This window comes from Hemiscyllium ocellatum, chromosome 3, assembly GCF_020745735.1.
Source record: "Hemiscyllium ocellatum isolate sHemOce1 chromosome 3, sHemOce1.pat.X.cur, whole genome shotgun sequence".
NCBI lineage: Eukaryota > Metazoa > Chordata > Chondrichthyes > Orectolobiformes > Hemiscylliidae > Hemiscyllium > Hemiscyllium ocellatum.
In genome coordinates this window covers 1,149,632-1,437,989 of record NC_083403.1, presented here as the reverse complement: position 1 = coordinate 1,437,989, position 288,358 = coordinate 1,149,632, and the positions used below count along the sequence as shown (strand labels likewise).

The following is a 288,358-nucleotide window of genomic DNA, read 5'->3' as shown; positions in this document are numbered from 1 at the left end:
AACTGCGGTACTCCCCACCTCCTGTATAATCTAACTGCGGTACTCTCCCCCTCCTGTATAATCTAACTGCGGTATTCCCCACCTCCTGTATATTCTAACTGCGGTACTCCCCACCTCCTGTATAATCTAACTGCGGTACTCCCCACCTCCTGAATAATCTAACTGCGGTAATCTCCACCACCTGTATAATCTAACTGCGGTACTCCCCACCTCCTGTATAATCTAACTGCGGTACTCTCCACCTCCTGTATAATCTAACTGCGGTAATCACCCCCTCCTGTATAATCTGACTGCGGTACTCCCCACCTCCTGTATAATCTGACTGTGGTACTCCCCACCTCCTGTATAATCTAACTGCGGTAATCTCCCCCTCCTGTATAATCTAACTGCGGTACTCTCCCCCTCCTGTATAATCTAACTGCGGTACGCCCCACCTCCTGTATAATCTAACTGCGGTACTCTCCACCTCCTGTATAATCTAACTGCGGCACACCCCACCTCCTGTATAATCTAACTGCGGTACTCCCCACCTCCTGTATAATCTAACTGCGGCACACCCCACCTCCTGTATAATCTAACTGCGGTACTCTCCCCCTCCTGTATAATCTAACTGCGGTACTCCCCACCTCCTGTATAATCTAACTGCGGTACTCTCCACTCCTGTATAATCTAACTGCGGTACTCCCCACCTCCTGTATAATCTAACTGCGGCACACCCCACCTCCTGTATAATCTAATTGCGGTACTCCCCACCTCCTGTATAATCTAACTGCGGTACTCTCCACCTCCTGTATAAACTAACTGCGGAACTCCCCACCTCCTGTATAATCTAACTGCGGGACTCTCCACCTCCTGTATAATCTAACTGCGGTATTCTCCCCCTCCTGTATAATCTAACTGCGGTACTCTCCACCTCCTGTATAATCTAATTGCGGTACTCTCCCCCTCCTGTATAATCTAACTGCGGGACCCTCCACCTCCTGTATAATCTATCTGCGGTATTCTCCACCTCCTGTATAATCTAACTGCGGTAATTTCCCCCTCCTGTATAATCTAACTGCGGTACTCTCCCCACCTCCTGTATAATCTAACTGCGGTACTCCCCACCTCCTGTATAATCTAACTGCGGTACTCTCCCCCTCCTGTATAATCTAACTGCGGTACTCCCCACCTCCTGTATAATCTAACTGCGGTACCCTCCACCTCCTGTATAATCTAACTGCGGTACGCTCCACCTCCTGTATAATCTAACTGCGGTACTCTCCACCTCCTGTATAATCTAATTGCGGTACGCTCCACCTCCTGTATAATCTAACCGCGGTACTCCCCACCTCCTGTATAATCTAACTGCGGTACTCTCCACCTCCTGTATAATCTAACTGTGGTACACCCAACCTCCTGTATAATCTAACTGCGGTACACCCAACCTACTGTATAATCTAACAGCGGTACTCCCCACCTCCTGTAGAATCTAACTGCTGTACTCCCCACCTCCTGTATAATCTAACTGCGGTACTCCCCACCTCCTGTATAATCTAACTGCGGTACGCTCCCCCTCCTGTATAATCTAACTGCGGTACTCCCCACCTCCTGTATAATCTAACTGCGGTACTCCCCACCTCCTGAATAATCTAACTGCGATACTCCCCACCTCCTGAATAATCTAACTGCGATACTCCCCACCTCCTGTATAATCTAACTGCGGTACTCTCCCCACCTCCTGTATAATCTAACTGCGGTACTCCCCACCTCCTGTATAATCTAACTGCGGTACTCACCACCTCCTGTATAATCTAACTGCGGTACGCTCCACCTCCTGTATAATCTAACTGCGGTACGCTCCACCTCCTGTATAATCTAACCGCGGTACTCCCAACCTCCTGTATAATCTAACTGCGGTACTACCCACATCCTGTATTATCTAACTGCGGTACTCTCCCCCTCCTGTATAATCTAAATGCGGTACTCCCCACCTCCTGTATAATCTAACTGCGGTAATCTCCACATCCTGTATAATCTAACTGCGGTACGCCCCACCTCCTGTATAATCTAACTGCGGTACTCCCCACCTCCTGTATAATCTAACTGCGGTACTCTCCACCTCCTGTATAATCTAACTGCGGTACTCCCCACCTCCTGAATAATCTAACAGCGGTACTCCACACCTCCTGTATAATCTAACTGCGGTACTCCCCACATCCTGTATAATCTAACTGCGGTACTCTCCCCCTCCTGTATAATCTAACTGCGGTACTCCCCACCTCCTGTATAATCTAACTGCTGTACTCCCCACCTCCTGTATAATCTAACTGCGGAACTCCCCACCTCCTGTATAATCTAAATGCGGTACTCTCCCCCTCCTGTATAATCTAACTGCGGTACTCCCCAACTACTGTATAATCTAACTGCGGTACTCTCCCCCTCCTGTATAATCTAACTGCGGAACTCCCCAACTCCTGTATAATCTAACTGCGGTACTCTCCACCTCCTGTATAATCTAACTGCGGTACTCCCCACCTCCTGTATAATCTAACTGCCGTACTCTCCACCTCCTGTATAATCTAACTGCCGTACTCTCCCCCTCCTGTATAATCTAACTGCGGTACTCCCCACCTCCTGTATAATCTAACTGCAGTACTCCCCACCTCCTGTATAATCTAACTGCAGTACTCCCCACCTCCTGTATAATCTAACAGCGGTACTCCCCACCTCCTGTATAATCTAACTGCAGTACTCCCCACCTCCTGAATAATCTAACAGCGGTACTCCCCACCTCCTGTATAATCTAACTGCGGTACGCTCCACCTCCTGTATAATCTAACTGCGGTACTCCCCACCTCCTGTATAATCTAACTGCGGTACACTCCACCTCCTGTATAATTTAACTGCGGTACTCCCCACCTCCTGTATAATCTAACTGCGGTACTCCCCACCTCCTGTATAATCTAACTGCAGTACTCCCCACCTCCTGAATAATCTAACAGCGGTACTCCCCACCTCCTGTATAATCTAACTGCGGTACGCTCCACCTCCTGTATAATCTAACTGCGGTACTCTCCACCTCCTGTATAATCTAACTGCGGTACACGCCACCTCCTGTATAATTTAACTGCGGTACTCCCCACCTCCTGTATAATCTAACTGCGGTACACTCCACCTCCTGTATAATTTAACTGCGGTACTCCCCACCTCCTGTATAATTTAACTGCGGTACTCCCCACCTCCTGTATAATCTAACTGCGGTACTCTCGACCTCCTGTATAATCTAAATGCGGTACTCCCCACCTCCTGTATAATTTAACTGCGGTACTCCCCACATCCTGTATAATCTAACTGCGGTGCTCTCCCCCTCCTGTATAATCTAACTGCGGTACTCCCCACCTCCTGTATAATCTAACTGCGGTACTCTCCATCTCCTGTATAATCTAACTGCGGTACTCCCCACCTCCTGAATAATCTAACTGCAGTACTCTCCACCTCCTGTATAATCTAACTGCAGTACTCCCCACCACCTGTATAATCTAACTGCGGTACTCTCCACCTCCGGTATAATCTAACTGCAGTACTCCCCACCTCCTGTATAATCTAAGTGCGGTACTCTCCACCTCCTGAATAATCTAACTGCCGTACTCCCCACCTCCTGTATAATCTAACCGCGGTAATTTCCACCTCCTGTATAATCTAACTGCGGTACTCCCCACCTCCTGTATAATCTAACTGCGGTACGCTCCACCTCCTGTATAATCTAACTGCGGTACTCCCCACCTCCTGTATAATCTAACTGCGGTACGCTCCACCTCCTGTATAATCTAACTGCGGTACTCTCCACCTCCTGTATAATCTAACTGCGGTACTCCCCACCTCTGTATAATCTAAATGCGGTACGCTCCACCTCCTGTATAATCTAACTGCGGTACTCTCCACCTCCTGTATAATCTAACTGCGGTACTCCCCACCTCCTGTATAATCTAACTGCGGTACTCTCCACCTCCTGTATAATCTAACTGCGGTACTCCCCACCTCCTGTATAATGTAAATGCGGTACGCTCCACCTCCTGTATAATCTAACTGCGGTACTCTCCACCTCCTGTATAATCTAACTGCGGTACTCCCCACCTCCTGTATAATCTAACTGCGGTACTCTCCACCTCCTGTATAATCTAACTGCGGTACGCTCCACCTCCTGTATAATCTAACTGCGGTACTCTCCACCTCCTGTATAATCTAACTGCTGTACTCCCCACCTCCTGTATAATCTAACTGCGGTACTCTTCACCTCCTGTATAATCTAACGGCTGTACTCTCCACCTCCTGTATAATCTAACTGCGGTACTCCCCACATCCTGTATAATCTAACTGCGGTACTCTCCCCCTCCTGTATAATCTAACTGCGGAACTCTCCACCTCCTGTATAATCTAACTGCGGTACTCCCAACCTCCTGTATAATCTAACTGCGGTACTCCCCACCTCCTGAATAATCTAACAGCGGTACTCCCCACCTCCTGTATAATCTAACTGCCGTACTCTCCACCTCCTGTATAATCTAACTGCGGTACACTCCACCTCCTGTATAATTTAACTGCGGTACTCCCCACCTCCTGTATAATCTACCTGCGGTACTCTCCACCTCCTGTATAATCTAAATGCGGTACTCTCCCCCACCTGTATAATCTAACTGCGATACTCTCCCCCTCCTGTATAATCTAACTGCGGTACTCCCCACCTCCTGTATAATCTAACTGCGGTTCGCTCCACCTCCTGTATAATCTAACTGCGGTACGCTCCACCTCCTGTATAATCTAACTGCGGTACTCCCCACCACCTGTATAATCTAACTGCGGTACTCCCCACCTCCTGTATAATCTAACTGTGGTACTCTCCACCACCTGTATAATCTAACTGCGGTAGTCCCCACCTCCTGTATAATCTAACTGCGGTACTCTCCACCTCCGGTATAATCTAACTGCAGTACTCCCCACCTCCTGTATAATCTAACTGCGGTACTCTCCACCTCCTGTATAATCTAACTGCGGCACACCCCACCTCCTGTATAATCTAACTGCGGTACTCTCCCCCTCCTGTATAATCTAACTGCGGTACTCCCCACCTCCTGTATAATCTAACTGCGGTACTCTCCACTCCTGTATAATCTAACTGCGGTACTCCCCACCTCCTGTATAATCTAACTGCGGCACACCCCACCTCCTGTATAATCTAACTGCGGTACTCCCCACCTCCTGTATAATCTAACTGCGGTACTCTCCCCCTCCTGTATAATCTAACTGCGGTACTCCCCACCTCCTGTATAATCTAACTGCGGAACTCCCCACCTCCTGTATAATCTAACTGCGGGACCCTCCACCTCCTGTATAATCTAACTGCGGTATTCTCCCCCTCCTGTATAATCTAACTGCGGTACTCTCCACCTCCTGTATAATCTAATTGCGGTACTCTCCCCCTCCTGTATAATCTAACTGCGGTACTCTCCACCTCCTGTATAATCTAATTGCGGTACTCTCCCCCTCCTGTATAATCTAACTGCGGGACCCTCCACCTCCTGTATAATCTATCTGCGGTATTCTCCACCTCCTGTATAATCTAACTGCGGTACTCTCCCCCTCCTGTATAATCTAACTGCGGTACTCCCCACCTCCTGTATAATCTAACTGCGGAACTCCCCACCTCCTGTATAATCTAACTGCGGGACCCTCCACCTCCTGTATAATCTAACTGCGGTATTCTCCCCCTCCTGTATAATCTAACTGCGGTACTCTCCACCTCCTGTATAATCTAATTGCGGTACGCTCCACCTCCTGTATAATCTAACCGCGGTACTCCCCACCTCCTGTATAATCTAACTGCGGTACTCTCCACCTCCTGTATAATCTAACTGCGGTACACCCAACCTCCTGTATAATCTAACTGCGGTACACCCAACCTACTGTATAATCTAACAGCGGTACTCCCCACCTCCTGTATAATCTAACTGCTGTACTCCCCACCTCCTGTATAATCTAACTGCGGTACTCCCCACCTCCTGTATAATCTAACTGCGGTACGCTCCCCCTCCTGTATAATCTAACTGCGGTACTCCCCACCTCCTGTATAATCTAACTGCGGTACTCCCCACCTCCTGAATAATCTAACTGCGATACTCCCCACCTCCTGTATAATGTAACTGCGGTACTCTCCACCTCCTGTATAATCTAACTGCGGTACGCTCCACCTCCTGTATAATCTAACTGCGGTACTCTCCACCTCCTGTATAATCTAACTGCGGTACTCTCCACCTCCTGTATAATCTAACTGCTGTACTCCCCACCTCCTGTATAATCTAACTGCGGTACTCTTCACCTCCTGTATAATCTAACCGCTGTACTCTCCACCTCCTGTATAATCTAACTGCGGTACTCCCCACATCCTGTATAATCTAACTGCGGTACTCTCCCCCTCCTGTATAATCTAACTGCGGAACTCTCCACCTCCTGTATAATCTAACTGCGGTACTCCCCACCTCCTGTTTCATATAACTGCAGTACTCCCCACCTCCTGTATAATCTAACTGCGGTACTCCCAACCTCCTGTATAATCTAACTGCGGTACTCCCCACCTCCTGAATAATCTAACAGCGGTACTCCCCACCTCCTGTATAATCTAACTGCGGTACGCTCCACCTCCTGTATAATCTAACTGCGGTACTCTCCACCTCCTGTATAATCTAACTGCCGTACTCTCCACCTCCTGTATAATCTAACTGCGGTACACTCCACCTCCTGTATAATTTAACTGCGGTACTCCCCACCTCCTGTATAATCTACCTGCGGTACTCTCCACCTCCTGTATAATCTAAATGCGGTACTCTCCCCCACCTGTATAATCTAACTGCGATACTCTCCCCCTCCTGTATAATCTAACTGCGGTACTCCCCACCTCCTGTATAATCTAACTGCGGTTCGCTCCACCTCCTGTATAATCTAACTGCGGTACGCTCCACCTCCTGTATAATCTAACTGCGGTACTCCCCACCACCTGTATAATCTAACTGCTGTACTCCCCACCTCCTGTATAATCTAACTGTGGTACTCTCCACCACCTGTATAATCTAACTGCGGTAGTCCCCACCTCCTGTATAATCTAACTGCGGTACTCTCCACCTCCGGTATAATCTAACTGCAGTACTCCCCACCTCCTGTATAATCTAACTGCGGTACTCTCCACCTCCTGTATAATCTAACTGCGGTACTCCCCACCTCCTGTATAATCTAACCGCGGTAATTTCCACCTCCTGTATAATCTAACTGCGGTACTCTCCACCTCCTGTATAATCTAACTGCGGTACTCTCCTCCTCCTGTATAATCTAACTGCGGTACTCCCCACCTCCTGTATAATCTAACTGCGGTACGCTCCCCATCCTGTATAATCTAACTGCGGTACTCCCCACCTCCTGTATAATCCAACTGCGATACTCTCCACCTCCTGTATAATCTAATTGCGGTACTCTCCCCCTCCTGTATAATCTAACTGCGGTACTCTCCACCTCCTGTATAATCTAATTGCGGTACTCTCCCCCTCCTGTATAATCTAACTGCGGGACCCTCCACCTCCTGTATAATCTATCTGCGGTATTCTCCACCTCCTGTATAATCTAACTGCGGTAATTTCCCCCTCCTGTATAATCTAACTGCGGTACTCTCCCCCTCCTGTATAATCTAACTGCGGTACTCCCCACCTCCTGTATAATCTAACTGCGGTACTCCCCACCTCCTGTATAATCTAACTGCGGTACTCTCCCCCTCCTGTATAATCCAACTGCGGTACTCCCCACCTCCTGTATAATCTAACTGCGGTACCCTCCACCTCCTGTATAATCTAACTGCGGTACGCTCCACCTCCTGTATAATCTAACTGCGGTACTCTCCACCTCCTGTATAATCTAATTGCGGTACGCTCCACCTCCTGTATAATCTAACTGCGGTACTCCCCACCTCCTGTATAATCTAACTGCGGTACTCTCCACCTCCTGTATAATCTAACTGCGGTACACCCAACCTCCTGTATAATCTAACTGCGGTACACCCAACCTACTGTATAATCTAACAGCGGTACTCCCCACCTCCTGTATAATCTAACTGCTGTACTCCCCACCTCCTGTATAATCTAACTGCGGTACTCCCCACCTCCTGTATAATCTAACTGCGGTACGCTCCCCCTCCTGTATAATCTAACTGCGGTACTCCCCACCTCCTGTATAATCTAACTGCGGTACTCCCCACCTCCTGAATAATCTAACTGCGGTACTCCCCACCTCCTGAATAATCTAACTGCGATACTCCCCACCTCCTGTATAATGTAACTGCGGTACTCTCCACCTCCTGTATAATCTAACTGCGGTACGCTCCACCTCCTGTATAATCTAACTGCGGTACTCTCCACCTCCTGTATAATCTAACTGCGGTACTCTCCACCTCCTGTATAATCTAACTGCTGTACTCCCCACCTCCTGTATAATCTAACTGCGGTACTCTTCACCTCCTGTATAATCTAACCGCTGTACTCTCCACCTCCTGTATAATCTAACTGCGGTACTCCCCACATCCTGTATAATCTAACTGCGGTACTCTCCCCCTCCTGTATAATCTAACTGCGGAACTCTCCACCTCCTGTATAATCTAACTGCGGTACTCCCCACCTCCTGTATCATCTAACTGCAGTACTCCCCACCTCCTGTATAATCTAACTGCGGTACTCCCAACCTCCTGTATAATCTAACTGCGGTACTCCCCACCTCCTGTATAATCTAACAGCGGTACTCCCCACCTCCTGTATAATCTAACTGCGGTACGCTCCACCTCCTGTATAATCTAACTGCGGTACTCTCCACCTCCTGTATAATCTAACTGCCGTACTCTCCACCTCCTGTATAATCTAACTGCGGTACACTCCACCTCCTGTATAATTTAACTGCGGTACTCCCCACCTCCTGTATAATCTACCTGCGGTACTCTCCACCTCCTGTATAATCTAAATGCGGTACTCTCCCCCACCTGTATAATCTAACTGCGATACTCTCCCCCTCCTGTATAATCTAACTGCGGTACTCCCCACCTCCTGTATAATCTAACTGCGGTTCGCTCCACCTCCTGTATAATCTAACTGCGGTACTCCCCACCACCTGTATAATCTAACTGCGGTACTCCCCACCTCCTGTATAATCTAACTGCGGTACTCTCCACCACCTGTATAATCTAACTGCGGTAGTCCCCACCTCCTGTATAATCTAACTGCGGTACTCTCCACCTCCGGTATAATCTAACTGCAGTACTCCCCACCTCCTGTATAATCTAACTGCGGTACTCTCCACCTCCTGTATAATCTAACTGCGGTACTCCCCACCTCCTGTATAATCTAACCGCGGTAATTTCCACCTCCTGTATAATCTAACTGCGGTACTCTCCACCTCCTGTATAATCTAACTGCGGTACTCTCCTCCTCCTGTATAATCTAACTGCGGTACTCCCCACCTCCTGTATAATCTAACTGCGGTACGCTCCCCATCCTGTATAATCTAACTGCGGTACTCCCCACCTCCTGTATAATCCAACTGCGATACTCCCCACCTCCTGTATAATCCAACTGCGGTACTCTTCCCCCTCCTGTATAATCTAACTGCGGTACTCTCCACCTCCTGTATAATCTAACTGCGGTACTCTCCACCTCCTGTATAATCTAACTGCGGTACTCCCCACCTCCTGTATAATCTAACTGCGGTACTCTCCACCTCCTGTATAATCTAACTGCAGTTCTCTCCACCTCCTGTATAATCTAACTGCGGTACTCCCCACCTCCTGTATAATCTAACTGCGGTACTCTCTCCCTCCTGTATAATCTAACTGCGGTACTCTCCCCTTCCTGTATAATCTAACTGCGGTTCCCCCCACCTCCTGTATAATCTAACTGCGGTACTCCCCACCTCCTGTATAATCTAACTGCGGTACTCCCCACTTCCTGTATAATCTAACTGTGGTACGCTTCACCTCCTGTATAATCTAACTGCAGTACTCTCCACCTCCGGTATAATCTAACTGCGGTACGCTCCACCTCCTTTATAATCTAACTGCGGTACTCTCCCCCTCCTGTATAATCTAACTGCGGTACTCTCCACCCCTTGTATAATCTAACTGCGGTACTCTCCACCCCCTGTATAATCTAACTGCGGTACTCCCCAACTCCTGTATAATCTAACTGCGGTACTCTCCACCCCTTGTATAATCTAACTGCGGTACTGTCCACCCCCTGTATAATCTAACTGCGGTACTCTCCACCCCTTGTATAATCTAATTGCGGTACTCCCCACCTCCTGTATAATCTAACTGCGGAACTCTCCCCCTCCTGTATAATCTAACTGCGGTACTCTCCACCTCCTGTATAATCTAACTGCGGAACTCTCCACCTCCTGTATAATCTAACTGCGGTACTCCCCACCTCCTGTATAATCTAACTGCAGTACTCCCCACCACCTGTATAATCTAACTGCGGTACTCCCCACCTCCTGTATAATCTAACTGCGGTACTCTCCACCTCCGGTATAATCTAACTGCAGTACTCCCCACCTCCTGTATAATCTAAGTGCGGTACTCTCCACCTCCTGTATAATCTAACTGCCGTACTCCCCACCTCCTGTATAATCTAACCGCGGTAATTTCCACCTCCTGTATAATCTAACTGCGGTACTCCCCACCTCCTGTATAATCTAACTGCGGTACGCTCCACCTCCTGTATAATCTAACTGCGGTACTCCCCACCTCCTGTATAATCTAACTGCGGTACGCTCCACCTCCTGTATAATCTAACTGCGGTACTCTCCACCTCCTGTATAATCTAACTGCGGTACTCCCCACCTCTGTATAATCTAAATGCGGTACGCTCCACCTCCTGTATAATCTAACTGCGGTACTCTCCACCTCCTGTATAATCTAACTGCGGTACTCCCCACCTCGTGTATAATCTAACTGCGGTACTCTCCACCTCCTGTATAATCTAACTGCGGTACTCCCAACCTCCTGTATAATCTAAATGCGGTACGCTCCACCTCCTGTATAATCTAACTGCGGTACTCTCCACCTCCTGTATACTCTAACTGCGGTACTCCCCACCTCCTGTATAATCTAACTGCGGTACTCTCCACCTCCTGTATAATCTTACTGCGGTACTCTCCACCTCCTGTATAATCTAACTGCTGTACTCCCCACCTCCTGTATAATCTAACTGCGGTACTCTTCACCTCCTGTATAATCTAACCGCTGTACTCTCCACCTCCTGTATAATCTAACTGCGGTACTCCCCACATCCTGTATAATCTAACTGCGGTACTCTCCCCCTCCTGTATAATCTAACTGCGGAACTCTCCACCTCCTGTATAATCTAACTGCGGTACTCCCCACCTCCTGTATCATCTAACTGCGGTACTCCCCACCTCCTGTATAATCTAACTGCGGTACTCCCAACCTCCTGTATAATCTAACTGCGGTACTCCCCACCTCCTGTATAATCTAACAGCGGTACTCCCCACCTCCTGTATAATCTAACTGCGGTACGCTCCACCTCCTGTATAATCTAACTGCGGTACTCTCCACCTCCTGTATAATCTAACTGCGGTACTCCCCACCTCCTGTATAATCTAACTGCCGTACTCTCCACCTCCTGTATAATCTAACTGCGGTACACTCCACCTCCTGTATAATTTAACTGCGGTACTCCCCACCTCCTGTATAATCTACCTGCGGTACTCTCCACCTCCTGTATAATCTAAATGCGGTACTCTCCCCCACCTGTATAATCTAACTGCGATACTCTCCCCCTCCTGTATAATCTAACTGCGGTACTCCCCACCTCCTGTATAATCTAACTGCGGTTCGCTCCACCTCCTGTATAATCTAACTGCGGTACACTCCACCTCCTGTATAATCTAACTGCGGTACTCCCCACCACCTGTATAATCTAACTGCGGTACTCCCCACCTCCTGTATAATCTAACTGCGGTACTCTCCACCACCTGTATAATCTAACTGCGGTAGTCCCCACCTCCTGTATAATCTAACTGCGGTACTCTCCACCTCCGGTATAATCTAACTGCGGTACTCCCCACCTCCTGTATAATCTAACTGCGGTACTCTCCACCTCCTGTATAATCTAACTGCGGTACTCCCCACCTCCTGTATAATCTAACCGCGGTAATTTCCACCTCCTGTATAATCTAACTGCGGTACTCTCCACCTCCTGTATAATCTAACTGCGGTACTCTCCTCCTCCTGTATAATCTAACTGCGGTACTCCCCACCTCCTGTATAATCTAACTGCGGTACGCTCCCCCTCCTGTATAATCTAACTGCCGTACTCTCCACCTCCTGTATAATCTAACTGCGGTACTCGCAACCTCCTGTATAATCGAACTGCGGTACTCTCCACCTCCTGTATAATCTAACTGCGGTACTCCCCACCTCCTGTATAATCCAACTGCGGTACTCCCCACCTCCTGTATAATCCAACTGCGGTACTCTTCCCCCTCCTGTATAATCTAACTGCGGTACTCTCCACCTCCTGTATAATCTAACTGCGGTACTCCCCACCTCCTGTATAATCTAACTGCGGTACTCCCCACCTCCTGTATAATCTAACTGCGGTACTCTCCCCCTCCTGTATAATCTAACTGCGGTACTCTCCCCCTCCTGTATAATCTAACTGCGGTTCCCCCCACCTCCTGTATAATCTAACTGCGGTACTCCCCACCTCCTGTATAATCGAACTGCGGTACTCCCCACTTCCTGTATACTCTAACTGTGGTACGCTCCACCTCCTGTATAATCTAACTGCAGTACTCTCCACCTCCGGTATAATCTAACTGCGGTACTCTCCACCCCTTGTATAATCTAACTGCGGTACTCTCCACCCCCTGTATAATCTAACTGCGGTACTCCCCACCTCCTGTATAATCGAACTGCGGTACTCCCCACTTCCTGTATACTCTAACTGTGGTACGCTCCACCTCCTGTATAATCTAACTGCGGTACTCTCCACCTCCGGTATAATCTAACTGCGGTACGCTCCACCTCCTTTATAATCTAACTGCGGTACTCTCCCCCTCCTGTATAATCTAACTGCGGTACTCTCCACCCCTTGTATAATCTAACTGCGGTACTCTCCACCCCCTGTATAATCTAACTGCGGTACTCCCCAACTCCTGTATAATCTAACTGCGGTACTCTCCACCCCTTGTATAATCTAACTGCGGTACTGTCCACCCCCTGTATAATCTAACTGTGGTACCCTCCACCCCTTGTATAATCTAATTGCGGTACTCCCCACCTCCTGTATAATCTAACTGCAGAACTCTCCCCCTCCTGTATAATCTAACTGCGGTACTCTCCACCTCCTGTATAATCTAACTGCGGAACTCTCCACCTCCTGTACAATCTAACTGCGGTACTCCCCACCTCCTGTATAATCTAACTGCGGTACTCCCCGCCTCCTGTATAATCTAACTGCAGTACTCCCGACCTCCTGTATAATCTAACTGCGGTACTCTCCACCTCCTGTATAATCTAACTGCGGTACTCCCCACCTCCTGTATAATCTAACTGCGGTAATTTCCACCTCCTGTATAATCTAACTGCGGTACTGACCACCTCCTGTATAATCTAACTGCGGTACTCCCCACCTCCTGTATAATCTAACAGCGGTACTCCCCACCTCCTGAATAATCTAACTGCGGTACTCCCCACCTCCTGTATAATCTAACTGCGGTACTCTCCACCTCCTGTATAATCTAACTGCGGTAATTTCCAACTCCTGTATAATCTAACTGCGGTACTCTCCACCTCCTGTATAATCTAACTGCGGTAATTTCCACCTCTTGTATAATTTAACTGCGGTACTCTCCATCTCGTGTATAATCTAACTGCGGTACTCCCCACCTCCTGTATAATCTAACAGCGGTACTCCCCACCTCCTGTATAATCTAACTGCGGAACTCTCCACCTCCTGTATAATCTAACTGCGGTACTCTCCCCTCCTGTATAATCTAACTGCGGTACTCCCCACCTCCTGTATAATCTAACTGCGGTACTCTCCACCTCCTGTATAATCTAACTGCGGAACTCTCCACCTCCTGTATAATCTAACTGTGGTACTCCCCACCTCCTGTATAATCTAACAGCAGTACTCCCCACCTCCTGTATAATCTAACAGCGGTACTCCCCACCTCCTGTATAATCTAACTGCGGAACTCTCCACCTCCTGTATAATCTAACTGCGGTACTCCCACCTCCTGTATAATCTAACTGCGGTACTCCCCACCTCCTGTATAATCTAACAGCGGTACTCCCCACCTCCTGTATAATCTAACTGCGGTACTCTCCACCTCCTGTATAATCTAACTGCGGTACTCTCCACCTCCTGTATAATCTAACTGCGGTACTCCCCACCTCCTGTATAATCTAACTGCCGTACTCTCCACCTCCTGTATAATCTAACTGCGGTACTCTCCACCTCCTGTATAATCTAACTGCGGTACTCCCCACCTCCTGTATAATCTACCTGCGGTACTCTCCACCTCCTGTATAATCTAAATGCGGTACTCTCCCCCTCCTGTATAATCTAACTGCGGTACTCTCCCCCTCCTGTATAATCTAACTGCGGTACTCCCCACCTCCTGTATAATCTAACTGCGGTTCGCTCCACCTCCTGTATAATCTAACTGCGGTACTCTCCACCTCCTGTATAATCTAACTGCGGAACTCTCCACCTCCTGTATAATCTAACTGTGGTACTCCCCACCTCCTGTATAATCTAACAGCAGTACTCCCCACCTCCTGTATAATCTAACAGCGGTACTCCCCACCTCCTGTATAATCTAACTGCGGAACTCTCCACCTCCTGTATAATCTAACTGCGGTACTCCCAACCTCCTGTATAATCTAACTGCGGTACTCCCCACCTCCTGTATAATCTAACAGCGGTACTCCCCACCTCCTGTATAATCTAACAGCGGTACTCTCCACCTCCTGTATAATCTAACTGCGGTACTCTCCACCTCCTGTATAATCTAACTGCGGTACTCCCCACCTCCTGTATAATCTAACTGCCGTACTCTCCACCTCCTGTATAATCTAACTGCGGTACTCTCCACCTCCTGTATAATCTAACTGCGGTACTCCCCACCTCCTGTATAATCTACCTGCGGTACTCTCCACCTCCTGTATAATCTAAATGCGGTACTCTCCCCCTCCTGTATAATCTAACTGCGGTACTCTCCCCCTCCTGTATAATCTAACTGCGGTACTCCCCACCTCCTGTATAATCTAACTGCGGTTCGCTCCACCTCCTGTATAATCTAACTGCGGTACTCTCCACCTCCTGTATAATCTAACTGCGGTACTCCCCACCACCTGTATAATCTAACTGCGGTACTCCCCACCTCCTGTATAATCTAACTGCGGTACTCTCCACCACCTGTATAATCTAACTGCGGTAGTCCCCACCTCCTGTATAATCTAACTGCGGTACTCTCCACCTCCGGTATAATCTAACTGCGGTACTCCCCACCTCCTGTATAATCTAACTGCGGTACTCTCCACCTCCTGTATAATCTAACTGCGGTACACCCCACCTCCTGTATAATCTAACTGCGGTACTCTCCCCCTCCTGTATAATCTAACTGCGGTACTCCCCACCTCCTGTATAATCTAACTGCGGTACTGTCCACTCCTGTATAATCTAACTGCGGTACTCCCCACCTCCTGTATAATCTAACTGCGGTACACCCCACCTCCTGTATAATCTAACTGCGGTACTCCCCACCTCCTGTATAATCTAACTGCGGTACTCTCCCCTCCTGTATAATCTAACTGCGGTACTCCCCACCTCCTGTATAATCTAACTGCGGAACTCCCCACCTCCTGTATAATCTAACTGCGGGACCCTCCACCTCCTGTATAATCTAACTGCGGTATTCTCCCCCTCCTGTATAATCTAACTGCGGTACTCTCCACCTCCTGTATAATCTAATTGCGGTACTCTCCCCCTCCTGTATAATCTAACTGCGGTACTCTCCACCTCCTGTATAATCTAATTGCGGTACTCTCCCCCTCCTGTATAATCTAACTGCGGGACCCTCCACCTCCTGTATAATCTATCTGCGGTACTCTCCACCTCCTGTATAATCTAACTGCGGTAATTTCCCCCTCCTGTATAATCTAACTGCGGTACTCTCCCCCTCCTGTATAATCTAACTGCGGTACTCCCCACCTCCTGTATAATCTAACTGCGGTACTCCCCACCTCCTGTATAATCTAACTGCGGTACTCTCCCCCTCCTGTATAATCCAACTGCGGTACTCCCCACCTCCTGTATAATCTAACTGCGGTACCCTCCACCTCCTGTATAATCTAACTGCGGTACGCTCCACCTCCTGTATAATCTAACTGCGGTACTCTCCACCTCCTGTATAATCTAATTGCGGTACTCTCCACCTCCTGTATAATCTAACTGCGGTACTCCCCACCTCCTGTATAATCTAACTGCGGTACTCTCCACCTCCTGTATAATCTAACTGCGGTACACCCAACCTCCTGTATAATCTAACAGCGGTACTCCCCACCTCCTGTATAATCTAACTGCTGTACTCCCCACCTCCTGTATAATCTAACTGCGGTACTCCCCACCTCCTGTATAATCTAACTGCGGTACGCTCCCCCTCCTGTATAATCTAACTGCGGTACTCCCCACCTCCTGTATAATCTAACTGCGGTACTCCCCACCTCCTGAATAATCTAACTGCGGTACTCCCCACCTCCTGAATAATCTAACTGCGGTACTCCCCACCTCCTGTATAATCTAACTGCGGTACTCTCCACCTCCTGTATAATCTAACTGCGGTACGCTCCACCTCCTGTATAATCTAACTGCGGTACTCTCCACCTCCTGTATAATCTAACTGCTGTACTCCCCACCTCCTGTAAAATCTAACTGCGGTACTCTTCACCTCCTGTATAATCTAACCGCTGTACTCTCCACCTCCTGTATAATCTAACTGCGGTACTCCCCACATCCTGTATAATCTAACTGCGGTACTCTCCCCCTCCTGTATAATCTAACTGCGGAACTCTCCACCTCCTGTATAATCTAACTGCGGTACTCCCCACCTCCTGTATCATCTAACTGCGGTACTCCCCACCTCCTGTATAATCTAACTGCGGTACTCCCACCTCCTGTATAATCTAACTGCGGTACTCCCCACCTCCTGTATAATCTAACAGCGGTACTCCCCACCTCCTGTATAATCTAACTGCGGTACTCTCCACCTCCTGTATAATCTAACTGCGGTACTCTCCACCTCCTGTATAATCTAACTGCCGTACTCTCCACCTCCTGTATAATCTAACTGCGGTACACTCCACCTCCTGTATAATCTAACTGCGGTACTCCCCACCTCCTGTATAATCTACCTGCGGTACTCTCCACCTCCTGTATAATCTAAATGCGGTACTCTCCCCCACCTGTATAATCTAACTGCGATACTCTCCCCCTCCTGTATAATCTAACTGCGGTACTCCCCACCTCCTGTATAATCTAACTGCGGTTCGCTCCACCTCCTGTATAATCTAACTGCGGTACTCTCCACCTCCTGTATAATCTAACTGCGGTACTCCCCACCACCTGTATAATCTAACTGCGGTACTCCCCACCTCCTGTATAATCTAACTGCGGTAGTCCCCACCTCCTGTATAATCTAACTGCGGTACTCTCCACCTCCGGTATAATCTAACTGCGGTACTCCCCACCTCCTGTATAATCTAACTGCGGTACTCTCCACCTCCTGTATAATCTAACTGCGGTACTCCCCACCTCCTGTATAATCTAACCGCGGTAATTTCCACCTCCTGTATAATCTAACTGCGGTACTCTCCACCTCCTGTATAATCTAACTGCGGTACTCTCCTCCTCCTGTATAATCTAACTGCGGTACTCCCCACCTCCTGTATAATCTAACTGCGGTACGCTCCCCATCCTGTATAATCTAACTGCGGTACTCCCCACCTCCTGTATAATCCAACTGCGATACTCCCCACCTCCTGTATAATCCAACTGCGGTACTCTTCCCCCTCCTGTATAATCTAACTGCGGTACTCTCCACCTCCTGTATAATCTAACTGCGGTACTCTCCACCTCCTGTATAATCTAACTGCGGTACTCCCCACCTCCTGTATAATCTAACTGCGGTTCTCTCCACCTCCTGTATAATCTAACTGCGGTACTCCCCACCTCCTGTATAATCTAACTGCGGTACTCTCTCCCTCCTGTATAATCTAACTGCGGTACTCTCCCCTCCTGTATAATCTAACTGCGGTTCCCCCCACCTCCTGTATAATCTAACTGCGGTACTCCCCACCTCCTGTATAATCTAACTGCGGTACTCCCCACTTCCTGTATAATCTAACTGTGGTACGCTTCACCTCCTGTATAATCTAACTGCAGTACTCTCCACCTCCGGTATAATCTAACTGCGGTACGCTCCACCTCCTTTATAATCTAACTGCGGTACTCTCCCCCTCCTGTATAATCTAACTGCGGTACTCTCCACCCCTTGTATAATCTAACTGCGGTACTCTCCACCCCCTGTATAATCTAACTGCGGTACTCCCCAACTCCTGTATAATCTAACTGCGGTACTCTCCACCCCTTGTATAATCTAACTGCGGTACTGTCCACCCCCTGTATAATCTAACTGCGGTACTCTCCACCCCTTGTATAATCTAATTGCGGTACTCCCCACCTCCTGTATAATCTAACTGCGGAACTCTCCCCCTCCTGTATAATCTAACTGCGGTACTCTCCACCTCCTGTATAATCTAACTGCGGAACTCTCCACCTCCTGTATAATCTAACTGCGGTACTCCCCACCTCCTGTATAATCTAACTGCGGTACTCCCCACCACCTGTATAATCTAACTGCGGTACTCCCCACCTCCTGTATAATCTAACTGCGGTACTCTCCACCTCCGGTATAATCTAACTGCAGTACTCCCCACCTCCTGTATAATCTAAGTGCGGTACTCTCCACCTCCTGTATAATCTAACTGCCGTACTCCCCACCTCCTGTATAATCTAACCGCGGTAATTTCCACCTCCTGTATAATCTAACTGCGGTACTCCCCACCTCCTGTATAATCTAACTGCGGTACGCTCCACCTCCTGTATAATCTAACTGCGGTACTCCCCACCTCCTGTATAATCTAACTGCGGTACGCTCCACCTCCTGTATAATCTAACTGCGGTACTCTCCACCTCCTGTATAATCTAACTGCGGTACTCCCCACCTCCTGTATAATCTAAATGCGGTACGCTCCACCTCCTGTATAATCTAACTGCGGTACTCTCCACCTCCTGTATAATCTAACTGCGGTACTCCCCACCTCGTGTATAATCTAACTGCGGTACTCTCCACCTCCTGTATAATCTAACTGCGGTACTCCCAACCTCCTGTATAATCTAAATGCGGTACTCTCCACCTCCTGTATAATCTAACTGCGGTACTCTCCACCTCCTGTATAATCTAACTGCGGTACTCCCCACCTCCTGTATAATCTAACTGCGGTACTCTCCACCTCCTGTATAATCTTACTGCGGTACTCTCCACCTCCTGTATAATCTAACTGCTGTACTCCCCACCTCCTGTATAATCTAACTGCGGTACTCTTCACCTCCTGTATAATCTAACCGCTGTACTCTCCACCTCCTGTATAATCTAACTGCGGTACTCCCCACATCCTGTATAATCTAACTGCGGTACTCTCCCCCTCCTGTATAATCTAACTGCGGAACTCTCCACCTCCTGTATAATCTAACTGCGGTACTCCCCACCTCCTGTATCATCTAACTGCGGTACTCCCCACCTCCTGTATAATCTAACTGCGGTACTCCCAACCTCCTGTATAATCTAACTGCGGTACGCTCCACCTCCTGTATAATCTAACTGCGGTACTCCCCACCTCCTGTATAATCTAACAGCGGTACTCCCCACCTCCTGTATAATCTAACTGCGGTATGCTCCACCTCCTGTATAATCTAACTGCGGTACTCTCCACCTCCTGTATAATCTAACTGCGGTACTCCCCACCTCCTGTATAATCTAACTGCCGTACTCTCCACCTCCTGTATAATCTAACTGCGGTACACTCCACCTCCTGTATAATCTAACTGCGGTACTCCCCACCTCCTGTATAATCTACCTGCGGTACTCTCCACCTCCTGTATAATCTAAATGCGGTACTCTCCCCCACCTGTATAATCTAACTGCGGTACTCTCCCCCTCCTGTATAATCTAACTGCGGTACTCCCCACCTCCTGTATAATCTAACTGCGGTTCGCTCCACCTCCTGTATAATCTAACTGCGGTACTCTCCACCTCCTGTATAATCTAACTGCGGTACTCCCCACCACCTGTATAATCTAACTGCGGTACTCCCCACCTCCTGTATAATCTAACTGCGGTACTCTCCACCACCTGTATAATCTAACTGCGGTAGTCCCCACCTCCTGTATAATCTAACTGCGGTACTCTCCACCTCCGGTATAATCTAACTGCGGTACTCCCCACCTCCTGTATAATCTAACTGCGGTACTCTCCACCTCCTGTATAATCTAACTGCGGTACTCCCCACCTCCTGTATAATCTAACCGCGGTAATTTCCACCTCCTGTATAATCTAACTGCGGTACTCTCCACCTCCTGTATAATCTAACTGCGGTACTCTCCTCCTCCTGTATAATCTAACTGCGGTACTCCCCACCTCCTGTATAATCTAACTGCGGTACGCTCCCCCTCCTGTATAATCTAACTGCCGTACTCTCCACCTCCTGTATAATCTAACTGCGGTACTCCCACCTCCTGTATAATCGAACTGCGGTACTCTCCACCTCCTGTATAATCTAACTGCGGTACTCCCCACCTCCTGTATAATCCAACTGCGATACTCCCCACCTCCTGTATAATCCAACTGCGGTACTCTTCCCCCTCCTGTATAATCTAACTGCGGTACTCTCCACCTCCTGTATAATCTAACTGCGGTACTCCCCACCTCCTGTATAATCTAACTGCGGTACTCTCCACCTCCTGTATAATCTAACTGCGGTTCTCTCCACCTCCTGTATAATCTAACTGCGGTACTCCCCACCTCCTGTATAATCTAACTGCGGTACTCTCCCCCTCCTGTATAATCTAACTGCGGTACTCTCCCCCTCCTGTATAATCTAACTGCGGTTCCCCCCACCTCCTGTATACTCTAACTGTGGTACGCTCCACCTCCTGTATAATCTAACTGCAGTACTCTCCACCTCCGGTATAATCTAACTGCGGTACTCTCCACCCCTTGTATAATCTAACTGCGGTACTCTCCACCCCCTGTATAATCTAACTGCGGTACTCCCCACCTCCTGTATAATCGAACTGCGGTACTCCCCACTTCCTGTATACTCTAACTGTGGTACGCTCCACCTCCTGTATAATCTAACTGCAGTACTCTCCACCTCCGGTATAATCTAACTGCGGTACTCTCCACCTCCTTTATAATCTAACTGCGGTACTCTCCCCCTCCTGTATAATCTAACTGCGGTACTCTCCACCCCTTGTATAATCTAACTGCGGTACTCTCCACCCCCTGTATAATCTAACTGCGGTACTCCCCAACTCCTGTATAATCTAACTGCGGTACTCTCCACCCCTTGTATAATCTAACTGCGGTACTGTCCACCCCCTGTATAATCTAACTGCGGTACTCTCCACCTCCTGTATAATCTAACTGCGGTACTCCCCACCTCCTGTATAATCTAACTGCGGTACTCTCCACCTCCTGTATAATCTAACTGCGGTTCTCTCCACCTCCTGTATAATCTAACTGCGGTACTCCCCACCTCCTGTATAATCTAACTGCGGTACTCTCCCCCTCCTGTATAATCTAACTGCGGTTCCCCCCACCTCCTGTATACTCTAACTGTGGTACGCTCCACCTCCTGTATAATCTAACTGCAGTACTCTCCACCTCCGGTATAATCTAACTGCGGTACTCTCCACCCCTTGTATAATCTAACTGCGGTACTCTCCACCCCCTGTATAATCTAACTGCGGTACTCCCCACCTCCTGTATAATCGAACTGCGGTACTCCCCACTTCCTGTATACTCTAACTGTGGTACGCTCCACCTCCTGTATAATCTAACTGCAGTACTCTCCACCTCCGGTATAATCTAACTGCGGTACTCTCCACCTCCTTTATAATCTAACTGCGGTACTCTCCCCCTCCTGTATAATCTAACTGCGGTACTCTCCACCCCTTGTATAATCTAACTGCGGTACTCTCCACCTCCTGTATAATCTAACTGCGGTACTCCCCAACTCCTGTATAATCTAACTGCGGTACTCTCCACCCCTTGTATAATCTAACTGCGGTACTCTCCACCCCCTGTATAATCTAACTGTGGTACCCTCCACCCCTTGTATAATCTAATTGCGGTACTCCCCACCTCCTGTATAATCTAACTGCAGAACTCTCCCCCTCCTGTATAATCTAACTGCGGTACTCTCCACCTCCTGTATAATCTAACTGCGGAACTCTCCACCTCCTGTATAATCTAACTGCGGTACTCCCCACCTCCTGTATAATCTAACTGCGGTACTCCCCGCCTCCTGTATAATCTAACTGCAGTACTCCCGACCTCCTGTATAATCTAACTGCGGTACTCTCCACCTCCTGTATAATCTAACTGCGGTACTCCCCACCTCCTGTATAATCTAACTGCGGTAATCTCCACCTCCTGTATAATCTAACTGCGGTACTCACCACCTCCTGTATAATCTAACAGCGGTACTCCCCACCTCCTGTATAATCTAACTGCGGTACTCTCCACCTCCTGTATAATCTAACAGCGGTACTCCCCACCTCCTGTATAATCTAACTGCGGTAATCTCCACCTCCTGTATAATCTAACTGCGGTACTCCCCACCTCCTGTATAATCTAACAGCGGTACTCCCCACCTCCTGAATAATCTAACTGCGGTACTCCCCACCTCCTGTATAATCTAACTGCGGTACTCTCCACCTCCTGTATAATCTAACTGCGGTAATTTCCAACTCCTGTATAATCTAACTGCGGTACTCTCCACCTCCTGTATAATCTAACTGCGGTAATTTCCACCTCTTGTATAATCTAACTGCGGTACTCTCCATCTCGTGTATAATCTAACTGCGGTACTCCCCACCTCCTGTATAATCTAACAGCGGTACTCCCCACCTCCTGTATAATCTAACTGCGGAACTCTCCACCTCCTGTATAATCTAACTGCGGTACTCTCCCCCTCCTGTATAATCTAACTGCGGTACTCCCCACCTCCTGTATAATCTAACTGCGGTACTCTCCACCTCCTGTATAATCTAACTGCGGAACTCTCCACCTCCTGTATAATCTAACTGTGGTACTCCCCACCTCCTGTATAATCTAACTGCGGTACTCTCCACCTCCTGTATAATCTAACTGCGGAACTCTCCACCTCCTGTATAATCTAACTGTGGTACTCCCCACCTCCTGTATAATCTAACAGCAGTACTCCCCACCTCCTGTATAATCTAACAGCGGTACTCCCCACCTCCTGTATAATCTAACTGCGGAACTCTCCACCTCCTGTATAATCTAACTGCGGTACTCCCCACCTCCTGTATAATCTAACTGCGGTACTCTCCCCCTCCTGAATAATCTAACAGCGGTACTCCCCACCTCCTGTATAATCTAACTGCGGTACTCTCCACCTCCTGTATAACCTAACTGCGGTACTCCCCACCTCCTGTATAATCTAGCTGCGGTACTCCCCACCACCTGTATAATCTAACTGCGGTACTCTCCCCCTCCTGTATAATCTAACTGCGGTACTCTCCCCCTCCTGTATAATCAAACTGCGGTACTCTCCACCTCCTGTATAATCTAACTGCGGTACTCTCCACCACCTGTATAATCTAACTGCGGTACTCTCCCCCTCCTGTATAATCTAACTGCGGTACTCCCCACCTCCTGTATAATCTAACTGCGGTACTCTCCACCACCTGTATAATCTAACTGCGGTACTCTCCCCCTCCTGTATAATCTAACTGCGGTACTCCCCACCTCCTGTATAATCTAACTGCGGTACTCTCCACCTCCTGTATAATCTAACTGCAGTACTCCCCACCTCCTGTATAATCTAACTGCGGTACTCTCCACCTCCTGTATAATCTAACTGCAGTACTCTCCCCCTCCTGTATAATCTGACTGCGGTACTCTCCCCCTCCTGTATAATCTAACTGCGGTACTCCCCACCTCCTGTATAATCTAACTGCGGTACTCCCCACCTCCTGTATAATCTAACTGCGGTACTCTACCCCTCCTGTATAATCTAACTGCGGTACTCCCCACCTCCTGTATAATCTAACTGCGGTACTCTCCACCTCCTGTATAATCTAACTGCGGTACTCTCCCCCTCCTGTATCATCTAACTGCGGTACTCCCCACCTCCTGTATAATCTAACTGCGGTACTCTTCACCTCCTGTATAATCTAACTGCGGTACTCCCCACCTCCTGTATAATCTAACTGCGGTACTCTTCACCTCCTGTATAATCTAACTGCGGTACTCTCCACCTCCTGTATAATCTAACTGCGGTACTCTTCACCTCCTGTATAATCTAACTGCGGTACTCTCCACCTCCTGTATAATCTAACTGCTGTACTCTCCACCTCCTGTATAATCTAACTGCGGTACTCTCCACCTCCTGTATAATCTAACTGCGGTACTCCCCACCTCCTGTATAATCTAACTGCGGTACTCTCCACCTCCTGTATAATCTAACTGCGGTACTCTCCACCCCTTGTATAATCTAACTGCGGTACTCTCCACCTCCTGTATAATCTAACTGCGGTACTCTCCACCCCTTGTATAATCTAACTGCGGTCCTCTCCACCTCTTGTATAATCTAACTGCGGTACTCTCCACCTCCTGTATAATCTAACTGCGGTACTCTCCACCCCTTGTATAATCTAACTGCGGTACTCTCCACCTCCTGTATAATCTAACTGCGGTACTCTCCACCCCTTGTATAATCTAACTGCGGTACTCTCCACCTCCTGTATAATCTAACAGCGGTACTCCCCACCTCCTGTATAATCTAACTGCGGTACTCCCCACCTCCTGTATAATCTAACTGCGGTACTCTCCACCTCCTGTATAATCTAACTGCGGTACTCCCCACCTCCTCTATAATCTAACTGGGGTACTCTCCACCTCCTGTATAATCTAACTGCGGAACTCTCCACCTCCTGTATAATCTAACTGCGGTACTCCGCACCTCCTGTATAATCTAACTGCGGTACTCTCCCCCTCCTGTATAATCTAACAGCGGTACTCCCCACCTCCTGTATAATCTAACTGCGGTACTCTCCACCTCCTGTATAATCTAACTGCGGTACTCTCCACCTCCTGTATAATCTAACTGTGGTACTCCCCACCTCCTGTATAATCTAACAGCGGTACTCCCCACCTCCTGTATAATCTAACAGCGGTACTCCCCACCTCCTGTATAATCTAACTGCGGAACTCTCCACCTCCTGTATAATCTAACTGCGGTACTCCCCACCTCCTGTATAATCTAACAGCGGTACTCTCCCCCTCCTGTATAATCTAACAGCGGTACTCCCCACCTCCTGTATAATCTAACTGCGGTACTCCCCACCTCCTGTATAATCTAACTGCGGTACTCTCCCCCTCCTGTATAATCTAACAGCGGTACTCCCCACCTCCTGTATAATCTAACAGCGGTACTCCCCACCTCCTGTATAATCTAACTGCGGTACTCCCCACCTCCTGTATAATCTAACTGCGGTACTCACCACCTCCTGTATAATCTAACTGCGGTACTCTCCACCCCTTGTATAATCTAACTGCGGTACTCTCCACCTCCTGTATAATCTAACTGCGGTACTCCCCACCTCCTGTATAATCTAACTGCAGTACTCTCCCCCTCCTGTATAATCTAACTGCGGTACTCTCCCCCTCCTGTATAATCTAACTGCTGTACTCCCCACCTCCTGTATAATCTAACTGCGGTACTCCCCACCACCTGTATAATCTAACTGCGGTACTCTCCCCCTCCTCTATAATCTAACTGCGGTACTCTCCCCCTCCTGTATAATCTAACTGCGGTTCTCTCCACCTCCTGTATAATCTAACTGCGGTACTCTCCACCACCTGTATAATCTAACTGCGGTACTCTCCCCCTCCTGTATAATCTAACTGCGGTACTCCCCACCTCCTGTATAATCTAACTGCGGTACTCTCCACCACCTGTATAATCTAACTGCGGTACTCTCCCCCTCCTGTATAATCTAACTGCGGTACTCCCCACCTCCTGTATAATCTAACTGCGGTACTCTCCACCTCCTGTATAATCTAACTGCAGTACTCCCCACCTCCTGTATAATCTAACTGCGGTACTCTCCACCTCCTGTATAATCTAACTGCAGTACTCTCCCCCTCCTGTATAATCTGACTGCGGTACTCTCCCCCTCCTGTATAATCTAACTGCGGTACTCCCCACCTCCTGTATAATCTAACTGCGGTACTCCCCACCTCCTGTATAATCTAACTGCGGTACTCTCCCCCTCCTGTATAATCTAACTGCGGTACTCCCCACCTCCTGTATAATCTAACTGCGGTACTCTCCACCTCCTGTATAATCTAACTGCGGTACTCTCCCCCTCCTGTATCATCTAACTGCGGTACTCCCCACCTCCTGTATAATCTAACTGCGGTACTCTTCACCTCCTGTATAATCTAACTGCGGTACTCCCCACCTCCTGTATAATCTAACTGCGGTACTCTTCACCTCCTGTATAATCTAACTGCGGTACTCTTCACCTCCTGTATAATCTAACTGCGGTACTCTCCACCTCCTGTATAATCTAACTGCTGTACTCCCCACCTCCTGTATAATCTAACTGCGGTACTCTCCACCTCCTGTATAATCTAACTGCGGTACTCCCCACCTCCTGTATAATCTAACTGCGGTACTCTCCACCTCCTGTATAATCTAACTGCGGTACTCTCCACCCCTTGTATAATCTAACTGCGGTACTCTCCACCTCCTGTATAATCTAACTGCGGTACTCTCCACCCCTTGTATAATCTAACTGCGGTACTCTCCACCTCTTGTATAATCTAACTGCGGTACTCTCCACCTCCTGTATAATCTAACTGCGGTACTCTCCACCCCATGTATAATCTAACTGCGGTACTCTCCACCTCCTGTATCATCTAACTGCGGTACTCTCCACCCCTTGTATAATCTAACTGCGGTACTCTCCACCTCCTGTATAATCTAACAGCGGTACTCACCACCTCCTGTATAATCTAACTGCGGTACTCCCCACCTCCTGTATAATCTAACTGCGGTACTCTCCACCTCCTGTATAATCTAACTGCGGTACTCTCCACCTCCTGTATAATCTAACTGCGGTACTCCCCACCTCCTCTATAATCTAACTGGGGTACTCTCCACCTCCTGTATAATCTAACTGCGGAACTCTCCACCTCCTGTATAATCTAACTGCGGTACTCCGCACCTCCTGTATAATCTAACTGCGGTACACTCCCCCTCCTGTATAATCTAACAGCGGTACTCCCCACCTCCTGTATAATCTAACTGCGGTACTCCCCACCTCCTGTATAATCTAACTGCGGTACTCTCCACCTCCTGTATAATCTAACTGCGGTAATTTCCACCTCCTGTATAATCTAACTGCAGTACTCCCCACCTCCTGTATAATCTAAATGCGGTACTCCCCACCTCCTGTATAATCTACCTGCGGTACTCTCCCCCTCCTGTATAATCTAACTGCGGAACTCTCCACCTCCTGTATAATCTAACTGCGGTACTCTCCACCTCCTGTATAATCTAACTGCGGAACTCTCCACCTCCTGTATAATCTAACTGCGGTACTCCTCACCTCCTGTATAATCTAACAGCGGTACTCTCCACCTCCTGTATAATCTAAGTGCGGTACTCCCCACCTCCTGTATAATCTAACTGCGGTACTCTCCCCGTCCTGTATAATCTAACTGCGGTACTCTCCCCCTCCTGTATAATCTAACTGCGGTACTCTCCACCTCCTGTATAATCTAACTGCGGTTCTCTCCACCTCCTGTATAATCTAACTGCGGTACTCCCCACCTCCTGTATAATCTAACTGCGGTACTCTCCCCCTCCTGTATAATCTAACTGCGGTACGCTCCACCTCCTGTATAATCTAACTGCGGTACTCCCCACCTCCTGTATAATCTAACTGCGGTACTCCCCACCTCCTGTATAATCTAACTGCGGGACTCTCCCCCTCCTGTATAATCTAACTGCGGGACTCTCCCCCTCCTGTATAATCTAACTGCGGTACTCCCCACCTCCTGTATAATCTAACAGCGGTACTCCCCACCTCCTGTATAATCTAACTGCGGTACTCTACACCTCCTGTATAATCTAACTGCGGTACTCCCCACCTCCTGTATAATCTAACTGCGGTACTCCCCACCTCCTGTATAATCTAACTGCGGTACGCTCCACCTCCTGTATAATCTAACTGCGGTACTCCCCACCTCCTGTATAATCTAACTGCGGTACTCTCCACCCCTTGTAAAGTCTAACTGCGGTACTCTCCACCCCTTGTATAATCTAACTGCGGTACTCTCCACCTCCTGTATAATCTAACTGCGGTACTCCCCACCTCCTGTATAATCTAACTGCGGTACTCCCCACCTCCTGTATAATCTAACTGCGGTACTCTCCACCTCCGGTATAATCTAACTGCGGTACTCCCCACCTCCTGTATAATCTAACTGCGGTACTCTCCACCTCCGGTATAATCTAACTGCGGTACTCCCACCTCCTGTATAATCTAACTGAGGTACTCTCCACCTCCTGTATAATCTAACAGCGGTACTCCCCACCTCCTGTATAATCTAACAGCGGTACTCCCCACCTCCTGTATAATCTAACTGTGGTACTCTCCACCTCCTGTATAATCTAACAGCGGTACTCCCCACCTCCTGTATAATCTAACTGGGGTACTCTCCACCTCCTGTATAATCTAACTGCGGTACTCCCCACCTCCTGTATAATCTAACTGCGGTACTCTCCACCTCCTGTATAATCTAACTGCGGTAGGCTCCACCTCCTGTATAATCTAACTACGGTACTCCCCACCTCCTGTATAATCTAACTGCCTTACTCTCCACCTCCTGTATAATCTAACTGCGGTACTCACCCCCTCCTGTATAATCTAACTGCGGTACTCTCCCCCTCCTGTATAATCTAACTGCGGTACTCCCCACCTCCTGTATAATCTAACTGCGGTACTCACCACCTCCTGTATAATCTAACTGCGGTACACCCCACCTCCTGTATAATCTAACTGCGGTACTCCCCACCTCCTGTATAATCTAACCGCGGTAATTTCCACCTCCTGTATAATCTAACTGCGGTACTCCCCACCTCCTGTATAATCTAACTGCGGTACTCCCCAGCTCCTGTATAATCTAACTGCGGTACTCTCCACCCACTGTATAATCTAACTGCGGTACTCCCCACCTCCTGTATAATCTAACTGCGGTACTCCCCAGCTCCTGTATAATCTAACTGCGGTACTCTCCCCCTCCTGTATAATCTAACTGCGGTAATCTCCACCTCCTGTATAATCTAACTGCGGTACTCCCCACCTCCTGTATAATCTAACTGCGGTACTCCCCACCTACTCTATAATCTAACTGCGGTACTCCCCACCTCCTGTATAATCTAACTGCGGTACTCTCCCCCTCCTGTATAATCTAACTGTGGTACTCTCCCCCTCCTGTATAATCTAACTGCAGTACTCTCCCCCTCCTGTATAATCTAACTGCGGAACTCCCCACCTCCTGTATAATCTAACTGCGGTACTCTCCACCTCCTGTATAATCTAACTGCGGTACTCCCCACCTACTCTATAATCTAACTGCGGTACTCCCCACCTCCTGTATAATCTAACTGCAGTACTCTCCCCTCCTGTATAATCTAACTGCGGTACTCCCAACCTCCTGTATAATCTAACTGCGGTACTCTCCACCTCCTGTATAATCTAACTGCGGTACTCCCCACCTACTCTATAATCTAACTGCGGTACTCCCCACCTCCTGTATAATCTAACTGCGGTACTCCCCACCTCCTGTATAATCTAACTGCAGTACTCCCCACTTCCTGTATAATCTAACTGCGGTACTCCCCACCTCCTGTATAATCTAACTGCGGTACTCCCCACTTCCTGTATAATCTAACTGCGGTACTCCCCACCTCCTGTATAATCTAACTGCAGTACTCCCCACTTCCTGTATAATCTAACTGCAGTACTCCCCACTTCCTGTATAATCTAACTGCGGTACTCTCCCCCTCCTGTATAATCTAACTGCGGTGCTCCCCACCTCCTCTATAATCTAACTGCGGTAATCTCCCCCTCCTGTATAATCTAACTGCGGTACTCCCCACCTACTCTATAATCTAACTGCGGTACTCCCCACCTCCTGTATAATCTAACTGCGGTACTCCCCACCTCCTGTATAATCTAACTGCGGTTCTCTCCCCCTCCTGTATAATCTAACTGCAGTACTCCCCACCTCCCGTATAATCTAACTGCGGTACTCCCCACCTCCTGTATAATCTAACTGCGGTACTCTCCACCTCCTGTATAATCTAACTGCGGTACTCCCCACCTCCTGTATAATCTAACTGCGGTACTCTCCACCTCCTGTATAATCTAACTGCGGGACTCCCCACCTCCTGTATAATCTAACTGCGGTACTCCCCACCTCCTGTATAATCTAACTGCAGTACTCCCCACCTCCTGTATAATCTAACTGCGGTACTCCCCACCTCCTGTATAATCTAAATGCGGTACTCTCCACCTCCTGTATAATCTAACTGCGGTACTCCCCACCTCCTGTATAATCTAACTGCGGTACTCCCCACCTCCTGTATAATCTAACTGCGGTACTCTCCCCCTCCTGTATAATCTAAATGCGGTACTCCCCACCTCCTGTATAATCTAACTGCGGTACTCTCCACCTCCTGTATAATCTAACTGCGGTACTCTCCACCTCCTGTGTAATCTAACTGCGGTACTCTCCCCCTCCTGTATAATCTAACTGCGGTGCTCCCCACCTCCTCTATAATCTAACTGCGGTAATCTCCACCTCCTGTATAATCTAACTGCGGTACACCCCAACTCCTGTATAATCTAACTGCGGTACTCTCCCCCTCCTGTATAATCTAACTGCGGTACTCTCCCCCCTCCTGTATAATCTAACTGCGGTACTCCCCACCTCCTGTATAATCTAGCTGCGGTACTCCCCACCTCCTGTATAATCTAACTGCGGTACTCCCCACCTACTCTATAATCTAACTGCGGTACTCCCCACCTCCTGTATAATCTAACTGCGGTACTCCCCACCTCCTGTATAATCTAACTGCGGTTCTCTCCCCCTCCTGTATAATCTAACTGCAGTACTCCCCACCTCCCGTATAATCTAACTGCGGTACTCCCCACCTCCTGTATAATCTAACTGCGGTACTCTCCCCCTCCTGTATAATCTAACTGCGGTACTCCCCAACTCCTGTATAATCTAACTGCGGTACTCCCCACCTCCTGTATACTCTAACTGCGGTACTCCCCACCTCCAGTATAATCTAACTGCGGTACTCCCCACCTCCTGTATAATCTAACTGCGGTACTCTTCACCTCCTGTATAATCTAACTGCGGTACTCCCCACCTCCTGTATAATCTAACTGCGGTACTCTCCACCTCCTGTATAATCTAACTGCGGTACTCTTCACCTCCTGTATAATCTAACTGCGGTACTCTCCACCTCCTGTATAATCTAACTGCGGTACTCCCCACCTCCTGTATAATCTAACTGCGGTACTCTCCACCCCTTGTATAATCTAACTGCGGTACTCTCCACCTCCTGTATAATCTAACTGCGGTACTCTCCACCTCCTGTATAATCTAACTGCGGTACTCTCCACCCCTTGTATAATCTAACTGCGGTACTCTCCCCCTCCTGTATAATCTAACTGCGGTACTCCCCACCTCCTGTATAATCTAACTGCGGTACTCTCCACCTCCTGTATAATCTAACTGCGGTACTCTCCCCCTCCTGTATAATCTAACTGCGGTACTCTCCACCCCTTGTATAATCTAACTGCGGAACTCTCCACCTCCTGTATAATCTAACTGCGGAACTCCCCACCTCCTGTATAATCTAACTGCGGAACTCTCCACCTCCTGTATAATCTAACTGCGGTACTCTCCACCTCCTGTATAATCTAACTGCGGTACTCCCCACCTCCTGTATAATCTAACTGCGGTACTCTCCACCCCTTGTATAATCTAACTGCGGTACGCTCCACCTCTTGTATAATCTAACTGCGGTACTCTCCACCTCCTGTATAATCTAACTGCGGTACTCTCCACCCCTTGTATAATCTAACTGCGGTACTCTCCACCCCTTGTATAATCTAACTGCGGAACTCTCCACCTCCTGTATAATCTAACTGCGGAACTCTCCACCTCCTGTATAATCTAACTGCGGTACTCCCACCTCCTGTATAATCTAACTGCGGTACTCCCCGCCTCCTGTATAATCTAACTGCAGTACTCCCCACCTCCTGTATAATCTAACTGCGGTACTCCGGGACTCTCCACCTCCTGTATAATCTAACTGCAGTACTCCCCACCTCCTGTATAATCTAACTGCGGTACTCTCCACCTCCGGTATAATCTAACTGCGGTACTGCCCACCTCCTGTATAATCTAAATGCGGTACTCTCCACCTCCTGTATAATCTAACTGCTGTACTCCCCACCTCCTGTATAATCTAACTGCGGTACTCCCCACCTCCTGTATAATCTAACTGCGGTACTCTCCACCTCCTGTATAATCTAACAGCGGTACTCTCCACCTCCTGTATAATCTAACTGCGGTACTCCCCACCTCCTGAATAATCTAACTGCGGTACTCCCCACCTCCTGTATAATCTAACTGCGGTACTCTCCACCTCCTGTATAATCTAACTGCGGTACTCCCCACCTCCTCTATAATCTAACTGGGGTACTCTCCACCTCCTGTATAATCTAACTGCGGAACTCTCCACCTCCTGTATAATCTAACTGCGGTACTCCCCACCTCCTGTATAATCTAACTGCGGTACTCTCCCCCTCCTGTATAATCTAACAGCGGTACTCCCCACCTCCTGTATAATCTAACTGCGGTACTCTCCCCCTCCTGTATAATCTAACTGCGGTACTCCCCACCTCCTGTATAATCTAACTGCGGTACTCTCCACCTCCTGTATAATCTAACTGCGGTAATCTCCACCTCCTGTATAATCTAACTGCAGTACTCCCCACCTCCTGTATAATCTAACTGTGGTACTCCCCACCTCCTGTATAATCTAACTGCGGTACTCCCCACCTCCTGTATAATCTAACTGCGGTACTCTCCCCCTCCTCTATAATCTAACTGCGGTAATTTCCACCTCCTGTATAATCTAACTGCGGTACTCCCCACCTCCTGTATAATCTCACTGCGGTACTCCCCACCTCCTGTATAATCTAACTGCGGTACTCTCCACCTCCTGTATAATCTAACTGCGGTACTCCCCACCTCCTGTATAATCTAACTGCGGTACTCACCACCTCCTGTATAATCTAACTGCGGTACTCTCCACCTCCTGTATAATCTAACTGCGGTACTCCCCACCTCCTGTATAATCTAACTGCGGTACTCCTCACCTCCTGTATAATCTAACAGCGGTACTCCCCACCTCCTGTATAATCTAACTGCGGTACTCCCCACCTCCTGTATAATCTAACTGCGGTACTCTCCACCTCCTGTATAATCTAACTGCGGTACTACCCACCTCCTGTATAATCTAACTGCGGTACTCCCCACCTCCTGTATAATCTAACTGCGATACTCTCCACCTCCTGTATAATCTAACTGCGGTACTCCCCACCTCCTGTATAATCTAACTGCGGTACTCTCCACCTCCTGTATAATCTAACTGCGGTACTCCCCACCTCCTGTATAATCTAACTGCGGTACTCTCCACCTCCTGTATAATCTAACTGCGGTACTCCCCACCTCCTGTATAATCTAACTGCGGTACTCTCCACCTCCTGTATAATTTAACTGCGGTACTCCCCACCTCCTGTATAATCTAACTGCGGTACTCTCCACCTCCTGTATTATCTAACTGCGGTACTCCCCACCTCCTGTATAATCTAACTGCGGTACTCCCCACCTCCTGTATAATCTAACTGCGGTACTCTCCCCTCCTGTATAATCTAACTGCGGTAATCCCCACCTCCTGTATAATCTAACTGCGGTCCTCACCACCTCCTGTATAATCTAACTGCGGTACTCCCCACCTCCTGTGTAATCTAACTGCGGTACTCCACACTTCCTGTATAATCTAACTGCGGTACTCTCCCCCTCCTGTATAATCTAAATGCGGTACTCCCCACCTCCTGTATAATCTAACTGCGGTACTCCCCACCTCCTGTATAATCTAACTGCAGAACTCCCCACCTCCTGTATAATCTAACTGCGATACGCTCCCCCACCTGTATAATCTAACTGCGGTACTCCCCACCTCCTGTATAATCTAACTGCGGCACTCTCCCCCTCCTGTATAATCTAACTGCGGTACTCTCCACCTCCTGTATAATCTAACTGCGGTACTCTCCACCTCCTGTATAATCTAACTACGGTACTCTCCACCTCCTGTATAATCTAACTGCGGTACTCTCCACCTCCTGTATAATCTAACTGCGGTCCTCCCCACCTCCTGTATAATCTAACTGCGGTACTCTCCACCTCCTGTATAATCTAACTGCGGTACTCTCCCACCTCCTGTATAATCTAACTGCGGTACTCTCCACCTCCTGTATAATCTAACTGCAGTACTCCCCACCTCCTGTATAATCTAATTGCGGTACTCTCCACCTCCTGTATAATCTAACTGCGGTACTCCCCACCTCCTGTATAATCTAACTGCGGTGTGCTCCACCTCCTGTATAATCTAACTGCAGTACTCCCCACCTCCTGTATAATCTAACTGCGGTGTGCTCCACCTCCTGTATAATCTAACTGCGGTACTCCCCACCTCCTGTATAATCTAACTGCGGTACTCTCCACCTCCTGTATAATCTAACTGCGGTACTCCCCACCTACTGTATAATCTAACTGCGGTACTCACCACCTCCTGTATAATCTAACTGCGGTACTCCCCACCTCCTGAATAATCTAACTGCGGTACTCTCCACCTCCTGTATAATCTAACTGCGGTACTCTCCACCTCCTGTATAATCTAACTGCGGTACTCCCCACCTCCTGAATAATCTAACTGCGGTACTCCCACCTCCTGTATAATCTAACTGCGGTACTCTCCACCTCCTGTATAATCTAACTGCGGTAATCCTCACCTCCTGTATAATCTAACTACGGTACTCCCCACCTCCTGTATAATCTAACTGCGGTACTCTCCACCTACTGTATAATCTAACTGCGGTACTCCCCACCTCCTGTATAATCTAACTGCGGTACTCTCCCCCTCCTGTATAATCTAACTGCGGTACGCTCCCCCTCCTGTATAATCTAACTGCGGTACTCCCCACCTCCTGTATAATCTAACTGCAGTACTCCCCACCTCCTGTATAATCTAACTGCAGTACTCCCCACCTCCTGTATAATCTAACTGCGGTACTCCCCACCTCCTGTATAATCTAACTGCGGTACTGCCCACCTCCTGTATAATCTAACTGCGGTACTCTCCCCCTCCTGTATAATCTAACTGCGGTAATCCCCACCTCCTGTATAATCTAACTGCGGTACTCCCCACCTCCTGTATAATCTAACTGCAGTACTCTCCCCCTCCTGTATAATTTAACTGCGGTACTCCCCACCTCCTGTATAATCTAACTGCGGTACTCCCACCTCCTGTATAATCTAACTGCGGTACTCCCCACCTCCTGTATAATCTAACTGCGGTACGCTCCACCTCCTGTATAATCTAACTGCGGTACTCCCCACCTCCTGTATAATCTAACTGCGGTACTCCCACCTCCTGTATAATCTAACTGCGGTACTCTACCCCTCCTGTAAAATCTAACTGCAGTACTCCCCACCTCCTGTATAATCTAAGTGCGGTACTCCCCACCTCCTGTATAATCGAACTGCGGTACTCCCCGCCTCCTGTATAATCTAACTGCGGTACTCCCACCTCCTGTATAATCTAACTGCGGTACTCTCCACCTCCTGTATAATCTAACTGCGGTACTCCCCACCTCCTGTATAATCTAACTGCGGTACTCCCCACCTCCTGTATAATCTAACTGCGGTACTCTCCACCTCCTGTATAATCTAACTGCGGTACTCCCCACCTCCTGTATAATCTAACTGCGGTACTCCCCACCTCCTGTATAATCAAACTGCGGTACTCCCCACCTCCTGTATAATCTAACTGCGGTACTCTCCTCCTCCTGTATAATCTAACTGCGGTACTCCCCACCTCCTGTATAATCTAACTGCGGTACTCTCCAACTCCTGTATAATCTAACTGCGGTACACCCCACCTCCTGTATAATCTAACTGCGGTACTCCCCACCTCCTGTATAATCTAACTGCGGTACTCTCCACCTCCTGTATAATCTAACTGCGGTACTCCCCACCTCCTGTATAATCTAACTGCGGTACGCTCCCCCACCTGTATAATCTAACTGAGGTACTCCCCACCTCCTGTATAATCTAACTGCGGAACTCTCCCCCTCCTGTATAATCTAACTGCGGTAAGCTCCACCTCCTGTATAATCTCACTGCGGTACTCCCCACCTCCTGTATAATCTAACTGCGGTACTCTCCACCTCCTGTATTATCTAACTGCGGTACTCCCCACCTCCTGTATAATCTAACTGCGGTACTCTTCACCTCCTGTATAATCTAACTGCGGTACTCCCCACCTCCTGTATAATCTAACTGCGGTACTCTCCACCTCCTGTATAATCTAACTGCGGTACTCTCCACATCCTGTATAATCTAACTGCGGTACTCCCCACCTCCTGTATAATCTAACTGCGGTACTCCCCACCTCCTGTATAATCTAACTGCGATACTCTCCACCTCCTGTATAATCTAACTGCGGTACTCTCCACCTCCTGTATAATCTAACTGCGGTACTCTCCACCCCTGTATAATCTAACTGCGGTACTCCCACCTCCTGTATAATCTAACTGCGGTACTCTCCACCTCCTGTATAATCTAACTGCGGTACTCTCCACCTACTGTATAATCTAACTGCGGTACTCCCCACCTCCTGTATAATCTAACTGCGGTACTCCCCACCTCCTGTATAATCTAACTGCAGTACTCCCCACCTCCTGTATAATCTAACTGCGGTACTCTCCACCTACTGTATAATCTAACTGCGGTACTCCCCACCTCCTGTATAATCTAACTGCGGTACTCTCCCCCTCCTGTATAATCTAACTGCGGTACTCTCCACATCCTGTATAATCTAACTGCGGTACTCCCCACCTCCTGTATAATCTAACTGCGGTACTCCCCACCTCCTGTATAATCTAACTGCGATACTCTCCACCTCCTGTATAATCTAACTGCGGTACTCTCCACCTCCTGTATAATCTAACTGCGGTACTCTCCACCCCAAGTATAATCTAACTGCAGTACTACCCACCCCCTGTATAATCTAACTGCGGTACTCTCCACCTCCTGTATAATCTAACTGCGGTACTCTCCACCTACTGTATAATCTAACTGCGGTACTCCCCACCTCCTGTATAATCTAACTGCGGTACTCCCCACCTCCTGTATAATCTAACTGCAGTACTCCCCACCTCCTGTATAATCTAACTGCGGTACTCTCCACCTACTGTATAATCTAACTGCGGTACTCCCCACCTCCTGTATAATCTAACTGCGGTACTCTCCCCCTCCTGTATAATCTAACTGCGGTACGCTCCCCCTCCTGTATAATCTAACTGCGGTACTCCCCACCTCCTGTATAATCTAACTGCAGTACTCCCCACCTCCTGTATAATCTAACTGCAGTACTCCCCACCTCCTGTATAATCTAACTGCGGTACTCCCCACCTCCTGTATAATCTAACTGCGGTACTCCCACCTCCTGTATAATCTAACTGCGGTACTCTCCCCTCCTGTATAATCTAACTGCGGTAATCCCCACCTCCTGTATAATCTAACTGCGGTACTCCCCACCTCCTGTATAATCTAACTGCAGTACTCTCCCCCTCCTGTATAATTTAACTGCGGTACTCCCCACCTCCTGTATAATCTAACTGCAGTACTCCCCACCTCTTGTATAATCTAACTGCGGTACTCCCCACCTCCTGTATAATCTAACTGCGGTACTCCCCACCTCCTGTATAATCTAACTGCGGTACTCCTGACCTCCTGTATAATCTAACTGCGGTACTCTACCCCTCCTGTATAATCTAACTGCAGTACGCCCCACCTCCTGTATAATCTAAGTGCGGTACTCCCCACCTCCTGTATAATCGAACTGCGGTACTCCCCGCCTCCTGTATAATCTAACTGCGGTACTCCCACCTCCTGTATAATCTAACTGCGGTACTCTCCACCTCCTGTATAATCTAACTGCGGTACTCCCCACCTCCTGTATAATCTAACTGCGGTACTCCCCACCTCCTGTATAATCTAACTGCGGTACTCTCCACCTCCTGTATAATCTAACTGCGGTACTCCCCACCTCCTGTATAATCTAACTGCGGTACTCCCCACCTCCTGTATAATCAAACTGCGGTACTCCCCACCTCCTGTATAATCTAACTGCGGTACTCTCCTCCTCCTGTATAATCTAACTGCGGTACTCCCACCTCCTGTATAATCTAACTGCGGTACTCTCCACCTCCTGTATAATCTAACTGCGGTACACCCCACCTCCTGTATAATCTAACTGCGGTACTCCCCACCTCCTGTATAATCTAACTGCGGTACTCTCCACCTCCTGTATAATCTAACTGCGGTACTCCCCACCTCCTGTATAATCTAACTGCGGTACGCTCCCCCACCTGTATAATCTAACTGAGGTACTCCCCACCTCCTGTATAATCTAACTGCGGAACTCTCCCCCTCCTGTATAATCTAACTGCGGTACTCTCCACCTCCTGTATAATCTCACTGCGGTACTCCCCACCTCCTGTATAATCTAACTGCGGTACTCTCCACCTCCTGTATTATCTAACTGCGGTACTCCCCACCTCCTGTATAATCTAACTGCGGTACTCCCCACCTCCTGTATAATCTAACTGCGGTACTCTCCACCTCCTGTATAATCTAACTGCGGTACTCTCCACCTCCTGTATTATCTAACTGCGGTACTCCCCACCTCCTGTATAATCTAACTGCGGTACTCTCCACATCCTGTATAATCTAACTGCGGTACTCCCACCTCCTGTATAATCTAACTGCGGTACTCCCCACCTCCTGTATAATCTAACTGCGATACTCTCCACCTCCTGTACAATCTAACTGCGGTACTCTCCACCTCCTGTATAATCTAACTGCGGTACTCTCCACCCCTGTATAATCTAACTGCAGTACTACCCACCCCCTGTATAATCTAACTGCGGTACTCTCCACCTCCTGTATAATCTAACTGCGGTACTCCCCACCTCCTGTATAATCTAACTGCGGTTCTCTCCACCTCCTGTATAATCTAACTGCGGTACTCCCCACCTCCTGTATAATCTAACTGCGGTACGCTCCTCCTCCTGTATAATCTAACTGCGGTACTCTCCACCTCCTGTATAATCTAACTGCGGTACTCTCCACCTCCTTTATAATCTAACTGCGGTACTCCCCACCTCCTGTATAATCTAACTGCTGTACTCTCCACCTCCTGTATAATCTAACTGCGGTACTCCCCACCTCCTGTATAATCTAACTGCGGTACTCTCCACCTCCTGTATAATCTAACTGCGGTACTCTCCACCTCCTTTATAATCTAACTGCGGTACTCTCCACCTCCTGTATAATCTAACTGCGGTACTCCCCACCTCCTGTATAATCTAACTGCGGTACTCTCCACCCCCTGTATAATCTAACTGCGGTACTCTCCACCCCTTGTATAATCTAACTGCGGTACTCTCCACCTCCTGTATAATCTAACTGTGGTACTCCCCACCTCCTGTATAATCTAACTGCGGTACTCCCCACCCCTTGTATAATCTAACTGCGGTACTCTCCACCTCCTGTATAATCTAACTGCGGTACTCCGGTACTCTCCACCTCCTGTATAATCTAACTGCGGTACTCCCCACCCCTTGTATAATCTAACTGCGGTACTCCCCACCTCCTGTATAATCTAACTGCAGTACTCCCCACCTCCTGTATAATCTAACTGCGGTACTCTCCACCTCCTGTATAATCTAACTGCAGTACTCCCCACCTCCTGTATAATCTAACTGCGGTACTCCCACCTCCTGTATAATCTAACTGCGGTACTCTCCACCTCCTGTATAATCTAACTGCGGCACTCTCCACCTCCTGTATAATCTAACTGCGGTAATCCCCACCTCCTGTATAATCTAACTGCGGTACTCCCACCTCCTGTATAATCTAACTGCGGTACTCCCCACCTCCTGTATAATCTAACAGCGGTACTCCCCACCTCCTGTATAATCTAACTGCGGTACTCCCCCCTCCTGTATAATCTAACTGCGGTACTCTCCACCTCCTGTATAATCTAACTGCGGTAGTTTCCACCTCCTGTATAATCTAACTGCGGTACTCCCCACCTCCTCTATAATCTAACTGGGGTACTCTCCACCTCCTGTATAATCTAACTGCGGTACTCCCCACCTCCTGTATAATCTAACTGCGGTACTCCCCACCTTCTGTATAATCTAACTGCGGTACTCTCCCCCTCCTGTATAATCTAACAGCGGTACTCCCCACCTCCTGTATAATCTAACTGCGGTACTCTCCCCACCTCCTGTATAATCTAACTGCGGTACTCCCCACCTCCTGTATAATCTAACTGCGGTACTCTCCACCTCCTGTATTATCTAACTGCGGTACTCCCCACCTCCTGTATAATCAAACTGCGGTACTCCCCACCTCCTGTATAATCTAACTGCGGTACTCTCCCCCTCCTGTATAATCTAACTGCGGTAATCCCCACCTCCTGTATAATCTAACTGCGGTCCTCACCACCTCCTGTATAATCTAACTGCGGTACTCCCCACCTCCTGTGTAATCTAACTGCGGTACTCCACACCTCCTGTATAATCTAACTGCGGTACTCTCCCCCTCCTGTATAATCTAAATGCGGTACTCCCCACCTCCTGTATAATCTAACTGCGGTACTCCCCACCTCCTGTATAATCTAACTGCAGAACTCCCCACCTCCTGTATAATCTAACTGCGATACGCTCCCCCACCTGTATAATCTAACTGCGGTACTCCCCACCTCCTGTATAATCTAACTGCGGCACTCTCCCCCTCCTGTATAATCTAACTGCGGTACTCTCCACCTCCTGTATAATCTAACTGCGGTACTCTCCACCTCCTGTATAATCTAACTACGGTACTCTCCACCTCCTGTATAATCTAACTGCGGTACTCTCCACCTCCTGTATAATCTAACTGCGGTCCTCCCCACCTCCTGTATAATCTAACTGCGGTACGCTCCACCTCCTGTATAATCTAACTGCGGTACTCTCCCCACCTCCTGTATAATCTAACTGCGGTACTCTCCACCTCCTGTATAATCTAACTGCAGTACTCCCCACCTCCTGTATAATCTAATTGCGGTACTCTCCACCTCCTGTATAATCTAACTGCGGTACTCCCCACCTCCTGTATAATCTAACTGCGGTACTCCCCACCTCCTGTATAATCTAACTGCGGTGTGCTCCACCTCCTGTATAATCTAACTGCAGTACTCCCCACCTCCTGTATAATCTAACTGCGGTACTCTCCACCTCCTGTATAATCTAACTGCGGTACTCCCCACCTCCTGTATAATCTAACTGCGGTACTCTCCACCTCCTGTATAATCTAACTGCGGTACTCCCCACCTACTGTATAATCTAACTGCGGTACTCACCACCTCCTGTATAATCTAACTGCGGTACTCCCCACCTCCTGAATAATCTAACTGCGGTACTCTCCACCTCCTGTATAATCTAACTGCGGTACTCTCCACCTCCTGTATAATCTAACTGCGGTACTCCCCACCTCCTGAATAATCTAACTGCGGTACTCCCACCTCCTGTATAATCTAACTGCGGTACTCTCCACCTCCTGTATAATCTAACTGCGGTAATCCTCACCTCCTGTATAATCTAACTACGGTACTCCCCACCTCCTGTATAATCTAACTGCGGTACTCTCCACCTACTGTATAATCTAACTGCGGTACTCCCCACCTCCTGTATAATCTAACTGCGGTACTCTCCCCCTCCTGTATAATCTAACTGCGGTACTCTCCCCCTCCTGTATAATCTAACTGCGGTACTCCCACCTCCTGTATAATCTAACTGCAGTACTCCCCACCTCCTGTATAATCTAACTGCAGTACTCCCCACCTCCTGTATAATCTAACTGCGGTACTCCCCACCTCCTGTATAATCTAACTGCGGTACTCCCACCTCCTGTATAATCTAACTGCGGTACTCTCCCCCTCCTGTATAATCTAACTGCGGTAATCCCCACCTCCTGTATAATCTAACTGCGGTACTCCCCACCTCCTGTATAATCTAACTGCAGTACTCTCCCCCTCCTGTATAATTTAACTGCGGTACTCCCCACCTCCTGTATAATCTAACTGCAGTACTCCCCACCTCTTGTATAATCTAACTGCGGTACTCCCCACCTCCTGTATAATCTAACTGCGGTACGCTCCACCTCCTGTATAATCTAACTGCGGTACTCCCCACCTCCTGTATAATCTAACTGCGGTACTCCCACCTCCTGTATAATCTAACTGCGGTACTCTACCCCTCCTGTATAATCTAACTGCAGTACTCCCCACCTCCTGTATAATCTAAGTGCGGTACTCCCCACCTCCTGTATAATCGAACTGCGGTACTCCCCGCCTCCTGTATAATCTAACTGTGGTACTCCCAACCTCCTGTATAATCTAACTGCGGTACTCTCCACCTCCTGTATAATCTAACTGCGGTACTCCCCACCTCCTGTATAATCTAACTGCGGTACTCCCCACCTCCTGTATAATCTAACTGCGGTACTCTCCACCTCCTGTATAATCTAACTGCGGTACTCCCCACCTCCTGTATAATCTAACTGCGGTACTCCCCACCTCCTGTATAATCAAACTGCGGTACTCCCCACCTCCTGTATAATCTAACTGCGGTACTCTCCTCCTCCTGTATAATCTAACTGCGGTACTCCCCACCTCCTGTATAATCTAACTGCGGTACTCTCCACCTCCTGTATAATCTAACTGCGGTACACCCCACCTCCTGTATAATCTAACTGCGGAACTCTCCCCCTCCTGTATAATCTAACTGCGGTAAGCTCCACCTCCTGTATAATCTCACTGCGGTACTCCCCACCTCCTGTATAATCTAACTGCGGTACTCTCCACCTCCTGTATTATCTAACTGCGGTACTCCCCACCTCCTGTATAATCTAACTGCGGTACTCTTCACCTCCTGTATAATCTAACTGCGGTACTCCCCACCTCCTGTATAATCTAACTGCGGTACTCTCCACCTCCTGTATAATCTAACTGCGGTACTCCCCACCTCCTGTATAATCTAACTGCGGTACGCTCCCCCTCCTGTATAATCTAACTGAGGTACTCCCCACCTCCTGTATAATCTAACTGCGGAACTCTCCCCCTCCTGTATAATCTAACTGCGGTACTCTCCACCTCCTGTATAATCTCACTGCGGTACTCCCCACCTCCTGTATAATCTAACTGCGGTACTCTCCACCTCCTGTATTATCTAACTGCGGTACTCCCCACCTCCTGTATAATCTAACTGCGGTACTCTTCACCTCCTGTATAATCTAACTGCGGTACTCCCCACCTCCTGTATAATCTAACTGCGGTACTCTCCACCTCCTGTATAATCTAACTGCGGTACTCTCCACATCCTGTATAATCTAACTGCGGTACTCCCCACCTCCTGTATAATCTAACTGCGGTACTCCCCACCTCCTGTATAATCTAACTGCGATACTCTCCACCTCCTGTATAATCTAACTGCGGTACTCTCCACCTCCTGTATAATCTAACTGCGGTACTCTCCACCCCAAGTATAATCTAACTGCAGTACTACCCACCCCCTGTATAATCTAACTGCGGTACTCTCCACCTCCTGTATAATCTAACTGCGGTACTCCCCACCTCCTGTATAATCTAACTGCGGTTCTCTCCACCTCCTGTATAATCTAACTGCGGTACTCCCCACCTCCTGTATAATCTAACTGCGGTACGCTCCTCCTCCTGTATAATCTAACTGCGGTACTCTCCACCTCCTGTATAATCTAACTGCGGTACTCTCCACCTCCTTTATAATCTAACTGCGGTACTCCCCACCTCCTGTATAATCTAACTGCTGTACTCTCCACCTCCTGTATAATCTAACTGCGGTACTCCCCACCTCCTGTATAATCTAACTGCGGTACTCTCCACCTCCTGTATAATCTAACTGCGGTACTCTCCACCTCCTTTATAATCTAACTGCGGTACTCTCCACCTCCTGTATAATCTAACTGCGGTACTCCCCACCTCCTGTATAATCTAACTGCGGTACTCTCCACCCCCTGTATAATCTAACTGCGGTACTCTCCACCCCTTGTATAATCTAACTGCGGTACTCTCCACCTCCTGTATAATCTAACTGTGGTACTCCCCACCTCCTGTATAATCTAACTGCGGTACTCCCCACCCCTTGTATAATCTAACTGCGGTACTCTCCACCTCCTGTATAATCTAACTGCGGTACTCCGGTACTCTCCACCTCCTGTATAATCTAACTGCGGTACTCCCCACCCCTTGTATAATCTAACTGCGGTACTCCCCACCTCCTGTATAATCTAACTGCAGTACTCCCCACCTCCTGTATAATCTAACTGCGGTACTCTCCACCTCCTGTATAATCTAACAACAGCACTCCCCACCTCCTGTATAATCTAACTGCGGTACTACCCACCTCCTGTATAATCTAACTGCGGTACTCTCCACCTCCTGTATAATCTAACTGCGGCACTCTCCACCTCCTGTATAATCTAACTGCGGTAATCCCCACCTCCTGTATAATCTAACTGCGGTACTCCCACCTCCTGTATAATCTAACTGCGGTACTCCCCACCTCCTGTATAATCTAACAGCGGTACTCCCCACCTCCTGTATAATCTAACTGCGGTACTGTCCCCCTCCTGTATAATCTAACTGCGGTACTCTCCACCTCCTGTATAATCTAACTGCGGTAGTTTCCACCTCCTGTATAATCTAACTGCGGTACTCCCCACCTCCTCTATAATCTAACTGGGGTACTCTCCACCTCCTGTATAATCTAACTGCGGAACTCTCCACCTCCTGTATAATCTAACTGCGGTACTCCCCACCTTCTGTATAATCTAACTGCGGTACTCTCCCCCTCCTGTATAATCTAACAGCGGTACTCCCCACCTCCTGTATAATCTAACTGCGGTACTCTCCCCACCTCCTGTATAATCTAACTGCGGTACTCTCCACCTCCTGTATAATCTAACTGCGGTAATCTCCACCTCCTGTATAATCTAACTGCGGTACTCCCCACCTCCAGTATAATCTAACTGCGGTACTCTCCCCCTCCTGTATAATCTAACTGCGGTACTCTCCACCTCCAGTATAATCTAACTGCGGTACTCTCCACCTCCTGTATAATCTAACTGCAGTACTCTCCACCTCCTGTATAATCTAACTGAAGTACTCCCCACCTCCTGTATAATCTAACTGCGGTACTCTCCCCCTCCTGTATAATCTAACTGCGGTACTCCCCACCTCCTGTATAATCTAACTGCAGTACTCTCCACCTCCTGTATAATCTATCTGCGGTACTCCCCACCTCCTGTATAATCTAACTGCGGTACTCCCCACCTCCTGTATAATCTAACTGCCGTACTCTCCACCTCCTGTATAATCTAACTGCGGTACGCTCCACCTCCTGTATAATCTAACTGCGATACTCTCCACCTCCTGTATAATCTAACTGCGGTACTCTCCCCCCTCCTGTATAATCTAACTGCGGTACTCTCCACCTCCTGTATAATCTAACTGCGGTACTCTCCACCTCCTGTTTAATCTAACTGCGGTACTCTCCACCTCCTGTATAATCTAACTGCGGTACTCCCCACCTCCTGTATAATCTAACTGCGGTACTCTCCACCCCCTGTATAATCTAACTGCAGTACTCCCCACCTCCTGTTTAATCTAACTGCGGTACTCTGCACCTCCTGTATAATCTAACTGCGGTACTCCCCACCTCCTGTATAATCTAACTGCGGTACTCCCCACCTCCTGTATAATCTAACTGCGGTACGCTCCTCCTCCTGTATAATCTAACTGCGGTACTCTCCACCTCCTGTATAATCTAACTGCGGTACTCCCCACCTCCTGTATAATCTAACTGCTGTACTCTCCACCTCCTGTATAATCTAACTGCGGTACTCTCCACCCCTTGTATAATCTAACTGCGGTACTCTCCACCTCCTGTATAATCTAACTGCGGTACTCCGGTACTCTCCACCTCCTGTATAATCTAACTGCAGTACTCCCCACCTCCTGTATAATCTAACTGCGGTACTCTCCACCTCCGGTATAATCTAACTGCGGTACTCCCCACCTCCTGTATAATCTAACTGCGGTACTCTCCACCTCCTGTATAATCTAACTGCGGTACTCCCCACCTCCTGTATAATCTAACTGCGGTACTCCCCACCTCCTGTATAATCTAACTGCGGTACTCTCCACCTCCTGTATAATCTAACAGCGGTACTCCCCACCTCCCGTATAATCTAACTGCGGTACTCCCCAACTCCTGTATAATCTAACTGCGGTACTCCCACCTCCTGTATAATCTAACTGCGGTACTCTCCCCCTCCTGTATAATCTAACTGCGGTACTCCCCACCTCCTGTATAATCTAACAGCGGTACTCCCCACCTCCTGTATAATCTAACTGTGGTACTCTCCACCTCCTGTATAATCTAACTGAGGTAATTTCCAACTCCTGTATAATCTAACTGCGGTACTCTCCACCTCCTGTATAATCTAACTGCGGTAATTTCCACCTCCTGTATAATCTAACTGCGGTACTCCCCACCTCCTCTATAATCTAACTGGGGTACTCTCCACCTCCTGTATAATCTAACTGCGGAACTCTCCACCTCCTGTATAATCTAACTGCGGTACTCCCCACCTCCTGTATAATCTAACTGCGGTACTCTCCCCCTCCTGTATAATCTAACAGCGGTACTCCCCACCTCCTGTATAATCTAACTGCGGTACTCCCCACCTCCTGAATAATCTAACTGCGGTACTCTCCACCTCCTGTATAATCTAACTGCGGTAATCTCCACCTCCTGTATAATCTAACTGCGGTACTCCCCACCTCCTGAATAATCTAACTGCGGTACTCGCCACCTCCTGTATAATCTAACTGCGGTACTCCCCACCTCCTGTATAATCTAACTGCGGTACTCTCCCCCTCCTGTATAATCTAACTGCGGTACTCTCCCCACCTCCTGTATAATCTAACTGCGGTACTCCCCACCTCCTGTATAATCTAACTGCGGTACTCTCCACCTCCTGTATAATCTAACTGCGGTACTAACCACCTCCTGTATAATCTAACTGCGGTACTCTCCACCTCCTGTATCATCTAACTGCGGTACTCCCCACCTCCTGTATAATCTAACTGCGGTACTCTCCACCTCCTGTATAATCTAACTGCGGTACTCCCCACCTCCAGTATAATCTAACTGCGGTACTCTCCCCCTCCTGTATAATCTAACTGCGGTACTCTCCACCTCCTGTATAATCTAACTGCGGTGCTCTCCACCTCCTGTATAATCTAACTGCGGTACTCTCCACCTCCTGTATAATCTAACTGCAGTACTCTCCACCTCCTGTATAATCTAACTGCGGTACTCCCCACCTCCTGTATAATCGAACTGCGGTACTCCCCACCTCCTGTATAATCTAACTGCGGTACTCTCCCCCTCCTGTATAATCTAACTGCGGTACTCCCCACCTCCTGTATAATCTAACTGCAGTACTCCCCACCTCCTGTATAATCTAACTGCGGTACACCCCACCTCCTGTATAATCTAACTGCGGTACTCTCCACCTCCTGTATAATCTAACTGCGGTACTCCCCACCTCCTGTATAATCTAACTGCGGTACTCTCCACCTCCTGTATAATCTAACTGCGATACTCTCCACCTCCTGTATAATCTAACTGCGGTACTCTCCACCTCCTGTATAATCTAACTGCGGTACTCCCCACCTCCTGTATAATCTAACTGCGGTACTCCCCACCCCCTGTATAATCTAACTGCGGTACTCCCCACCCCCTGTATAATCTAACTGCTGTACTCTCCACCTCCTGTATTATCTAACTGCGGTACTCCCCACCTCCTGTATAATCTAACTGCGGTAATCTCCACCTCCTGTATAATCTAACTGCGGTACTCCCCACCTCCTGTATAATCTAACTGCGGTACTCCCCACCTCCTGTATAATCAAACTGCGGTACTCCCCACCTCCTGTATAATCTAACTGCGGTACTCTCCACCTCCTGTATAATCTAACTGCGGTACTCCCTACCTCCTGTATAATCTAACTGCGGTACTCACCACCTCCTGTATAATCTCACTGCGGTACTCCACACTTCCTGTATAATCTAACTGCGGTACTCTCCCCCTCCTGTATAATCTAACTGCGGTACTCCCCACCTCCTGTATAATCTAACTGCGGTACTATCCACCTCCTGTATAATCTAACTGCAGTACTCCCCACCTCCTGTATAATCTAAATGCGGTACTCCCCACCTCCAGTATAATCTAACTGCGGTACTCCCCACCTCCTGTATAATCTAACTGCGGTACTCTCCCCCTCCTCTATAATCTAACTGCGGTAATCTCCACCTCCTGTATAATCTAACTGCGGTACTCCCCACCTCCTGTATAATCTAACTGCGGTACTCCCACCTCCTGTATAATCTAACTGCGGTACTCTCCACCTCCTGTATTATCTAACTGCGGTACTCCCCACCTCCTGTATAATCTAACTGCGGTACTCTTCACCTCCTGTATAATCTAACTGCGGTACTCCCCACCTCCTGTATAATCTAACTGCGGTACTCTCCACCTCCTGTATAATCTAACTGCGGTACTCTCCACATCCTGTATAATCTAACTGCGGTACTCCCCACCTCCTGTATAATCTAACTGCGGTACTCCCCACCTCCTGTATAATCTAACTGCGATACTCTCCACCTCCTGTATAATCTAACTGCGGTACTCTCCACCTCCTGTATAATCTAACTGCGGTACTCTCCACCCCTGTATAATCTAACTGCAGTACTACCCACCCCCTGTATAATCTAACTGCGGTACTCTCCACCTCCTGTATAATCTAACTGCGGTACTCCCCACCTCCTGTATAATCTAACTGCGGTTCTCTCCACCTCCTGTATAATCTAACTGCGGTACTCCCCACCTCCTGTATAATCTAACTGCGGTACGCTCCTCCTCCTGTATAATCTAACTGCGGTACTCTCCACCTCCTGTATAATCTAACTGCGGTACTCTCCACCTCCTTTATAATCTAACTGCGGTACTCCCCACCTCCTGTATAATCTAACTGCTGTACTCTCCACCTCCTGTATAATCTAACTGCGGTACTCCCCACCTCCTGTATAATCTAACTGCGGTACTCTCCACCTCCTGTATAATCTAACTGCGGTACGCTCCACATCCTTTATAATCTAACTGCGGTACTCTCCACCTCCTGTATAATCTAACTGCGGTACTCCCCACCTCCTGTATAATCTAACTGCGGTACTCTCCACCCCCTGTATAATCTAACTGCGGTACTCTCCACCCCTTGTATAATCTAACTGCGGTACTCTCCACCTCCTGTATAATCTAACTGTGGTACTCCCCACCTCCTGTATAATCTAACTGCGGTACTCCCCACCCCTTGTATAATCTAACTGCGGTACTCTCCACCTCCTGTATAATCTAACTGCGGTACTCCGGTACTCTCCACCTCCTGTATAATCTAACTGCGGTACTCCCCACCCCTTGTATAATCTAACTGCGGTACTCCCCACCTCCTGTATAATCTAACTGCAGTACTCCCCACCTCCTGTATAATCTAACTGCGGTACTCTCCACCTCCTGTATAATCTAACAACAGCACTCCCCACCTCCTGTATAATCTAACTGCGGTACTACCCACCTCCTGTATAATCTAACTGCGGTACTCTCCACCTCCTGTATAATCTAACTGCGGCACTCTCCACCTCCTGTATAATCTAACTGCGGTAATCCCCACCTCCTGTATAATCTAACTGCGGTACTCCCACCTCCTGTATAATCTAACTGCGGTACTCCCCACCTCCTGTATAATCTAACAGCGGTACTCCCCACCTCCTGTATAATCTAACTGCGGTACTGTCCCCCTCCTGTATAATCTAACTGCGGTACTCTCCACCTCCTGTATAATCTAACTGCGGTAGTTTCCACCTCCTGTATAATCTAACTGCGGTACTCCCCACCTCCTCTATAATCTAACTGGGGTACTCTCCACCTCCTGTATAATCTAACTGCGGAACTCTCCACCTCCTGTATAATCTAACTGCGGTACTCCCCACCTTCTGTATAATCTAACTGCGGTACTCTCCCCCTCCTGTATAATCTAACAGCGGTACTCCCCACCTCCTGTATAATCTAACTGCGGTACTCTCCCCACCTCCTGTATAATCTAACTGCGGTACTCCCCACCCCCTGTATAATCTAACTGCGGTACTCTCCAACTCCTGTATTATCTAACTGCGGTACTCCCCACCTCCTGTATAATCAAACTGCGGTACTCCCCACCTCCTGTATAATCTAACTGCGGTACTCTCCCCCTCCTGTATAATCTAACTGCGGTAATCCCCACCTCCTGTATAATCTAACTGCGGTACTCACCACCTCCTGTATAATCTAACTGCGGTACTCCCCACCTCCTGTGTAATCTAACTGCGGTACTCCACACTTCCTGTATAATCTAACTGCGGTACTCTCCCCCTCCTGTATAATCTAAATGCGGTACTCCCCACCTCCTGTATAATCTAACTGCGGTACTCCCCACCTCCTGTATAATCTAACTGCGGAACTCCCCACCTCCTGTATAATCTAACTGCGATACGCTCCCCCACCTGTATAATCTAACTGCGGTACTCCCCACCTCCTGTATAATCTAACTGCGGCACTCTCCCCCTCCTGTATAATCTAACTGCGGTACGCTCCACCTCCTGTATAATCTAACTGCGGTACGCTCCACCTCCTGTATAATCTAACTACGGTACTCTCCACCTCCTGTATAATCTAACTGCGGTACTCTCCACCTCCTGTATAATCTAACTGCGGTCCTCCCCACCTCCTGTATAATCTAACTGCGGTACGCTCCACCTCCTGTATAATCTAACTGCGGTACTCTCCCCACCTCCTGTATAATCTAACTGCGGTACTCTCCACCTCCTGTATAATCTAACTGCAGTACTCCCCACCTCCTGTATAATCTAATTGCGGTACTCTCCACCTCCTGTATAATCTAACTGCGGTACTCCCCACCTCCTGTATAATCTAACTGCGGTACTCCCCACCTCCTGTATAATCTAACTGCGGTGTGCTCCACCTCGTGTATAATCTAACTGCAGTACTCCCCACCTCCTGCATAATCTAACTGCGGTGTGCTCCACCTCCTGTATAATCTAACTGCAGTACTCCCCACCTCCTGTATAATCTAACTGCGGTACTCTCCACCTCCTGTATAATCTAACTGCGGTACTCCCCACCTACTGTATAATCTAACTGCGGTACTCACCACCTCCTGTATAATCTAACTGCGGTACTCCCCACCTCCTGTATAATCTAACTGCGGTACTCTCCACCTCCTGTATAATCTAACTGCGGTACTCTCCACCTCCTGTATAATCTAACTGCGGTACTCCCCACCTCCTGAATAATCTAACTGCGGTACTCCCACCTCCTGTATAATCTAACTGCGGTACTCTCCACCTCCTGTATAATCTAACTGCGGTAATCCTCACCTCCTGTATAATCTAACTACGGTACTCCCCACCTCCTGTATAATCTAACTGCGGTACTCTCCACCTACTGTATAATCTAACTGCGGTACTCCCCACCTCCTGTATAATCTAACTGCGGTACTCTCCCCCTCCTGTATAATCTAACTGCGGTACGCTCCCCCTCCTGTATAATCTAACTGCGGTACTCCCCACCTCCTGTATAATCTAACTGCAGTACTCCCCACCTCCTGTATAATCTAACTGCAGTACTCCCCACCTCCTGTATAATCTAACTGCGGTACTCCCCACCTCCTGTATAATCTAACTGCGGTACTGCCCACCTCCTGTATAATCTAACTGCGGTACTCTCCCCCTCCTGTATAATCTAACTGCGGTAATCCCCACCTCCTGTATAATCTAACTGCGGTACTCCCCACCTCCTGTATAATCTAACTGCAGTACTCTCCCCCTCCTGTATAATTTAACTGCGGTACTCCCCACCTCCTGTATAATCTAACTGCAGTAGGCCCCACCTCTTGTATAATCTAACTGCGGTACTCCCCACCTCCTGTATAATCTAACTGCGGTACGCTCCACCTCCTGTATAATCTAACTGCGGTACTCCCCACCTCCTGTATAATCTAACTGCGGTACTCCTGACCTCCTGTATAATCTAACTGCGGTACTCTACCCCTCCTGTAAAATCTAACTGCAGTACGCCCCACCTCCTGTATAATCTAAGTGCGGTACTCCCCACCTCCTGTATAATCGAACTGCGGTACTCCCCGCCTCCTGTATAATCTAACTGTGGTACACCCAACCTCCTGTATAATCTAACTGCAGTACTCTCCACCTCCTGTATAATCTAACTGCGGTACGCCCCACCTCCTGTATAATCTAACTGCGGTACTCCCCACCTCCTGTATAATCTAACTGCGGTACTCTCCACCTCCTGTATAATCTAACTGCGGTACTCCCCACCTCCTGTATAATCTAACTGCGGTACTCCCCACCTCCTGTATAATCAAACTGCGGTACTCCCCACCTCCTGTATAATCTAACTGCGGTACTCTCCTCCTCCTGTATAATCTAACTGCGGTACTCCCCACCTCCTGTATAATCTAACTGCGGTACTCTCCACCTCCTGTATAATCTAACTGCGGTACACCCCACCTCCTGTATAATCTAACTGCGGAACTCTCCCCCTCCTGTATAATCTAACTGCGGTAAGCTCCACCTCCTGTATAATCTCACTGCGGTACTCCCCACATCCTGTATAATCTAACTGCGGTACTCTCCACCTCCTGTATTATCTAACTGCGGTACTCCCCACCTCCTGTATAATCTAACTGCGGTACTCTTCACCTCCTGTATAATCTAACTGCGGTACTCCCCACCTCCTGTATAATCTAACTGCGGTACTCTCCACCTCCTGTATAATCTAACTGCGGTACTCCCCACCTCCTGTATAATCTAACTGCGGTACTCTCCCCCACCTGTATAATCTAACTGAGGTACTCCCCACCTCCTGTATAATCTAACTGCGGAACTCTCCCCCTCCTGTATAATCTAACTGCGGTAAGCTCCACCTCCTGTATAATCTCACTGCGGTACACTCCACCTCCTGTATAATCTAACTGCGGTACTCTCCACCTCCTGTATTATCTAACTGCGGTACTCCCCACCTCCTGTATAATCTAACTGCGGTAAGCTCCACCTCCTGTATAATCTAACTGCGGTACTCCCCACATCCTGTATAATCTAACTGCGGTACTCTCCACCTCCTGTATTATCTAACTGCGGTACTCCCCACCTCCTGTATAATCTAACTGCGGTACTCTTCACCTCCTGTATAATCTAACTGCGGTACTCCCCACCTCCTGTATAATCTAACTGCGGTACTCTCCACCTCCTGTATAATCTAACTGCGGTACTCTCCACATCCTGTATAATCTAACTGCGGTACTCCCCACCTCCTGTATAATCTAACTGCGGCACTCCCCACCTCCTGTATAATCTAACTGCGATACTCTCCACCTCCTGTACAATCTAACTGCGGTACTCTCCACCTCCTGTATAATCTAACTGCGGTACTCTCCACCCCAAGTATAATCTAACTGCAGTACTACCCACCCCCTGTATAATCTAACTGCGGTACTCTCCACCTCCTGTATAATCTAACTGCGGTACTCCCCACCTCCTGTATAATCTAACTGCAGTTCTCTCCACCTCCTGTATAATCTAACTGCGGTACTCCCCACCTCCTGTATAATCTAACTGCGGTACGCTCCTCCTCCTGTATAATCTAACTGCGGTACTCTCCACCTCCTGTATAATCTAACTGCGGTACGCTCCACATCCTTTATAATCTAACTGCGGTACTCCCCACCTCCTGTATAATCTAACTGCTGTACTCTCCACCTCCTGTATAATCTAACTGCGGTACTCCCCACCTCCTGTATAATCTAACTGCGGTACTCTCCACCTCCTGTATAATCTAACTGCGGTACGCTCCACATCCTTTATAATCTAACTGCGGTACTCTCCACCTCCTGTATAATCTAACTGCGGTACTCCCCACCTCCTGTATAATCTAACTGCGGTACTCTCCACCCCCTGTATAATCTAACTGCGGTACTCTCCACCCCTTGTATAATCTAACTGCGGTACTCTCCACCTCCTGTATAATCTAACTGTGGTACTCCCCACCTCCTGTATAATCTAACTGCGGTACTCCCCACCCCTTGTATAATCTAACTGCGGTACTCTCCACCTCCTGTATAATCTAACTGCGGTACTCCGGTACTCTCCACCTCCTGTATAATCTAACTGCGGTACTCCCCACCCCTTGTATAATCTAACTCCGGTACTCCCCACCTCCTGTATAATCTAACTGCAGTACTCCCCACCTCCTGTATAATCTAACTGCGGTACTCTCCACCTCCTGTATAATCTAACAACAGCACTCCCCACCTCCTGTATAATCTAACTGCGGTACTACCCACCTCCTGTATAATCTAACTGCGGTACTCTCCACCTCCTGTATAATCTAACTGCGGCACTCTCCACCTCCTGTATAATCTAACTGCGGTAATCCCCACCTCCTGTATAATCTAACTGCAGTACTCCCGACCTCCTGTATAATCTAACTGCGGTACTCCCCACCTCCTGTATAATCTAACAGCGGTACTCCCCACCTCCTGTATAATCTAACTGCGGTACTGTCCCCCTCCTGTATAATCTAACTGCGGTACTCTCCACCTCCTGTATAATCTAACTGCGGTAGTTTCCACCTCCTGTATAATCTAACTGCGGTACTCCCCACCTCCTCTATAATCTAACTGGGGTACTCTCCACCTCCTGTATAATCTAACTGCGGAACTCTCCACCTCCTGTATAATCTAACTGCGGTACTCCCCACCTTCTGTATAATCTAACTGCAGTACTCTCCCCCTCCTGCATAATCTAACAGCAGTACTCCCCACCTCCTGTATAATCTAACTGCGGTACTCTCCCCACCTCCTGTATAATCTAACTGCGGTACTCTCCACCTCCTGTATAATCTAACTGCGGTAATTTCCACCTCTTGTATAATCTAACTGCGGTACTCCCCACCTCCAGTATAATCTAACTGCGGTACTCTCCCCCTCCTGTATAATCTAACTGCGGTACTCTCCACCTCCAGTATAATCTAACTGCGGTACTCTCCACCTCCTGTATAATCTAACTGCAGTACTCTCTACCTCCTGTATAATCTAACTGAAGTACTCCCCACCTCCTGTATAATCTAACTGCGGTACTCTCCCCCTCCTGTATAATCTAACTGCGGTACTCCCCACCTCCTGTATAATCTAACTGCAGTACTCTCCACCTCCTGTATATTCTATCTGCGGTACTCCCCACCTCCTGTATAATCTAACTGCGGTACTCCCCACCCCCTGTATAATCTAACTGCCGTACTCTCCACCTCCTGTATAATCTAACTGCGGTACGCTCCACCTCCTGTATAATCTAACTGCGATACTCTCCACCTCCTGTATAATCTAACTGCGATACTCTCCCCCTCCTGTATAATCTAACTGCCGTACTCTCCACCTCCTGTATAATCTAACTGCGGTACACTCCACCTCCTGTTTAATCTAACTGCGATACTCTCCACCTCCTGTATAATCTAACTGCGGTACTCCCCACCTCCTGTATAATCTAACTGCGGTACTCTCCACCCCCTGTATAATCTAACTGCAGTACTCCCCACGCCCTGTTTAATTTAACTGCGGTACTCTGCACCTCCTGTATAATCTAACTGCGGTACTCCCCACCTCCTGTATAATCTAACTGCGGTACTCCCCACCTCCTGTATAATCTAACTGCGGTACGCTCCTCCTCCTGTATAATCTAACTGCGGTACTCTCCACCTCCTGTATAATCTAACTGCGGTACTCCCCACCTCCTGTATAATCTAGCTGCTGTACTCTCCACCTCCTGTATAATCTAACTGCGTTACTCTCCACCCCTTGTATAATCTAACTGCGGTACTCTCCACCTCCTGTATAATCTAACTGCGGTACTCCGGTACTCTCCACCTCCTGTATAATCTAACTGCAGTACTCCCCACCTCCTGTATAATCTAACTGCGGTACTCTCCACCTCCGGTATAATCTAACTGCAGTACTCCCCACCTCCTGTATAATCTAACTGCGGTACTCTCCACCTCCTGTATAATCTAACTGCGGTACTCCCCACCTCCTGTATAATCTAACTGCGGTACTCCCCACCTCCTGTATAATCTAACTGCGGTACTCTCCACCTACTGTATAATCTAACAGCAGTACTCCCCACCTCCCGTATAATCTAACTGCGGGAATCCCCAACTCCTGTATATTCTAACTGCAGTACTCCCGACCTCCTGTATAATCTAACTGCGGTACTCTCCCCCTCCTGTATAATCTAACTGCGGTACTCCCCACCTCCTGTATAATCTAACAGCGGTACTCCCCACCTCCTGTATAATCTAACTGTGGTACTCTCCACCTCCTGTATAATCTAACTGAGGTAATTTCCAACTCCTGTATAATCTAACTGCGGTACTCTCCACCTCCTGTATAATCTAACTGCGGTAATTTCCACCTCCAGTATAATCTAACTGCGGTACTCCCCACCTCCTCTATAATCTAACTGGGGTACTCTCCACCTCCTGTATAATCTAACTGCGGAACTCTCCACCTCCTGTATAATCTAACTGCGGTACTCCCCACCTCCTGTATAATCTAACTGCGGTACTCTCCCCCTCCTGTATAATCTAACAGCAGTACTCCCCACCTCCTGTATAATCTAACTGCGGTACTCCCCACCTCCTGAATAATCTAACTGCGGTACTCTCCACCTCCTGTATAATCTAACTGCGGTAATTTCCACCTCTTGTATAATCTAACTGCGGTACTCCCCACCTCCTGAATAATCTAACTGCGGTACTCGCCAGCTCCTGAATAATCTAACTGCGGTACTCCCCACCTCCTCCATAATCTAACTGCAGTACTCTCCCCCTCCTGTATAATCTAACTGCGGTACTCTCCCCACCTCCTGTATAATCTAACTGCGGTACTCCACACCTCCTGTATAATCTAACTGCGGTACTCTCCACCTCCTGTATAATCTAACTGCGGTACTAACCACCTCCTGTATAATCTAACTGCGGTACTCTCCACCTCCTGTATCATCTAACTGCGGTACACCCCACCTCCTGTATAATCTAACTGCGGTACTCTTCACCTCCTGTATAATCTAACTGCGGTACTCCCCACCTCCAGTATAATCTAACTGCGGTACTCTCCCCCTCCTGTATAATCTAACTGCGGTACTCTCCACCTCCTGTATAATCTAACTGCGGTGCTCTCCACCTCCTGTATAATCTAACTGCGGTACTCTCCACCTCCTGTATAATCTAACTGCAGTACTCTCCACCTCCTGTATAATCTAACTGCGGTACTCCCCACCTCCTGTATAATCGAACTGCGGCACTCCCCACCTCCTGTATAATCTAACTGCGGTACTCTCCCCCTCCTGTATAATCTAACTGCGGTACTCCCCACCTCCTGTATAATCTAACTGCAGTACTCCCCACCTCCTGTATAATCTAACTGCGGTACACCCCACCTTCTGTATAATCTAACTGCAGTACTCTCCACCTCCTGTATAATCTAACTGCGGTACTCCCCACCTCCTGTATAATCTAACTGCGGTACGCTCCACCTCCTGTATAATCTAACTGCGATACTCTCCACCTCCTGTATAATCTAACTGCGGTACTCTCCACCTCCTGTATAATCTAACTGCGGTACTCCCCACCTCCTGTATAATCTAACTGCGGTACTCCCCACCCCCTGTATAATCTAACTGCGGTACTCCCCTCCCCCTGTATAATCTAACTGCTGTACTCTCCACCTCCTCTATTATCTAACTGTGGTACTCCCCAACTCCTGTATAATCTAACTGCGGTAATCTCCACCTCCTGTATAATCTAACTGCGGTACTCCCCACCTCCTGTATAATCTAACTGCGGTACTCCCCACCTCCTGTATAATCAAACTGCGGTACTCCCCACCTCCTGTATAATCTAACTGCGGTACTCTCCACCTCCTGTATAATCTAACTGCGGTACTCCCTACCTCCTGTATAATCTAACTGCGGTACTCACCACCTCCTGTATAATCTCACTGCGGTACTCCACACTTCCTGTATAATCTAACTGCGGTACTCTCCCCCTCCTGTATAATCTAACTGCGGTACTCCCCACCTCCTGTATAATCTAACTGCGATACTATCCACCTCCTGTATAATCTAACTGCAGTACTCCCCAACTCCTGAATAATCTAAATGTGGTACTCCCCAGCTCCAGTATAATCTAACTGCGGTACTCCCCACCTCCTGTATAATCTAACTGCGGTACTCTCCCCCTCCTCTATAATCTAACTGCGGTAATTTCCACCTCCTGTATAATCTAACTGCGGTACTCCCCACCTCCTGTATAATCTAACTGCAGTACTCCCCACCTCCTGTATAATCTAACTGCGGTACTCTCCACCCCCTGTATAATCTAACTGCGGTACTCCCCACCCCCTGTATAATCTAACTGCGGTACTCACCACCTCCTGTATAATCTAACTGCGGTACTCTCCACCTCCTGTATAATCTAACTGCGGTACTCCCCACCTCCTGTATAATCTAACTGCGGTACTCCTCACCTCCTGTATAATCTAACAGCGGTACTCCCCACCTCCTGTATAATCTAACTGCGGTACTCCCCACCTCCTGTATAATCTAACTGCGGTACTCTCCACCTCCTGTATAATCTAACTGCGGTACTCCCCACCTCCTGTATAATCTAACTGCGATACTCTCCACCTCCTGTATAATCTAACTGCGGTACTCCCCACCTCCTGTATAATCTAACTGCGGTACTCTCCACCTCCTGTATAATCTAACTGCGGTACTCTCCACCTCCTGTATAATCTAACTGCGGTACTCCCCACCTCCTGTATAATCTAACTGCGGTACTCTCCACCCCCTGTATAATCTAACTGCGGTACTCCCCACCCCCTGTATAATCTAACTGCGGTACACTCCAACTCCTGTATTATCTAACTGCGGTACTCCCCACCTCCTGTATAATCAAACTGCGGTACTCCCCACCTCCTGTATAATCTAACTGCGGTACTCCCCACCTCCTGTATAATCTGGCTGCAGAACTCCCCACCTCCTGTATAATCTAACTGCGATACGCTCCCCCACCTGTATAATCTAACTGCGGTACTCCCCACCTCCTGTATAATCTAACTGCGGCACTCTCCCCCTCCTGTATAATCTAACTGCGGTACGCTCCACCTCCTGTATAATCTAACTGCGGTACGCTCCACCTCCTGTATAATCTAACTACGGTACTCTCCACCTCCTGTATAATCTAACTGCGGTACTCTCCACCTCCTGTATAATCTAACTGCGGTCCTCCCCACCTCCTGTATAATCTAACTGCGGTACGCTCCACCTCCTGTATAATCTAACTGCGGTACTCTCCCCACCTCCTGTATAATCTAACTGCGGTACTCTCCACCTCCTGTATAATCTAACTGCAGTACTCCCCACCTCCTGTGTAATCTAATTGCGGTACGCTCCACCTCCTGTATAATCTAACTGCGGTACTCCCCACCTCCTGTATAATCTAACTGCGGTACTCCCCACCTCCTGTATAATCTAACTGCGGTGTGCTCCACCTCGTGTATAATCTAACTGCAGTACTCCCCACCTCCTGTATAATCTAACTGCGGTGTGCTCCACCTCCTGTATAATCTAACTGCAGTACTCCCCACCTCCTGTATAATCTAACTGCGGTACTCTCCCCCTCCTGTATAATCTAACTGCGGTACTCCCCACCTACTGTATAATCTAACTGCGGTACTCACCACCTACTGTATAATCTAACTGCGGTACTCCCCACCTCCTGAATAATCTAACTGCGGTACTCTCCACCTCCTGTATAATCTAACTGCGGTACTCTCCACCTCCTGTATAATCTAACTGCGGTACTCCCCACCTCCTGAATAATCTAACTGCGGTACTCCCAACCTCCTGCATAATCTAACTGCGGTACTCTCCACCTCCTGTATAATCAAACTGCGGTAATCCCCACCTCCTGTATAATCTAACTGCGGTACTCCCCACCTCCTGTATAATCTAACTGCGGTACTCTCCACCTACTGTATAATCTAACTGCGGTACTCCCCACCTCCTGTATAATCTAACTGCGGTACTCTCCCCCTCCTGTATAATCTAACTGCGGTACGCTCCCCCTCCTGTATAATCTAACTGCGGTACTCCCCACCTCCTGTATAATCTAACTGCAGTACTCCCCACCTCCTGTATAATCTAACTGCAGTACTCCCCACCTCCTGTATAATCTAACTGCGGTACTCCCCACCTCCTGTATAATCTAACTGCGGTACTCTCCCCCTCCTGTATAATCTAACTGCGGTAATCCCCACCTCCTGTATAATCTAACTGCGGTACTCCCCACCTCCTGTATAATCTAACTGCAGTACTCTCCCCCTCCTGTATAATTTAACTGCGGTACTCCCCACCTCCTGTATAATCTAACTGCAGTAGGCCCCACCTCTTGTATAATCTAACTGCGGTACTCCCCACCTCCTGTATAATCTAACTGCGGTACGCTCCACCTCCTGTATAATCTAACTGCGGTACTCCCCACCTCCTGTATAATCTAACTGCAGTACTCCTGACCTCCTGTATAATCTAACTGCGGTACTCTACCCCTCCTGTAAAATCTAACTGCAGTACGCCCCACCTCCTGTATAATCTAAGTGCGGTACTCCCCACCTACTGTAGAATCTAACTGCGGTACTCCCCACCTCCTGTATAATCTAACTGCGGTACACCCAACCTCCTGTATAATCTAACTGCAGTACTCTCCACCTCCTGTATAATCTAACTGCGGTACGCCCCACCTCCTGTATAATCTAACTGCGGTACTCCCCACCTCCTGTATAATCTAACTGCGGTACTCTCCACCTGCTGTATAATCTAACTGCGGTACTCCCCACCTCCTGTATAATCTAACTGCGGTACTCCCCACCTCCTGTATAATCAAACTGCGGTACTCCCCACCTCCTGTATAATCTAACTGCGGTACTCTCCTCCTCCTGTATAATCTAACTGCGGTACTCCCCACCTCCTGTATAATCTAACTGCGGTACACCCCACCTCCTGTATAATCTAACTGCGGTACTCCCCACCTCCTGTATAATCTAACTGCGGTACTCTCCACCTCCTGTATAATCTAACTGCGGTACGCTCCCCCACCTGTATAATCTAACTGCGGTACTCCCCACCTCCTGTATAATCTAACTGCGGTACTCTCCCCCTCCTGTATAATCTAACTGCGGAACTCTCCCCCTCCTGTATAATCTAACTGCGGTAAGCTCCACCTCCTGTATAATCTAACTGCGGTACTCTCCACCTCCTGTATAATCTAACTGCGGTACTCTCCACATCCTGTATAATCAAACTGCGGTACTCCCCACCTCCTGTATAATCTAACTGCGGCACTCCCCACCTCCTGTATAATCTAACTGCGATACTCTCCACCTCCTGTACAATCTAACTGCGGTACTCTCCACCTCCTGTATTATCTAACTGCGGTACTCCCCACCTCCTGTATAATCTAACTGCGGTACTCTTCACCTCCTGTATAATCTAACTGCGGTACTCCCCACCTCCTGTATAATCTAACTGCGGTACTCCCCACCTCCTGTATAATCTAACTGCGGTACTCTCCACATCCTGTATAATCAAACTGCGGTACTCCCCACCTCCTGTATAATCTAACTGCGGCACTCCCCACCTCCTGTATAATCTAACTGCGATACTCTCCACCTCCTGTGCAATCTAACTGCGGTACTCTCCACCTCCTGTATAATCTAACTGCGGTACTCTCCACCCCCTGTATAATCTAACTGCAGTACTACCCACCCCCTGTATAATCTAACTGCGGTACTCTCCACCTCCTGTATAATCTAACTGCGGTACTCCCCACCTCCTGTATAATCTAACTGCGGTTCTCTCCACCTCCTGTATAATCTAACTGCGGTACGCTCCTCCTCCTGTATAATCTAACTGCGGTACTCTCCACCTCCTGTATAATCTAACTGCGGTACGCTCCACATCCTTTATAATCTAACTGCGGTACTCCCCACCTCCTGTATAATCTAACTGGTGTACTCTCCACCTCCTGTATAATCTAACTGCGGTACTCCCCACCTCCTGTATAATCTAACTGCGGTACTCTCCACCTCCTGTATAATCTAACTGCGGTACGCTCCACATCCTTTATAATCTAACTGCGGTACTCTCCACCTCCTGTATAATCTAACTGCGGTACTCTCCCCCTCCTGTATAATCTAACTGCAGTACTCCCCACCTCCTGCATAATCTAACTGCGGTACACTCCCCCTCCTGTATAATCTAACTGCAGTACTCCCCACCTCCTGTATAATCTAACTGCGGTACTCTCCACCTTCTGTATAATCTAACTGCGGTACTCTCCCCCTCCTGTATAATCTAACTGCAGTACTCCCCACCTCCTGTATAATCTAACTGCGGTACTCCCCACCTCCTGTATAATCTAACTGCGGTACTCTCCCCCTCCTGTATAATCTAACTGTGTTAATCTTCCCCTCCTGTATAATCTAACTGCGGTACTCTCCCCCTCCTGTATAATCTAACTGCGGTACTCTCCACCTCCTGTATAATCTAACTGCGGTACTCCCCACCTCCTGTATAATCTAACTGCGGTACTCTCCACCTCCTGTATAATCTAACTGCGGTACTCTCCCCCTCCTGTATAATCTAACTGCGGTACTCCCCACCTCCTGTATAATCTAACTGCGGTACTCTCCCCCTCCTGTATAATCTAACTGCGGTACTGCCCACCTCCTGTATAATCTAACTGCGGTACTCCCCACCTCCTGTATAATCTAACTGCGGTACTCTCCACCTCCTGTATAATCTAACTGCGGTACTCCCCACCTCCGGTATAATCTAACTGCGGTACTCTCCCCCTCCTGTATAATCTAACTGCGGTACTCCCCACCTCCTGTACAATCTAACTGCGGTACTCTCCCCCTCCTGTATAATCTAACTGCGGTACTCCCCACCTCCTGTATAATCTAACTGCGGTACTCTCCCCCTCCTGTATAATCTAACTGCGGTACTCCCCACCTCCTGTACAATCTAACTGCGGTACTCTCCCCCTCCTGTATAATCTAACTGCGGTACTCCCCACCTCCTGTATAATCTAACTGCGGTACTCTCCACCTCCTGTACAATCTAACTGCGGTACTCTCCCCCTCCTGTATAATCTAACTGCGGTACTCCCCACCTCCTGTATAATCTAACTGCAGTACTCCCCACCTCCTGCGTAATCTAACTGCGGTACTCCCCACCTCCTGCATAATCTAACTGCGGTACTCTCCACCTCCTGTATAATCTAACTGCGGCACTCCCCACCTCCTGTATAATCTAACTGCGGTACTCCCCCTCCTGTATAATCTAACTGCGTTACTCTCCACCTCCTGTATAATCTAACTGCGGTACGCTCCACCTCCTGTATAATCTAACTGCGGCACTCCCCACCTCCTGTATAATCTAACTGCGGTACTCTCCCCCTCCTGTATAATCTAACTGCGGTACGCTCACCCTCCTGTATAATCTAACTGCGGTACTCTCCACCTCCTGTATAATCTAACTGCGGTACTCTCCCCACCTCCTGTATAATCTAACTGCGGTGCCCCCCACCTCCTGTATAATCTAACTGCGGTACTCTCCCCCTCCTGTATAATCTAACTGCGGTACTCTCCACCTCGTGTATAATCTAACTGCGGTACTATCCCCCTCCTGTATAATCTAACTGCGGTACTCCCCACCTCCTGTATAATCTAACTGCGGCACTCCCCACTTCCTGTATAATCTAACTGCGGTACTCTCCCCCTCCTGTATCATCTAACTGGGGTACTCCCCACCTCCTGTATAATCTAACTGCGGTACACTCCACCTCCTGTATAATCTAACTGCGGTACTCTCCACCTCCTGTATAATCTAACTGCGGTACTCCCCACCTCCTGTATAATCTAACTGCGGCACTCCCCACCTCCTGTATAATCTAACTGCGGTACTCTCCACCTCCTGTATAATCTAACTGGGGTACTCCCCACCTCCTGTATAATCTAACTGCGGTACTCCCCACCTCCTGTATAATCTAACTGCGGTACACTCCACCTCCTGTATAATCTAACTGCGGTACTCCCCACCTCCTGTATAATCTGACTGCGGTACTCCCCACCTCCTGTGTAATGTAACTGCGGTACTCTCCACCTCCTGTATAATCTAACTGCGGTACTCTCCCCCTCCTGTATAATCTAACTGCGGTACTCCCCACCTCCTGTATAATCTAACTGCGGTACGCTCCACCTCCTGTATAATCTAACTGCGGTACTCCCCACCCCCTTTATAATCTAACTGCGGTACTCTCCCCCTCCTGTATAATCTAACTGCGGTACTCTCCCCCTCCTGTATAATCTAACTGCGGTACTCCCCACCTCCTGTATAATCTAACTGCGGCACTCCCCACCTCCTGTATAATCTAACTGCGGTACTCTCCCCCTCCTGTATAATCTAACTGGGCTACTCCCCACCTCCTGTATAATCTAACTGCGGTACTCCGTACCTCCTGTATAATCTAACTGCGGTACTCCCCACCTCCTGCATAATCTAACTGCGGTACTCTCCACCTCCTGTATAATCTAACTGCGGTACTCTCCCCCTCCTGTATCATCTAACTGGGGTACTCCCCACCTCCTGTATAATCTAACTGCGGTACACTCCACCTCCTGTATAATCTAACTGCGGTACACTCCACCTCCTGTATAATCTAACTGCGGCACTCCCCACCTCCTGTATAATCTAACTGCGGTACTCTCCACCTCCTGTATAATCTAACTGGGGTACACTCCACCTCCTGTATAATCTAACTGCGGTACTCCCCACCTCCTGTATAATCTAACTGCGGTACTCCCCACCTCCTGTATAATGTAACTGCGGTACTCTCCACCTCCTGTATAATCTAACTGCGGTACTCTCCCCATCCTGTATAATCTAACTGCGGTACTCCCCACCTCCTGTATAATCTAACTGCGGTACGCTCCACCTCCTGTATAATCTAACCGCGGTACTCCCCACCCCCTTTATAATCTAACTGCGGTACTCTCCCCCTCCTGTATAATCTAACTGCGGTACTCTCCCCCTCCTGTATAATCTAACTGCGGTACTCCCCACCTCCTGTATAATCTAACTGCGGTACTCTCCCCCTCCTGTATAATCTAACTGCGGTACTCTCCCCCTCCTGTATAATCTAACTGCGGTACTCCCCACCTCCTGTATAATCTAACTGCGGTACTCACCACCTCCTGTATAATCTAACTGCGGTACTCTCCCCCTCCTGTATAATCTAACTGCGGTACTCCCCACCTCCTGTACAATCTAACTGCGGTACTCTCCCCCTCCTGTATAATCTAACTGCGGTACACTCCACCTCCTGTATAATTTAACTGGGGTACTCCCCACCTCCTGTATAATCTAACTGCGGTACTCCCCACCTCCTGTATAATCTAACTGCGGTACACTCCACCTCCTGTATAATCTAACTGCGGTACTCCCCACCTCCTGTATAATCTAACTGCGGTACTCTCCCCACCTCCTGTATAATCTAACTGCGGTACTCTCCCCCTCCTGTATAATCTAACTGCGGTACTCCCCACCTCCTGTATAATCTAACTGCGGTACGCTCCACCTCCTGTATAATCTAACTGCGGTACTCCCCACCTCCTGTATAATCTAACTGCGGTACACTCCACCTCCTGTATAATCTAACTGCGGTACTCCCCACCTCCTGTATAATCTAACTGCGGTACTCTCCCCCTCCTGTATAATCTAACTGCGGTACTCCCCACCTCCTGTATAATCTAACTGCGGTACTCTCCCCCTCCTGTATAATCTAACTGCGGTACTCCCCACCTCCTGAATAATCTAACTGCGGTACTCCCCACCTCCTGTATAATGTAACTGCGGTACTCTCCACCTCCTGTATAATCTAACTGCGGTACTCTCCCCATCCTGTATAATCTAACTGCGGTACTCCCCACCTCCTGTATAATCTAACTGCGGTACGCTCCACCTCCTGTATAATCTAACCGCGGTACTCCCCACCCCCTTTATAATCTAACTGCGGTACTCTCCCCCTCCTGTATAATCTAACTGCGGTACTCTCCCCCTCCTGTATAATCTAACTGCGGTACTCCCCACCTCCTGTATAATCTAACTGCGGTACTCTCCCCCTCCTGCATAATCTAACTGCAGGACTCCCCACCTCCTGCATAATCTAACTGCGGTACTCTCCCCCTCCTGTATAATCTAACTGCGGTACTCCCCACCTCCTGTATAATCTAACTGCGGTACTCTCCCCCTCCTGTATAATCTAACTGCGGTACTCTCCCCCTCCTGTATAATCTAACTGCGGTACTCCCCACCTCCTGTATAATCTAACTGCGGTACTCTCCACCTCCTGTATAATCTAACTGCGGTACTCTCCCCCTCCTGTATAATCTAACTGCGGTACTCCCCACCTCCTGTACAATCTAACTGCGGTACTCTCCCCCTCCTGTATAATCTAACTGCGGTACACTCCACCTCCTGTATAATTTAACTGGGGTACTCCCCACCTCCTGTATAATCTAACTGCGGTACTCCCCACCTCCTGTATAATCTAACTGCGGTACACTCCACCTCCTGTATAATCTAACTGCGGTACTCCCCACCTCCTGTATAATCTAACTGCGGTACTCTCCCCACCTCCTGTATAATCTAACTGCGGTACTCTCCCCCTCCTGTATAATCTAACTGCGGTACTACCCACCTCCTGTATAATCTAACTGCGGTACGCTCCACCTCCTGTATAATCTAACTGCGGTACTCCCCACCTCCTGTATAATCGAACTGCGGTACACTCCACCTCCTGTATAATCTAACTGCGGTACTCCCCACCTCCTGTATAATCTAACTGCGGTACTCTCCCCCTCCTGTATAATCTAACTGCGGTACTCTCCCCCTCCTGTATAATCTAACTGCGGTACTCCCCACCTCCTGTATAATCTAACTGCGGTACTCTCCCCCTCCTGTATAGTCTAACTGCGGTACTCCCCACCTCCTGAATAATCTAACTGCGGTACTCCCCACCTCCTGTATAATCTAACTGCGGTACTCCCCACCTCCTGCATAATCTAACTGCGGTACTCTCCCCCTCCTGTATAATCTAACTGCGGTACTCTCCACCTCCTGTATAATCTAACTGCGGTACTCTCCCCCTCCTGTATAATCTAACTGCAGTACTCCCCACCTCCTGCATAATCTAACTGCGGTACTCTCCCCCTCCTGTATAATCTAACTGCAGTACTCCCCACCTCCTGTATAATCTAACTGCGGTACTCTCCACCTTCTGTATAATCTAACTGCGGTACTCTCCCCCTCCTGTATAATCTAACTGCAGTACTCCCCACCTCCTGTATAATCTAACTGCGGTACTCCCCACCTCCTGTATAATCTAACTGCGGTACTCTCCCCCTCCTGTATAATCTAACTGTGTTAATCTTCCCCTCCTGTATAATCTAACTGCGGTACTCTCCCCCTCCTGTATAATCTAACTGCGGTACTCTCCACCTCCTGTATAATCTAACTGCGGTACTCCCCACCTCCTGTATAATCTAACTGCGGTACTCTCCACCTCCTGTATAATCTAACTGCGGTACTCTCCCCCTCCTGTATAATCTAACTGCGGTACTCCCCACCTCCTGTATAATCTAACTGCGGTACTCTCCCCCTCCTGTATAATCTAACTGCGGTACTGCCCACCTCCTGTATAATCTAACTGCGGTACTCCCCACCTCCTGTATAATCTAACTGCGGTACTCTCCACCTCCTGTATAATCTAACTGCGGTACTCCCCACCTCCGGTATAATCTAACTGCGGTACTCTCCCCCTCCTGTATAATCTAACTGCGGTACTCCCCACCTCCTGTACAATCTAACTGCGGTACTCTCCCCCTCCTGTATAATCTAACTGCGGTACTCCCCACCTCCTGTATAATCTAACTGCGGTACTCTCCCCCTCCTGTATAATCTAACTGCGGTACTCCCCACCTCCTGTACAATCTAACTGCGGTACTCTCCCCCTCCTGTATAATCTAACTGCGGTACTCCCCACCTCCTGTATAATCTAACTGCGGTACTCTCCACCTCCTGTACAATCTAACTGCGGTACTCTCCCCCTCCTGTATAATCTAACTGCGGTACTCCCCACCTCCTGTATAATCTAACTGCAGTACTCCCCACCTCCTGCGTAATCTAACTGCGGTACTCTCCCCCTCCTGTATAATCTAACTGCGGTACTCCCCACCTCCTGTATAATCTAACTGCGGTACTCCCCACCTCCTGTATAATGTAACTGCGGTACTCTCCCCCTCCTGTATAATCTTACTGCGGTACTCCCCACCTCCTGTATAATCTAACTGCGGTACTCTCCCCCTCCTGTATAATCTAACTGCGGTACGCTCCACCTCCTGTATAATCTAACTGCGGTACTCCCCACCTCCTGTATAATCTAACTGCAGTACTCTCCCCCTCCTGTATAATCTAACTGCGGTACTCTCCACCTCCTGTATAATCTAACTGCGGTACGCTCCACCTCCTGTATAATCTAACTGCGGTACTCCCCACCTCCTGTATAATCTAACTGCAGTTCTCACCACCTCGTGTATAATCTAACTGCGGTACTCCCCACCTCCTGTATAATCTAACTGCGGTACTCCCCACCTCCTGTATAATCTAACTGCAGTACTCACCACCTCCTGTATAATCTAACTGCGGTACTCCCCACCTCCTGTTTAATCTAACTGCAGTACTCACCACCTCGTGTATAATCTAACTGCGGTACTCCCCACCTCCTGTATAATCTAACTGCGGTACTCCCCACCTCCTGTACAATCTAACTGCGGTACTCCCCACCTCCTGTATAATCTAACTGCGGTACTCCTCACCTCCTGTATAATCTAACTGCGGTACTCTCCCCCTCCTGTATAATCTAACTGCGGTACGCTCCACCTCCTGTATAATCTAACTGCGGTACTCTCCACCTCCTGTATAATCTAACTGCGGTACGCTCCACCTCCTGTATAATCTAACTGCGGTACTCCCCACCTCCTGTATAATCTAACTGCGGTACGCTCCACCTCCTGTATAATCTAACTGCGGTACTCTCCCCCTCCTGTATAATCTAACTGCGGTACGCTCCACCTCCTGTATAATCTAACTGCGGTACTCTCCCCCTCCTGTATAATCTAACTGCGGTACTCCTCACCTCCTGTATAATCTAACTGCGGTACTCTCCCCCTCCTGTATAATCTAACTGCGGTACTCCCCACCTCCTGTATAATCTAACTGCGGTACTCTCCCCCTCCTGTATAATCTAACTGCGGTACTCCCCACCTCCTGTATAATCTTACTGCGGTACTCTCCCCCTCCTGTATAATCTAACTGCGGTACTCCCCACCTCCTGTATAATCTAACTGCGGTACTCTCCACCTCCTGTATAATCTAACTGCAGTACTCTCCCCCTCCTGTATAATCTAACTGCGGTACTCTCCCCCTCCTGTATAATCTAACTGCAGTACTCTCCCCCTCCTGTATAATCTAACTGCGGTACTCTCCCCCTCCTGTATAATCTAACTGCGGTACTCCCCACCCCCTGTATAATCTAACTGCGGTACTCCCCACCTCCTGTATAATCTAACTGCGGTACCCCCCACCTCCTGTATAATCTAACTGCAGTACTCCCCACCTCCTGTATAATCTAACTGCGGTACTCTACACCTCCTGTATAATCTAACTGCGGTACTCCCCACCTCCTGTATAATCTAACTGCGGTATTATCCACCTCCTGTATAATCTAACTGCGGTACTCCCCACCTCCTGTATAATCTAACTGCGGTACTCCCCACCTCCGGTATAATCTAACTGCGGTACTCCCCACCTCCTGTATAATCTGACTGTGGTACTCCCCACCTCCTGTATAATCTAACTGCGGTACTCTCCACCTCCTGTATAATCTAACTGCGGTATTCCCCACCTCCTGTATAATCTAACTGCGGTACTCCCCACCTCCTGTATAATCTAACTGCGGTACTCTCCACCTCCTGTATAATCTAACTGCGGTACTCCCCACCTCCTGTATAATCTAACTGCGGTACTCCCCACCTGCTGTATAATCTAACTGCGGTACTCCCCACCTCCTGTATAATCTGACTACAATTTCAGTTCCCATCCCTCTGCTGAATTAGTTTAAATGTTCCCGAAGAGCCGCGGCAAATGTTGCCCACCGACCCTACCCCCAGGATAGTGGTCCCCCTCTGGTTCAGGTGAAGACCATCCTGTTTGTAGAGGTCCCACCTCCCACAGAAACAGCCCCAGATATCCAGGAATCCGAATTATTCCCCCCTGCATCATTATGGTTCAGCTCATGGCAATGAGTCCCGGGAAGGAGGTGCTTTTAGAGACAAGGTTCAGGTGGAGAGGTTGGGTGTGTGCTCCTTCGCTCAAATCCAATGGGATGGGAAATATCAACAAGAGATTCTGGATATTGGCAGGTTTAGATCATGGAGGACAAGTCACGCTCTTCCCATTGGATGATGTGGTATGGACCAGGAGACATGGAGTTAGGGATTGGACAGTGATGTGAGGCGATACGGGGTTAGGGATTGGACAGTGATGTTAGGGGATACGGGGTTAGGGATTGGACAGTGATGTGAGGCGATACGGGGTTAGGGATTGGACAGTGATGTGAGGGGATATGGGGTTAGGGATTGGACAGTGATGTGAGGCGATATGGGGTTCGGGATTGGACAGTGATGTGAGGGGATACGGGGTTAGGGAGTGGACAGTGCTGTGAGGGGATATGGGGTTAGGGATTGGACAGTGATGTGAGGGGATATGGGGTTAGGGATTGGACAGTGATGTGAGGGGATATGGGGTTCGGGATTGGACAGTGATGTGAGGGGATATGGAGTTAGGGATTGGACAGTGATGTGAGGGGATATGGAGTTAGGGATTGGACAGTGATGTGAGGGGATATGGGGTTCGGGAGTGGACAGTGATGTGAGGGGATATGGGGCTAGGGATTGGACAGTGATGTGAGGGGATATGGGGTTAGGGATTGGACAGTGATGTGAGGGGATACGGGGTTAGGGATTGGACAGTGATGTGAGGCGATATGGGGTTAGGGATTGGACAGTGATGTGAGGGGATATGGGGTTAGGGATTGGACAGTGATGTGAGGGGATATGGGGTTCGGGATTGGACAGTGATGTGAGGGGATATGGAGTTAGGGATTGGACAGTGATGTGAGGGGATATGGAGTTAGGGATTGGACAGTGATGTGAGGGGATATGGGGTTCGGGAGTGGACAGTGCTGTGAGGGGATATGGGGCTAGGGATTGGACAGTGATGTGAGGGGATATGGGGTTAGGGATTGGACAGTGATGTGAGGGGATACGGGGTTAGGGATTGGACAGTGATGTGAGGGGATACGGGGTTAGGGATTGGACAGTGATGTGAGGCGATACGGGGTTAGGGATTGGACAGTGATGTGAGGGGATATGGGGTTAGGGATTGGACAGTGATGTGAGGGGATATGGGGTTCGGGAGTGGACAGTGATGTGAGGGGATATGGGGCTAGGGATTGGACAGTGATGTGAGGGGATATGGAGTTAGGGATTGGACAGTGATGTGAGGGGATATGGGGCTAGGGATTGGACAGTGATGTGAGGCGATATGGGGTTCGGGATTGGACAGTGATGTGAGGGGATATGGAGTTAGGGATTGGACAGTGATGTGAGGGGATATGGAGTTAGGGATTGGACAGTGATGTGAGGGGATATGGGGTTCGGGAGTGGACAGTGATGTGAGGGGATATGGGGTTAGGGATTGGACAGTGATGTGAGGGGATACGGGGTTAGGGATTGGACAGTGATGTGAGGGGATATGGGGTTAGGGATTGGACAGTGATGTGAGGGGATACGGGGTTAGGGATTGGACAGTGATGTGAGGGGATACGGGGTTAGGGATTGGACAGTGATGTGAGGCGATATGGGGTTAGGGATTGGACAGTGATGTGAGGGGATAGGGGGTTCGGGATTGGACAGTGATGTGAGGGGATATGGAGTTAGGGATTGGACAGTGACGTGAGGGGATATGGAGTTAGGGATTGGACAGTGATGTGAGGGGATATGGGGTTCGGGAGTGGACAGTGATGTGAGGGGATACGGGGTTAGGGATTGGACAGTGATGTGAGGGGATACGGGGTTAGGGATTGGACAGTGATGTGAGGCGATACGGGGTTAGGGAGTGGACAGTGATGTGAGGGGATATGGGGTTAGGGATTGGACAGTGATGTGAGGCGATATGGGGTTAGGGAGTGGACAGTGATGTGAGGGGATATGGGGTTAGGGATTGGACAGTGATGTGAGGGGATATGGGGTTAGGGAGTGGACAGTGATGTGAGGGGATATGGGGTTAGGGATTGGACAGTGATGTGAGGGGATATGGGGTTAGGGATTGGACAGTGATGTGAGGGGATACGGGGTTAGGGATTGGACAGTGATGTGAGGCGATATGGGGTTCGGGATTGGACAGTGATGTGAGGGGATATGGGGTTCGGGATTGGACAGTGATGTGAGGGGATATGGAGTTAGGGATTGGACAGTGATGTGAGGGGATATGGGGTTAGGGATTGGACAGTGATGTGAGGGGATATGGGGTTCGGGATTGGACAGTGATGTGAGGGGATATGGGGTTAGGGATTGGACAGTGATGTGAGGGGATATGGAGTTAGGGATTGGACAGTGATGTGAGGCGATATGGGGTTAGGGATTGGACAGTGATGTGAGGGGATATGGGGTTAGGGATTGGACAGTGATGTGAGGGGATATGGAGTTAGGGATTGGACAGTGATGTGAGGGGATATGGAGTTAGGGATTGGACAGTGATGTGAGGGGATATGGGGTTCGGGAGTGGACAGTGCTGTGAGGGGATATGGGGTTAGGGATTGGACAGTGATGTGAGGGGATATGGGGTTAGGGATTGGACAGTGATGTGAGGGGATATGGGGTTAGGGATTGGACAGTGATGTGAGGGGATACGGGGTTAGGGATTGGACAGTGATGTGAGGGGATACGGGGTTAGGGATTGGACAGTGATGTGAGGGGATATGGGGTTAGGGATTGGACAGTGATGTGAGGGGATATGGGGTTAGGGATTGGACAGTGATGTGAGGTGATATGGAGTTAGGGAGTGGACAGTGATGTGAGGGGATATGGGGTTAGGGATTGGACAGTGATGTGAGGGGATACGGGGTTAGGGATTGGACAGTGACGTGAGGGGATATGGGGTTAGGGATTGGACAGTGACGTGAGGGGATATGGGGTTAGGGATTGGACAGTGACGTGAGGGGATACGGGGTTAGGGATTGGACAGTGACGTGAGGGGATATGGGGTTAGGGATTGGACAGTGATGTGAGGGGATATGGGGTTAGGGATTGGACAGTGATGTGAGGGGATATGGGGTTAGGGATTGGACAGTGATGTGAGGGGATATGGGGTTAGGGAGTGGACAGTGATGTGAGGATGGAGGTGGGTCTGTCAGGTGTAGGACATGTTTTTCACCATAAGCGGGAATTACATGGAACTTAATGACTATGAACAGCTGCAGAGACAAAGAATTATTTCAAAATGAGTCCGTATGGAAATCGATGTAGCAGCAGAATGGGGTTGAAGAGATTGCTGTTCTTACAGTTAGCAGAGTTGTGATGGGCTAAATGACTTCCTTCTGCTGTTATGACGTCCAATGAACAATACTCCCTGGTTCCCTGAGAAATTCTCCTACTTTTTTTCTACAATGACTATTCTTCAGGACTTGTTTCATTCTCATTGAATGATTTGTTGACTGGCCGATGTATGAGACACGCTCCCTGTCAGTTCTGGCTTCACCCGCTCCTCATTCCACCATCACCATCGGTCATTCCTCAGAGACCACTGTTCCTGGCTGTTCCTGCTCCATAGCTGTGTTCATCAGGTCGGGAGTCACACTGAGCCCAATCCAACATTAAACCTGGGAGAGCTTCATGTGGGTCATGGTGTGCAAATTCATAAGGATGTGGACAGGTTGGTGAGTGGGCAGATAGGTAGCAGATGAGACTCAACGTAGAGCAGTGAGAGGATGTACATAGAGTCATAGAGATGTCCAGCTCAGAAACAGACCCTTCAGTCCAACCCGTCCACACCAACCAGATATCCCCACCCAATCTAGTCGCACCTGCCAGCACCCGGCCCATATCCCTCCAAACCCTTCCTATTCATATACCCATCCAAATGTCTCTTAATTGTTGCAATTGTACCAGCCTCCACCTCATCCTCTGGCAGCTCATTCCATATATGTACCACCCTCTGCGTAAAAAAGTTGCTCCATAGGTCTCTTTTATATCTTTCCCCTCTCCCCCTAAACCTATGCCCTCTAGCTCTGGACTCCCCCGACCCCAGGGAAAAGACTTTGCCTATTTATCCTATCCATGCCCCTCATAATGTTATAAACCTCTATAAGGTCACCCCTCAGCCTCCGACGCTCCAGGGAAAACAGCTTGTTCAGCCTCTCCCTGTAGCTCAGATCCTCCAACCCTGGCAACATCCTTGTAAATCTTTTCTGAACCCTTTCAAGTTTCACAACATATTTCCGATAGGAAGGAGACCAGAATTGCACACAATTTTCCAACAGTGGCCTGACCAATATCCTGTACAGCCACAACTTGACCTCCCAACTCCTGTACTCAATACTCTGACCAATAACGGAAAGCATACCAAACGCCGCCTTCACTATCCTATCTACCTGCGACTCCACTTTCAAGGAGCTATGAACCTGCACTCCAAGGTCTTTTGTTTAGCAACACTCCCTAGGACCTTACCATTAAGTGGATAAGTTCTGCTAAGATTTGGTCCAGATCTGGTCCAGATCCTGTTGTAATCTGAGGAAACCCTCTTTGCTGTCCACGACACCTCCAATTTTGGTGTCATCTGCAAACTTACTAACTGTCCCTCTTATGCTCACATCCAAACCACTTATGTAAATGACAGAACATCGAGGACCCAGCACCGATCCTTGTGGCGCTCCACTGGTCACAGGCCTCCAGTCTGAAAAAAATAAGATTGGATCGGGGATGCAGTGGTGGGGAGAGCTGGATATGTAAATGCAGAGCTGATTAAACAGGGCCGGGCAGGTGAGGGCAGGTGGAGATAGAGAAAGAGGATTGTGAGGAAAGCATGCAGAATTAAAGGCTTTACAGATGGGAACAGAGGGTACAATACGCAGGGTGATTAGGATCAATGTTTTGGAAAGGAAGTCACAAAGCATTTATACGACAGTAGATGCAGTTTATCTGGATTTCAGCGCGGCCTTAACACGGTCCCACAGGGAAAGCTGATGGGATCCAGAAATGGCTGAGTGTCGGGAGACAGAGGGTGGGAGTAGGAGGCTGTGTGTGTGACTGGAGCCCAGTGTGTGGTGGGGTCCCACAGGGATCTGTGCTGGGTCCCTTACTGTGTGTGTGACTGGAGCCCAGTGTGCGGTGGGGTCCCACAGGGATCTGGGATGGGGGCTGGCGGGGCGGGTTTGGGGGTGTGGGTTGGGGGTGGGTGTTGGGGGGAGGGGATGTGGGGGAGGGGATGTGGGGTGATAATTAAGTTTCTGGGTGACGAAGACTGGTCGGGTGGTTCACACTGAGGAAGATGAGCTCGGGTTCCAGGGGGATCTAACCCGATTGGTCAGACGGACAGACCCGGAGCAGGTGGAGTTTATCCCTGATCACTGTGAGGTGATGCACTTTGGAAAAAGGGACAAGCCAAAGGGATACTCAGTGAGTGTCAGGACCTGAGGAAGCTGACAGGAACAGAGGGGGTTTGGGGGGGTCTGTCCACAGGCCCCTGTAGGTGGGGGAATACGGGACACCCCGTTATCAGTCGGTGCAGAGATTGTGGGAGCTGGGAGGGGATGTTGGAGCTGGACAGGCCTCTGGTTAGGGCCACAGCTGGAGGCCTGTGGGCAGTTCCCATCCCCACACTATCGGAGGGATGGGATTGTCCTGGAGGGGGTGCAGAGGGAGATCCCCCTGGATACTCCCTGGGGTGGAGTGTCTCCGTGATGGAGAGAGGCTGGATAAGCTCAGGCTGGTTTCTTCAGAGCAGAGACGGCTGAGGGGGGGGGGTGATCGAGGTGTGTCAGATAGTGAGGGGCATGGACAGGGTGGGGAGAGACCAGCTGCCCCCCTCCGAGTTAAAGGGTCAATAATAAGGGGTGTAATTTTACACTGAAAGGCAGGAGGTTCCGAGGGGATTTGGGGTAATGATTTTCACCCAGCGGGGGGGGGGGCTTCTGCAATGCACTGCCAGTGGAGGTGAGGCGGGAAACTACACAACCTTGAGAAAGTAATTGGATGAGCTCGAGGTGTGTCATAACATTGAAGACTATGGGCCTTGTGTGGGAAAGTGGGACTAGTACAATGAGTGGTACGGATGGGCTGAAGGGCCTCTTTTGTATTATATGATTCTATGATTCCAGGAGGCATCAAGTTTAGAAAGGGTAGGGGAAGTGGCTTCATTGAACATAACACACCAACAGGAGGACGCAAGTTTAACGGTGTGCAGAGAGTGGCTTCATTCTGTATATAGGACCGAGAAGAGGGGAAGGTAGGAATTCCTTGTGTTCCTCTCTCTCACTAGAACCTGTGATCCCCAATGTTATAGATTCATAGAGATGTTCAGCACAGAAACAGACCCTTCAGTCCAACCCGTCCATGCCAACCAGATATCCCAACCCAATCTAGTCCCACCTGCCAGCACCCGGCCCATATCCCTCCAAACCCTTCCTATTCATATATCCATCTTAAATGTTGTAATTGTACCAGCCTCCACCACATCCTCTGGCAGCTCATTCCATACACGTACCACCCTCTGCGTGAAAAAGTTTCCCCTTAGGTCTCTTTTATATCTTTTCCCTCTCACCCTAAACCTATGCCCTCTCGTTCTAGACTCTCCGCCCCCAGGGAAAAGACTTTGCCTATTTATCCTATCCATGCTCCTCATAATTTTGTAATATTCCAACAGTGACCTAACCAATGTCCTGTACAGCCGCGACATGACCTCCCAACTCCTGTACTCAATACTCTGACCAGTAAAGGAAAGCATACCATTCTTCACTATCCTATCTACCTGCGACTCCAAGAAGCTATGAACCTGCACTCCAAGGTCTCTTTGTTCAGCAACACTCCCTAGGACCGTACCATTAAGTGTATAAGTCCTGCTAAGATTTGTTTTTGGGACATTATTTGCATCTTTCTTTTCAAGGACAGAACCAAATATCAGTGTAATTGGTCTGCCATCTCTTTACTCCCTGTTATAACTTCCCCTGTTTCTGATTGTAAGTGACCTATATTTATCTTCATAATCTTTTGCTACTCATGTACTGATAAAGAAATTTAAGTCAGTTTGATTGTTCCCTGCAAGTTTACCCTCATATTCCTTTTTTTAGCAACCCCTTTGCTGGAATCTAAACTATTCCTAATCCTCAGATTTGCTAAGATTTTGGCCAATTTGTCTGCCCTTCCTTGGATTTAATACTATCCCTAATGCCCCTTGTTAAACCCAGCTGCGTCACCTTCCCCATTTTGTTTTTGTGTCAGACGGGAATGACTAATTGTTGCGATTCCTTCACCATTGTAACCTCTGGGTTAGTCCCAATGTAGGAATAGACAGAACATTCTGAAACCTGGTACTAATGCTGAACAGGCCACAGGTACCTCCTGCAAATGTATTAGCCCAGTTGCCAGAAGTATTTAAGATTTCCCACATGCTGCAGGACATGAACAGATGAAGAGTCGGGGACAGAGAGAAGGCTTTAGATTCTTAATCAAGGAGTTCAATTCTTGGAAAAGTGGGACCTGAACTAACCTGATAGGTTGCTCCTGAGTCAACACATCTTTGCAGGAGTGGGTTGGTCATGCTGTTGTTCGAGTTTAAATGGAGTTGGGGTGCAGCGTGGAGTACAATAGGGGTGATACACAGACAGGGAAATGGGAGAACTAAGTCAGTCTAGAAGACAATGAAAATACAGTCAAGTTAAAGGCACAAGCTGAGGCTGAATGTTATTTATTTTAGTGTAGGATCCTTCAAGAAAGGCAGGTGATTTGAGGGTGTTAATGAATGTATGGAGATATGATGGCATTGTTATCAGAGAGAGAGATGGTAAAGGTAAATAGCAGAAATAATTTACAGATTAAAAACTAAACAGCCCACAGGAAATTTAAATAAAAAATGAAGAACTAAGTCACTCCAGATGCAGGGTCGGGTGAAATGTTGCAGCTGTATGATGTAGGAGCATCTGCAGCATGTCTGGATTGTTTGAGACACTCTGGCTCAGAGTTTAAGAGCTGAATTCTGAGCTTTAAACATTGCAACACATCAGGGAAGGGTCAGTTACCTGGATGCTGGGTTTCAGGAGGCAGCCAATCTGTGGTCAGAGTTTGGTGGATGTGATGATGAGTGAGGCAGGTAGAGGGATCCAGGAGGAATTGTTGAAGGAACCTAAACCCTTCAGCCTGTGAAACAGCTTTGAGATTCTTGCTCCCCATGTGGATGACAGCAGGGGCTGGAGGAGGATGAGCCAACTGACCGTAGCATCAAAGTACAGGGAGCTATTGAAGAGTGGGGAGGGACAGACAAATGTAGCTGTAAGTGGGGACAATGTAGTCAGGGGAATAGACACTGTCCGCTGTGACCAGGACCGAGAATCCCGAAGGGCGTGTTGTCTACCTGGTGCCCAGGTTCAGGATCTCTCATCTGGGCTGCAGAGGAACCTGGGAGTGGGAGGGGAAAGATTCAGTTGTCATGGTCTGTGTAGGTACCAATGATATTGGAAGGGAAAGGAAAGAGGTTCTGCTGAGGGAATATGAGCAGTGAGGGACTAAATTAAAAATACAAGTAATCTCCATGTCAACAAAGGCCACAGAGGTTAAGGTGTAATTCAAAGCTGGGAGTGGGAGAACGGGTTCAAACTTATGGAACATTAGAGCAGTACTGGGAAGGAGCTGTACTGATGGGGTAAGCTCCATTTAAATGACAGTAAATAAAAGGGACAGAATTTGTGAATGTCATATCACAACAAAGGAAACACAAACATGTCGGGAGATTTGATAATACAACAACCTTAAAGGCTTTGTATTTTAATGATTGAAGCATTCAGAATAAGGTAAATGAATTGGTGCAAATCGAGTTAAATGAATATGATTTCATAACCATCATGAAAACGTGGTTAGGAGGAATACTTTAGGGACAGTTTCTAAGAGCAATGCATCATGGAACCAAGCAGGAAGCAGACTATCCTGGATCTGGTCAAAGGTCATGAGGCATCTTTAATAACGGCCTTCAGTGCAAAAGAGCCCCCACAAAATCTGAAACACGAAACGATCAAATTTAACATTCAGTTTGAAAGTGAGAAACTTCGGTTGGAAACAATTGGGTTTAACTTAAATAAAGGGAATTACAACTAAACAAGGTTAAAATCAACTAGGAGAAAGGGAGGGACGCAAATGCAGGAGATAATATCAGCGGAAAGATAAATGACAGGAAGCAAGCAGTGGCCGACATTAAAGGAGATAATCCACAACTCCCAGGAAGGAGGGAAGATTCTCAGAGAGGGTGAAGCAGGAAGTTAAGGAGAATAATCATATAGTGAGGGAAAAGTCAGTGATCGTCAGAAAACGGAGCTCAACTCAGAATTCAGTAGAGGCAGCCTAAAAAGATAATAGTGAGCAACAAAATAAATCATGAGGGTGAACTAGTGAGGAATATAAAAGCTGCTAATGAGGATTTCTTTAAGCATGTAAAAAAGGAACAGGGAGGGTCAAGTGAACTTAAACCCCTTAGAACATAGAAAAGTACAGCACAGAACAGGCCCTTCGGCCCACCATGTTGTGCCGAGATTTAATCCTCATGTAAAATATAGTAACTTAACCTACACACCCCTCAACTCACTGCTATCCATGTGAATATCCAGCAGTCGCTTAAATGTCCCCAATGACTCTGCTTCCACCACCACCGCTGGTAACGCATTCCATGCATTCACAACTCTCTGCATAAAGAACCTATCTCTGATGTCTCCTTTATACCTTCCTCCTAATATCTTCAAACTATGACTCCTCGTCCCAGTCAATCCTGCCCTGGGGAAAAGTCTCTGGCTATTGATTCTATCTAGTCCTCTCATTCAAAGTCTGGGAGAAGATTTGTAGCTCGGGTGCTCGTTGTTGTGGTTCTGTTCGCCGAGCTGGGAATTTATGTTGCAGACGTTTCGTCCCCTGTCTAGGTGACATCCTCAGTGCTTGGGAGCCTCCTGTGAAGCGCTTCTGTGATGTTTCCTCCGGCATTTATAGTGGTTTGAATCTGCCACTTCCGGTTGTCAGTTCCAGCTGTCTGCTGCAGTGGTCGGTATATTGGGTCCAGGTCGATGTGCTCATTGATTGAATCTGTGGATGAGTGCCATGCCTCTAGGAATTCCCTGGCTGTTCTCTGTTTGGCTTGTCCTGTAATAGTAGTGTTGTCCCAGTCGAATTCATGTTGCTTGTCATCTGTGTGTGTGGCTACTAAGGATAGCTGGTCGTGTCGTTTCGTGGCTAGTTGGTGTTCATGGATGCGGGTCGTTAGCTGTCTTCCTGTTTGTCCTATGTAGTGTTTTGTGCAGTCCTTGCATGGGATTTTGTACATGACATTTAGTTTTGCTCATGCTGGGTATCGGGTCCTTCGTTCTGTGAGTTGTTGTCTGAGAGTGGCTGTTGGTTTGTGTGCTGTTATGAGTCCTAGTGGTCGCAGTAGTCTGGCTGTCAGTTCAGAAATGCTCCTGATGTATGGGAGTGTGGCTAGTCCTTTGGGTTGTGGCATGTCCTCGTTCCATTGTCTTTCCCTTAGGCATCTGTTGATGAAATTGCGCGGGTATCCGTTTTTGGCGAATACATTGTAGAGATGTTCCTCTTCCTCTTTTTGCTGTTCTGGTGTGCTGCAGTGTGTTGTGGCCCTTTGGAACAGTGTCTTGATGCAACTTCTTTTGTGTGTGTTGGGTTGGTTGCTTTCGTAGTTCAGGACTTGGTCTGTGTGTGTGGCTTTCCTGTATACCTTTGTGGTGAATTCTCCATTCGGTATTCTCTGTACCATCACATCTAGGAATGGGAGTTGGTTGTCCTTTTCTTCCTCTCGACAAATCTTCTCCCAAACTTTGAACACCTACGGGCGAGAGACGCTAAGACAAGCCAGGAAATGGGAATCCTGTGCTAACCGCCTAAGCGTCACATACGAACAACTCCGGTTCCTGCATCAACGCCGAAAGAATTGAACCCTTCCACCATGTGTCAGATACAGACCACCAGTCAACAATCCACTAGCCAGGGACACAGCCAGACAGAACGAACTCAGGATGATCCAGGTAATGATGACAGACACACACAACAGACTACACAAATACAGACAAGAAATTGCGCACCAAAAATCGTTAATTTCAAAAACCACCAATCAGGAACGGACCCGGACCATAGAACAGGCCGTCATCATAGCACAGAACAGGACCACACAACGCAAAAAAACAGCACTAAAAAAGTGGCCAAACTAACACACAACAGAGAGGACACCACAATACACACCTGGGTTAGAAACCTCTCCCACAGACAGCTCACAGACACAGAAAGAACAATACTGGCCGAGGGACTCAAATACAACTACAGGGACACCAAGACAGCAGACTTCCCAGCAGCACTAGAATGCACACTCAGGAACAATGGACTGACAGAAGAGACACAACAAACAGTGAGACAAAGTATCGTACCCCTGATAACAAGGAAAAGACAAACACATAACCTCAACACCAAGGAGAGGGAAGCACTAAAATCACTAAGAAACGATAAGAACATAATCATACTCCCAGCAGACAAAGGCAGAATGACGGTCATACTGGACAAAGCAGACTACATCCAAAAAGCACAACAACTACTTGCAGATACCAACACCTACCAAGAGAGAGAGTCTGACCCCACCCCACAGCTCACCAATAGGATAAACAACACACTGAGGAACCTGCAAAAAAACGGACAGATAACCAGGCCTGACCTACAAAGAATGAAACCGGAAAGCAACACCACCCCCAGATTCTATGGACTACCTAAAGTACACAAACCAGACATCCCACTCAGACCCATAGTATCACTACCAGGGACACCATCACACAAACTGGCTAGAGAGCTACAGCAGAAACTGAAACACCTGATCAGCGGATCCAGACACTCTATACAGTCAACACAGGAATTCTTGGACACCATCAGAAATATACACATAGACAAGGAAGAAACTATGGTCTCATCCGCCGACATTTCCGCCACCTCCAAAAAGACCCCACCACCAGGGATATATTTCCCTCCCCACCCCTTTCCGCCTTCTGCAAAGACCGTTCCCTCCGTGACTACCTGGTCAGGTCCATGCCCTTCCCCCCCACCCCTACAACCCACCCTCCCATCCTGGCACCTTCCCCTGCCACCGCAGGAACTGTAAAACCTGTGCCCACACCTCCTCCCTCACCTCTATCCAAGGCCCTAAAGGAGCCTTCCACATCCATCAGAGTTTTACCTGCACATCCACTAATATCGTTTATTGTATCCGTTACTCCCGATGCGGTCTCCTCTACATTGGGGAGACTGGGCGCCTCCTAGCAGAGCGCGTTAGGGAACATCTCTGGGACACCCGCACCAATCAACCACACCGCCCCGTGGCTCAACATTTCAACTCCCCCTCCCACTCTGCCGAGGACATGGAGGTCCTGGGCCTCCTTCACCGCCGCTCCTTCACCACCAGACGCCTGGAGGAAGAAATGTCTCATCTTCCACCTCAGAACACTTCAACCCCAGGGCATCAATGTGGACTTCAACAGTTTCCTCATTTCCCCTTCCCCCACCTCACCCTAGTTCCAAACTTCCAGCTCAGCACTGTCCCCATGACTTGTCCGGACTTGTCCTACCGGCCTATCTCCTTTTCCACCTATCCACTCCACCCTCTCCTCCCTGACCTATCACCTTCATCCCCTCCCCCACCCACCTACTGTACTCTATGCTACTCTCTCCCCACCCCCACCCTCCTCTAGCTTATCTCTCCACCCTTCAGGCTCTCTGCCTTTATTCCTGATGAAGGGCTTTTGCCCGAAACGTCGATTTCGCTGCTCGTTAGATGCTGCCTGAACTGCTGTGCTCTTCCAGCACCACGGATCCAGAATCTGGTTTCCAGCATCTGCAGTCACTGTTTTTACCTTGTCCTGGATGGTGTCAAGTTTCAACTGCTGTTAGAGCTGCACCCATCCAGGAAAGTGGGGAGTACTTCATCACATTCCTAACTTGTGCCATGTTGGTGATGAACAGGCTTTGGGGAGTCAAGCAGTGAGTTACTTGCTGTAATATTCCTCGGCTCTGACCTGCTCTTGTGGCCACTGTTTATGTAGCGAGTCCGGCTGAGTTTCTGGTTTATGATAACCGTGGGAGATTCAGTGATGGTAACACCATTGAATGTTAAGGGTACTGTGGCTAGATTGTCTCTTATGGATGATGGTCATAGCCTTGTGTTTGTGTTATGCAAATGTTACTTACCACCTCCAAGCCTGGATCTTGTTCTTGTTGCATTGGACACGGACTGCTTCAGTATCTGAGGAGTCACGGGTGGCCCTGAACATAGATGTTTGCATAATGAACATCCCCACTTTGGAAAATGGAAGAAATGCATATGCTGTAAATCAGAAACCAAAACAAAAATTGCTGGAAAAGCTCAGCAGGTCGGATAGTATCTTAGGTAAGAAATCAGAGTTAATGTTTTGGATCCAGTAACCCTTCCTCAGAAACGTTCATTCTGATTTCTCTTCACAGATGCTGCCAGCTCTGCTGAGCTTTTCCAGCAATTTCTGTTTTTGATCCCCATGTTTGACCCCATGAAGGAGGGAAGGTCATTGGGCCTAGGACATTATTGAGGTTTACAAAATCCTGAAGGGTATAGACAGGGTGGATAGAGACAAACTTTTCCCCAGCGTAAAGGAATCAATAACGAGAGGTCACGCTTTCAAAGTGAGAGGTGGAAAGTTTAAGGGAGATACACGCGGCAAGTACTTCACACAGAGGGTGGTGGGTGTCTGGAACACGTTGCCAGCAGAGGAGGTAGAGGCAGGCACGGTAGATTCATTTAAGACGCATGAGTAGGTGGGGAGCAGAGGGATACAGATGCTTAGGAATGGACTGTCAGGTTTAGACAATACATATGGATCGGCTCAGGCTTGGAGGGCTGAAGGGCCTGTTCCTGGGCTGTAAATGTTCTTTATTTTTTTGTTTATTACCCTGAGGGACTCCTGCAGAGGTGTCCTGGAGCTGAGATGACTGACCCTCCAACAACCACAACCATCTTCCTCTCTGCCAGGTATGACTCTAACCAGGGGAGAGTTTGCCCCCAATGCCCATCGATTCCAGTTTTGCCCGGGCTCCTTGATGCCACACTCAGTCGAATGCAGCCTTGATACCAAGGGCTGTCCCTCTCCCCTCCCCTCTGGAATCCAGCTCCTTTTGTCCATGTTTGACCCAAGGCTGGAATGAGGTCAGGAGCTGGGTGACCCTGGGGGACCCCAAACTGGGGGTGTCACTGAGCAGGTTATTGCTGAGCAGGTGCTGCTTGGTAGCGCTGTTACTGACCCCTTCCATCACTTTACTGAGGGTCGAGGGGAGACTGATGGGGGGGTAATTGGCCGGGTTGGATCTGTCCTGCTTTTTATGTAGAGGCCATACCTGGGCAATGTTCCACATTGTCGGGGAGATGCCGGTGTTGTAACTGTACTGGAACAGCTTGCCTCAGGGAGTGGCATGTTCTGGAGCACAGGTCTTCAGTCCCATTGCTGGAATGTTGTCAGGGCCCCTAGCCTTTACAGTATCCAGTGTCTCCAACCGTTTCTTAATATCACGTGGAGTGACCCGAGTTGGCTGGAGCCTGGTCTCTGTGACACTGGGGGAGGCTGAGGTGGATCATGCTCTCGACCCTTCTGACTGAAGATTGCTATGAAAGTTCCAGCCTTCTCCTTTACCCTGATGTGCTGAGCTCCTCCATCATTGAGGAGGGGGAGATTTGTGGAGCCTCCCCCCCCCCCCCCCAGTGAGCTGTTTAACTGCCCCCCCCCCTCCCCATTCACAGCTGGATGTGGCAGGACTGCAGAGCTGAGGTTGGGTCTGTTGGGTGTGGGATCCCTTCGCTCTGTCTCCCACTTGCAGCTTATGCTGTTTGGTAAGTAATCCTGTTTGGTCCCTTCACCAGGTTGGCACCTCATCCTCAGGTCTGCCTGATGCTGCCCCCAGCATGCCCCCCTGCCCCCCCCCCCCCCACTGACCCAGCGTTGATGCCCTGGCTGAGTGGTAATGGGTGAGGAGGGGGATATGCTGGGCCATGAGGTTACAGACTGTGCTGGGGGACAGTCCTGCTGCTGCTGGTCGCCCAGTGACACCGAATTGCCTAGGTGGTCAATGATATACTAGTTAGTATTGGCTGACAAATGTCACATGATATGATGGAACACATTTTGATTAGATTAGATTCCCTACAGTGTGGAAACAGGCCCTTCAGCCCAACAAGTCCACACCGACCCTCAGAAGAGTAATCCACCCAGACTCATTTCCCCTGACTAATGCACCTAACATTACGGGCAATTTAGCGTGGCCAATTCACCCTGACCTGCACATTTTTGGACTGTGGGAGGAAACCGGAGCACCCGGAGGAAACCCACGCAGACACGGGGAGAATGTGCAAACTCCACACAGACAGTCGCCTGAGGCGGGAATTGAACCCGGGTCTCTGGCGCTGTGAGGCAGCAGTGCTAACCAGTGAGCCACCGTGCTACCCCATGAGTGCAAAGATGGAATCTTGTCTCCATATGGACTGTGTGGTGGTCACTCCTATCAATACCACATGGAATAATCAGAGAATATTTTCAAAAACGGCAAGATGCAAGGTAGACTGTATAGTCTCCTGCATCGTGCTCATCTAGGTTCAGTTGTGCAGTTCTGAAACATGCAGACACGTTGATGCTGATAATCTCACAGCAGAGAGACACAACGACCTTGGCTCCAGTACAAAAACATTACATTTCAACGAGATAAATGATGCAAACTCCTCTTCATGTTTTTTTTATTAGGATAAACCCACTGAATAGACAAGAAATACTTTTTTAATTTGCTACTCTATCTCAGAACTTGCAAGTGAACGTAGTGCTATTTGAATGAATGTAGCGGTGAGTTATTTTAGCAAGTTCAATATGGTGACAGTACATAAACTCAGGACAGAACACGTCTGCGATACCCGTGCCCTTGTCTCAGCACTGACTCGGTTGGAATTCAAATAATTTCCAAGAGCTCATATTTCACAATGACCCCAAAGTTCAATGGGAAGATCTGGTACTCTTTACAAAACATAAATACACTTCCTAGACTAGCACAGGAGCCAAACTATCCTGAACAATAACATTGACATCATGTGCAGTCATGCCTCATTAGCAGTTATTCATCGAAATGACACATCAATCAGCGTCTTAAATTAAACCCACCCAAATTCAACAATTCAGAAGAAAGTAACTCATTGTCAGCCAGATCCCAACTTGTCTTGATTGGGTCTGTAACACAAATCCAATTCCCAACATTTAACTGGGTTAAAATTGGAGCTGGTCTGACAGTGTGCTTGGTAAATGAGTGAGACTGGGAAAAGGTAAACTCTTGAAGGATTTCGGCAGCAGTGTCTGAATTTCCCATAATCAGCGAGGTACACTTGCAAGTTAGTCCTCAGGCTCATTCTTGCTGTAACCATTAGTCCATCTCTGTAAGACTGGGTCGATTGAATTCTCCATTGATGCAGTCTGTGGAATCTTTCCCCTTTGACACTGCAAGGCTACAGGAGAAACACACACTGAACGGAGATGGAATCTGTTTCAGTCTCTGCAGTACTTTGTTAAATCTCTGACAATGTAAACTTCATCACTGAGAGCAGGACTCTCAATCCTTTTCCTCCAACTCACTGGATGGTTGATCTCGACACGACAATTTGTACTGCACTGATTACACATGGTGCAGGAAATGGTTTGAACAGACACATGTTCATCAGAGAGGCAGGGCTGACCAATGTTGCTTGCAGTACAAATGGGTAAAAACAGGGCTGTACCTTGATTGGAACCAGTCTCAATGTACTTCAGGTGATGATCAAAAATGATTCGGGCCATCCATTCTCTGACCTCAGTGGCTACACTGCATTCTGTCGCTTGGGTTGGGGACAGAGTGAGTTGGTGTCCCAGATCGATGTCCTGCTTCAGCACTTGCTCCTGATGGGTCTGCACTTGCTTCCTGCTGGACACTCCTTTCTGCTGGACACTCAAAGTGCACACAATGGAATACCTGGAGTGGGGGAGGACGGTCAGAACTGTAACTCTATTCCTGCCTCACTTACTCCTGAAGAAAGAGTCTGGATGTTTTAACTAACACCTTAAACCAGTAAACAAAGAAATGTGCCTAATTATCAGATTTATCAATGCAGACTTTCCAAAACTGTATCCCCCAGTTGTCTACAGTAGGAGGAAAGTCCACACAGATGATACGACAGCACAGGGTTCCAGTGTCACACACGCTCTTTGACATTATCAATCACTTTACTTTGGCCATATCAGCTTTTATGGGAAAAATTATTGAATGCCACTTCCCTTCCTCACACTGCTTTTATTTACCTCTTTTTCATTAATTATGTGGCAGGTCTTTGGCGATTGGCAAATCAAATGAGCCATGATTTTATTGGATGGTGGAGAAGACTCAAGATGCTGGATGGCCTCTTCCTCCGCCACTGCCTTTCCTGAAATAATGAGCAGGATCCTGGTGTGCAGGGGATAATGTTAACGTTCACAGAAAACACTAAATGTGGAAGAAATGTGAACTGTGAGCAGCTCAGTGTGAAACTCCAAGTGGACACTGACAAGTTGGTGGAGTGAGTGGAGAGGTGACAGATGGGGTTCACTCAAGACAAATTAGAAGTGAAGCACTTTGGTTGGAAGAACATTCAAAGCCAAAATAACGTAAGTGATGCAATTCTAAAGGAACAGTGGGACTTGGGTAAATATGTGCACAAATCATTGAAGAAAGGAGGGAAATATGGAGAGCAGTTAATCAAGCATACAATGCCTTCGGCTTTATGAGTAGAGACAAGGGCAAGGAGGAGATGTTGAACTTGTATCAGCCATTTGTTAGACTCCAACTGGAGTATCAGGAGAAAGTGAGGACTGCAGTTGCTGGAGATCAGAGTTAAGATGTGTGGTGTCGGAAACGTACATCCAGCAGGCAGCAACCGTGGAGCAGGATTCCTGATGAACAGTTTATATTCAAACATCGACTCTCCTGCTCCTTGGATGCTGCCAGACTGGCTGTGCTTTTCCAGCACCACCCTTGTTAGGCTCCAGTTGGAGAACTGAGTACAGAAAAGTTGTGAAGCACTGAGAAAAGTTTAAGCCAATCAAATAGAGTCACCGTGAATTTGTGAAAGGGAAATCACGTTTAACAAACTTCCAAGAGTTCCATCAGGATATAACATGGAGAGTTGATACAGGGGAACCAGTAGATATAACGTATTTGGATTTTCAGAAGGGTGAGGTCCCGGACGACTGGAGGGTAGCGAATTTCAAGAAGGGCTGCAAAGAAAAACCTGGGAACGATAGCCCAGTAAGCCCATCTGTGGGAGGTACGTTACTGGAGAAGATTCTGAGGGACAAGACATGCATGTGGAAAGACAGGGTTTAATTAGGACCAGTCAGCATGGACTTGTGCATGGGAGATCATGCCTCAAAAATTTGTTAGAGTTCTTTGATGAAGTGACCAGGAGGGTTGACGAGGGCAGGGTGGTAGATGTAGTCTATATGGATTTCAGTAAGGCCTCTGATAAGGTTCCACATGGTAAGGTGCTCTGGAAGGTTAGATTGCATGGAATCTGGGGGAGTTGGCAAACTGGATACAAAATTGGTTTGATGATAGGACGCAGAGGGTAATAGTGGAAGGCTGCTTGTCAGACTGGAGGCTTGTGAGTAGTGGAGTACCTCAGGGGTCAGTGTTGAGTCCATTGCTGTTTGTTACCTATATCAATGATTTGGATAAGAATGTCCAAGGCATTCATTAATTTGCTGTTGGCACTAAACTAGGCAGCATTGTGGACAGTGAGGAAAGTTATCAGAAATTGCAGCAAGACCTTGACCAGCTGGGGAGTTTATGGATAAGTGTGTGGTCTTGCATTTTCGAAAGTCAAATCAAGGTAGGAATTCATGGTGAATGGTAGGGCCGTAAGGAGTGTCATGGAACAGAGGGACCTTGGAGTTCAGGTTCACAGTTCTCTGAAAGTTGTGTCCCAGGTAGACAGGGCAATGATGAAGGCTTTTGGCACACTGGCCCTCATCAGTCAGGTCATTGAGTATAGAAGTTGGGAAGTTATGTTGCTATTATCCAGGATGTTGGTGAGACCACACTTGAGTATTTTGGTCACCTTATTGTAGGAAGGACGTTACTAATCTAGAAAGAATGCAGAAGACATTTCCCTAGAACACAGAATGTTACTGCGCAGTACATATCCTTCGGCCCTCGATGCTGCACCCAATCAGTGACATTAATCTGATGTCCATCTAGCATGTGTCAGATGGATCAGTTTGTGTCCAATGTGTACAGGAGGGTTTCCTGACAGTGTGTCGAAGGGCTGACAAGAGGGGAGGCCCCACTGGGTCTGGAGCTTGGTAATGAACCAGGCCGGGTGTTTGATTTAGTGGAAGGTGAGCACTTTGGAGAGAGTGACCATAATTCAGTTACGTTTAGTTTAGCGATGGAAAGGGATCGGTACATGCCACAGGTCAGGAGTTATCGATGGGGCAAGGGTAATTATGATGCGATTAGGCAAGAATTAGGATGCATAGAATGGGGGAGCAAAATGCAGGGGATGGGGACAATGGAAATGTGGAGCTGGTTTAAGGAACAGGTATTGCATGTCCTTGATAGGTATGTCCCTGTCAGGCAGGGAGGAAGTGATAAGGTAAGGGAACCGTGGTTTACTACAGAAATCACATCTCTTGTTACGAAGAAGAAGGAGGCTTATGTGTTGATGAGGCAAGATGGTTCAGATGAGGCAATGGAGAGTTACAGATCAGCTGGGAAGGATTTAAAGAGAGAGTTAAGAAGAGCAAAGAGAGGACATGAGCAGTCTTTAGCAAATAGAATAAAGGAGAACCCTAAAGCTTTCTATAGGTATGTGAGGAATAGGGCCAGTCAAAGATAGAAGTGGGAAGTTGTGTGTGGACCCTGTGGAGATCGGAGAGGGGATAAATGAATATTTCTCATCTATTTTCACACAGGAAAAGGAGAATATTGTAGATGAGAAGACTGAGATACGGGCTATGAGACTTGAAAGGATTGAGGTTAGTAAGGAGGAGGTGTTAGCAATTTTAGAAGGTGTGAAAGTAGATAAGTCTCCTGGGCCGGATGGAATTTTACTGAGAATTTTCCAGGAAGCTAGGAAGGAGATGGTGGAGCCTTTAGCCTTGATCTTTAAGCCATCATTGTCTTCAGGTTTAGTACAGAGGACTGGAGGATTGCAAATGTTGTGTCCTTGTTCAAGAAGGGCAGTAGAGATGACCCAGGTAACTATGGACTAGTCAGCCTTACTTCTGTTGTAGGAAAGGTTTTGGAAAGGATTATAAGAGATAAGATTTATAATCATATAGCAAGCAACAATTTGATTTCAGATCGTTAACATGGTTTTGTCAAGGGCAGGTCATGTCTCATAAACCTCACTGAGTTTTTTGAGAAGGTGACCAAGCAGGTAGATGAGGGTAGGGCAGTTGACGTGGTATATATGAACTTCAGTAAAGCCTTTGATAAGGTTCCACATGGTAGGCTGTTGGAGAATATGCAGAGGCATGGGATTGAGGGTGATTTAGCAGTTTGGCTTAGAAACTGGCTTTCTGAAAGGAGGCAGCGAGTGGTGGTTGATGGAAAATATTCAGCCTGGAGTCCGGTTACTAGTGGTGTGCCACAAGGGTCTGTTTTGGGACCACTGCTGTTTGTCATTTTTATAAATGACTTGGATGCAGGCATAGGTGGATGGGTTATCAAGTCTGCAGATAACACTAAAGTCGGTGCAGTAGTGGTCAGTGTGGAAGAATGTTACAGGTTGCAGGGGGACTTGGATAAACTGCAGAATCGGGCTGAGAGGTGGCAAATGGAGTTCAATGCAGCTAAATGTGAGGTGATGCCTTTGGGAAGAATAACAGGAAGGCAAAGTACTGGGTCAATGGAAAGATTCTTGGTACAAAACACTAATGGGGCCTCACTCGGAATATTGTGTACAGTTCTGCTCCCCATATTTTGGGAAGGATGTGGAAGCATTGGAAAAGATGCAGAGGAAATTTACCAGGATGTTGCCTGGTCTGGAGGGAAGGTCTTATGAGGAAAGGCTGAGAGACTTGGGTCTGTTCTCATTGGAGAGAAGAAGGTTAAGAGGGGATTTGATAGAGACATACAAGATGGTCAGGGGGATTAGATAGGGGAGACAGGGAGAGTCTTTTTCCTAGGATGATGACATCAGCGTGTACGAGGGGGTCATAGCTACAAATTGAGGGGTGATAGATTTAAGACAGATGTCAGAGGCAGGGTCTTTACACAGAGAGTGGTAAGGGGGTGGAATGCCCTACCTGCTAATGTAGTCAACTCAGCCACATTAGGGAGATTTAAACAATCCTTAGATAAGCACATGGATAATGATGGGATAGTGTAGGGGGATGGGCTTAGATTTGTTCACAGGTTGGCATAACATCGAGGGCCGAAGGGCCTGTTCTGTGCTGTATTGTTCTATGTTTTAACCCACACTGTCCCATTACTACCCACATGTATGTCCAATGTCCATTTAAATGCCTATAATTTCGGTGGGTCTCCTACTGTTGCAGGCAGGCTGTTCCACACCCTTACTACTCTCTGAGTAAAGAAACTACTGCTGATATCTGTCCTAAATGTTTCATCCCTCAGTTTAAAGCTACATCCCTTTGTGTTAGCCTTCACCATCCAAGGAAAAAGGCTCTCCCTGTCCACCCTATCTAACCCTCTGATTATCTTGTATGTCTCTATTAAGTCAGCTCTCAACCTTCTTCTCTCTATTGAAAAGAGCCTCCGTTCCCTCAGCCTTTCCCAGTAAGACCTTCCCTCCACACCAGGCAACATCCTGGTAAATCTCCTCTGAACCCTTTCCAAAGCTTCCACATCCTTCCTATAATGCAGTGACCAGAACTGTACACAATACTCCAGGTGTGGCTGCACTAGAGTTTTGTACAGCTGCAGCATAACCTCATGGCTCCGAAACTCAATCCCCCTATCAATAAACACCAACATACCATATGCCTTCTTTACAACCCTATCAACATGGGTGGCAACTTCAGGGATTTATGCACCTGGACACTGAGATATCTCTGTTCATTCACACTGCCAAGAACCTTACCATTAGCCCAGGACTCTGCATTCCTGTTACTTCTTCCAAAGTGAACCACCTTACATTTCCACATTAAACTCCGTTCGCCACCTCTCAGCCCAGCTCTGCAGTTTATCGACGTCCCTCTGTGACCCACAACATCCTTCGGCACTATCCACAACTCTGCCTGCCATCCTTCGTCACCCACATCCGGATCATTTATAAAAATGGCTAACAGCAGTGGTCCCAAAACAGATCCTTGTGGCACACCACTAGTAACTGAGCTCCAGAACGAACATTTCCCATCAGCCACCACCCTCTGACTTCTTTCAGCTAACTTCTTTCGATGTTAACCTCAATCCCATCTAATCTAGTCACCTGTATCTCCATATTCTCACTAACATTACCCCTTTCCAATGTGAATACTGACAAAAAGTATTCATTAAGGACTTCCCCTATGTCCTCAGATTCCATACATAACTTCCCACTACTGTCCTTGATTGGCCCTAATCTTACTCTAGTCATTCTTTTATTCCTGATATATCTGTAGAAAGCCTTAGGGTTTTCCTTGATCCTATCCACCAACAACTTCTCATGTCCCCTCCTGGCTCTTCTTAGCCCTCTCTTTAGGTCTTTTCTGGCTAATTTATAACTCTCCAGCCCCCTAACTGAGCCTTCATGCCTCATCTTCACGTAAGCCTTCTGCTTTCTCTTGACAAGAACTTCAACTTCTTTAGTAAACCACGGCTCCCACACTTGACCACTTCCTCCCTGCCTGATAGGTACATACTTACCAAGGACACGCAGTAGATGGCCCTTGAATAGGCTCCACATTTCAATTGTGCCCATCCCCAGCAGTTTCCTTGCACCACCACCCCCCCACCACCACCCAGGCAATATTGGGAAAGTTAAAGTCCCCCAAAACAATTACCCTATTACTCTCGTTCCGATCGAGACAACATCGAAGTCCCAGGTCCTAACCCTTGCTGCAAGTTCACCCACCTTATTCCGAATGCTCCTGGCATTGAAGTACACACATGTCAAACCAACATTCTGATTGCTGGTGCCCTCTCATCACCTTGTAAACCTATCCCTGACCTCACTGCCCTCCCCCTGTTCCCATCCTCCTGCGACATTAGTTTAAACCCTCCCCACAGAGCTTTAGCAAATCTCCCCCCTCAGGATACTGGGACCCATCTGGTTCAGGTGAAGACCATCCTGTTTGTAAATAGAACATAGAACATAGAACATAGAAGGATACAGCGCAGTACAGGCCCTTCGGCCCTCGATGTTGCGCCGACCGAGTCCTACCTAACCTATACTAGCCCAATAACTTCCAAATGCCTATCCAATGCCCGCTTAAATGAACATAAAGAAGGAGAGTTCACCACTGATACGGGCAGGGCATTCCATGAACTCACAACCCGCTGTGTGAAGAATCTACCCCTAACATCTGTCCTATACCTACCACCCCTTAATTTAAAGCTATGTCCCCTAGTAACACCTGACTCCATTAGCGGTAAAAGGTTCTTAGTATCTACCCTATCTAAACCCCTAATCATCTTATACACTTCTATCAGATCTCCCCTAAACCTTCTCTTCTCCAATGAGAACAGCCCCAAGTGCCTCAGCCTTTCCTCATACGATCTTCCTACCATTCCAGGCAACATCCTGGTAAACCTCCTCTGCACTCGTTCTAAAGCTTCCACATCCTTCCTATAGTATGGCGACCAAAACTGCACACAATACTCCAGATGAGGCCTCACCAGAGTCTTATACAACTGCAACATGACCTCAGGACTCCGGAACTCAATTCCTCTGCCAATAAAGCCCAGTACACCATATGCCTTCCTCACAGCACTATTTACCTGGGTGGCAACTTTCAGAGATCTGTGTACATAGACACCAAGATCCCTCTGCTCATCCACACTACCAAGTAGCCTACCATTAGCCCAGTAATCCATCATCTTGTTATTCCTACCAAAGTGAACGACTTCGCACTTAGCTACATTGAATTCCATTTGCCACATTTCCGCCCAGCTCTGCAACTTATCTATATCCCGCTGTAACCTACCACTTCCTTCCTCACTATCCACAACTCCACCGACTTTTGTGTCATCCGCAAACTTGCTTACCCAGCTTTCAAGTCCTTCCTCTAGATCATTTATAAAGATAACAAAAAGCAATGGTCCCAAAACAGATCCTTGTGGTACACCGCTAGTAACTGCGCTCCAAGATGAACATAATCCATCAACTACTACCCTCTGTCTCCTTCCAGCCAGCCAATTCCTAATCCAAACCTCTAATGTATCCTCAATGCCATACCTCCGAAGTTTTAGCATTAGCCTACCATGGGGAACCTTATCGAACGCCTTACTAAAATCCATATACACAACATCTACTGCTTTACCCTCATCCACTTCCTTAGTCACCTTCTCAAAGAACTCAATAAGGTTTGTGAGGCACGACCTGCCCTTCACAAAACCATGCTGGCTATCCCTGATCACGTTATTCCTACCCAGATGTTCATAAATCTTATCCCTTACCATTCTCTCTAAGACTTTGCCCACCACTGAAGTCAGACTCACTGGCCTATAGTTACTAGGGCTATCCCTACTCCCTTTCTTGAACAATGGGACCACATTCGCTATCCTCCAGTCCTCTGGTACTATTCCCGTTGACAATGACGACATAAAAATCCAGGCCAATGGCTCTGCTATCTCCTCCCTAGCTTCCCATAGGATCCTGGGGTAAATGCCATCAGGCCCAGGAGACTTATCTATATTCATCCTTTCCAATATTCCCAAAACCTCTTCCCTGCATATTTCCAGGGCATCCATTCTAATTATTTGTGATTCCATATTTACATCAGCAACAGTGTCCTGTTCCTGAGTGAATACTGATGAAAAGTACTGATTTAATGTCTCTCCAATCTCCTCCGCCTCCACACACAACTTCCCACTACTATCCTTGACTGGACCGATACCTACCCTAGTCATCCTTTAATTCTTGACATAGACATAAATGGTAAAGGTCCCATTTACCCCAGAAAGAGCCCTAATTATCCAAGAATCCAAAACCCTCCCTCCTGCACCATCCCTGTAGCCATGTGTTCAGCTCCCCTCTCTCCTTATCCCTCACCTCACTGGCACGTGGCACGGGCAGCAGACCAGAGACAACAACTCTGTCCATCCTAGCTCTAAGCTTCCATCCTAGCTCCCTGAATTTCTGCCTTAAATCCCCATCTCTCTTCCTACCTATGTCGTTGGTGCCTGTGTGGACCACAACTTGGGGCTGATCCCCCTCCCCCTTAAGGATCCCAATAACACAATCAGAGACATCACAAACCCTGGCACCTGGGAGGCAACACACCAACCGTGAGTCTCTCTCGTTCCCACACAACCTCCTAACTGTCCCCTGAACTATGGCGCCCCCAATGACTTATGCTCTGCTCCCCTTCCCCTTTCCTTTCTGAACAGAGATAGACTCTGTGCCAGAGCCCTGCACCCCATTGCTTACCCCTGGTAAGATGTCCCCCCCAACAGTATCCAAAACAGTATACATATTTTTGAGGGGAACCACCCCAAGAGATCCCTGTACTGCCTACAGGTTCCCTTTCCTATCCCTGACGGTAACCCATCCACCATCCTCACACGGCTGTGGGTAACTACCTCCCTGTAACCCCTCTCAATAAATTTACAAGGGTGTGGCTTGGAGACAACAGTCTGAGCTGTAGGGAGAGGCTGGACAAGTTAGGACGTTTTCTTGAGAGCGTAGGAGACTGAGGGGGCCCTTCTAGATGTGTATAAGATCATGAGAGGCACGGACAGGGTGAATGCACTCAGTCTGTTTCCCAGGGTTAGGGAATCGAGGACGAGCGGGCGTCAGGTTAAGGTTAGAAGGGGAAAGGACAAGAGGGAACCTGAGGGGCAATATTTTTCCACAGAGGGTGGTACACAGATAGAATGAGCTGCCAGTGGAAGTGGCTGAGGGGGGTACATTAACAACATTTAAAAGGCATTTGGACAAATATACGGATAGGAAAGATTAAGAAGGATAAGTGCAGGGAAATGAGGTTAGAGTCATAGAGCCGTACAGCACAGAGACAGGCCCTTTGGCCCAATCTGGTCCATGCAGACCCAATGTCCATCAACACTAATCCCATTTCCCGGAACATTACCGGCCTGAGAAAAGGAGCAGTGCTCTGAAAGCTAGTATTTCCAAATAAAACTATTGGACTATAACCTAATGTTGTTGATTTTTAACTTTGTCCACCCCGGTCCAACACCGGCATCTCCACATTGTATATTTCTAAGCCTTTCCTATTCATGTATTTAATAGCAGCATAAACTCCTTACAATGTGGAAACAGATCATTCGGCCCAACAAGTCCCCTCCAACTCTCCTAGGAGTATCCCACCCAGACCCACTCCTCCTACCCTACACTTACCCCTGACTAAAGCACCTAACCGACACATCCCTGAAGGCTGTGGGCAATTCAGCCTGACGGACTCACTTAAGCTGGCCATCTTTGGGATGTGGGAGGAAACCAGAGCAAAGCCACGCAGACACGGGGAGAATGTACAAACTCCACACAGGGACAATTGCCCGAGGCTGGAATCGAAACCGGGTCCCTGGCACTGTCAGGCAGCAGTGCTAACCACTGAGCCATCGTGCCATCTTTTAAATGTTGTTAATGTACCGGCCGCAACCACTTCCGCTGGCAGCTCATTCCATATGCGTACCACCCTCTGGGTAAAAAAGCTGCCTCTCAAACTAACTCACTTTTAAAGGCCTCTCTCAATTGCAAGGTCCCTTTGCCGGTAAACCATCTACTCCATCCAATCCCTGCACGCTCCTGTGTAACTCCACCATCTACTCCAACCAATCCCTGCACGCTCCTGTGTAACTCCATCAACTTCTCCAACCAATCCCTGCACGCTCCTGTGTAACTCCACCAACTACTCCAACCAATCCCTGCACGCCCCTGTGTAACTCCATCAACTATTCCAACAAATCCCTGCACGCGCCTGTGCAACTCCACCAACTACTCCAACCAATCCCTGCACGCTCCTGTGTAACTCCATCATCTACTCCAACCAATCACTGCACGCTCCTGTGTAACTCCATCATCTACTCCAACCAATCCCTGCACGCTCCTGTGTAACTCCATCATCTACTCCAACCAATCCCTGCACGCTCCTGTGTAACTCCATCATCTACTCCAACCAATCCCAGCACGCTCCTGTGTAACTCCATTATCTACTCCAACCAATCCCTGCACGCTCCTGTGTAACTCCACCAACTACTCCAACCAATCACTGCACGCTCCTGTGTAACTCCATCATCTACTCCAACCAATCCCTGCACGCTCCTGTGTAACTCCACCAACTACTCCAACCAATCCCTGCACGCTCCTGTGTAACTCCATCATCTACTCCAACCAATCCCAGCACGCTCCTGTGTAACTCCACCATCTACTCCAACCAATCCCTGCACGCTCCAGTGTAACTCCATCATCTACTCCAACCAATCCCTGCACGCTCCTGTGTAACTCCACCATCTACTCCAACCAATCCCTGCACGCTCCTGTGTAACTCCACCAACTACTCCAACCAATCCCTGCACGCTCCTGTGTAACTCCACCAACTACTCCAACCAATCCCTGCACGCTCCTGTGTAACTCCATCAACTTCTCCAACCAATCCCTGCACGCTCCTGTGTAACTCCATCAACTATTCCAACCAATCCCTGCACGCGCCTGTGCAACTCCACCAACTACTCCAACCAATCCCAGCACGCTCCTGTGTAACTCCATCATTCGATTAGATTAGATTACTTACAGTGTGGAAACAGGCCCTTCAGCCCAACAAGTCCACACCGACCCGCCGAAGCGCAACCCACCCATACCCCTACATTTACCCCTTACCTAACACTACGGGCAATTTAGCATGGCCAATTCGCCTGACCTGCACATCTTTGGACTGTGGGAGGAAACCGGAGCACCCGGAGGAAACCCACGCAGACACAGGGAAAACGTGCAAACTCCACACAGTCTGTCACCTGAGTCGGGAATTGAACCCGGGTCTCAGGCGCTGTGAGGCAGCAGTGCTAACCACTGTGCCACCGTGCCGCCCTACTCCATCATCTACTCCAACCAATCACTGCACGCTCCTGTGTAACTCCATCATCTACTCCAACCAATCACTGCACGCTCCTGTGTAACTCCATCATCTACTCCAACCAATCCCTGCACGCTCCTGTGTAACTCCACCAACTACTCCAACCAATCCCTGCACGATCCTGTGTAACTCCATCATCTACTCCAACCAATCCCTGCACGCTCCTGTGTAACTCCATCATCTACTCCAACCAATCCCAGCACGCTCCTGTGTAACTCCATCATCTACTCCAACCAATCCCTACACGCTCCTGTGTAACTCCACCAACTACTCCATCCAATCCCTGCACGCTCCTGTGTAAATCCATCATCTACTCAAACGAATCCCTGCACGCTCCTGTGTAACTCCATCATCGACTCCATCCAATCCCTGCACGCTCCTGTGTAACTCCATCAACTACTCCAACCAATCCCTGCACGCTCCTGTGTAACTCCACCATCTACCCCATCCAATACCTGCACGCTCCTGTGTGACTCCACCAACTACTCCAACCAATCCCTGCACGCTCCTGTGTAACTCCATAATCTACTCCAACCAATCCCTGTACGCTCCTGTGTAACTCCACCAACTATTCCAACCAATCCCTGCACGCTCCTGTGTAACTCCATCATCTACTCCAACCAATCCCTGCACGCTCCTGTGTAACTCCACCATCTACTCCATCCAATCCCTGCACGCTCCTGTGTGACTCCACCAACTACTCCAACCAATCCCTGCACGCTCCTGTGTAACTCCATAATCTACTCCAACCAATCCCTGCACGCTCCTGTGTAACTCCACCAACTATTCCAACCAATCCCTGCACGCTCCTGTGTAACTCCACCATCTACTGCAACCAATCCCTGCACGCTCCTGTGTAACTCCACCATCTACACCAACCAATCCCTGCACGCTCCTGTGTAACTCCACCATCTACACCAACCAATCCCTGCACGCTCCTGTGTAACTCCACCAACTACTCCAACCAATCACTGCACGCTCCTGTGTAACTCCACCATCTACTCCAACCAATCCCTGCACGCTCCTGTGTAACTCCACCAACTACTCCAACCAATCACTGCACGCTCCTGTGTAACTCCATCATCTACTCCAACCAATCCCAGCACGCTCCTGTGTAACTCCACCATCTACTCCAACCAATCCCTGCACGCTCCTGTGTAACTCCACCAACTACTCCAACCAATCCCAGCACGATCCTGTGTAACTCCATCATCTACTCCAACCAATCCCTGCACGCTCCTGTGTAACTCCACCAACTACTCCAACCAATCACTGCACGCTCCTGTGTAACTCCATCATCTACTCCAACCAATCCCAGCACGCTCCTGTGTAACTCCACCATCTACTCCAACCAATCCCTGCACGCTCCAGTGTAACTCCATCATCTACTCCAACCAATCCCTGCACGCTCCTGTGTAACTCCACCATCTACTCCAACCAATCCCTGCATGCTCCTGTGTAACTCCACCATCTACTCCAACCAATCCCTGCACGCTCCTGTGTAACTCCATCAACTTCTCCAACCAGTCCCTGCACGCTCCTGTGTAACTCCACCAACTACTCCAACCAATCCCTGCACGCTCCTGTGTAACTCCATCAACTATTCCAACCAATCCCTGCACGCGCCTGTGCAACTCCACCAACTACTCCAACCAATCCCAGCACGCTCCTGTGTAACTCCATCATTCGATTAGATTAGATTACTTACAGTGTGGAAACAGGCCCTTCAGCCCAACAAGTCCACACCGACCCGCCGAAGCGCAACCCACCCATACCCCTACATTTACCCCTTACCTAACACTACGGGCAATTTAGCATGGCCAATTCGCCTGACCTGCACATCTTTGGACTGTGGGAGGAAACCGGAGCACCCGGAGGAAACCCACGCAGACACAGGGAAAACGTGCAAACTCCACACAGTCTGTCACCTGAGTCGGGAATTGAACCCGGGTCTCAGGCGCTGTGAGGCAGCAGTGCTAACCACTGTGCCACCGTGCCACCCTACTCCATCATCTACTCCAACCAATCACTGCACGCTCCTGTGTAACTCCATCATCTACTCCAACCAATCACTGCACGCTCCTGTGTAACTCCATCATCTACTCCAACCAATCCCTGCACGCTCCTGTGTAACTCCACCAACTACTCCAACCAATCCCTGCACGATCCTGTGTAACTCCATCATCTACTCCAACCAATCCCTGCACGCTCCTGTGTAACTCCATCATCTACTCCAACCAATCCCAGCACGCTCCTGTGTAACTCCATCATCTACTCCAACCAATCCCTGCACGCTCCTGTGTAACTCCACCAACTACTCCATCCAATCCCTGCACGCTCCTGTGTAAATCCATCATCTACTCAAACGAATCCCTGCACGCTCCTGTGTAACTCCATCATCGACTCCATCCAATCCCTGCACGCTCCTGTGTAACTCCATCAACTACTCCAACCAATCCCTGCACGCTCCTGTGTAACTCCACCATCTACCCCATCCAATACCTGCACGCTCCTGTGTGACTCCACCAACTACTCCAACCAATCCCTGCACGCTCCTGTGTAACTCCATAATCTACTCCAACCAATCCCTGTACGCTCCTGTGTAACTCCACCAACTATTCCAACCAATCCCTGCACGCTCCTGTGTAACTCCATCATCTACTCCAACCAATCCCTGCACGCTCCTGTGTAACTCCACCATCTACTCCATCCAATCCCTGCACGCTCCTGTGTGACTCCACCAACTACTCCAACCAATCCCTGCACGCTCCTGTGTAACTCCATAATCTACTCCAACCAATCCCTGCACGCTCCTGTGTAACTCCACCAACTATTCCAACCAATCCCTGCACGCTCCTGTGTAACTCCACCATCTACTCCAACCAATCCCTGCACGCTCCTGTGTAACTCCACCATCTACACCAACCAATCCCTGCACGCTCCTGTGTAACTCCACCATCTACACCAACCAATCCCTGCACGCTCCTGTGTAACTCCACCAACTACTCCAACCAATCACTGCACGCTCCTGTGTAACTCCACCATCTACTCCAACCAATCCCTGCACGCTCCTGTGTAACTCCACCAACTACTCCAACCAATCCCTGCACGCTCCTGTGTAGCTCCACCAAATACTCCAACCAATCCCTGCACGCTCCTGTGTAACTCCATCATCTACTCCAACCAATCCCTGCACGCTTCTGTGTAACTCCATCATCTACTCCAACCAATCCCTGCACGCTCCTGTGTAACTCCACCATCTACTCCATCCAATCCCTGCCCGCTCCTGTGTAACTCCATCATCTACTCCAACCAATCCCTGCCCGCTCCTGTGTAACTCCACCATCTACTCCATCCAATCCCTGCCCGCTCCTGTGTAACTCCACCATCTACTCCATCCAATCCCTGCACGCTCCTGTGTAACTCCATCATCTACTCAAACCAATCCCTGCACACTCCTGTGTAACTCCACCAACTACTCCAACCAATCCCTGCACGCTCCTGTGTAACTCCACCATCTACTCCATCCAATCCCTGCACGCTCCTGTGTAACTCCACCATCGACTCCATCCAATCCCTGCCCGCTCCTGTGTAACTCCATCATCTACTCAAACCAATCCCTGCACGCTCCTGTGTAACTCCACCATCTACTCCAACCAATCCCTGCACGCTCCTGTGTAACTCCACCAACTACTCCATCCAATCCCTGCCCGCTCCTGTGTAACAATGGATTTTAATGGAACAAAAGTACGAGGTCATGCATTTTGGTAAGAAGAATCAGAAGGTAAATGATGGCTTCCATGGAGAGATCCCCCAAATACTGTGGTATCGAGGGATCTGGGTGCTCTTGTATATGAAACTTTAGACAAAACATTAACATGCAACTGCAACAAGGAATGAAGACAGCAAATGGAATCTTGGCCTTTATTGCTGTGGGGTTTGAGTTTTAAAACACAGAATTACAACCATACAGCACACTGGTGAGGCCACATCTGGAACACGTTTTGTCCCTGTATTTAAGATCAGAAGACAGAGGGGCAGTGGTAGGCCATTCAGCCCATTAAGTCAAGTCAGCAAATCACTGAGATCACAACTGATCTGATAACCCTCAACTCCAGTTTCTTGCCTTTCCCCCATAACCCTTGTTACCCTTACTGAATGAGAAGTTGTCTCAGCCCACTACACTTAATGACACAGCCGTGACAGCTCACCGTGGTGAAGAATCCCAGAGATTCACTCTCTCTGAAAAGAAACTTCTCTTCATTTCCATTTTCAATATACAACCCTTATTCTCAGATTATGCCTTGCGGTCCTCCACTTTCCCACAAGGGGAAACAATATCTCCACATCCACCCTGTCGAGTCCCTTCCAATGTCAGTGGTGACAGGTGGATGTTGTGTCCACTAACTGGATAGTTTAGTGGGCTCCTTGGAACTGGCCCCATTCCAGCATCAAAAGGCCCTGGTGGAGCGCTAAGAAGATGATCAAACTTGACTGTCTAGGAGGAATTAAATATCATAAGTTTCCTGCCAAATGTTTCCATCAAATAATAGACAATAGATGCAGGAGTAGGCCATTCTGCCCTTTGAGCCTGTACCACCATTCAATATGATCATGGCTGATCATCCTTAATCAGTATCCTGATCCTGCCTTATCTCCATAACCCTTGATTCCACTATCCTTGAGAGCTCTATCCAACTCTTTCTTAAATGAATCCAGAGACTGGGCCTCCACTGCCCTCTGGGGCAGAGCATTCCACACAGCCATCACTCTCTGGGTGAAGAAGTTTCTCCTCATCTCTGTCCTAAATGGTCTACCCCATATTTTTAAATAAGCTCAGCTGCAAGACAAGAGTTATAAATTCAGTCCAATAATCATGAATTAAATAGCATGTGATCTTTCTTTTGGGAAAAAAAACGTCACCGTTTTCAAATGCAATCTGCAATAGTTGTCTAGCTCGGAAACGGAACCATTCAATCACGTGACCAGTGAGTTTCCACAGGGGTCAGAGGTCAGACAACAACTGTTCAAGATATTGCTGAATGACTTGCTGGAAGGGCGTGAACGCAATGTCACAGAATTTGCAGATAACACAACAATTGGTAGAAAGGCAGGTTGGGATAGGGATGCAAACAGTTTAGTGAGAGATCGTGACAGGAGGTCTAAGTGGGCAAAAGGTTGTCAGGGTCTATTATGGAAGGAGAACAAAAGATCTGAATATTATTTAAATGGCCAGAGACTACAGGAAGCTGCAACACAAAGGACTCGGGGGCACCCAGGTACAGCAGGTAATCAGGAAGGGCTCATGGAATGCTGGGGGGTTGGAGTATAAGGGTAGTGAAGTCTTACTGTAACTGTACAGGGAGCTGGGGAGAGCACATCTGGAGCACTGTCAGCAGCTGTGTCCCTTATTTCAGGAAAGATGCCATTTCATTGGAGGCAGCTCAGAGAAGGGTCACTAGGATGGTCCCTGGGACGGAGGGAGTGTCTCATGAGGAAAGATTAAAACAGGTTGGGACTCTACTCCCTGGAGTGTAGAAAAAATGAGGGGCAATCTCATTGAACCATTCTGAATTCTTCAGGGGTTTGAGAGAGTCAATGCTGAGGGGATGTTTCCCCTGATGGGGAGTGTCTGGGACCAGAGGGGCCCCAATTAAAGACGGAGATGGGGAGGGATTTCTGCTCTCAGAGCGGTGAGACTCTTTGGAACAGAGAGCTGTCGGGGCAGAATCCTTGTGTTTATTTAAGACTGAGAGAGATTCTTGATTAGTGGGAAATCAAGATTTATGAGGAAAGGGCAAGAAAATAGACACAAAGAATCAGCCATTATCCCATTGAATGGCAAGGAGGCTTGAGGGGCCAAATGGCCTACTCCTGTCCCTAATTCTTCTGGTCTATAATCTAGGCCATGAACTGGTAAACCAAAACCCTATTTACATGTTCTGCTGCCTTCAGGGATGTGTGGACAAGCACTCTGAAATTCCTCTTGTTCCTGAAGGTTCCCTGGTGTTCTGCCATTGAGTGCTCCCTTAACCTGTTACTTCCCCTAAAGTGCATCATCCCACACTTCTTTTCCACATCACTTTAAATCTATATCCTCTTATTCATTTTTTTTTTACGAGCAGGAACAGCTTCTCCCTAAATACTCTTTCCAGTTTTGAAAATGTCTATCAAATCTCCTATTAGCCTTCTTCTCTCTAAGGGAATTGTCTCAACCTCCTCAATCTAACCTCATCACTGACGTTTCTCATCCCTGAAACTGTTCTTGTAAATTGCTTCTATGTCGGGCGGCACGGTGGCACAGTGGTTAGCACTGCTGTCTCACAGCGCCTGAGACCCGGGTTCAATTCCCGACTCAGGCGACTGACTGTGTGGAGTTTGCACGTTCTCCCCGTGTCTGCGTGGGTTTCCTCCGGGTGCTCCGGTTTCCTCCCACAGTCCAAAGATGTGCGGGTCAGGTGAATTGGCCATGCTAAATTGCCCGTAGTGTTAGGTAAGGGGTAAATGTAGGGGTATGGGTGGGTTGCGCTTCGGCAGGTCGGTGTGGACTTGTTGGGCCGAAGGGCCTGTTTCCACACTGTAAGTAATCTAATCTTTCCCAGAACGTGGCGTCCACAAGTGGATACAATACTCCAGCTGAAACATTACACGTGCCTTGTACAAATCCAACATCACTTTCTGATCTTGTATTCTATGAGTAAAGCCAAGGACACAGCATGCTTTATTAACTGCTCTTTCCATCTTCAATGATCTGTACACATCTATATCCAAGTCCTTCTATTCTTGCATGTCTTTTAGAACCTTACCCCCTAATTTATATTATATTACAATGTTAATCCTACAAAGTGCCTCATCTGCCACCTAGCCGTTCACTGCACCAACTTATCAATGTCCGTTTGGAGTCCCACACTGTTTTCCTCACAGTTTACAATTCTTCCAAATTTAATGACATCAGCAAAATAAATAAAGTACTCAATTGGTGCTCTCAACTTCTTCCTCATCCAAGAAATATTAATTTGGGCCCTAATTATTCCAATCAATCCTGAGATAACATTTCACTGTTTTTGTGGATTGCCTTAGTAATAGAGTCATAGAGACGTACAGCACAGAGAGAGACCTTTCAGTCCAACCTGTCCATGCCGATCAGATCTCCCAACCCAATCTAATCCCACCTGCCAGCACCCGGCCCATATCCCTCCAAACCCTTCCTATTCATATCCCCATCCAAATGTCTCTTAAATGTAATTGTACCAGCCTCCACCTCATCCTCTGGCAGCTCATTCCATACCCGTACCACCCTCTGTGTGAAAATGTTGCCCCTTAGGTCTCTTTTATATCTTTCTCCTCTCACCCTAAACCTATGCTCTCTAGTTCTGGACTCCCCCACCCCAGGGAAATGACCTTGTCTATTTACCCTATCCATGCACCTCATGATTTTATAAACCTCTATAAGGTCACCCCTCAGCCTCCAATGCTCCAGGGAAAACAGCTCCAGCCTGTTCAGCCTCTCCCTGTCGCTCAGATCCTCCAACCCTGGCAACATCCCTGTAAATTTTTTCTGAACCCTTTCATGTTTCACAACATCCTTCCTTAAGCATGTCCTGTGGGCTTGGAAGGTGCTGTGTAAATGCAGTCGATCAATCTTTTCCCTCAACATGCGGTTCTATCTGGTCAGGTGATTGTCCAAAACAATTCCAATCTGACCTTCCCTTTAAGCAAGCTTACAGAACAGTCCTAACACACTGTATTTGCCTGTAAACACACCTCATTGGCTGTGTTATAGGTCCCGACGATCCTGATAAACACCACCGGCTGCAACTCAAAGCTGATAGTTTGCCATGATCTGGAATCAAAACACAGGAAACACAAATTAAACAGGAGAACAGGATCAGTACAAACACTTAGAGATCCTTTCTTAATGAGAGAGTAACATGGTTCAGCAATACTAGAATTAGACCAGCAGCCAAACATTGAGAAAGGTGCAAAACTTCAAACTGAGAGAAAGGTTCAAATATGGTTAGGAGATGTAAAACTTTTGCTAATTTGCTTTCCCTCAGTTAAACATTTGAGCTCAGAGAGAGATATTCCTGAGGTGAAAATGTTTATTGCTTGCTGAGGATTATTCTCACTTTTCATTAACATCACATGTGGATTCCAGGGAGTGCAAGGCCTAAGTGTAATTGTAATAGCTGATGCAGAATATCTTGAGACAGCAGCAAGACTAAATAACCAGTCATCTTTATAAAGAAGAAAATGTCAGGCATTCATGTGGCTGCAGTGCTGTTTGATGCACATGCACTCCTTTTGGTGACTTCACCAGGTTGATAACTTGTTTTTAGATATTGCAAGCTGTCCTGCACTTTCCAATAAGCCAAGGTTGATCCCCTGGCTTGATGGTAATGGTAATGGTATTGGTAATGGTAGGGTAGGGTATGTACCAGACCATGAGGTTGCAGATTGTGTTGGAGGATGATCGCCACAGTGCCTCTCAGACACGAGAGTCAACTCGATAGGTCTGTTCAAACTCCATTTAGCACGATGAATGAAAACAGACCAACACAGCACAGGAACCAACCCTTCAGCTCACCATGTCTGTGCTGAGCATAATACCATTTTAAACTAAACCCCATTCACCTGCACCTAGTCTGTGTCCCTCTATTCCCTACCTGTTCATGTGTCTGCCTAAATATGTCCTAAACACTGCCTTTGGATTTGCTTCTACCTCCTTCCCTGGCAGCACATTCTGGGCACCTACCCGTATAAAAAGCTTTCCTCACACATCTCCTATCAACTTATCCCATTTTGACTTAAACTTAAGCCCCCTATTATTTGACATTTCCACCCTGGGAAAAAGACTCTGATTGTCCACCCCATCCATGACTCTCATAATTTCATATACTTCTGTAAAGTTGTCCCTCAGCCTCCAACGCTCTATCTAGAACAACCCAAGTTTGTCAGACCTTTCCTAATAGCTAATCTACTTCAACCTTGGCTTGGCAATATCCTGATAAACTTCTTTTGCACCAAAATCTCTATATCTTTCCTAGAGTGTGGTGACCAGAGCTGCAAACAATATTCCAAATGTTGTGCACTGAAGTTTTATATAGCTGCAATATGACTTGCCAACATTTTATTCTCAAGGCCCTGGCTGAAGGAGGCAAGCGTGCTGTATATACTCTCTACACCACCACCTCCAAGATCCCTCCGTATGCCAATGCTCTGAAGGGTCCTGCCATTTCCTGCACACTTTCCTCCTGCATTTGACCTTTCACAACAGATCAGCTCACAGCTATCTGGATTAAACTCCATCTGCCACAACTCTGTCCAATTACCCAACAGACCCACATCCTGCTGCATCCTTTGAGAACCTACCTCACAATTCACAACTCCACCAAGTTTTGTGTTGTCTGCAAACTTACTTATCAGATCACCTACATTCTCATTCAAATCATTTGTGTGTAATATACTACAACGGTCACAGCACTGATCCTTCGAGAACAACACTCCTCCACAACTACTCTGTCTTCCATAGCCAAGACAATTTTGTATCCAACTTAAAATCATCATGGATTCCTATCTCTAAGAAGTCCATTTTTTTTTCCCAAATGTAAGTAATTCTGGTCCCTAAAAACCTTTTCCAATAGATTACTTATCATAGGCTGGTGAGCTTTACATCTATGAACATAGAATCCTAACAGTGTAGATAGAGGCCATTCCAACCATCAAGTCTGGACAACCGTGGACATCATGGGTCAATCCAGCTAACCTATCCATCTTTGGACTGTAGGGGGAAACCCACCCAATCGCTGGGAAAACGAGTAATCTCTGCACAGATAGTCACCTATCCCTGCAATCAAACCCACATCCCGAGCACTGTGAGACAGCACTGCTAACCTAACCATGCTGCCAGTCTATGTGTTCCTGTACTATCTTAAACAAAGGGGCAACATTGAAGATTCTCCAGTCTTCTGGGTCCTTGCCTGTGGCTAAACAGGATACAAGATCTCTGTCAATGGCTGAGCAATCGCCTTCCTTGCATCCCTCAGTATCCTGAGACAGATCCCAGGCACTTACCTACCTTAATGTTTTTCAAGATATCTAACATCTCCTCCTTCTTAATACTGACCTGCCCTTGAATATCAACATAGCCCTTCCTAATCTTACCACATCCATGCCCTTCTCCTTGATGATACCAATACAAAGCATTCATTAAGAACCTCACCCACTTCCTCTGGTGACACACACAAATTCTAGCTTCTTTGAGTGGACCTGGTCTTTCCTGATCTATCACCTTGCTCCCAGTATGTGTACAAAATGCCTGGGGGTTCTTACTAATCCTACTTGCCAAGGATATTTCCCGGATCCTTTTTGCTTTTCCCATTCTTGTTTAAATTCTTCCCTTCTTCCTTTTTATTACTCAGGGCCTTGTCTGATTCCAGTTTCCTAAACCTTACACATGCTTCCTTTCTCTTTTTGACTAAACTTTCAATATCTTGTCACCCAGGATTCCCGAATTGTGCCATCATAACCTTTCATTTTCATAGGAACATGCTCGTCCTGAATCCTGATCAACTTCTATGTCAGATGGTCCCTATCTAATTTCTCCAGTTCCTGCCTAATGCTATTAAAATTAGCCTTCCCCAATTTAGCATTTTCACCCAAGGACCAGACTTGTTTTTATCCACAATTACCTTAAAATTTCCTGAATTATGATCCCCGTTACAGAAACGGTCCCTAATCCTAACCACTGAAACTCTGGTCACCTTCCAGACGCATTTCCCAACACTAGGTCTTGGATAGTTTCTTCTATGGTTGGACTATCCACAAACTGTTTCAATAAATACTCCTGGATGCAGTTACCAAACTCTGTCCAAGTTAAACTCCAGGCACTACGGGAGTTCAAGGTGATATTGGGAAGTTATAATCACTCATTATAACAACCCTGTTGTTTTTAGATCTTGCTATGATCTGCTTACATATCTGTCCTTCTATCTCCTGCTGGCTATTGGGAGGCGGGTAGTATAACCCCATCATAGTGATGGCACCTTTCTTTATTCCTGGGTTCTACCCACGTAGCCTCACTGGATGAGGTCTCCAGGATATCCTCCCTCACTACAGTTGTGACATTCTCCTTAATCAGTAATACAATCCCCCACCCCTTTTTATATCCCTCTGTATCGAGCCTGAAACACCTAAACCCTGGAACATCGAGTTGCCGGTCCTGTCCCTTCTCTTAACCAAGTTTCTGTAATGCTGACCACATTGAGGTTCTAATCCGGGCTCAAAGTTCACCTGCCGTACCTGTTATACGCGTTGCATTAAGATAAATGCCTTTCAGACTGCCAGTCCTGCCATATTCATTAAACTGGCCCTGCCTGTTCTTTCTATTCGGTAGATTTACTTGACTTAAACCTCTACTTTCTCCTCAATCACTCCACTTGCTGACCTTCTGCGTTGGTTCCCACCACCCCCCTCACCCCCTGCTGAGAGGCACTAACAAACCTCCCATCAGTATATTGGTGCCCCTTCAGTTTAGGTACAACGTGTCCTTCTTGTACAGGTCCCTCCTGCCCTGGAAGAGACCTCAATGACACAGATATCTGAAGCCCTTCCTCCTTTACTAGCTCTTCAGCTATGTAGTTAACTGATTCAGTGCCCATTGTCACAAAGCTAGTCCTTTTTGTTTAATGTTTTGAGTGATCTGGCCTAGTCTATAACAGATTGGGGGCTCTTTGTGGGATTTTAAACATGAGTGGTAGGTGCTCGTGTCTGTATTTCGGGTGTTGGTTTGGTTGGGGAGACAAAGCTTGAGATAGGAATGGGCTCTCTCAGTCACCAAGAGTTTTCTGGATGTGGATGCGGTGACTTTGGAGGTTTTGCAAAAGATGAATAAGGCCAAGCTGCAGAGATTAGCAGAGAAGATGGAATAGGAGCTGCCTGCTTCTGTGAGGAAAGGAGAGATAATTACAGCAGGAGCTCAGCATTTACACTTGCCAGAGAAACCTTCAGGATCTATAGAGATGGCAAGGATTCAATTGTAAATGAAGCAGCTGGAGTTAGGGGCGAGAGATAAGGAAAGGGCAGCAGGAATGGAACAGTTTGAGCTATGATTAAAAGCAGAAGAGAGGGAAAAAGAGAGAGCTTTTAAACTTCAAAAACTAACACTTAAAAATGAAAGTTAGCTTAAAAGGCAGGAGGTAAAGGCTGAGGGTATGCTTAGTGAGGATGAGCAAGTCCCTGGTAGTCAGAAACCCAGTTCAAACATTGCCTAAATTTGATGAGAAGGATGTGGAAGCATTTTTCATCTCATTTGAAAAGGTGGCTAAACAAATGCAGTGGCCTGTGGCAATGTGGGTTTTATTGATCCAAACAAATCTGTAGGTAGGGCTAGTGAGGTATTCACATCCCTATCAGAGGAGGTATCTGGGGAGTATGAGGAGGTGTGGTCAAACCTTTGTGGAATTCCCTATTCCTTGGATGCTGCCTAACCTGCTGCGCTTTAACCAGCAACACATTTTCAGCTGTGATCTCCAGCATCTGCAGACCTCATTTTTTACTCGAAGATCTTAACCTACTGCGAATCCTCTTGCAAGGATGCCTTCCTTGGAGAAGCTCTCTTCCTCCCTGTACAAGGCCTATTCACCTCCATCGCCCCTCCTCCCTACCTTTTATCTTAGCCTGCTTGGCTACTCTCTCTCATTCCTGATGAAGGGCTTATGCTCGAAACGTCGAATTCTCTATTCCTGAGATGCTGCCTAACCTGCTGTGCTTTAACCAGCAACACATTTTCAGCTGATCCTGTCAAACTCAATCGAGTAACTTCGATAGATGGATCAGAGCTTTAAAAATCGAGCAAATCTATGATGCCCTTTGAGTGGTAATTATTTTGGAAGAATTGAAAAATTCACTGCCTGAAGTAGTGCAAACTGATGTGGAAGAGTAGGGAGTTAAAACAGCAAGGTTAGCAGCTGAAGGGGCTGATGGTTACGAGCTGGTCCATAAAACTCGGTTTGGCTGCCAGAATCTTTTTCAGGGATAGAAACTGGGGCAAAGGGAAATCCTCACGTGGAAAGGGAAAGGTAGGTCTCAGTGAAGATCATAAGGAGAACTTACCACAGGGTCAAAAAGAAACCCTTGAGGGGGACAAAGAAGTTAAAGATCTCTCGTGTTTTCATTGTAATAAAGTGGGCCACACAAAATCACAGTGTTGGTGGGCTGGGAGAAAGTCAGGTGTAGGAAAACCAGGCAAGCCTGGGAGTTTTGTTGGACTAGTAACAAAAAGCACAAGGGAAGTGAGACAACTGCCTCAGAGTGTACAAGCTGATCAGAGGTTAGTTATGGAGCAAGTGTCAGATCTGCTTAAAAATATACATGCAAGGGTAAAGTTTATTCACATAGGCTAGGAGCAGTAGGTAAGGAGGTTACAATGTGAATGGAAACAGGACCCTCTCAGTCTGTGATGCTGAGGGACGAGGAGATAGGTACTGCTGAGGGACTATGGCCAGAAAAGGTCCTGGTCACAGGGAATTCATGGGGAGACCAAAAGTGCTCAGTTCTGTAAAGTGAGGCGAGAGAGTCCAGAGAAGAGTGGAGAATGTGTGGTAGGAGTACTGGACAACCTCTCAGCTCCAGGAACACAACTTGTCCCTGAAAATGATACGGCTGATTCACTGGTAGGTGTGCTGCCTACTCTAGTTGAAAAGCCAGTAGAGACACAGGCAACTGAAGACATGGAGAATGTTTATCCAGGAATTGTCCCAGATTATGTGAAGCAAGTTGAAGCTGGAAAGATCAAAAGGCACACAAAAGGAAGCTGACACAGCATTCTCTGAGAACTGTTTTGATCAAATAAATGGAACAGAAAAGGAGCAAATAGATAAACATGCAATTATCTTTAGCTCTGCTACTTTTATTGAATTACAGCAGAACGATGAGTTAAAACAATTATATCAAAAGGCATTTCCAGAGAAGGAGAGTGAACGCATCCCTGTGTGTTATTACTTAACAAATGATGTCTTCATGAGGAAATGGAGACCATCACACATTCAAGCAGATAAGTGGGCAGAGATTCATCAAATTGTTTTGCCAGTAAGGTACAGAAAGGAGGTGCTTTGAGAGGTGCATGAGCTACCACTTGGAGATCATTTAGGGTGAGGAAAACATCTAACCAGAACTCTATCTTCAAACACATCGCGTTAGACCCCATCTATCACCCCCTGAGAAAAGTGACTTCACCACAGGAAATAACATCACCACAGGAAATGACATCACCAATCCAAAGAAACCCAAACATATAAAGAGAAAGCAGGAATTGTCAGCATTGCTCTGCCTGAGGCCCACTGAAGATGTTACCTGGTAGGGTAATGAAACATCTGGAAATGAACCTTTCAGCTTGGTGAACTCGAATGAGATATGGAGACATTTGGTGGAGGGTGTACCACAGCCTGAATTTGCATGGGATTGTGCATGTTTATAGTTAGTATTGTATATATGTGTGTTTAGACTCCTAACTGGGATTTTGAAGGGTTAAAAATGAAACCATCTTTTGGTATTGATGGTTCTTTTTTTTGAGGGGTGAGCTGTCACAAACCTAGTCCTTTCTTTCTAAAAGCTGTTCCTTGGCTCAAGGAGACTCTGTCTTTGATTTTTTTTTCAGAAGGATAATAAACCAGGCCAATTAGACTGGTAAGGTACAGAGGTGAAAAGGAATTTGAGAGGCCTTTTGTTTCTATGTAAACAGATGAGACTTCAGGCCAAAGTGGTCATGTTTTAGAAGTGACCTGTATAATGAAAGGGGAGTGGTCGGCTCTCTAGTAGAGTAGGTCAGCCCAGAACTGGCTGGGAGTTCAACAGTAAACTGTGTGGAAACTCTCTCTTCTGCCCTTCTAACTTCAACCTGTAAACATCTGATCCTTTTCTGTACTGTGTTTTAAGGGAGTTTGCTTATTGGACGGTCGTATATATTCAGAACAGCATAATTAAGTCTAGTTTGGACAGACTGAGTTCTGTAGGGGTTCATTATTCTGTTCTTTGTGTTTCATTGTATAATTTTGTGAATAATTTTTTTGTCTGTTTTAAACCTGGTAGTCAACCTCGCTAACTTAATCTGGGAAATTTTCACTGTACACTTAGCGAAATAAATTGCAAAGTTATGGCCTGGGCTGCCTGCTTCAGAATGTTTTGAGTGGTCTGGCCTAGTCCATAACACTATTTCTGGCCTCACTAGCACATGGCACAGGGAGTAATCCCAAGATTATAACCCTTCAAATCCCACTTTTCAACTTCCTACCTGTCTTCCTAAATTTCCCTTGGTGGAGGGAGTGGATGTTTGTGGATGTGGTGCCCATTAGTACTGCTTTGTCCTGGATGGTGTCAAGGTTCTGGTGTTGTTGGAGCTGTACCCATCCAGGCAAATGGGGAGTATTCCACCACACTTCTAACTTGTACCCTGTAGATGGTGAACAGGCTGTGGGGAATCAGGAGGTCAGTTACTTATCCCAGTACTCCTAGTCTCTGACCTGCTATTTAACCATTGTGTTTGTGTGACGAGTCAATGATAGTTTCTGCTCAATGGTAACTCCCAAGGGTGTTGATAGAAGGGCATTCATGATGGTGACACTGTTGAAGTCAAGGGGTGGTGATTAGATTATTTCTTACAGGAGGTAGTCATGCAAGGCATGAATATTACATATCGCTTGTCAGCCCAAGCCTGGATATTGTCCAGACCTTCTTGTATTTAAACATGGACTGCTTTGGTATTTCAGAAGTAACAAAAAATGCTGTACAGCATATAATCATCAGCGAATACCCCTACGTCTGACCCTGTGATGGAGGGAAGGTCATTGATGAAGCAGCTGAAGGTGGTTGGGTCTAGGACACTCCCCTGAGGGACTCCTGCAGAGGTGTCCTGGAGCTGAGATGACTGACCCTCCAACAAGCACAACCATCTTCCTCTCTGCCAGGTATGACTCTAACCAGTGGAGGGTTACCTATTGATTCCAGTTTTGCCCGGGCTCCTTGATGCCACACTCGGTCGAATGCAGCCTTGATACCAAGGGCTGTCCCTCTCCCCTCCCCTCTGGAATCCAGCTCCTTTTGTCCATGTTTGACCCAATGATGGAATGAGGTCAGGAGCTGAGTGGCCCTGAGGGAACCCAAACTGGGTTATTGCTGTGAATGCTTCAACCTTATCTTTCCCATTCCATATTCTCTTTTCCATCATTGTGGATGGGGATATTTGTGGAGCTTCCTCCTCCAGCGATTTGTTTAATTGTCCATGACCATTCACGACTGGATGTGACAGGATTGCAGAGCTTAGATCTGATCCCTTAGCTCTGCCTGGTACTTGCTGCTGATGCTCTATGCCATGAAAATAGTCCTGTTTGATGGCTCCACCAGACTGGCACCGCATTATCAGCTATGCCTGGTGCTGCTCCTGGCATGCCCTCCTGTACTCTCCACTGAACCAGTGTTAATCCCCTGACTTGATGGTAATGATTGAGTGGGGGAGATGCCAGGCCATGAGGTTACCTGCTACAGACCCAGTTTAGCAGCTATGTCCTTTAGGACCTGACCAGCTCGATCTATAGTACTGCTGCCGAGCTACTCTTGGCAGTGAACAGTGAAATCCTCCACCCCACCCAGAGGACATTTTGCACCCTTACCACCCTCAGTATTTCCTCCAAATGCTGTTCAACATGGAAGAGTCGTGACACATCAGCTGAAGGAGGACATTACGTGGTGATCAACCACAGGTTTTCTCTCTATGTTGAACCTGAAGCGATGAGACTTCATGGGGTCTGGGGTCAACATTGGGATAGGCTTCCCTGGGAGTCCTCACTGTGTTGCCACCTCTGCTGAGTATGCCCTGCCTGTGGGGTACTCCGGGATATTCCAGGGCTACCCAGGGATGTTAATAAGCATCTTATTCCTCAGATGCTGCCTGACTGCCTGTGCTTTTCCAGCACCACACGCTTCAACGATGTGAATAGCAGTGTCTGAGCAACTGTCCTTAGGGTCTGACTCCGCGAGTGTGGCTATGTTCCGCGAGTGTGGCCACGTTCCGCGAGTGTGGCTATATCAGGGGCTGTTGCTTGACTAGTCTGTGAGGCAGCTCTCTCAGTGTTGGCACAAGCCCCCAAGCATTAGGAAGGCATACTTTCAGGGTTGACAGGGCTACTTCTCCCACTAACCTTTCCAGTGTCTAGGTCGATACCAGGTCGTCCATTGGTTTGATTTCTTTCTGGAGATTTCATCGCGATGGTACAACTGAGTGGCCCGCAAGGCCATTTCAGAGGGCAGTTGAGAGTCAACCCATTGCTGTGGGTCTGGAGTCACATGGAGGCCAGACCAGGTGAGGATAGCAGATTTCTTTCCTTAAATCATAGAATTCCCACAATGTGAAAACAGGCCATTCGGCCCAACAAGTCCACACTGACCCATTCCCCTACCCTATTACCCTACATGTCCCTGGACACTATGGGCAATTTAGCATGTCCAATCCACCTGAACTGCACATCTTTGGACTGTGGGAGGAAACCGGAGTACCTGGAGGAAACCCAGTGAGACACTGGGAGAATGTGCAAACTCCACACAGTCTGTCGCCTGAGGCTGGAATCAAGGACATTAATGAACGAGATGACAATCAAAAATGCATTCACAGTTGGTAGCCTGACTCTGACACCGAGTTATGATAGTGACACTGACTCCGAAACAGTTATGTACCTCACTCTGGCACAGGTTCTGTTGATATAAATTGTTAGCAGATACATAGAGAACTTAAACAAACACATGACCAATGAAATTAGCAGTTGGCTACTCAAACGTTTGAACTTAATGCACCTTTAATAAGATTAGTTTGTCAATTTGTGCTAAATGTACATGTGCAAACATCCATTTACCAACAGTAGTGTAACCATGAGAGGTAAGTTGTGAAAACGGCAGTGAATGATTCTGACCTGCATGTAACTTTGGTGCGATCTGCCACCATCCTCCACTGCTGCTGGTTGTTGGAGACTTCAATATAGAAACTGTAGCTTCGATCATCACAATCCCACAGCAGTAACCTGATTGGAAACACAGACTGTAAAATGGAACAGGCCACTCAGACCCTTGAGCCAGTTGCACAGGAATGCGGAAGGCCATTGAGCAACCCCTTCGAGAGCCTGTTCTGCACTTTATATTTATTGCATTCAACAGCTTCAGATTGTGAACCCACTCCCATTCCTTCCCTTTCTTTAAGCTCTACTTGTTACATTCTCTGTTCTCTCACCCCTTCAGCTACTCCAGTTGGACTGTCTGCTCCTCCCAGGTTGGCAGTTAGATAAACCATTGTTCAAGGAGAAAGTGACAACTGCAGATACAAGATGCCTCATTCCTGATGAGGGGCTTTTTGCCAGAAACGTCGATTCTCCTGCTCCTCGGATGCTGTCTGACCTGCTGTGATTTTCCAGCACCACACTCCAACACCATTGTCCTGCCATTCTCACATTCTGATCACTTAATGTGCACAGTCAACATCCTTTCGCCCAGAACACGATATCTCCCCTTTCCAACTTGTACATAGAGGCTGCCCGCTGCACACTTCACATCAGCTCGGACGATGGCATTCAGATTCAAAATGTTAGCTTGTTCTCTCTCCATGGATGCTGCCTGACCCACTGTGATCCAGCACATGTTTGTTTTCAGGAGAAGCACATTCAGCCCCTCAAGGCTACTGCATAGGAACAGGCAATCATTCAGATCAGCTCCCCTTCAATCTGTTATACAGGAACAGGAGGAGGTCTCTCGGTCCCTCCTCTCTGTTACACAGGAACAGGAGGAGGTCTCTCAGTCCCTCCTGTCTGTTATACAGGAACAGGAGGAGGTCTCTCGGTCCCCCATGTCTGTTATACAGGAACAGGAGGAGGTCTCTCGGTCCCTCCTCTCTGTTATACAGGAACAGGAGGAGGTCTCTCGGTCCCTCCTGTCTGTTATACAGGAACAGGAGGAGGTCTCTCAGTCCCTCCTCTCTGTTATACAGGAACAGGAGGAGGTCTCTCGGTCCCCCGTGTCTGTTATACAGGAACAGGAGGAGGTCTCTCGGTCCCCTGTGTCTGTTATACAGGAACAGGAGGAGGTCTCTCAGTCCCCCGTGTCTGTTATACAGGAACAGGAGGACGTCTCTCGGTCCCCTGTGTCTGATATACAGGAACAGGAGGAGGTCTCTCGGTCCCTCCTGTCTGTTATACAGGAACAGGAGGAGGTCTCTCGGTCCCCCGTGTCTGTTATACAGGAACAGGAGGAGGTCTCTCGGTCCCTCCTGTCTGTTATACAGGAACAGGAGGAGGTCTCTCGGTCCCCCGTGTCTGTTATACAGGAACAGGAGGAGGTCTCTCGGTCCCTCCTGTCTGTTATACAGGAACAGGAGGAGGTCTCTCGGTCCCCTGTGTCTGTTATACAGGAACAGGAGGAGGTCTCTCGGTCCCTCCTCTCTGTTATACAGGAACAGGAGGAGGTCTCTCGGTCCCTCCTGTCTGTTATACAGGAACAGGAGGAGGTCTCTCGGTCCCCTGTGTCTGTTATACAGGAACAGGAGGAGGTCTCTCAGTCTCTCGTGTCTGTTATACAGGAACAGGAGGAGGTCTCTCAGTCCCTCCTGTCTGTTATACAGGAACAGGAGGAGGTCTCTCGGTCCCTCCTGTCTGTTATACAGGAACAGGAGGAGGTCTCTCAGTCTCTCGTGTCTGTTATACAGGAACAGGAGGAGGTCTCTCGGTCCCTCGTGTCTGTTATACAGGAACAGGAGGAGGTCTCTCGGTCCCTCCTGTCTGTTATACAGGAACAGGAGGAGGTCTCTCAGTCTCTCGTGTCTGTTATATAGGAACAGGAGGAGGTCTCTCAGTCCCTCCTGTCTGTTATACAGGAACAGGAGGAGGTCTCTCGGTCCCTCCTGTCTGTTATACAGGAACAGGAGGAGGTCTCTCGGTCCCTCCTGTCTGTTATACAGGAACAGGAGGAGGTCTCTCGGTCCCCTGTGTCTGTTATACAGGAACAGGAGGAGGTCTCTCGGTCCCTCGTGTCTGTTATACAGGAACAGGAGGAGGTCTCTCGGTCCCTCCTGTCTGTTATACAGGAACAGGAGGAGGTCTCTCAGTCTCTCGTGTCTGTTATACAGGAACAGGAGGAGGTCTCTCGGTCCCTCCTGTCTGTTATACAGGAACAGGAGGAGGTCTCTCGGTCCCCTGTGTCTGTTATACAGGAACAGGAGGAGGTCTCTCAGTCTCTCGTGTCTGTTATATAGGAACAGGAGGAGGTCTCTCAGTCCCTCCTGTCTGTTATACAGGAACAGGAGGAGGTCTCTCGGTCCCTCGTGTCTGTTATACAGGAACAGGAGGAGGTCTCTCGGTCCCTCCTGTCTGTTATACAGGAACAGGAGGAGGTCTCTCGGTCCCCTGTGTCTGTTATACAGGAACAGGAGGAGGTCTCTCAGTCTCTCGTGTCTGTTATACAGGAACAGGAGGAGGTCTCTCAGTCCCTCCTGTCTGTTATACAGGAACAGGAGGAGGTCTCTCAGTCCCTCCTCTCTGTTATACAGGAACAGGAGGAGGTCTCTCGGTCCCTCCTGTCTGTTATACAGGAACAGGAGGAGGTCTCTCGGTCCCCTGTGTCTGTTATACAGGAACAGGAGGAGGTCTCTCGGTCCCTCCTGTCTGTTATACAGGAACAGGAGGAAGTCTCTCGGTCCCCCGTGTCTGTTATATAGGAACAGGAGGAGGTCTCTCAGTCCCCCGTGTCTGTTATACAGGAACAGGAGGAGGTCTCTCGGTCCCCTGTGTCTGATATACAGGAACAGGAGGAGGTCTCTCGGTCCCTCCTGTCTGTTATACAGGAACAGGAGGAGGTCTCTCGGTCCCCCGTGTCTGTTATACAGGAACAGGAGGAGGTCTCTCGGTCCCTCCTGTCTGTTATACAGGAACAGGAGGAGGTCTCTCGGTCCCCCGTGTCTGTTATACAGGAACAGGAGGAGGTCTCTCGGTCCCCTGTGTCTGTTATACAGGAACAGGAGGAGGTCTCTCAGTCCCCCGTGTCTGTTATACAGGAACAGGAGGAGGTCTCTCGGTCCCTCGTGTCTGTTATACAGGAACAGGAGGAGGTCTCTCAGTCCCCCGTGTCTGTTATACAGGAACAGGAGGAGGTCTCTCAGTCCCCCGTGTCTGTTATACAGGAACAGGAGGAGGTCTCTCGGTCCCCCGTGTCTGTTATACAGGAACAGGAGGAGGTCTCTCAGTCTCTGAGTACAGGAGGCGGCCAGCTGAGTTCCAAAACTTGTTGCATTGTTCTATAAGTGAAGATACTCAGTAAAGTGCATATCTCCACCAAAAGAGTCCCTCCCCACATTTATCTCTCCCCCCTGCTGGCACTCTGCCTGTATTCCTGATGAAGGGCCTTTGCCCGAAACATTGATGTTCCTGCTCCTCAGATGCTGCCTGACCTGCTGTGCTTTTCCAGCACCCACTCTAATCTAGAATTTCCGCCAGAGGAACAAAAGAGAAGTGCAGTAAATGAACAGGCCCTTCAGCCCTCCACCTGTGCTATCATCTTGCCCTAACTAATCTAAAGAACAAACCTCCTGCCCTTATTCAGTCCATATTCCTCTATTCCCTCCCGATGCCTCTTCTATGTCCCCATCCTGCCTGCTTCCACCCCCTCGTCCGGGGGTGCGTTCCAGGCTCCTCCCACTCTCCGCTTGAAAAACCTCCCTCACACATCTCTCTTCAAATTCCCCCTCTTACCTTGAATCTGTCTCCCCTTATCATTGAAAATTCAACCCTGGAAAAGCCTCTGACTATGTAATTGTCTCATCATTACGTAGACCTCTATGAGACCTCCTCTCAGCCGCTGTCTTTCCAGTGAAAACAATCCTAATCTTTTTAACCTTTCCCCATAGGCCAGTATCTTCGGGACCAGGCAACATCCTGGTGAACCTTCTCTGCACTCTCTGCACAGCTTCCACTTCCTTCTGGTAATGTGGTGACCAAACCCACACAACACTCCCCATGCAGCCTCCCAAGGGGTTTTATAAAGCCGCAACATGGTTTGCCAACTCTTGTATTCCATGTACCGGCTAATGAAGGAAAGCATGCCATATGCAGCCTTCATCACCTTAGCCACCTGTGTTGCCACTTTTCAGGCCCAGACTCGCCTGTATGTTCATGTTCCTAAGGGTTCTGCCATTTACAGCATCAGTCACACCTAAATTTAATCCTCCAAAATTAATCACCTCACGCTTGTCGGGATTAAACTCCACCTGCCATTTCTGTGCCCGACTCTGTTATCTATCTTTCTATTCACAATCATCAGCACTATCAGCATCTCCACCAATCTTTGTGTCATCTGTAAACTTACTAATCAGACCACCAGATCATTCATATATCCTCCAAACTATATAGGACCCAAGACTGACCCCTGCGGAACATAACTCGTGGCTGGCCTCCATTCTGTCAAACACCCCTCCATCGCTACCCTCTGTCTTCTATGACCAAGCCAGTTTTGTATCCATCTAGCCACCACACACTGGTACAAAAACTAAAATCACATGAGATACAATCTGCCATGTGGGACTTCAGTAAGGCATTTGGCAAAGTCCACATAAACTACAACCACATCAATTATCTTTGTCACCTCTTCAAATCATTCAATCAAGTTGGTGAAACAATGACCATGCTGTCTGTCACCAATTAGTCCATTTTCTTCCAAATGTGCTTGTATACCATCCCTCAGTATCGTCTCCAAGAGCTTCCTCACCACAGACATCAGGCTCACCGGCCTATCATTTCCTGGACTATCCCTGACTCCTTTCCGAAACAAGGGAACAACACGGGCTAATCTCCAGCCCTCTGAAACCCCACCTGGTGTCAAAGAGGTTGTGAAGATATCTGCTAATGCCCCACCTATTTCTTCTCTTGCCTCTTGCAGTAACCTGGGATAGATCCCATCTCCCCCTAGGTACTTGTCTAGACTTCCTCCTTCAATACACTGACATTCTCTGGAGTATTCACACACTCACCCCCGATCCCAGCATGAACCATTTTGTCCTTCTTGGTGAATACTGACACCAAGTGCTCATTAAGGATCTGTACCATTTCTTGTGGCTCCACACATACCTTCCCTCCGTAGTCTTTGACTCTGCCTACTCTTTCCCCTGCTACCCACTTTATTCTAATAGATGCAGAAAAAGCTTTGGGATTCTCTTTCACCAGGTTTGCTAAAGACATTTCATGGCCCCTTTTAGTTTTCCTAATTCCATGTTGAAATTCCTTCCAAATTTCTCTACACACCTCAAGGGCTTCATCAGTTTGTAGCTGCCTACTCCTATCACATGCTTCCTTTTTCAGAGAACACAGCAAAGTACAGCACAGAACAGGCCCTTCGGCCCACAATGTTGTGCCAAGGATTAACCCTAATCTAAAATAAAATAACCTAACCTACACACCCCTCAACTCACTGCTATCCATGTGCATGTCCAGCAGTCGCTTAAATATCCCCAATGACTCAGCTTCCACCACCACAGCTGGCAACACATTCCATGCATCCACAACTCTTTGTGTAAAGAACCTACCTCTGGTGTCTCCTTTATACCTCCCTCCTAATATCTTCAAACTATGACCCCTCGTACCAGTCAATCCTGCCCTGGGGAAAAGTCTCTGGCTATTGACTCTATCTAGTCCTCTCATTATCTTGTCCACCTTGATCAGTTCTCCTGTCTTCCTACTTGTTTCCAGAGACAAAATTCAGAGCTTAGTCAACCTCTCTTCATTAGGCAAGCCCTCCAGTCCAGGCAGCATCCTGCTAAACCTTCTTTGCACCCTCTCCAAAGCCTCTGTATCTTTCCTGTAGTAGGACGACCAGAACTGGACACAATATTCCAAGTGTGGTCTCACCAGGGACTTGTAGAGCTGCAGCAAAACCTCACGGTTCTTAAACTCAATCCCCCTGTTAATGAAAGCCAAAACACCATATGCTTTCTTAACAACCCTATCCACTTGGGTGGCAACTTTGAGGGATCTATGTACTTGCACACCCAGATCCCTCTGTTCCGCCATACTGCCAAGAATCCTGTCTTTAATCCGATATTCAGCATTCAAGTTCGACCTTCCAAAATGCATCACTTCGCATTTATCCAGGTTGAACTCTATTTGCCATTTCTCAGCCCAGCTCTGCATCCTGTCTATGTCGCGCTGCAGCCTGCAATGGCCCTCGATACTATCGACGACACCTCCAACCTTAGTGTCATCTGCAAATTTACTCACCCATCCCTCAATCTCCTCATCCAAGTCATTTATAAAAACTACAAAGAGCAGAGGCCCAAGAACAGAGCCCTGTGGGACCCCACTCAACACTGTCCTCCAGGCAGCATATTTTCCATCTACAACCACTCTCTGCCTTCTGTCAGCCAGCCAATTCTGAATCCAGACAGCCAAATCTCCCTGTATCCCATACTTCTTGACTTTATGAATGAGCCGACCGTGGGGAACCCTATCAAATGCTTTGCTGAAATCCATATACACCACATCCACTGCTCGACCGTTGTCGACCTGTCTTGACACCTCTCAAAGAACTCAATAAGATTTGTGAGGCATGACCTGCCCCTCACAAAGCTGTGCTGACTGCCTTTAATCACACTATGCTTTGCCAAATCGTCCTAAATCCTATCCCTCAGAATTCTTTCCACAACTTTGCTGACCACAGACGTAAGACTGACTGGTCTGTAATTGCAAGAGATTTCCATATTCCTCTTCTTGAAAAGTGGAACAACGTTTGCCTCCTTCCAATCCTCCGGTACAACTCCCGTGGAGAATGAGGAGGCAAATATCCTCTACAGTGGCTCAGCAACCTCTTTTCTTGCTTCCCGGAGCAGCCTAGGATAAATCTGATCTGGCCCTGGGGACTTATCAGTCTTAATGTTTTCCAAACTTTCTAGCACATCAACTTCATCTTCATCTGGTCAAGGCTGTATCCCAGCTCCTCTAAGTTTTCATTTACAACAAGTTCCCTTTCCTTGGTGAAAACTGAAGCAAATAACTCATTTAGGGCTTCCCCTATCTGCTCAGACTCCACGCACATGTTCCCTCCGCTATCTCTGATTGGCCCTACCTGCTCACTGAGTATTCTCTTATTCCTCACATATGAGTTAAAACGTCTTTAAGTTCTCCCTAATCCTTCTTGCCAAGCCTTTTTCGTCTCCCTTCCTGGCTCTCCTCAGTCCATTGCTGAGCTCCTTTCTGGCAAGTCTGTAATCCTCTAAAGCTGTGCGAGATCCTTGCTTCCTCCATCTTCCGTAAGCTGTCTTCTTCCTTTTGATGAGAAGCTCCTCTGTTCTCATCATCCAAGGTTCCTTAATCTTATCCCTTCTTACCTGTCTCAGAGGAACAAATTCGTGCAGCACTCAACAATAGATCCTTCAACAGTTTCACATGTCTGCTGCGCCCTTTCTGTGGAACAATTGCTCCCAGTCTCTACTTTCCAAATCCTGTCTGATAGCGTCATAATTTCCTTTTCCCCAATTAAATATCTTCCCTCGGTAACTGCTCCTTTCCCTCTCCATGGCTATGATAAACGTGACGCGTTTGTGATCACTGTCACCAAAGTGATCTCCCACCGCGAGATCTGACACCTGTAAAGCTCATTGCCGAGCACCAAATCCAAAATGGCCTCTTCCCTCGTCGGCCTGTCTACATACTGAGTAAGGAAACCCTCCTGAACACACCTGACAGAACGGCTCCAGCCAAACCATCTGCACCAAGGAGGTTCCAGTCAATATTGGGAAAGTTGAAATCACCCATACCAACAACCCTGCTACACCTGCATTTTTTCAAAATCTGTCCAGCTATGAGTTCTTTGATCTCTCTATTGCTATTAGGGAGTCGATAGAAAACCCCAATGAGGTGGCTGTTCCCTTGCTGTTCCTATCTTCCATCCATACTACTCAGTAGGCAAACCTCAACAACCTTCATTTCTGTAGCTGTGATACACTCTCTGATTAACAATGCTATACCCCCTTCTCTTTTTCCACCCTCCCTGATCTTTTTAAATATTCTAAACCCTGGAACATCAAGCAACCATTCCTGCCCCTGTGAAACCCACGTCTCTGTTTTGGTCACGCATCATAGTCCCAAGTACTGATCCATTCTCTAAGTTTGTCACTCTTATTTCTGACACTCCTTGCATTACAGCAGACACACTTTAACCAATCCTTTTGTTTTATTAAGTCAGAAACCTTCCCGATAAATTCACTGCACCCTGTCACTGTCCCATCTGCAACTGCCCCATTCTCAGATATGTGGCTCTGACTCCCAACCCCTTGCCAAACTAGTTTAAACCCTCCTGAACCACATGAGCAAATCTCCCACCCAGGACATTTGTGCCTTTCAGTGCAGATGCAACCCGTCCTTCATGTACAGGTCCCACCTTCCCTAGAAGGTATCCCAATGGTCTAAGTACCTGAAGCCCTCCCTCCTGCACCAGTCTCACAGCCACGTGTTAAGCTGCATTTGCTGACTGCTCCTCATCTCACTATCTCGTGGCAGCGGTAGCAACCCGAGATCACTACTCTACTCGTCCTGCTGTTCAGCTCCAACCTAACTCTCTGTAGTCACTTTTCAGATCCTCAGTCCCCTTCCTGGCTATATCATTGGTGCCATTATGTACCACGATTTCTGGCTGCTCCCCCTCCCCCTTTAGAATCTTGTGAACCCGATCGGCGATATCCTGGACCCTGGCACCAGGGAGGCAACATACCTTCCAGGAGTCCCGTTCCTGACCACAAAATCTACTGTCAATCCGTCTAACTATTGAGTCCCCTATTACTAGCGCTTTTCTATTTCCCTCCCTTCCCTTCTGAGCCCCAGTGCCAGAGACCTGACAACTATGGCTTTCCCCTGGTAGGCTGTCTCCACCAGCAGTATCCCAAACGGTATACTTATTGCTGAGGGGAATGGCCCCAGGGGATCTCTGCTCTGACAGTCGGTTCCCTTTCCTCCCCCTGACAGTAATCCAGCTGTCCTTATACTGTGTCTGGGGAGTGATCGCCTCCTTGTACATCCTCTCAATTTCCCCCTCAGCCTCCTGGCTGATCCATAGTTCATCCAGCTCCAGCTCCAGCTCCAGTTCCCCAACTCAGTTTTCGAGTAGCTGGAGTTGGGTGCACTTCCCGCAAATGTAGTCGACAGAGACATGTGAAATGTCTCTCACCTGCCACATTCTGCAGGAGGAACACGCACCTACCCTAACACCCATATCCTGCTACTCTGAAAGCCTGTACAGAACTAAACAAAGGAAGAGGAAAATAAAACAATACCTGAAGAACTTAGTGAGTTTACAGACCTTGGTTGGGTCTAGGGTCTCTGGTTTAGATTTCACTCCCCCCCCCCCCCCCCCCCCCCCCCACCTCAGATGGGTAGCACTGGCTCCCACCCCCCTGCCTAACTCATTTAAACCATCCCAAACCACACAAACAAATCTCCTAACCAGGACATTTGTGACCCTCCTATTCCTTTCGATTAAAGTTACAATTTCCCTTGTCACCGTGGTTACTGAATCCTGCCATCCCCACCCTTCTGTTTTGAAGAACATGCATATCCTGCATATTAATCAACGGGTCATTAAAAGCCGTCCACATGCCAGATATAGATTGTCCCTCAAATACCTGCTTCTAATCTCCATTCCCCAGTTCCCATCTAATTTGGATTTAACTGGCCTTTGCCCAATTAAGGATTCCTGAGGTGACACGGTGGCTCAGTGGTTAGCACTGCTGCCTCACAGCGCCAGAGACCCAGGTTCGATCCCAGCCTCGGGCAACTGTCTGTGTGGAGTTTGCACATTCTCCCCGCGTCTGTGTGGGTTTCCTCCGGGTGCTCCAGTTTCCTCCTAAAGTCCAAAGGTGTGCAGGTTAGGGTGGATTGGCTAGTGAACATAGAACATCACTGTGCAGTACAGGCCCTTCAGTCCTCAATGTTGTGCCGACCCGTGGAACCAATCTAAAGCCTATCTAACCATCACTATTCCTTTATCAAACATATATTTATCCAAAGACCACTTAAGTGACCTGAAAGATGGCGAGTCTAATACTATTGCTGGCAGTGTGTTCCACACCCCTGTGAGTAAGGAAACGATCTCAGATTTAGGACAGATATCAATCACCCCTCAGTTTAAAGATATGGCCCTTCATGTTAGCCATCACCATCCGAGGAAAAAGGCTCTCCCTGTCCACCCTATCAAACCCTCTGATTATCTTAATGAAGTCAACTCTGAACCTTCTTCTAACGAAAACAGCCTCAAGTCCCTCAGCTGTTCCTCGTAAGACTTTCCCTCCATACCAGGCAACATCCTGGTAAATCTCCTCTGCACCCTTTCCGAAGCTTCTTCATCCTTCCTATAATGTGGTGACCAGAACTGTCCGCATTACTCCAGGTGTGGCCGTACCAGAGTTTTGTACAGCTGCAGCATGACCTGTTGGCTCCAAAACTCAATCCCTCTACCAATAAAAGCTAACACACTGTACACCTTCTTAACAACCCTAGCAACCTGGGTGGCAACTTTCAGGGATCTATGTACCTGGACACCGAGATCTCTCTGCTCATCTACACTACCAAGAATCTTACCATTAGCCGTGGACTCCATAATCCTGTTACTCCTTCCAAAGTGAATCACCTGACACTTTGTCACATTAAACTCCATCTGCCACCTCTCAGCCCAGCTCTGCAGCTTATCTATGTCCCTACGTAACCTACGATATCCTTTGACACTATCCACAACTCCACCGACCTTAGTGTCATCTGCAAGTTTCCTACATCCAGGTTGTTTATAAAAATGACAAACAGCAGTGGCCCCAAAACAGATCCTTGGGGTACTCCATGAGTAACTGAACTCCAGGATGAACATTTCCCATCAACCACCACCTTCTGTCTTTTTTCAGCTAGCCAATTTCTGATCCAAACCACTAAATCACCCTCAATCCCATGCCTCTGTATTTTTTGCAGTAGCCTACCGTGGCGAACCTTATCAAACCCCTTACTGAAATCTATATACACCACATCAATCGCTTTACCCTTATCCCCCTGTTTGGTCACCATCTCAAAGAACTCAGTAAGGTTTATGAAGAACTACCTACCCTTCACAAAACTGTGCTGACTATCCCTAATTAATTTATTCCTTGCTAGATAATTATACATCCTACCTCTCATAACCCTGTAAATTATAGACCTGTGAGCCTTACTTTGGTTCTGGGTAAAGTGTTGGAAAAAGTTGTCTCTGCTCCCCTTCGTGAACAAGGGGACAGCATTTGCTACCCTCCAGTCTTCTGGCACTACTCCTGTCGACAATGACAACGTAAGGGTCAAAGCCAAAGGCTCTGGAATCTCCTCCCTAACTTCCCAGAGAATCCGAGGATAAATCCCATCTGACTCTGGGAACTTATCTATTTTCACACTTCCGTGAATTGTTAACACCTCCCCCTCGTGAACCTCAATCCCATTTAATCTAGTAGCCTGTATCTCAGTATTCTCCTTGACATTATTGTATTTTTCCAGTGTGAATACCGATGAAAAATATTTACTTACCACTTCTCCTATCTCCTCGAACTCCACACACAACTTCCCACTATTATCTTTGACTTGCTCTAATCTTACTCTAGTCATTCTTTTATTCTTGACACACCTATAGAAAGCCTTGGGGTTTTCCTTGATCCGATCTGTCAATGACTTCTCATCTCCCCTCCTGGCTCTTCTTAGCTCTTTCTTTAAGTCTTTCCTGGCTAACCTGTAACTGGCAGCACCCGAACTGAGCCTTCACGTCTCATCCAAACAAAAGCCTTCTTCTTCCTCTAGACAAGAGATTGATTTAGTTGTAGGTGAGCACTTTTGGAGAGAGTGACCATAATTTCAATTAGTTTAGCGATGGAAAGGGATAGGTACATGCCACAGGTCAAGAGTTATCGATCGGGGAAGGGCAATTTTAGTGCGTTTAGGCAAGACTGAGGAGGCATAAGATGGAGTAGCAAAATGCAGGGGTGGGGACAATTGAAACGTGGAGCTGGTTTAAGGAACAGGTATTGCGCATTTTTGATAGGTATATCCCGGTCAGGCAGGGAGGAAGTGATAAGGGAAAGGAACCAGGGTTTACTACAGAAATTACATCTCTTGTTAAGAGGAAGAGGGAGGCTTATGTGATGTTGGTGCGAGATGGTACAGTTGAGGCGATGGAGAGTTACAGATCAGCTAGGAAGGATTTAAAGAGGGCTAAGAAGAGCAAAGGAGGTCTTGGGCAGTCTTTAGCAGGTAGAATAAAAGAGAACCATAAAGCTTTCTATAGGTATAGGAGGAATAAAAGGATGACTAGGATAGGAATAGGGCCAGTCAAAGACAGAAGTGGGAAGTTGTGTGTGGACCCTGTGGAGATCGGAGAGATGCTAAACGAATATTTCTCATCTGTTTTCACTCAGTCTTCTCCTCTACAATATTCTTCTTTTCCTGAGATATGGGCTATTAGACTAGAAAGGATTGAGGTTAGTAAGGAGGAAGTGTTATCAATTCTAGAAGGTGTGAAAGTAGATAAGTCCCCTAGGCCGGGTGGGAATTTTCCAAGAATTCTCTGGGAAGCTAGGAAGAAGAGTGCCAAGTTTTTGGCTTTGATATTTGAGTCGTCATTGTCTACAGGTTTAGTACCTGAGGACTGGAGGATTGTAAATGTTGTTCCCTTGTTCAAGAAGGGCAGTAGAGATGATCCAGATAATTATAGACCAGTGAGCCTTACTTCTGTTGGAGGAAAGGATTTGGAAAGGATTATAAGAGATTGGATTTATAATCATCTAGCAAGCAACAATGTGATTGGAGATAGTCAACATGGTTTTTTCAAGGGCAGGTCCTGTCTCATAAACCACAGTATGTTTTTTAGGGAAGGTGACCAAGCATGTAGATGAGGGTAGGGCAGTTGACGTGGTGTACATGGACTTCAGTAAAGCCTTTGATAAGGTTCCATGTGGTAGGCTGTTGGAGAAAATGCAGAGGCATGGGATTGAAGGTGATTTAGCAGTTTGGATTAGAAACTGGCTTTCTGAAAGAAGGCAGCGAGTGGTGGTTGATGGAAAATATTCAGCCTGGAGTCCGATTACTAGTGGTGTGCCACAAGGATCAGTTTTGGGACCACTGCTGTTTGTCATTTTTATAAATGACTTAGACGCAGGCATAACATAGGTGGATGGATTAGTAAATTCGCAGACGACGCTAAAGTCGGTGCAGTAGTGGTCAGTGTGGAAGAATGTTACAGGTTGCAGGGGGACTTGGATAAACTGCAGAATTGGGCTGAGAGGTGGCAAATGGAGTTCAATGCAGCTAAATGTGAGGTGATGCACTTTGGGAAGAATAACAGGAAGGCAGAGTACTGGGTCGATGGAAAGATTCTTGGTAGTGTGGAGGTTAGGCCACTGGTGGAATATTGCATGCATTTTTGGTCTCCTTCTTATCACAAAGATGTTGTGAAACTTGAAAGGGTTCAGAAAAGATCTACAAGGATGTTACCAGGGTTGGAGGATTTGAGCAACAGGGAGAGGCTGAACAGGCTGGGGCTGTTTTCCCTGGAGCGTCGGAGGCTGAGGGGTGACTTATAGAGGTTCACAAAATCATGAGGGGCATGGATAGGATAAATAGACAAGATCTTTTCCATGGGGTGGGGAGTCCAGAACGAGAGGGCATAGGGTGAGAGGGCAAAGACATAAGAGACCTAAGGGGCAACTTTTTCATGCAGAGGGTGGTGCGTGTATGGAATGAGCTGCCAGAGGAAGTGGTGGAGGCTGGTACAATTACAACATTTAAAAGGCATCTGGATGGGTATATGAATAGGAAGGGTTTGGGGGGATGTGGGCCGGGTGCTGGCAGGTGGGACTAGATTGGGTTGGAATATCTGGTCAGCATGGACAGGTTGGACCGAAGGGTCTGTTTCCATGCTGTACATCTCTATGACGCTAGAGAGATCTTGGTGTCCATGTACACGGATCCCTGAAAGTTACCACCGGAGGTGAAAAGTACTGTTAAGAAGGCATATGGTGCCTTTATTGGTTTTAGTTGTCGAGGTATTGTGTTCCAGACCCGTGATGTCATGCTGCAACTGTACAAAACGCTAGTGCGGCCACACTTGGAATATTGTGTACAGTTCTGGTCCCCATATTTCGGGAAGGATGTGGAAGCATTGGAAGTGGTGCAGAGGAGATTTACCAGAATGCGGCTTGGTCTGTAGGGAAGGTCTTGTGAGGAAAGGCTGAGGGACTTGGGTCTGTTCTCATTGGAGAGCTAGGAGGAGATTTAATAGAGACATACAAGATGGTCAGAGGATTAGATAGGGTGGACAGCGAGAGTCTTCTTCCTAGGATGATGACAGCAACTTAGAAGGGGGGACATAACTGCAAATTGAGGGATGATAGATTTAAGACAGATGTCAGAAGCAGGTTCTTTACGCAGAGAGTGGTAAGGGTGTGGAATGCCCTACCTGCTAATGTAGTTAACTCAGCCACATTATGGAGATTTAAACAATCCTTAGATAAGCAAATAGATGATGATGATGATAGGATAGTGTAAGGGGTCGGCGAAACACGAGGGCCGAAGGGCATGTTCTGCGCTGGATTGTTCTATGTTCTATCCCCTGCAGTTTCCTTACCCATCCTGTGCATCCCAAATCTTGCCTAACTGCATCGTAATTGCCTTTTCCCCAGCTATAACTCTTGCCCTGTGGTATATATCTATTCCTTTCCAACACTCAAGTAAACATAACCGAATTCTGGTCACGATCACCAAAATGCTCACCTCCCTCGAAATTTAACACCTGGCCAGGTTCATTCTCCACTACCAAATCCAATATGGCCTCACCCCTTTTTGGCCTGTTTACATACTGTGTCAGGATAATCTCCTGCACACATTGGACAAAAACTGACCCATCCAAAGTACTCAAACTGTAGTATTTCCAGTCAATATTTGAAAGTTAAAGACCCCCACAACAATTACCCTGTTACTCTCACTCCTATCCAGAATCATAGAGTCATTGAATTGAATTGAATTTATTGTAATGTGTACCGAGGCACAGTGAAAAGCAGTATACAGCACGGAATCAGACCCTTCGATCCAACCCAATCTAGACCCACCTGCCAGCACCCGGCCCATATCCCTCCAAACCCTTCCTATTCATATGCCCATCCAAATGCCTCTTAAATGTTGTAATTGTACCAGCCTCCATCACATCCTCATTCCATATACGTACCACCCTCTGCGTAAAAAAGTTGCACCTTAGGTCCGTTTTATATCTTTCCCCTCTCACCATAAGCCTACGCCCTCTAGTTCTGGACTCCCCCACCCCAGGGAAAAGATTTTGTCTATTTACCCTATCCACGCACCTCATTATAGAGGGTTACAAAATTAAGACACCCCTCAGCCTCTGACGGTCCAGGGAAAACAGCCCCAGCCTGTTCAGCTTCTCCCTATCGGTCAAATCTTCCAACTCTGGCAACATCCTTGTAAATCTTTTCTGAACCCTTTCAAGTTTCACAACATCTTTCCGATAGGAAGGAGACCAGAACTGCACACAATATTCCAACAGTGGCCTAACCAATGTCCTGTACAGCCGCAACATGACCTCCCAACTCCTGTACTCAATACTCTGACCAATAAAGGAAAGCATACCATACATCTTCTTCACTATCCTATCTACCTGTGACTCCACTTTCAAAGAGCTATGAACCTGCACGCCCAGGTCTCTTCGTTCAGCAACACTCCCTAGGACTTATATACTTAATAGTAAAGTCTTGCCTTGATTTGCTTTCCCAAAATGCAACACCTCGCATTTATCTAAATTAAAATCCATCTGCCACTTCTCAGCCCATTGGCTCCTCTGATCAAGATTCTGTTGTAATCTGAGGTAACCCTCTTCGCTGTCCCCTACACCTCCAAGTTTGGTGTCATCTGCAAACTTACTAACTCTACCTCTTAAACTGACATCCAAATTGTTTATATAAATGACAAAAAGTAGTGAACCCAGCACCCATCATTGTGGCACTCCACTGGTCACAGGCTTCCAGTCTGAAAATCATCTTTGCTATCTTTTCCTCGACATCTCTGGAACTATTTGGAGGCCAATAGAAAACTCCCAATAGGGTGACCTCTCCTTTCTTGTTTCTAACCTCAGCCCATACTACCTCAGTAAATGAGTCCTCAAACATCCTTTGTGCCACCCTAATACCATCCTTGACTAACAATGCCACACCTCCCCCTCTATGGGCTAAATTGCCCATAGCGTTCAAGGATTTGTAGGTTAGGTAAATGTAGAGTAACAGGGTAGGGCAATGGGTCTGGGTGGGTTACTCTTCGGAGGTTTGGCGTGGACTTGTGGGGCTGAATGACCTGTTTCCACACTGTAGAGGTTCTATTCTGTGAGAAGGGTCCTGCCTGAAACATTGACTCTCCTGTTCTTCTGATGCTGCTTTTTCCAGCTCCACATTTTATCAATGCTGACTTTCCACCTCCTGCAGTCCTCACTTTCTCCAAGGTGCCCAATGTAAGATATGCAGTCAGATACTGGAAAGATGTGAAAAAGCAGGGTAGTTGTGGTGGGGGACTTCAACTTTCCTCTTATTGACTGGGACTGTCATAGAGCCAGGTGCTCAGATTGAGAGCAATTTGTTAGATATGTCCAGGAGGGCTTTTTGAGACACTATGTTGACAATCCAACCCAAGAGGAGACCATACTAGACCTGGATTTAGGGAATGAGCCAGTACAGGTGATTAACGTTTCAGTAGGAGAACATGAGGGACACTCTTATTCTTGTCCATCACTACTCAAAATCTGTGACCACATGTTCAGTGGTACTCTCCGTCTGTTCCTAGCCTCAGTAGGCTGTGGCATAGGGAGTAACCCTGAGATCACTGACCTCCGTCTGTTCCTAGCCTCAGTAGGCTGCGGCATGGGGAGTAACCCTGAGATCACTGACCTCCGTCTGTTCCTAGCCTCAGTAGGCTGCGGCATGGGGAGTAACCCTGAGATCACTGACCTCCGTCTGTTCCTAGCCTCAGTAGGCTGCGGCATGGGGAGTAACCCTGAGATCACTGACCTCCGTCTGTTCCTAGCCTCAGTAGGCTGCGGCATGGGGAGTAACCCTGAGATCACTGACCTCCGTCTGTTCCTAGCCTCAGTAGGCTGCGGCATGGGGAGTAACCCTGAGATCACTGACCTCCGTCTGTTCCTAGCCTCAGTAGGCTGCGGCATGGGGAGTAACCCTGAGATCACTGACCTCCGTCTGTTCCTAGCCTCAGTAGGCTGCGGCATGGGGAGTAACCCTGAGATCACTGACCTCCGTCTGTTCCTAGCCTCAGTAGGCTGTGGCATGGGGAGTAACCCTGAGATCACTGACCTCCTAGTCCTGCTTTTTAGCTCCCAACCTAATTACAAGAATTGCCTTCACAGGACCTCTTCCTCCTTCCATGTGGTCTTAACTCAATATCATCCAATTACACAGCTATTCCTTGAGGCTTTTCCTTAACTAATTCATGCTTTATAAATTCAAAGCTGAAAACATACTTTTTTTAAATTAAAAGTTCATCTGCTTTGAAAACTGCTCACAATGAACAGTTGTAACAAATCCCACCACAGCAACCTAAAACAATCAATGGCATTCAAAATCAAACAATCACAACATGAAAGAAGAGAATTCAATTTCCCCAATCTCCCGATGTTGATTAATGGATCCTTTAAAATGTTTCAGAATCGAGATCCCATTTTCACCAAAATGAACGCATTCTTTCTTGGAACGTTCCCTACCTGAGGTTTTCTTCAGTGGTGGTGGTGGCGAGTAGAGAAATCAGCTCTATTTTATTGCTGCTGCACACTGGTACTTTTTAAAATTTATACATGGGACGTGACACTGCTGACGATCCCATGTTGTCCCCTTGAGAAGGTGGGGGTGAGCTGCCTTCTTGAACCGCTGCAGTGCGTGTGCTGTAGGTTGAGCATAATGCCCTAAGGGAGGGAATTCCAGGATTCTGACCCAGTGACACTGAACAAATGATTATATGTTTCCCAGTCAGGGTGGCGAGTCACTTGGAGGGAACTTGAAGGGGATAGTGTTCCCGTGTATCTGCTGCCCTTGTCCTTCTGGATGGAAGTGATCATGGGTTTGGAAGGTGCTGCCTGAGGATCTGTGGTGAATTTCTACAGTACACACTTCTGCTACTAAGCATCGATGGTGGAGGAATTGGACATGCTGCCAATCAAACCAGCTGCTTTGTCCTGGATGGTGTTGAGCTTCTTGAGTGTTGTTGGAGCTGCCCCCATTCAGATAAGTGGGGAGTATTCCATCACAACCCTGTCATGTGCCTTGTAGATGGTGGACAGGCTTTGGGGAGTCAGTAACTGAGTTACTTGCTGCAGTATTCTTCACCTCTGACCTGCTCTTGTAGTTATTACGTTGATGTGGTGAGTCCAGTTGAGTTTCTGGTCAATGGTAATCTCCATGATGATAGTCGGGGATTCAGTGATGGTAATATGATTGACTGTGCAACCACTGCCTCTTGACTTTCATTGTTCTGGCATTTGTGCAATGCCATTTGACAGCTCAAGTCTGGATACCGATCAGATGTTGCTGTATTTGAACATGAGCTGCTCCAGCAACTGATGTGTCTTTTTTTTAATTCATACTCTCATCCTGTGTATCATTGGCTGGGCCAGCAATGTCTTGCCCAGATGGCTGTTAAGAGTTAGCTGTTACTGTGGGTCTGGAGTCACGTGTACTCCAGACCTGGTAAAAATGGCAGTTTCGTTCTCTAAAGGGCATTAGTGAAACAGACTGGTTTTTCAGACTCTTAATTCCAGATATTTATTGAATTAAAATTCCACCATCAGTCGTGGCAGGATTCAAAGCCCCAGAACATTACCCAGTGTTCAGCACCAGGGAGGTGATAACCTAGTGGTATTATTGCTGGACTGTTCATCTAAACACCCAGGTAATCAGCAGTGAAAATCCCCACTTATAATGACCTTATAATGGAGGCAAGGTCACTGATGAAGCAGCTGGAGGTGGTTGGGCCTGGGACACTCCCCTCACAACTCCCACAGAGATGCTCTGGGACACTCCCCTCAGAACTCCCACAGAGATGCTCTGGGACACTCCCCTCACAACTCCCACAGAGATGCTCTGGGACACTCCCCTCACAACTCCCACAGAGATGCTCTGGGACACTCCCCTCACAACTCCCACAGAGATGCTCTGGGACACTCCCCTCACAACTCCCACAGAGATGCTCTGGGACACTCCCCTCACAACTCCCACAGAGATGCTCTGGGACACTCCCCTCAGAACTCCCACAGAGATGCTCTGGGACACTCCCCTCACAACTCCCACAGAGATGCTCTGGGACACTCCCCTCAGAACTCCCACAGAGATGCTCTGGGACACTCCCCTCAGAACTCCCACAGAGATGCTCTGGGACACCCCCCTCACAACTCCCACAGAGATGCTCTGGGACACTCCCCTCACAACTCCCACAGAGATGCTCTGGGACACTCCCCTCACAACTCCCACAGAGATGCTCTGGGACACTCCCCTCAGAACTCCCACAGAGATGCTCTGGGACACTCCCCTCAGAACTCCCACAGAGATGCTCTGGAGCTGAACTGACTGACCTTTAACAATCACGATCATCTTCCTATGTACCAGGTATGATTCTTACCAGGGGACATACTCTTCACTGGTAAGCACTGATTCTGGTTATGCTCAGGCTCCTTGATGTCACACTTGGTCAAATGCAGTCTTGATGTCAAGGGCTGTCCCTCTCCCCTCCCCTCCCCTCTGAAATCCAGCTCTTTTGACCCAAGGCTGGAGTGAGGTCAGGAGCTGAGTGACCTTGGGGGAACCCAGACTGGGTGTCACTGAGCAGGTTATTGCTGTTTGATAGCACTGTTGATGACACCTTCCATCACTTTACTGTGGATCGAGGATAGACTGATTGGGCAGTAATAGACTGATTGGGAATAGACTGATTAAGAATAGACTGATTGGGCAGTAATTGGCCAAGTTGGATTGATCCTGCATGGGAGACTGCTAGCAAAGGGAAGAGCCTGTGGGATTGATCCAGAACTGGCCGAGTGGCAGAAAGCTGAGGCTGATGGTCAAGGGATGCTTTTGCAACTGCAAGTCTGTGTTCATCGGGGTCCCACAAGGGGCCTTGGTTGGGGGCTTTGCTATTTGTAGTTTATGTAAATGATTTATATTTGAATCTTGATGGGCTGATAAATAAGGTTGCAGATGACACAAAAATTGGTGGGGTGATAAATAGCAAGGAAGGTAACCTTAGAAACCAGGAGGATATGTCAGGGCTGGCCAGATAGGTTAATCAGTAATAGAGAGACTTAAATCCAGATAAGTGTGAGATAGAACCATTTGGGTAGAATACTTAGTGAGTGGGTAAGGCCTTGGGAAGCATCAAAGATCAGCTCTGAAGAAGAGTCATCTGGACTCAAAACGTTCGCTTGTTGTCTCTCCATGGATGCTTCCTGAGCAGCTGTGATTTTGAGCATTTTTCCTTTTCAGTAGCGCTTCCAGTAACTTGCTCCTATGAAGATCAGAGGGACCTCGCTGTGCAGACACACACGTCCCAAGTGGATAAAATGGCTCTGACAACTTGTCTCTATAAAGCCTGGCACAGAGTTTAAGATTATGCTGGAAATGTCTCAAATGTTGGTTAGGCCACAGCTAGAATATTGGAAACACGTTAAAGAAGGGATGTGACTACACCAGAAAGGGTGCGGAGGAAGTTTACGAGGATATTGCCTGGCTTCACGAGCTTCAGTTATGAAGAGAGGTTGGGTAGTTTGGGGTTATCTTCCCTGGAGCTGGGAGACTGAGGAGTGACATGTTTGAGATCTATACAAGTATGAGGGGCCTTGATAGAGTAGATAGAAATAAATGTTCCCTCTTGGTGAAGGGATACATGACGATAGGGCATAAATTTAGGGTAAGGGGCAGGAAGCTTACAGGAGATGTGAGGAAAATTATTTTCACCTAGAGGGTGGTGGGAATCTGGTACTCACTGCCTGTACAGGCAGACACTGTCATCACATTAAAGTTGTACACTTACAACACTGAGACCTACAACACCATGGGCCATTTGCTGGAAAATAGGATTAGCACAGTTAGGTGTCTGGTTTTGATTAGTATAGACTCCATGAGCCAAAGTGCCTCTTTGTGTAGATCTCTATGTCCTTTCATTATTCAGCCCATACCTTTCCTAGTATCAAATAATTTTTGTTCTAATTGTTATCTGTAAACATTTCCCGTTACTGATATTGCATCAGCTGAGCTATATTTGTTGGGTATTTCTAGTGAACAAAGGTATATCATGTTATAATGAATTTATGTATCTGTATTTTGATGCTGTTTTGTGCAAGTTATGTAACTTGGAGATCTTGGTTGGACATGTGGGTTTGTTTGTATGTTTGGAGTTGAGCAATAGCTTTTGAGGGAGAACTCCAAAACCCATAGCCCCAGTTGACAGAGAGTACCAGTGTTTCTAGGTTGCTCCCTACTGTAGGTCAGGCAGCATCCGAGGCACATGAAAAATCAATGTTCCTGATGAAGGGCTCCGGCCCGAAACGTCGACTCTCCTGCTCCTCGGACGCTGCCTGACCTGCTGTGCTTTTCCAGCAGCATATTCTCAACTCTGATCTCCAGCATCTGCACTCCTCACTGTCATCTACTACCTAGAGTACTTAAGGTGAGGACTTTCCAGATTGATCAGTCTGGACTAGGGAGTTTTTCGGGAGGTATCTTTCTCCAAATGTTGGAGAAGTCTTTTAATTGAGAAAAATGTGTTAAGGAGCAATCCTAAAACAAGGAGTTTAAAGTAATGAAATTATCACAGATCAATTGGGGATGCAGTCAGTAGAGAAGAAATAAAGTTATTTGAAGTTTGAAAAAGGATAAGGACCTGAAACAGCACATTCCAAACCCACAGCACTTCCATCTCTAAGGACAAGGGCAGTAGTTACATGGGAACACCACCGCCTCTATGTTACCCTTTGGAAATAGATTGCTGCTCCTTTTATTTTTACTGGGTCAAAACCCTGGAATTCCTCCCCTGGCAGCACTGGAGGGGGCTCTTACATCCCAAGGACAGCAGCAATTCAAGAAGGTTGCTCACCACCACTTTGTCAGGGCAATTAGGGATGAAAACTGACCTTGTCAGGATTACATACAGGAACATACAGCTCAATGCAAACATTAGTCTTGGACAGTGTGAGCTGAGTGTTACCTCATGGTCCCGATCATGAAAGGCTGTGCTAGCTGAACCACAATCGCTCCACTTCCCAGCTGATGACAGGTATAACCAGAATCCCAATCGTAATTCTTTGTATCTCCATTTAATAGTGCATTTCGAGTGCGACTGACTCCTTCCGTTACTGTGGCACTGGCACCAACTGTGGCCACGTTTTCTGTGGGAGCTGAATCAAAATTGTGTTAAACACAATCTCAGTAAAATCTCAAAGCAGAGAGGATCTGCAGGTGGGAACGTGTCTGCAGGGAAAAGTCAAAGGGCTAACAACAAACTGAGAGAACAAACAAAAGTGGTTGTGCCAAGAACAGGTGTGTATTTTTGGCAAAACCATCAAAGGTAAATAGATTACAAGTATGGCTTTTCCGACGTGAAGCCAAGTGCAAGACGGGAGCTCCAAAACTTCACCTCATGATATTGAAGCATGTGAAAAAAATCACCAACCTGGACACTGAGTGGAGTGGGAGCATCTGGGCATTCATGATCAAAGTATGAACTGGTTTAGAAGAATTATGGACGAGGATGTCAAAGATGATTCAGGATTTGATATGAAGGAAAAGAGCAGCTTTTAGCAGGTACAAAGGAAGCAAATCAATAGAGGCTCTAGTGGAGTACAGAAGGTGCAGGGGGTATCTTTAGCAAGCAGGGGCTGAAGGACAACTAACTTGGTACTGCTAGTGGGAGGCATTCAAGAGTGTGATAATGAGTGTTCACAGACATTCAGAGACAGAAAGCTGGTACGGTTAAGGAACAATGAATGAATATTGAGGTCCTATTCAAGAATAAAGAGAATCTTATTTTAGATTTTGACAGCTGGGTTCAACTGAATTTCTTAATCAATATAAAACGTGTCTGGGCATCCTTAAGAAATAAATCAGAAAGGCAAAGGGGGAATATGAGAGTAGCATTGGCAGATAGGGTTAATGATAATCCAGAGGGGGATATGAGAGTAGCATTGGCAGATAGGGTTAATGATAATCCAGAGGGGGATATGAGAGTAGCATTGGCAGATAGGGTTAATGATAATCCAGAGGGGGATATGAGAGTAGCATTGGCAGATAGGGTTAATGATAATCCAGAGGGGGATATGAGAGTAGCATTGGCAGATAGGGTTAATGATAATCCAGAGGGGAATATGAGAGTAGCATTGGCAGATAGGGTTAATGATAATCCAGAGGGGGATATGAGAGTAGCACTGGCAGATAGGGTTAATGATAATCCAGAGGGGGATATGAGAGTAGCATTGGCAGATAGGGTTAATGATAATCCAGAGGGGGATATGAGAGTAGCATTGGCAGATAGGGTTAATGATAATCCAGAGGGGGATATGAGAGTAGCATTGGCAGATAGGGTTAATGATAATCCAGAGGGGGATATGAGAGTAGCATTGGCAGATAGGGTTAATGATAATCCAGAGGGGGATATGAGAGTAGCATTGGCAGATAGGGTTAATGATAATCCAGAGGGGGATATGAGAGTAGCATTGGCAGATAGGGTTAATGATAATCCAGAGGGGGATATGAGAGTAGCATTGGCAGATAGGGTTAATGATAATCCAGAGGGGGATATGAGAGTAGCATTGGCAGATAGGGTTAATGATAATCCAGAGGGGGATATGAGAGTAGCATTGGCAGATAGGGTTAATGATAATCCAGAGGGGGATATGAGAGTAGCATTGGCAGATAGGGTTAATGATAATCCAGAGGGGGATATGAGAGTAGCATTGGCAGATAGGGTTAATGATAATCCAGAGGGGGATATGAGAGTAGCATTGGCAGATAGGGTTAATGATAATCCAGAGGGGGATATGAGAGTAGCATTGGCAGATAGGGTTAATGATAATCCAGAGGGGGATATGAGAGTAGCATTGGCAGATAGGGTTAATGATAATCCAGAGGGGGATATGAGAGTAGCATTGGCAGATAGGGTTAATGATAATCCAGAGGGGGATATGAGAGTAGCATTGGCAGATAGGGTTAATGATAATCCAGAGGGGGATATGAGAGTAGCATTGGCAGATAGGGTTAATGATAATCCAGAGGGGGATATGAGAGTGGCATTGGCAGATAGGGTTAATGATAATCCAGAGGGGGATATGAGAGTGGCATTGGCAGATAGGGTTAATGATAATCCAGAGGGGGATATGAGAGTAGCATTGGCAGATAGGGTTAATGATAATCCAGAGGGGGATATGAGAGTAGCATTGGCAGATAGGGTTAATGATAATCCAGAGGGGGATATGAGAGTGGCATTGGCCGATAGGGTTAATGATAATCCAGAGGGGGATATGAGAGTAGCATTGGCAGATAGGGTTAATGATAATCCAAAGGGGGATATGAGAGTAGCATTGGCAGATAGGGTTAATGATAATCCAAAGGGGGATATGAGAGTAGCATTGGCAGATAGGGTTAATGATAATCCAGAGGGGGATATGAGAGTAGCATTGGCAGATAGGGTTAATGATAATCCAGAGGGAGATATGAGAGTGGCATTGGCAGATAGGGTTAATGATAATCCAAAGGGACTCTACAAATACATTAAGAGCAAGAGGCTCACTAGAGAAGGGTGAGGCCTCTTAAAGATCAAGGAGGTTTTTTTTGTATTGACCCCCAGGCAATAGAGAGACATTAAATAAATAATTTGCTTTAGTTTTTACTGTGGAGAAAGAACCGGAGTCTAGGGAATGCAGAGAAATAAACTTTGATGTTTTAAAAACACTTCACATTTCAGATGAGCAAGTTCGGGAGGTCTTAGAGAATATAGAGGCATATAAATCTGTGGGACCTGATCTAATGTATCCCAGAGTGTTCTGGGAAGTAAGGAAGGAAGTTAAGAGACCCCTTTGCAGAAATATTTGCATCATCTCATACCAAGAGTGAGGTGCCTGCTGATTGGAGGATGGTTAATGTTGTAAGGAGAAACCAGGGAACTCTCGACCTTTGAATCTGACTTTGGTTGTGGGTAAATAAGTGGAGGTGGTTATAAAAGATAGGATTTATGGACATTTCGAGAGGCAAAAATTAGGGATTGTCAGCATGGTTTTGTGTGAGGAAAATCATGTCTCACAAACTTGATTGAGTTTTTTGAGGAAGTTACCAAAAAGATTAATGTTAGCAGAACTGTAGAGGTTGTTTATTTGGATTTTGGTGAAGCCTTTGACAAGTTTCTGCATGGTAGACTAATTAGTAAAGTTAGGTCACATGGGACTCGGGGTGAACTTGCCAATTGGATACATAATTGGCTTAACAGCAGGAGAGAGAGTTGTTGTGGTTCTGTTCACCGAGCTGGGAATTTGTGTTGCAGATGTTTCGTCCCCTGTCTAGGTGACATCCTCAGTGCTTGGGAGCCTCCTGTGAAGCGCTTCTGTGATGTTTCCTCTGGCATTTATAGTGGTTTGTACCTGCCACTTCCAGTTGTCAGTTTCCAGCTGTCCGCTGCAGTGGCCGGTATATTGGGTCCAGGTCGATGTGCTTATTGATTGAATCTGTGGGTGAGTGTTGGAAATGCGTTGCTGGTTAAAGCGCAGCAGGTCAGGCAGCATCCAAGGAACAGGAAATTCAACGTTTCGGGCATAAGCCCTTCATCAGGAATGGTGATTTCCTGCTCCTTGGATGCTGCCTGACCTGCTGCGCTTTAACCAGCAACACATTTTCAGCTCTGATCTCCAGCATCTGCAGACCTCACTTTTTCCTCTGTGGATGAATGCCATGCCTCTAGGAATTCCCTGGCTGTTCTCTGTTTGGCTTGTCCTATAATAGTAGTGTTGTCCCAGTCGAATTCATGTTGCTTGTCATGTGTGTGTGTGGCTACTAAGGATAGCTGGTCGTGTCGTTTCGTGCCTAGTTGGTGTTCATGGATGCGGATCGTTAGCTGTCTTCCTGTTTGTCCTATGTAGTGTTTTGTGCAGTCCTTGCATGGGATTTTGTACACTACACTGGTTTTGCTCCTGCTGGGTATCGGGTCCTTTGTCCTGGTGAGTTGTTGTCTGAGCGTGGCTGTTACACCATGAACACCAACTAGCCACGAAACGACACGACCAGCTATCCCTAGTAGCCACACACGCAGGTGACAAGCAACATGAATTCGACTGGGACAACACTACTATTACAGGACAAGCCAAACAGAGAACAGCCAGGGAATTCCTAGAGGCATGGCACTCATCCACAGATTCAATCAATAAGCACATCGACCTGGACCCAATATACCGGCCACTGCAGCGGACAGCTGGAGCTGACAACCAGAAGCGGCAGGTACAAACCACTATAAATGCCGGAGGAAACATCACAGAAGCGCTTCACAGGAGGCTCCCAAGCACTGAGGATGTCACCTAGACAGGGGACGAAACGTCTGCAACACAAATTCCCAGCTCGGCGAACAGAACCACAACAATGAGCACCCGAGCTACAAATCTTCTCCCAAACTTTGGAGAGAGAGTGTAATGGAGGAGGGTTGTTTTTCAGACTGGTACTCCACAGGGGTAGGTTCTGGGTCCTCTGGCATTTATCATTTATATAAATGATTCGGATGGCAATACAGAAGGCATGCTTCGTATGTTTACGGACGATACCGAAATTGTAACCTTAGAAAACCTTCTTCACTGTCCACAATGCCACCAAAGGGGTCTTGATCAAATGGCTCCCTCTGCCATGAAAAATGGCAGAGGGATTTCAATCTGGATAAATACAAGGTACAACAAACAAGGATATGGCTTATACAATTAATGGTAAGGTCCTGGGTAGTGACGGAGGACAGAGGGACTAAGGAGGTTAGGTACGTAACCATACTTCTACACGTGATGTAAACTTCAAAGAGTTAAAAAGGCTTGGGCACACTTGACGTCCCAACTCCCGTACTTAAAGGACTAAGCAATGAAGGCATGTTGAGGTGGTACAGGACATTAGTGAGGCCTCGTCTGGAATACTGTGTCCAGTTCTGGTCGCCCAGTTATAGGAAGGATATGATTGAGCTAGAGAAGATTCAGAAGAGATTTCCCAGGATGTTGCCAGGTACGGAGGTTTGAATTATAAAGAAAGGCTGGGTAGGCTGGGACTTCTTTCAGTGGAGCGTAGGAAGTTGAGAGGCGGCCTGATAGAAATTTATAAAATAACGAGGTATAGAGAGTTAATGGTAGTTGTCTTTTCCCGAGGATGGGAGATTTCAAGATTAGGAGACATGTTTTTAAAGTGAGAGGGGAGATGTTTAAAGAAAAATAGGGGAGGCAATTTCTTTACACAGAGGGTGGTTTGGATGGGGAATGAGCTTTCTTAGGGAAGTGATGGATGTAGGTATAATTACAATGTTTAAAAGACATTTGGATAGGTACATGAATAGGAAGGATATGGGACAGGAGCAGGCAGGTGGAACCAGTTTAGTTTGGGATTATGTTCGGCATGGACTGATTAGACCAAAGGGTTTGTTTCTGTGCCATGTGACTCCATAAGATGTAAACCAAGAAACTACAGGCCAGTCGGTCTAACTTCAGCTGGAACGACTACTAAAAGCAATTCTGAGGGACAAAATTCATTTACCCTTGAGGAGGCAGGGATTAACCAAGAACAGTCAGGTGCTGGTTTGTTAAGGGCAGATCATGTCTGAGCAACATTTTTTCCAGAGGGGCATTCGGTTAAGCTCCATTCGATACAATCATAGCTGATCTTCTAACTCAGGTCTAAAGAGATCACCAGATATAGAGGGGAAGTGGGAGCAGGGAACGAAAAATAATATCTACATTTTTCTTAAAAGTCTTCAATTTTTCTGGCCTCAACAGTTTCCTGCAGCCGAGCATTCTATAGGCTCACCCAGAGTAAGACATCTCTCCTCATCTCTGTCCTAGAAGGCATATCCCGTATCCTTCGACTATAATCTCTGGTCTGAACATCTGAGTCATTGGGAACAACATGTTAGAATTTTATAACTTTCTATGAGATTCCCCTCCTACCCCATTCGTCTGAATTCCAGCTTATATAATCCTAACTGACCCAGTCTCTCCCTACACATCAATCCTGACACAGAGTCATAGAGATGTACAGCACAGAAACAGACCCTTCGGTCCAACCCGTCCATGCCGGCCAGATGTCCCAACCCAATCTCGTCCCACCTGCCAGCACCCGACCCATTTATGGGTGGCACGGTGGCACAGTGGTTAGCACTGCTGCCTCACAGCGCCTGAAGACCCGGGTTCAATTCCCGACTCAGGCGACTGACTGTGTGGAGTTTGCACATTCTCCCCGTGTCTGCGTGGGTTTCCTCTGGGTGCTCCGGTTTCCTCCCACAGTCCAAAGATGTGCGGGTCAGGTGAATTGGCCATGCTAAATTGCCCGTAGTGTTAGGTAAGGGGTAAATATAAGGGTATGGGTATGGGTGGGTTGCGCTTCGGCGGGTCGGTGTGGACTTGTTGGGCCGAAGGGCCTGTTTCCACACTGTAAGTAATCTAATCTAATCTAATCTAATCATATCCCTCCAAACCCTTCCTAATCATATAGCTAGGACAAAGTGAGGTCTGCAGATGCTGGAGATCAGAGCTGAAAATGTGTTGCTGGAAAAGCGCAGGTCAGGCAGCATCAAAGGAGTAGGAGAATCAATGTTTCAGGCATAAGCCCTTCCTGAAGAATTAATTAAATAAGGAGAGACAGCTGGGTAGGTGATGTGCTGTAGCTGTATGATGTGGAAGCTGGCTGATCCCATTGTAAACGGCAGTGACCACATCTGCAGCAACTGAAGAATTCCGGATCAGAGTTGATGATCTGGAATCTGAGCTTCAAACACCGGCACATCCCGGAAGGGGGAGAGTTACCTGGACGCTTTGTCTCAGGAGACAGTCACACCTGGGAGATTAAGTACTTCACATTCAGCTAGTGATCAGGCACATTAGAATGTGACTGTAAGTGAGGCAGGTAGGGGGAACCTGAGTTCAGGAGTGGAGGAGTCTCAGCCTCTGACCCTGTCCAACAGGTACGAGATTCTTGCTCCCTGTACGTATGAGGGAAAGGGCTATGGACAGGATGAGCCAGCTGACCACGGCACCATGGTGCAGAAGGCCATTCAAGAGGGGGGAGCAAATAGACAAGTAGTGGTTATAGGGGATTCTATAATTAGGGGGACAGATAGTATCCTTTGCATGCCGGATCGGGAGTCTCGCATGGTGTGTTGCCTGCCCGGTGTCAGGGTGCGGGACATCTCCGACCGGCTTGAAAGGATATTGGAGCGGGAGGGGGAGGATCCAGTTGTTGTGGTCCACGTTGGGACTAACTACATAGGCAAGACTAGCGTGGAGGACCTGTTTGGGGATTATCAAGCACTAGGAAGGAAATTGAAGGAGGTCATAATCTCTGGATTACTGCCCGAGCCACGTGCTAATTGGGAAATGGATAAGAAAATTAGGAAGTAAACATGCGGCTAAGAGACTGGTGTGGGAAAGAGGAATTCCATTTCATAGGATATTGGCACCAGTTTTCGAACGGGGAGGGGGATCTGTACTGATAGGACGGGGTCCACCTGAACCGATCTGGAAGCAGTGTTCTGGTGGACAGGATAAATAGGGTGGTCACTAGGACTTCAAACTTGTGAGTCGGGGGGAAGGGGAAGGGAAAGGGAAAGCAACAGGGAGTAAGGAGCCAAGTAGAAAGATAAGCAGCAGGTTAGCAAGTGTGCAGGGTTTAAGTTCAAGGCAGACTAGGACTGAAGCAAAAAGAAAAGAAAACTTAGCCACGGCTGACAAAGGAAGTCAGGAAATGTATCAAAGAAAAAGAGAGATCCTATAAAGTGACCAGGAACACTGGGAAATCAGAAGATTGGGAAGGCTACAAAAACAGAGGATAACAGAGAGAAATAAGGAAGGAGAGGATCAATATTAAAAATGATAGTAAAAGCTTCTTTCATACATAAGAAACAAATGAGAGGCAAAAGTAGACATTGGGCCACTTCAAATTAATGTAGGAAGGCTAGTGATGGGAGATAGGAAATAGCTGAAGAAGTTAATAAGTACTTTGTGTCAGTCTCCACAGTGGGAGACATGAGTAATATCCCAACAATTAAGGAGGGTCGGGGGCTGAGTTGAGTATGGTTGCCATTACTAAAGAGAAAGTGCTAGAAAAGCTAAAAGATCTAAAAATTGATAAATCTCCTGGCCCCGATGGGATACATCCTAGAGTTCTAAGGTAGGTGGCTGAGGAAATAGTGGAGGCATTGGTTGTAATCTTTCAAAAACCACTGGAGTCTGGGAAAGTCCCAGATGATTGGAAAATTGCTGTTGTAACCCCCTTGTTCAAGAAAGGATCAAGACAAAAGATGGAAAGTTATAGGCCAATTAGCCTAACCTTAGTTGTAGGTAAAATTCTAGAATTTCTAAACTTGCGCCCACACCTCCACACTCACTTCCCTCCAAGGCCCCAAGGGATCCTTCCATATCCGCCACAAGTTCACCTGTACCTCCACACACATCATCTATTGCATCCGCTGCACCCGATGTGGCCTCCTCTATATTGGTGAGACAGGCCGCTTACTTGCGGAACGCTTCAGAGAACACCTCTGGGCCGCCCGGACCAACCAACCCAACCACCCCGTGGCTCAACACTTTAACTCTCCCTCCCACTCCACCGAGGACATGCAGGTCCTTGGACTCCTCCACCGGCAGAACATAACAACACGACTGCTGGAGGAGGAGCGCCTCATCTTCCGCCTGGGAACCCTCCAACCACAAGGTATGAATTCAGATTTCTCCAGTTTCCTCATTTCCCCTCCCCCCACCTTGTCTCAGTCGGTTCCCTCAACTCAGCACCGCCCTCCTAAACTGCAATCTTCTTCCTGACCTCTCCGCCCCCACCCCACTCCGGCCTATCACCCTCACCTTGACCTCCTTCCACCTATCCCACCTCCATCGCCCCTCCCCCAAGTCCCTCCTCCCTACCTTTTATCTTAGCCTGCTTGGCTACTCTCTCTCATTCCTGATGAAGGGCTTATGCTCGAAACGTCGAATTCTCTATTCCTGAGATGCTGCCTGGCCTGCTGTGCTTTGACCAGCAACACATTTTCAGCAGCAAAATTCTAGAATCCATGGTTGAGGATGAGATTTCGAAATTCTTGGAAGTGCAGGGTCGGATTAGAACAAGTCAACACGGATTTAGTAAGGGGAGATTGTGTCTGACAAACCTGTTGGAATTCTTTGAAGAGGAGACAAGTAGGCTAGACCAGGAAAACCCAGTGGATGTGGTCTATCTAGACTTCCAAAAGGCCTTTGATAAGGTGCAACACGGGAGGCTGCTGAGCAAGGTGAGGGCCCATGGTGTTCGAGGTGAGCTGCTGGGATGGATTGAGGATTAGCTGTCTGACAGAAGGCAGAGAGTTGGGATAAAAGGTTCTTTTTCGGAATGGCAGCCGGTGACAAGCGGTGTCCCGCAGGGTTCAGTATAGGGGCCGCAGCTGTTCACGTTATATATTAATGATCTGGATGAAGGGACTGGGGGCATTCTAGCGAAGTTTGCCGATGATACGAAGTTAGGTGGACAGGCAGGTAGTACTGAGGAAGTGGGGAGGCTGCAGAAGGATCTAGACAGTTTGGGAGAGTGGTCCAGGAAATGGCTGATGGAATTCAATGTGAGCAAATGCGAGGTCTTGCACTTTGGCTTTATGAATTTTCTCACCGTTTAGAAAATAGTCCATGCCTCTATTCTTTTTTCCAAAGTACAAAGGGATCTGGGAGTGTTAGTCGAGGATTCTCTAAAGGTTAATTTGCAGGTTGAGTTCGTGATTAAGAAAGCAACTGTAATGTTATCATTTATCTCAATAGGGTTGGAATATAAAAGCACCGTTGTGCTACTGAGACTTTATAAAGCTCTGGTTAGGCCCCATTTGGAGTACTGTGTCCAGTTTTGGTCCCCACACCTCAGGAAGGACATACTGGCACTGGAGCGTGTCCAGCGGAGATTCACACGGATGATCCCTGAAATGGTAGGTCTAACATACGAGGAATGGCTGAGGATCCTGGGATTGTATTCATTGGTTGAGGGGAGATCTAATAGAAACTTACAAGATAATACATGGCTTGGAAATGTTGGACGCTGGGAAGTTGTTTCCATCAGGTGGGGATACTAGGACCCCTGGGCACAGCCTTAGAATTAGAGGGGGTCAATTTAGAATGGAAATGAGGAGACATTTCTTCAGCCAGAGAGTGGTGAGCCTGTGGAATCTGCTACCACAGGAAGCAGCCAAGGCCACAAAATTATATGGTTTCAAGAAGGAGTTGGATTTAGTATTTGAACTGAAATGATGAAAGGGTATGAGGGAGAAGGAGGAGTAGCTTTTCTTTATTCACTGTTGGGATGTAGGCACTGCTGGCTGGGCCAGTATTTATTGCCCATCCCTAGGCGCCCTTGAGAAGGTGGTGATTAGCTGACTTCTGAAATCCCTGAAGTCCTTTTGCAGCAGATTGAATGACAATGTCTTTAGGGAGGGAAGTCCACAATTTTGACCCAGCAACAGTAAAGGAATGGCAATACATTTCCAAGCAAGTGGCTTGGAGGGGAATTTTCAGGTGGTGGTATATCTTCTGCTCGTGTCCTTCTGGATGGTAAAGGTCATGAATGGCGTTATCTGAGGATCTTTGGTAAATTTCTGCAGTGCTTCTTGTTGATTGTTCTGAGTAGCACTGACGCTGCTACTGAGTGTTGGTGATGGAGGGTGTAAATGTTTGTGGTTGTAGTGCCAATCAAACATGGGCTGCTATGTCCAGGATGGAAGGTAAAAACAATGACTGCAGATGCTGGAAACCAGATTCTGGATTCGAGTGGTGCTGGAAGAGCACAGCAGTTCTCCTCACCCCTACCCTCCTCTCATTTATCTCTCCACCCTTCAGGCTCTCTGTCTTTATTCCTGATGAAAGGCTTCTGCCTGAAACGTTGATTTTACTGCTCCTCGGATGCTGCCTGACCTGCTGTGCTCTTCCAGCACCACTAATCCAGATGTCCAGGATGGTGACAAACTTCTGAAGTCTTGTTGGAGCTGTGCCTATCCAGGCAAGTGGGGAGTATTCCATCCCACTCCTGACTTGTGCCTTGTAGACGGTGGACAGGCTTTGGGGAGTCAGGAGGGGAGTATTCCCGGCCTGTGACTAGGAACAGTCTACCAAGGTTTGCCGTTAGATTGGATGATCATTGTGAATGGTGGAATAGGCTTGAAAGGCCGAATGCCCGACTGCTGGTCCTTTATCGAAGCTTCCAGAAAGACTGTGATTGTTTTCCTCAGAACAGAGAAGGCTGAAGAGGGAACCGGACTGAAGTGGAGGAGGTTCTGAGGGTCATAAACAGGGTAGATATGGAGAAACTCTGACCCCTCCAATAATGGAAAATAACCAGGCGTCACAGCTTTAGGCAGAAACAAAACTTGTTGGACAGACTGCGCGGGTCTGGCAGTGTCTGTGGAAGGAAAGCAGGTAATGTCTCGGGTCCAGTGACCCTAACAGGGGGTGTGGGGATGGGTGGGAGAGTGTGACATGGGGGTCTGTTTGTGTCTGTGTGAGATGGGGACTAGTGGAAGAGAAAGACCATCAGGCAGATGAAACAAGGAATAAAGGTGAGCTGGAAAATGAGATCTGCTCTTCCAGCTTGCACTGAGTTTTTCCAGCAGTTTCTGTTTTTGTTTCAGACTTCCAGCATCCACAGTTATATGTTTTATTTTTATGGCCCAGTTTTAGTGCATGGAGCAGAAAGTTTAAAGAAGATTTGAGGAGAACATTTCTCACTGAGCAGGTCATGGAATTCCTGCCCTAAAAGGGTGGTAGAGGCAGGAACTTTGATGAAATCTATGTAGTATTTAGATGAAGACTTGAAACGACACAGCATACAAAGATACAGGCGAAGAGCCAGAAAATGAAGTTAAACTAGACGGATGTTTAGTGTCTGTGTGGACATGACGGGATCTCTCTATTCGGATTAAAACACAAGCCCTCGGCTTTCCACCAATAAATGAAAGATTATTATTTATCCCTTATGTGTGATCCTGTTTGGACGTCAGAAGAGAGTACAGAGATAGGAAAAGGCAAAACCCAGAAGGGAGCTGAACCAGGAGGTGAGAACTTTAACTTAAAAACCAGGAACCAATGTTGTTCAGTGAGCCTCATGTGATGATGAAATTAGGCTTGGTGGGAGTTGCGATCGGGGTAGCAGAGGTTTGGATGAGTTAGATTTATGGAGAGTACAGGATATCCGGGGGAATACTGGAATACTCAAATCAAGATGACAGTGTTATAGAACATAGAACATAGAAGATTACAGCGCAGTACAGGCCCTTCGGCCCTCGATGTTGCGCCGACCGAGTCCTACCTAACCTTTGTGGGCGGCACGGTGGCACAGTGGTTAGCACTGCTGCCTCACAGCACCTGAGACCCGGGTTCAATTCCCGACTCAGGTGACTGACTGTGTGGAGTTTGCACGTTCTCCCCGTGTCTGCGTGGGTTTCCTCCGGGTGCTCCGGTTTCCTCCCACAGTCCAAAGATGTGCGGGTCAGGTGAATTGGCCATGCTAAATTGCCCGTAGTGTTAGGTAAGGGGTAAATGTAGGGGTATGGGTGGGTTTCGCTTCGGCGGGTCGGTGTGGACTTGTTGGGCCGAAGAGCCTGTTTCCACACTGTAAGTCTAATCTAATCTATACTAGCCCAATAACTTCCAAGTGCCTATCCAATGCCCGCTTAAATGAACATAAAGAAGGAGAGTTCACCACTGATACGGGCAGGGCATTCCATGAACTCACAACCCGCTGTGTGAAGAATCTACCCCTAACATCTGTCCTATACCTACCACCCCTTAATTTAAAGCTATGTCCCCTAGTAACACCTGACTCCATTAGCGGTAAAAGGTTCTTAGTATCTACCCTATCTAAACCCCTAATCATCTTATACACTTCTATCAGATCTCCCCTAAACCTTCTCTTCTCCAATGAGAACAGCCCCAAGTGCCTCAGCCTTTCCTCATAAGATTTTCCTACCATTCCAGGCAACATCCTGGTAAACCTCCTCTGCACTCGTTCTAAAGCTTCCACATCCTTCCTATAGTATGGCGACCAAAACTGCACACAATACTCCAGATGAGGCCTCACCAGAGTCTTATACAACTGCAACATGACCTCAGGACTCCGGAACTCAATTCCTCTGCCAATAAAGCCCAGTACACCATATGCCTTCCTCACAGCACTATTTACCTGGGTGGCAACTTTCAGAGATCTGTGTACATAGACACCAAGATCCCTCTGCTCATCCACACTACCAAGTAGCCTACCATTAGCCCAGTAATCCATCATCTTGTTATTCCTACCAAAGTGAACGACTTCGCACTTAGCTACATTGAATTCCATTTGCCACATTTCCGCCCAGCTCTGCAACTTATCTATATCCCGCTGTAACCTACCACTTCCTTCCTCACTATCCACAACTCCACCGACTTTCGTGTCATCCGCAAACTTGCTTACCCAGCTTTCAAGTCCTTCCTCTAGATCATTTATAAAGATAACAAAAAGCAATGGTCCCAAAACAGATCCTTGTGGTACACCGCTAGTAACTGCACTCCAAGATGAACATAATCCATCAACTACTACCCTCTGTCTCCTTCCAGCCAGCCAATTCCTAATCCAAACCTCTAATGTATCCTCAATGCCATACCTCCGAAGTTTTAGCATTAGCCTACCATGGGGAACCTTATCGAACGCCTTACTAAAATCCATATACACAACATCTACTGCTTTACCCTCATCCACTTCCATAGTCACCTTCTCAAAGAACTGTTATGGGTGAGGGTTTCCCTGGCTGAACTGAGGTAGGGATGCAATCCAGTGATAATATAGAGGTGGCAATAGAGCTCTTAAAGATAGTGGAATCAAGGGTTATGGAGATAAGGCAGGAACAGGATACTGACTGAGGATGATCAGCCATGATCATAATGAATGGTGGTGCTGGTTCGAAGGGCAGAATGGCCTACTCCTGCACCTATTGTCTATTATCTAATTGGGTAGCTAAGGGATGAAAAGTTTAATACCATGTTATCCAGATTGAAATGGACAATATTCATACTTGGCAGTAGATGGGAAAAAAAAGCTGTCTTACCCAGTAACCCAGAATCCAATGAGAAGGGCTTATTGGTGAACATACATTCGAAAGAGACTAGATGGAATACCTTGTTCACAGTGTTGTGTGTTCCAACGATGCGGATATACCTGCAAACAAAAAACAAAATCAGTATCAGGAGAATTACATCATCCTCTCACAGGTTGGCACATTTAGACCCACCAGTCGAGAGTATACATTTTGTTCCAAGCTCTGAGAAAGGCCATCTGAGCTATATCATAACTGAAGTGTCACGGGAGCCAGTTCATAGATACTGACTTGCAAATTAACCTACAGCTTGTGAAAGGCTACACAAGAAAAGTTATCTCCTAGTACAATGGGACCATGGTCAAATGGGCCAATGGACTGAGGAGTGGTAGGTGGTGCATAATTTAGATCACTGTGAGGTATTGTATTTTGGTAAGGCACGGGAAGGGGACCCACGGTGACTTGTGCACGTGAATTCAGAATTGGCTTGCCCAAAGGAGACAGAGGGAAGTGGCGGAAGAGTGTTTTCCAGAGACTAGTAGTGTTCCACAGAGATCCGTACTGGGATAAAAATGTAGATGAGTGGATTCGTAAGTTGGCAGATGACACTAAGATTGGTGGAGTTGCGGACGGTGTCAAAGGTTGTTCAAGGATACAGTGAGATATAGATCAGTTGCAGATATGGACAGAGAAATGGCAGATAGAGTTTAATCCGGGGAACTTGTGCAGGGGAGAAGGGTTCACATTTTTGGATCACTTTTTTGGTGGTGACCTGTATAAGGAAGGAAGGATTGCACCTGAATTGGTAGGGGACTAATATACAAGCAGGAAGATGTGCTATAGCTGCTCAAGAGGATTTCAATTCGAAGGGAATTCGAGCTATTTGAAAGGAAATTCACATTTGATATGTAGGAGGCTTTAAAAGATTGGTTGAAGATAGTGCAAGATAGGCATGTCCCTGTGAAAACAAGGGATAGGAAAGGCAAGATTCGTGAACCGTCAATGATAGGAGAAATCATGTGACTAGCCAAGAGGAAAAGGGAAGCGTACGTAAGGTCCAGGCAGCTAAGAACAGAATGGGCCCTGGAAGACTATTGGGAGAATAGGACCAGTCTTAAACAAGGAACCAAGTGGGCTAAAAGGGGTCATCAAATAACTTTAGCAAGGAGAATCCCAAAGTCTTTCATTCTTATATCAGAAGCAATAGGGCAACTAGAGAAGGGATTGGTCCGCTAAAGGATAAGAAAGGAAGTTCAAAGTTTGGGAGATTTATAGCTCGGGTGCTCGTTGTTGTGGTTCTGTTCGCCGAGCTGGGAGTTTGTGTTGCAGACGTTTCGTCCCCTGTCTAGGTGACATCGTCAGTGCTTGGGAGCCTCCTGTGAAGCGCTTCTGTGATGTTTCCTCCGGCATTTGTAGTGGTTTGAATCTGCCTCTGGTCCGCATCCATGAACACCAACTAGCCACGAAACGATACAACCAGCTATCCTTAGTAGCCACACACACAGATGACAAACAACATGAATTCAACTGGGACAACACCACTATTATAGGACAAGCCAAACAGAGAACAGCCAGGGAATTCCTAGAGGCATGGCACTCATCCACAGATTCAATCAATAAGCACATCGACCTGCACCCAATATACCGGCCACTGCAGCAGACAGCTGGGACTGACAACCGGAAGCGGCAGATACAAACCACTATAAATGCCGGAGGAAACATCACAGAAGCACTTCACAGGAGGCTCCCAAGCACTGAGGATGTCACCTAGACAGGGACGAAACGTCTGCAACATAAATTCCCAGCTCGGCGAACAGAACCACAATAAGAAAGGAGTGCTGTGTGTCGAACCTGAGAAAATGGTGAGATTCTCAATGATTACTTTGCATCAGTGTACACTGAGGAGAGGAACAAGATGAATGTTCAGATTAGAGACAAAAGTTTGTTTACTCTGGATGACCTTGACTTGAGGAGGGAAGATGTGTTCGGTAGGCGAAAGGATATTAAGGTGGACAAATTCACAGGACCGGATGGGATCTATCCCAGGCTGCTGACGGAGGTGAGGGAGGAGATAGCTGGGGCCATGACAGATATCTTTGTGGCATCCTTAAATACAGGTGAGGTGCCTGAGGACTGGAGGGTTGCTCATGTTGTCCCCTGCACAAGAAGGGTAGTAGGAATATTCCGGCTAACGACAGACCAGTGAGCCTGACGTCGGTGGTGGGAAAGTTGCTGGAGAAGGTACTGAGGGGAAAAGTCTATATATATTTAGAAAAGAATGGGCTTATCAGTGATAGACAACATGGTTTGTGTGGGGGAGATCGTGCCTTACCAACGTAATAAAGTTCTACAGCCCTTCCTTCATTTATCAACTTGGTCACTTCCTCTAAGGCGTCATATACATGGACTTTACCAGTGGGAACCTTATCAAACGCCTTACTAGACGATTGGAGAAAGTGAAGTCACATGGTATGCAGGGTGTTCTAGCAGGTGGGTAAAGAACTGGTTGAGCAACAGGAGACAGAGAGTAATAGTTGAAGGGAGTATCTCGAAATGGAGGAAGATGACCATTGGTGTTCCACAGGGGTCGGTGTTGGGGCCATTGTTGTTTGTGATATACATAAATGATCTGGAAGAGGGCACTGTTGGTATGAACAGCAAGTTTGCAGATGACACAAAGATTGGTGGAGTAGCAGAAAGCATAAGGGACTGTCAGAGAATACAGGAGGATATAGATAGACTGGAGAGTTGGGTGGAGAATTGGCAGATGGAGTTCAATCCAGTCAAATGTGAGGTGATGTATTTAGGAAAGTCTAATTCAAAATCGAACTATACTGTAAACAGAAAAGCCTTGGGAAAAGTTGATGAGCAGAGAGATCTGGGAGTGCAGGTCCATTGTACCCTGAAGGTTGCTGCACAGGTGGATAGAGTGGTCAAGAAGGCATATGGTGTGCTTGTCTTCATTGGACGGGGTATTGAGTATAAGAGCTGGCAGGTCATGTTAAAATTGTACAAGACATTGGTTCAGTCGCATTTGGAATACTGTACAGTTCTGGTCGCCACACTACCAAAAGGATGTGGACGCTTTGGAGAGGGTGCAGAGAAGGTTTACGAGGACGTTGCCTGGTAAGGAACCTCGCTATGAAGAGAGGTTGAGGAGGTTAGGTTTGTTTTCATTAGACAAAAGGAGATTATGGGGGGACCTGATTGAGGTTTACAAAATCATGAAGGGTATAGACAGGGTGGATAGAGATAAGCTTTTTCCCAGGGTGAGGAATTCAATATTGAGAGGTCACGCCTGCAAGGTGAGAGGTAAAAGGGGGATACACACGGTAAGTACTTCACACAGAGGGTGGTCGGTGTCTGGAACGCATTGCCAGCAGAGGTGGTAGAGGCAGGCACGGTAGATTCATTTAAGATGTGGCTGGGCAGATGCAGGAGTAGTTGGGGAGCAGAGGGATACAGATGCTTACAAATTGGGCGACAGGTTTAGACAGTGGATTTGGATCGGCTCAGGCTTGGAGGGCCGAAGGGCCTGTTCCTGGGCTGTAAATTTTTTTTGTTCAACTACTGATGTTGGAGGCAGGGGACCCACAGTGATAGCGAGGAAAGAGATCAATCTGAGACGGGTACAGTTGGGAAAAGGAGCAAGTCAAACAGTCAGGACAGGCAGGGACAAAGCAGAGAACAAGGTAGGACTGATAAACTAAACTGCAATTATTTCAATGCAAGGGGCCTAACAGGGAAGGCAGATGAACTCAGGACATGGTTAGGAACATAGGACTGGGATATCATAGCAATTACGGAAACATGGCTCAGGGATGGGCAGGACGGCAGCTTAATGTTCCAGGATACAAATGCTAAAGGAAGGATAGAAAGGGAGGCAAGAGAGGAGGGGGAGTGGCATTTTTGATAAGGGATAGCATTACAGCTGTGCTGAGGGAGGATATTCCCAGAAATACATCCAGGGAAGTTATTTGGGTGGAACTGAGAAATAAGAAAGGGATGATCACCTTATTGGGATTGTATTATAGACCCCCTAATAGTCAGAGGGAAATTGAGAAACAAACTTGTAAGGAGATCTCAGCTATCTGTAAGAATAATGGGGTTGTTATGGTAGTTGCAGAAAAAGGCCCTGTAGCCCATCGAGTCAACGGACTGTGACCTTTTGCGTACATGTGAATGTGTCTGCATCTGTGTGTGAGACAGACTGTGTGTTGGTATGCATGCGTGCATACCTGTATTTGCATGTGGGCGGCACGGTGGCACAGTGGTTAGTACTGCTGCCTCACAGCGCCCGAGACCCGGGTTCAATTCCCGACTCAGGCGACTGACTGTGTGGAGTTTGCACGTTCTCCCCGTGTCTGCGTGGGTTTCCTCCGGGTGCTCCAGTTTCCTCCCACAGTCCAAAGATGTGCGGGCCAGGTGAATTGGCCATGCTAAATTGCCCGTAGTGTTAGGTAAGGGGCAAATGTAGGGGTATGGGTGGGTTGCGCTTCGGCCGGTCGGTGTGGACTTGTTGGGCCGAAGGGCCTGTTTCCACACTGTAAGTGATCTAATCTAATCTAATCTAATCTAATCTAATGTGGCTGGTTCTGCATGTGTCCTCTTGCATTATTCTGTGCATGCTATTTGTTTTGTGTGTGTCTGTGTGTGTGTGTGTGCTCCCCGCATATCTCTGATAAACTTTTCCCCCTCACCTTAAACCCACGTCCCCTTCATAGCTGACATTTCCACCCTGGGAAAAAGACTCTGAATCTCCACCCTATCCATGCCTCTCATAACTTTATATACTTCTATCAGGTTACTCCTCAGGCTCTGATGCTCTGGCAAATACAATCCACATTTGTCCAACCTCTCTTTATAGCTAATACACACGAGTTCTGGCAATATCCTGGTAAATCTCTTTTGTACCCTCTCCACAGCCTCCGCATCCTTCCTATCGTGCAGTGACCAGAACATTATGCCAAATGAAGCTAATCTCTTCAATCTGCCCTTGGTCATATCCCTCCATTGCTTGCATATCCATATGCCTATCCCTCGTATCTGCCTCCACACCATCCCTGGCTGTATGTTCCAGACTCCTACCACTCTCAGGGGTAATCCTTTACTCAGTCATCTCCTTTGAACTTTCTCCCCTCACCTTAAAACAATGCCCCCCCGCCAACCCAACCTGGGAAAAAGATTCTGACTATCAATCCTATCACTGCATCTCATAATTTTACAGACTTCCATCAAGTCTCCCATTATCCTTCACTGCTCCAAAGAAAACAACCCATGTTTTTCCAGCCTCTCCTTATAACCCATACCCTCTAATCCAGGCAGCATTCTGGGAAATCTCTTCTGCACCCTCCACATCCTCCCTGTAATTGGCAACTGGAATTGAATGCAATACTCTAAGTATGGCCTAACTAATGTCTTATAGAGCTGCAATATGACATCCTGACTCTTGTAGTCCATTCCCAGACCAATAAAGGCAAGCACGCCATAAGCCTTCGTTACCCCTGTCTACCTGTGTGGCCACTTTCAGGGAACTATGGACTGGAACCCCAAAGTCCCTCTGTATATCAATGCTGTTCAGGGTCCTGTCATTAGATGATCAAACATTAAGGAAAAGTATCCAGTTAAGGTGCAAGACCTCACAACTACCTTGATTAAACTCCATCTGCCTTTTCTCTGCCCATATCTGCAACTGATCTCTGTCCCGCTGTAACCTTCAACACTATCCACAACTCCCCCCGATCTTTGTATCACCTACAAACTTACCAACCCAGCCATCTACATTTCCATCCAGGTCATTTATACATATCACAAACAGCAGAGGGCCCAGTACTGATCCCTGCAGAACCCCACCAGTCACCGACCCCCACCCTGAAAAACCCCCTTCCCCCACTACCCCCTGCCTTCCCAGGGCAAGCCAATTCTGAATTCACACGGGCAAGGCCCCGTGGATCCTGTGAATCTTAATCTTCTGGTTGAGCCGACCATGAGGGACCTTGTCAAAAGCCTGACTAAAATCCATGTGAACAACATCCACTGCTCTACCCTCATCGCCTCCTCGAAAGATTCAATCACGTTAGGAATCCATGACCTGCCCCACACAGAGCCATGCTGACTGGTCCTAACTAGGTCATGCTTTTCCAAATGTGCGTAACCTTAAGACTTTTCTCCAATACCTTCCCAACCACCGACATGAGAGTCACTGGTCTATAATTTACTGAGTTATTGCTATTTCCCTTCTTAAATAGAAGAACAAAGTTAGCTACTCACCAGTCCTCCAGTACCTCTCCAGTGGCTGGTGAGGCTACAAGATCTTGGCCAAACCCCAGCAATCTTCCCTCTTGCTCTCTCAGTAACCTGGGGTAGACACCATTGGGCCCTGGGGATTTATCCACCTTAACGCTCTTCAAGAGACCCAATACCATTTCTTTCTTAATCGCAAAATGCCCGAGCACATTAGCATGCTCCAAACAAATCTCACCACCCTCCATATCCTTTCCCTGGGTGAATACTGACACAAAGTACTCATTTAGGATCTCACCCATATCCTCTGCCTCCAAGCATTAGTATCCTCCTTTATCCTTGAGTGATCCTGCCTTCTCCCTCATTAAAAACAAGAGAATAATATATCGATAGAATGACTTGGGACAGTATTGAGTACAGGAGTTGGGAGGTCATGTTGCGGCTGTACAGGACATTGGTTAGGCTACTGCTGGAATATTGTGTGCAATTCTGGTCTCCTTCCTATCGGGAAAGATGTTGTGAAACTTGAAAGGGTTCAGAAAAGATTTACAAGGATGTTGCCAGGGTTGGAGGATCTGAGCTACAGGGAGAGGCTGAACAGGCTGGGGCTGTTTTCCCTGGAGCATCAGAGGCTGAGGGGTGACCTTATAGAAGTTTACAAAATTATGAGGGACATAGAACATAGAACATAGAACATAGAAAGATACAGCGCAGTACAGGCCCTTCGGCCCTCGATGTTGCGCCGACCGAATCCTACCTAACCTACACTAGCCCAATAACTTCCAAATGCCTATCCAATGCCTGCTTAAATGACCATAAAGAAGGAGAGTTCACCACTGCTACTGGCAGGGCATTCCATGAACTCACAACCCGCTGTGTAAAGAATCTACCCCTAACATCTGTCCTATACCTACCACCCCTTAATTTAAAGCTGTGTCCCCTAGTAACACCTGACTCCATTAGCGGTAAAAGGTTCTCAGTGTCGACCCTATCTAAACCCCTAATCATTTTATACACCTCTATCAAATCTCCCCTAAACCTTCTCTTCTCCAATGAGAACAGCCCCAAGTGCCTCAGCCTTTCCTCATAAGATTTTCCTACCATTCCAGGCAACATCCTGGTAAACCTCCTCTGCACTCGTTCCAATGCCTCCACATCCTTCCTATAGTATGGCGACCAAAACTGCACACAATACTCCAGATGAGGCCGCACCAGAGTCTTATACAGTTGCAACATGACCTCAGGACTCCGGAACTCAATTCCTCTACCAATAAAGCCCAGTACACCATATGCCTTCCTCACAGCACTATTTACCTGGGTGGCAACTTTCAGAGATCTGTGTACATGGACACCAAGATCCCTCTGCTCATCCACACTACCAAGTAGCCTACCATTAGCCCAGTAATCCATCTTCTTGTTACTCCTACCAAAGTGAATGACTTCACACTTAGCTACATTGAATTCCATTTGCCACATTTCTGCCCAGCTCTGCAACTTATCTATATCCCGCTGTAACCTACCACTTCCTTCCTCACTATCCACAACTCCACCGACTTTTGTGTCATCCGCAAACTTGCTTACCCAGCTTTCAAGCCCTTCCTCTAGATCATTTATAAAGATAACAAAAAGCAATGGTCCCAAAACAGATCCTTGTGGTACACCGCTAGTAACTGCACTCCAAGATGAACATAGTCCATCAACTACTACCCTCTGTCTCCTTCCAGCCAGCCAATTCCTAATCCAAACCTCTAATGTATCCTCAATGCCATACCTCCGTAGTTTTAGCATTAGCCTACCATGGGGAACCTTATCGAACGCCTTACTAAAATCCATATACACAACATCTACTGCTTTACCCTCGTCCACTTCCTTAGTCACCTTCTCAAAGAATTCAATAAGGTTTGTGAGGCACGACCTGCCCTTCACAAAACCATGCTGGCTATCCTTGATCACGTTATTCCTATCCAGATGTTCATAAATCTTATCCCTTACCATTCTCTCTAAGACTTTGCCCACCACTGAAGTCAGACTCACTGGCCTATAGTTACTAGGGCTATCCCTACTCCCTTTCTTGAACAAGGGGACCACATTCGCTATCCTCCAGTCCTCTGGTACTATTCCCGTTGACAATGACGACATAAAAATCCAGGCCAATGGCTCTGCTATCTCCTCCCTAGCTTCCCATAGGATCCTAGGGTAAATGCCATCAGGCCCAGGAGACTTATCTATTTTCATCCTCTCCAATATTCCCAGAACCTCTTCCCTGCATATTTCCAGGCCATCCATTCTAACAAGGGTAGGGTAAATAGGCAAAGTCTTTTCCCTGGGGTCGGGGAGTCCAGAACTAGAGGGCATAGGTTTAGGGTGAGAGGGGAAAGATATAAAAGAGACCCAAGGGGCAACTTTTTCACGCAGAGGGTGGTACGTGTATGGAATGAGCTGCCAGAGGAAGTGGTGGAGGCTGGTACAATTACAACATTTAAGAGGAATTTGGATGGGTATATGAATAGGAAGGGTTTGGAGGGATATGGGCCAGGTGCTGGCAGGTGGGACTAGATTGGATTGGGATATCTGGTCAGCATGGACGGGTTGGACCGAAGGGTCTGTTTCCATGCTGTACATCTCTATGACTCACCAAGGTCACTTCATGGCTCCTTGAGTACTTTACTGCTTTCTTTAAAATCAGACAGGGCTCATTGGGAATATAACTTCCTAAATTTTACAGATGCGTCATTTTTCCTTTTGACTAAATTCACAAACTCCTCATAACCCAAAGGTCCCTCATCTTTCCATCCTTGTCCTTCCGCCTTACTGGAATGTGCTGATCCTGAACTTTGATCAGGCCTTTAAACAACTCCCACATGTCAAATATGGAGTTGACAGCAAGTGTGAGTTGCACGCAATACACCAAACGTGGCCTAATTAAAGTTTTAGAGAGCTGCGACCTGACTTGTCAACTTTTATACTCAATGTCCCACTGATGAAGGCAAATGGAGAATTAGTGGAATGTGTTGCTTCATGGTGCGTTAAGTGACTGGAGAGGGAGGGAGCTGAATGGAAGTGTTTGGGAATGGGAGAGTGGCTTTATTGGGGTCACAAAGGGTAGAATTGCAATAGGTGGTTTTGGAAATGTAGCATGGGATGCTCAGTTCTGTTTCTGGACATGTGTTTGGGAATTAGCAGCTACATTTTAATGGGATATGCCACCTTCTGCTCTGGTTCTTTTTCTTGAGTTGCAGAAAAGGAATGGGTCTAGTTTGGGAGTTCTGACGGTAAACAGTGTACAATGAAAGCTTCCATTTTCTCCTGCATTCTGACATAAACTTCCTGGTACATACAAAGAGGTGAATAATACTGACACAGAGGAAGGGGTTCAGTTTCATTCAGTCACATTTGGAAGTTGAGTGGCTTCACAATAAACTCATTGCTCACCTTTTATCAACATGTTTGTAATGCCAACATGAGACCAGTTCTAATTCCTACCGAGACTGAAGGAAGAGAATTTGTTCACACACTTGGTTGCATTTGATTGCAGCAGCACAGGGCAGCAGTGTGATCTAATAGCTTCCCATCGATCGCCCCAAACCAATACATTCCTTCATTAAAGAGAAAACGAGGCAGGGAGCTATAGGCCACTCTATATCTCTCATAGATTGACATTCCCTCTTATTAACTCGTAATTGTCAGGCAGATTCACCTCCAGCATTAGCCATCCATCTCTTCTCACTCAGCTTATACCAGTACAAAAATACATACTCTGGGGATCAATAGGCCAGCAATTACATGAATTAAACCACTCGCTCAGTCTGCAATGGGGATACACCATCCAAAGCATAACACAGAGACATCAGAGCTTTGAGAAAACACTGGTCCAAATCCATCACAACACTAAATAAACAGGACTCTTTTTTAGTGTGACAGGAGAATATCAACATTATATTATATATTAAACCATGGATAGAATTCAACCAGGGAAAATCAGTCGGACCATAAGCTGTATGTAAGAAATGACAATTCAGGGCAAAATTAATAGATTTTTAAAGATTTTAGATTAATAAATTAATACATTTGCACAAATGTAGATTGATTAAAGAAAGCCAGAATATATACTTTACTAATTTGCTTGCGATTGTTTTGTTGAAGCAACGCAGGGTTAATGTGGGCAATTAAAGACCCTATGTGCTGTATAAACCCAGTCGGTCCGGCAAGATTGGTGGAAAGAGAAACAGAATTAGTTTTTCTAATTTTTCAATTTCTGACTTGACTCTTCTTCAGAACTGTAGGATAATGCAGTTCACGCAGTGTACGTGAACTTTAAAAAGGCTTTTTAAAGAAGTGCTGCATCACAAGCTTATGAGCCAAGTCAGAACCCGGGCTATAAAAGGGTCCATGGCCACACTGACATGGAATTGAATGAGCAATGAGAAACAGAGAGTAATGGTGATTTCTTTTTTCTGTCAGACTGTTTGCAGTGGAGTTCCCCAAAGTGAGCTGAGGTATCAAGAGGGCGTGGCAGATACACAACCCAGCTCAAACTTCAAATCACTGAGATTGCAGAGCAGAGAAACAGTGATCCAGCAGCGAGAGAACTCAAGGTATCAGGAAAGAACATCAGAGATTGAGGGAAGTTTAGACGAATGCCTTCGACTTATTTTGCAAGTTCTGGCCACATGCTGGGCTTCCCGTTTGCACTTTGCCAATTCTCATGGACTAAAAGTGGACTCCGAATTTCTTAATGATTGATCAGAATCTTCTCATTGAAAAAAGCCAAAATGTTAAGATTAGATTACTTACAGTGTGGAAACAGGCCCTTCGGCCCAACAAGTCCATACCGACCCGCCGAAGCGCAACTCACCCATACCCCTACATTTACCCCTTACCTAACACTATGGGCGATTTAGCATGACCAATTCACCTGACCCGCACATCTTTGGACTGTGGGAGGAAACCGGAGCACCCGGAGGAAACCCACGCAGACACGGGGAGAACGTGCAAACTCCACACAGTCAGTCACCTGAGTTGGGAATTGAACCCGGGTCTCACACGCTGTGAGGCAGCAGTGCTAACCACTGTGCCGCCCACTAAATCTCACAGATTCCAAAGCTTGCCCTGGATAGTGGGCCAGGTTTATGAAGACAAACTATTTTGTGCTGCAATAAAACACCAAGATTTCATAACTTTGCCTGGCAGGAGTTTTATAACAGACCTTTCACTTTTTAGCAGTTTATACGTTGGCCTTTATTGGGAACATGGTAAGACTCCCACAGATTTGACGTGTCAACCAATCAAGCAGTGAGCAAAATTGGAGAGGAAACATGTTACCAAGCATAGAGAAGTTTTGTTGTTGTGTGATGCTGTGTAAGGCTGATGGTACAAAGGTTATGCCAATGGAGTTATTCCAGAGATGAATCCTCCCAAAACAGCAATTCTCAAAAGGAGCAGTCATCCAATTCACAGTAAAAGGAGATTGATAAGGTCAATTTAAAATATGACTGAGGAAAGGATTTTCCAACCAGGTTGGTTAGGTAAAGAAAAGCTTTTCCTGGAACAGGACAAGCTCAAACTGCATTCTTTTGCTGAAGTCGCTGAAATTAGATCAAAAAGCAGTGGTGTAACCAGCAGTAACCAGCTATGTCCAACCATTTGCCGTATCTGTAAAGAAATCTTCAATGATTCCAGACACCATGAGGTCTCATAGCTGGTCAAAAATGGGCAAGGAAACCTTCTGCTGATTACCATGTACCATCCTAATGAATCAGGTAAATCATGTTGAACAACACTCGGTGGTAGTACTGAGGATGGCAAGGGTGCAGAATGTAATCTGGGTGGGGGACTTCAAATACCACCACCAAGGGGGACTCAGCAGCAGTATTACTGATCGAGCTGGTCAGATCCTAAAGGATATCGCCGCTAGACTGGGTCTGTGGCAGGTGGGGAGGGAACCAGCCAGACAAAAAAACATACCTGACCTCATCCTTACCAGTCTGCCGGCTGCCAATGTATCTGTCCATGACTGTGGTGGTAAGAGTTACCACTGCAAAGTCCTTGTGAAGCCAAAGTCCTACCAATTGAGAATACCCTCTATTGTGTTGTGCTGCACTATCCCCATGCTAAATGGAACAGACTTCAAACAGGTCTAACATCTCAAGACTGGGCATCCATAAGATGTTATGGGCCACCAATAGCAAGAAATCAACTTCTAATCTCATGGCTCAGCATATCCTCGAGTCTAAATCAACCCCCTGCTTCAACAAAGGGTTCAGGAGAGCATGCCAGGAGCAGCAGTGCCAACCTGGTGAACTGGATGATCCATCACAGGCTCTTCTCGATGTCTTCAGCATCACAGATGTCAGTCTTCAGCCAATTTGATTGACTCCATCCTGGATACTGCAAAGGTAATGAGCACTGACAACATTCCAGCAATGTTACTCAAGAATTACGCTTCAGAACTTGCTGCACCCTTACCCAAGCTGTTCCAGTGCAACTATAACACTGGCATCAACCCGACAAAGTCAGCCCTGTCCAAAAAGTAGGACAAATCTAATCCGGCCCACCACTGTCCCATCAGTCAACTCTCAATCATCAGTAACGTCATGGAAGGGGTCATCAACAGTGCTATCCAGCAGCACCTGCTCAGTGGCACTGAGCTTGGGTTCCACCAAGGCCATTCAGCTCCTGACCTCAAAGAATAAAGAACATTACAGCACAGGAACAGGCCCTTCGGTCCTCCAAACCTGCGCCCATCCAGACTCTCTATTGGAACCTGTCGCCTATTTTCTAAGGATCTGCATCTGTCTAGATAGCATCATTTAAGAGGTATCATGTCTGCCTCTATCACCTCTGCTGGCAAGGGGTTCCAGGTACCCTTACCCTCTGTGTAAAGAACTTTCCGTGCATATCTCCCCTAAACTTCTCCCCTCTCACTTTGAACTCATGACCCTTAGTAATTACTGCTCCACTCTGGGGAAAAGCTTCTTGCTATCCACCCTGTCTACACAGGAGCAGCAGCGCCAACTTGGTGAACTGGATGATCCATCACAGGCTCTTGTATGATTTTGTAGGCCTCAATCAGGTCCCCCCTCAACATCCATCTTTCCAATGAAAATAATCCTAATCTACTCAACCTCTCTTCATAGTTAGCACTCTCCATACCAGGCAACATCCTGGTGAACTTCCTCTGCACCCTCTCCAAAGCACCCACATTGTTTTGGTAATGTGGCGACCAGAACTGTACGCAGTATTCCAAATGTGGCCGAACCAAAGTCCTGTGTAACTGTAATATGACCCCCAACTCTTGTACTCAATACCCCGTCCGATGAAGGAAAACATGTCATATGCCTTCTTGACTATTCTATTGACCTGCGCTGCCACCTTCAGGGTACAATAGACCTGAACACCCAGATCTTCTGTACATCAAGAGTGAACTATACAGTAATGGAAAAGCCCTGGGAAAACTGAAGTGGATCTTCCAAAATGCATCACCTCACATTTGCCGCTTGAACTCCATCAGCCATTTCTCTGCCCAACCCTCCAATCGATCTATATTTTGCTGTATTCTTTGACAGTCTCCTTCACTACCTGCTACTCCACCAATCTTAGTGTCATCTGCAAACTTGCTAATCTGACCACCTATACCTTCCTCCAAATCATTTATGTATATCACAAACAGCAGTGACCCCAGCACGGATCTCTGTGAAACCCCACTGGTCACAGGTCTCCATTAGGAGAAACCCCCTTCCATTACTACAATGTCTCCTATTGCCCGGCCAGTTCTCCATTCATCTAGCTAGAACACCCTGGACCCCATACACGTTCCCTCTCTCCATCAGCCTAGCTTGGGGAACCTTATCAAAAGCCTTACTGAAGTCCATGTATGTGACATCTACTGTCCTTCCCTCATCAACTAACTCTGTCACTTCCTCATTTGCTTCAGCCAACCCTTCTTACACACTGCCATAAATTTATTCTTTAAAATTAATAAAACAGTCTTGGACTCATCCTCTCTCACTCAAACTGAAAGTAAAATGTAATTACATTATGGTGCCTCTGAATTTAGGGGCATTTTCACTATGACATCATTAATTAATCCAATTTCATTACACAAGATCAGGTCGAACACAGACTGGTCTCTCATTGGATCCAGAATGTGTTGCTTGAAGAAAACATCCTGAAAAAGACATCCATGGTATTCATCATCTTGACGCCCTTTGCCTATGTGATTTTCCTGGTAGATCTGCAGATGAAAATCTCCGAGAATTATTGCTGTAACTTGTTTCCCATTTCTTTTATTTATTTGTGGAATGTGCCAGCATTTCTTGCCGCGTCCCTAGTTGCCCCTTGAGAAGATGGGGCTGAGCACCTTCTTGAACCACTGCAGTCCATGTGTTGTGGGTTGGCCCAAAATGCTGTTAGGGAGGGAGCTACAGGATTTTGACCCAGCGACACTGAAAGAATAGCGATATATTTCCAAGTCCGAATGGTAAGTAGCTTAGAAGGGAACTTGCAGGGGATGGCGTTCCCATATATCTGCAGAAGCAGTTGTGGGTTTGGAAGATGCTGTCTGATGATCTTGAGTGAATTTCTGCAGTGCATCTTGTAGATAGTGCTGCTTCTGAGCATCATTGATGGTGGAGGGAGAGGATGGTTGTGGATGGTTGTGGATGTTATGCCAACCAAGCATGCTGCTTTGTCCTGGAGCTGGGCCTATCCAGGCAAGTGGGGAGTACTGCATCACACTCCTGACTTGTGCCTTATAGATGGTGGACAGGCTTTGACGAGTCAGGTAAATTAGAACATAGAACATAGAACAATACAGCGCAGAACAGGCCCTTCGGCCCTTGATGTTGCACCGACCTGTGAACTATTCTCAGCTCGTCCCCCTACACTATCCCAAAATCATCCATGTGATTAGATTAGACTTACAGTGTGGAAACAGGCCCTTCGGCCCAACAAGTCCACACCGACCCGCCGAAGCGAAACCCACCCATACCCCTACATTTACCCCTTACCTAACACTACGGGCAATTTAGCATGGCCAATTCACCTGACCCGCACATCTTTGGACTGTGGGAGGAAACCGGAGCACCCGGAGGAAACCCACGCAGACACGGGGAGAACGTGCAAACTCCACACAGTCAGTCGCCTGAGTCGGGAATTGAACCCGGGTCTCAGGCGCTGTGAGGCAGCAGTGCTAGCCACTGTGCCACCGTGCCGTACACAATGAGCTGTTTCCCCTACTGAACAATGTCTAATAAGTGATACACTTATGCTTTATGTTCAACTTCACAGCTGAAGATGTGCATAATCATCACATTTGATCTAAAGTGAGCACATATATACTATGTGGCAGGGAAATGATGTAATAAATTAGAATGCAAGTTTCACTTGATGTGAGAGTGAGAAAAGTGCGGGTGGCTGAACTAATCAGGCAATTCTTAACTCCCTCCTGATGAAGTCCTATGTTTTTGTTTGTTTATAGGGAATGGTTCTCAACTGGTTTAAATTTGGTAGTGTCCATTCCTCTGGGTCAGAAGGCCTGTATTTAAATCTCACCTGCTCCAGAGGTGTTTCATAAAATGTCTGAACAAGTTGATTTTTGTTTTAAATCCAGAAAGGTAGTGTTCCTTGCTCTGGGTCAGATTCTTGTCCAGCTTGCCACAAATTGTTGTAATCCAACCTGCTCAGCTAGGTTTTTGAGAAAGGTTGGGCGGTTTGGTAATATTGCTGTATGCCATTTGCAAACCAAATGTGCTTATCTAAGGATTGTTTAAATCTCCCTAATGTGGCTGAGTTGTCTACATTGGCAGGTAGGGCATTCCACACCCTTACCACTCTCTGAGTAAAGAACCTGATTCTGACATCTGTCTTAAATCTATCACCCCTCAGTTTGTAGCTATGCCCCCTCGTACACGCTGATGTCATCATCCTAGGAAAAAGACTTTCACTGTCTACCCTATCTAATCCCCCCGATCATCTTGTATGTCTCTATCAAATCCCACCACCACCACCACCATCACACCTCCTCCCCCCCCCACTTAGCCTTCTTCTCTCCAATGAAAACAGACCCAAGTTGGAGGGGTGGTGGAGAAGGCGGCCAAGTCTCTCAGCCTTTCCTCATAAGACCTTCCCTCCAGACCAGGCAACATCCTGGTAAATTTCCTCTGCACCGTTTCCAATGCTTCCACATCCTTCCCAAAATATGGGGAGCAGAACTGTACACAATATTCCAAGTGTGGCCGCGCTAGCGTTTTATATAGATGCAGCATGATATTGCGGCTCCGGAACTCAATCCCTCTACCAATGAAACCCAACAGCCTTCTTAACAGCACTATCCACCTGGGTGGCAACTTTCAGGGATCTATGTACATGGACTCCTAGATCCCTCTGCACATCCACACTACCAAGAATCTTCCCATGGACCCAGTACTCTGCCTTCCTGTTATTCTTCCCAGATTACTCACTACAGTATCCCTAGCCTCTTGACTGCTCTTGGAAACACTGTTTATTTGGTGAGGTTAGCTGTGTTTCTGATCAACGGTAACCCTCTTGAGGTTGATAGCAGAATATATGGTGATGGTAACACCACTGAATGTCCAGGGGTTGGTGGTTAGATTGTCTCTTGTTGGTGATGGTCTGGCATTTGTGTGGCATGAATGTTACTTCCTTTATGCTCCACTCTACCAAAGTGGTTAATACTGGTGGGAGTGTTGTACATGCCCCCAAATGACTTCTTTCCTTTAGCACTTCTTACCTCTAACTCAGCTGTTTCCACATCCTGGTTCCCTCAAGCTACGCCATCCTTCTCCGTTCCTCTAATATCATTAACCAACAGAACCACACCTCCACCTTTTGCTAGTTTCCTGTCATTTCTAAATGTCCTTCAAGATCAAGGTCCCACTCCATGCCTTCCTGTAGCCATGTCTCTGTAGTAGCTACCAGACTGTACTTATTCATTACTGTTTACAGTCTCATTTCATCTGTTTTGTTGTGAATTTTACATGATTTCTTTCACAGAGCCTTAAGTTTTATTGTCATTATGGATTTTGTAACTTCTCAAATTATCTGTTGGTTATGTTCGAGATTTGTTGTCTGTGCAGCAAGGCTGTTATTCATGTCCATTTGGATATTACCATTTAAATTGTTTCTTTTGATAATTTTTGATATACTATCCTTAACCAATGAAGGATAATAGTGGCTGAAAGAACTTTTGATGAGGACTCATTTACTGAGGTAGTGTGGGCTGAGGTTAGAAACAGGAGAGGAGAGGTCACACTGCCGGGAGTTTTTTATCGGCCTCCGCAGAGTTCCAGGGAGGTGGAGGAGAGGATTGGCAAAATTATTCTGGGTGGGAGTGAAAGGAACTGGGTGGTCATTATGGAGAACTTTATCTTCCCCAACATTGACAGGAAATGCTGTAACTCTGTACGCCGGATGGATCAGTTTTTGTCCAATGTGTACAGGAGGGTTTCCTGACACAGTATGTCGAAGGGCTGACAAGAGGGGAGGCCACACTGGGTCTGGTGCTTGGTAATGAACCAGGCCAGGTGTTTGATTTAGTGGAAGGTGAGCACTTTGGAGAGAGTGACCATAATTCAGTTATGTTTAGTTTAGCGATGGAAAGGGATCGGTACATGCCACAGGTCAGGAGTTATCGATGGGGCAAGGGTAATTATGATGCGATTAGGCAAGAATTAGGATGCATAGAATGGGGGAGCAAAATGCAGGGGATGGGGACAGTGGAAATGGGGAACTGGTTTAAGGAACAGGTATTGCGTGTCCTTGATAGGTATGTCCCTGTCAGGCAGGGAGGAAGTGATAAGGTAAGGGAACCGTGGTTTACTACAGAAATTGTATCACTTGTTATGAAGAAGAAGGAGGCTTATGTGTTGATGAGGCAAGATGGTTCAGATGAGGCGGTGGAGAGTTACAGATCAGCTAGGAAGGATTTAAAGAGAGAGTTAAGAAGAGCAAAGAGAGGACATGAGCAGTCTTTAGCAAATAGAATAAAGGAGAACCCTAAAGCTTTCTATAGGTATGTGAGGAATAAAAGGATGATCAGGGTAGGCATAGGGCCAGTCAGGACAGGAGTGGGACGTTGGGTGAGGACATGTGGAGATCAAAGAGGTGCTAAATGAATATTTCTCCTCGGTTTTCACTCAGGAAAAGGAGAATATTGCAGAGGAGAAGAATGATACACGAGATATTAGACTAGAAAGGATCAAAGTTAATAAGGAAGCAGTTTTATCAATTCTAGAAGGAGTGAAAGTAGACAAGTCCCCTGGGCCAGATGGGATTTATCTGAGGATTCTCTAGGAAGCTAGGAAGGAGATAGCAGAGCCTTTGGCTTTGATCTATGAGTCGTCATTGTCTACAGGTTTAGTACCCGAGGACTGGAGGATTGCAAATGTTGTGCCCTTATTCAAGAAGGGCATTAGAGATGACCCAGGTAATTATAGACCAGTGAGCCTTACTTCTGATGTCGGAAAAGTTTTGGAAAGGGTTATAAGAGATAGGATTAATAATCATCTGGCAAGCAAAAATGTCATTTCAGATAGTCAACATGGTTTCGTCAAGGGCAGGTCTTGTCTCACAACCTCAATGAGTTTTTTGAGAAGGTGACCAAGCATGTAGGTGAGGGTAGGGCAGTTGATGTGGTGTACATGGACTTCAGTAAAGCCTTTGATAAGGTTCCACATGGTCGGCAGTTGGAGAAAATGCAGAGGCATGGATTTGAGGGTGATTTAGCATTGGATTAGAAACTGGCTTTCTGAAAGAAGGCAGCAAGTGGTGGTTGATGGAAAATATTCAGCCTGGAGTCCGATTACTAGTGGTGTGCCACAAGGATCTGTTTTGGGACCACTGCTATTTGTCATTTTTACAAATGACGTGGCCCAGGCATTGTTGGATGGATTAGTAAATTTGCAGATAACGCTAAAGTCGGTGGAGTAGTGGTCAGTGTGGAAGAATGTTTACAGGTTGCAGGGGGACTTGGACAAACTGCAGAATCGGGCTGAGAGGTGGCAAATGGAGTTCAATGCAGCTAAATGTGAGGTGATGCACTTTGGGAAGAATAACAGGAAGGCAGAGTACTGGGTCGATGGAAAGATTCTTGGTAGTGTGGATGTGCAGAGGGATCTTGGAGTCCCATGTACATAGATCCCTGAAAGTTGCCACCCAGGTGGGTAGTGTTAAGAAGGCATACGGTGTGTTAGGTTTTATTTGTAGAGGGATTGAGTTCCGGAGCCACAATATCATGCTGCATCTATATAAAACGCTAGTGCGGCCACACTTGAAATATTGTGTACAATTCTGGTCCCCATATTTTGGGAAGGATGTGGAAGCATTGGAAAAGGTGCAGAGGAGATTTACCAGGATGTTGCCTTGCCTGGAGGAAGGTCTTATGAGGAAAGGCTGAGAGACTTGAGTCTGTTCTCATTGGAAAGAAGATGATTAAGGGGGGGATTTGATAGAGACATACAAGATGGTCAGAGGATTAGATAGGGGAGACAGTAAAGGGTCTTTTTCCTCAGATGACGACATCAGCTTGTACGAGGGGGCACAGTTACAAATTGAGGGGTGATAGATTTAAGACAGATGCCAGAGGTAGGTTCTTTACTCAGAGTGGTAAGGGTGTGGAATGCCCTACCTGCTAATGTAGTCAACTCAGCCACATGAGGGAGATTTAAACAATCCTTAGATAAACACATGGATGATGATGGGATAGTGTCAGGGGATGGGCTTAGATTAGTTCATGGTCGGCATAACATGAAGGGCTGAATGGCCTGTTCTGCACCGTATTGTTGAATACAGGCCGTTCTGTTATAATGCACGTTTGGTCCACGCTGTTTCCTCAGCATGAACTTTGAAATTGTGTTGGCTCTATCTTGATTACAGTGCTCTTTCTAAAGCATGATTTTTCTCTAATATGGGGGTTGCACAAGAACACAATCATCACATTATACAAGAACAGACTGCAACAGCTTCACAATAATACAATACAAAAATGCTATTTAATCTGCTGTTGATGAATTGTGTGTAAAAGCTGCAGTTAGACTAGGGACATTAATTTGAATTAATGATATCTTTGATGTCTAACTTAACAGGACTGTTCAAGGATGAGAAGCAGCCATTGAGACCCATTAGGCTGCACGAACAGAGTATTGATCCAAAATCAGTCTTGATAAACTGAAACAAACAGAGAGAATGCTGGATAAACTCAGAAGATCTGATAGCATCTATAAAAAGAAATATAGTTAATGGTTCAGGCCCTGGAAGACACATCTTCAGAACTGCCTGACAAACAGCAGCCCTTGGACAGCCAGAAGGTATTTCCATAAGCTTATTTCAATAAGAAGCATGGACCTAATGGAATATATCCGAAAATATTAAAGGAAGTAGCTGCAGAGATAGTGGATGCACTGGTAATTATCTGCTAGGAATCCTTACATTCTGGCAAAGTCCAAGAGGATTGGAAAACAATCAATGTAACATCTTCATTGAAAATGGGATGCAGACAGGAAACAGGTAACTGTCAGCCAGTTAGCTTAATATCTGTTACTGGGAAAATGTTAGTGGATATTATAAAAGATGTCATAGTAGAGTTACAAGTTTTGAGAAGGTTTGGATTGAAATTCTGGATGTAGGTTTCCTCGCTGAGCTGGAAGGTTCGGTTTCAGATGTTTCGTCACCATACTAGATAACATCATCAGTGAGCCTCCGGGTGAAGCACTGGTGGTATGGCCCTCCTTTTATTTGTATGGCTAGGTTGTCTTGGGTTGATGATGTAATTTCCTGTTCTTTTTCTCAGGGAGTGGTAAATGGGATCCAAGTCAATGTGTTTGTTGATAGAGTTCCAGTTGGAAGGCCATGTTTCTAGGAATTCTCGTGCGTGTCTCTGTTTGGCTTGTCCTCGGATGGATGTGTTGTCCCAGTCGAAGTGGTTTCCTTCCTCATCCGTATGTAAGGATACTAGTGAGAGTGGGTCATGTCTTTCTGTGGCTAGTTGGTGTTCATGTATCCTGGTGGTTAGTTTTCTGCCTGTTTGTCCAATGTAGTGTTAGTTAACAAAATAACTTGCAAGGACTGTAACAATGTCAGGAAATGCACAGCATCGAACAAGACTTCTTCTCTACACAGGATCTCCAACCAACATTGTACACCAGGTACACTGACAACATTTTCTTCCTCTGGACCCAGGGCGAGGAGTCACTGATAAAACTACACAGTGACATCAACAAGTTTCATCCCCCCATCAGACTCACCATGGACTACTCTCGACTATCTGTCTCATTCTTGGACACATGCGTCTCCATCAAGGATGGATATCTCAGCACCACACTCTACCGCAAACTCACAGACAACCTCACAATGCTACACTTCTCCAGCTTCCACCCAAAACATATTAAAACAGCCATCCCCTATGGACAAGCCCTACGCATACACCGCATCTGCTCAGATGAGAGGGAACGTGACAAACACCTGGAAGTACTCAGGGACACCCTCACAAGAACGGGGTACGATGCCCAACTCATCCGACATGCCACAGCAAGAAACCGTAATGACCTCCTCAGGAGACAGACACGTGCTGCAACTGACAGGGTACCCTTTGTTGTTCAGTATTTCCCAGGAGCTGAAAAACTACGCCATGTTCTTCATGACCTGCAACACATTCTCAATGAGGATGAGCACCTCACCAAGACCTTCCTCACAACTCCATGACTTGCATTTAAACAACCACCAAACCTCAAACAGATTGATGTTCGTAGCAAGCTGCCCGGCTCTCAGGACAACTCCATACAACCACCCCCCTCCGTCACGGTGGGCACTGCAAGACGTGTCAGAGTGTGGACATAGATACCACCATTACGCGTGGGGACACCTCCCACCTTGTACATGGCAGGCACTCATGTGAATCAGCCAACGTTGTCTACCTTCTACATTGCAGGCACGGATGCCCGGAGGCATGGTACATTGAGGAAACCGAGCAAAGGCTATGACAACGGATGAATGGGCACCGCACAACAATCAACAGACAGGAGGGTTCCCTCCCAGTTGGGGAACACTTCAGTGGTCCCGGACATTCAGCCTCGGACCTTCGGGTGACCATCCTCCAAGGTGGATTTCGGGACAGGCAGCAGAGGAAAGTGGCCGAGCAGAGGCTGATAGCTAAGTTCAGTACCCATAGGGAGGGCCTCAACCGGGACCTTAGGTTCATGTCACACTACAGGTGACCACCATTGCACTATACACACACACACACACACAGGCACTCCTACACACACACAGGCACTCTCACACACTCCTACAGACAGACAGACACACACAAACACGCACCCTCTCACAGACTTAGACTCCTTTACACTCTCTCTCAGACACTCAACCCCCCTACCCCAGACACAGACACACACACACACACACACACACATATATAGGTTTATAGAACATAGAACATAGAAGGATACAGCGCAGTACAGGCCCTTCGGCCCTCGATGTTGCGCCGACCGAATCCTACCTAACCTATACTAGCCCAATAACTTCCAAATGCCTATCCAATGCCCGCTTAAATGACCATAAAGAAGGAGAGTTCACCACTGATACGGGCAGGGCATTCCATGAACTCACAACCCGCTGTGTGAAGAATCTACCCCTAACATCTGTCCTATACCTACCACCCCTTAATTTAAAGCTATGTCCCCTAGTAACACCTGACTCCATTAGCTGTAAAAGGTTCTTAGTATCTACCCTATCTAAACCCCTAATCATCTTATACACTTCTATCAGATCTCCCCTAAACCTTCTCTTCTCCAATGAGAACAGCCCCAAGTGCCTCAGCCTTTCCTCATAAGATTTTCCTACCATTCCAGGCAACATCCTGGTAAACCTCCTCTGCACTCGTTCTAAAGCTTCCACATCCTTCCTATAGTATGGCGACCAAAACTGCACACAATACTCCAGATGAGGCCGCACCAGAGTCTTATACAACTGCAACATGACCTCAGGACTCCGGAACTCAATTCCTCTGCCAATAAAGCCCAGTACTCCATATGCCTTCCTCACAGCACTATTTACCTGGGTGGCAACTTTCAGAGATCTGTGTACATGGACACCAAGATCCCTCTGCTCATCCACACTACCAAGTAGCCTACCATTAGCCCAGTAATCCATCATCTTGTTATTCCTACCAAAGTGAACGACTTCGCACTTAGCTACATTGAATTCCATTTGCCACATTTCCGCCCAGCTCTGCAACTTATCTATATCCCGCTGTAACCTACCACTTCCTTCCTCACTATCCACAACTCCACCGACTTTTGTGTCATCCGCAAACTTGCTTACCCAGCTTTCAAGTCCTTCCTCTAGATCATTTATAAATATAACAAAAAGCAATGGTCCCAAAACAGATCCTTGTGGTACACCGCTAGTAACTGCGCTCCAAGATGAACATAATCCATCAACTACTACCCTCTGTCTCCTTCCAGCCAGCCAATTCCTAATCCAAACCTCTAATGTATCCTCAATGCCATACCTCCGAAGTTTTAGCATTAGCCTACCATGGGGAACCTTATCGAACGCCTTACTAAAATCCATATACACAACATCTACTGCTTTACCCTCATCCACTTCCTTGGTCACCTTCTCAAAGAACTCAATAAGGTTTGTGAGGCACGACCTGCCCTTCACAAAACCATGCTGGCTATCCTTGATCACGTTATTCCTACCCAGATGTTCATAAATCTTATCCCTTACCATTCTCTCTAAGACTTTGCCCACCACTGAAGTCAGACTCACTGGCCTATAGTTGCTAGGGCTATCCCTACTCCCTTTCTTGAACAATGGGACCACATTCGCTATCCTCCAGTCCTCTGGTACTATTCCCGTTGACAACGACGACATAAAAATCCAGGCCAATGGCTCTGCTATCTCCTCCCTAGCTTCCCATAGGATCCTGGGGTAAATGCCATCAGGCCCAGGAGACTTATCTATATTCATCCTTTCCAATATTCCCAAAACCTCTTCCCTGCATATTTCCAGGGCATCCATTCTAATTATTTGTGATTCCATATTCACATCAGCAACAGTGTCCTGTTCCTGAGTGAATACTGATGAAAAGTACTGATTTAATGTCTCTCCAATCTCCTCCGCCTCCAAACACAACTTCCCACTACTATCCTTGACTGGACCGATACCTACCCTAGTCATCCTTTTATTCTTGACATACCTATAGAAAGCCTTTGGGTTTTCCCTAATCCTACCAGCTAAAGACTTTTCATGTCCCCTTCTCGCTTCTCTTAGCTTCCTCTTTAGCTCCTTCCTGGCTACCTTATAACTCTCAATCGCCCCTACTGAACCTTCACGCCTCATCTTTACATATGCCGCCTTCTTCCCTTTCACAAGGGACTCCAATTCCTTACTAAACCACGGCTGCCTCACAAGGCCCTTTACACCATGCCTGACTGGTACATACCTATCGAGGACACGCAGTAGCTGCTCCTTGAACAATCCCCACATCTCATTAGTGTTCTTCTCTTGAAGCCTGTTTTTCCAATCCACACATCCTAAGTCATGCCTCACTGCATCATAATTTCCCTTCCCCCAGCTATAGCTCTTGCCCTGCGGCGCACGATTATCCCTCTCCATCACTAAAGTAAAAGTCACCGAGTTGTGGTCACTGTCCCCGAAGTGCTCACCTACCTCCAAGTCTAACACCTGGCCTGGTTCATTACCTAGAACCAAATCCAATATAGCCTCCCCTCTTGTTGGCCTGTCGACATATTGTGTCAGGAAACCATCCTGCACACATTGTACAAACACCGACCCATCTAATGAACTCGAGCTATAGCTCTCCCAGTCAATATCTGGGAAGTTAAAGTCCCCCATAACAACCACCCTGCTACCTTCACTCTTTTCCTGAATCATCCTCGCAATATTATCCTCTACTTCTCTAGGACTATTAGGAGGCCTGTAGAAAACACCTAACAGGGTGACCTCACCTTTCCTATTTCTAACCTCAGCCCAAACTACCTCAGATGGCAAGTCCTCTTCCATCGTCCATTCCACTGCTGTGATACTGTCTTTGACAAGTAATGCCACGCCTCCCCCTTTTTTACCCCCATGTCTGATCCTACTAAAACATTTGAACCCTGGAACGTGCAACAGCCATTCTTGTCCCTGTTCTACCCACGTCTCTGTAATGGCCACAACATCGAAGTCCCAGGTACCAACCCACGCTGCAAGTTCACCTACCTTATTCCTTATACTTCTGGCATTGAAGTATACACACTTCAATCCACCTTTCTGGTTACAGGCACCCTCCTTAGAGATCGCTGCATTATTCCTAACCTCCCTACACTCAAGGTCCTGTACCCTAAAGCTACAGTCCTGGTTCCCATGCCCCCGCGGAGTTAGTTTAAACCCTCCCAAAGAGCACTAGCAAACCTCCCCCCAAGGATACTGGTGCCCCTCAGGTTCAAGTGTAGACCATCCTTTTTATAGAGGTCCCACCTTCCCCAGAAAGGACCCCAGTTGTCCAGAAACCGGAATCCCTCCCTCCTGCACCATCCCTGTAGCCACGCATTTAACTGCTCTCTCTCCCTGTTCCTCGACTCTCTATCACGTGGCACGGGTAACAAACCAGAGACTACAACTCTGTTTGTTCTAACTCTGAGCTTCCAACCTAGCTCCCTGAAAGCCTGTCTGACATCCTCACCCTTCTTCCTACCTATATCGTTGGTGCCAACGTGGACCACGATCTGGGGCTGCTCCCCCTCCCCCTTAAGGACCCGGAAAACACGATCAGCGACATCACGTACCCTTGCACCTGGGAGGCAACATACCAAACGTGAGTCCCTGTCGCCCCCACAAAACCGTCTGTCTGTACCCCTCACTATCGAGTCCCCAAGAACTATTGCTCTACCTTTCTCCACCCTACCCTTCTGAGCAACAGGGCCAGGCTCCGTGCCAGAGGCCTGAACCTCGTTGCTTGCCCCTGGTAAGTCATCCCCCCCACAAGTATCCAAAACGGTATACTTGTTCTTGAGGGGAATGACCGCAGGGGGTCCCTGCACTGGCTTCCTCCTCCCACTCCCCCTCACTGTCACCCATCTATCTTGAACTTTCGGAGTTTGTGCAGTGAATTTGTACTTGCAGAGTTACATTGTACTTTACTCAAAAACTGCATGAATTCATGTAAGACTCTGTTAACTCACTTTTTAGATTAGAATCAGTCTAACCATCATGGCACAGACAACAGAACACAGGGGGGCTAACACCTTCAACACATTAACAATTGGTGTTAGCCCAGATAAAGTTAACCTGAGAATGTAACTTTTAAAAAAGGTTTTGCAACTTACACATGAAAGAAGTAAAATTATCATGGTCATTCTAACAGATGAGAGATTTAACAAACAATCAAGGTATTTTTCATGTATAATTTCAGTTACGTCACACTGTAAACTTTTGCTATAAATTCTGTGTCTTACAATCTGTGTCCTCCACAACCACCTGTTGAAGGAGCGTCGCTCCGAAAGCTAGTGCTTCCAATTAAACCTGTTTGACATGATTAAAAATCACACAACACTAGGTTATTGTCCGAGTGATAGTGTCATAAACCCTCTAACACTTCATAAGTATTTAAATGTTTGCTTGCTATAACAAGGTCTACCTGGCTATAGGTCAGTGCTGGAAATGAGAATGGAAGAGTTAGTTGGTTGTTTTGGTTGGTGCAGACTCAATGGTCCAAACAGTGTTTTCTGTGTTGTAGATCTTTTTGTGTCTCTCAGGCCCTTGTCAGGCCACAGCTGGACTATTGTGAATTGTTCCAGACCCCATCTTAAAGAAAAATGTACAAATACTAGAGCCTGTCCACAGAATGTTCACAACACTGATCCTGGCTACAGAGGGGCTGTCATAGAAGGGGAGGGTGAACGGATTGGGTTTGTACTTGTACGAATAAGGTTGCCTCTCATCGTTCTGCTTTGCTACAAAGAAAATGCTTCTGGGACCTAGAAGGTAGACACAGCAATGTTGTTGTTTCCCCTTATTCTGAAATTATACCCTGTGGTCCCTGACTAAGGGGTCACAGGAATTTCTTCCCTCAGATGGTAATGACGCTGTAGAATTCTTTTACCAAAGAAGGCTGTTGAGGCTGTATCATTAAGTATAATTAAAGCTGAGATTGACGGTTTTTAATCAGTAAGGGAATTATGGATTATGGGGAAAAGACCAGAAAGTGGAGCCAAAGGGAATCAGGTCAGCCATATCACTATCAGCCAAAGATTTAAAGCATTATGGAAAAAGCAGCCAACTGTCTACCTGTGTTAGACTGGTGAACAAAACACAATTACAGTTTAACGAGTGAGTCTGCTGAACAGGCTTGTGAGCAGGAGTTATTTACCATGGAATTGTTGCAAATGTTACTAAATAAAAGAGGAATGGCAGGAATCTACATAATCAAAAGATATGTACAGACCTGTCAACAAAGAGGGGAGCAGCATCAGCTACACAGAATTATAGAATCCCTACAGAATGGAAAGCAGACCATTCAGCCCATACTGATGTTCTGAAGAGCAGTCCACCCAGACCTGCTGCTCTATCCTATCTGTGCAACCCTACAGTTCCCATGTAATTTAGCATGGCCAATCCACCAAACCTGCACACCTTTGGACATAATACAACATGCCATTGGAGATGAGAGCCATACCTGCAAGGACTTAAAGAAAAGATGGAGAACATCGGAGCACTGCTTGTATGAAGGATAAGCGTGAGTTGGGACTAAAGAGGACAACGGAAACCTGCATGTAAAATCGATCCTGAGCCAGGACTCTCACAGTGAGGACCCTTTGAGAGTGAGGAAGAAATGGATCAAGCTCTACCTCCTTAAATCCGAGTCACTGAATCTTATTCTTATCCTTTATTAATAATTGAGCATTTATTAGTGGATGCAAGGAGTGTGTGTTTATCTGCAATTCCAGTTGAGTAGAGTGGCATTCTGACCCTTGACTGAGAGACAGGAAACACAGGGTGATGATAGTGTCTGTGACCGCAAATCTGTTTTCAGTGGGGTACCGCATCCCTCAGTGCTGGCACTCCTGCTGTTTGTGATGCACATTAATGATTTGGAAAGCAGGTTGGCAGGGTAGCAAATACTGAGGAGGACATCTGTTAACTTGGGGTGGCTCAGTGGTTTGCACTACCAGCCTCACAGCGCCAGGGACCTGGGTTCGATTCCAGCCTTGGACCACTGTCTGTGTGGAGGTTGCACATTCTCCCCGTGTCTGTGTGGGTTTCCTCCGGGTGCCCCAGTTTCCTCCCACAATCCAAAGATGACAAGTCAGGTGAACTGGCCGTGCTAAATTACCCACAATGATCAGGGATGTGAAGGTTAGGTGTATTAGTCAGGGGGAAATGTAGAGTAATAGGGTAGGGGAAGGGGCCTGGGTGGGATACTCTGGAGAGTCGGTGTGAATCCCTACAGTGTGGATTCACTGTAACTGCAGGAGTGTATTAGAGGACTAGTGAGATGGACAGTGCAGTAACAAATGAACCCAGCTAAGTGTGAGGGAATGTCCTTGTGGAGCACTAACCAGGCAAGAGATTGCACTTGGAATGGTCCATCTACACGCCCTGAACCTAGCAGGATGGGGAGAGGAGGTGATTAAGGCGGCAGATGGGATTCTTCTATTCTTGGCCTTTATCAATAAAGCCAAGATTCGCTGAAACAAAGGGCCGTTCACTGCACTGAAAATCTCTCTGACTTGATGAGTAAGAGCAAAGAGGTTAGGCTGGAACAGTACAAAATATTGATTAGGTCAAAACTGGAATATTGAGTGCAGCTTTGGTCTATGGCAGACTATAGGATGTAAGTACATTAGAGAGACAGCAGAGGAAATTTACCAGGATGCTGCCTAGGCTGGTTTGAGCTTTTTGTTTTTTAATATTCTGTTTGTAATTTTCATTCATGACTTGGAAGAGGGAGTCGAAGGGTGGGTCAGTAAATTTGCAGACGATACGAAGATTGGTGGAGTTGTGGACAGTGAGGAGGGCTGTTGTCGGCTGCAAAGGGACTTAGATATGATGCAGAGCTGGGCTGAGGAGTGGCAGATGGAGTTCAACCCTGTCAAGTGTGAGGTTGTCCATTTTGGAAGAACAAATAAGAATGCGGAATACAGGGTTAACGGTAGAGTTCTTAGTCAGGTGGAGGAACAGAGGGATCTTGGGGTCTATGTACATAGATCTTTGAAAGTTGCCACTCAGGTGGATAGAACTTGTAAGAAGGCCTATGGTGTATTAGCGTTCATTAGCAGAGGGATTGAATTCAAGAGTCGTGAAGTGATGTTGCAGCTGTACAGGACTTTGGTTAGGCCACATTTGGAGTACTGCGTGCAGTTCTGGTCGCCTCACTTTAGGAAAGATGTGGAAGCTTTGGAGAGGGTGCAGAGAAGATTTACCAGGATGTTGCCTGGAATGCAGAATAGGTCGTACGAGGATAGGTTGAGAGTTCTCGGCCTTTTCTCGTTGGAACGGCAAAGAATGAGGGGTGACTTGATAGAGGTTTATAAGATGATCAGAGGAATAGATAGAGTAGACAGTCAGAAACTTTTTCCCCGGGTACAACAGAGTGTTACAAGGGGACATAAATTTAAGGTGAAGGGTGGAAGGTATAGGGGAGATGTCAGGGGTGGGTTCTTTACCCAGAGAGTGGTGGGGGCATGGAATGCGCTGCCCGTGGGAGTGGCAGTCAGAATCATTGGTGACCTTTAAGCGGCAATTGGATAGGTACATGGATGGGTGCTTGATCTAGGATGGATGTTTGGCACAACATCGTGGGCCGAAGGGCCTGTTCTGTGCTGTATTGTTCTGTGTTCTGTAATATAGAATCCTTACAGCATGGAACAAGCCCTTCAGCCCTACAAGCCCACACCGACCCTCTAAAGAATATCCCACACAAACCTATTCCACATTACTCTACATGTACCCCTAACCTATACATCCCTGAACACTATAGGCAACTCAGCTAACCAGTACACCTTTATATTATGGGAGGAAACCGGAGAACCACGCAGACACGGGGAGAATGTGCAAACTCCACATGACAGTTGTCCGAGGCTGGAATCGAGCCCAGCTCCCTGGCACCATGAGGTAGCAGTGCTAACCACTGAGCTATTGTGTAAAGGCTGGAATCGAGCCCAGCTCCCTGGCACCGTGAGGTAGCAGTGCTAACCACTGAGCTATCGAGTAAAGGCTGGAATCGAGCCCAGCTCCCTGGCACTGTGAGGTAGCAGTGCTAACCACCGAGCTATCGAGTAAAAGGCTGGAATCGAGCCCAGCTCCCTGGCACCGTGAGGTAGCAGTGCTAACCACCGAGCTATCGAGTAAAAGGCTGGAATCGAGCCCAGCTCCCTGGCACCGTGAGGTAGCAGTGCTAACCACCGAGCTATCGAGTAAAGGATGGAATCGAGCCCAGCTCCCTGGCACTGTGAGGTAGCAGTGCTAACCACCGAGCTATCGAGTAAAGGCTGGAATCGAGCCCAGCTCCCTGGCACCGTGAGGTAGCAGTGCTAACCACTGAGCTATCGAGTAAAGGCTGGAATCGAGCCCAGCTCCCTGGCACCGTGAGGTAGCAGTGCTAACCACTGAGCTATCGAGTAAAGGCTGGAATCGAGCCCAGCTCCCTGGCACTGTGAGGTAGCAGTGCTAACCACCGAGCTATCGAGTAAAGGCTGGAATCGAGCCCAGCTCCCTGGCACTGTGAGGTAGCAGTGCTAACCACTGAGCTATCGAGTAAAGGCTGGAATCGAGCCCAGCTCCCTGGCACTGTGAGGTAGCAGTGCTAACCACTGAGCTATCGTGTAAAGGCTGGATAGACTGGGGCTGTTTTCCTTGGACCTAAGGTTGCGAAGGAACCTAATAGAGGTATTCAATATCATGAAGGGCAGAGATAGAGTGGATAGGTAGGCACTTTCTCCAACAGTGCACAAGTCAATACCAGGGGACATAAAGTTAAGCTAAGGGGTAGAGGGCTAAAAGGACAGTTGTGGAGAATTTCTGTCACTCAAAGGGTTGTGGGAGTCTGCAACTCACTGGCTGAAAGGGTGGTTAATTCAGAAGCAACACTGAGATTAGATTAGATTAGATTACTTACAGTGCGGAAACAGGCCCTTCGGCCCAACAAGTCCACACCGACCCGCCGAAGCGCAACCCACCCATACCCCTACATTACCCCTTACCTAACACTATGGGCAATTTAGCATGACCAATTCACCTGACCCGCACATCTTTGGACTGTGGGAGGAAACCGGAGCACCCGGAGGAAACCCACGCAGACATGGGGAGAACGTGCAAACTCCACACAGTCAGTCACCTGAGTCGGGAATTGAACCCGGGTCTCTGGCGCTGTTAGGCAGCAGTGCTAACCACTGTGCCACCGTGCCACCCACTTAATAGATTCATGTTCACCTTTAAATTTCATATTGTTATTGAATTCAACTTCCACTACTTGCCATGGTAGGATTTGAACCTGGGTACCCAGAGCATTAGCTAGGTCTCTAGATTAGCAATCCAGTGATAATACCACTAGGCCATTGCTCCCCACCCCTGAGATATTCACTTGGGTTACCATCGTCTCTAGGGCTAAGGACCAAGACTGGACAATGGGATTAATGAAGTCAGATTATTGTTGACTAGCAAAGACATCTTGGGCCTCATGGTCTCACTCTGTCTTTTACAGCACAATCACTTCTACGTCAATCTCATCTCAACTCTCGTCAGTCTCTGAATTTCCACTCTTGTTTATTTATTTATGAATCAGACACCTCCTGAGAAACAACTCTTAAGCGTTGAAGGTACAATATTTAAGTTTAGTGAGAGGAATTATTGTTAAAATAAACCAAATTTTTAAGTAAAAATTATGGAAAATAGTAACAGAAACACTGCATTAAGCTGTTGAATGTACGGGCTCTTTAGATTCCAGCTCAACATTCTCCATCATCAAAGAAACAGAAAAAGGAGTTCACCTAGAGGGAAAGTAAAATTTGATGCAAACAGTCTTACCTCTCAGGAGACAGCCTGAAGAAAGCCGATAGCAAAGTGACAGTACACTTCACTGGGTGAGGTGGGGTGGGGGGAGATTAGGAAAGGTACTTCAAATGGAGACACACATAATTAACATCAACCAATTTGGAGAAGAAATCACTGTACAGCTGCTTCCGATTCCTCTTCTAAGAATATAATTAGCAGCAGCTACATCTACTAAGATTGAGCCAAACTGGGACAATAACAAGAGAGTGAGACTCGATTTGGCATGGCACAAAGGAAGTATGGGCAGAGGTAGGCCATTCAGCCCGAGTCAGCTCCACCAATCAATCATGCAGATCATGGCCAATCAGAATATTCAACTCCATTTTCCTGTTGTTCCCCACAATCCTTGATTAAAAATCTCTCAACTGCAACTTGAATGTATTTCATGATCCAGCTTCAATGGCCCTCAATGGTAAAGAATCCCATAGATTCATTATCTTCTCAGAGAAGAAATTCCTCCTTATCTCGCTCTTAAATGCATGAACCTGTTTTCTGAGATTATGCCCTCTGAACCTTGACTCTGTTATGAGGGGAACCAACCTTCTTGCAGCTACCCTGTCAGGTCTTCTAAGTATCTCATATATTTCAATGAAGTTGTCTCTGTTTTTTTAAACCCCAATGAGTACAAGTCCAATCTATTCAACCTCTTCATCTGATAGTCCTTCCATACCTGGTACCAGCCTTATGAACGATCTCTGGACTGCCTTCAATGCCAAAAATCTTTCACAGATTGGGGGCCCAAAGTTGCCCACCACATTCCAGCTGTGGTCTAACTGGTACCTTGTATAGCTTGAGAAAGATTCCCTAATTTTATACCCGATTCCCATTGAAATGTAAGTCAGCAGTCCATGTGCCTTCTCGATTACCCACTGAATGTGAATACTAGCTTTTTGCGATTGGTGAGTAAGGACTCTCACATCACTCTGATTTGTAGCTTTCTCCAGTCTTTCTCCATTTAAATAACATTCAGTTCCTCTATTCTTCCTCCAGACATGCACAATCTCACACTTTCTCCTATTGTATTCCATCTGCCAAGTTTTATCCTGTTTTGCTTCACCTGTCCATAACCCTCTGCAGCTTCTTTCTGTCACACTCAACATTTGCCCTCCCACTTGTGTATAATCTGCAAACTGGCTGCAATACATTCACTTTTCTAACTCCAGTCATTAATATATAAAGGAAAATTAAGTAGCAAAGACTGTTGTATATGCAGTTGGGTCTATGTGCCTCTATAAGAGAGAGGGGGTAAACTGGAAGCAGCAGCTAGTGGGGCTATTGAGGACCGACTGTGAAGCTGAGACAATAATGCCTTCAATTCCCCATGTTAGTTTGCTCTCCATCTACCCTGTGTTCTATTTATGTGCTTCCAGTGAACACACAGCCATCACATGGGGAGCACGGTGGCTCAGTGATTAGCAATGTACCCTCACAGCACCAGGGTGCCGGGTTCGATTCCAACCTCAGGCAACTTCTGTGTGGAGTTTGCACATTCTCCCCGTATTTGCGTGGGTTTCCTCCCACAATCCAAAGGGGTGCAGATTAGGTGGATTGGCCGTGCTAAACTGCCAAAAGAATGGCTAAAAGAAGGGATTACTCCCATTGTCACAGAGAGCTGTGTGAGGGGACATGGGCTGCAGGTGACACCAAGGAAGAATGGTACAGTAGAACAGTCAGTGAATGAGTGGATAATGTGAAGAATGTTCACCATGGGGACTCAGACTGCAAACAGCTAGCTACTAGACTTGAGAGACAGGAAAAAGTCTCACCTGCAGGATAACAAAATGGTGGCAAATGTGAAGCAATGGATTGATTGGAAGAAGAGACAGAATCAGCACTGGAGGCTTTGATGCATTTTAAATGTGAAAATGGTGGCTGAAGGCAATAATGCTATTGATTTTCTTAGGGAACATTGGGAGCAAAACCTTCATAATTCTAAGGAATCTGATCCAACCACAGGAACCCGCAGAGAAGACTTACTAAGAACTGTGCAAAGTGTTGGGGAGTTATTTTGCACCAAAGTCCCTTTTGATTATGGAACATTTCCGATGGAACTTTGCTCACTGAGCTGGAAGATTCATTTTCAGACATTTCAGGAAGGACATACTGGCACTGGAGCGTGTCCAGCTGAGATTCACACGGATGATCCCTGGAATGGTAGGTCTAACGTACGATGAACAGCTGAGGATCCTGGGATGGTATTCATTAGAGTTCAGGAGGTTGAGGGGAGATCCAATAGAAACTTACAAGATAATGCATGGCTTAGAAAGATGGACACCGGGAAATTGTTTTCATCAGGTGGGGATACTAGGACTCATGGGCACAGTCTTAGAATTAGAGGGGGTCAATTTAGAACAGAAATGAGGAGACATTTCTTCAGCCAGAGAGTGGTGGGCCTGTGGAATTCATTGCCGCAGAGTGCAGTGGAGGCCAGGACGCTAAGTGTCTTCAAGGCAGAGATTGATAGATTCTTGATGTCATGAGGAATTAAGGGCTACGGGGAGAATGCGGGTAAGTGGAGTTGAAATACCCATCAGCCATGATTGAATGGCGGAGTGGACTCGATGGACTGAATGGCCTTTCTTCTCCTCTTATTTCTGATGGCCTTAACATCAGTGAGCATCCGGTGAAGCACTGGGGTTGGTGACCTGCTTTCTATTTATGTGTTTACGTTTCCTTGGAACATTTCCATTTTTATAAATTGGTACAGAACGATGGAGAGTCCATCGCCCAATTTGTGGCTGCCTTAAAGGAGTTAATGGGCCATCCCAAACTTGGAGGGTACTTCCAAACATCTCATTGGACCACTTGGTTTGTGACCTCCAGCACAAATCCATCCAAAGGAAGTTACTAACAAGGAGAGACGTGGATTTCAAGAAAGCTTTTGGCATTTCTAGCTCAATGGAGTTGGCTGCCAGCAATGCAACACCGTCCAGTGATAACACCCAGATGGCGAAGACCTGCCAAACCAAAAATGGCTATGTATTGGACCCAGTGTGCCGAACTGCCTGTGTATGTAGTGAAAGGTAACTACCCTGATTATTTGGACACTCATGGTTACAGAAATTTAAGTTAAATTGGAGTGTGGCTAATAGGCTGGCAGACTTAAAGACATCTTCATACTTGTCTACAATCTCTTGCAAAACCATCATTTCGAGAACCCTGGGTTAAATGAAAGGAGTAAAATGAATTTCAGTTAAAGCTGGAGGCTTGTCCAAGGAGCCTGAAGGTATGTCCAGTGCCGTATACCATTTGGCCTAAAGTGGAGGCAGAACTGAACAGCTATTGGACCTGGGAGCAGTGAAACTAGTAACCACAAAGGGCCTCTACAACTGTCCAGGTCTTAAAAACACATGCAGGAGAATCGACATATTGGGCATGAGTCCTTCTTCAGGAAGGGCTCAAGCCCGAAACTTCGATTCTCCTGCTCCTTGGATGCCTGACCTGCCGCGCTTTTCCAGCAACATATTTTCAGCTCTGATCTCCAGCATCTGCAGTCCTCACTTTCTCCTTAAAAACACATGGCACAGTGGGGATTTGTGGTGACATTCAAGTCACAGTCAACCCAGCCCTGTGTGTGGGTCAATACCCACTTCCATGCATTCAGAACCTGCTCAGTGATCTGCTTGGGGGTAAGAAAATCTTAAAAATGGGTGTGCCACAGGCCCACCAGCAGATAGGGGTCGGGAAGGAGTTCCAGCTGCTGCTGACGACAGTGGCACACAGGGGACTGTCCCACCACAAGCACCTGCCTTTCGGCATCACGTCAGCACCAGCTCTATTCCAGAGGATTTGGAGTAGATTTCCAGGGATCCAGTGTTATCTGGATGATGTTTTGGTTACTGGATCCTCTCAAGAGGAGTATTTGGAAAACCTATAAGAAACTTGAAAAAAGGTTGAAATTAAAAAGGCAGAAACATGTACTCCATAGAGGATGGTAAGGGACTACACATGGATCCCAAGATGTAGACTATAATGAAGGCCCCTAGACCAGAGGATGTGTCTCAGCCAAGATCAAAGTCAGAAGTCACACAACACCTGGTTATAGTCCAACAGGTTTCTGTGAAAACATAAGCTTACAGAGCATAGCCCCTACATCAGGCAAAGGGGCAGTTATAGGAAGGGAGACATGCTGCAGGTAGTCAGATAGGTGGGTTAACTCCAGGAAAGGTAGGAGGGGGAGGAGTCTTCTGTGGCTAACCCCATCTCAAACAAGCGTACTGTTTTGGAAGGTTCAGAGAATGCTGGACTCTCAGGGGAATGTAGCACGGACAGCAACGTTTCTGATAGAGAATGGTTCTCATGTAATGAGGGGTACGTCGGGTTCCACGTGACTGATTGTGTCAGGCGACTCTCTAGTCTGAGGCACAGACTAATGTTTCAGCAGCTAGCAGTAAAAAATCAGAATGGTGTTCTGCTTCCCTGGTGCCAGGATCAAGGGTGTCTCAGAGAGGGTGCAGAATGTTCTCAAGGAGGGAGGGACCAGCAGGAGATCATTGTACATATTGGAACCAACAACATTGGAAGGGAAAAGGGTGAGATTCTGAAGGGAGAATATGGAAATATAGAAGCAATTTAAAAAAGAGGTTTTTGAGGATAGTAATGTCTGGATTACTCCTGATGCTACAAGCTAGTGAGGGTAGGAAATAGGAGGATAGAGCAGATGAATGTATAACTGAGGAGCTGGTGTATGGGAAAAGGATTCACATTTTTGGATCATTGGTATCTCTTCTGGGGTGGAAGTGACCTGTACAAGGAGGATGGTTTGCACCTGAATTGGAAGGGAATTAATATGCTGACAGGGAGATTTGCTAGAGCTGCTCGGGAGGATTTAAACTTGGGGGTTGGGACCCAGGGAAATAGCGAGGAAAGAGATCAATCTAAGACGGGTACAGTTGGGAAAAGGAGCAAGTCAAACAGTCAGGACAGGCAGGGACAAAGCAGAGAACAAGGTAGGATTGATAAACTAAACTGCATTTATTTCAATGCAAGGGGCCTAACAGGGAAGGCAGATGAACTCAGGACATGGTTAGGAACATGGGACTGGGATATCATAGCAATTACGGAAACATGGCTCAGGGATGGGCAGGACGGCAGCTTAATGTTCCAGGATACAAATGCTACAGGAAGGATAGAAAGGGAGGCAAGAGAGGAGGGGGAGTGGCATTTTTGATAATGGATAGCATTACAGCTGTGCTGAGGGAGGATATTCCCAGAAATACATCCAGGGAAGTTATTTGGGTGGAACAGAGAAATAAGAAAGGGATGATCACTTTATTGGGATTGTATTATAGGACCCCTAATAGTCAGAGGGAAATTGAGAAATAAATTTATCAGGAGATCTCTAAGAATAATAGGGTGGTTATGGTCGGGGATTTTAACTTTCCAAACAGACTGGGACTGCCATAGTGTTACGGGTTTAGATGGAGAGGAATTTCTTAAGTGTGTACAAGACAATTTTCTGATTCAGTTTGTGGATGTACCTACTAGAGAAGGTGCAAAACTTGACCTACTCTTGGGAAATAAGGCAGGGCAGGAGACTGAGGTGTCAGTGGGGGAGCACTTTGGGGCCAGTGACCATAATTCTATGAGTTTTAAAATAATGATGGAAAAGGATAGACCAGATCTAAAAGTTCAAGTTCTAAATTGGAGGAAAGCCAATTTTGACGGTATTAGGCAAGAACTTTCAAAAGCTGATTGGGGGCAGATGTTCGCAGGTAAAGAGACGGCTGTAAAATGAGGTAACAAGAGTCGAGAGACAGTATACTACTGTTATGGTGAAAGCAAAGGCTGGTAGGTGGAGGGAATGCTGGATGACTCGAGAAACTGAGGGTTTGGTTAAGAGAAAGAAGGAAGCATATATCAAGTATAGACAGGATAGATCGAGTGAATCCTTAGAAGAGTTTAAAAACAGGAGGAGTATACTTGAGAGGGAAATCAGGAGGGCAAAAAAACGGACATGAGATAGCTTTGGCAAATAGGGTTAAGGAGAATTCAAACATCTTTTATAAATACATTAAGGTCAAATTAAACGGATTTAATTCAATGCAAGAGGCCTAACAGGGAAGGTAGATCAACTAACTCAAGGCATGAGTGCGTTGCTGGATAAGCACAGAGGTCAGGCAGCATCCAAGGAGTAGGAGATTTGATGTTTTGGGCAAAGCCCTTCATCAGGAATGAGGGAATCTCAAACGTGTGCACACACATGCACTCTCTCTCAAACCTGCGTGCACACACATGCACTCTATTTTTTAAAAATTCATTTGTGGGGTTTGGGCATTGCTGGCTGGCCATTGATAGCCCATCCCTATTTTCCCTTGAGAGCTGCCTTCTTGAATCACTGCAGTCCACTTGCTATTGGTTTACCCACATTGACAGTTGGAAGGGAATTCCAGGATTTTGACCCAAAGACGATGTGCGCGCACAGTTTTAAATGCACACACACATACACATTCCCTCAAATGCGCACGCACGTTCTCGCTCTCTGAAATGTGGGCACACACACTCTCAATCCCTCAAACGCACGCACATGCTCTCTCTGTGACCTACACTGTTGTGTGTAATGGCTTGCATGAGGAAGGTGAATGAACAGGAGCAAAGTTAGAGGATTACACAAATAAGTGGGAAGGCAAGGGGTAATGATGACACACAGAACCTGGAAAGTGATATAGACAGGTTAAGCAAGTATGGAAAAAATTGGCCGATAGAATATAATGTGGGTAAATGTGAAATTATGCACATTGGCAGGAAGAACAGAGGAACTGAGTATTACTTCTATGGAGAAAGACTGCAGAAAGCTACAGAACAGAAGGTTTTTGGAGTCCTCATGCATTCAAAACCCTCAAGTCATTTCCCATCTAGCCTTTGTTGTCCCTTCAGTGTTGCTGGGTGAAAATTCTCAAACTCCCTCCTTCACAGAATTGTGGGCCTTCCTACACGACATGGAATACAGTAGTTGAAGAAGACAGCTCACAACCACCTTGTCTAGAGGCATCTAGGGATGGGCAACAAATACTGGACCAGCCAGCGACACCCACATCTTGCGACTCCACTTAAAACAAAATCAAAAAAGCTAGCATACAAATTCAGCAAACACAAGGGAAGGCGAATGGAATGGTGGCCATTATTTCAATGGGAATGGACTATAAAAACAGAGAGAGAAGAGAATGAGTTGTACAAGATGGTAAAGGAGATTGACAAAGACGACGAGGGTGTTTCCTCTTGTGAGGTAATCTAGAATGAGAGGTCATAATTTTAGGATAAAGGGCAGCAGATTTAGAACAGTTTGAGGAGAAATTACTTCACTCAAAGGGTTTTGAATTTGTGGAATGCATTACTCCAGTGTGGTGGATGTCAGGACAACAACTGTGCGGAGGAGATGGATGTTTAATTATAAATGGGTTAAAGGATTTTGGGAAGTGGGCAGGAAAGTGGGGTGTAGGCTGAGATGAGATCAGCCATGATTGTTTACCTGGTGGAGCAGGCTTGAGGGACTAACTTACCCACTGCTGCTCCTCATTCTTATGGTCTAATGAGGGTGGAGGGGAGGAGGAGGAGAGAGGGGAGGCAATGGCCTAGTGGTATTATCACTGGACTGTTAATCCAGAGACCAGATGATGTTCTGAGGACCCAGGTTCAAACCCCGTCATGGCAGACGGTGGGAATTTTAACGATGACCATGAATTGTTGGACAAGCCCACCTGGTTCACGAATATCCTTTAGGGAAGGAAACTGTCATCCTTACCTGGTCTGGTCTACTGTGACTCCAGACCCACAGCAAGGTGATTGACTCTTAACAGTTAGGGATGGGTAATAAATGCTAGCTAACTGGCGATGCCCTAATTCCGTGAATGAATAAAAAAAAGAGAGACAGAGAGATATGCGGAGACAGTGTGGAGGAAAGACAAGGGTAACACACAAGTACAGAAAGAGAGAGACTGAAGAAGATACAGAGAGGGAGAGAAAAAGCAATGCGGGGGGGGTGGTGAGACAGAGAGAAAGGGAGGGAAGGAGAAAGAGACAAAAGAATGAATACAGATGGAGAGAGGGTGAGAGGAGACAAGCACAGTCAGGAAGGGGGAGACAGAGTAAGGAGGGAGAAGTGGTTAGGGAAAGAGAGAGAATGAGACAGATGAAAGAAAGGAAGACAGACAGACACCAGAGATGAAAGAGGGATGAAGAGAGGTAGGGAGATAAGAGCAAGAGAGGGGGAAACAAACCAGAAGAGTGAGAGTGGGAAGTGCTCACGTGGGAAGGAGGACATGGCGAGAGAGAGAGAGAATGAAAAGAGGTATACATCCTGCATGAAAAGGAATCAAACAATCATTTGATGGCAAGTAAATAATTAAAGGATGAGTAGAGGTGATTATAGATCTAAAGGAAGATTTAACCGATGGAGTGGAGGGGCACATCTGAGATATGAAACAAATACAGTGCTTCTGTGAATAAAATACTATTCAGGCCATGTGAAAAAAGAAGGTTATCAGACAGTCAGGAAGGGCTTAAATTTGATAAGGATTGAATATGTCTCTATTTAAAAGCTGACAAGGCACAAGGACCATAAGACTCAAAGAGAAAGAGTTTGAGTGAGACAAAAACAAAGAAAGATGAGGGAAGCAGGAAAGGCAATGAGTTAAAGGCAGGAACAAAGAGGTCGAGAGTTAGAGAGAGACAGAGACCAAGAGTTAAATAGAGAGAGGGAGGAAGAGTTTGGGAGAGAGATAGCTATGAGGGAAAAGAAGTGAAGCTAAGAAGCATTGTTAAGAGGATGAGCTATCTTTAACTGACAGTTAATGGCCTGATTTCAGCAGTGTAGGAGATCTAGCAAGTGACACTGCTCCTTATAATGAGTTCTCAAGGGGGAAGGCATCCAATGGTAAATTGTGTAGTCTCTCAGTTCACAAACCCTGCAGCATGTCAGACTGAAATTAGTTGAACTGCTTGGCAGAAAAGATCCAGTAATAAAACCAGAAAGCTCGTTTAACATTTGAGTGGGTAAAATCCAGATTTATTTATGCAGTTTCTGCATCCTTTTACTGAACCAGGCATTTCAAAATACACGGCATGTCCCGTGAGGGGAACAGCCAGCAATAAGGCAGCCTTGAAGTGAGAGCTTCAATAAGAGGGTATACAGAAAACAATGTCAAACAATGCAGAGGCTTCCATGGAATGGTTTGTATCCAAATAGCTATTTCCCGCTGCTCCACTAACTGCTGTGTACATACCACCACAAGCAAAGGGTGAGGAAGCTCAGGATGTGCTGTACTCCACCACTAACACCCTGGAGACAGAACACCCCGAGGCCCTGGTTATTGTAACTGGAGACTTCAATCAAGCCAATCGAAGGAAGGTGTTGCCCAAGTACCACCAGGGGCTCAAAGATTTTAGACCACTGTTACAGCACTGTGAAAGATGCCGACCACTCCACCCCCCACCCTCATTTCAGGAACTCCAACCACAATGCTCCGTTTCTTCTCCCAGCATCCAGGCCAAAGCTCAAGCAGGAGGCCCCCCCACCCCCCCTCCCTACCCCCTCGTGGATACAGGTCCAGTGTTGGTCGGAGGAGGCAGAGGATCAACTCCGGGGCTTCCTGGAATCGGCTGGTTGGGCCGGGTTCCAATAGGCCGCAGGTACCTTGGACATGCAGCATGGTCAAGGCTTTATCAGCAAGTGTGTGGAGGACTGCATACCAAGGGAGTCAATCCGGGTGTTCCCCAACAGGAAACCCTGGATGAATCAGGACATACAGAACCTGCTAAAAACCAGGCGTGAGGCCTTCGGATCAGGAGACCCACTCAAATATCAGGAATCCAAGTATGACCCTCGCAGAGCCATTAAGACAGCCAGGGACCAACACCGATCTAACCTACAGACCCAGACAGACACCCGGCAACTATGGCAAGGACTGAATGACATCACAGGTTCTAAAAAGAGACAGTGCATTTTAGCAGATGATGACACATCCTCCCAGATTGTCTCAATGCCTTCTCTGCTCGTTTTCAGCAGAATTTTGGCGGAGATGTAACACCTATTCCGACAACTCCTGATGAACCTATCCCAACAGTCACTGCATCAGAGGTCAGATCAGTTTTCCTTCGTGTGAATCCAAGGAAAACGATGGGACCAGACGGAGTACCAGGCCGTGCACTCAGAGCATGTGCAGATCAACTGGCAGAGGTCTTCTCAGACATCTTCACCCTCTCCCTATAGCAGGCCACTCTCCATGCCTATTTCAAGAGGGCCAACATCATCCCTGTGCCTAAGAAGGCTTATGTAGCATGTCTCAATGACTACCGCCCAGTGACCCTACCATGAAGTGCTTTGAAAGGCTGGTCAGGCATTAATCAGCTCCAGCCTCCCCACTACTCCTGACCCACTCCAATTTGCCTGTCGGACCAACAGATCCATGTCAGATGCCATATCACATGCCCTTCACTCCTCTCTAGAACATCTTGACACCAAGAACAGCTATGGAAGAATCCGACTCATTGACTACAGTCCAGCCTTCAACACTATTATCCCCTTGAGACTAATTACTAAACTTAGTGATCTCGGACTAAACCCCACTCTCTGCAACTGGATCCTCAGTTTCCTGACCCACAGGCCACAATCAGTGAAGATTGGGGACAATATTTCATCCTCACTAACAGGCAACACTGGAGCCCCCTCCCCAGGGGTGTGTACTCAGCCCCCTACTGTACTCACTGTACACCCATGGCTGCGTCACCAAGTACCAGACTAATGCCATTTACAAGTTCGTTGATGACACCACCACAGTCGGTCAAATCTCAGATGGAGATGAAACAGACTGCAGACGGGAGGGGGAAGACCTGGAAAAACGGTGCACTGAGAACAACCTAGCTCTCAATGCTGGCAAAACCAACAAACTCATTACTGACTTTCAGCGAGATGTTACCCATGCCCCCCTACACATTAACAGCACAGAGGTGGAGTGAATGGAGAGAGTCAAGTTCCTGGGAGTGGTCATCCATAACAAGCTTTCTTGGACTCTTCATGTGGATGCACTGGTTACAAAGGCCCAACAATGTCCCTTCCCCCTCAGGCAGCTGAGGAATTTTGCCATGACGGTGAATACCCTTGCCAGCTTTTATAGGTGCACCATCGATAGCGTTCTGTCTGGATGTATCACTCCCTGGTATGGGAACTGTACCATTCAGGATTGGAGACGGTTACAGAGAGTGGGGAACTCAGCCCGGACAATCACAAAGGCCAACCTCCCATCGAGAGAATCCATCTCCCAGGCCCGCTGTCAAGGAAAGGCCACCAACATTCTCAAAGATCCATCCCACCCTGGCAATGTTTTTCTACAACCTCTATCATCGAAACAGTTTCTTCCCTACTGTTGTTAGGATACTGGATGGACTCTCAAACTCTTAACATTCGCCTGTCCCTGTGTTTGAGGTTTTGCTGCTGTTTACCTATTAGTTACCTATCTATGCTCCTTAACCCTGTGATCTGCCTGTGTTGTTCACAAGACAAAGCTTTTCACTGTGCCTCGGTACACGTGACAATAAATTCAATTCAATTCAGTTCAATTAGCTGCTTACAATCACGGTTTCAAATCGACCGAAAAAGGCATTTGGTCAAAATTTCCACTGTTGGTTAGCTCAGCTGGCTGGATGGCCAATTTGGGATACAGAGTGATACCAACGTGGGTTCAAGCTTTCTTTTCACACCACCTGAGGTTACCATAAAGGACTTTCCTTTTCAACTTCTCCCCTTACCTGAAGTGTAGTAATCCTCAGGGAAAGCACAGCCAGCTGTCTCTCTGTAATGAGACAGCAACCCCATGGTCTGGTAGGACAGTGGAGATTTCACCGTCACCTTTACTGCTATATAGTAACTTCAGAGTATTTTAGTTAAAATAATTCACACCGATATAACCACATTGCCTGAGAATGTGACTCTCCATCATCATTATTGATCTGGGTATTCTTGCCGAGTGCTACTATCAGGGACCAAGGTTAAAGGTTGCGACAGGAGCTCTCGAACAGCTTTCATAAAGCATCGGAGCAGTCGCTGAGTCAAATTCCTGGATGACCCTTTGCAACTGCACTGTGGGACTACAGCAAGTCATGAAGGCAGCTCACCATCATCTTCTCTAGGGCAACAGGAATGGCAGTGAATACTGGCCAAGCCAGCAATGCCTAGATCCTGTGAATAAATAAGGAATGTAGGTAGTTGCTTAGCACTAGGATGTTCTGACTCATTGATCTCTTGCCGTTTGACATGTGAATTCTGCATTAAATCCAACACTGACTATTCGCAAGGGACCTGTCATTGCCCTCACTGTTCAACACACCATCATATTGAGTGCAATATGAAGCCATCTGTAGCTGCATTTATCCTCATTATCCCCCATATCACTGGACAGTACAGCATGGCAGCATACTATAAATGCAACTTATTTCCACACTAGCTTGCTGTCTGACACTCAATGTCACCTCGATTCTGTCGGACAGAAAACTTTCCTTTGAAGCTGATCCAGCTTCAGGCTGATCCGTTTCACACTAACAGACCCAATTAAACACTCGGCCACATTTTGATTATCAACTTGCCCTCAATTTACAAGACCTGTTTAATTCAGGGATGTAACTAGATCTGACATCCGGAATTTAAAAATAAGGAAGAATGCCAGTTCAGTCCCAGATGAGCAGACATTTCTTTTTCTCAAGACTGTAAATCTTTGCAATTCTCCACCACAGAGGGCTGTGGAACTTCAGGCTTTGAAGATGTTTAAGGTACAGATTAATAGATTTCCGATTACCAATTTCATCTAGGATAGGTAAAAGATATTGAAGTATTTGATCAGCCATAGGTATAGCATAGTGACTCCGTGGTTAGCACAGTACTAAGGACCTGGCTTTGATTCCAGCTTTGGGGGTCTGTCTGTGTGGAGTTTGCACGTTCTCCCCGTGTCTGTGTGGGTTTCCTCTGGGTGCTCCGGTTTCCTCCCACTCTCCAAAGATGTGCAGGTTAGGTGGATTGACCAAACTACATTGCCTATTGTGTCCAGGAAATGTGCAGGCGAGATGCACAAGCCATGGGAATACAGGGTTACAGGGATAGGGTAGCACAATGGATCTGGGTGGGATGCTCTTCAGAGGGTCGGTGGGGACTTGATGGGTTGAATGGCCTCATTCCACACTGTAGGGATTCTATAGAGCAATGATCATATCGAAGCTGAGTAGGTTCAAACTAAACCAGGTGTAGCATTATAATAAAAACAGAAAATACTGGAGGAACCCAGCATCAGGCTGCATCAGCGGAGTGAGAAACAGAGGTAATTCTTGGAATCCAATGTGACCCTTGTGCTATTATAATTCATTTGGGAAGATGAGCTGCTCACTGACTGTGCTGAATTTGCACTTTGGCGTTAGGTTTATGTTCCTAACAATAATTCTTCAGATAAGGATTACGGCTGGCCAATTAGGGCTGGGGAAATAGTGCCAACCCAGTATGTGAAAGCTGAATCCCAGAACCACAGAATTGTTATGGTGCAGGAGGCCATTCAGCCTGTCATGCCTGCAACGGTTCTGTTTTCTAGGGCCAATCTCCTACCTTTTCCCCATTTTCCTGCACAACATGACACTATGACTCTAATTTCTATCCAAATAATCATCTGGCGTGGTCTTAAGTGCCTCCTTTGAACCACCTCCACCACTTTTCCAGGCAGTGATTCTGTAACGAACTACTTGCTATGTGAGAACATCATCCTTGGTTTTGTACATCACTGTAATCTATCTTTAATCATCTGCAGCCATGGTGAGATGCCAGAAGCATGGAGATTGGCTAACATATAACCGTTATTTAAGAAAGGTGGAAAGCGAAAGCCGAGAAACTACAGGCTATGAGCCTGATGTTACTGATGAGCAAGTTATTGGAGGGATTTTGACAGACAGGTTTCACATGTATTTGGAAAAGCAAGGACTGATGAGGGATAATTAGTGTGGCTTTGTGCGTGGGAAATCACATCTCACCAACTTAGATCAGAAAACAAAAAAGTACAGGCCCTTCGGCCCTCGATGTTGTGCTGACCTTTACCCTACTCTAAGATCAGACTAACCTACACATCTTTCATTTTACTATCATCCATGTGTCTATCCAAGAGTCACTTAGATGTCCCTAATGTAATCTCACTCTATTACCACTGCTGGCAGTGCATTCCACCCACCGTCACTCTCTGTGCAAAGAACCGACCTCCGACATCCCCCGTCTCCAAACCTTCCTCCAATCACCTTAAAATGATGCTCCCTTGTGATAGCCATTTCCACCCAGAGAAAAACTCTCGGGCCGTTCACTCTATTATTAATGTCTCTCATTCCACCTCTATCAAGGCACCTCTCCTCCTCCTTCACTCCAATGAGAAAAGTCCTAGCTCCCTCGACCTTTCTTCATAAGACACACCCTCCAGTCCAGGCAGCATCCTGGTAAATCTCCTCTGCACTCTCTCTAAAGCTTCCACATCCTTCCTATAATGAGGTGACCAGAACTGAACACAGTATTCCAAGTGTGGTCTAACCAGGGCTCTATAGAGCTGCAGCATAACCTCGCGGCTCTTAAACTCAATCCCCCGGCTAATGAAAGCCAACACACCATACAGATTCTTGACAACTCTACCAACTTGGATTGCAACTTTGAGCGATCTTTGCACGTGGACCCCAAGTTCCCTCTGTTCCACCACACTGCCGAGAATCCTGCCTTTAACCCTGTATTCTGCATTCAAATTCGACCTTCCAAAATGAATCACTTCACACTTTTCCAGATTGAACACCATCTGCCACTTCTCAGCCCAGTTCTGCATCCTGTCAACGTCCCATTATAACCTACAACAGCTCTCCACATTATCCACCACTCCATCGACCTTGGTGACATCAGCAAACATACAAAACTACCCTTCCACTGCTCTACCTTCAATGTGTTTTGTCATATCCTCAAAGAATTCAATAAAGTTTGTGAGGCATGATCTGCCCCTCACAAAGCCATGCTGACTATCTCTAATCAAGCTATGGTTTTCCAAGTAATCATAAGTTCTGTCTCTCAAATCCTCTCCAATAATTTTCCCACCACAGACATAAGACTGACAGGTCTGCAATTCCCAAGGTTATGCCGAATACACTTCTTGAACAAGGGAATAATATTTGACGCCCTCCAATCATCTGGAACTACTCCAGTGGACAGTGAGGACGCACAGGTAATTGCCAAAAGCACAGCAATCTCTTCCCTCACTTCCTGTGGTAACCTCAGGTAAATCCTATCTGGCCCTGGGGATTTATCTATCCTTATGTTTTGCAGAATTTTTAGCACATCTTCCTTCTGTGAGCAGATCAATCCGTTTCACGCTGTCCTAAAAAACATCAAGGTCCCTCTCCAGTACCGAATACTGAAGCAAAGTATTCATTAAGGACAGCCCTCTACCTCTTCCGACTCCCGGCACAGGTTCCCTCCCCTGCCCACTCACATAAGTGTAGAATGCCTTAAGGCTTTCCTTAATCTTACCCGCTAAAGCTATTTCATGCCCCCTTCCAGTTTTCCTAAGTTCATTCCTCAGTTCCTTCCTGGCTACCTTGTAACCCTCGAAGCCCTGTCTGATCCTTGCCTCCTCAACCTTAAGAAAGCTTCCTCCTTCCTCTTGACTAGATGTTCCATATCCCTTGTCACCCAAGGTTCCTTCACCCTACCATCCCTTCCTTGCCTCAGTGGAACAAACTTATCCAACCCTTTCAGCAAATGCCTCCTAAACAACTTCCACATTTCTATCGTGCATTTCCTTGAAAATATCTGTTCCCAATTTAGGTGCCCCAATTCCTGCCTAATAGCATTGTAATACCCCATCCCCCAATCAATGCTTTGCCATACCATCTGCTCCTATCCTTCTCCATGAATATAGTAAACATCAGAGAGTTGTGATCACTGTCACCAAAATGCTCTCCCACCAAGAGATCTGACACCTGGCACGGTTCATTTCCTCACACCAAATCCAATATGGCCTCCCCCCAAGTCGGCCTATCTCCATTTGAATCAGGGACTCTTCCTGATCATACCTGACAAAATCTGCTCCATCCAAACGATTTGAACGAAGGAGGTTTCAGTCAATATTAGGGAAGTTAAAGTCACTTACGACAACAACCCTGTTACTTCTGCACCTTTCCAATATGTGCTGCCCAATCTGCTCCTCCATGTCTCTGCTGCTACTGGGCGGTCTGTAGAAAACTCCCAATAAAGTGACTGCTCCTTTCCTGTTTCTGCCTTCCACCCACACTGACTCTGTAGACAAGCCCTCCTCGATGCCCTCCCTTTCTGCAGCTGTGATACTATCACTAGTTAGCAATGTCACTCCCCCCACCTCTTTTACCTTCCCCTCTATTCCTTTTGAAACATCTAAACCCTGGAACATACAACAACTATTCCTGACTCTGTGATATCCAAGTTTCCTGTAATGGCCACAACATCATAGTTCCAAGTATTGATCCATGCTCTAAGTTTGTTACTCTTATTCCTGACACTTTTTGTGTTAAAATAGACATACTTCAACCCATTACAATGACTGCACCTTTGCCCCATTAACTGACCGTCCCTCCTCACAGACTGTCTGCAAACTGTATGTACTGTTCACTACTGACTCCAACATCTGATCTGTAACTCCAGTTCCCACCCCACTGCCAATCTAATTTAAATCCTCCTGAAGAGCGCGAGCAAACCTCCACCCAGGATATTGGTGAGCCTCCAGTTCAGGTGAATCATGTCGTTCTTGTACAGGTTCCACCTTCCCCAGAACATAGAACATAGAAAAGTACGGCACAGAACAGGCCCTTCGGCCCACGATGTTGTGCTGAGATTTAATCCTCATGTAAAATATAATAACCTACACCCCCCCCAACTCACTGCTATCCATGTGAATGTCCAGCAATTGCTTAAATGTCCCCAATGACTCTGCTTCCACCACCACCGCTGGCAACACATTCCATGCATTCACAACTCTCTGCATAAAGAACCTACCTCCGATATCTCCTTTATACCTTCCTCCTAATATCTTCAAACTATGACCCCTCGTACCAGTCAATCCTGCCCTGGGGAAAAGTCTCTGGCTATTGACTCTATCCATTCCTCGCAGTATCTTGTCCACCTCGATCAGGTCTCCTCTCTCCCTCCTTCTCTCCAGAGACAAAATTCAGAGCTTAGTCAACCTCTCTTCATTAGGCAAGCCCTCCAGTCCAGGCAGCATCCTGCTAAACCTTCTTTGCACCCTCTCCAAAGCCTCTGTATGTTGCCTATAGTAGGGCGACCAGAACTGGACACAATATTCCAAGTGTGGTCTCACCAGGGACTTGTAGAGCTGCAGCAAAACCTCGTGGCTCTTAAACTCAATCCCCCTGTTAATGAAAGCCAAAACACCATATGCTTTCTTAACAACCCTATCCAATTGGGTGGCAACTTTGAGGGATCTATGTACTTGCACACCCAGATCCCTCTGTTCCTCCACACTGCCAAGAATCCTGTCTTTAATCCTATATTCAGCATTTGAGTTTGACCTTCCAAAATGCATCACTTCACATTTATCCAGGTTGAACTCCATTTGCCATTTCTCAGCCCAGCTCTGCATCCTGTCTGTGTCACGCTGCAGCCTGCAGTAGCCCTCTATACTATCGACGACACCTCCAACCTTTTATGTCATCGGCATATTTATTAACCCACTCCTCAACCTCCTCATCCAAGTCATTTATAAAAACTACAAAGAGCATAGGCCCAAGAACAGAGCTCTGTGGGACCCCACTCAACACTGACCTCCAGGCAGAATACTTTCCATCTACAACCACTCTCTGCCTTCTGTCAGCCAGCCAATTCTGAATCCAGATAGCCAAATCTCCCTGTATCCCATACTTCCTGACTTTAGGAATGATCCCAATGATCCACATATCTGAAGCTCACCCTCCTACCCCAGCTCTGCAGCCACATGTTCGTCTGCACTCGCTCTCGATTCCTGGTCTCACTAGCCTGTAGCACCGGTAGCAGTCCTGAGCTTATTACTCTGCTCATCCTGTCTTCTAGCTTCCAACCAAACTCCCTATATTCTCTTTTCAAGTCCTCATCCCTTTTCCTACCTTTCCCTACCTGTGTCATTGGTACCAATGTGTACCACAACTTGTGGCAGCTGTCCCTCCCGCTTAAGAATCCTGTAGACTTGATCGGAAAATTCCCTGACTTTGGCACCTGGGAGGCAACATACCACCTGGGAGACCACTGAATCTCCTGCCTGCTCCTCTCACCACTGACTTTCCTGCCTGCTCCTCTCACCACTGACTTTCCTGCCTGTTCCTCTCGCCACTGACTCTCCTGCCTGCTCCTCTCGCCACTGACTCTCCTGCCTGCTCCTCTCGCCACTGACTCTCCTGCCTGCTCCTCTCGCCACTGACTCTCCTGCCTGCCCCTCTCGCCACTGACTCTCCTGCCTGCTCCTCTCGCCACTGAATCTCCTGCCTGCCCCTCTCGCCACTGACTCTCCTGCCTGCTCCTCTCGCCACTGAATCTCCTGCCTGCCCCTCTCGCCACTGACTCTCCTGCCTGCTCCTCTCGCCACTGACTCTCCTGCCTGCTCCTCTCGCCACTGACTCTCCTGCCTGCTCCTCTCGCCACTGAATCTCCTGCCTGCCCCTCTCGCCACTGACTCTCCTGCCTGCCCCTCTCGCCACTGACTCTCCTGCCTGCCCCTCTCGCCACTGACTCTCCTGCCTGCTCCTCTCGCCACTGACTCTCCTGCCTGTTCCTCTCGCCACTGACTCTCCTGCCTGCTCCTCTCGCCACTGACTCTCCTGCCTGCCCCTCTCGCCACTGACTCTCCTGCCTGCCCCTCTCGCCACTGACTCTCCTGCCTGCTCCTCTCGCCACTGACTCTCCTGCCTGCCCCTCTCGCCACTGACTCTCCTGCCTGCCCCTCTCGCCACTGACTCTCCTGCCTGCCCCTCTCACCACTGACTCTCCTGCCTGCCCCTCTCACCACTGACTCTCCTGCCTGCCCCTCTCACCACTGACTCTCCTGCCTGCCCCTCTCGCCACTGACTCTCCTGCCTGCTCCTCTCACCACTGACTCTCCTGCCTGCTCCTCTCACCACTGACTCTCCTGCCTGCCCCTCTCACCACTGACTCTCCTGCCTGCCCCTCTCACCACTGACTCTCCTGCCTGCCCCTCTCGCCACTGACTCTCCTGCCTGCTCCTCTCACCACTGACTCTCCTGCCTGCTCCTCTCACCACTGACTCTCCTGCCTGCCCCTCTCGCCACTGACTCTCCTGCCTGCTCCTCTCGCCACTGACTCTCCTGCCTGCTCCTCTCACCACTGAACCTCCTGCCTGCCCCTCTCACCACTGACTCTCCTGCCTGCCCCTCTCACCACTGACTCTCCTCTCACTATTGCTCTCCTATTCTCCCCGGTTCCTTTCTGAGCCACAGAACCAGGCTCAGTGTCTGAAAACCGCTGGAGCTTTCCTGGGAGGGCGCCCCTGCCAACAGGACCCAAAACAGTATACTTGTTATTGAAGGGAACGGCTACAGGGATTCCCTGCACAGTCTGCCTATTCCCTTCCCCTCTCCCAAAGGGGCAAACTTGTTTGAATTCTTTGAGAAAGTGACAAAGAAGATTGATGAAGGCAGAGGGGTTGACATTGTCTTTAGTGAAGTCAGTGAAAACAGAGGGTGCTGCTGGGTTGATATATGGACTGGAGGCCTGTGACCAGCGGGATGTCACAAGAATTGGTGCTGCTTTTTGTCGTTTATATAAATGATTTGAATGCGAACATATGAAGTATAGTGAGGAAGTTTGTAGATGACACCAAAATTGGAGGTGTAGTGGAAAGCGAAGATTACCTCAGAGAACAATAGGATCTTGACCAGATGGGCAGAGGAGTGGCAGATGGAGTTTAATTTAGATAAATGTAGAGTGCTGCACTTTGGAAAGGCAAATAAAGGCAAGACTTACACCACCCTCCCCTAGCTTATCTCTCCACGCTTCAGGCACTCTGCCTTTATTCCTGATGAAGGGCTTTTGCCCGAAACGTCGATTTTGCTGCTCCTCAATGCTGCCTGAACTGCTGTGCTCTTCCAGCACCACTGATCCAGAATCTGGTTTCCAGCATCTACAGTCACTGTTTTTACCTACTTCATGGTAAGGTCCTGGGTACAGTTGCCTAACAAAGAAACCTTGGGATGCAAGTTAACAATTCCTTTAAAATGGAGTTGCAGCTTGATGGGGTGGTAATGAGGACATTTGGTATGCTTGCCTTTATTGGTCAGAGCTTTGAGTTTAGGAGTTGGGAGGTCATCTTGCGTCAGAATAGGACTTTGGTTTGGCCATTTTTGGAATACTGCATTCAGTTCTGGACTCTCTGCTTTAGAAATAATGTTGTGAAACTTGAAAGGGTTCAGAAACGATTCACAAGGTTGTTGCCAGGGTTAAGAGGGTTTGAGCTCCAGGGAGAGGCTGAACAGGCTGGGCTGTTTTCCCTGGCATGTCAAAGGCTTCCATAAGGTGTAACCCGAGAGGTTTAAAAATCATGAGGGGTATGGGTAGGTTGAACAGCCAAGGTCTTTTCCCCTGGGTAGGGGAGTCCAAACCTAAAGGGCACAGGTTTAAGGTGAGAGGGGAAAGATTTAAAAGAGACATAAGAGGCAACGTTTTCCCGCGAGGGTGTGTGTATGGAGTGAGCTGCCAGAGACGGTGGAGACTGGTGCAATTACAACATTTAGAAGGTATCTGGATGGGTATACGAACAGGAAGGGTTTGGAGGGATATGGGCCAAATGCTGGCAAATGGGAGTAGATTAATTTCGGATAACTGGTTGGCATGGACACATTAGACCAAAGGGTTGTTTCCAGGCTGTACAGCTCTATGACTCTATACCTTCATACTCTTATTACCTTTATGAGCAGAAACAGCTTCTCCCTGTTCACCTGCCCCTCCCTCCCACAGGAGAATAAAGAAACATCATGCAAACAAGGACCAAGTGCAGGCCAATTGGGTCTTCCACTCTGTTCCAGCATTCAATAAGACCATAAATCATCGGATTTTAATCTTATCTCTATATTCCTGCATTTTAACAATAACCTTCCATTTCCTTATTTATCAAGACTCTTATCTACCCCGCCTTAAAAATATGTAAAGGTTCCGTATCAACTCCCCCTTGAGGAGGGGAATGCCAGAGATTCTCAACCCTCACTTGAAAGTGGAGTTGCAGGTCGATAGGATAGTGAAGAAGGCGTTTGGTATGTGTTCCTTTATTGGTCAGAGTATTGAGTACAGGAGTTGGGAGGTCATGTTGCGACTGTACAGGACATTGGTTAGGCCACTGTTGGAATATTGCGTGTAATTCTGGTCTCCTTCCTATCGGAAAGATGTTGTGAAACTTGAAAGGGTTCAGAAAAGATTTACAAGGATGTTGCCAGGGTTGGAGGATCTGAGCTACAGGGAGAGGCTGAACAGGCTGGGGCTGTTTTCCCTGGAGTGTCGGAGGCTGAGGGGTGACCTTATAGAGGTTTATAAAATCATGAGGGGTATGAACAGGGTAAATAGACAAAGTCTTTTCCTTGGGGTCGGGGAGTCCAGAACTAGAGGGCATAGGTTTAGGGTGAGAGGGGAAAAGCATAAAAGAGACCTAAGGGGCAACTTTTTCACACAGAGGGTGGTACGTGTATGGAATGAGCTGCCAGAGGATGTGGTGGAGGCTGGTACAGTTGCAACATTTAAAAGACATCTGGATCGGTATATGAATAGGAAGGGTTTGGTGGGATATGGGCCGGGTGCTGCCAAGTGGGACTAGATTGGGTTGGGATATCTGATCGGCATGGATGAGTTGGACCAAAGGGACTGTTTCTGTGCTGTACATCTCTATGACTCAGGGAGATAACATGTTTCCTAATGGTTTTAAATGGGTGCCCCATTATTTTTAAACCATGACCCCTAGTACCAGATTGTCAGACATGAGAAAATATTCTTAATATAAATATAAAGCTGAGGAGAATTCCTTTCTCATTGAAGCAGAATTTCTGACTCAGTTTGGAGACAAGTGACGGTAGATTGAACTGGAGAAGCACCTTTAGCTGCACTCACCTGCAGACACGGGGAATGAAGAATAAGTTCTGCCAGGAGCGACACAGGTAATTGGAATGATCGATGATCCGAATCCAATCTAGCTCATCCATCGACACTTCGATGTAATAGGAATATGACCTAGTGAAGAAAGACCAGATTGACTTTCTCTACAAGGTGCAGATTATATTCTAACAATCGGGAGCTATTGAGGCCATTCCGTCATTCGATGAGATCAGGCTGATCTGTGACTTGACTCAACATGGTTGGTTTACGAATGACCACTGACATGGCCTAGCCAGCCACACAGTTGTATAAAACCACTAAAACGTTACAAAGAAAGTGACCCCTATACCCATCCAGCAACAACCTAAGCACAAGAAATGGTTGAGAGAAACTTAGCCCCATTGACACAATTAAGTTCTCTTTATTAACATTTGAGATTAGTGCCACAATTGCGATAGCTGTCTTATACACTGATTAGCCTGGTCACCATCAGCCTGACATAGTCATACTCAAGAAATAAAACCTTACAGACAACAGCCCATCCTGACCACTATTCAGGGATATTTGATCTTTTGGAAAGGCAGGAGGAAAGGCAAAAGGGGTTGGGGAGCACTAATAAGAAATGAAATGAAGACAGTTATGAAAGGTGATAAAGGCTGGGATGAGGTAAAAACAGCAAGGGAAAGCAGACATTGATTGGAATAGTGTAACATCTCCCAAACAGTCGTCATTCCACAGGAAAGACCGTCAGTCAACAAATAACAGGGACATGCAAACATCACAGGGCAACAATTAAAAATGATGCTGGGTCAATCAAATTGCAAAGGGTAGTTACAACAGTGAATTCAAACTGCATTGGCAATCGCTTCCTAGAGCAATATGTCATGGGTGAAAATGTGTTGCTGAAAAAGTGCAGCAGGTCAGGCAGCATCCTGCTGTGCTTTTCCAGCAACACATTTTCAGCTCTGATCGCCAGCATCTGCAGTCCTCACTTTCTCCAATATGTCATGGGGTCAACCAGACAGCAGACTACCTTTGATCTGGTAACAGGTAATGAGGTAGGCTTAACAAATGACCTCGGAGTAAAAGGTCCTTGTGGAAATAATGATCGGAATATGACTGAACTTGATATTCAGTTGGGAGTGGGTTAGAAACTGCTGCATTGAAGTTAAATAAAGGGAACCCCGATGAAATGAAAATAGAATTGGTTAAGGTGAACTGGACAAGGACAGGAATAAGCAGTGACAGACTTTTAATGAGATAATCCACGATTCTCAGCAAAAATACATCCCAAGAAGGAGGAAAGAGTCACAGAGAGGGATAAATCAAGGAAGCTAAGGAGAATATTACCTTAAAGGAAATGAATATAAGAAGGCAAAAGTAAATGATTTATTGAGTTTTGAGAAGGTTTGTAGCTCAGGTTGAGGTTTTGGATGTAGGTTTGCTCACTGAGCTGGAAGGTAAGTGATTTAGCCCAAAGACGAAAGAACATGGAGGAGCAATTAAGTACAAGAGCTATCACTAGAGAAGTATACTCAGACAAACTAATGGGTTACAGGCAGGTATGTCCCCTAGTCCTGATGGCTTGCATCCTAGGATCTGAAAAGAGGTAGCTGTAAAGATAGGGGATGAATTAGTTGTAATTTTCCAAAACTGTTCAGATTCTGGAGAAGTGCCAGAGGATTGCAAAACTGCCAACGTGAACACCCCTCCTCAAAAAGGGAGAGGGGCAGAAAGTGGGTAACTCTAGACCGATGAGCCTGACATCTACTTGTCGAAAAGTATTGGATTCAATTATTAACGAAGTAATAGCAGAAGGTTTGGAAACCATCATCTAATCAAGTAGAGTCAGCAAAGCTGCATGAAAGTGAAATCATGTCTGAATAATTTATGAGAGTTTACAACCAGAGTGGGTAGTGAGGAACCAAAGGCTGCATTTCAACTTCCAGGTGTTCAAAACCGGTGAAATCATCAGAGCACACCATTGGAGGTAGTAGATAGAGCATTCCTGATGAAGGGCTTGTGACTGAAACGTTGATTCTCCTGCTCCTCGGGTGCTGTCTGACCTGCTGTGCTTTTCCAGCACCACACTCTCGACATAGATAGCGAACTTGCTAATAGGCAGAAAACAGCCTGGGGTTAAGGGACTCTTTTTCAGGTTAGTGACCTGTAACCAATGGGTTCCACAGGGATCACTGCTGGAACCACAACTGCTTACAATACAGGTTCATGAGCTGAAGGGAGGAATGGAATAGACTGCATCCAAAGATGTGGATGACGGGCAGAAAGGCAGGTTCCAAGAGTGATACAAACAGTTTACTAAGAGATACTGACAGGTTTTAGTAAGGGGCAAAAAGTTGGCAAATAGAGTATCATGCGGGAAAGTATGAAGTTGCTCATTTTCGACAGGAGAACAAAAGAACAGAACACTGTTTAAATCGACAAAAACTGCAGAAAGGTGTACAAAGTTAAAAATCACACAACACCAGGTTATCGTCCACCTGATGAAGGGGCAGCGCTCCAAAAGCTAGTGTGCTTCCAATTAAACCTGTTGGACTCTAACCTGGTGTTGTGTGATTTTTAACTTTGTACACCTCAGTCCAACACCGGCATCTCCAAATCATGCTGAAAGGTGCAACACAAAGGAAGTTGGGGGTACTCGAATAGGAGAAACAGAAAACTATCATACTGGGACAGCAGGTAATCAGGAAGGGCTAATGAAAGGTTGGCCCTTATTTCAAGGGGGTTGGAGTATAAGAGTAGGGAAGTCTTACTGCAACTATCATGATCATTACTGGTGGACCCTTGCAAATGAGGATGACTTTCTGGAGGACCGAGTGTGGTTTTTGAAGGAAAGATATTATTCCATTGGATTCAGCTCAGAGAAGATTCACGAGAACAATCCCTGGTAAAGAGTAATTATTTTAGGAGTAAAGCTTAGAAGGGCTGGGAGTCTACGCACCGGAGGGTAGGATGAAAGGTGATCTCAGTGAATCATAGCGGATTCTTAAGGGGTTTGATCATGTAAATACTGAGAGGACGCCTTCCCTCATGGGAGAGTCAAGGACCCGAGGGCAAAGTCTCAGAATAAAGGTGCACTAATTTCAGATGAAGATGAGGGTGGAACTTCTCTCAGTAAGTTGTGTGTCTTTGGAACTCCTTGCTGTAGAGAGCTGAGCCTCGTGTGTAAGTCTGGGATAGACAGATCAATAGGTTTTTGATCTGCAGGAGAAATCAAGGGTTATTGGGAAATGATGGGACTGAAGGCTGATAATCTACCACAACAAAACCAAAAGGTGCAGACACTGGAAATCTGAAATGAAAACATAACGTACTGCAGAAAATCAGCAGGTCTGGCTGCATCTCGGTGTGGGTTATTAAAGAAGTGATAGTACAATTGGAAATAGAAAGAAACACAGGATAATGGTACGTTGCTAATAGGGACAATAAAGAGATGAAAAGGGGTTGGCTGCGGTGAAAGCTGCCCAATACAAACCAAAAGTACCACAGATGCTGTAAATCCAAAACAAAAGCAGAAATTGCTGGAAAAACTCAGCAGGTCTGGCAGTATCCGTGGAGATAAATCAGAATTAACGTTTCAGATCAAGTCATCCTCAGACCCTTCTCAGCCCACTCACCCACCTCACCCCACTCAGAGGGGGCGTCCCCCACCCTGCCCCACCCCACCCCGCCCCACTCACAGGGGGCGTCCCCCACCCCGCCCCATTCACAGGGAGCGTCCCCCACCCCGCCCCGCCCCATTCACAGGGGGCGGACCCCCACCCCGCCCCACTCAGAGGGGGGCGTCCCCCCGCCCCGCCCCACTCAGAGGGGGCATTCCCCCACCCTGCTCCACTCAGAGGATTCGTCCCCCACCCCGCCCCACTCACAGGGAACATCACCCACCCTGCCCCACTCAGAGGGGGCGCCCCCCCCACCCCGCTCCCCTCAGAGGGAACGTCACCCACCCCGCCCCACTCAGAGGGAGCGTTCCCCACCCCGCCCCACTCAGAGGGAACATCACCCACCCCGCCCCATTCAGAGGGAACATCACCCACCCCGCCCCATTCAGAGGGAACATCACCCACCCCGCCCCACTCAGAGGGGGCGCCCCCCCACCCCACCCCACTCAGAGGGAACATCACCAGAACAGCCGCAACACACACAGAGCAACTGGGAGAATGAAATGCAGTCCTCACTGGAAGCAGGATGTGAGGATAGATCGCCCAGGTAACTGTGGAAGTCAGCAGGTTTGCAGGAGATATCAGTACCAAGGAGAAAGTGAGGACTACAGATGCTGAAGATCATTGTCAAACGGTGTGGTGCTGGAATAGCACAGCAGGTCAGGCAGCATCCGAGGAGCAGGAGAATCGATGTTTCAAGCATAAGCCCTTCATCAGGAATGAGGCTTGTGGGTCAAAGGGCTGAGAGATAAACAAGAGGGTGGTGGTGGGGCGGAGGGTGGTGGTGGGGCGGGGAGGGTGGTGGTGGGGCGGGGAGGGTGGTGGTGGGGCGGGGAGGGTGGTGGTGGGGCGGAGAGGGTGGTGGTGGGGCGGAGAGGGTGGTGGTGGGGTCAGACTAACTGGTCTATAATTCCGTTTTCTCTCTCCCACCTTTCCTAAAAAGTGGGACAACATTAGCCACCCTCCAATCCGCAGGAACTGATCCTGAATCTGTAGAACATTGGAAAATGATTACCAATGCGTACATGATTTCTCAAGCCACCTCCTTCAGTCCCCTAGGATGTAGACCATCAGGCCCTGGAGACTTATCAACCTTCAGACCTAACAGTCTGTCCAACACCAATTCCTGGCAAATATAAATTCCCTTCAGTTCATTCATTACTGTTGGTCCTTTAGCCATGATTATATCTGGGAGATTGCTTGGGTCTTCCCCAGTGAAGACAGATCCAAAGTACCTATTCAACTCTCTGCCATTTCCTTGTTCCCCATAATAAATGCATCCGTTCATCTCTTCAAGGACCCAATTTTAGTCTTAACCATTTTTTTTCTTTTCACATACCTTTTTTAAAAAAACAGCTTTTACTATCCTCCTTTATAGTTTTGGCCAGTTTGCCTTCATACCTTGTTTTATTTCTCCATGAATTGCCTTTTTAAGTTATCCTCTGTTGCTCTTTAAGCCACGGTTGCCCCTGCCTCCCCTTAGGATCTTTCTTCCTTTTTGGAATGAACCGACCCTGCATCTTCTGCATTATACCCAGAAATACCCGCCATTGTTCCTCCACGGTCATCCCTGCCAGGGTATTGCACCATTGAACTTTGGCCAGCTCCTCCCTCATAGCTCCATAGTTCCCTTTGTTCAACTGCAATACTGACACTCCCGATTCTCCCTTCTCCCTCTCACGTTGCAGATTAAACTTATCATATTATGGTCACTAATGCTCCTTCACTTCGAGGTCCCTGATCAAATCTGGTTCGTTGCACAACACCAGATCCAGAATTGCCTTCTCCCTGGTCGGCTCCAGCACCAGCTGCTCTAAGAATCCATCTCGGAGGCACTCCACAAAGCCTCTTTCTTGAGGTCCAGTACCATCCTGATTCTCCCAGTCTACCTGCATGTTAAAATCCCCCATAATAACTGTAGTAACATCTTTGCGACAGGCCAATTTCAGCTCCTGATTCAACTTGCACCCTACATCCAGGCTCCTGTTTGGGGGCCGTAGATAACTCCCGAGAGGGTCTTTCTACCCTTAGAATTTCTCAGTTCTATCCACACTGACTCTACATCCCCTGATTTTAGGTCCTCCCACACAAGGGACTGAATATCATCCCTTACCTACATGGCCACCCCACCCCCTCTGCCCGTCAGTCTGTCCTTACGATAGCACGTGTAGCCTTGAATATTCATTTCCCAGGCCCTGTCCACTTGAAGCCACGTCTCAGTTATCCCCACAATATCGTATCTGCCAATTTCCAAAAGAGCCTCAAGCTCATCCACCTTATGTCGAATGCTTCGTGCATTCATGTATAGGAATTTTAATTTGTTACTGCCCTCACCTTTCCCATCAACCCCTATTTCACTCAACCTTACAGCATGATCCCTTTCTGAGGTTTCTGCCTCATTGATACAGTTGTCTTTCTTGACTTCCCTTGTTCTAACTGTCCCTCCAATTTCCTTCTTAAACTTCCAGTTTGTCTCCCCCCCCCCAGCTATTTACCTTAAACGCAGCTTCATAGGTCCCCAACCTATTAAGGTGCAAACCGTTTCTTTTGCACAATTTACGTTTACCACAAAACATATCCCAGTGATCCAAGAACTTAAATCCTTGCTTCCTGCACCAGTTCCCCAGCCACACGTTCAAGTCCTTTATCTCCCTGTTCCTGTCCTCACCAGCCTGAGGAACTGGAAGGAAACCGGAGATAACCACCCTGGACGTCCTGCTTTTCAGCCTTCTTCCTAGTTCTCTGAAGTCCCGCTGTAGTATGTCCCTCCTCTTCTTCCTGACGTCATTTGTGCCGACATGTACCACCAGCTCTGGCTCTTCACCTTCGCCCTTGAGGATTTCCTGCATTCTGTCTGCGATGGCCTTAATCCTGGCACCGGGAAGGCAACACACCATCCTCAAATCCCACCTGTTGCTGCAGAAACCCCTTTCTGTCCCTGTCACTATGGAGTCCCCTATCCCCACTCGGTTCTGTCTCCACGCCAACATCCGATTGGCAGACCTGACCGCCTCTCAGACTGGCAGCGCAGTCGGGTCTCAACAGTTTCCAAGAGATTCAACCTGTTCATGAAAGGTACTTTCCCTGGTGTCTCTTGTATCTGAATCATCTCTTCCTTCCTCATCGTCATCTTGCTTCTCTCTTCTGGTACGCTCGGTGTAATTACCTCGCTGAAGGTCCTGTCCAGAAGATTCTCGTTCTCTCAGATGAACCTGAGGTCATCTAGTACTTTCTTCAGTGCTGTAACATGCTCCTTCGAAGGTGAATCTGTACACACTTTCCACAGCTATAGGAGCCAGAGACACCATCAGTGTCCCTGACCTCCCACATCATGGATGTAGCACACTGAATCAGCTAGGCAGTCATGTCTTCACCCTCTTCAACTGTGGCGTACTCTCCAGAGTCTGTGACGTTAACCAAAGACACTCACTTTTCTCACCAGACACCTCCTTTGACACCATTTTTCCTGCAAGTCTGTGGACTCTTAATTAGGATTAGAGGAGGAGGGTGGGAGGGAGGCCCGACTGTGTAGGACCTGGGGCCTAGAACACACCTACTTAAATAGCACTCACTAACCTTCCCAACAGCCTCTGTGCTCCGACCTCACTTCTGCCCAGCTCCAGCCACTTTCTGCTGTGAAATCAACATTGATCCTATGTGCTTGGAGGGTCCCAAGATGGAAAATGAGGCGCTCTTCCTCCAGGTGTCGGGTGGTTAGTGTTTGGCAATGGAGGCAGGCCAGGACTTGCATATCTTGGTGGAATGGGAGGGGGAGTTGAAGTGTTCAGCCACAGGGTGGTGGGGTTGATTGGTGCGGGTGTCCCATAATTGTCCTCTGAAATGATCAACAAGATGGCAACCTGTCTCCCCAACGTGAAGGAGACCACATCGAGTGCAAAGGATGCAGTAGCTGACGTGGAAGTACAGGTAAAACTCTGATGGATGTGGAAGGCTCCTTTGGGGCCTTGGATGGAGGTGATAGGGGAGTTGGGGGCACAGGTTTTGCAATTCTTGTGATGGCAGGGGAAGGTGTGAGGCATGGACCTGACAAGGGAGTCGCAGAGGGAATGGTCTCTCTGAAAGGCAGATAGAGGTGGGGAGGGAAATATATCTCTGATGGTGGAGGATGATGCGATGATGCGAGGTTGATGGGGTGGATGGTGAGGACTGGGGGGGTTGTTCTGTCCTTGCTGCATTGGAGGAGTGGGGTTCAGGGGTGGAGGTGTGGGAAGTGGAGAAATTGCGCTGGGGGGCATTGTCAACCACATGCGAGGGGAAATTGCAGTCCTTGAAGGACCATCTGGATGTTGTGGAGTGGAATTGGTCCTGGGAGCAGATGCGGCTGAGGCAGAGGTATTAGGAATAAGGGATAGCGTTTTTACAGGAGGTGGGGTGGGGGCAAATGTATCCAGGTAACTGTGGGAGTCGGTGGGTTTGTAGTGGATGTCCTTGTTGAATCAGTCACCAGAAATGGTGATGGGGAGGTCCAGGAAGGGGAGGGAGGTGTCTGAGATGGTCCAGGTGAACTTGAGGTTGAGGTGGAAGGTGTTTGTGAAGTTGATTTCACCAGTTTCCCCATTCCCCCCGCCACCCCCACCTTATCCCAGTCCCAATCCCCCAACTCGGCACCGCCCTCTTGAGCTGTCCTACCTGTCCATCTTCTTTCCCACCTATCTGCTCCACCTTCCCCCCCACCTATCACCTTCTCCATCTACCTATCACCTTCCCCCTCCCCACCTATCACCTTCTCCCCCCTACCCACCTATCACCTTCTCCCCCTCCCCACCTATCACCTTCTCCCCCTACCCACCTATCACCTTCTCCCCCTACCTATCACCTTCTCCCCCTACCCACCTATCACCTTCTCCATCTACCTATCACCTTCCCCCTACCCACCTATCACCTTCTCCCCCTACCCACCTATCACCTTCTCCCCCTACCCACCTATCACCTTCTCCCCCTACCCACCTATCACCTTCTCCCCCTACCTATCACCTTCTCCCCCTACCCACCTATCACCTTCTCCATCTACCTATCACCTTCCCCCTACCCACCTATCACCTTCTCCATCTACCTATCACCTTCCCCCTACCCACCTATCACCTTCTCCCCCTACCCACCTATCACCTTCTCCATCTACCTATCACCTTCCCCCTACCCACCTATCACCTTCTCCCCCTACCCACCTATCACCTTCCCCCTACCCACCTATCACCTTCTCCCCCTACCCACCTATCACCTTCTCCCCCTACCCACCTATCACCTTCCCCCTACCCACCTATCACCCTCTCCCCCTACCCACCTATCACCTTCTCCCCCTACCCACCTATCACCTTCTCCCCCTACCCACCTATCACCTTCTCCCCCTACCCACCTATCACCTTCCCCCTACCCACCTATCACCTTCTCCCCCTACCCACCTATCACCTTCTCCCCCTACCCACCTATCACCTTCTCCCCCTACCCACCTATCACCTTCTCCCCCTACCCACCTATCACCTTCTCCCCCTCCCCACCTATCACCTTCTCCCCCTACCCACCTATCACCTTCTCCCCCTACCTATCACCTTCTCCCCCTACCCACCTATCACCTTCTCCATCTACCTATCACCTTCCCCCTACCCACCTATCACCTTCTCCCCCTACCCACCTATCACCTTCTCCCCCTACCCACCTATCACCTTCTCCCCCTACCCACCTATCACCTTCTCCCCCTACCTATCACCTTCTCCCCCTACCCACCTATCACCTTCTCCATCTACCTATCACCTTCCCCCTACCCACCTATCACCTTCTCCATCTACCTATCACCTTCCCCCTACCCACCTATCACCTTCTCCCCCTACCCACCTATCACCTTCTCCATCTACCTATCACCTTCCCCCTACCCACCTATCACCTTCTCCCCCTACCCACCTATCACCTTCCCCCTACCCACCTATCACCTTCTCCCCCTACCCACCTATCACCTTCTCCCCCTACCCACCTATCACCTTCCCCCTACCCACCTATCACCCTCTCCCCCTACCCACCTATCACCTTCTCCCCCTACCCACCTATCACCTTCTCCCCCTACCCACCTATCACCTTCTCCCCCTACCCACCTATCACCTTCCCCCTACCCACCTATCACCTTCTCCCCCTACCCACCTATCACCTTCTCCCCCTACCCACCTATCACCTTCTCCCCCTACCCACCTATCACCTTCTCCCCCTACCCACCTATCACCTTCTCCCCCTACCCACCTATCACCTTCTCCCCCTCCCCACCTATCACCTTCCCCCTACCCACCTATCACCTTCTCCCCCTCCCCACCTATCACCTTCCCCCTACCCACCTATCACCTTCTCCCCCCCACCTATCACCTTCTCCCCCTACCCACCTATCACCTTCTCCCCCCCACCTATCACCTTCTCCCCCCCACCTATCACCTTCTCCCCCTACCCACCTATCACCTTCCCCCTACCCACCTATCACCTTCTCCCCCTCCCCACCTATCACCTTCCCCCTACCCACCTATCACCTTCTCCCCCTACCTATCACCTTCTCCCCCTACCCACCTATCACCTTCTCCCCCTACCCACCTATCACCTTCTCCCCCTACCTATCACCTTCTCCCCCTACCCACCTATCACCTTCTCCCCCTACCCACCTATCACCTTCTCCCCCTACCCACCTATCACCTTCTCCCCCTACCCACCTATCACCTTCTCCCCCTACCCACCTATCACCTTCTCCCCCTACCCACCTATCACCTTCTCCCCCTACCCACCTATCACCTTCTCCCCCCTACCCACCTATCACCTTCTCCCCCTACCCACCTATCACCTTCTCCCCCTACCCACCTATCACCTTCTCCCCCCTACCCACCTATCACCTTCTCCCCCCTACCCACCTATCACCTTCTCCCCCCTACCCACCTATCACCTTCTCCCCCCTACCCACCTATCACCTTCTCCATCTACCTATCACCTTGCCCCCCCCTACCTATCACCTTCTCCCCCCCCCAACCTATCACCTTCTCCCCCCCACCTATCACCTTCTCCCCCCCACCTATCACTTTCTCCCCCCCACCTATCACCTTCCCCCTCCTACCTATCACCTTCTCCATCTACCTATTGCATTCCCAGCTACCTTGCCCCCCAGCACCACCACCCTCCCAATTATCTCTCAGCTTCCTTAGCCCACAAGCCTCATTCCTGATGAAGGACTGATGCATGCAATGTTGATGCTCCTGCTCCTAGGATGCTGCCTGACGGGCTGGGCTTTTCCAGCCCCAATCTCTTTGTTTCTATTGCTGGTGATAGACAGGCAACCGATATCAGAGATGTCGATCCAGATGTGTGTGAGGTGATGCAGCAGGACAGGTACACAGGGTGGCATGGTGGCTCAGTGGTTAGCACTGCTGCCTCTCAGTGCCAGGAACCTGAGTTCATTGCCACCCTTGGGTGGCTGTCTGTGTGGAGTTTGCACACACACCCTGTGTCTGTGCAGCTTTCCTCCAAGTTCTCCAGTTTCCTCTCACAGTCCAAAGATGTGCAGGTTACGTGAACTGGCCATGCTAAATTGTTCAGAGATGTGTAGGTTTGTTACATTAGTCAGGGAGAAATATAGAGTAGCAGGTTAGGTGAATGGGTCTGGGTGGTTACTCTTCAGAGGGTCTTTTTGGGCCGAAGGGCCTGTTTCCACACTGTAGGGATTCAATGATATGGGATTCTAGGCAGATAAACTGGATCAGAAGGAAATCCTCAGAGTTTTCCCCTGACTTGTAGTGACTCCAGTTTTGTTTGGGTCCGGTAATGCCACCCTTGGTCAGATGTGGCATTGATGTATCAGCATGTCCTCTCACCTCACCTCTGCAATTCAGTTCTTTTGTTCATGTTTTATTAGAGGTTGGAGTGAGATCAGGAGCTAAGTGAGCTCACTGAGCAGGGTGTTGCTCATCAGGTACTGCTTGGCAGCTCTGTCCATTTCCAACCTCCACCTGGTCCATCTCTAACTCCTCCCTTCCCATTGATGATTAGCCCAACTAATTCCTCCTGTAAACTAACATTGTCCTCTTCATTACTCACCACCATGCCCATTTCTATATCATTTGTGAATTTACTGATCAATCCTCCTGCACTTAAGTCATTTATATAAACCACAAACAGTGAGGGTCCCAGTACTGAACCCTGTGGGACTCCTTGGATACAAATTTCTAGTCACAAAAACAGCCCTTCACCATCACCCTCTGCTTCCCACTGCCCAGCCAAGTCTGGATCCAATTAGCCACATTTCCTTATATCCTATGGGCTCTTACTTTCACTATCAATTACCCGTGTTTATCAAATGCCTTGCTGAAGTCTAAGTCTACATCAAAACCACTCCCTTCAGCCACATGTCCGTCAGGTTGGGCAGACGTGACCTCCCCTTAATAAATCTGTATTGACTGTTCTTGATTAATCCCTGCCTCCCCAAATGCAGATTAATTCTGTCCCTCAGAATTGCTTCCTCTTGTTTCCCACGACTCAGGTGAGATAGATTCGCCTTTAGTTTCCAGGTTTATCCTTGGTTTATTCTTGAATAACAGTCCCACATTAGCTGTCCCCCAGCCCTCTGGCACCTCCCCTTTGGCTGAAGAAGAATTAGGGCAGCATGGCGGCTCAGAGGGGGTTAGCACCGCTGCGTCACAGCACCAGGGACTCGCATATGATTCCAACCGTGGACTACTGTCTTGTGTGGAGTTTGTGCGTGGGTTTCTTTGAGGTGCTCTGGCTCCCTCCCACAGATCAAGGATGTGCAGGTTACGCCATGCTAAATTGTCCATCGTATTCAGGTACGTGTAGGTTAGGTGCAGTATCCATGGGAAATGCAGGGTTATAAGGATAGGGTAGGGGGATGTTTCTGTGTGGGATGATCTTTGGAGGGTCAGTGTGGACTTGTTTGACTGAATGGCCTGTTTCCACAGTGTGGGGATTCTATGATTCAATGAAAATTATTGCCAATGACCCTGCTAATTCCTTCCTTGTCTCATTCAATAGCCTGAAGTACATTTCATCCGCCCTGGGAGGAAGTGAAGTCGGAGCGCAGGGGCTGTTGGGAAGGTGGGTGAGTGTTATTTCAGTCAGTGTGTTCTAGGCCCCAGGTCCTACACAGTAGGGCCTCTCTCCCACCCTCCTCCTCTAACCTAAATTCAAAGTCCACAGACTTGCAACAAAACACAGGGGTCGAGGGAAGTTCCTGTTGAGAAAAGAGCGGGTCTTTGGCTCAGGAGTCTTTGACAAAGAAGTTGAGAGAAATAATTAAGCCACAGTTGAAGAGGGTAAAGACATGACTGCCCAGCTGATTCAGTGTACTGCGTGCATGATTCAGTGTACTGCGTGCATGATGGGGGAGGTCAGGGACCTCTTGGAATCTCTTGGAAACCGTAGAGACAGAAGTCACTGCCAGTCCGAGGGGCGGTCAGGTCTGCCAATCAGAAACTGGCATGTGCTTATGTGCTTATCTAAGGATTGTTTAAATCTCCTGAATGTGGCTGAGTTGACTACATTAGCAGGTAGTGCATTCCACGCCCTTACCACTCTCTGCATAAAGACCCTGCCTCTGACATCTGTCTTAAATCTATCACCCCTCAAACTGCAGCTATGCCCCCTCATACACGCTGACATCATCATCCTAGGAAAAAGACTCTCACTGCCTACCCTATCTAATCCTCTGACCATCTTGTATGTCTCCATTAAATCCCCCCTTAACCTTCTTCTCTCCAATGAGAACAGACCCAAGTCTCTCAGCCTTTCCTCATAAGACCTTCCCTCCAGACCAGGCAACATCCTGGTAAATCTCCTCTGCACCTTTTCCAATGCTTCCATATCCTTCCTGAAATATGGCGACCAGAACTGTACACAATATTCCAAGTGTGGCCGCACCAGCATTTTGTATAGTTGCAGCATGACATTGTGGCTCCGGAACTCAATCCCTCTACGAATGAAACCCAACAGCCTTCTTAACAGCACTATCCACCTGGGTGGCAACTTTCAGGGATCTATGTACATGGACTCCAAGTTCCCTCTGCACATCCACACTACCAAGAATCTTTCCATCGACCCAGTACTCTGCCTTCCTGTTATTCTTCCCAAAGGCATCACTTCACATTTAGCTGCATTGAACTCCATTTGCCACCTCTCAGCCCGATTCTGCAGTTTATCCAAGTCCCCCTGCAACCTGTAACATTCTTCCACACTGACCACTACTGCACCGACTTTAGCATTGTCTGCAAATTTACTAATCCATCCACCTATGTTATGCCTGGGCCACGTCATTTATAAAAATGACAGACAGCAGTGGTCCCAAAACAGACCCTTGTGGCACACCACTAGTAACTGGACTCCAGGCTGAATATTTTCCATCGACCACCACTCGCTGCCTCCTTTCAGAAAGCCAGTTTCTAAGCCAAACTGCTAAATCACCCTCAATTCCATGCCTCTGCATTTTCTCCAACAGCCTACCATGTGGAACCTTATCAAAGGCTTTACTGAAGTCCATGTATACCACGTCAACTGCCCTACCCTCACCTACATGCTTGGTCACCTTCTCAAAAACCTCACTGGGGTTTGTGAGACACGACCGGCCCTTGCTGAAACCATGTTGACTATCTCCAATCACATTGTTGCTTGCTAGATGATGATTTGAAGATTGTTTGAATCCTGCTGACAGCACGAGCAATCCTCCTGGAAAGGATGCTGGTCCCATTCCTGTTCAGGTGAAACCGGTCTGCCTTGTACAGGTCCTAGAAATCTTCAGCTCTCCCTCCTGTACCATCTCTCCGGCCACACGGTCAGATTCACTACACATCTCTGGACTCACTTACATATGGCACTGGGAGTAATTCAGAGATTACTACCTTTTTGAGTTCTTTTAATCAATTTTCCAGCTGTCTAAACTCTACTTGCATGACTTCATCCGCTTTTCTACCAATGTCTTTGGTACCAATATGTCCCACAATCTTTGTCTGCTGGTCCTCCTCCCCCTCCCCCTCCCCCTGCAGCTGCTCAGTGGCATCCCTGTCCCATTCACCAGGAAGCAACCTACCATTTTGATGTGATCCATCCCATCCCCAGAACCCTATGTAACACTGGTAATCAGAAATCTATCAATCTTGACCCTAAACATACTCAAAGACTGAGCCTCCACAGCCCTCTGTGCAAGAGAAATCCAAAACATCACAACTCTCTCAGTGAAAACCATTTCTCAAGTTGAACAACAAAGTTATGGTTCATTCTTCAAACCTCTATCGAATACATGCCCAGTTTGTCCAATAGCCCTTCATAAGACTTGGTTCTGGGAAGATGTCTCCTGAACCATTGTGTGGTTTGATACAATGAATGGCTTGTTGGGTCAGCTCAGAGCCAAGTTAAAAATCAACCACACTGCGATGGGTCGAGAGTCACACAGAGGCCAGACCAAGTCAGCTTCTGGGGAACATACAAATTAACTGCAAAAACTCTTTTATGTACATGAAGAGAAAAGATTACCAAAGACACCTGAGGTCCCTGAGAGTCACAATCAAGGGAAAATATACTGGGAGACGTCGAGATGGCAAGGCCAGGATTTATCATCATCCCGAAATGGCCTCGAGAAACTTATTGGCAATGATGTGTTTCAATACTTCAGGGCAATTATGCACCAACCATGTGGCGTGAATCTGGAGACAGTGATGAGACTGACCAGAGAACTAGAAAGGTAGTTACATACAGCCATTGCTTTCAGTGATCCCAGCCATTTTCATACACATTTCTGAATAATATTCAAATTACGCAATTGGTGATTAGCCCAAAAACTAGATGACTATTCCTTCCAAACACATGAGCCCAAACTCACCGACTATCCCTGTCCCACAGCAGCATGCGAATGTGATTCAGGATTGATGCCTGGCCCAATTTCACCTCGATCCCAGACCGACAATCCTCATCAATTGGGTGTCGGCAGAAGCCGTGGTCAAGATCGTAATTCTGCGTGTCACCATCAAGCAAGGCTGCTTTCAGCTCGCCTCCAATAACCTGGGCTCCATATTTCATTGCAGCAATGTTCTCTTCAGGAACTGGGAGAAGAAAAAGATGCCATGGAATAACGAACGTCAGATCATCCACCAAACAAAACCATCCAGGAAAACAGAATCAACTCAACAGGACTTAGGAAGAGACAACGTCAACATCACAAAGCGTCTGTACATATGGACAATGTCCCCGTCCAGTCCCCGTACTCACTCACCGTGTCCCCGTACTCACTCACCGTGTCCCCGTCCAGTCCCCGTACTCACTCACCGTGTCCCGTCCAGTCCCCGTACTCACCCGCCGTGTCCCCGTCCAGTCTCCGTACTCACTCACCGTGTCCCCGTACTCACTCACCGTGTCCCCGTCCAGTCCCCGTACTCACTCACCGTGTCCCGTCCAGTCCCCGTACTCACTCACCGTGTCCCGTCCAGTCCCCGTACTCACTCACTGTGTCCCCGTCCAGTCCCCGTACTCACTCACCGTGTCCCCGTACTCACTCGCCGTGTCCCCGTCCAGTCCCCGTACTCACTCACCGTGTCCCCGTACTCACTCACCGTGTCCCCGTCCAGTCCCCGTACTCACTCACCGTGTCCCGTCCAGTCCCCGTACTCACTCACCGTGTCCCGTCCAGTCCCCGTACTCACTCGCCGTGTCCCCGTCCAGTCCCCGTACTCACTCACCGTGTCCCCGTACTCACTCACCGTGTCCCCGTCCAGTCTCCGTACTCACTCACCGTGTCCCCGTCCAGTCCCCGTACTCACTCACCGTGTCCCCGTACTCACTCGCCGTGTCCCCGTCCAGTCCCCGTACTCACCCGCCGTGTCCCCGTCCAGTCTCCGTACTCACTCACCGTGTCCCCGTCCAGTCTCCGTACTCACTCACCGTGTCCCCGTACTCACTCACCGTGTCCCCGTCCAGTCTCCGTACTCACTCACCGTGTCCCCGTCCAGTCTCCGTACTCACTCACCGTGTCCCGTCCAGTCCCCGTACTCACTCACCGTGTCCCGTCCAGTCCCCGTACTCACTCACCGTGTCCCCGTCCAGTCCCCGTACTCACTCACCGTGTCCCCGTACTCACTCGCCGTGTCCCCGTCCAGTCCCCGTACTCACTCACCGTGTCCCCGTACTCACTCACCGTGTCCCCGTCCAGTCTCCGTACTCACTCACCGTGTCCCCGTCCAGTCCCCGTACTCACTCACCGTGTCCCCGTACTCACTCGCCGTGTCCCCGTCTAGTCCCCGTACTCACTCACCGTGTCCCCGTCCAGTCTCCGTACTCACTCACCGTGTCCCGTCCAGTCCCCGTACTCACTCACCGTGTCCCGTCCAGTCCCCGTACTCACTCACCGTGTCCCCGTCTAGTCCCCGTACTCACTCACCGTGTCCCCGTCCAGTCTCCGTACTCACTCACCGTGTCCCCGTCCAGTCTCCGTACTCACTCGCCGTGTCCCCGTCCAGTCCCCGTACTCACTCGCCGTGTCCCCGCCCAGTCCCCGTACTCACTCACCGTGTCCCCGCCCAGTCTCCGTACTCCCCGTCCAGTCCCCGTACTCACTCACCGTGTCCCCGTCCAGTCCCCGTACTCACTCACCGTGTCCCCGTCCAGTCCCCGTACTCACTCACCGTGTCCCCGCCCAGTCCCCGTACTCACTCACCGTGTCCCCGCCCAGTCCCCGTACTCACTCACCGTGTCCCCGTCCAGTCCCCGTACTCACTCACCGTGTCCCCGTCCAGTCCCCGTACTCACTGAGCGTCTCTCTCTCCAGTGCGTGTACTCACTGAGTGTCTCTCTCTCCCCCACGGGTGTACTCACTGAGTGTCTCTCTCTCTCTCCCACGGGTGTACTCACTGAGCGTCTCTCTCTCTCTCTCTCCCCCACAGGTGTACTCACTGAGCGTCTCTCTCTCTCTCTCTCTCCCACAGGTGTACTCACTGAGCATCTCTCTCTCTCTCTCCCATGGGTGCACTCACTGAGCGTCTCTCTCTCTCCCATGGGTGTACTCACTGAGATTCTCTCTCTCTCCCATGCGTGTACTCACTGAGCGTCTCTCTCTCCCATGGGTGTACTCACTGAGCATCTCTCTCTCCCATGGGGGTACTCACTGAGCATCTCTCTCTCCCATGGGGGTACTCACTGAGCATCTCTCTCTCTCTCCCATGCGTGTACTCACTGAGCGTCTCTCTCTCCCCCATGGGTGTACTCACTGAGCGTCTCTCTCTCTCCCATGCGTGTACTCACTGAGCGTCTCTCTCTCTCCCATGCGTGTAATTACTGAGCGTCTCTCTCTCCAATGCGTGTACTCACTGAGTGTCTCTCTCTCTCTCCCATGCGTGTACTCACTGAGCGTCTCTCTCTCCCATGCGTGTACTCACTGAGCGTCTCTCTCTCTCCCCCATGGGTGTACTCACTGAGCGTCTCTTTCTCTCTCCAGTGCGTGTACTCACTGAGCGTCTCTCTCTCCAGTGCGTGTACTCACTGAGCGTCTCTCTCTCTCACCCATGGATGTACTCACTGAGCGTCTCTTTCTCTCTCTCCCCCATGGATGTACTCACTGAGCGTCTCTCTCTCCACTGCGTGTACTCACTGAGCTTCTCTCTCTCCAGTTCGTGTACTCACTGAGCGTCTCTCTCTCTCCAGTGCGTGTACTCACTGAGCGTCTCTCTCTCCCCCATGGGTGTACTCACTGAGCGTCTCTCTCTCCAATGCGTGTACTCACTGAGCATCCCCCTGTAGTTCAGCTCCATATCACGACTCTCTGACCGAATCTTGATGGCATCCAAAATGGTATCCGCGGACAGCAGACCTGCCGGCCTTACAACATTCAACAGTTCTGTTAAACTCATTAAGGGGAGGCGGACTGCCTTCATAATCTCCTCATGTTTCTCGTTTGGATTGAGTTTACACCAGTCCATTAAAGCCAGGAAAATGTCTTTCTCTGCAGCAGCAAAAGAATCTCGCGAGACAACATTGAGCAGGGCTGCCTGTGGGTAGATACAACTCAAGGTAAATGGACTGGGCATCTCTATCATTTCTATATGGTTGAATAACCTGCTCATTTATCATAATATTAAGTTTGATAAAAAGGCCACTGTTCAAAACAGTTAATAACCACAGAGTAATCTTGCTCAGGTCTCCATATCTATTTTCTTGAAGAAAGTTAGCCTGCAGTGTGGGACTGGCTTCAAATTCACGTGTCAGAGCATCAAGGACCAGGCTGAAACATTTCAGAGGAAACGGAGGTGATTGGGGAGAATGGAAGTGCCAAGGAGCACTGGAATGGACAATAATTCAGCAATACAAGGCATTAGAAGGGAGCACATCTGAGGTGGTCTTCGATGGGTTTGCAGTGAATAGGCTTCAGTCTGTAGTCTGTGATAACTAATGTCGCGGGTGAGTTGCAAATACAATTCAGTGTTGAAGACCTGACAAACTGGCAATAACAGAGAGGGGGTTCAAACAGGATCGAAAAGGAATTTAATATTCCTGTACAGAAAGATTGGAAGAGAAACATGAAGGATACTTATCATTATTGATCAAAGATCTTTTACAACTTTGGACAGATGAGGTAGAGGAAGGAAGAAAGACAATGCGTTGGTCAGAATTAAGGAAGATTCACAGAACTATGATGCTGCTGCGTGTCTATTAGTGTACCAAATAGCAGGAAGGAGATGGAGATGTTGTGGTTCTGTTTGCCGAGCTGGGAATTTGTGTTGCAGACGTTTCGTCCCCTGTCTAGGTGACATCCTCAGTGCTTGGGAGCCTCCTGTGAAGCGCTTCTGTGATGTTTCCTCCGGCATTTATAATGATTTGTATCTGCCGCTTCCGGTTATCAGTTCCAGCTGTCCGCTGCAGTGGCCGGTATATTGGGTGCAGGTCGATGTGCTTATTGATTGAATCTGTGGATGAGTGCCATGCCTCTAGGAATTCCCTGGCTGTTCTCTGTTTGGCTTGTCCTATAATAGTAGTGTTGTCCCAGTCGAATTCATGTTGCTTGTCATCTGCGTGTGTGGCTACTAAGGATAGCTGGTTGTGTCGTTTCGTGGCTAGTTGGTGTTCATGGATGCGGGTCGTTAGCTGTCTTCCTGTTTGTCCTATGTAGTGTTTTGTGCAGTCCTTGCATGGGATTTTGTACACTACATTGGTTTTGCTCATGCTGGGTATCGGATCCTTTGTCCTGGTGAGTTGTTGTCTGAGCGTGGCTGTTAGTTTGTGTGCTGTTATGAGTCCTAGTGGTCGCAGCAGTCTGGCTGTCAGTTCGGAAATGCTCCTGATGTATGGGAGTGTGGCTAGTCCTTTGGGTTGTGGCATGTCCTCGTTCCATTGTCTTTCCCTTAGGCATCTGTTGATGAAATTGCGGGGGTATCCGTTTTTGGCGAATACATTGTATAGGTGTTCTTCTTCCTCTTTTTGCAGTTCTGGTGTACTGCAGTGTGTTGTGGCCCTTTGGAACAGTGTCTTGATGCAACTTCTTTTCTGTGTGTTGGGGTGGTTGCTTGCGTAGTTCAGGACTTGGTCTGTGTGTGTGGCTTTCCTGTATACCTTTGTGGTGAATTCTCCATTCGGTGTTCTCTGTACCATCACGTCTAGGAATGGGAGTTGGTTGTCCTTTTCTTCCTCTCTCGCGAATCAGATTCCTGTGAGTGTGGCGTTGATGATCCAGTGTGTGTTCTCTATTTCTGTGTTTTTAATGATTACAAAGGGGTCATCCACATATCTGACCCAGAGTTTGGGTTGAATTTGCAGTAAGACTGTTTGTTCTAACCTTTGCATTCCCGCTTCTGCTATGAGTCCAGAGATGGGTGAGCCCATGGGGGTGCCGTTGATTTGTTCATATATTTGGTTGTTGAATGTGAAGTGTGTTGTGAGGCACAGGTCCAGTAGTTTGAGTATGCCGTCTTTGTTAATAGGTTCAGCGTCCTGTTGTCTGTTCTGTATGTCCAGCAGGTTGGCTATTGTTTCTCTGGCTAGGGTTTTGTCGATAGAGGTGAACAGTGCCGTTACATCGAATGAGACCATAGTTTCTTCCTTGTCTATGTGTATATTTCTGATGATGTCCAAGAATTCCTGTGTTGACTGTATAGAGTGTCTGGATCCACTGATCAGGTGTTTCAGTTTCTGCTGTAGTTCTTTAGCCAGTTTGTGTGATGGTGTCCCTGGTAGTGATACTATGGGTCTGAGTGGGATGTCTGGTTTGTGTACTTTAGGTAGTCCATAAAGTACACACCACCCCCAGATTCTATGGACTACCTAAAGTACACAAACCAGACATCCCACTCAGACCCATAGTATCACTACCAGGGACACCATCACACAAACTGGCTAAAGAACTACAGCAGAAACTGAAACACCTGATCAGTGGATCCAGACACTCTATACAGTCAACACAGGAATTCTTGGACATCATCAGAAATATACACATAGACAAGGAAGAAACTATGGTCTCATTCGATGTAACGGCACTGTTCACCTCTATCGACAAAACCCTAGCCAGAGAAACAATAGCCAACCTGCTGGACATACAGAACAGACAACAGGACGCTGAACCTATTAACAAAGACGGCATACTCAAACTACTGGACCTGTGCCTCACAACACACTTCACATTCAACAACCAAATATATGAACAAATCAACGGCACCCCCATGGGCTCACCCATCTCTGGACTCATAGCAGAAGCGGGAATGCAAAGGTTAGAACAAACAGTCTTACTGCAAATTCAACCCAAACTCTGGGTCAGATATGTGGATGACCCCTTTGTAATCATTAAAAACACAGAAATAGAGAACACACACTGGATCATCAACGCCACACTCACAGGAATCTGATTCGCGAGAGAGGAAGAAAAGGACAACCAACTCCCATTCCTAGACGTGATGGTACAGAGAACACCGAATGGAGAATTCACCACAAAGGTATACAGGAAAGCCACACACACAGACCAAGTCCTGAACTACGCAAGCAACCACCCCAACACACAGAAAAGAAGTTGCATCAAGACACTGTTCCAAAGGGCCACAACACACTGCAGTACACCAGAACTGCAAAAAGAGGAAGAAGAACACCTATACAATGTATTCGCCAAAAACGGATACCCCCGCAATTTCATCAACAGATGCCTAAGGGAAAGACAATGGAACGAGGACATGCCACAACCCAAAGGACTAGCCACACTCCCATACATCAGGAGCATTTCCGAACTGACAGCCAGACTGCTGCGACCACTAGGACTCATAACAGCACACAAACTAACAGCCACGCTCAGACAACAACTCACCAGGACAAAGGATCCGATACCCAGCATGAGCAAAACCAATGTAGTGTACAAAATCCCATGCAAGGACTGCACAAAACACTACATAGGACAAACAGGAAGACAGCTAACGACCCGCATCCATGAACACCAACTAGCCACGAAACGACACGACCAGCTATCCTTAGTAGCCACACACGCAGATGACAAGCAACATGAATTCGACTGGGACAACACTACTATTATAGGACAAGCCAAACAGAGAACAGCCAGGGAATTCCTAGAGGCATGGCACTCATCCACAGATTCAATCAATAAGCACATCGACCTGCACCCAATATACCGGCCACTGCAGCGGACAGCTGGAACTGACAACCGGAAGCGGCAGGTACAAATCACTATAAACGCCGGAGGAAACATCACAGAAGCGCTTCACAGGAGGCTTCCAAGCACTGAGGATGTCACCTAGACAGGGGACGAAACATCTGCAACACAAATTCCCAGCTCGGCGAATAGAACCACAACAACGAGCACCCGAGCTACAAATCTTCTCACAAACTTTGAAGGAGATGGAGAAGCAAACTGGTCAGTAAAATAAGGAAGAATACAAGAATGCCAATTCAATTGAGCAGAAAGAGGGGGAAGCAGCAAAAGGATAGATAGAGAGGGAAGTTCTCGTCTGACAGTGGCAGTCTCTGGCATCTGGCATCTGATTAGGAAAACAAACCAAACAATGATCCCACAGGAAAGTGGTGGGTTGATTGGTTTGGAATGTTTAAAAAAATTACGATTAACTGAGAAACAACAGGAATTAGTGAAAGTTAGGGCCAATATAACAGAATAATTTGAGTAGGAGTGGGACCAGCATCCTTTCAGGGAAGTCTTCAAGCGCTGTGGGGAGGTTTCCACTAACTTGGCAGGAGTAAGGAACACCCAGAGATTCAGCTCAGAAGGGGGAGTTAGAAGAGACAGCAATTGAGTTGGGAAGGCATAGAAATTATAGGCCAGTTAAGGCACAAGGGAGTTTGACAAGATCAGGAGATGTTTATTCTAATGCAAGGAACCTGACAAATAAGGCAGATGAGTTGAGAGCACAAATTAACTCATGGGAATATGATGGTATTGTTGTAACTGAGACATGGTTACGATTGGCAGGATATAGGGTCTTCAGTGGAGACAGGGAAGGAGGTAAAAGAGGAGGGTGTGTCACAATATTGATCAATTTCAGCCGTAACAAGGGATGACATGGAATGATAAAGTCGAGAAAAGGCCCTTCAGCTCACTGAATCTGGACCATCAAAACACACAAAACCTACACTCGTCCCACTTTCCAGCTTCGGATGTTATGAAACTTCAAGTGCTCATTCAAATATTTTTTCAAGTTTGTGATGTTCCCTGTTCCCACTCCCCTCCCAGGCAGCACATTCCTGACCCCTACCGCCTGGGTGATAACATTTATCCTCAACTCCCCTCGAAACCTTCTTTCCTTTCGCTCACTGTTATGGACCCTTCAACTATGGTGAACTGCCGTTTACTATTCACCCTGTCTACATCTCTCATCATCTTATACAGCTCTCTGAGGGGCCCCGTCAACATTCCCCTCTGCAAAGAAAACATCCCAAACTGATCCAGCCACTCCTTGTAGTTCAGGTGCTCCATCCCAGGCAGTATCCTGGTGAAGCCCACTCCAGTGCAGTCACATCTTTCCTATAGCAGTGATCAGATCTGCATACAGCACTCCAGCTGTGGCAGAACCAAATCCAGTACAGCTCCAAAATAAACTCACTGTTCTTAGAATCAATGCTGCGACTGATAAAGGCAGTGCCCTATATACCTTCTCAACTCCCATATTAACATCTTCTGCCACCTTCAGGGATCAGTGAACAAAGACACCGAGATCCTTTTATTCCTCTGAGCTTGCTCATGTCCTGAGTGAATTCTGCTTTCTCTATCGCCTCACAGTAATCAGGGTCAAATTCCATCTGCCACTGAGCTGCCTATCCACCAATCGGTGTATATCCTCCATAGCCTTTCTCCTTAGTGCCAACCACCTGGCCAGTTTTGGTGTAATCCACACACTCACTTATCATTCTCCCCACATTTACAAAGAACAAGAACAAAGAACATTTACAGCCCAGGTACAGGCCCTTCAGCCCTTCAAGCCTGAGCCGATCCAAATGTATTGTCTAAACCTGTCGGTCAATTCCTAAGCATCTGTATCCCTCTGCTCCCACCTACTCCTGCATCTGTCCAGACGCATAGAACATAGAAAAATACAGCGCAGTACAGGCCCTTCGGCCCTTGATGTTGCGCCGATTCTAGCCCACTACCCTCCATGTGCCTATCCAATGCCACTTTAAATGCCCATAAAGAGGGAGAGTCCACCACTGCTACTGGCAGGGCATTCCATGAACTCACGACTCGCTGAGTAAAGAATCTACCCCTAATATCTGTCCTATACCTACCACCCCATAATTTAAAGCTATGCCTCCTCATAATAGCTGACTCCATACGTGGAAAAAGGTTCTCATGGTCAACCCTATCTAAACCCCTAATCATCTTGTACACCTCTATCTTATACAACTGCAACATGACCTCAGGACTCCGGAACTCAATTCCTCTACCAATAAAAGCCCAGTACACCATATGCCTTCCTCACAGCACTATTTACCTGGGTGGCAACTTTCAGAGATCTGTGTACATGGACACCAAGATCCCTCTGCTCATCCACACTACCAAGTATCCGACCATTAGCCCAGTACCCCATCTTCTTGTTACTCCTACCAAAGTGAATCACTTCACACTTACCTACATTGAACTCCATTTGCCACCTTTCTGCCCAGCTCTGCAGCTTATCTATATCCCGCTGTAACCTGCCACATCCTTCCTCACTGTCAACAACTCCACCGACTTTCGTATCATCCGCAAACTTGCTCACCCAACCTTCTAGCCCCTCCTCCAGGTCATTTATAAAAATGACAAACAGCAATGGTCCCAAAACAGATCCTTGCAGAACACTGCTAGTAACTGCACTCCAAGATGAACCTTTACCATCAACTACTACTCTCTGTCTTCTTCCAGCCAGACAATTCCTAATCCAAACCTCCAACTCACCCTCAATGCCATACCTCCATATTTTTTGCAGTAGCCTACCATGGGAAACCTTATCAAACGCCTTACTAAAATCCATATACACCACATCTACCGCTTTACCCTCGTCCACCTCCTTAGTCACCTTCTCAAAGAATTCAATAAGGTTTGTGAGGCACGACCTGCCCTTCACAAAACCATGCTGACTGTCCTTGATCACATTATTCCTATCCAGATGTTCATAAATCCTACCCCTTACAATCTTAAATGAATCTACCATGCCTGCCTCTACCACCTCTGCTGGCAATGCGTTCCAGACGCCCACCACCCTCTGTGTGAAGTACTTACCGCGTGTATCCCCCTTAAACTTTCCACCTCTCACCTTGAAAGCGTGACCTCTCGTTATGGATTCCTTCTCCCTGGGAAAAAGCTTATCTCTATCCACCCTGTCTATACCCTTCAGGATTTTGTAAACCTCACTCAGGTCCCCCCTCAATCTCCTTTTTTCTAATGAAAATAATCCTAACCTACTCACCCTCTCTTCATAGCTAGCACCTTCCATAACAGGCAATATCCTCGTAAACCTTCTCTGCACCCTCTCCAAAGCGTCCACATTCTATTGGTAATGTGGCGACCAGAACTGTAACAGTATTCAAAATGCGGCCGAACCAATGTCTTGTACAATTTTAACATGACCTGCCCAGCTCTTATACTCAATATCCCGTCCAATGAAGGCAAGCACACCATCTGCCTTCTTGACCACTCTATCCACCTGTGCAGCAACCTTCAGGGTACAATGGACCTGCACTCCCAGACCTCTCTGCTCATCAACTTTTCCCAAGGCTCTTCATTTCATTGTATAATTCACTCGAGAATTAGATTTTCCTAAATACATCACCTCACATTTGACTGGATTGAACTCCATCCGCCACTTTTCCACCCAACTCTCCAGTCTATCTATATCCTCCTGTATTCTCTGACAGTCCCTTATGCTTTCTGCTACTCCACCAATCTTCAAGTCATCTGCAAACTTGCTGTTCATACCAACAGTGCCCTCTTCCAGATCATTTATGTATATCACAACAACAGTAGCCCCAACACCGACCTCTGTGGAACACCACTGGTCACCTTTCTCCATTTTGAGATACTCCCTTCAACTACTACTCCCTGTCTTCTGTTGCTCAACCAGTTATTTATCCACCTCGCTAGAACACCCTGCACACCATGTGATTTCACTTTCTTCATTAGTCTACCATCAACAGCCCTTCCTTCATCTATCAACTTCTTCCCTAAGGTGTTTCTATATCACATAACTAATAATGCATCCAGTACTGATCCTTGCAGTATGTTACTGGAATCCAGTCACGCTAATAGCCTTCTACCACCACCCTCTGTCCCCTGCCATTAGACCAATTTTGGATCCAAGGTGAAAAGTGATTGTGAATTGCACATTATCAGTTTCCCTCATGGGACCTTGTTAAAGGCCCTTATGAAATCTATATAAACTACATCAATTGCTCTATCCTCATCGATGTGCTTTGTCACCTTGAGAACTTCAACCAGATTTAAAGTCATACAGTCATAAAATATACAAAAAGGTCCTTCAGCCCACCATGTCTATGTTGACCAACAAGCACAAAACTACACTAATCCCATTTAACTGCACTTAATCCACAGTCTCCTATGCCCTGGCATTTGATGTACTCTCCAAGATACTTGTTAAATGTGGCCAGAGTACCTGCCTCCACCACCCACAAACAGCGCTTTCCATATTTCCTCAACATGTCCCAAAACACTTTTCTTTAGATCTCCCTAAACCCTTACTTAGAAGACAGAACATCACTGTGCAGTACAGGCCCTTCAGCCTCGATGCTGCACCAAGCTGTGGAACCAATCTGAAGCCCATCTATCCTACACTATTCCATTCTCGTCCATATGCCTATCCAATGACTGTTCAAATGCCCTTAAAGTTGGCGAGTCCACTGTTGCAAGCATGGCATTCCATGCCCCTACTACTCTCGGATTAAAGAAACTACCTCTGACATCTGTCCTAAATCTATCACCCCTCAATTTAAAGCTATGGCCCTTCATGCTAACCATCACCATTCGAGGAAAAAGGCTCTCCCTGTCCACCCTATCTAACCCTCTGATTATCTTATATGCCCCAATTAAATCACCTCTCAACCTTCTTCTCTCGAACAGAATAAGCCTCAAGTCCCTCAGCCTTTCCTCAAAAGACCTTACTTCCATACCAGGCAGTATCCTAGGAAATGTCCTCTGAACCCTTTCCAAAGCTTCCATATCCTTCCTATAATGCGGTGACAGAACTGTACACAATACTTCAGGTGTGGCCGAGTTTTGTACAGCTGCAGCATGATCTCATCACTCCAAAACACAGTCTCTCTACCAATAAAAGCTAACACACTGTACACCTTCTTAACAACCCTATCAACCAGGGTGGCAACTTTCAGGGATCTGTGCACATAGACACTGAGATCTCGCTATTCATCTACATTACCATTAGCCCAATACCCTTTATTCATGTTACTCCTTCCAAAGAGAATCACCTCACACTTTTCTGCATTAAACTCCATTTGCCACCTCTCAGCCCAGCTCTGCAACTTATCTATGTCCCTCTGTAACCTGCAACATCCTTCAGCACTGTCCACAGCTCCACCGAACCTTAGTGTCATCCGCAAATTTACTAACCCATCCTTCTATGCCCTTATCCAGGCCATTTATATAAACAGTGGACCCAAAACAGATCCTTGCGGTAGCCAACTAGTAACTGAACTCCAACTATGGATATTTCCCATCAACCACCAACCTGTTTTCTTTCTTAGATTAGACTTACAGAGTGGAAACAGGCCCTTCGGCCCAACAAGTCCACACCGACCCGCCGAAGCGAAACCCACCCATACCCCTACATTTACTCCTTACCTAACACTACGGGCAATTTAGCATGGCCAATTCACCTGACCCGCACATCTTTGGACTGTGGGAGGAAACCGGAGCACCCAGAGGAAACCCACGCAGACACGGGGAGAACGTGCAAACTCCACACAGTCAGTCACCTGAGTCGGGAATTGAACCCGGGTCTCAGGTGCTGTGAGGCAGCAGTGCTAACCACTGTGCCACCGTGCCGTTCAGCGAGTTTCTGACCCAAACCACTAGATGACCCTCAATCCCGTGCCTTTGTATCCCATGGGGAACCTTATCAAATGCCTTACTGAAATCCATGCACATCACACCAACCATTTTACCCTCATCCACCTATTTGTCACCTTCTCAAAGAACTCAATGAGATAACTCATAATTCTGAAACCGGATCGAGGTGTATGAGATGACGAGAGGCATAGACAGAGTGGATCGCCAGAGACTTTTTCCCAGGGCCGGTATGGCTATCCATATGGGGCATAATTTTATGGAGACTGGAGGAAGGTTTAGGGAAGATGTCAGAGGTAAGTTCTTTACACAGAGTGGTGGTAGCAGAGTCACATACATTAGGGACATCTAAGCAACTCTTGGATAGGCACATGGATGATAGTGAAATGATGGGTATGTCTGTTAGTTTGACCTTAATGTCGGATAAAAGACCAGAACAACATTGAGGGCTGAAAGAGCTGTGCTGTACTGTTCTGTGCTCAATCAGATCCCCCCCCCCTCCGCCTCCTCTCTCAAAGAAAAACAAATGCAGCCTGCCCAGTTACTCCTCTTAACTGATACTATCCATCCCAGGCAACATCTTCTCTGCACCCTGTCCAGTCTAATCACCTTCTTCCAATAATGTGGCCTAACTAGAACCACACACATCTGTGGCCTAACCAATGCATTAGGAGGTTGCAACAAAATTCCCTGTACCTCTACTCGACACCCCGACTTGGAGGCAAACATCTTATATGCGTTGCGCACCACCCTGTCTACCTATGCTGAGACCTTCAGGGATCAACAGGCTTTTTCTCCAAGGTCCCTTTGTTCCTCAGTATTTCCTAGGAACTAGTCATTCATTGTGCAAATCCTTCCTTGATTTGACCTCCCAAAATGCATCACCTTAAACTTATCAGGATTAAATTTCTTCTGCCATTGCTCTGCCCAATGTATCAATTTGATCAACATCAGACTGTAGCCTGAGATCATCCTCCTCACCAACAACGCCAGTTTTTGTGTCGTCTGTAAACTTATTTATTCCTGTCCCACGTACTTTACAATGAAAAGTAGTGCCTTACAGGCTTTGCAGCGAGGGCTCCAGCACCAATCGTTGTAGTCAACTGCGGTCTCCATTCCAAAACGCATCCTTCCACCACTACCCTCTGCCTCCTACAATTAAGCTAGTTCTGCATCCATCTCACCAGCTCACTATGATACCATGTGACTTCACCTTTTGTACCAGTCTGCCTTGACTGGACCTTGTCAATGGCTTTACTGAAGTCCATGTAGACAACATCAACTGCTTCTCCCTCACCAATCATCTTCATCATCTCCCCAAAAACTTCGATTAAGTTAGTTAGGCACAACCTCCTCTGCACAAAACTATACTGAAAGTCCATTTGCTTCTTAGTGCCTGCTGGCTGTTCACCCTCCCTCTTCAGAATGCTCGGAGACATCCCTGACGCTGGCACCAGTGAGGCAACATACCATTTGAGAATCTCATTTGAAGTTACAGAATTGCCTGTCAGTTCCCCTATCACTTGAGCTCTGCCAGTCTTTTCCCTCCCCTGCTATGCAGCAGAGCCAACAAACTTGGCTGTTTACTGCCTTCCACTGAGATATCCCCCCCACCCTGCTCCAAACAGTATCCAACACGATATATCTGCTTGTGAATAGATCTGCCACAGGGATATCCATGAGGCTGAGAATATCTGTAAAGCATGTTTAACAAGCTGCCCACACCTACTAGTCTTCCTTATGGTGTGAGCAGCTTGTTAAACATGCTTTACAGATATTCTCAGCCTCATGGATAGCCCAAAGTGAGTCCCTCTACAGTTAAGGTGCACCATGCAGTCAATCCAGGGCTGCACCTCCAGTATGTGAAGTGTCACTAGAAATGTCCCTGATTTCCCACATACTGCCAAAGGAGCATTCTCCGGGGCCAGAGATCTCCTGCCATCATGATCATTTCCTCCCTCTGAGAAAACCATGCTGACTCTCCCTGATCAACGCTTGCCTCTCCAAATGGGGATTAAGTTTCCCCTCCAGAATGTCGTCCATGTGTTTCCTTAGCATTGATGTGAGACTAACTGGTCTGCAGTTTCCTGGTTCATTTTTACCACTCTCCTTGAAAAGTAGAGACACATTCGCAGTGTGACCTCTAGACATCTGAGAAGGCTTCTCGAATGAAGCCATATGGGTAGCAATGACATCACTGGCAATGTTTATATCGGCCCCCTAACAGTCTGTGAAACATAGAAGAACAGAGACATGGGAACATTCCAGAGAATTGTAAAGTAATAGGTTAGTAATTGTGGGAGCTTTCAGCTTCCCCAACGTAAACTTAGATAGTCAAAGCGTGAAAGGTTTTAAGAGGGAATAGAATTCGTAAAATACACCCATGTGATTCATAGAACATCGAACATTCCAGCGCAGTACAGGCCCTTGAGCGCTCGATGTTGTGCCGACCTGTGGAATAATCGGAAGCCCATCTATCCTACACTGTTCCGTTCTCATCCACATGTTTACCCAATGACCATTTAAATGCCCTTAAGGTTGGCGAGTCTACTACTGGTGCAGGCAGTGTGTTCCATGCCCCGACTACTGTCCGAGTAAAGGAACTACCCCTGACATCTGTCCTATATCCATCACCCCTCAATTTAAAGCTCTGTCCCCTCGTGCTAGCCATCACCATCCAAGGAAAAGGCTCTCACCGTCCACCCTATCTAACCCTCTGATTATCTTATATGTCTCAATTAAATCATCTCTCAACCTTCTTCTCTCTAATGTTAAGGTGTGCAAAAATAAAATCAGGGTAATTACACTGGGGGGTTTCAACTACCCGAATATTAATTGGGAAAGTCATAGGATAAAGGGTTTAAGAGGGCAAACATTTTCTGAAACGACACAGGAGAGCTTCTTTCGTCGACAAGGTACAGTATAATGCTGGGCCTAATTCTGAGGAATGAAGAGGTGGCAGTGGGATAGCGTTTTAAAGATCGTGACCACAAAACTGCATGTTTTTAAGTATGTTATAGAAAAAGAGAAAGATAGTCTCCAAACAAAGGGATTTAGATTGGGGGAAGGCAGATTTGATTAAAATAGGGGAGGATCTAGCTAAAGTAGACTGAGAATAGCCACTTGAGAGTAAATCTACAGAACTAGGGGAAGCATTCAAAAAGTTACTAGGGGGAGTACAGGCCAAACATGTTCCCTTTAGAGTGAAATGTGGATGCAACAAGCCCAGAGAACCCTGGATGTTCAGGGATAGACAATAGACATTAGGTGCAGGAGTAGGCCATTCTGCCCTTCGAGCCAGCACCACCATTCAATGTGATCATCCTCAATCAGTATCCTGTTCCTGCCTTATCTCCATAATCCTTGATCCCACTATCCTTAAGAGCTCTATTCAACTCTTTCTTGAAAGTATCCAGAGACTGGGCCTCCACTGCCCTCTGGGGCAGAACATTCCACACACACACCCACCACTCTCTGGGTGAAGAAGTTTCTCCTCATCTCTGTCCTAAATGGTCTACCCCGTATTTTTAAACTGTGTCCTCTGGTTCAGCACTCCACTATCAACGGAAACATGTTTCCTGCTGCCAGAGAGTCCAATCCTTTAATAATCTTATACGTCTCAATCAGATCCCCTCTCAGTCTTCTAAACTCAAGGGTATACAAGCCCAGTCGCTCCAGTAAGGTAATCCCTCCATTCCAGGAATTGACCTCGTGAACCTACGCTACACTCCCTCAATAGCCAGAATGTCTTTCCTCAAATTCAGAGACCAGAACTGCCAACAGTACTCCAGGTGTGGTCTTACCAGGGCCCTGTACAGCTGCAGAAGAACCTCTTTGCTTCTATACTCCATCCCTCTTGTTATGAAGGCCAGCATGCTATTAGCCTTCTTCTCTACCTGCTGTACCTGCATGCTTACCTTCATTGACTGGTGTACAAGAACACCCAGATCTCTCTGTACTGCCCCTTTACCTAACTTGACTCCATTTAGGTAGTAATCTGCCTTCCTGTTCTTGCCACCAAAGTGGATAACCATACATTTATCCACATTAAACTGCATCTGCCATGCATCTGACCACTCATCTAACCTGTCCAGGTCACCCTGTATCCAGGACTGGCTCAGAAAGAACATAGAGATGTATACCAGGCACAAAGGAAGCCTTTCCTTGATTAGCTACTTTACTGAGAGGGGATACTTGGTAAGGCCAGGGGGGATGTTCAGACTACGTGGATTCCAAAACAAGTCCTCAATGGTAACATAAATTTGGATAATATCAAAACATGTCCTCAATGGCAAGACATACAGTGGAACCTCGATTATCCAAACATGGGCAGGCACTATTTTGTGCGGATAATCGATAATTTGGTTAATCGATTAACTGCCTTTCTTCTGGGCTTGGAGTTTTCGACTCTGCGCCCCGTTCAGGAGACTGCAGCAGCACATAGCGCGTGAGACTCCGACCCCAACACGGCCCCCAACCCCATCCAAAACAGACCCCCCCGCCCCTGACCAACACTGCCCCCTGACCCCGACCAACACAGCTCCCCGGCACCTCCCGCCCCCGTCCAACACTGCCCCCTGACCCTGACCAACTGCTCCACGACACCCCCGCCCCCCCGACCAACATCGCCCCCTGACCCTGACCAACACCCCCCCTGACCCCGACCAACACCCCCCCTGACCCCGACCAACACCGCCCCCCGACACCCCCAACCCCTGACCCCAACCAACACCGCTCCCCGACACCCCCGCCCTCATCCAACACTGCTCCCCGACCCCATCCAACACCGCCCCCCGACCCTCATGCCCCCCGCCCCTGACCAACACCACTCCCCAACACCCCCGACCCTGTCCAACACCGCTCCCCGACACCTCCGCACCCCGACCCCATCAAACACCGTCCCGACACCCCCGACCCTGACCCCAACACCGCTCCCCGACACCCCCGACCCTGTCCAACACCGCTCCCCGACACCCCCGACCCTGACCCCAACACCGCTCCCCGACACCCCCAACCCCGTGTAACACCATCCCCCAACACTTCCTGACACCTGACCCCGTCCAACACTGCTCCCCCACACCGCCACCCCCCACCCCCGTACCACACCACCCCCCAACAGCCCCCGACCCCGACCAACACTGCTCCCTGACACACCCTGACCCCTGACCCTGTCCAACACCGCCCGACACCTCCCAACGCCTGACCTTGTCCAACACCGACCCCCGACACCGCACGCCCTCTGACCCCGTCCAATACCGCTCCCCAACACCGCACGCCCTCTGACCCCGTCCAACACCGCTCCCCGACACCCCCACCCCCGACCCTGTCCAACATCGTCCCCCAACATGCCCCGTGTCCTAACCCCGTCCGACATTGCTCCCCAACACTTCCGACCCCTGACCCTTGTCCAACACCGTTTCTTGACACCCCTGACCCATGACCCTGACCAACAACGCTCCCTGACACCCCTCCCCAACCAACACTGCCCCCAACACCCCACCGCCCCCGAACCCCGTCCAACACCGCCCCTCTGAACTAGTCTGACACTGTTCCCCCACTCCCCAACTCGTCCGTCTCCACCCTCAACAACGCCCAGGACCCCTTCTGACTCCGCCCCCGACCCCGCCCGACACCGCCCCCCACCCCGCCTCCCAACCCCCAGTCAACTGGACTGGGCACCAACAACAAGAGTGCTGCAGGGTAAGTTCACTCACTCACACACACACGCACTCACACACCCATCCACCCTCTCTCACCCACACCCACACACCCCCACCCCCACCCATCACACCCCCCCCACACACAGCCACACAAAAACACACACACACCCCCACCCACACACCCTTTTTACTGCAATGTTTTGATAGGTTCCACCTTTGCCCTGTACAGGATAATGTTGGAGAGATTGTCTGGGGAAGGCAGGTGTTTAGGGTACACCCCTGTGTAGAAGTGTGGGGTGCGGGGGGGGGCGGCGGCAGACAGTCATTTGGAGATGGTGCCTGTGTAATCAGTGTCAACAAAAGATGTGATCACTGTTGGAAACACGTCTTTGATGTAATGTTTCTATCAGGACCTCGAGATCTCCTTCGGATAATTGGTATTTGGATAGTGGTATTCCTCTGTACTTGGGTCGTACAAACAGCTGCAACAGCAGATGGAGAATTGGAAGATTCCTTTCCTGGCCATTGGAAATGGATCGTCCCTCTGTTAAGGACCATGTACCTGCTGGTGTGTGACAGCTTTCCCACATTATTAGCTGTTCTGCATAGGGTATTTATTTAGAGAAATTCAAACCCCTCCCCCCACCTCCACCCACACACACACACACACACACACACACACACACACACACACACAATTGGCAAGAGGTGACGGGGACAGGATTAAGAGATGGCGAAGTGCTAGCTTCAGACCAGTATGTAGATGATGGAATCTGATTCCATCATTTCACTGTTGAATTAGGAACAGGACAGCATTACATAAAAAGTTACAGCGCAGTACAGGCCCTTCGGCCCTCAATGTTGCGCTGACCTGTGAAACCAATCTGAAGCCCATCTAACCTACACTATTCTATTCTTGTCCATATGCCTATCCAATGACCATGCCAATGCCCTGAAAGTTGGTGAGCCTGCTCCTGTTATCGGCAGATGGCAGTAACTTGGCAGTTATGGCCAGCTTTCTTCAGCCCTTTTCAGGATCCATTCCACTCACCCCGCAGGGAAAGGTGCCCAAAAAGACACACTATTCCATCATCACCCTGGCTGGAAAACCACATCCAGCAGGGCTCATCTGCCTGCAGTCTGAAAACCAAAGTCAAATTCAATCTCAGAACCAGGAATGCACATGGACAATGAACAAAACAAACATCTGGAATGGAGAATTGCCCTTGTTCCCGTGAACTCAAGTACTTAATATTGATACCTCTGAGCTACAGACGACTCAAGGCGCAGACAATAGGCAGCTGAAAGAAGAACATAGAAAGGTATAGCACAGAATAGGCACTTTGGCCCATGATGTTGTGCTGAGATTTCATCCTAATGTAAAATAAAATAACTTAACCTACACACCCCCCAACTCACTGCTATCCATGTGCATGTCCAGCAGTCGCTTAAATATCCCCAATGACTCAGCTTCCACCACCACTGCTGGCAATGCATTCCATGCATTCACAACTCTCTGTGTAAAGAACCTATCTCTGATGTCTCTTTTATACCTTCCTCCTAATATCTTCAAACTATGACTCCTCGTACCAGTCAATCCTGTCCGGGGGAAAAGTCTCTGGCTATTGACTCTATCTATTCCTCCCATTATCTTGTCCACCTCGATCAGGTCTCCTCTCTTCCTCCTTCTCTCCAGAGAGAAAATTCCGAGCTTATTCAACCTCTCTTCATTAGGCAAGCCCTCCAGTCCAGGCAGCATCCTGCTAAACCTTCTTTGCACCCTCTCCAAAGCCTCTGTATCTTGCCTATAGTAGGGCGACCAGAACTGGACACAATATTCCAAGTGTGGTCTCACCAGGGACTTGTAGAGCTGCAGCAAAACCTCGTGGCTCTTAAACTCGATCCCCCTGTTAATGAAAGCCAAAACACCATATGCTTTCTTAACAACCCTATCCACTTGGGTGGCAACTTTAAGGGATCTATGTACTTGCACACCCAGATCCCTCTGTTCCTCCACACTGCCAAGAATCCTGTCTTTAATCCGATATTCAGCATTCAAGTTTGACCTTCCAAAATGCATCACTTCACATTTATCCAGGTTGAACTCCATTAGTCATTTCTCAGACAGGATACAGAGCTGGGCTATGTCGCGCTGCAGCCTGCAATGGCCCTCGATACTATCGACGACACCTCCAACCTTAGTGTCATCTGCAAATTTACTCACCCACCCCTCAACCTCTTCATCCAAGTCATTTATAAAAACTATAAAGAGCAGAGGCGCAAGAACAGAGCCCTGCTGAACCCCACTCAACACTGTCCTCCAGGCAGAATACTTTCCCTTTACAACCACTCTCTGCCTTCTGTCAGCCAGCCAATTCTGAATCTAAGGTGGTTACATCTGGTTGCATCCCCTTCTGGAGAGGAAAACCCAAGATCAACCCGAAACGTTTGAATTGGGCTCTCCATCAGGAAAAACAATTTGCCAAGCGACTCCGGAGGCTCCATGCTGGCATCAACAATCATCTCATGATTCACTGTCTACAACTTGCCAAGAACCAGCAGGGAACAGTCAGGAACACCCATGCTCCAACTCTAGATGCATGCCACAGCTGAGTCCAAAACAGGTTTTTACTCACCATGGACACCATCCTCACCAACACCCCTAAGGAAGATAAAATTATTCTCCTTGGAACTTCAGTGCAAAGGTTTGAAAGAATGTCAAATGCTGAAAATGAATAATCAGAAAGGAAGGTGTTGGGAATCGCAACTCCAATGGGATTCTCTTACTCATCAAATCTATGCAACAATTGTTAGTCATGAACATGCTACCTAAAAGACACGGTCATGACTTATTGGAGATATCTATGAACAATGCACTAGCACATGATCAGCAATGACATCACTTGATCCCCAAGACCAAGACAGGATTCCAGAGAATTTCAAACTTGAAGAAGCAGAGCTTACCCATCATCTCTATCATTCTTTCCTCATAAATTTGGGACAAAGAAGAAATTTCTGCTAATCTGAGATACTGCTATCATCCCCATCTTCAAGAAAGGAGACAATGTGGAATATGGAAACTACTGATGAACCTCCTTATTCTCCACTGCCAGAAAGATCACTGCCCAAATCCTCATTAGGTGCCTTCTCTCTGTCTCTGAGAAAATCATTGCTGAAAGCTGGTGTGGCTTTCAACTAAACTGTGGAACTGCACTCATCATTTCAACCAAACTGTGGAACTGCACTCATCATTTCAACCAAACTGTGGAACTGCACTCATCATTTCAGCCAAACTGTGCAACTACACTCATCATTTCAGCCAAACTGTGCAACTACACTCATCATTTCAGCCAAACTGTGGAACTGCACTCGTCATTTCAGCCAAACTGTGGAACTGCACTCGTCATTTCAGCCAAACTGTGGAACTACACTCGTCATTTCAGCCAAACTGTGGAACTACACTCGTCATTTCAGCCAAACTGTGGAACTGCACTCGTCATTTCAGCCAAACTGTGGAACTACACTCATCATTTCAGCCAAACTGTGGAACTACACTCATCATTTCAGCCAAACTGTGGAACTACACTCATCATTTCAGCCAAACTGTGCAACTACACTCATCATTTCAGCCAAACTGTGGAACTGCACTCATCATTTCAGCCAAACTGTGGAACTGCACTCATCATTTCAGCCAAACTGTGGAACTACACTCATCATTTCAGCCAAACTGTGGAACTACACTCATCATTTCAGCCAAACTGTGGAACTGCACACATCATTTCAACTAAACTGTGGAACTGCACTCATCATTTCAGCCAAACTGTGGAACTGCACTCATCATTTCAGCCAAACCGTGGAACTGCACACATCATTTCAACTAAACTGTGGAACTGCACTCATCATTTCAGCCAAACTGTGGAACTGCACACATCATTTCAGCCAAACTGTGGAACTGCACACATCATTTCAGCCAAACCGTGGAACTACACACATCATTTCAGCCAAACCGTGGAACTACACTCATCATTTCAACTAAACTGTGGAACTGCACACATCATTTCAACCAAACAGTGGAACTGCACTCATCATTTCAACTAAACGGTGGAACTGCACTCATCATTTCAACCAAACTGTGGAACTACACTCATCATTTCAGCCAAACTGTGGAACTACACTCATCATTTCAGCCAAACTGTGGAACTGCACACATCATTTCAACTAAACTGTGGAACTGCACTCATCATTTCAGCCAAACTGTGGAACTGCACTCATCATTTCAGCCAAACCGTGGAACTGCACACATCATTTCAACTAAACTGTGGAACTGCACTCATCATTTCAGCCAAACTGTGGAACTGCACACATCATTTCAGCCAAACTGTGGAACTGCACACATCATTTCAGCCAAACCGTGGAACTACACACATCATTTCAGCCAAACCGTGGAACTACACTCATCATTTCAACTAAACTGTGGAACTGCACACATCATTTCAACCAAACAGTGGAACTGCACACATCATTTCAACTAAACGGTGGAACTGCACTCATCATTTCAACCAAACTGTGGAACTGCACTCATCATTTCAACTAAACTGTGGAACTGCACTCATCATTTCCACTGCTTGGCAGCTTCAAGAGGAACACCAATAACAACCACCATTCTCCCTGGCCTTCATCGATCTGACTGAAGCTTTTGTTCAGTCAGATCGTGCTATGGAAGATCCTGTCAAAGGCCAGATATCCAACAACACTCATCAACATCCTCCATATGTTGATGATGGCTCTAACCAATGGGAATATGATTGAATCACTTGAAGTCAAGGCAGGAGTCAAGTGGTGAAGTATCATTGCCCCATCACTTTACAGAGTCAGACAGCACAGAAACAGACTCTTCAAACCAACCAGTCCATGCCAACGCTGCAAGCTGAACTCGTCCCACCTGCCTGCACGTGGCATATATCCCTCCATGTACATTTCTTATTCTGTACTTACCTAAATGTCTTTTAAATGTTGTAACTGTCCCCATATCCATTTCCACTAGAGATTCATTCCACTCATGAACCACTCTCTATGTACAGTAATAAAAAAAATGCCCCTCATGTCTTTTTAAAACCTTTCTCCTCTCACCTTAAAAATATGCCCCCTCATCTTGAAACCGCCTACTCAAGGGAAATGACACCTGCCATTCACCTTTACTATACCACCACAACTATTTTAGAAACCTCTGCAAATCTACTCTCAACCTCCTAAGCTCCAGTGAAAGAAGTCCCAGCCTATCCAGCTTCTCCTTATAAGTTAAACCCTCTATTCCCAACAACATCCTGGCAAACATCTTCTAAACCCACTCCAACTTAATAACATTCTTCCTATAACGATGACCAGAACTGGACCAGGTACTCCAGAAGAGGCCTAAACAACCATTTACACTGCCACCAAGCTTCATCTCAGCAAGAACAAGCTTCCCAATAGTTTTGACATTATTTACTGGATGGACAGAAACGTTATCAACCTCAAGTATTTGGATTCCAAGAAGCAAACGACACCAACTTCACTGGTACAACTTCAGGACTTGGATGATAATGTCATCACCATTCTCTCAGAAAGAAATCTTCCAAACCTAGCTTAGCACCTTCGCAGAAGTGTACTAAAGAATTGTTCTTAGTCTCAACCTGAAGAACATTCACCAGCAACTCACCTGAGGAATCCATTACCAACCTATCACAGGTCAAGTTCTAGTCTATCCCTCCATTAAGATCAATGGAGAAAACTTCCCAACATGCAACATTCCCCTTACCTGGGGAGCTACCTTTCATCTAAAGATGACATTAATGTAGAGATTTAACATTGCATCCAATCTGCACGCACTACCTTTGGATGCCTAAAAACCAGAGTCTTCAACAACTGGGACATCCGTGCCAATACCTTGTCATAGACTCAGAGATGACTCCAAAATTTGACCTATCTATAGACGTCACCTCAAGAACCTTGAAGTACCATCAATACTGTTTGAGATGGATTCTCTGCATCAGCTGGGAGAACAGATGTACCTAACATCAGTGTCTTTGAAGTAGATAACAGTACTAGCTATTATAATCATCCATTTTGGGAAAGCAAATCTTAGCAGGACTTATACACTTAATGGGAAGGTCCTAGGGAGTGTTGCTGAACAAAGAGACCTTGGAGTGCAGGTTCATTGCTCCTTGAAAGTAGTGTCGCAGGTAGATAAGATAGTGAAGAAGGAGTTCGCTATGCTTTCCTTTATTGGTCAGAGTATTGAGTACAGGAGTTGGGAGGTCATGTTGCGACTGTACAGGATATTGGTCAGGCCACTGTTGGAGTATTGCCTGCAATTCTGGTCTCCTTCCTATCGGAAAGATGTTGTGAAACTTGAAAGGGTTCAGAAAAGATTTAGAAGGATGTTGCCAGGGTTGGAGGATCTGAGCTACAGGGAGAGGCTGAACAGGCTGGGGCTGTTTTCCCGGGAGAGTCGGAGGCTGAGGGGTGACCTTATAGAGGTGTACAAAATTATGAGGGGCAAGAATAGGATAAATAAACAAAGTCTTTTCCCTGGGGTCGGGGAGTCCAGAACGAGAGGGCATAGGTTTAGGGTGAGAGGGAAAAGATATAAAAGAGACCTAAGGGGCAACGTTTTCACACAGAGGGTGGTATGTGTATGGAATGAGCTGCCAGAGGATGTGGTGGAGGCTGGTACAATTGCAACATTTAAGAGGCATCTGGATGGGGATATAACTAGGAAGGATTTGGAGGGATATGGGCCGGGTGCTGGCAGGTGGGACTAGATTGGGTTGGGATATCTGGTCGGCGTGGACGGGTTTGACCGAAGGGTCTGTTTCCATGTTGTACATCTCTATGACTCTATCAGCCACTGGGCTAGCCACTTGCATTGGAAGCCTGAGTTCCAACTGTCAAAAAAATCTTCCTCACCCAGCTCAAGGAAGGGATTCGAATGAGAGGGAGACAAAGGAAGCATTTCGCTGACTCCTTCAAGGTGACCCTCAAGAAATGTAACATAGATATCAATGTATGGAAGTCCTTCCTTCATGAGAAGCCAACTTGGAGTAACCCCTTGGATAAAGGAACACAATTCTTCCAGAACAGCCATAGGCAAGAGGAAATACTGAACAGGAGAAAGAAATGCCAACAGTCTCAAAGCCAACGACCATTTCCACTTCACGGGAAATACCTGCTAAATGTATGATCGGAGATGTGGCTTTAGAATCAGGTTCATCAGACATGCAAGGACCTACAGAACCCAAGATCAGTGACAGTTTTGAATTCATTCATGGGATTCGGGAGTCCGTGCCCATCACTAAGTGCCCAGAGGGTAGTTAAGAGTCAGTCACATTGCTGTGGGTCTGGAGTCACATGTAGGTCACACCAGATAAGGTTGACAGTTTCCTTCCTAAATAGACATTAAAGAACCAGATTTTTTTTGTTAATCTCTGTGACAATCGACAATGGATTTACGGTCAATTGGACGCTTAACTTTAAATTTTTACTGAATTCAAATTCCACCCTCTGCAGTGACAGGATTTGAACTCAGATCCCCAGGACATTACCTGAGTTTCTGGATCAATAGCCTCGGGATAATACCACTAGGCTACCGCCTCCCCTTCCTATGTGGGCAATCACACTCGATAGTGAACAGTTGCGAACAACATTACAAAGGGAGCAAAGTAACAGAGGCCCTTACAGGAATATTGAAAGTGCACAGCGATATTAAAGAATGCAATTATGAGGGAAACGGCGGTCATGAAAATATACTGGTGGACATGATTAGGGAGAATCCTGAGACATTCTACAAGTACATCAAGGGGGAGAGAATAACCAGGAGATAAAGTAGGGCCCATTAGGGACCAAGAGGGAAATCTGTGTGTGAATTCAGAAGACATGGTACAGTTTCAAATGACTCGGAAAAAGGAGGATGCCAGTACAGAATTCAAGACAATAAATTGGAAAGTTATTGAGCAAAATAAGAAAAGATGCACAGCGGCTCAGTGGTTAGCACTGCTGCCTCACAGCGTCAGGGACCCAGGTTCAATTCCAGCCTCAGGCAAACGTCTGTGTGGAGTTTGCACATTCTCCCCGTGTCTGCGTGGATTTCCTCCAGGTGCTCCGGTTTCCTCCCACAGTCACAAAGATGTGTGGGTTAGGGTGAATTAATCAGGGGAAATGTGGAGTAATAGGGCAGGAGGATGGATCTGGGTGGGTTAGTCTTTGGAGGAAAGTGTGGACTTGTTGGGCTGAAGGGCCTGTTTCGACAGCGTAGGGATTCTATATAAAAAAAAGTATTAGAGGTTTTGGTAGGTTTAAAGTGGACAAGTCCCCAGATCTGGACGAGTTGTATTGCAAGCTTTTGTAGGAGATGAAGGAAGAAATACTAGGGACCCTGAGCCAGATTTTTAAAGCTGAAAATGTGTTGCTGGTTAAAGCACAGCAGGTTAGGCAGCATCTCAGGAATAGGGAATTCGACGTTCCGAGCATAAAGCACAGCAGGTTAGGCAGCATCTCAGGAATAGGGAATTCGACATTCCGAGCATAAAGCACAGCAGGTTAGGCAGCATCTCAGGAATAGGGAATTCGACGTTCCGAGCATAAAGCACAGCAGGTTAGGCAGCATCTCAGGAATAGGGAATTCGACATTCCGAGCATAAAGCACAGCAGGTTAGGCAGCATCTCAGGAATAGGGAATTCGACGTTCCGAGCATAAGCCCTTCATCGGGATTTTTAAAGCAGAGGGAAGGTACAGAGAGGACTGCAGGACAGTTAATGAGGTTCCACTTTACAATAAAGTTAGTGGAGAGAGACCAGTGAATCTCATATCAGTGGTAGGGAAACCTTTGGAGAAAACACTGAACGTGAAAATTAATCTCCATTTAGATAGGCAAGGTTTGATCAGAGATAGTCAGCATGGCTTTGGCAGAAGGTCATGCCTAATAAATCTGGTTGAATTTTTCAAGAAGGTGACCAAGTGTTTGGTTGAGGATAGGACAGCTGATGTAGTCTATGTGGATTACAGTAAAGTCCCACATGGAAACTTGGCAAGTTCGATCCAAAATTAACTTTGTGACAAGAGACAGAAGATTGAGAGACTAGAGTCTGGTGTGCTGTGGCAGATCACAGGGATTGGTTCTGGGTCCTTTCTTCTTTGTGATATTCATAAATGATGGAGCTGAGAATGTGGGGAAGAGAATACGTAAGGAGGCACTTGGGGCCTGCAAGTGGAAATTCAGAAATTGACGTAAAGAGTTGACCTCGACATTGTGGAAGCTGAGGGCCAATTCTCAGATACCTCTTCACATCTCTCCTGGAGTGTAACCCCACAAAGGAATACCAGGCCATTGTGTCCACAGTGGTCATTAATCTAATTTCGTCCAGTGATCTCTACCCCTGCAGCCTCAACGTTCGTAATCCCCTAACCTCTCTCAGCTCACTTCTACCTCCTTCCCAAAATCAAACAGAACTGCTCAGACAGGCCCATCATTTCTGCCTGGTTCTGTAGAACAAAACTCGTCTCTTCCTGACACTTTTTTTGTTTTCCCTTGTCTAATGCCTTCTTACTTACATTCATAATTACTCTGACACTTTATATCAGTTTCAGAATCCCAGGTCATGGGCCCAAGCCTCGGCCTCTTTATCATAGACAGACAATCCCTTCACACATCAGGATGGACCAGCGTTCTCTGCTTCACCCTGGAAAAAAGGCCTGAACCATACCCAATCACAGCCACCTTCCTCAGCTTGGCCAAGCTCGTCATCATTTGGAACAACTTGTTGAACTCATCTCACTGCCATCAGATCAAAGGGATGGCCATGGGTGCCGCCATGGTCCAGTTATGCCCGCCTCATTGTGGGGAAACTGGTACATTCCTTGTTCCACTCCCCACTCACAGCCCGTTCTGCAGTACATCAACAACATCATCGGTGCTGCTTCCCTCTCTCGTCTGGAATTGGAAAAATGCATCAATTTCGCTTCCAATTTCCACACCACTCCCACCTTTGTCTGACTCATCTTTGACTCCTCCTTTTCCCTTCCCCAACATCTGTGTTTCCAGTTACCTCAAGTGTACATCTTTGCACCCTGCTTCCTGGAAAGACTACTCCATTCTCCCAGTTCCTCCGATTCCATCTCAGCTGTTCTGATGATGCCACATTCACCAAGGGGGCCTCTGAAACGTCCACTGAGGATTCCCCAGTACCGTAGTTGACAGCGCCCTCATCCAGGTCTGCCCCTCTCCTATACTTCGATCCTCACCCTCTTTTGCTCCTCCCACAACAGCAATAGGGGCTCCCTTGCCCTCACCACATCCACATCCAAAAGATCATAAGCTGCCATTTCCACCACCTCCAGTGAGATGCCATCACCAGACACATGCCCCTGCCCTCCTTTCCTTGTCAGGCTTCTGTAGAGACCATTCCCTCCGGGACACCCTTGTCTACAACTCCTCCACTCCTAACGTTTCCGCCACACCCCAACATCACCTTTACACACATTTGCACCTGCCTGTTTGCTTCCTCTCGCCTCACGATCCAACACTGCAGTCATACATTCCAGGTGAAGCAGCAATGTACCTGCACTTCACTCAATCTAGTCTACTGTGTTTGCTGTTCAAAGTATGGTCTCCTCTTTGCTGGTGAGAAGTGCAGACTGGCTGACCACTTTGGTAAACACCTATACTCTGTCTCCAAAAATGACCCTGAATTTCTGGTTGCCTGCCATTTCAATACACTATTGTATTCCATGGACAACATCTCTGTTACAGACTTGCTGTAGTGCTCCAGAGAGGCTCAATGCAAGCTGGAAGCTCATTTTCCAATTGGGAATCCTGCAGCCTTCTGGACTCGATATGGAGTTCAATAATTTTATGGCCTGACCATCTTTTCCCCTGTCCTTATACCTGACCTTGTCATATCAGTTGCTACCACAAACAACCCATTGTCAGCCACTAATGGCTATTCATTCATCCAGGCAAACCTTGATCCACTCCTTTGTCTGACCAACTGCTTCTCTCTCTTTTCGGGCTCCATCTCTACCTATCGTTTGCGTCTTTCCCAATCCTCTGCCCCTTCTCCTGTATATACACACACCAACGTTTTCCTAGCTACTATCAATTCTAAAGGGAGGTCACTGGACCTGAAAAATTAACTCTGTTTTCTCTCCACAGATGCTGCCAGGCCTGCTGAATTTTCCAGCAATTTCTGATTGCGTACCTTAAGAGACCACACCAGGGTCCCTCTGATCCTCAGTGCTGTGAAATCTGTAGAATATCCCAGAGCATGGTGGACCTGGACACCGCTTACATTTAGGAGGATATGGACAGATTTGTTAATTATTAAAGGGTGAAAGGTTATGGAAAAAAGGCAGGAAAGAGGCCAAGATAAGAACTGCTATGATCATATCAAATGGAGGAGCAGAATGGAGGACTCCTAGCTCTTATGGAGAGCCAGTCCAGAAATGAGTGGTTGAATGGTCTCCTCCTGGACCATAACACTTTCTGATTCTATGCCTCCAGTGATAACAGTGCATGTGATTCCCTGGCCATGCATGGTCATCATTAATAGTGAGGAGGATTGTTATGCCACAGAAGTTCTAGTTGCCACACAATTGGAACGAAGGAACTGCAGAGGAGATTAACCAGGACGTTGCCCAAGATGGAAAGTTTTAGTTTTGAGGAGAGACTGGATTGGCTGGGTTTGTTTTCCTTGAAGCAGAGGAGGCTGAGGTGGGATATGATTGAGGGATACAAAATGAGAGACCTAGACAGGATAGGGTGTGAGAAGTTTTCCCCATTGTAGACTTGCTTGAGGTGGCGAAGTGGTGTTTAGAGAAGACCTGAGGAAACATGTTTTCACTCAGAAGGTGGTAGAAGTGCAAAGCGTGCTGCCTCAGGGGGTGGTAGAGGCAGGTACTCTCACAACTTTTAAGATTCACCTGGACATGCACTTAACAAACCTGGGCATGGAAGGCTGTGTTTGTTGGTCAGCTGTAAGATACCTGTTTCTATTCTGTATGACTCTAGGTAATGTTACTGACATAAAGTGTCATTTGGTAATTTTGGTAAAAGTTGAGGTAGCTCTAGTGATTCAATGACAACATGAAGGTGAAGGTTCTCAAACAGGCTCTCCTCAGCATTTTCAGTGAGAGTCTGAAATTCCAATATGAGTATTATTTAGCAGACACATGAGATTTAGGGTTTGATCAAAACTGAAATATAATTTTACTGCTCATTAGCTTACCTTAGAGAGAGACAGGAAGCCCTCACTACTGAGAACTGCCTTTGCATTCCTGTCCATGTAGAGACAGCAGGTACTGGAAAGCTTGTGTAGACAGTAAAGACTGGCCACATCATAAACCATACAGACATTATTAATACTGAGGATGGTACACAAATACTCTGACGTGGCATCTTCCAGCTCTGGGAATCCATATTTATGGGCAAGACTGAGGAAGTCCAACAATATTTCTTCTTTTTCATTACTGAGTGTGACTTGGCCTGTGTAAATATATTTCAGGAGCATTGTAAATGCCTCTGCTGGGGTATCCTCCAATGGGATTTCAGCCTGCGAATGTGCCTCACGCATTCCACCATATAATAACGCCCTAGACAGAGAGAGGTGCAAGGTTAGCTGCAGAGCCACTTACGTCATTAAACAGTATTATGTAACCACAACAACAGCTTATAGTGATACATTACCTCGATACAGTAAAACAACAAAAGCCAGCAAAGTATGAGACCGAGCCATTAGATAAAATTAAGGCAAGTTACCGAAAACATGGCCAAAGAGGGAGGTTTGAAGGAGCATCTTAGAGAAGGAAAGTGGCTTAAAAGTGTGGAGAAGTATACAGAGTGAATGTCAGAGCATCGAAATGAGGAAAGTGAAAGCACAGACACCAACACCCAAGGGATCAGAATTAGAAAAGCACATTATTCTCAGGAGGTTTGTACTGCCTGGAGGATAGGGAGGGGCAAGACTCAGGAGCACATTGAAAGCATGGATAAAAATTTTAAAGCGTTTTTTTCTAAATTCATTCATGAGATGAGGGCATCACCAACAATTGCCCTAAGAGTCAACCACATTGCTATGGGTTTGGAGTCACATGTAGGCCAGATAAGACCATAACATATAGCAGCATATGCTCGGCTATTGTATCATGACTTCCTCCCTGTAACCTTTATTCCTCCTTGACAATCAAGAACCTAACTATCTCAATCTCAAGTACACTCACTAACCTGGCCACCACAGCCTTCTGTGACAATGAATTCCACAGATTGACCATTCTCTGGCTGAACAAGTTTCTCCTCATCTCCATTCAGAAGGCATGCAGTTTGCTTTCCTTTATTGGTCAGAGTATTGAGTACAGGAATTGGGAGGTCAAGTTGCGGCTGTACAGGACATTGGTTAGGCTACTGCTGGAATATTGCGTGCAATTCTGGTCTCCTTCCTATCGGAAAGATGTTGTGAAACGTGAAAGGGTTCAGAAAAAATTTACAAGGATGTTGCCAGGGTTGGAGGATCTGAGCTACAGGGAGAGGCTGAACAGACTGGGGCTGTTTTCCCTGGAGCGTCGGAGGCTGAGGGGTGACCTTACAGAGGTTTACAAAATTATGAGGGCCATGGATAGGGTAAATAGGCAAAGTCTTTTCCCTGGGGTGGGAGAGTCCAGAACTAGCGAGCATAGACTTAGGGTGAGAGGGGAAAGATATAAAAGAGACCTAAGGGGCAACTTTTTCACGCAGAGGGTGGTACGCGTATGGAATGAGCTGCCAGAGGATGTGGTGGAGGCTGGTACAATTGCAACATTTAAAAGGCATTTGGATGGGCATATGAATAGGAAGGGTTTGGAGGGAAATGGGCTGGGTGCTGGCGGGTGGGACTAGATTGGGTTGGGACATCTGGCTGGCATGGACAGGTTGGACTGAAGGGTCTGTTTCTGTGCTGTCCATCTTTTACCTTACTCCCTTTTTAAACGGGGCTGTCACATTTGTAACTTTCCTGTCCTCTGGGAGCCTCCTTGATTCTAGCGATTACTGAAAGATCACCACTAACGCCTCCACTATCTTGTCAGCTATCTCCTTTACAACTATGGAGTGAAATCCATCTGGTCCAGGTGATTTATCCACCTTCAGGCCATTCAGTTTTTCTAGCACCTTCTCCTTGGTGATGGTCAGATTCAACTCTGTCCCTTCACCCTTGAATTTTTGGGATATTACTCATGTCTTCCACTGCGAAGACTGATGCATAGTTCCTCAGCGTCTCTCCAGCATCATTTCCCAGCAGCCCAATGTCCACTTTTGTTTCTCTTTTGCCCTTTATATACCAAAAGAAACTCTTGCAGTCTTCCTTTACATTACTGGCTAGCTTACCCTCACAGTTAATCTTCTCCCTCCTTATTTCTTGTTTTGTTGCCTGCTGTTGGTCTGTGTAAGCTTCCCAATCCTCTGGCTTCCTACTGCCCTGCACCACATGATCTGCTTTCTCTTTTGTTTTTCTGCTATCCCTGCCTTCCCTGGTCAGCCAGGATTGCCCCATCCTCCTTGTATCGTGCTTCTTTTTCCTCGGGATAAATCTCTGCTGGGTCTCCTGAATTACTCCCAGAAACCCTTGCCATTGCTGTTCCACTGCTGGGCTCCTCTCCCAGTCAATTCTACCCAGCTCCTCCCTCATGCCTCTGTAGTTGCCTTTATTCAGCTGTAATACTGTTACCTTTGATTCTATCTTCTCCTCTCAAATTGCAGAGTAAATTCAATCATATTCACCTTAAACTCCCTTAGCAGTCTGCCTATTGCACAACACTAAATCCAGTATTGCCTGTTCCCTAATGGGCTCCATCACAACCTGCTCAGAAAGCCATCTAATAGACATTACATAAATTCCTTTCCTTGCAATCCACTACCAACCTGATTTTCCAAGTCCACCTACATGTTGAAAGCCCCCATGATCACTATAACTCAGTCTTTCCTACACATCTTTTCTATCTCCTGGTATATCTCACGCCCCAGCCCCAGCCCCAGCCCCAGCCCCAGCCCCAGCCCCAGCCCCAGCCCCAGCCCCAGCCCCAGCCCCAGCCCCAGCCCCAGCCCCAGCCCCAGCCTGTACATAACTCCATTTATGGTTTCTTTACCTTTGCGATTTCTCAATTCTACACAGAGATTCTACGTCATCTGACCCCATTTTGTTTCTTACTATTGATTTAATTTCATTTCTTACTAATAACTCAACCCCAGGCACTCTGAGAACCTGCCTGTCTTTACAATAGGATGTGAATATTCAGCTCTCAATCCTAATCCCATTGCAGCCACATCTCCATGATTCCCACCATGCCATATCTACCAATTTCAGTCTGCACCACCAGCCCAGGTACTTTAATCCTTACACTGCGTGCATTCAGTCCTGGATCAATCGTCTCTCTGCTCATTGCCATACGTTTGTCCAGTGTGTTTGAAGTTCGATTGCTAACCTTTTCCATACCCTGTCCTATTTGTGTCCGTGCTTAATAACCTCTCCTGAGTTCTGAACTCGAAACACCCTTCCATGCCCCGTTTAGTTTAAAGCTCTGTCTACGGCCCTCGTTATGAGATTTACTCAGACTCTGGTCCTAGCAGATGAAGACCGTGCCATTGGAAGAGGCCCCTTCTTCCCCAGTACTGATGCCCCACAAATCCATGGAGAATGGTAGGACTGTAAGGAGTGTCATGGAACCGAGTGGTCTTGGACTTCAGCATCACAGTTCTCTGAACATAGAGTCACATGTAGACAGGGCAGTGAAGAAGGCTTTTGACACACTGGCCTTCATCAGTCAGGACATTGAGAATAGTTGGGAAGTTATATTGCAGTTGTACAGGATGTTGGTGAGGCCCCACTTGATGTATTGTGCTCAGTTTTGGTCACCTGGCTATAAGAAGGATGTTATTAAACTGGAAAGAATGCAGAAGAAATTTACAAGAACGTTGCTGAGACTCAAGGATGTGAGTTAGAATAGAATAGAATGTTCCAGCACAGTACAGGTCCTTCGGCCCTCGATGCTGCACCAACCTGTGAAACCAATCTGAAGCCCATCTAACCTACACTATTCCATTCTCGTCCATATGCCTATTCAATGGCCACTTAAATGCCCTTAAAGTTAGCGAGTAAAAAGTGAGGTCTGCAGATGCTGGAGATCAGAGCTGAAAATGTGTTGCTGGTTAAAGCACAGCAGGTCAGGCAGCATCCAAGGAACAGGAAATTCGACGTTTCGGGCCAGAACCCTTCATCAGGAAGTTAGCGAGTCTACTACTGTTACAGGCAGTACATTCCACGCCCATACTGCTCTCTGAGGAAGGAAACTACATCTGACATCACACACAGGCCGCCTTTGTGTGGAGCTGAAGGAGATGTGGCAGACACTAAGTGAGTATTTTGCATCGGTATTTACTGTGGAAAAGGACATGGAAAATATAGAATGTAGGGAAATAGATGGTGACATCTTGAAAAATGTCAGATTACAGAGGAGGAAGTGCTGGATGCCTTGAAACGCATTAAAGCAGATAAATCTCCAGGACCTGATCAGGTGTACCCGAGAACTCTGTGGAAAGCTAGAGAAGTGATTGCCAGGCCTCTTACTGAGATATTTGTATCATCGATAGTCACAGGTGAGGTGCCAGAAGACTGGAGGTTGACAAACGTGGTGCCACGGTTTAAGAAAGGCGGTAAAGACAAGCCAGGGAACTATAGACCGGTGAGCCTGACCTCAGTGGTGGGCAAGTTGTTGGAGGGAATCCTGAGGGACAGGGTGTACATGTATTTGGAAAGGCAAGGACTGATTAGGAATAGTCAACGTGGCTTTGTGTGTGAGAAATCATGTCTCACAAACTTCACTGACGTTTTTGAAGTAACAAAGAGGATGATGAGGGCAGAGCGGTAGATGTCTTCTATACGGTCTTCAGTAAGGCGTTCGACAAGGTTCCCCACGGGAGACTGATGAGCAAGGTTAGGTCTCATGGAATACAGGGAGAACTGGCTCAAAGGTGGAAGAGACAGAGGGTGGGGGTGGAGGGTTGTTATTCAGACTGGAGGCCTGTGATCAGTGGAGTGCCACAAGGATTGGCGCTGGGTCCTCTACTTTTCATTATTTATATAAATGATTTGGATGTGAGCATAAGAGGCATAATTAATAAGTTTGCAGATGACACCAAAATTGGAGGTGGAGTGGACAGCGAAGGAGGTTACTTCAGATTACAACAGGATCTGGACCAGATGGGCCAATGGGCTGATGAGTGACAGATGGAGTTTAATTCAGATAAATGCGAGGTGCTGCATTTTGGGAAAGCAAATCTTAGCAGGATTTATACACTTAATGGTAAGGTCCTAGGGAGTGTTGCTGAACAAAGACACCTTGGAGTGCAGGTTCATAGCTCCTTGAAAGTGGAGTCACAGGTAGATAGGATAGTGAAGGCGGCGTTTGGTATGCTTTCCTTTATTGGTCAGAGTATTGAGTACAGGAGTTGGGAGGTCAAGTTGCGGCTGTACAGGACATTGGTTAGGTCACTGTTGGAATATTGCGTGCAATTCTGGTTTCCTTCCTATGAGAAAAATGTTGTGAAACTTGAAAGGGTTCAGAACAGATATGCAAGGATGTTGCCAGGGTTGGAGGGTTTGAGGTATCGGGAGAGATCGAACAGGCAGGGGCTGTTTTCCCTGGAGCAACGGAGGCTGACGGGTGACCTTATAGAGGTTTATAAATTCATGAGGGACATGGATAGGATAAATAAACAAAGTCTTTTCCCTGGGGTCGGGGAGTCCAGAACTAGAGTGTATAGGTTTAGGGTGAGAGGGGAAAGATATAAAAGAGACCTAAGGGGCAACGTTTTCACGCAGAGGGTGGTACGTGTATGGAATGTGCTGCCAGAGGATGTGGTGGAGGCTGGTACAATTGCAACATTTAAGAGGCATTTGGATGGGTATATGAATAGGAAGGGTTTAGAGGGATATGGGCCGGGTGCTGGCAGGTGGGACTAGATTGGTTTGGAATATCTAGTCAGCATGGACGGGTTGGACCGAAGGGTCTGTTTCCATGCTGTACATCTCTATGACTCCATGATATCTATCACCCCTCAATTTAAAGCTATGTCCCTTTGTACTAGCCATCACCATCTGAGGAAAAAGGCTCTCCCTGTCCACCCTATCTAACCCTCTGATTATCTTATGTGTCTCAATTAAGTCACCTCTCAAACATTCGTCTCTCTAAGAAAAACAGCCTGAAGTCTCTCAGCCTTTCCTGGTAAGACCTTCCCTCCAGACCAGGCAACATCCTTGTAAATCTCCTCTGAAGGCTTTCCAAAGCTTCCACATCCTCCTTATAGTGCAGTGACCAGAACTGTCCGGCTGCACCAGAGTTTTGGCCACTGAGCCATTCGACCCATCAAGTCTATACCAACCCTCTGAAGAGTATCCCGCTCAGACCCACCCCCTACCCTATCCTTATAACCCTGCATTTATTGTAGCTAATCCACCCTGACCTGCACAGCTTTGGACTGTGGGACGCAAACAGAGCACCCGGAGGAAACCCACGCAGACACGGGGAGAATATGCAAACTCCGCACAGACAGTTGTCAGAGGGTGAAATCCAACCTGGGTCCCTGACACTGAAGAAACCGTGTGAACCACTGTGCCACCCAATGCCAGTACCTTGCACCCAAGTTTACGGGCTCTTATCTTATTTAGGAACCTATGCTGCTGCATGCTGTTGAAGACCTTCTGGAAATCCAAACAAATCCGTGTCCACTGGCTCTCCTTTGTCTTAACCTGCTTAACCTCCTCAAAACATTCAAACGGATTTGTCAGACATGACCTCCCTTTGATGAAGCCATGTTGACTCAGCCCTATTTTACCATGCACCTCCAAGTACCCTGAATCCTGTAACCCTCCAGTAATGCCACCTTGCTAAACCAAACAGGACTCATTTATACCTCATCCCTGCTTAATTAACCAATCCTCTAACAATGACAATATGATACACAACACTGAAGTTTGTACAGGAACCTTTTATGTCGCTCTTTACTGAATGCCTTTTGAAATCCATCACATATACAGGTTTTCCTCTATCCAGCCCGCCTGCTACTTCCCAAAATTATCCACATGATTTCCCTTTCACAAAACCAAACTGACTCTGCCTGACTCCATTATGACTTTCAAAGTGCCCTGCTATAGTCTGCTTATAATTTGATAAGAGGGGAGTTTGGTGACAAGGGGAGACACAAACGTTCTTTATCCTTTTCTTTCTCCATCTTCAGTCACAAGGAAACCGGGAGTTCAAAAGCTGAAGAGGACGAGGATGAGGTTTGAAAATATCCAAGAGTACCATTGGAAATAAAATCAGTTCATAAGGTGTGAGACCAGGAGCTGACACAGGAAGAGTGACGACCTTGGTAACTGAGGCTAGGTGAGCATTTCTACTGTCCAGTCTTGAAACTAAACATTGCTTTTTTGTTGACAATAAAACTGTTTGAAGTACAGTAGTGCCTCGACAAACGAACGACCCCGTTCACGTACAAATCGTAAAATTTTACTTCAACATACGTACGAAATTCAAGGTACGAACGAAGGTACAAACGCAAAAAGCCCATGTGTGACCACATGGTTTCATTGTTCTGCTTTGCTACGCGCTCGTTGAACACAAAAGCTCTCAGGCCCCGCGTGATCTCATTCAGTTCATCTTTGGTGCGTGCACTGTGAACAGCCGTCCAAGCATTCTTACGTTATCCGAACAACGGGAAAAATTGATTCAGTTCGTGAACTTTTCGGTTTGCAAACCGAGTCCCGGAACAGATTAAATTCGTACAAGGAATATGGGGAATTCAGTGCTAAGTATGTACTGATTTTTCCAATCAAATGGTTAGGGAAGAGAGGGTTATGGACCATGTGCAGGCAGATGGCGTCATATTGGCACAGTCACGGTGGGCCAATGGGCCAGTTCCTGCGCTATACTGTTCTGTGATCTAGTGACTCTGGTTTCCAGCATCTGCAGTCATTGTTTTTACCTGTTCTGTGATCTATGTTTAATTCGAGGAAGTAAACAGAGAGAGAATACTTTAAGACATAAGATAAGTCATGGCAAGACAGCTCTGTGCAGTAGAATGCTCTTTCAATACAACCTGGGAATAAAGGGAACCTCCAGTCTCCAGGTGACCACAAGCACAGGACGGTGCTCCAGCTGCATCTACTAGAAATCTGTGTTTCATATCTGAAGTACCTGCAAGTGAGGTGGTCACACTGCAGAGAAGTGTATACAGGCAAAAAGGAATGAGTGACCACCAGGCAGATAGTGAAGGAGTCCCCTGGGGACATCTTCACTCAGATATTTCTGTGGCTGCAGATGCAACACCAGAACTGGTACATTGCCCCCCTGGTGCCGGGATAAAGGATGTCACTGAACAACATCAGTGAAAAGAGGGATGAAGTCTGATGAGCAGAAAGTAGGAACTAGGAAATAAATAAAAAAGCAGACTCTAACGATGGAAATCTCAGGATCACACTCAATGCCAGCCCTGAAAAAAAGGTTAACTCCTGTGCTCTCTGTGAAAACTCTGTATTCATCCAGGCCAGAATCTGCTGAGTTTCCTCAGCAATTTCCGTTTTGTTCATTTTACTCTCAAATAGATGGGCTCACAAGATCAGGAAAAAGCAAATAGACAACTAAAAGTGAGACTGAAGAGATGGCATCAGAGGGAGTAATATGGATTCTCGAGGCACTGGGACCAATTCTGGGAAGATGGAAGCTGCACAAGCTAAATGGGTTGCATCACTAAAGGACCCGGACTAACAGCCTCGAAGGGACATTCACTGGTTCTGTCACAGGGGGTTAAACTGGAGTTGCAGAGGGAAGGGAATGTGAGCCAAGAGGCAAGCCAGGAGAGTAACAGATTTGGAAATGAAAACACATAAGACAAAGGAAACAAGGACGAACAGCAATGGTGTTACACAAGGTCAACATTGATTTATGAAATAAAAGTTGCATTTGACAAACCTACTGGACTTTTTGAGAACTTAACAAATAGAACAGATGAGGGAAAACCACTGGATGTGATGTCTTTGGACTTTCAGATATTCTCTGATCAAGTTGCACTGATCCACCTTGCTAGGGTAGCACACTGGAATTCAAGTCCTACTCTTCCCAGAGTAATTGCACAAACTAAAGATTTTAACAAAATATGTAAAACTACCAAATTTACCTCTCAGTTTAGACCCTGGTTAACAAAGAAAGTTTCCGCACTTAACAATAATTACTATTTACAGTATTACAAATAAATAGGTTTTGTCTACAGGTAAATAATTATGAACTGTCAAAATATAACTCTACTAGATAAAGCTTTAACCCCCTTATAAAACTTCACACACACACACACAAATGGTGACATGGTTTGAGGGCAAACTGCAGAGGCAGGTCAACAGTCCCTGTCCACAGGGTTGGCTGAGCTCATCCTCCTGGCACTCAAGGATTGAATGTTCATTGATCCATCTCTTCGCTTGGTCTACTCACTTGCTTCCAGGAAGCAGACAACAACTGGTTCACAACTTGTTTCAATCATTAATGGGATGTGGGCATCGCTGACCGGCAGCCTTTATTACCCATCCCTAGGTGCCCTTGAGTTGTGTTCCTGAACTGCTGCTTATGCTGTAGGGTAGACCCACAGTGCCATCAGGGAGAGTGTTTTGGGACCTTGACCCATTGACACTGAAGGGACACCAATATATTTCCAAGTCAGGATGATGAGTGTTCAAGGGGAGCTTGCAGGGTTGGTGTTCCCAGGAACCTGTTGTTCCCGTCCTTCTAGATGATGGTGGTTGTGGGCTTGGAAGATACTATAGCACAAATGTTACCTGGCACTCGTTAGCCCAGGTCTAACTGCACACAACTATAATTTGCTCGAGTATCTGAGGATTGAGCAGCTATGAGTGGACATTCCCACTTCTGACCTTACAATGGAAGGAAGGTCATTTAGAGACCTGTGAAAGATGACTGGGCTGGGCATAGGATACTGTGCTGAGGACCTTCTGCAGCACCTTCTGGATTGAGATGGCTGAACTCCAACAATCACAACCATATTTTGTGCTACATATAACCACCAAACAATGGAGAGGTTTGCCCAATTCCCATTAACTCCAGTTCAACTGGGGTTCCATAATGGGCACTACAGCCAGAAACATTCGCTCTTTCCACTACTGGCAGGGTAGCAGCATTTACATTTTGCCATTTATTCTGATGGTGAGTAAATCTTTGCATTTGTCTCTCCCAAAGGGATGCAAACACTTGTTCATTGACTGTATTTAAGACAAAGATGGAAAATGTCTGTTCTCAGAGAATCCAGGATACAATGAATGGGTGTTGGTGAGGAGGAATATCAACAAGGAAGTATTAAATGGAAGTATGAAGGTTTCAAGGACAGAATTATATACTCCAGCTCTGATTATGAGAGACAGTGGGTGAATTATTAATAACTAAGACTGGAAATTTACCTGAAATACTGACAACGAGCAGCCAGAATCACTCGATGGGCTGTAAACCGTTTCTTCTCCACGAGGAATGTGACATCGCTATACTCCTCACGGTGTATCAACGCTCCAACATGTTCAGACAGAATGTGAACATGATTAATTTCACCAATTGAAGTGTATGGCCGCAACTGGTGCCTGTTGCTCATGGTAGCAGGAAGTCTCAACCTAAAATCAGAAACTAATTCAGAGAGATCGATATAATGCACTGGACAGTGTCTGTCTACCTCTTGTTGCATATCCCTCACTATTAATCCTTCTCTTTCTGTCTCTATCTCACACTCTTGCTGACCCTCACTGCCTGCCTGTCTGTCTGTTTCCTTGTTTCTCTGTCACTGTCCAATAACATCTACATACCAACAAATAAGAAAAATTCTAAGGCCCGAACCTAGTCACCTTTGGTTAATGAAAAAGGTCAGAGCCAATGCCAAACTCAAATAATGATATAGGAGAAAGTGAGGACTGCAGATGCTGGAGATCAGAGCTGAAAATGTGTTGCTGGAAAAGTGCAGCAGGTCAGGCAGCATCCAAGGAACAGGAGAATCGATGTTTCAGGCATAAGCACATCTTCAGGAATCTTTCCTGAAGAAGGGCTTATGCCCGAAACATCAATTCTCCTGCTCCTTGAATGCTGCCTAACCTGCTGCGCTTTTCCAGCAACACGTTTTCAGCTCAAATAATGATATATAATTGTACAAAGAAAAGAGGGAATACAAAACAAAAGGAAACAATTATTCAAAGATTAATGAGGGAAAATAACAGTCTGAGACAATAGACAATAGGTGCAGGAGTAGGCCATTCGGCCCTTTGAGCCTGCACCACCATTCAATGTGATCATGGCTGATCATCCTCAGTCAGTATCCTGTTCCTGCCTTATCCCCATAACCCTTGATCCCACTATCCTTGAGAGCTCTATCCATCTCTTTCTGGGCTCCACTGATTCTGGGGCAGAGCATTCCATATATGAAAGTTAGCCAAAAGTATTAAAACATAGAAAAAGTTTCTTCAGATTTTTTATTTAGTCAACAAAATAAGTGTTTGTCCTTTCGAAAATGAATCTGGGGATTGGATAATGCAGGATAAAAATATGGCAGACAAATGGAACAGCCACTTTTCGTCAGTCTTCACTGCAGAGAATTCCAGGAGAATACTGGAAATAGCTGCAAACCAGGAACTGAAAAGGAGGGAGGAGCTCAAAAAAAATTACAACTGCCAGGAATGTGTAAATTGGTGAAACTGCAAGTTCACAAATCTCTGGGCCTATAAGACCACAAAGTATTGGAGTAGACGTACACCATTCGGGTCGAGTCTGCTCTGTCATTTCATCACGGTGGCACAGTGGTTAGCACTGCTGCCTCACAGCGCCTGTAGACCCGGGTTCAATTCCCGACTCAGGCGACTGACTGTGTGGAGTTTGCACGTTCTCCCCATGTCTGCGTGGGTTTCCTCCGGGTGCTCCGGTTTCCTCCCACAGTCCAAAGATGTGCGGGTCAGGTGAATTGGCCATGCTAAATTGCCCGTAGTGTTAGGTAAGGGGTATGGGTGGGTTGCGCTTCGGCGGGTCGGTGTGGACTTGTTGGGCCGAAGGGCCTGTTTCCACACTGTAAGTCTAATCTAATCATAAGGTTAAAGGTTGTAAGAGATAGGATTTATAATTCTCTAGAAAGGAATAAGTTGATTAGGGACAGTCAGCATGGTTTTGTGAAGGGTAGGCCATGCCTCACAAACCTTACTGAGTTCTTTGAGAAGGCGACCAAACAGGGGGATAAGGGTAAAGTGATTGATGTGGTGTATATGGATGTCAGTAAGGGGTTTGATAAGGTTCCCCACGGGAGGCTACTGCACAAAATACAGAGGCATGGGATTGAGGGTGATTTAGCGGTTTGGATCAGAAATTGCCATGCTGCAAGAAGACAGAGGATGGTGGTTGATGGGAAATGTTCATCCTGGAGTTCAGTTACTCATGGAGTACCCCAAGGCTCTGTCCTGAGGTCACTGCTGTTTGTCATTTTTATAAATGACCTGGATGAGGGCGTAGAAGGGTGGGTTAGTAAATTTGCAGATGACACTAAGGTCAGTGGAGTTGGGGACAGTGTGGAAGGATGTTACAGGCCTCTGGGGGACACAGATAAGCTGCAGAGCTGAGCCGAGAGGTGGCAAATGGAGTTTAATGCGAAAAAGTGTAAGGCGATTGACTTTAGAAGCAGGAATGCAGAGTACTGGACAAATGGTAAGGTTCTTGGTAGTGTGGATGAAGAAAGAGATTCTCAGTGTCCAGGTACATAGATCCCTGAAAGTTGCTACCCAGGTTGATAGGGTTGTTAAGAAGGTGTATAGCGTGTTAGCTTTTATTGGTTGAGATATTGAGTTTTGGAGCCAACAGGTCATGCTGCAGCTGTACAAAACTCTGGTATGGCCATATTTGGAATATTGCATACAGTTCTGGTCACCGCATTATAGGAAGGGTGTGGAAGCTTTGGAAAGGGTTCAGAGGAGATTTACTGGGATGTTGCCTGGTATGGAGGGAAGGTCTTATGAGGAAAGGCTGAGGGACTTGAGGCTGTTTTTGTTAGAGAGAAGAAATTGAGAAGTGACTTAATTGAGACATATAAGATAATCAGAGGGTTTGATAGGAAAAAGGCTGTCACTGTCCATCCTAAGTGGGGATGGCTAGTACAAAGGGACATAACTTTATATTGAGGGGTGATAGATATAGGACAGATGTCAGGGGTAGTTTCTTTACTCAGAGAGTCGTCGGGGCATGGAACGCACTGCCTGCAACAGGAATAGATTCGCCAACTTTAAGGGCATTTAAATCGTCATTGGATAAACATATGGATGAGAATGGAATAGTGTAGGTTAGATGGGCTTCAGATTGTTCCACAGGTCGGCGCAACATCAAGGGCCAAGGGGCCTGTACTACACTGTAATGTTCAATGTTCTATCAGGGCTGATATATTTCTCAACCTATTCTCCTGCCTTCCTCCTGTAACCCTTGATTCCCTCTCTAATCCAGAATCTCTCTCTGTCTTAAATACACTCAATGACTCGGCCTCCACTGCCCTCTGTGGCAGATTCTACAGATTCACTATTTGCTGGCTGAACAAATCCTTCCTTACCTTAGTTCTAAAGAATCATGCCTTCACTCTGAGGCACAGCCCTGGGGCCCTACACTCTCCTACAAATGGAAATATTTTCTCCATGCCCACTCTATCCAGATCTCTCAGTATTCTATGCATTTCAAAAAGTTTCTAACAGTTTTAGAATGGTACAACAATAATTATTGAGGATTCAGATAATGATCACTTTGTGATATTATTTACTGTTATTTGAAATTATGAAAGTTATGCGAGGATGTTATGATAGTGATGAAGCATCCTGATGATGACCTTTTACATTAACGTACAATTTTATGATCGATATAGGGTGGCATTACTGGACTCTATTAACATTTGTCACCTATAATACTATACGACATCTTGATGATTAGATCGTGACATTACTATAATTTGAGAGGACTGTGGCAATGACCTCTGTTCCATTATGAAATATCATAAAATGATAGTTGCAGGCTGATATTACTGTAATTAACCAGGATTCTGACATTGATCTCTGTTACAGTACTGCATATTATTCCATGGTAGTTATAGGGTCATATACTGAAATTCACCAAGACTCTGACAAGGAGTCACTGGGGACATTTAAGCGACTGCTGGACGTGCACATGGATAGCAGTGAGTTGACGTGTGCATAGGTTAAATTACTATATTTTACATTACGATTAAATCTCGGCACAACAGCATGGGCCAAAGGGCCTGTTCTGTGCTGTATGTTTCTATGGTCTAAGGAACAATTTCATGATTAAATATAAGGTAATATCTTCAGAGAAAATCACCACAATTGCTGAATTACAGTAATATCCAGCAAGCATCAAAACACATTACAGTTAACATGGTGTACTAGAGAGATTGTCACAAGAACTGACAGCAATTACGATATTATCCTATAACATCATAAAATGATGAAGAATATTGTGACAGTTATTGACCCCAGACCCTGACCCCCCTCCTCCCCCTGTGCCTGTACCGACCCCAGACCCCCCTCCTCCCCCTGTGCCTGTACCGACCCCTGACCCCCCTCCTCCCCCTGTGCCTGTACCGACCCCTGACCCCCCTCCTCCCCCTGTGCCTGTACCGACCCCTGACCCCCCTCCTCCCCCTGTGCCTGTACCGACCCCTGACCCCCCTCCTCCCCCTCTCCCTGTGCCTGTACCGACCCCTGACCCCCCTCCTACCCCTGTGCCTGTACCGACCCCTGACCCACCCACCCTCTCCCTGTGCCTGTACCGACCCCTGACCCCCCCACCCTCTCCCTGTGCCTGTACCGACCCCTGACCCCCCTCCTCCCCCTCTCCCTGTGCCTGTACCGACCCCTGACCCCCCTCCTCCCCCTGTGCCTGTACCGACCCCTGACCCACCCACCCTCTCCCTGTGCCTGTACCGACCCCTGACCCCCCTCCTCCCCCTCTCCCTGTGCCTGTACCGACCCCTGACCCCCCTCCTCCCCCTGTGCCTGTACCGACCCCTGACCCCCCTCCTCCCCCTGTGCCTGTACCGACCCCTGACCCCCCTCCTCCCCCTGTGCCTGTACCGACCCCTGACCCCCCTCCTCCCCCTCTCCCTGTACCGACCCCTGACCCCCCTCCTCCCCCTCTCCCTGTGCCTGTACCGACCCCTGACCCCCCTCCTCTCCCTGTGCCTGTACCGACCCCTGACCCCCCTCCTCCCCTGTGCCTGTACCGACCCCTGACCCCCACCCTCCCCCTGTGCCTGTACCGACCCCTGACCCCCCTCCTCCCCCTGTGCCTGTACCGACCCCTGACCCCCCCCTCCTCCCCCTGTGCCTGTACCGACCCCTGACCCCCCCACCCTCTCCCTGTGCCTGTACCGACCCCTGACCCCCCTCCTCCCCCTCTCCCTGTGCCTGTACCGACCCCTGACCCCCCTCCTCCCCCTCTCCCTGTGCCTGTACCGACCCCTGACCCCCCTCCTCCCCCTGTGCCTGTACCGACCCCTGACCCCCCTCCTCCCCCTCTCCCTGTCCTGACCCCTGACCCTGGTGCCGGTGTGACCTCTCACCCTGAGGGGGAATTACACCCCGGTGATAGTTACCGGGTCCGGGTCCGGGTCCGGGGCGGGGCTGCTCCGCTGAGAGCGCGGTGTTATTGCGGTGATGTATCGGTGATGTTTGGATGTTGTTCCCGGGGCCGGGGCCGCTCTCTTTCCCCTTCTTCCTCGCGCTGAGAGGTCGGCGTCTGACGTCACCGCGCAGGGGACGCTGCGTCATCGCCGAGCTGCGGCTGTCCAATCAGAGCACAGGTTGGGATGTGACCCTGTGACCCGTCAGTTGTCACGTGGTGCTCTGTCATCTGTCACAACAGACAGTCTCAGACATGAAACCATATAACACACTGCACCCCAAACCATATATCACACTGCACCCCAAACATATATCACACTGCACCCCAAACCTATATCACACTGCACCCCAAACATATATCACACTGCACCCCAAACCATACATCACACTGCACCCCAAACCTATATCACACTGCACCCCAAACATATATCACACTGCACCCCAAACCTATATCACACTGCACCCCAAACCATACATCACACTGCACCCCAAACATATATCACACTGCACCCCAAACCTATATCACACTGCACCCCAAACATATATCACACTGCACCCCAAACCTATATCACACTGCACCCCAAACATACATCACACTGCACCCCAAACCATACATCACACTGCACCCCAAACATATATCACACTGCACCCCAAACATATATCACACTGCACCCCAAACCATACATCACACTGCACCCCAAACCATACATCACACTGCACCCCAAACCTATATCACACTGCACCCCAAACATATATCACACTGCACCCCAAACCTATATCACACTGCACCCCAAACATACATCACACTGCACCCCAAACCTATATCACACTGCACCCCAAACCTATATCACACTGCACCCCAAACCTATATCACACTGCACCCCAAACCATACATCACACTGCACCCCAAACATATATCACACTGCACCCCAAACATACATCACACTGCACCCCAAACATATATCACACTGCACCCCAAACCTATATCACACTGCACCCCAAACATATATCACATATCACACTGCACCCCAAACCTATATCACACTGCACCCCAAACATATATCACACTGCACCCCAAACATACATCACACTGCACCCCAAACCATACATCACACTGCACCCCAAACCATACATCACACTGCACCCCAAACATATATCACACTGCACCCCAAACATACATCACACTGCACCCCAAACCATACATCACACTGCACCCCAAACCATACATCACACTGCACCCCAAACATATATCACACTGCACCCCAAAACATATATCACACTGCACCCCAAACCTATATCACACTGCACCCCAAACATACATCACACTGCACCCCAAACCATACATCACACTGCACCCCAAACATATATCACACTGCACCCCAAACCTATATCACACTGCACCCCAAACCATACATCACACTGCACCCCAAACCTATATCACACTGCACCCCAAACCTATATCACACTGCACCCCAAACATATATCACACTGCACCCAAATCATACATCACACTGCACCCCAAACCTATATCACACTGCACCCAAATCATACATCACACTGCACCCCAAACATATATCACACTGCACCCCAAACCTATATCACACTGCAGCCAAATCATACATCACACTGCACCCCAAACATATATCACACTGCACCCCAAACCTATATCACACTGCACCCCAAACATATATCACACTGCACCCCAAACCATATATCACACTGCACCCCAAACATATATCACACTCCACCCCAAACCATATCTCACATTGCACCTCAAACATTTATCACACTGCACCCCAAACCATACATCACACACTGCACCCCAAACCATATATCACACTGCACTCCAAACCATATATCACACACTGCACCCCAAACCATATCTCTCACTGCACCCCAAACATATGTCACACTGCACCCCAAACCATACGTCACACTGCACCCCAAACCATGTATCACACTGCACCCCAAACCATATCTCTCACTGCACCCCAAACCAGATATCACACTGCACCCCAAAACATACGGCACACTGCACCCCAAACCATATATCACACTGCACCCCAAACCATATGTCACACTGCACCCCAACCCATATCTCACACTGCACCCCAAACCATACGTTACACTACACCCCAAATCTTATCTCACACTGCACTCCAAACCATACATCACACTGCACCCCAAACCATATCTCACACTGCACCCCAAACATATATCACACTGCATCCCAAAAATATATCACACTGCACCCCAAACCATACATCACACTGCACCCCAAACCATATCTCACACTGCACCCCAAACCATATTTCACACTGCACCCAAATCATACATCACACTGCACCCAAACATACATCACACTGCTTCCCAAACCATATATCACACACTGCACCCCAAACCATATATCACACTGCACCCCAAACATACGGCACACTGCATCCCAAACCATATATCACACTGCACCCCAAACCATATGTCACACTGCACCCCAACCCATATCTCACACTGCACCCCAAACCATATATCACACTGCACCCCAAACCAGATCTTACACTGCACCCCAAACATATATCACACTGCACCCCAAACATACCTCACACTGCAACGCAAAACATATATCACACTGCACCCCAAACCAGATCTCACACTGCACCCCAAACATATATCACACTGCACCCCAAACCAGATCTCACACTGCACCCCAAACCATATATCACACTGCACCCCAAAACAGATCTCACACGGCACCCCAAACCATACATCACACTGCACCCCAAACATACCTCACACTGCACCCCAAACCTATATCACACTGCACCCAAATCATACATCACACTGCACCCCAAACATATATCACACTGCACCCCAAACCTATATCACACTGCACCCAAATCATACATCACACTGCACCCCGAACATATATCACACTGCACCCCAAACCTATATCACACTGCACCCCAAACATATATCACACTGCACCCAAATCATACATCACACTGCACCCCAAACCTATATCACACTGCACCCAAATCATACATCACACTGCACCCCAAACATATATCACACAGCACCCCAAACCTATATCACACTGCAGCCAAATAATACATCACACTGCACCCCAAACATATATCACACTGCACCCCAAACCTATATCACACTGCACCCCAAACATATATCACACTGCACCCCAAACCATATATCACACTGCACCCCAAACATATATCACACTGCACCCCAAACCATATCTCACATTGCACCTCAAACATTTATCACACTGCACCCCAAACCATATATCACACACTGCACCCCAAACCATATATCACACTGCACTCCAAACCATATATCACACACTGCACCCCAAACCATATCTCTCACTGCACCCCAAACATATGCCACACTGCACCCCAAACCATACGTCACACTGCACCCCAAACCATGTATCACACTGCACCCCAAACCATATCTCTCACTGCACCCCAAACCAGATATCACACTGCACCCCAAAACATACGGCACACTGCACCCCAAACCATATATCACACTGCACCCCAAACCATACGTTACACTACACCCCAAATCTTATCTCACACTGCACTCCAAACCATACATCACACTGCACCCCAAACATATATCACACTGCATCCCAAAAATATATCACACTGCACCCCAAACCATACATCACACTGCACCCCAAACCATATCTCACACTGCACCCCAAACCATATTTCACACTGCACCCAAATCATACATCACACTGCACCCAAACATACATCACACTGCATCCCAAACCATATATCACACACTGCACCCCAAACCATATAACACACTGCACCCCAAACATACAGCACACTGCACCACAAACATATATCACACTGCACCCCAAACCATACGTCACACTGCACCCCAAACCATACATCACACTGCACCCCAAACATATATCACACTGCACCCCAAACATACATCACACTGCACCCCAAACCATACATCACACTGCACCCCAAACATATATCACACTGCACCCCAAACATACATCACACTGCACCCCAAACCATACATCACACTGCACCCCAAACATATATCACACTGCACCCCAAACATATATCACACTGCACCCCAAACCTATATCACACTGCAGCCAAATCATACATCACACTGCACCCCAAACATATATCACACTGCACCCCAAACCTATATCACACTGCACCCCAAACATATATCACACTGCACCCCAAACCATATCTCACATTGCACCTCAAACATTTATCACACTGCACCCCAAACCATACATCACACACTGCACCCCAAACCATATATCACACTGCACTCCAAACCATATATCACACACTGCACCCCAAACCATATCTCTCACTGCACCCCAAACATATGTCACACTGCACCCCAAACCATACGTCACACTGCACCCCAAACCATGTATCACACTGCACCCCAAACCATATCTCTCACTGCACCCCAAACCAGATATCACACTGCACCCCAAAACATACGGCACACTGCACCCCAAACCATATATCACACTGCACCCCAAACCATATGTCACACTGCACCCCAACCCATATCTCACACTGCACCCCAAACCATACGTTACACTACACCCCAAATCTTATCTCACACTGCACTCCAAACCATACATCACACTGCACCCCAAACCATATCTCACACTGCACCCCAAACATATATCACACTGCATCCCAAAAATATATCACACTGCACCCCAAACCATACATCACACTGCACCCCAAACCATATCTCACACTGCACCCCAAACCATATTTCACACTGCACCCAAATCATACATCACACTGCACCCAAACATACATCACACTGCATCCCAAACCATATATCACACACTGCACCCCAAACCATATATCACACTGCACCCCAAACATACAGCACACTGCACCACAAACATATATCACACTGCACCCCAAACCATACGTCACACTGCACCCCAAACCATGTATCACACTGCACCCCAAACCATATCTCTCACTGCACCCCAAACCATATATCACACTGCACCCCAAACCATACGGCACACTGCACCCCAAACCATATATCACACTGCACCCCAAACCATATGTCACACTGCACCCCAACCCATATCTCACACTGCACCCCAAACCATATATCACACTGCACCCCAAACCAGATCTTACACTGCACCCCAAACATATATCACACTGCACCCCAAACATACCTCACACTGCAACGCAAAACATATATCACACTGCACCCCAAACCAGATCTCACACTGCAGCCCAAACATATATCACACTGCACCCCAAACCAGATCTCACACTGCACCCCAAAACATACATCACACTGCACCCTAAACATACCTCACACTGCACCCCAAACCTATATCACACTGCACCCAAATCATACATCACACTGCACCCCAAACATATATCACACTGCACCCCAAACCTATATCACACTGCACCCAAATCATACATCACACTGCACCCCGAACATATATCACACTGCACCCCAAACCTATATCACACTGCACCCCAAACATATATCACACTGCACCCAAATCATACATCACACTGCACCCCAAACCTATATCACACTGCACCCAAATCATACATCACACTGCACCCCAAACATATATCACACAGCACCCCAAACCTATATCACACTGCAGCCAAATCATACATCACACTGCACCCCAAACATATATCACACTGCACCCCAAACATATATCACACTGCACCCCAAACCATATATCACACTGCACCCCAAACATATATCACACTGCACCCCAAACCATATCTCACATTGCACCTCAAACATTTATCACACTGCACCCCAAACCATACATCACACACTGCACCCCAAACCATATATCACACTGCACTCCAAACCATATATCACACACTGCACCCCAAACCATATCTCTCACTGCACCCCAAACATATGTCACACTGCACCCCAAACCATACGTCACACTGCACCCCAAACCATGTATCACACTGCACCCCAAACCATATCTCTCACTGCACCCCAAACCAGATATCACACTGCACCCCAAACCATACGTTACACTACACCCCAAATCTTATCTCACACTGCACTCCAAACCATACATCACACTGCACCCCAAACCATATCTCACAATGCACCCCAAACATATATCACACTGCATCCCAAAAATATATCACACTGCACCCCAAACCATACATCACACTGCACCCCAAACCATATCTCACACTGCACCCCAAACCATATTTCACACTGCACCCAAATCATACATCACACTGCACCCAAACATACATCACACTGCATCCCAAACCATATATCACACACTGCACCCCAAACCATATATCACACTGCACCCCAAACATACAGCACACTGCACCACAAACATATATCACACTGCACCCCAAACCATACGTCACACTGCACCCCAAACCATGTATCACACTGCACCCCAAACCATATCTCTCACTGCACCCCAAACCAGATATCACACTGCACCCCAAAACATACGGCACACTGCACCCCAAACCATATATCACACTGCACCCCAAACCATATGTCACACTGCACCCCAACCCATATCTCACACTGCACCCCAAACCATACGTTACACTACACCCCAAATCTTATCTCACACTGCACTCCAAACCATACATCACACTGCACCCCAAACCATATCTCACACTGCACCCCAAACATATATCACACTGCACCACAAACCATACATCACACTGCACCCCAAACCATATCTCACACTGCACCCCAAACATATGTCACACTGCACCCCAAACCATACATCACACTGCACCCCAAACATATGTCACACTGTACCCCAAGCATATATCACACTGCACCCCAAACCAGATCTCACACTGCACCCCAAACATATATCACACTGCATGCCAAACCATACATCACACTGTACCCCAAACCATACGTCACACAGCACCCCAAACATATATCACACTGACCCCAAACCATATATCACACTGCACCTCAAACCAGATCTCACACTGCACCCCAAACATACATCACACTGCACCCCAAACATATATCACACTGCACCCCAAACCAGATCCCACACTGCACCCCAAACCATATATCACACTGCACCCCAAACCAGATCTCACATTGCACCCCAAGCATATATCACACTGCACCCCAAACCAGATCTCAAACTGCACCCCAACCATATATCACACTGCACCCCAAACATAAATCACACTGCACCCCAAACCAGATCTCACACTGCACCCCAAACATATATCACACTGCACCCCAAACTATATATCACACTGCACCCCAAACATATATCACACTCCACCCCAAACCATATTTCACACTGCACCCAAATCATACATCACACTGCACCCAAACATACATCACACGGCATCCCAAACCATATATCACACACTGCACCCCAAACATATATCACACTGCATCCCAAACCATATATCACACTGCACCCCAAACCAGATCTCACATTGCACCCCAAGCATGTATCACACTGCACCCCAAACCAGATCTCAAACTGCACCCCAAACATATATCACACTGCACCCCAAACATAAATCACACTGCACCCCAAACCAGATCTCACACTGCACCCCAAACATATATCACACTGCACCCCAAACTATATATCGCACTGCACCCCAAACATATGTCACACTGCACCCCAAACCATACATCACACTGCACCCCAAACATATATCACACTCCACCCCAAACCATATTTCACATTGCACCCAAATCATACATCACACTGCACCCAAACATACATCACACTGCATCCCAAACCATATATCACACACTGCACCCCAAACCATATATCACACTGCACCCCAAACATACATCACACTGCACCACAAACATATATCACACTGCACCCCAAACATACATCACACTGCACCACAAACATATATCACACTGCACCCCAAACCATACGTCACACTGCACCCCAAACCATGTATCACACTGCACCCCAAACCATGTATCACACTGCACCCCAAACCATATCTCTCACTGCACCCCAAACCATATATCACACTGCACCCCAAACCATACGGCACACTGCACCCCAAACCATATATCACACTGCACCCCAAACCATATGTCACACTGCACCCCAACCCATATCTCACACTGCACCCCAAACCATATCTCTCACTGCACCCCAAACCATATATCACACTGCACCCCAAACCATACGGCACACTGCACCCCAAACCATATATCACACTGCACCCCAAACCATATGTCACACTGCACCCCAAACATATCTCACACTGCACCCCAAATCATACATCACACTGCACCCCAAACCATACGTTACACTACACCCCAAATCTTATCTCACACTGCACTCCAAACCATACATCACACAGCACCCCAAACCATATCTCACACTGCACCCCAAACCATACGGCACACTGCACCCCAAACCATATATCACACTGCACCCCAAACCATATGTCACACTGCACCCCAACCCATATCTCACACTGCACCCCAAACCATATATCACACTGCACCCCAAACCAGATCTTACACTGCACCCCAAACATATATCACACTGCACCCCAAACATACCTCACACTGCAACGCAAAACATATATCACACTGCACCCCAAACCAGATCTCACACTGCACCCCAAACATATATCACACTGCACCTCAAACCAGATCTCACACTGCACCCCAAACCATATATCACACTGCACCCCAAAACAGATCTCACACTGCACCCCAAACCATACATCACACTGCACCACAAACATACCTCACACTGCACCCCAAACCTATATCACACTGCACCCAAATCATACATCACACTGCACCCCAAACATATATCACACTGCACCCCAAACCTATATCACACTGCACCCAAATCATACATCACACTGCACCCCGAACATATATCACACTGCACCCCAAACCTATATCACACTGCACACCAAACATATATCACACTGCACCCAAATCATACATCACACTGCACCCAAACCTATATCACACTGCACCCAAATCATACATCACACTGCACCCCAAACATATATCACACAGCACCCCAAACCTATATCACACTGCAGCCAAATCATACATCACACTGCACCCCAAACATATATCACACTGCACCCCAAACCTATATCACACTGCACCCCAAACATATATCACACTGCACCCCAAACCATATATCACACTGCACCCCAAACATATATCACACTGCACCCCAAACCATATCTCACATTGCACCTCAAACATTTATCACACTGCACCCCAAACCATACATCACACACTGCACCCCAAACCATATATCACACTGCACTCCAAACCATATATCACACACTGCACCCCAAACCATATCTCTCACTGCACCCCAAACATATGTCACACTGCACCCCAAACCATACGTCACACTGCACCCCAAACCATGTATCACACTGCACCCCAAACCATATCTCTCACTGCACCCCAAACCAGATATCACACTGCACCCCAAAACATACGGCACACTGCACCCCAAACCATATATCACACTGCACCCCAAACCATATGTCACACTGCACCCCAAACCATATCTCACACTGCACCCCAAACCATACGTTACACTACACCCCAAATCTTATCTCACACTGCACTCCAAACCATATCTCACACTGCACCCCAAACATATATCACACTGCACCCCAAACCATACATCACACTGCACCCCAAACCATATCTCACACTGCACCCCAAACCATATTTCACACTGCACCCAAATCATACATCACACTGCACCCAAACATACATCACACTGCATCCCAAACCATATATCACACACTGCACCCCAAACCATATATCACACTGCACCCCAAACATACAGCACACTGCACCACAAACATATATCACACTGCACCCCAAACCATACGTCACACTGCACCCCAAACCATGTATCACACTGCACCCCAAACCATATCTCTCACTGCTACCCAAACCAGATATCACACTGCACCCCAAAACATACGGCACACTGCACCCCAAACCATATATCACACTGCACCCCAAACCATATGTCACACTGCACCCCAACCCATACGTTACACTACACCCCAAATCTTATCTCACACTGCACCACAAACCATACATCACACTGCACCCCAAACCATATCTCACACTGCACCCCAAACGTATGTCACACTGCACCCCAAACCATACATCACACTGCACCCCAAACATATATCACACTGCACCCCAAACATATGTCACACTGCACCCTACACATATATCACACTGCACCCCAAACCTATATCACACTGCACTCCAAACCTATATCACACTGCACCCCAAACATATATCACACTGCACTCCAAACCTATATCACACTGCACCCAAATCATACATCACACTGCACCCCAAACATATATCACACTGCACCCCAAACCTATATCACACTGCACCCAAATCATACATCACACTGCACCCCGAACATATATCACACTGCACCCCAAACCTATATCACACTGCACCCAAATCATACATCACACTGCACCCCAAACATATATCACACTGCACTCCAAACCTATATCACACTGCACCCAAATCATACATCACACTGCACCCCAAACATATATCACACTGCACCCCAAACCTATATCACACTGCACCCAAATCATACATCACACTGCACCCCAAACATATATCACACTGCACTCCAAACCTATATCACACTGCACCCAAATCATACATCACACTGCACCCCAAACATATATCACACTGCACCCCAAACCATATATCACACTACACCCCAAACATATATCACACTGCACCCCAAACCTATATCACACTGCACCCAAATCATACATCACACTGCACCCCAAACATATATCACACTGCACCCCAAACCTATATCACACTGCACCCAAATCATACATCACACTGCACCCCAAACATATATCACACTGCACTCCAAACATATATCACACTGCAGCCAAATCATACATCACACTGCACCCCAAACCTATATCACACTGCACCCAAATCATACATCACACTGCACCCCAAACATATATCACACTGCACCCCAAACCTATATCACACTGCACCCAAATCATACATCACTCTGCACCCCAAACCATATCTCACACTGCACCCCAAACATATATCACACTGCACCCCAAACCATACATCACACTGCACCCCAAACCATATCTCACACTGCACCCCAAACCATATTTCACACTGCACCCAAATCATACATCACACTGCACCCAAACATACATCACACTGCATCCCAAACCATATATCACACACTGCACCCCAAACCATATATCACACTGCACCCCAAACATACAGCACACTGCACCACAAACATATATCACACTGCACCCCAAACCATACGTCACACTGCACCCCAAACCATGTATCACACTGCACCCCAAACCATATCTCTCACTGCTACCCAAACCAGATATCACACTGCACCCCAAAACATACGGCACACTGCACCCCAAACCATATATCACACTGCACCCCAAACCATATGTCACACTGCACCCCAACCCATACGTTACACTACACCCCAAATCTTATCTCACACTGCACCACAAACCATACATCACACTGCACCCCAAACCATATCTCACACTGCACCCCAAACGTATGTCACACTGCACCCCAAACCATACATCACACTGCACCCCAAACATATATCACACTGCACCCCAAACATATATCACACTGCACCCTACACATATATCACACTGCACCCCAAACCTATATCACACTGCACTCCAAACCTATATCACACTGCACGCCAAACATATATCACACTGCACTCCAAACCTATATCACACTGCACCCAAATCATACATCACACTGCACCCCAAACATATATCACACTGCACCCCAAACCTATATCACACTGCACCCAAATCATACATCACACTGCACCCCAAACATATATCACACTGCACCCCAAACCTATATCACACTGCACCCAAATCATACATCACACTGCACCCCAAACATATATCACACTGCACTCCAAACCTATATCACACTGCACCCAAATCATACATCACACTGCACCCCAAACATATATCACACTGCACCCCAAACCTATATCACACTGCACCCAAATCATACATCACACTGCACCCCAAACATATATCACACTGCACTCCAAACCTATATCACACTGCACCCAAATCATACATCACACTGCACCCCAAACATATATCACACTGCACCCCAAACCATATATCACACTACACCCCAAACATATATCACACTGCACCCCAAACATATATCACACTGCACCCAAATCATACATCACACTGCACCCCAAACCTATATCACACTGCACCCAAATCATACATCACACTGCACCCCAAACATATATCACACTGCACCCCAAACCTATATCACACTGCACCCAAATCATACATCACACTGCACCCCAAACATATATCACACTGCACTCCAAACCTATATCACACTGCACCCAAATCATACATCACACTGCACCCCAAACATATATCACACTGCACCCCAAACCTATATCACACTGCACCCAAATCATACATCACACTGCACCCCAAACATATATCACACTGCACCCCAAACCTATATCACACTGCACCCCAAACATATATCACACTGCAGCCAAATCATACATCACACTGCACCCCAAACCTATATCACACTGCACCCAAATCATACATCACACTGCACCCCAAACATATATCACACTGCACCCCAAACCTATATCACACTGCACCCAAATCATACATCACTCTGCACCCCAAACATATATCACACTGCACCCCAAACATATATCACACTGCACCCAAATCATACATCACACTGCACCCCAAACTTATATCACACTGCACCCAAATCGAACATCACACTGCACCCCAAACATATATCACACTGCACCCCAAACCTATATCACACTGCACCCAAATCATACATCACACTGCACCCCAAACATATATCACACTGCACTCCAAACCTATATCACACTGCACCCAAATCATACATCACACTGCACCCCAAACATATATCACACTGCACCCCAAACCTATATCACACTGCACCCAAATCATACATCACACTGCACCCCAAACATATATCACACTGCACTCCAAACCTATATCACACTGCACCCAAATCATACATCACACTGCACCCCAAACATATATCACACTGCACCCCAAACCTATATCACACTACACCCAAATCATACATCACACTGCACCCCGAACATATATCACACTGCACCCCAAACCTATATCACACTGCACCCCAAACATATATCACACTGCACCCAAATCATACATCACACTGCACCCCAAACCTATATCACACTGCGCCCAAATCATACATCACACTGCACCCCAAACATATATCACACTGCACCCCAAACCTATATCACACTGCACCCAAATCATACATCACTCTGCACCCCAAACCTATATCACACTGCACCCCAAACATATATCACACTGCACCCAAATCATACATCACACTGCACCCCAAACTTATATCACACTGCACCCAAATCGTACATCACACTGCACCCCAAACATATATCACACTGCACCCCAAACCTATATCACACTGCACCCAAATCATACATCACACTGCACCCCAAACATATATCACACTGCACTCCAAACCTATATCACACTGCACCCAAATCATACATCACACTGCACCCCAAACATATATCACACTGCACTCCAAACCTATATCACACTGCACCCAAATCATACATCACACTGCACCCCAAACATATATCACACTGCACCCCAAACCATATATCACACTACACCCCAAACATATATCACACTGCACCCCAAACATATATCACACTGCACCCAAATCATACATCACACTGCACCCCAAACATATATCACACTGCACCCCAAACATATATCACACTGCACCCAAATCATACATCACACTGCACCCCAAACCTATATCACACTGCACCCAAATCATACATCACACTGCACCCCAAACATATATCACACTGCACCCCAAACATATATCACACTGCACCCAAATCATACATCACACTGCACCCCAAACATATATCACACTGCACCCCAAACCTATATCACACTGCACCCAAATCATACATCACACTGCACCCCAAACATATATCACACTGCACCCCAAACCTATATCACACTGCACCCAAATCATACATCACACTGCACCCCAAACATATATCACACTGCACCCCAAACCTATATCACACTGCACCCCAAACATATATCACACTGCACCCAAATCATACATCACACTGCACCCCAAACCTATATCACACTGCACCCAAATCATACATCACACTGCACCCCAAACATATATCACACTGCACCCCAAACCTATATCACACTGCACCCAAATCAGACATCATACTGCACTCCAAACCTATATCACACTGCACCCAAATCATACATCACACTGCACCCCAAACCTATATCACACTGCACCCCAAACATATATCACACTGCACCCAAATCATACATCACACCGCACCCCAAACCTATATCACACTGCACCCAAATCATACATCACACTGCACCCCAAACATATATCACACTGCACCCCAAACCTATATCACACTGCACCCAAATCATACATCACACTGCACCCCAAACATATATCACACTGCACTCCAAACCTATATCACACTGCACCCAAATCATACATCACACTGCACCCCAAACATATATCACACTGCACTCCAAACCTATATCACACTGCACCCAAATCATACATCACACTGCACCCCAAACATATATCACACTGCACCCCAAACCATATATCACACTACACCCCAAACATATATCACACTGCACCCCAAACATATATCACACTGCACCCAAATCATACACCACACTGCACCCCAAACATATATCACACTGCACCCCAAACATATATCACACTGCACCCAAATCATACATCACACTGCACCCCAAACCTATATCACACTGCACCCAAATCATACATCACACTGCACCCCAAACATATATCACACTGCACCCCAAACCTATATCACACTGCACCCAAATCATACATCACACTGCACCCCAAACATATATCACACTGCACCCCAAACCTATATCACACTGCACCCAAATCATACATCACACTGCACCCCAAACATATATCACACTGCACCCCAAACCTATATCACACTGCACCCAAATCATACATCACACTGCACCCCAAACATATATCACACTGCACCCCAAACCTATATCACACTGCACCCCAAACATATATCACACTGCACCCAAATCATACATCACACTGCACCCCAAACCTATATCACACTGCACCCAAATCATACATCACACTGCACCCCAAACATATATCACACTGCACCCCAAACCTATATCACACTGCACCCCAAAGCATATATCACACTGCACCCCAAACATATATCACACTGCACCCCAAACCTATATCACACTGCACCCAAATCATACATCACACTGCACCCCAAACATATATCACACTGCACCCCAAACCTATATCACACTGCACCCAAATCATACATCACACTGCACCCCAAACATATATCACACTGCACTCCAAACCTATATCACACTGCACCCAAATCATACATCACACTGCACCCCAAACATATATCACACTGCACCCCAAACCATATATCACACTGCACCCCAAACATATATCACACTGCACCCCAAACATATATCACACTGCACCCAAATCATACATCACACTGCACCCCAAACCTATATCACACTGCACCCAAATCATACATCACACTGCACCCCAAACATATATCACACTGCACCCCAAACCTATATCACACTGCACCCAAATCATACATCACACTGCACCCCAAACATATATCACACTGCACTCCAAACCTATATCACACTGCACCCAAATCATACATCACACTGCACCCCAAACATATATCACACTGCACCCCAAACCTATATCACACTGCACCCAAATCATACATCACACTGCACCCCGAACATATATCACACTGCACCCCAAACCTATATCACACTGCACCCCAAACATATATCACACTGCAGCCAAATCATACATCACACTGCACCCCAAACCTATATCACACTGCACCCAAATCATACATCACACTGCACCCCAAACATATATCACACTGCACCCCAAACCTATATCACACTGCACCCAAATCATACATCACTCTGCACCCCAAACATATATCACACTGCACCCCAAACATATATCACACTGCACCCAAATCATACATCACACTGCACCCCAAACTTATATCACACTGCACCCAAATCGAACATCACACTGCACCCCAAACATATATCACACTGCACCCCAAACCTATATCACACTGCACCCAAATCATACATCACACTGCACCCCAAACATATATCACACTGCACTCCAAACCTATATCACACTGCACCCAAATCATACATCACACTGCACCCCAAACATATATCACACTGCACCCCAAACATATATCACACTGCACCCAAATCATACATCACACTGCACCCCAAACATATATCACACTGCACTCCAAACCTATATCACACTGCACCCAAATCATACATCACACTGCACCCCAAACATATATCACACTGCACCCCAAACCTATATCACACTACACCCAAATCATACATCACACTGCACCCCGAACATATATCACACTGCACCCCAAACCTATATCACACTGCACCCCAAACATATATCACACTGCACCCAAATCATACATCACACTGCACCCCAAACCTATATCACACTGCGCCCAAATCATACATCACACTGCACCCCAAACATATATCACACTGCACCCCAAACCTATATCACACTGCACCCAAATCATACATCACTCTGCACCCCAAACCTATATCACACTGCACCCCAAACATATATCACACTGCACCCAAATCATACATCACACTGCACCCCAAACTTATATCACACTGCACCCAAATCGTACATCACACTGCACCCCAAACATATATCACACTGCACCCCAAACCTATATCACACTGCACCCAAATCATACATCACACTGCACCCCAAACATATATCACACTGCACTCCAAACCTATATCACACTGCACCCAAATCATACATCACACTGCACCCCAAACATATATCACACTGCACTCCAAACCTATATCACACTGCACCCAAATCATACATCACACTGCACCCCAAACATATATCACACTGCACCCCAAACCATATATCACACTACACCCCAAACATATATCACACTGCACCCCAAACATATATCACACTGCACCCAAATCATACATCACACTGCACCCCAAACATATATCACACTGCACCCCAAACATATATCACACTGCACCCAAATCATACATCACACTGCACCCCAAACCTATATCACACTGCACCCAAATCATACATCACACTGCACCCCAAACATATATCACACTGCACCCCAAACCTATATCACACTGCACCCAAATCATACATCACACTGCACCCCAAACATATATCACACTGCACCCCAAACCTATATCACACTGCACCCAAATCATACATCACACTGCACCCCGAACATATATCACACTGCACCCCAAACCTATATCACACTGCACCCCAAACATATATCACACTGCACCCAAATCATACATCACACTGCACCCCAAACCTATATCACACTGCACCCAAATCATACATCACACTGCACCCCAAACATATATCACACTGCACCCCAAACCTATATCACACTGCACCCAAATCATACATCACTCTGCACCCCAAACATATATCACACTGCACCCCAAACATATATCACACTGCACCCAAATCATACA

At 47.3% G+C, this 288,358-nt stretch overlaps 1 protein-coding gene across 2 annotated transcripts; it reads right to left on the bottom strand.

Moving 5' to 3' along the window:
- Nucleotides 1-87,518: 87,518 nt before the first annotated feature.
- Nucleotides 87,519-270,613, bottom strand: btbd9 (BTB (POZ) domain containing 9). 2 transcript variants are annotated; one of them, XM_060855349.1, is made up of 11 exons: nucleotides 270,449-270,613; nucleotides 265,275-265,478; nucleotides 255,018-255,381; nucleotides 227,308-227,572; nucleotides 224,419-224,638; nucleotides 208,891-209,010; nucleotides 154,470-154,579; nucleotides 140,364-140,553; nucleotides 118,002-118,109; nucleotides 107,809-107,887; nucleotides 87,519-88,783 (listed from the first exon to the last, which is right to left on the bottom strand). In XM_060855349.1, exons 2-11 carry the CDS (start codon nucleotides 265,457-265,459, stop codon nucleotides 88,625-88,627), a joined length of 1,800 nt encoding a protein of 599 aa, XP_060711332.1. In that variant the 5' UTR covers nucleotides 265,460-265,478; nucleotides 270,449-270,613; the 3' UTR covers nucleotides 87,519-88,624. The 2 variants fall into 2 exon arrangements, with proteins under 2 accessions (XP_060711332.1, XP_060711341.1); XM_060855358.1 differs by having other exon boundaries at nucleotides 270,482-270,613.
- Between the last annotated feature and the right edge of the window lie 17,745 nt (nucleotides 270,614-288,358).

What these genes read in the sequence shown, in the direction of transcription:
- btbd9 (XM_060855349.1), bottom strand. Translation starts at nt 265,459, where the DNA reads ATGAGCAACAGGCACCAGTTGCGGCCATACACTTCAATTGGTGAAATT. An exon ending in GCTTCCTGTCTCTCTCTAAG is followed by an intron (nt 227,573 to 255,017) that starts GTAAGCTAATGA and finishes ATCTACCCACAG; the next exon opens with GCAGCCCTGCTCAATGTTGT. An exon ending in ATTGGATTCTGGGTTACTGG is followed by an intron (nt 140,554 to 154,469) that starts GTAAGACAGCTT and finishes ATTTTGATTCAG; the next exon opens with CTCCCACAGAAAACGTGGCC.